Source organism: Salmo salar, chromosome ssa20 (assembly GCF_905237065.1).
Source record: "Salmo salar chromosome ssa20, Ssal_v3.1, whole genome shotgun sequence".
In the NCBI taxonomy this organism is placed as follows: Eukaryota; Metazoa; Chordata; class Actinopteri; order Salmoniformes; family Salmonidae; genus Salmo; species Salmo salar.
The window spans coordinates 5,788,598-6,076,955 of NC_059461.1; the positions used below are offsets into that span (position 1 = coordinate 5,788,598).

The 288,358-nt window shown below is 41.9% G+C and overlaps 5 protein-coding genes and 1 long non-coding RNA gene across 12 annotated transcripts in view; 3 read left to right on the forward strand and 3 right to left on the reverse strand.

Moving 5' to 3' along the window:
- The first annotated feature begins 3,251 nt into the window (after positions 1 to 3,251).
- On the forward strand, positions 3,252 to 14,541 carry plpp7a (phospholipid phosphatase 7a (inactive)). Its single transcript, XM_014161013.2, has 2 exons — positions 3,252 to 3,863; positions 12,776 to 14,541. The coding sequence occupies exons 1-2, from the start codon at positions 3,371 to 3,373 to the stop codon at positions 13,159 to 13,161; spliced, it is 879 nt and encodes a 292-aa protein (XP_014016488.1). The 5' UTR covers positions 3,252 to 3,370; the 3' UTR covers positions 13,162 to 14,541.
- Positions 14,542 to 44,209: 29,668 nt separating this feature from the next.
- Positions 44,210 to 163,778, reverse strand: LOC106580202 (2-oxoglutarate dehydrogenase, mitochondrial). 5 transcript variants are annotated; one of them, XM_014161008.2, is made up of 25 exons: positions 163,555 to 163,778; positions 157,850 to 158,230; positions 144,091 to 144,267; positions 134,101 to 134,203; positions 131,418 to 131,462; positions 116,071 to 116,118; positions 113,468 to 113,583; positions 113,177 to 113,331; positions 104,143 to 104,289; positions 103,958 to 104,048; positions 103,681 to 103,860; positions 103,232 to 103,360; positions 102,898 to 103,077; positions 100,973 to 101,125; positions 100,754 to 100,856; positions 61,954 to 62,082; positions 61,548 to 61,698; positions 57,979 to 58,106; positions 53,284 to 53,462; positions 48,174 to 48,245; positions 46,730 to 46,855; positions 46,578 to 46,650; positions 46,283 to 46,446; positions 45,885 to 46,039; positions 44,210 to 45,804 (listed from the first exon to the last, which is right to left on the reverse strand). In XM_014161008.2, exons 2-25 carry the CDS (start codon positions 158,072 to 158,074, stop codon positions 45,684 to 45,686), a joined length of 3,150 nt encoding a protein of 1,049 aa, XP_014016483.1. In that variant the 5' UTR covers positions 158,075 to 158,230; positions 163,555 to 163,778; the 3' UTR covers positions 44,210 to 45,683. The 5 variants fall into 5 exon arrangements, with proteins under 5 accessions (XP_014016483.1, XP_014016484.1, XP_014016485.1 ...); XM_014161009.2 differs by lacking the exon at positions 131,418 to 131,462; XM_014161010.2 differs by lacking the exon at positions 116,071 to 116,118.
- Positions 121,483 to 122,432, forward strand: LOC123729344 (uncharacterized). Its single transcript, XR_006761130.1, has 3 exons — positions 121,483 to 121,701; positions 122,123 to 122,158; positions 122,262 to 122,432. It is a non-coding gene; the product is annotated as an uncharacterized lncRNA (long non-coding RNA).
- A 29,267-nt stretch (positions 163,779 to 193,045) lies between the features above and the next one.
- LOC106580201 (spindlin-Z) lies at positions 193,046 to 219,375 on the reverse strand. Of its 2 annotated transcripts, none has more exons than XM_014161007.1 (6): positions 219,280 to 219,375; positions 200,131 to 200,226; positions 197,177 to 197,225; positions 196,811 to 197,058; positions 194,945 to 195,178; positions 193,046 to 194,777 (listed from the first exon to the last, which is right to left on the reverse strand). In XM_014161007.1, exons 2-6 carry the CDS (start codon positions 200,180 to 200,182, stop codon positions 194,578 to 194,580), a joined length of 783 nt encoding a protein of 260 aa, XP_014016482.1. In that variant the 5' UTR covers positions 200,183 to 200,226; positions 219,280 to 219,375; the 3' UTR covers positions 193,046 to 194,577. The 2 variants fall into 2 exon arrangements, with proteins under 2 accessions (XP_014016482.1, XP_014016480.1); XM_014161005.1 differs by having other exon boundaries at positions 200,131 to 200,310.
- Positions 219,376 to 239,017: 19,642 nt separating this feature from the next.
- On the reverse strand, positions 239,018 to 242,332 carry LOC106580199 (peptidyl-prolyl cis-trans isomerase C). 2 transcript variants are annotated; one of them, XM_014161004.2, is made up of 6 exons: positions 242,061 to 242,332; positions 241,898 to 241,947; positions 240,993 to 241,106; positions 240,525 to 240,618; positions 240,031 to 240,215; positions 239,018 to 239,857 (listed from the first exon to the last, which is right to left on the reverse strand). In XM_014161004.2, the coding sequence occupies exons 1-6, from the start codon at positions 242,065 to 242,067 to the stop codon at positions 239,729 to 239,731; spliced, it is 579 nt and encodes a 192-aa protein (XP_014016479.1). In that variant the 5' UTR covers positions 242,068 to 242,332; the 3' UTR covers positions 239,018 to 239,728. The 2 variants fall into 2 exon arrangements, with proteins under 2 accessions (XP_014016479.1, XP_014016478.1); XM_014161003.2 differs by having other exon boundaries at positions 241,898 to 242,331.
- Positions 242,333 to 280,178: 37,846 nt separating this feature from the next.
- The window catches only part of LOC106580198 (uncharacterized), a 15,233-nt gene continuing 7,053 nt past the window's right edge, over positions 280,179 to 288,358 (forward strand). Inside the window, exons 1-4 of the mRNA XM_014161001.2 lie at positions 280,179 to 280,391; positions 280,678 to 280,928; positions 281,564 to 283,395; positions 283,563 to 283,742. Coding sequence (XP_014016476.2) covers positions 280,369 to 280,391; positions 280,678 to 280,928; positions 281,564 to 283,395; positions 283,563 to 283,742 — 2,286 coding nt within the window. The 5' untranslated portion in view covers positions 280,179 to 280,368. The remainder of the gene's footprint in view (positions 280,392 to 280,677; positions 280,929 to 281,563; positions 283,396 to 283,562; positions 283,743 to 288,358) is intronic.

A 288,358-nucleotide genomic window follows, 5' to 3' on the forward strand; every position in this document is an offset into this window, starting at 1 on the left:
TGATGTGATATTTCAGTTTTCTATTACATTTGTACAATTTCTAAAAACCTGTTTTTGCTTTGTCGTTATGTGGTATTGTGTCTAGATTGATGAGAAAAACGAACAATATATACATATTTTAATAACGCTGTAACGTAACAAAATGTGGAAAAAGTCAAGGGGTCTGAAAACTTTCTGAATGCACTGTTTAACTAGCAATAAAGTGACTAGGCAGCAGGATAGATAATAAAAAAATGTGTGCAAAAAGGGTTAATGCAGATAGTCCATGTAGCTATTTGGTTAACTATTTACAGTAACTAACTATTTAGTAGTCTTATGGTTTGGGGGTAGAAGCTATTCAGGGTTCTATTGATTCCAGACTTGGTGCATCAGCACCGCTTGCCATGCGGTAGCAAAGAGAAATGTCTATGACCTGGGTGGCTGGAGTCTAACAATTTTATGGCCTTCCTCTGACACCGCCTGGTATAGAGTTCCTGGATTGCAGGGAGCTCGGCCCAAGTAATGTACAGTCCCTTGTCTTGTATGCAAAATAAAAACGGCTGAAATCGAGGAGCCATGTGCAGTCATACAGATACAGAAGCAAGGCAGTAGATCTATTTATAACTTGCACTGAGCTGGCGCACTGAGTTGGCGCCGCAGACAACTCTTCACCATATCGGTAATAACATTCCCGTTACATGGAAAGGGGGAATAGTCAGGTTTTGTTGATTTGATATTCGTTCCCACCACTCTTGAGGAGTATTAATAGGCTGTTGTCCTTGCATTGAATTTCATCCCTTATGTACAGCTTATTCAAATCAAATCAAATTATACGTGTCACATGCAATGAATACAACTGGTGTAGACTTTACTTCCCAACGATGCACAAAATAAAATAGTAGCCTGAGGAATAAAAAAAAAATACACAAGAATGGAGCTACCTGTACCAGATCAATGTGCAGAGGTATTTCAGGTAGATATGTACATAGGGCTGTTGCGGTGACTGCATTACCGCCACACCGGCGGTCACGAGTCATGAAGAGTCAAATTCCACATGACCGTTGAGTCACAGTAATTAGGCTTCTCCAAGCTATGATGCTGCTGCTGGTCATTAGTAGCCTACCAAACTTGCTAACTGCCTGGTACTCAGCACTCTATTGTCCCTCTAATCTCTCTGACATCAATGCAAATGTATTCTAAAATCTAATCAAACACTTCATGAGGGTCCATGAGGTCATGTTGAGCAACATTTCTATAGGCTATGCAATTGCGGGAGAAAACAGAGTAATGACCCCTAATAAAAGACAAGGATCCCATCAGATTTCTATAGGCTAGGCCTACTATATTTATTTGAAAATAAACCACGGGGAAAAGCATCCTCCATTTGCTATTTAAGTGCATCGATGACATGTATCTTTACCCGCTGCCCCTCTTTCGATATACAGTGGGGGGAAAAAGTATTTGATCCCCTGCTAATTTTGTACGTTTGCCCACTGACAAATAAATGATCAGTCTATACTTTTAATGGTAGGTTTATATGAACAGTGAGAGACAGAATAACAACAAAAAAATCCAGAAAAACGCATGTCAAAAATGTTAAAATGATTTGACCCATTTGCAAAACATGACTTAGTACTTGGTGGCAAAACCCTTGTGGGCAATCACAGAGGTCAGACGTTTCTTGTTGTTGGCTATCAGGTTTGCACACATCTCAGGAGGGATTTTGTCCCACTCCTCTTTGCAGATCTTCTCCAAGTCATTAAGGTTTCGAGGCTGACGTTTGGCACCTCGAACCTTCAGCTCCCTCCACAGATTTTCTATGGGATTATGGTCTGGAGACTGGCTAGGCCACTCCAGGACCTTAATGTGCTTCTTCTTGAGCCAAACCTTTGTTGCCTTGGCTGTGTGTTTTGGGTCATTGTCATGCTGGAATACCCATCCATGACCCATTTTCAATGCCCTGGCTGAGGGAAGGAGGTTCTCACCCAAGATTTGACAGTACATGGCCCTGTCAAATGATGTGGTGAAGTTGTCCTGTCCCCTTAGCAGATAAACACCCCCAAAGCATGTTTCCACCTCCATGTTTGACGGTGGAGATGGTGTTCTTGGGGTCATAGGCAGCATTCCTCCTCCTCCAAACACGGCGAGTTGAGTTGATGCCAAAGAGCTCCATTTTGGTCTCATCTGACCACAACACTTTCACCCAGTTGTCCTCTGAATCATTCAGATGTTCATTGGCAAACTTCAGACGGGCATATAAATGTATTCTTGAGCAGGGGGACCTTGCGGGCGCTGCAGGATTTCAGTCCTTCACGGCGTAGTGTGTTACCAATTGTTTTCTTGGTGACTATGGTCCCAGCTGCCTTGAGATCATTGACAAGATTCTCCCGTGTAGTTCTGGGCTGATTCCTCACCGTTCTCATGATCATTGCAACTCCACGAGGTGAGATCTTGCATGGAGCCCCAGGCCGAGGGACATTGACAGTTCTTTTGTGTTTCTTCCATTTGCGAATAATCGCACCAAATGTTGTCACCTTCTCACCAAGCTGCTTGGCGATGGTCCTGTAGCCCATTCCAGCCTTGTGTAGGTCTACAATCTTGTCCCTGACATCCTTGGAGAGCTCTTTGGTCTTGGCCATGGTTGAGAGTTTGGAATCTGATTGATTGATTGCTTCTGTGGACAGGTGTCTTTTATACAGGTAACAAGCTGCGGTTAGGAGCACTCCCTTTAAGAGTGTGCTCCTAATCTCAGCTCGTTACCTTTATAAAAGACACCTGGGAGCCAGAAATCTTTCTGATTGAGAGGGGGTCAAATACTTATTTCCCTCATTAAAATGCAAATCAATTTATAACATTTTTGACATGCGTTTTTCTCAATATTTTTGTTGTTGTTGTTGTTGTTGTTGGATTTTTGTTGTTATTCTGTCTCTCACTGTTCAAATAAACCTACCATTAAAATTATAGACTGATCATTTCTTTGTCAGTGGGCAAACGTACAAAATCAGCAGGGGATCAAATACTTCCCCCCCACTGTAGGTGCATGATAATAGCCATTCTAAATCAAAACAAATTTCACACATATAGTATTTTCTATATGTTAAGACAATATTATATCAATAGTCTGATGGGTGACAATATTAGCCTACCACTTGTGAATTATATATTAGCACTTGTGTTTTCCGCTAATGAAACATTAGCCACTGAAATCGAGGAGACATGTGCAGTCATACAGATACAAGGCAGTAGATCTATTTATAACTGACACTGAGTTGGCGCCTCAGAGCAACACTTGATCTCTCTGCAGACAACTCTTCACCATATTGGTAATAACGTCCCCGCTACATGGAAAGGGGGAATAGTCAGGTTTTGCTGATTTGATATCAGAATCAAAATGCCTATAAATCCAACCAGATCCAGGATAAGAGATCGGAATGACCCGATCAACAGACCCGAGTTTATGTCACTGAACCAGCCTCTCAGAAACAGCAACGAGCCACGGGGGACATTAAGACGGCCTGGTTCACTGAAACGCCAGTCAAGCCAACAGCAGCAGCAGCAGCAACCTCAAAATGTACAGCAGGAGCCGCTTGAAAATAACACTGAGGACCGCAGAGAATCTGTTAAACTTCCAGAAGAGGATTGCATACAACTCAACCCCTCCTTTAAGGGCATTGCAATGAACTCTCTTTTGGCGATTGATATATGCATGTCCAAAAGGCTTGGGGTTTGCGCATATTCTCACTCCTCATGGGGCAGTGTGCGCTCCATGGTCAACCTGCTTGCAATCACTGGTCATGGCATCCCTTGGATTGTTGGCACAATTATATGTCTCACCAGAAGCAACACAATGGCAGGACAAGAAGTTCTGGTCAATTTGCTTCTTGGTAAGTGATTTCATTTTTCGATGTACCTTTTCTTCATCAAATGTCGCAGACTCGAATCATTCAAGCACAAGGGACACATCTTCACAGTGTTTTTTTCTGACTGATATCAGTTTTCGTTCCCACCACTCTTGAGGAGTATTAATAGGCTGTTGTCTGTGCATTTAATTCCATACCTTGGGTACAGCTTATTCAAATCAAATTATATGTGTCACATGCAATGAATACAACTGCGGTAGATTTCACTTACCAACAATGCACAAAATAAAATAGTAGCCTGAGGAATAACAAAATTACACAAGAATGGAGCTACCTGTACCAGATCAATGTGCAGAGGTATTTCAGGTAGATATGTACATAGGGCTGTTGCGGTGACTGTATTACCGCCACACCGGCGGACACGAGTCATGAAGGCAGTCAAATTCCACATGACCGTTTAGTCACAGTAATTAGGCTTCTCCAAGCTATGATGCTGCTGCTGGTCATTAGTAGCCTACCAAACTTGCTAACTGCCTGGTCCCTCTAATCACTCTGACATCAATGCAAATGTATTCTAAAATCTAATCAAACACTTCATGAGAGTCCATGAGCTCATGTTGCGCAACATTTCTATAGGCTATGCAATTGCGGGAGAAAACAAAGTGATGGCCCCTAATAAAAGACGCGGATCCCATCAACTTTCTATAGGCTAGGCCTACTATATTTAGTTGAAAATAATCCACGGGGAAAATAATCCTCCATTTGCTATTTAAATGCATAGATCACATGTATCTTTTCCCACTGTCCCTGTTTCAATACAGGTCCATTCTAAATCAAAACAAATTTCACACATATATTATTTAGTATATGTTAAGACAGTATTAAATCAAGAATAGTCTGATGGGTGACAATATTACCCTATCACTTGTGAATGATGCCCAGCATAAGAAACAATTCCTTTCTTTGTTGTTGATTTTTTTCGAATCATACACCTCATGTAGCCTAGCCCATAGTCCCATATGTTTTAATAACATTTGTATCACAACTAAAGTGGCCAAATAACTTCAAATGAAGCACATTAATCAGCTTAACAAGGGGTGTAGAGCCTAACTGGCATACATAAGCAGCACATGAGTTTCAAGTTGGGGGAGGATAATTTTCAGCATAAAAATGCACCTTTATAATAGAAGCATTACATGAATAATTTAATTTGTGGTCACTTTTGATAATGGTGTTTTCTGCGAATGGAACATTCGATCTTGTAGTCTACTAACATGTGCACATTGCTGCGCTTATGTGAATAAATAATATTTTGTACTATGGGGGATAGTAAATTGACATAGGCTAGTGCTTTTGCTGTTCGTTAGGCCTGCTCATCTTGTTGGCCGACAAAAAGTAAATGTGGACAGTTCTTCCAATATCTTCAATATGCACCTCAGAATTGCATAAGGACGCATGCAGTTGCGTCCCCAATGTGTCTGTCTTCACTTATAGCCTGTGAAAAAGACCCGATCACCTGATGGAGCGCGCAGCACTCAGAGAGAAGGGCACAACGGCCACTAACCACAAAAGGCATGGATGTTTTGCGTGCATTACAGCCACACAAATTCTAGGCATTATCAAGTGCTTGTCAAATTGTGAATGAGTGATTGATGTAGTGTGTACAGCCTGCACAAAAAACTAAGCAGAGCTCATGCCTTTCAAGCAACTTTTTTCAAATCATCAGTGGCATCATGCCGCCTTACAATGTATTAAAAATCATCAAAACATGTAGCCCAACGTTTGTAGAACCGGTTAACTTACATTAATAAATCTAAATTAAGCATATAGGAATATATAAACTTCTGTTCAAAAGTTTGGGGTCACTTAGAAATGTCCTTGTTTTTGAAAGAAAAGCTATTTTTTTTGTCCATTAAAATAACATCAAATTGATCAGAAATACAGTGTAGACATTGCTAATGTTATAAATGACTAATGTTGCTGGAAACGGCTGATTTTTAATGGAACATCTACATAGGCGTACAGAGGCCCATTGTCAGCAACTCCAGGATGCTGGCCTTCTAGGCAGAGTTGCGAAGAAAAAGCCATATCTCAGACTGGCTAATAAAAAGAAAAGATTAAGCTGGGCAAAAGAACACAGACACTGGACAGAGGAACTCTGCCTAGAAGGCCCGCATCCCAGAGTCGCCTCTTCACTGTTGACGTTGAGACTGGTGTTTTGCGGGTAATATTTAATGAAGCTGCCAGTTGAGGACTTCTGTGAGGCGTCTGTTTCTCAAACTAGACACTCTAATGTACTTGTCCTCTTGCTCAGTTGTGCATCGGGGCCTCCCACTCCTCTTTCTATTCTGGTTAGGGCCAGTTTGCGCTGTTCTGTGAAGGGGGTAGTACACAGCGTTGTACGAGATCTTCAGTTTCTTGGCAATTTCTCGCATGGAATAGCCTTCATTTCTCAGAACAAGAATAGACTGATGAGTTTCAGAAGAAAGTTCTTTGTTTCTAGGCATTTTGAGCCTGTAATTGTACCCACAAATGCTGATGCTCCAGATACTCAACTAGTCTAAAGAAGGACAGTTTTATTGCTTCTTTAATCAGGACACAACAGTTTTCAGCTGTGCTAATATAATTGCAAAACGGTTTTCTAATGATCAATTAGCCTTTTAAAATTATCAACTTGGATTAGCTAACCCAATGTGCCATTGGAACACAGGAGTGATAGTTGCTGATAATGGGCCTCTGTGTGCCTCTGTACACCTATGTAGATACTCCATAAAAATCTGCCATTTCAGCTACAAGTCATTTACAACATTAACATTAACAATGTCTACACTGTATTTCGGATCAATTTTATGTTATTTTAATGGACAAAAATGTGCTTTAAAAAAAACAAACAAGGACATTTCTAAGTGACCCCAAACTTTTTAATGGTAGTGTATTTCTTTGTTAATCACTCAACACAGAATAGCCACATGTGTGCACTCCCTCAAATCGTTTGGAGAAAATATCCTTTCTATTTTATTCAGCTTTGTTTCAATTGTATTCTTCATAATATAAAATAATGCCACGGAACTCTAAGAAATCTTGTCTGCTAAATTAACTAGTGTAGCCCTCAGCCATTTGGCATAGCCAGATCAGGACCTAACATAAGGACAACTCAGAGTATGCTATTCTGTTCTTCTAAAATAGACTACATTTTCTTCACATCATGCTTCTTTAGACCTGGCTAAAATAAATAATGGATTTATTGTAAAGGTGTAGGCTATATTACATGGATTTATTATACTTTTTAAAATGTAGATGTTTCAAAGGTCTGCATCAGTGGCTTGTAGGCTATGTGTGTAAGCCAGAAGATGCTAAATGTGTTTATGTTAATTGATGGTCAATTACTGTGAGAGTGACAGTTGTTTCCTTGACAATCACCGGCTGACAAAACTTTGTGACCGCCACAGCCCTATATGTACATGAAGGCAGGGTAAAGTGACTAGGCGTCAGGATAGATAATAATAATAAGAGTAAAATAAAGAACAGAGTAGCAGCATGAAATGATGAGTAAAAGTGTGTGTGTGCCTGTGTGTGTAATGTTTATGTACTGTATGTGTTTTTGTGTTGTTTCGGTATGTGTGTGTGTGTGTGCGTATGTAGTGTATGTGAATGTGTGTGTTTTTTTTTGTGGGAGTGTCAATGTTGTGTGTGTATATGGTGTGTATACACTGAGTGTACAAAACATTTGGAACACCTTCCTAATATTGAGTTGCAATCCACTTTGCCCTCAGAACAGCCTCAATTCTTCAGGGCATGGACTCTACAAGGTGTCGAAAGCGTTCCACAGGGATACTGGCCCATGTTGACTCCAATGCTTTCCACAGTTGTGTCAAGTTGGCTGGATGTCCTTTGGGTGGTGGACCATTCTTGATAAAGTGTGAGAAAGTGTGAGAAACCCAGCAGCGTTGCAGTTCTTGACACACTCAAACCGGTGCACCTGGCACCTACTACCATACCCTGTTCAAAGGCACTTTAATATTTTGTCTTGCCCTATGAAAAGCACTTATACACAATCCATGTCTCAAGGCTTAAAAATACTTCTTTATCCTGTCTCCTACCCTTCATCTACACTGATTGAAGTGGATTTAACAAGTGACATCAATAAGCGATCATAGCTTTCACCTGGTCAGTCTATGTCATGGAAAGATCAGGTGATCCGAATGTTTTGTACACTCATTGTATATAGTCTAGTGAGTGTGCGTAGGGTCAATGCAGATAGTCCAGGTACCATTAATTGACTATTTAGCAGTCTGGCAGTCTTATGAACCGTAGATAGAAGCTGTCTCAGAGCCTGTTGGGCCAAGAAACTATTTATTTACTTAACCAGGTAAGTTGACTGACACCACATTCTCATTTACAACAAGTACATGGGGAATAGTTACAGAGAAAAGGAGATGAATGGGCCAATTGGAAGCTGGGGATGATTAGTTGGCCATGATGGTATGAGGGCCAGATTGGGAATTTAGCCAGGACACCGGGGTTAACACCCCTACTCTTACGATAAGTGCCATGGGATCTTTAGTGACCACAGAGTGACCATTACCGTACTTCGAAGCATGTCAAACGCTGTTTAAAATCAATTTTTATGTGATTTTTCTCGTAAAATAGCGATAATATTCCGACCGGGAGTCGTTGTTTTCGTTCAAAGACTGAAAATGTAAAATGGACTCTTCACGTGCACGCGCGCCCCCGTCTCATTGTTCTCAGATCGACCACTATCCAAATGCGCTACTGTTTTTCAGCCATGCACTGCAAAGTCATCATTCAACATTCTGGCGCCTTCTGAGGGCCTATGGGAGCCTTAGAAAGTGTCACGTTACAGCAGAGATCCTCTGTTTTCAATAAAGAGGCTAAAGAAGGCCAAGAAATGGTCAGAGAGGGCACTTCCTGTTTGGAATCTTCTCAGGTTTTGGCCTGCCATATGAGTTCTGTTATACTCACAGACACCATTCAAACAGTTTTAGAAACTTTAGGGTGTTTTCTATCCAAATCAAACAATTATATGCATATTCTAGTTTCTGGGCAGGAGTAATAAACAGATTAAATCGGGTACGTTTTTTATCCGGCCGTGAAAATACTGCCCCCTATCCATAACAGGATATATTGCTCCAATTTCATTAGCATATTTTTGTTAGCATTTTGTAGATATTCAGAAAATTAATCAACCTTTATAAAGCAAACATCATCCCTTCGGTCTAGCACAGCAAATACTTAAATAGTTTATGCATATGTTGCAGAACAGTGATTCAAATAAGATTTCTGAATATTGACAAAAAATATATATTTATTTAACCTTTATTCAACTTGGCAAGTCAGAACAAATTCAGATTTACAATGACGGCCTACCAGAAGGCAAAAGGCCTCCTGCGGGGACAGGGGCTGGGACTAAAAATAAATTAAATAAAAATATAGGACAAAAACACACATCACAACGAGAGACAACAGAACACTACATAAAGAGAGACCTAAGACAACAACATAGCATGGCAGCAACACATGATAACACAGCATGGTAGCAACACAACATGACAACAACATGGTAGCAACAACATGGCAGCAGCATAACATGGTAGCAGCACAAAACAAGGTACAAAAATTATTGGGCACAGACAACAACACTAAGAAGGTAGAGAGACAACAATACATCACGCAAAGCAGCCACAACTGTCAATAAGAGTGTCCATGATTCTTTGAATGAAGAGGTTGAGATAAAACTGTCCAGTTTGAGTGTTTGTTGCAGCTCGTTCCAGTCGCTAGCTCCAGCGAACTGAAAAGACAAGCGATCCAGGGATGTGTGTTACTTATTTTCCTCAACAAGAGCCAGTCAGCCTGAGTATGCGCGTGCCGAGCCTTTCGCCAAATGAAATTCTTGAGGTGGAGTAACTGCAAGATCACGGTCGAACCAGGGGCTAAACCTGTTTTTAATTCTCATTTTCTTTATGGGTGCGTGTTTGTTAGCAATATCACTGAAAATATCAAAAAAGCAGGTCCAAGTGTCTTCAACAGAGGGGATCAAATTGATTCTATACCAATTTACAGAGGCCAGGTCATGAAGGAAGGCTTGCTCATTAAAGTTTTTTAGCAAGCGTCTATGACAAATCAGGACAGGTCATTTCACTGAGCAGCCATTACGAACACAGGCTGTAAAACAGTGATCACTAAGGTCATTACAGAAAACACCAGACTGATACCGATTAGGATTATTTGTGAGGATAACATCTAGGAGAGTAGCCTTTTCTGGGTGTTTTGGAGTCATGCCTTGTGCGATTGGTAATAATCTGAGAAAGATTTAGGGAGTCCCATTGCTTTAGGACTTGGTCAAGTGGTTTAAGCATGTCACAGTTTAGGGGGATTAGCCATCAGTGACGGAGTTGACCAGCCACTGACGGAGTTGACAACAAATACTCAAAACAGACATATTTTTGCTTCGAAAAATAAAAGTTCAATACAAACATAAGTAAAATATGGAAAATTAGTAATTTGACAATCCACAATAAAAACAATTATATCAGGTGTTTTGGCACCTGAAAGGGACAGTCTAACAGAGTCTATGATTTACAGAGTTGACAAAAGTGACATTTTTCTTATTCATTCGAGTGTTATACAAAGTGCCAATTTAGTTTTTGCTCACTTGCTTTATGACTCTGAAAACGAAATAAAATAAACATAACTGAACCAAAATTAATATCCTATCAGGGAGATGGAGTTGACAGTTTATGATTGTGACCATGGTGATTTCAATATTGTTTGTTTAAATCTATCAAAAGTAGAGAACTTTACAGACCATGAGTGGTCTTGTGGCACTACATGTAAATTAGGACATGAAGAAGGGGTCCTTATGCTGTAACGGACCCTGCTCATTCCTGAATAATTTAGGATTTTTAACAAATCTGACGGAGTTGACCAAATCTCTGTACACATGTTTTTGTAATTACAGAAATATTATTTAAATTCACAGAAGGCTATTGCAAGAAACTACATAACATCCTTTTCCAGTTAATATTCATTATTGCCAGTTCTTTAATTTTAAACACTTTTTTTGTGCAGAGTTTGAAATTGGGCTCCTCTGCTCGGGACAACGGCATTTCCGCGCATAGAGCCGACATTGAAATGAATAATATAGAAAATATTTTACAATTCCCAAAATAAATACTTATCCTTATAAATTTGCCCTTGGTGTTTTCAACTGTAAAAGTTAAATTTCCGTCGGTCAAGAATCCCTGCTGTCTATGAGGCAATTTTCCGACTGTCTCAAAATACAGTGCCTTCATGGAGTATTCAGTAGCTGAATTCAAAATTGATTACATTTTACAATACCCCATAATTACAGAAATATCTCATGTACATAAGTATTCCCACCCCTGAGTCAATACATGTTAGAATCACATTTGGCAATGATTACAGCTGTGAGTCTTTCTGGGTACGTCTCTATTGTACATGGATTGTACAATATTTGCACATTAATCTTAAAAAATATATTCAAGCTCTGTCCAGTTGGTTGTTGATCATTGCTAGACAACCATTTTCAAGTTTTGCCATACATTTTCAAGCCGATTTACATCAAAACTGTAACTAGGCTACTCAGAAACATTCAATGTCATCTTCGTAAGCAAATCCAGTGAAAAGCTAAGCACAGACTAAATTCTAGAGGAAAACCTTTTTCAGATTGTTTTTCAACAGACACTGGGAGACAAAATCCCCTTTCAGCAGGAAAATTACCTAAAACACAAGGCCAAATATCCTTGTGCTTTAGGTAATTGTCCTGCTGAAAGGTGAATTTGTCTCCCAGTGTCTGTTGGAAAACAATCTGGAAGAGGTTTTCCTCTAGGATTTAGCCTGTGCTTAGCTCTATTCCTTATCTTTTTACCCTAAAAAAAACTCTCTAGTCCTTGCCGATGACAAGCGTACCCATAACATGATGCAGACACCACCATGCTTGAACATATGTGGAGTGGTACTCAGTGATGTATTGTGTTGGATTTTCCCCAAACATAACGCTTTGTATTCAGGACATAAAGTTAATTTCTTTGCCACGTTTTTTGCAGTTTTACATAAGTAACTTATTTCAAACAGGATGCATGTTTTGGAATATTTTCATTTTGTACAGGCTTCCTTCTTTTCACACTGTCATTTAGTTTAGTATTGTGGTTGTATTGTGTGTTGTGTTGTTGATCCAGCGTCAGTTGTCTCCTATCACAGCCATTAAACTCTGTAACTGTTTTAAAGTCACCATTAGCCTCATGGTGAAATCCCTGAGCTGTTTCCTTCCTCTCTGGCAACTGAGTTAAGAAGGACACCTGTGTTTTTGTAGTGACTGGGTGTATTGATACACCATCTCAATTTAATCAATTTTAAATGAAGGCTGTAACACAACAAAATGTGTAACTGACAATAACTGATTCATTATAAATTGATATTAACAGATTATAAACAGTTAATGGATACTGACAAGGCTTTTAATGGATTATGAGATCATAATAAAGGCATAGTTCAGCCAAATTACAAAATTACGCTTTGGTTTCCTTAACCTATTAGCAGTCTATGGACAAGGTAAGACAGCAATTCACGCTTTGGTTTTGTTTACCTGGCCACTATATGCAATGCTATTTCTTGGGCATTTTTGTCCAAAAACCAATGCAAGTCAACTGCTCTCCAGACCCTATAAACCCCTTTGTGTGATTGGTACTGTAGGCAAGGCTAGATGGGCTGGAATCTACAAACAGGGACAGATTTGGGGCATGCCAACTTTAAAAACAAGTGGTTGGCACTGGTAAAACTTGTACAGGTCCTGACTCAGATACACATGCTGTATATACCCTACTGTCTATCATCTAGGTCTAGGATGTTTTCTGTTAATCCTTTATGCTAACACATAATTTCCTCTCCCTCCTCAGCACTTTTACTGGATGTAATGACCGTCGCCGGAATGCAGAAACTTGTGAAGCGCAAAGGACCCTGGGAGATGACGCCTGGCCTCTTTGATTACATAGCGATGGACATTTACTCTTTCCCAGCAGCACATGCAAGCCGGGCTGCCATGGTATCCAAGTTCCTTTTGTCACACTTAGTGCTCGCTGTCCCTCTGCGCATCTTACTGGTGCTGTGGGCTTTCCTGGCCGGCATGTCCCGCATCCTTCTTGGCCGCCACCACCTGACAGATGTGGGATTTGGTTTTGCATTGGGCTATCTCCATTTCAATCTAGTTGAAATGGTGTGGCTGCCCTCCAACACTTGCCAGACTTTGATCTCCATCGGGAAACTCACTTGGATCCCCCTCTAATGACAATATCAGCATTTTAGGCAAGCCACAAAAGCTTGACATCCTCCTATCCCTCAGTCCCTATTTTTGTTACATTTTTCTGGCACAGCCCCTCACTGGCCCTCATGTCATTTTAAATAGAAGTCTATGAACACATAATGTATGTTAATCACATTTACCCCTAGATAATAAGGTTATTTTCAGCTTTGACTGAATTTCTTTCTCCAGTGTAAATGCAGTATGCAAGGAAATTAATGCATCCTTGTTACACATTTCCGATGTCTTTCTGACTAGGGTTTATTTATTACATTTTGATCCGCAATTTTTAGTTTTGTCAACATTTATGACAATTCATTTTTTACTATAAAAAAAATGTTTTTAACACTCATTCTCTGCACCTGAAAGTGTATGTATTTAAAAATTGCAAGTATCAGAAAAACAGTCATAAGCTATCAGGGATTTTGTGAAAGACACACTTTTACATGACTCACTATCAGATATTTTGTGTACAGTATGCAGGAGAAGATACAGGTAACTGCCAAAGTAAACACTTGAGTAAATGAGGGACGCAAAGTATATTGATAGTAGATGCTTCCACCCAAGTGTGGTTCCTGAGTTAAAAAAGCAATTAACATCCCATCTGCTTCGAGTCATGTATAAAATGCCCAGTTGCCCATTACTTTGGCTAACATGGCAAGATGAAGAGATCTCAGTTACTTTGAAAGAGGGGTGTCAAAAGAGCATTATCAGGCCCAAGGACCCCAGCAAAAATCAGTTTTTTCTTCACTACTTTCATTTATCTGCAGTCCATATTTAGCCTTACAACTAAGTGTTTTACCATTTTCTTTTCAGGACATTTAGGGCTACAAGTAGAATAATTTGACATAAACAGTTGCATTCATAAGTTTTATTGACAAATGTCAATAAAAAAATGTTGGTCTGCCAATCAAAAACCTGACTAAATTAATTTCTAAGAATGCTGTAAGTACAGAAATTGTTTACTCAGTGGGAAATGAATATCCAACTATTGTGTGGCTTGTGAGCATCATATAGAATTGAAGTCGGAAGTTTACATACACTTAGGTTTGAGTCATTAAAACTTGTTTTTCAACCACTACACACATTTCTTGTTAACAAACTATAGTTTTGGCATGTCGGTTAGGACATCTGCTTTGAGCATGACAAATTTTTGCATTAATGTTTTCCAACAATTGTTTATAGACAGATTATTTCACTTATAATTCACTGTATCACAATTCCAGTGGGTCAGAAGTTTACATACACTAAGTTGACTGTGCCTTTAAACAGCATGGAAAATTCCAGAAAATTATGTCATGTCTTTAGAAGCTTCTGATAGGCAAATTTACATAATTTGAGTCAATTGGAGGTGTACCTGTGGATGTATTTCAAGGCTTACCTTCAAACTCAGTGCCTCTTTGCTTGACATCATGGGAAAAATGAAAAGAAATCAGCCAAGACCTCAGAAAAAAGACCTCCACAAGTGTGGTTCATCCTTGGGAGCAATTTCCAAACGCCTGAAGGTACCATGTACATCTGTACAAACAATAGTACGCAAGTATAAACACCATGGGACCACACAGCTGTCATTCCGCTCAGGAAGAAGTCCCGTTCTGTCTCCTAGAGATGAATGTACTTTGGTGCGAAAAGTGCAAATCAATCCCAGAACAACCTCAAAGGACCTTGTGAAGATGCTGGAGGAAACGGGTACAAAAGTATCTATATCCACAGTAAAACAAGTCCTATATCGACATAACCTGAAAGGCCGCTCAGCAAGGAAGAAGCCACTGCTCCAAAACCGCCATTAAATAGCCAGACTACGGTTTGCAACTGCACATGGGGACAAAGATCGTACTTTTTGGAGAAATGTCCTCTGGTCTGATGAAACAAAAATAGAACTGTTTGGCCATAATCACCATCTTTATGTTTGGAGGAAAAAGGGGGATGCTTGCAAGCCGAAGAACACCATCCCAACCGTGAAGCACAGGGGTGGCAGCATCATGTTGTGGGGGTGCTTTGCTGCAGGAGAGACTGGTGCACTTCACAAAATAGGTGGCATCATGAGGAGGAAAATGATATGGATATACTGAAGCAACATCTGAAGACATCAGTCAGGAAGTTAAAGCTTGGTGGCAAATGGGTCTTCCAAATGGACAATGACCCCAAGCATACTTGCAAAGTTGTGGCAAAATGGCTTAAGGACAACAAAGTCAAGGTATTGGAGTGGCCATCACAAAGCCCTGACCTCATTCCTATAGAAATGTTGAAGGCAGAACTGAAAAAGTGTGTGCGAGCAACGAGGCCTACAAACCTGACGCATTTACACCAGCTCTGTCAGGAAGAATGGGCCAAAATTCACCCAACTTATTGTGGGAAGCTTGTGGAAGGCTACCCGAAACTTTTGACCCAAGTTAAACAATTTAAAGGCTATGCTACCAAATACGCATTGAGTGTATGTACACTTCTGACCCACTGGGAATGTGATGAAAGAAATAAAAGCTGAAATAAATCATTCTCTCTACTATTATTCTGACATTTCACATTCTTAACTAAAGTGGTGATCCTAACTGACCTAAAACAGGGAATTTTTACTAGGATTAAATGTCAGGAATTGTGAAAAACTGATGCTGTTCTAATTGCCTAAGATGCTATTTTTACATGAATGGAAATACGTGTCTCTACATTTTCTTTACAATAATTTCAGCAACACTTTATATTGTGTTTAATTTGTGGGTTTTGCCTTAAATATTGTCCATTTGAAATGTGTAAGCGATAGCTTCCTTATATATTCAGAAGAAAATATTTCTATGCAGTAATTTTTTTCATGCCACTACATAATGAAACTGCTGTCCTTTGTAAGACAGTCTACAGTTACTGGTTAAAACAAAAGTTAAGATTGAAATTAGATTTTTCAATAGATCAACATTTTGGATAAGTAAGGTGCGGGACAGGGTTGCATAATAACAAAGCATTCAGTAATTAAGCATTCACTGAACATATTGATTTGAATTCAGATGGATGAAATTCTAGTGGGTTAGGGTTGGTTTAATTCTATTACAAAGTGGGTAATTTATCTTTGAAGAATGAAATGTTACCAACAATCTTTTCATGTACTTTCTGATCTTGAATAGTGTATACATGCATGCGTCTATGTATTGGCATATCCATTAAACATAAATTATATCCTCAATTGATTTGCTGAAATGTGTGACATTTTGTATGGGTGAGAACATAAGGGACAGTGCCCTCGAGATGCAGGTGCATTTTATGTAGGTGCATTTTATTTTTAAAGAGGTGTGCTCCATCTAGGACCCCTTTAACAATACCCTCTTCTGCAATATACAGTAACTGTACACTTTGTCTACATGGCAAATATTTGTTGTATGTGCCTGAACCAAACGCAATTTTAATGTCAATTAAACTATTTATTCAATGGTATTCATCAACATAATAATGTAATGCAATATTATGGACCTTTATCCCGTATATACACTACATAGGCAAAAGTATGTGGAGACCTGCTCGTCGAACATCTCATTCCAAAATCATGGGCATTCATATGGAGCTGTTCCCCCCTTTACTGCTATAACAGCCTCCACTCTTCTGGGAAGGCTTTCCACTAGATCAGGGCTCTCCAACCCTGTTCCTGGAGAGCTACTGCGCTATCCTGTAGGTTTTCACTCCAACCCTAATCTAGCACACCTGATTCTAATAATTAGCTGGTTGATAAACTGAACCAGGTTAGTTACAACTGGGGTTGGAGCGAAAACATACAGGAAGGTAGCTCTCCAGGAACAGGGTTGGACACCCCTGCACTATTTGTTGGAACATTGCTGTGGGGACTTGCTTCCATTCAGCCTCAAGAGCATTAGTGAGGTCAGGCACTGGCTCCCAGTCGACATTCCAATTCATCCCAAAGGTGTTCAATGGGGTTGAGATCAGGGCTTTGTGCAAGCCAGTCAAGTTCTTCCACAACAATCTCGACAAACCATTTCTGTGTGGACCTCGCTTTGTGCATGGGGGTATTGTCATGATGAAACAGGAAAGGGCCTTCCCCAAACTGTTACCACAAAGTTGGAAGTACAGAATCGTCTAGAATGTCAATGTATGCTGTAGCGTTAAGATTTCCCTTCACTGGAACTAAGTGGCCTGGCCCTAATCATGAAAAACATTATTCCTCCTCCACCAAATTTTACAGTTGGCACTATGCATTGGGGCCGGAAGTGATTTTCTGGAATCCGCCAAACCTAGATTCGTCCGTCGGACTGCCAGATGGTGATTCATCAAATTTTTACGCGCTTTGCGCTTCAGCTCTCGGCTGTTCCGTTCTGTGTCTTGTTTGGCAATTAAAATGGCCGTCAGGGGAATTTTGTTGTTGCTGCAGCAGAGGCAGTCTGTGTTTCACAGAAGGTGTCACTAACACAAGGTTGTTGTTGTGCTGCCTTTCCTGCCTGGTCTCATAGACTAAAGGTAACATAGTAACTGTAAACCCAGGACACTCAAATTAGTATGATATGTTACGTTTGGTATGGTTACATAAGACATAAGGTAAGGTAAGGCATATACGAAGGTAGGGTGGTTGGTCAGGGGGGATGGGTAGGTGTATAACACAAATGTTTTGCAACCCAAAAGTTGTGTGTTCAAATCTCATCACAAACAACTTTAGCAACATTGCAAGTACTTATTATTTTTTAACTACGTTGCAACAACTTAGCATGTTAACTAACCCTTCACCTAACTCCTAACCTTAACCCCTAGCCTAGCTAATGTTAGCCACCTAGGTAATGTTAGCATTAGCTACCTAACCACCTAGCTAATGTTAGCCACAACAAATTGGAATTTGTAACATATCATACGTTTTGCAAATATGTATTACATTGTAGAAATTGCAATTCTTAACGTATTATAAGAATTGTAATTCATATCATATGAAATGTATGATGGAAATCCACAAATTAATACTTACCATATACGAAATGGCATTTTCCAGATATACATTTACTATGTTACGTCTACCCCTGAGTCTGAGTTGCTCCTGACAGACTGAGGCACATAAAGCAGCTGCCTTTGTCAGTCCAACCACCACCCCTCCTCCTTCTTCTCATGATGGTGATCCAGTAACTTTACTTCAAGCTCAAGTCTGACTCAGCACTCTATAAATACCTGCTTGAGCTCAGACATCCACCTCTCTGGACAAGCATGCCTCATCGTTTTTAACATCAAACCTTTCCTTACACCCCACCATGGCAAATGCATTCGTCACATGGTCATTGTTGTGGCAGTACACTGTAAGACTTTTCTGTATTTTCAATCGTAAAACACTGTAGAATGCACAGTAAAATACCGTCAATGTGTTTTACAGAATTAATTATGATGCATTGTGGGAAAATGTTAAAAGAATCTCTGTCTCATTAACATATCTTAATGTAGGCCTTGTAAGAGGCTATATTTGTTGTGCCCATGAGTGAGAAGGCTTTACACCACAGAATACAATAATATACTGTATCAAAACCTTATGTACAACACCAGTAAATGCATGGTATTGTTGTTTCTGACTCATTAACATATTTTGAGGTGTGTCTTGTAAGAGGCTATATTTGTTGCACCCTTTAGTGAGAATGCGGTAAGATTTAATTTATAACAAATTATTTTATGGAAGGGACAGATCAGAGTGGTAGTGTAAAACCTGTAATGGTTGAGTGGCTAGCAATGTCCTTTTGATCTGTTTTGTCTTGTAGTTAATGTCAGGTTAGAAGCCTTTGTTAAGGCTGTGGCAGACCCGGGGGTTTGGTCAAGACGTTTACCCATATCAGACACGGACAGAGAAGGATTAGCTCAGCTTCAAGGGTGTTTATTTAAATAATAGATCAAAAAGGAAAGGTCTCCCCTATGAGACCCTCTCCGGGATGTCATCTTCAGGTATTCCGGGTCTGGCTGTATCCTGTCGGGAACAAAACCAAACTCCCTCTTCTTACCTCTGCAACCGTCAACAATACCACGGGAGTCCTTTCTTCCCCCCATTCCTCCTGTGTGCTGCCCATCTGGCAGCTTTATGGGCCTTGCACAGCTGGTGAGCAATCTGCCCTTGTTTACTCACAAGCTCCCAATCAGCCCCAATTAGTCCAGGCTGGAGAGCCCGTCGAGACCTGGTACGTCCAGCAGATGGAGCCATCGCCTCGTGATGTATACTCCATCTGTTACCAGGCCTCGACGAGTCTCCCCCTGGTGGCTGACCTGCTGTACGCCACAAGGCCTAAAGTGCAAGTGCTATGAAAAACCAAGTATCAGTTGGTATGCTGTAATATATAATTACATATTCACTATTAGCAGTCGTTTTTTTCTGTATAATTCAACAATAAAGTACTGTATTGATGTTTTGCGGTATATTTACTGCAGCATACTGTAAATGATGGTGTACTGTGGAAAAATATTGTGGGAGGGGAAAGAATTGCTGTCTCATTAACATATTTTAAGTTGTGCCTTGTTAGTAGCTATATTTGTTGCACCCGTTAATGAGAGTCCTGTACCAATTTAAGTGATATGTGGTAGTAGTTCCCTAACAATGTATGTAGAGAAGAGAGCAGTGTGTCAGCAGGTCGTAAATCCTCTTTGGGCTAGGGGGCAGTATGTTCACATCCGGATGAAAAGTGTACCCAAAGTAAACTGCCTGCTACTCAGGCCCAGAAGCTAGGATATGCATATTATTAGTAGATTTGGATAGAAAACACTATGAAGTTTCTAAAACTGTTTGAATAATGTCTGTGAGTATAACAGAACTGATTTGGCAGGCGAAACCCCGAGCACAATCCATCCAGGGAATTTTTTTTTGGAGCTCAATCTGTTTTCCATTAGATTTCTATGGCAATCCCTTTTTAATATAAATATGCTTGCAGTTCCTATGGCTTCCACTAGATGTCAACAGTCTTTAGAAATTGGTTGATGTTTTTCCTTTGAGAAATGAAGAAGTAGCCCTGTTATTTTCATGTGTCACTCCAGGTGCACTCTAATGTTTTGGTGCGCACGACCTGGAATGTGCTTCACTTTGTTTTCGTCCGGTATTGAGCACAGTATTTCCCGTCTTAAATTTTATCGATTATTTACGTTTTAGGAAACATACATTTGGATTAGGAACGTTGTTTGAAATGTTTGGACCAAGTTTACAGGTAACTTATTAGATACTTTGTAGGTGTGTTGGGCGAGTTGGAACCGGTGTTTTTCTGAATCAAACGCGCCAAATAAATGGACATTTTGGGGATATAAAGAAGCAATTTATCTAACAAAACAATAATCTCATGGTCCGCTTTCGCCGTAAAGCCTTTTTGAAATTTGACACTGCGGCTGGATTAACAAGAAGTTAATCTTTAAACCGATGTATAACACTTGTATGTTTCATGAATGCTTATGAGTATTTCTGTTTTTGAATTTGGCGCACTGCAATTTCACTGGGTGTTGCTAAAGGGATTGGTGTGCGAAGGGATCCATAAGAAGTAAAATGGTTGAAAATTTAACCATGTATGTTTCTTACAGCTTAATAGACACTTTCAGTGTAGTACTGTGTTCCATTGCTTTGACATTATAGTAATATACAGGAAGTTGGAATTAAGTTACAGTATATCTTAGTGAATATCTCAGTGATGTGTTGGCACTATCCAGAGATATCTAGTGTTAGTCTGAGATATACAGTACCAGTCAAAATTTTGGACACACCCATTCATTCCAGGATTTTTCATTATTTTTACTATTTTCTACATTGTAAAATAATAGTGAAGACATCAAAACCATTAGATAACACATATGGAATCATGTAGTAACCAAAAAATTGCTAAACAAATAAAAATACATTATATATTTGAGATTCTTCGAAGTAGCCACCCTTTGCCTTGATGACAGTTTTGCACACTCTTGGCATTCTCTCAACCAACTTCATGAGGTAGTCACCTGGAATGCATTTCAATTAACAGGTGTGCCTTGTTAAAAGTTAATTTGTGGTATTTATTTCCTTCTTAATGCATTTGAGCCAATCAGTTGTGTTGTGACAAGGTAGGGGTGGTATACATAAGATTTGTTAAAGACCAAGTTCATATTATGTCAAGAACCGCTCAAATAAGCAAAGAGAAATGACAGTCCATCACTACTTTTTACATGTAGGTCAGTAAATCCAGAAAATGTCAAGAACTTTGAAAGTTTCTTCAAGTGCAGTTGCAAAAACCATCAAGCTCTATGATGAAACTGGCTCTCATGAGGACCACCACAGGAAAGGAAGACCCAGAGTTACCTCTGCTGCAGAGGATAAGTTCATTAGAGTTAACAGAGTTCAAGTAACAGACATATTTCAACATCAACTGTTCAGGGGAGACTGCGTGAATCAGGCCTTCATGGTCGATATTGCTGCAAAGAAACCACTACTAAAGGACATCAATAATAAGAAGATACTTGCTTGGGCCAAAAAACATGAGCAATGGACATTAGACCGATGGAAATTTGGTCTTTGGTCTGATGAGTCCAAATTGGAGATTTTTGGTTCCAACCTCTTTGTCTTTGTGAGACGCAGAGTAGGGGAACGGATGATCTCCACATGTGTGGTTCCTACCATGAAGCAGGAGGTGTGATGGTGTGGGGGTGATTTGCTGGTGACACTGTCAGTGATTTATTTAGAATTTAAGGCACACTTAACCAGCATGGCTACCACAGCATTCTGCAGCGATACGCCGTCCCATCTGGTTTGCTCTTCGTGGGACTATCATTTTTTTTTCAACTGGACAATATCCCAAAAACATACCTCTAGGCTCTGTAAGGGCTATTTGACCAAGAAGGAGAGTGATGGAATGCTGCATCAGATGACCTGTCCTCCACAATCACCCGACCTCAACCCAATTAAGATGGTTTGGGATGAATTGGACCAGACAGAGTTTCAATATAGCGCTTAATGGTTTTTTGCGACTGCAAAAAATTATTGAAATGTTCCGTATTGACTGACCTTCATGTCTTGCCATAATATGGACTTGATCTTTTACCTAATAGGGCTATATTCTGGATACCATCCCTACCTTGTCACAACACAACTGATTGGCTCAAACGTATTAAGAAGGAAAGAAATTCCAAAAATGTACTTTTAACAAGGCACACCTTAATTGAAATGCATTCCGGGGGACTACCTCATAAGGCTGGTTGAGAGACTGCCAAGAGTGTGTAAAGCTGTCATCAAAGCAAAGGGTGGCTATTTGAAGAATCTCAAACATAAAATATATTTTGATTTGTTTAAAACTTTTTTGGTTACTACATGATTTCATATGTGTTATTTCATAGTTTTAATCTCTTCACTATTATTCTACAGCGTGAAAATAGTAAAAAATAAATTAAAACCCTTGATGAGTAGGTGTGTCCAAAATGTTGACTGGTACTGTATGTCTAATGGTAAAATTAATTAAATGAAGTGAGTATAGTAATACTTTAATAATCCCCAAAGGTAAAATCAAGTGATGGGCATATAGTAACCAAAACATCCCATTGGGCACAAACTGGTTAAATCAACGTTATTTGTCAACGTATGTATTGTGACGTGGAATCTACGCGGACAACTGTTGTTTTGAGGGTAAAATTTAAACCACAGAATTGTCATCATGGTAACCAATGTATAACCTTTAATTTGTACCTTTGGAACGACATCAGATCTGGAGATTTAAAGCTATCACTTCTGTCTCCCAGTCCTGCTTAGCTTTGACAGTTGTCAGTGACTATAACCAATGTCCTATCATAAGAATGATTGTTGAGAAATTGTTATGGGAATTTTGAATCCCAATGATAATTCAATAAGCTTTGACTAATCCCCAAGGTTTGTAAGACACTGGGTTAAGAATAATTAGGCAAGGACTCAGCTTTCTGCAAAAGGTCTGTACAGTTTATTCAGAGAACGTTCTAAAGTCAAAAATTAGGACTCAGTCCTTTTATAATACACACATATATTCCTATCTTTAGACCACTCCCTTCTCAAACAACCAGTACTTTTCCACTCACCACAAAGAACCATAAAATTTGCCACATTCTTCAAGGCTTTCACCTCCCCTCGCCCTTTATGACCCTCTTGTTTTGAAACCCTCCAATGTTTTTCCATTACCTACTCTACAACTTGACTTTGTTTACATCCCTACTAAAGGATATAACTTCAACGTTTTTCAATCCTAACCGATCTCCCCATATCCTGATTTTATCTTCCCATGATTCTCAAACTTATCACCCTATTCTATCATTTCAGAGTGGAACAGTTAAGTAATTTTCCTAACACATACAAATGATTCTAACAATCCACCCTTTGACTAAATGTTACACTCTGATACTACAATTTTTATAAAAAAATTAAATCATACCAAATCAAACCATTAAATGTATATACATCGTCTACTCATCGATGGCTGTTTACTACTACTTCCAATCCTAACTCTTCTGTTCAGGATTTTCATCATGATCTTCATTGAATAAACAGTCTCTAAACATTGAAAATCGTCTCATTAAGTTCCGGCTCCTCAGATTTGAATGTATCAACGGTGTCCATCAGGTCTAGATCTGTATATCGTTCATTCAATTGGTCAGACTCTGATGGGCCCGTACCTCACTATCTGTTGAGTCACTGCATTCTCCAACGCCTTACTCACCAAACCTCGGACACAGGGAATAAAACAACAACCACATAATACCAGCATACCCATACAAACAATAGCAGCCCCCACAATAGTAGCTACTATGGTTTTCCATTTGCCAAACATTTCATCAAACCACCCTGTCCCAGATGTGTACCCCTGAGTTCTCAGCCCATTCTTCACTTAGTGCGGTCAACCCAGCCAAGGCTCTAGTTACAGTCCCCTCTGGTGATATATTATTTGGAATAAAAGTACAGCAATGACCCCCCCACCATTCTACAAAACCCGCCCTTCTCTGCCAATAACATATCATCATCATCAGGACCAGACTTCTCTTATTTTTTACTATTTTACTCACCACTGGCCGTTGATGACTAATCCTCACTGGTTGTACCAATAGCAAGTACCTACCCACCCTTTTGGTAACATCTGCCTTATGCGTCCTTGGTCGGAACATGCCCACCATACATCAGTTATAGGTGCAGTAAGGTTAAGAATCTTCTCCTGCACTTCCAAATCTAAGTCTGTCACATTCGCTACTGTCTTACATCCATTAAAATCTCCCAAATCCCTACTGCCATTCCTGTGTCTATAACACTGATACTCTCCAGGAGTTAGAGTGAACTGAGGTGGATTGGCTGCACTCTTTAACCTGTTGGGGTGTAGGGGGCAGTATTTTCACAGCCAGATGAAAAACATACCCAATTTAAACAGGTTACTACTCTGGCCCAGAAACTAGAATATGCATATTATTAGTAGATTTGGATAGAAAACACTGAAGTTTCTAAAACTGTTTGAATGGTGTCTGTGAGTATAACAGAACTCATATGGCAGGCAAAAACCTGAGAAAAATCCAAGCAGGAAGTGGAAAGTCTGAGAATTGTAGTTCTTTTGATTCTCTATCGAGACTACAGTGTCTGTGGGGTGACGTTGCACTTCCTAAGGCTTCCATTGGCTGTCAACAGCCTTCAGAAAGTGGTTTGAGCATTCTCCTGTCACTGGGCAGATAAAAGGAGCTCAGTTACTGAGTGGACTGCCTGGAGACAAAGGGATTGGATATGCTCGGTCTCGCGAGCGCGCCGTTCCTTCTTTTTCTTCTTGAATTAATATGCTATTGTCCTGTTGGAATATTATTGCAATTATACATTAAAAATACCATAAAGATTGATTTTAAACAGCGTTTGACATGCTTCTAAGTACGGTAATGGAACATTTAGACTTTTCGTCTCTGGTAGCGCGCTTGCGCGGTATGCCTTTGGATAGTGACCTGAACGCACAAACAAAACGGAGGTATTTGGAGATAAATATGGATTATTTCGAACAAAAACAATATTTCTTGTGGAAGTAGCAGTCCTGGGAGTGCATTCTGACGAAGATCAGCAAAGGTAAGACAATATTTCTAATACTAATTCTGAGTTTAGGTTGCCCCGAACTTGGCGGGTGTCTGTATAGCTCACTGTGATGGCTGAGCTATGTACTCAGAATATTGAAAAATGTGCTTTCTCCGTAAAGCTATTTTAAAATCTGACACAGCAGTTGCATCCAGGAGTAGTCTATCTATAATTCTTTAAATAATTGTTCTATATTTTGTCAACGTTTATGATGAGTATTTTTGTAAGTTGATGTGCACATTCACTGGACGTTTTGGTGGGAATACTGAACATCACGCGCCAATGTAAAATGCTGTTTTTGGATATAAATATGAACTTTATCGAACAAAACATACATGTATTGTGTAACATAATGTCCTAGGAGTGTCATCTGATGAAGATCAAAGGTTAGTGCTTCATTTAGCTGTGTTTTGGGTTTTATTGACACATGTCCTTGCTTGGAAAATGGCTGTGTGATTATTTTTGTCTACGTACTCTAACATAATCTAATGTTTCGCTTTCGCTGTAAAGCCTTTTTGAAATCGGACAATGTGGTTACATCAAGGAGAAGTGTATCTTTAAAATGGTGTAAAATACACTGCTCAAAAAAATAAAGGGAACACTTAAACAACACATCCTAGATCTGAATGAAAGAAATCATCTTATTAAATACTTTTTTCTTCACATAGTTGAATGTGCTGACAACAAAATCACACAAAAATAATCAATGGAAATCCAATTTATCAACCCATGGAGGTCTGGATTTGGAGTCACACTCAAAATTAAAGTGGAAAACCACACTACAGGCTGATCCAACTTTGATGTAATGTCCTTAAAACAAGTCAAAATGAGGCTCAGTAGTGTGTGTGGCCTCCACGTGCCTGTATGAACTCCCTACAACGCCTGGGCATGCTCCTGATGAGGTGGCGGATGGTCTCCTGAGGGATCTCCTCCCAGACCTGGACTAAAGCATCCGCCAACTCCTGGACAGTCTGTGGTGCAACGTGGCGTTGGTGGATGGAGCGAGACATGATGTCCCAGATGTGCTCAATTGGATTCAGTTCTGGGGAACGGGCGGGCCAGTCCATAGCATCAATGCCTTCCTCTTGCAGGAACTGCTGACACACTCCAGCCACATGAGGTCTAGCATTGTCTTGCATTAGGAGGAACCCAGGGCCAACCGCACCAGCATATGGTCTCACAAGGGGTCTGAGGATCTCACCTCGGTACCTAATGGCAGTCAGGGCTGTGCAGCCCCCCAAAGAAATGCCACCCCACACCATGACTGACCCACCGCCAAACCGGTCATGCTGGAGGATGTTGCAGGCAGAAGAACGTTCTCCACGGCTTCTCCAGACTATGTCACGTCTGTCACGTGCTCAGTGTGAACCTGCTTTCATCTGTGAAGAGCACAGGGCGCCAGTGGCGAATTTGCCAATCTTGGTGTTCTCTGGCAAATGCCAAATGTCCTGCACGGTGTTGGGCTGTAAGCACAACCCCCACCTGTGGACGTCGAGCCCTCATACCACCCTCATGGAGTCTGTTTCTGACCGTTTGAGCAGACACATGCACATTTGTGGCCTGCTGGAGGTCATTTTGCAGGGCTCTGGCAGTGCTTCTCCTGCTCCTCCTTGCACAAAGGCGGAGGTAGCGGTCCTGCTGCTGGGTTGTTGCCCTCCTACGGCCTCTTCCACGTCTCCTGATGTACTGGCCTGTCTCCTGGTAGCGCCTCCATGCTCTGGACACTACGCTGACAGACATAGCAAACCTTCTAGCCACAGCTCGCATTGATGTGCCATCCTGGATGAGCTGCACTACCTGAGCCACTTGTGTGGGTTGTAGACTCCGTCTCATGCTACCACTAGAGTGAAAGCACCGCCAGCATTCAAAAGTGACCAAAACATCAGCCTGGAAGCATAGGAACTAAGAAGTGATCTGTGGTCTGCACTTGCAAAACCACTCCTTTATTGGGGGTGTCTTGCTTATTGCCTATAATTTCCACCTGTTGTCTATTCCATTTGCACAACAGCATGTGAAATTTATTGTCAATCAGTGTTGCTTCCTAAGTGGACAGTTTGATTTCACAGAAGTGTGATTGACTTGGAGTTACATTGTGTTGTTTAAGTGTTCCCTTTATTTTTTTGAGCAGTATAGTTGTATGTTTGAGAAAGTTGAATTTTGACATTTTGTTGTTTTGAATTTGCCGCCCTGATATTTCACTGACTGTGTCCCGCTAGCGTCCCACGTAGCCCACAGAAGATAAGTCACGTGCCATTATTTTACTTTATATGATTTATAAAGCCATAACACATATGTTTTTGCAACAGCAGACTATGATCGATAATGTCAAAAGCTGCACTGAAGTCTAACAAGACAGTCCCCACTATCATTTTATCATACATTACTCTCAGCCAATCATCAGTCATTTGTGTAAGTGCTGTGCTTGTTGAGTGTCCTTCCTTATAAGTGTGTCAATTTGTTTATTGTGAAATAGCATTGTATCTGGTCAAACGCAATTTTTTCAAGAAGTTTACTAATGGATGGTAACCGGCTGATTGGTCGGCTATTTGAGCCAGTAAAGGGGGCGTTACTATTCTTCGGTAACGGAATGACTTTAGCTTCTCTCCAGGCCTGAGGACACACACTTTCTAGTAGGCTTTAATTTAAGAAGTGGCAATATCGTCCGCTATTATGCTCAGTCATTTTCCATCCAGATTGTCAGACCCCGGTGGCTTGTCATTGTTGATAGATAATCATTTTTTCACCTCTTCCACACTGACTTTACGGAATTCAAAAGTACAATTCTTGTCTTTCATAATTTGGTCCGATATACTTGGATGTGTAGTGTCAGTGTTTGTTGTTGGCATGTCATCCCTAAGTTTAATTATCTTGCAAATGAAAAAGTCATTAAAGTAGTTGGCAATATCAGTGGGCTTTGTGATGAATGAGCCATCTGATTCAATGAATGATGGAGCCGAGTTGGCTTTTTTCCCCAAAACCTCATTTATAACGTGCCCCACAGCTTTTTACTATTATTCTTTATAAAATGTATCTTTGTTTCATAGCATAGTTTATTTTTATTTAGTTTAGTCACATGATTTCTTAATTTGCAGTACGTTTGCAATCAGTTGGGCTGCAGACTTATTTGCCTCATCCCTCTCAACCATACCATTTTTCAATTCCTTATCAACTCCCTTTAAGAGTGTGCTCCTAATCTCAGCTCGTTACCTGTATAAAAGACACCTGGGAGCCAGAAATCTTTCTGATTGAGAGGGGGTCAAATACTTATTTCCCTCATTAAAATGCAAATCAATTTAAAACATTTTTGACATGGATTTTTTTGTTGTTATTCTGTCTCTCACTGTTCAAATAAACCTACCATTAAAATTATAGACTGATCATTTCTTTGTCAGTGGGCAAACGTACAAAATCAGCAGGGGATCAAATACTTTTTTCCCTCACTGTATCTCTCTTCTCAGGCTCTAGGGCCTGAGAGGGTGATACGGCTTGTGACAATATTCCATGTAACCTCTCCGCGGAGAAATCTTTCAGTTGCAGGAACCGTTCCGCCGCATCCACAATGATAACCATCCTCCTGGACCTTCTCTCCATCTTGTCAGTGCCATTAATCACCATAGCTATAAAGGCCACAAGTCCACCATCTCAACCTTTAAAATGTCAGGATCCACCACCATGGACTCTTCAGGTGCACCATTCAAAGTCTCAACCCTTTTAACAGCTGCTGCATATGAAATGCTCTGGACAGCCCTGACTTTGGCCACCTCATTCTCTTACACCCTTGTCGGGCATTCCAAAGACGTGGCTTCTTGGTTTACACAACATGATCTTTTCCACAACTTGGACATCTCGGCTTCTCCCTTCTGCAAACACATGAAACATGACCAAAAGCTTTACAATGATCACACTGCATTGGTCTTGGGATAAATGCTGTGACTATGTAGTTGATATACCCAAACTGCACTTGAGTAGAGAGAGATTCCATATAAAAAAAACAAAAGAACAGCTAGACCTTTTTTCAGTCACCACATGATTCATCCGACGTGCATCAATCACTCCAGGAATATTTTTCATCTCTTCAACATCGACTTCCCACGAGACGCCAAATATAACCCCCTTTGAGGGGTGCCCTGTTCCGAAGACATACACAACACTTCAAACTTATCAAATCGGGTGAGACAACACACGTTCCTTCTGATCTGCAGAAGCACAAAAAAATCAAAACAAGCCCGCCTCTCGTGATCCTCACGGCCATCACTTTACCCAGCACTCTCTCCACCAGTTTGGATATCTCAAATGGTTTATTCAAGATTGGTAATCCGATCAGCTGGTCACTCATTGACAAACCGTACTCTAACAGATTCATCACCGTACACTACTTTTCTCCATTTTCCATTCTTTCTGACAAAATTCAAATTCTCCTTGATTCTATCGCCATTAGATTCAGAATATACTTCATTGTTTGCTTCCGTCATCTTTCCTAGACCGGCGAACCACCTGTACCAGTCTTCCTCCAGCTCACGGTCTTCAGTGAGATCTGCTTTTGGTTCCTTAATTTGTCGCCTCTCCTCATTCAGTCTTCTTTAGACTTACCACCACCAACTGGACTGGAGTGTGGACCTCTGTTCAGCTTTCAATCACCCATATGGGTATATACTCCTAAAAACCAATGACCAGATGGGAGAGGCGGGACTTGCAGCATGTCATGCGTGAAAAATAGAACCAAGTTCTATTTTAGTGCCTGGCTACGCAGATGTTCGCGAGCAGATTGGATGAAATTTAATAACGTGTACATTTAATTTATAACGCGAGTGGTGTGGTCAGCATGTAAATTCTAAAGACCCTGTCAAATCTGGTATAGTGGTTCTCAGTAAACCCTGGACAGGTCATGATGGGAGGCGTGGAGTTTGTTGTGTACCTCCAAGTTGATTTGCAAATTTTCAATCGACATTGGTGTCATATTGCCTTAGATATGATGGCAGGGAAATTTGAATTTAACGTTGAACTTCAACCAATGCATATACTATTGTAGGGGCTATCTTATAATAATGGAAAACATCCTATCCGCTAACTCTTAAATCAACTTGATAGTACATACGTAATTATTACAATGTAACAGTGAATCATTATTACTCTACCTTTACTCTGCAAATAAATAAGCACTCTGTGTCGCAGTATCATATGTGACAATGATGCATTGTTTGACACATTTGGCTCAGGAAATCCCTCTTCATTCCTTATTCTGTTCCCTGCCAAATGGCTGACACGGTCACTTCGAATTGCCCACAATTCATTTTAGGGCTGACCCCATTTAGTAGATGGGCTGTTGGTCAACCAAGATTTTTTAGTTGAGCAGTGGCAAATATACATTTAAAAAAAATTGTATGGCACACGAGACACCAGCCTGATTCACGCTGGTCTGAGTGGAATTATCCATTTCAGAGGCCGCGGGGATGGCACACCAGTAGTACTTTTACCGTTTATTACCATTTCTAAATACAATGTTTGTTTGGTTACTGTATGTTAAAATATTGAATGTTAATGCATTCAATATATTATTATTACAGTCTTACCGTTGTCATTGTAATAGTGGACACTGTTTGCAGAGCTCACAACCTAGGCTACACTTGTGGCTAAAAAGTTTATTTCATTCCATTTCATAGTTGTCATTTTATTAATTGCCATTTGTTTGGAACTCTCCTTTCAATCTTGAGCAAGGACACGCTTAGAACTAGGCCTAGGCTACCTGTCCTGCGCGCAAATGTAGGCTTATAAATGTGTCCATTTGGAGATCTGATACTATTTCTGATTGTCTTAACTCACCATCACTGTGGAGCTTCTCAAAGTAATCTTTTCTTCACCACAAAAAGCAAGTTAACTAAGCCTGTTTTTACATCCATTGAGAATGACAATAGTTCCTCAATGTAGCATATTTAACAAATCTTTCCAGCTCTTTTGCTTTCGATTACCACTTGGCATGAAAGGGGGAAAAATGTCATGCTCTGATCCGGTGGAAATTTAATTTAAAAAAGGCCTACCCGATTACTTCTTATCCCTTGCGCAAATAGCCTACAGCTGTGTCTGTCTGTTGTGACATAAGAATCAGAATTAGTTGGTTAACATAGATAAGTAAGATGTCTTATCTGCATAATATGCTTAAGTGATACATTCTAATAACAAGTATATCCCTTCGGACTCTGGTGTTGGCGGTTGCACTTCTTCCCTCAGCTGGGGCTCAGTCACCTGGGGCTCAGAGAGGGGCGAGGTCAAGCTTGTCTTTCACATGTCCCTGGAGCTATGCAGAATAACAGAAAGGGAAGAGGACAGGAGGGAACATTGTCTTCATATGTGAATGTGTTTTTTCCTATTCTTAAACCATGTGAAGGGATGGCGTGATTAATGCGGAACCAATTACTTGTCTCCACAATGTCTGTGCGCCACTCACTCCCTCCTTTGGCATTGGGGGATGTGTGTGGTAGTGTCTGGAACCATTGTATGTCATCTCTGATGTTGCACTTATCCTGGGTTAGTGTATGACCTAGAGGCTCACTCCCCTCAGTGAGCTTGTCCAGGAGTCGGGTCAAGAAGGGGTTTTACTTGAGATGGGAGTATCTGGAGTTGACAATTGATTTATGCCATTGGATGAGTTGGTGTTTTATGCTATGAAGTACCAGGAACGAGATTGGAACCTCGTCTTAGGGGCCAAACTGAACGATAATTTATAGTGAATGCTATCTGGCTACGGGATACTCCTTTCCCATTTAAAAAAAGTCTCACCTTGTGACCCGTTCAAAACATCTGTGGTTTGTTATGTCGACTAGGGGTGGATCTTTGCTATAAAAGATCTCAGTAGCCTTTGTGTTGTTGCTCTCAAAGAATCAAAGAGACGGTGATTCGTCGACAAGCCATCGCTATTGCAAAGCTCTCACTATTAAAGATTTTGTTTAAGTATAACTCTGATTTGTGTGATAAGTTCTCTCCTCATTTGATAATACAGAAGTTAACCACCACACTGTCCGGAGCTCCCTGGCGCAGGAAACTGAGGGCCCAGAATATTTTATACAATGCTGCTAGCTTCAGGCCTGACACGTTAAAAGTTGATACAATGTTTCAAGTTCCTTGCAGACAGGCCATGCATAGCCAATGTGATTGATAGGACATTTGTGACCGTTTCAGGAAACTAAGCATATGTCAGGGTCACTACTTCACAGGAGAGCCGTTTGAAAGTAAACTTTCTTTTTTTTAAATCAGAAATGCCTTCTTGAACATGTGAACTTTGTTAAATTATGAGCCTAGTTGGTTTAGCCAAAGATTCAGTCTTGCCAAGTACTCCGATTTCAGATCACTGAGTCTGCCAGAGAGCACAGAATAACTGACGAATTTACAAACGCTCAACGCCCGTTGAATATGGCCGTTGTCAGTAAACGACATCGGCAAAAAATGCATAATTAAATTGTTGCCAGGAGCATAGTTACAGTCACCAACACTCTGGATAACATGAAAACAGCCTAACCAGCTCTGCTAGGGCGAGTAAAATTGTCAGAGGGGTGTTCTCTCATTGTGTGTCTGGAAGTAGCTAGCAAGCTAGCCAATGTTAAGTAACCAAGCTAACTGATTGACTGCCGTTGTGAAGTCAGAACGTTCAGATCAACCCTACTCATTGGCCAGAGCATCCGGTGTGTGCTCTGAATTTACAAACAGACAATCTGACAGCACAGTTGCAGTCACCAACACTCTGGATAACATAACAGCCTAACCAGCTCTGCTAGGGCGAGTAATGTTCAGTGAGCTGTTGTCTCTCACTTAGATGTCTGGAAGTAGCTAGGAAGTTAGCTTGGGTGCTTGACTTTTATTTATTTTATTTCACCTTTATTTAACCAGGTAGGCTAGTTGAGAACAAGTTCTCATTTGCAACTGCGACCTGGCCAAGATAAAGCCTAGCAATTCGACACATAACAGAGTTACACATGGAATAAACAAATCATGCAGTCAATAATACAGTACAAAAAAAGAAAGAAATCTATATACAGTGAGTGCAAATGAGGTAAGATAAGGCAATAAATAGGCCATGGTGGTGAAGTAATTACAATATAGCAATTAAACACTGGAGTGGTAGATGTGCAGAAGATGAATGTGCAAGTAGAGATACTGGGGTGCAAAGGAGCAAGATAAATAAATAAATACAGTATGGGGATTAGGTAGATAGATGGGCTGTTTACAGATGGGCTATGTACAGGTGCAGTGATCTGTGAGCTGCTCTGACTGCTGGTGCTTAAAGCTAGTGAGGGAGATATGAGTCTCCAACTTCAGTGATTTTTGCAGTTCGTTCCAGTCATTGGCAGCAGAGAACTGGAAGGAAAGGCGGCCAAAGGGGGAGTTGGCTTTGGGGGTGACCAGTGAGATATACCTGCTGGAGCGCGTGCTACGAGTGGGTGCTGCTATGGTGACCAGTGAGCTGAGATAAGGCGGGGCTTTACCTAGCAGAGACTTGTAGATAACCTGCAGCCAGTGGGTTTGGCAACGAGTATGAAAATAGGGCCAACCAACGAGAGCGTACAGGTCGCAGTGGTGGATAGTGTATGGGGCTTTGGTGACAAAACGGATGGCACTGTGATAGACTGCATCCAATTTGTTGAGTAGAGTGTTGGAGGCTATTTTATAGATGACATCGCCGAAGTCGAGGATCGGTAGGATGGTCAGTTTTACGAGGGTATGTTTGGCGCATGAGTGAAGGATGCTTTGTTGCGAAATAGGAAGCCGATTCTAGATTACATTTTGGATTGGTGATGCTTAATGTGAGTCTGGAAGGAGAGTTTACAGTCTAACAAGACACCTAGGTATTTGTAGTTGTCCACGTATTCTAAGAGCTGTCCAGAGTAGTGATGCTGGACGGACGGGCGGGCAGTGATCAATTGAATAGCATGCATTTAGTTTTACTTGCATTTAAGAGCAGTTTGAGGCCACGGAAGTTGAGTTGTATGGCATTGAAGCTGGTCTGGAGGTTAATTAACACAGTATCCAAAGAGGGGCCAGAAGTATACAGAATGGTGTCATCTGCGTAGAGGTGGATCAGAGAATCACCAGCAGCAAGAGTGACATCATTGATGTATACAGAGAAGAGAGTCGGTCCGAGAGACTGCCAGAGGTCCAGACAACAGGCCCTCCGATTTGACACACTGAACTCTATCAGAGAAGTAGGCGAGGCAATCATTTGAGAAACCAAGGCTGTCGAGTCTGCCAATAAGAATGTGGTGATTGACAGAGTCGAAAGCCTTGGCCAGGTCGATGAATACGGCTGCACAGTAATGTCTCTTATCGATGGCGGTTATGATGTCGTTTAGTACATTGAGCGTGGCTGAGGTGCACCCATGACCAGCTCTGAAACCCGATTGCATAGCGGAGAAGGTACGGTGGGATTCGAAATGGTCGGTAATCTGTTTGTTAACTTGGCTTTCAAGGACCTTAGAAAGACAGGGTAGGATAGATATAGGTCTGTAGGGGTTGCAACAATTTTGGCAGATAATTTTAGAAAGAGAGGGTCCAGATTGTCTAGCCAGGCTGATTTGTAGGGGTCCAGATTTTGCAGCTCTTTCAGAACATCAGCTATCTGGATTTGGGTGAAGGAGAAATGCTGGGGCTTTGGCGGGTTGCTGTGGAGGGTGCCGGGCAGTTGACCGGGGTAGGGGTAGCCAGGTGGAAAGCATGGCCAGCCATAGAAAATGCTTATTGAAATTCTCAATTATAGTGGATTTATCGGTGGTAACAGTGTTTCCTAGCCTCAGAGCAGTGGGCAGCTGGGAGGTGCTCTTACTCTCTATGGACTTTACAGTGTCCCAGAACCTTTTTGAGTTTGTACTACAGGATGCACATTTCTGTTTGAAAAAGCTAGCCTTAGCTAACCTAACTGCCTGTGTATATTTGTTCCTAACTTCCCTGAAAAGTTGCTTATCACAGGGGCTATTCGATGCTAATGCAGTATGCCACAGGATGCTTTTGTGCTGGTCAAGGGCAGACAGGTCTGGAGTGAACCAAGGACTATATCTATTCCTAGTTCAACATTTTTTAATGGGGCATACTTATTTAAGATGGTGAGGAAGGCACTTTCAAAGAATAACCAGGCATCCTCTACTGACGGGATGAGGTCAATGTCATCAATGTCAGGTCGATTAGAAAGGCCTGCTCGCAGAAGTGTTTTAGGGAGCGTTTGACAGTGATGAGGGGTGGTCGTTTGGTCGCAGACCCATTACGGATGCAAGCAATGAGGCAGTGATCGCTGAGATCTTGATTGAAAACAGCAGAGGTGTATTTGGAGGGCGAGTTAGTTAGGATGCTATCAGGATCTCAGCAATCACTGCCTCATTGGCTGCATCCGTAATGGGTCTGCGGTCAAACGACCTCCCCTCATCACTGTCAAACGCTCCCTAAAACACTTCAGCAAGCAGGCCTTTCTAATCGACCTGGCTGGGGTATCCTGGAATGATATTGACCTCAACCCGTCAGTAGAGGATGCATGGATGTTCTTTAAAAGTGCCATCCTCACAATCTTAAAAAAGCATGCTCCATTAAAAAAATGTACAACCAGGAACAGATATAGCCCTTGGTTCACTCCAGACCTAACTGCCCTTGACCAGCACAAAAACATCCTGTGGCATACTGCATTAGCATTGAATAGTCCCCGTGATATGCAACTTTTCAGGGAAGTTAGGAACCAATATACACAGGCAGTTAGGTTACCTAAGGATAGGTTTTTCAAACAGAAATGTGCATCCTGTAGCACACTCAAAAAAGTTCTGGGACACTGTAAAGTCCACGGTGGGACACTGTAAAGTCCAAGAGCACCTCCTCCCAGCTGCCCACTACACTGAGGCTAGGAAACACTGTCACCACCGATAAAATCCACTATAATTGAGAATTTCAATAAGCATTTTCTACGGCTGGCCATGCTTTCCACATGGCGACCCCTACCCCGGTCAACGCCTGGCACCCCCCACAGCAGCTCACCCAAGTTCAGTATGTCAAATCGGAGGGCCTGTTGTCTGGACCTCTGGCAGTCTATGGGGGTGACACAGGGTTCAAATCTCGGGCCAACTATTCTCTGTATAAATCAATTATGTCACTCTTGCTGCTGGTGATTCTCTGATCCACCTCTACGCAGACGACACCATTCTGTATACTTCTGGCCCTTCTTTGGACACTGTGTTAACAAACCTCCAGATGAGCTTCAATGCCATACAACTCTCCTTCCGTTGCTTACAACTGCTCTTAAATGCAAGTAAAGCTAAATGGATGCTCTTCAACCGATCGCTGCCCGCACCTGCCTGCATCACTACTCTGGACAGTTCTGACTTAAAATAGGTGAACAACTACAAATACCTAGGTGTCTGGTTAGACTGTAAACTCTCCTTCCAGACTCACATTAAGCATCTAGAATCGGCTTCCTATTTCGCAACAAAGCATCCTTCACTCATGCTGCCAAACATACCCTCGTAAAACTGACCATCCTACCGATCCTCGACTTCGGCGATGTCATTTACAAAATAGCCTCCAACACTCTCCTCAACAAATTGGATGCAGTCTATCACAGTGCCATCTGTTTTGTCACCAAATCCCCATATACTACCCACCATTGCGACCTGTACGCTCTCGTTGGCTGGCCCTCGCTTCATACTCGTCGCCAAACCCACTGGCTCCAGGTCATCTACAAGTCTCTGCTAGGTAAAGCCCCGCCTTATCTCAGCTCACTGGTCACCATAGCAACACGTACCCGTAGCACGTGCTCCAGCAGGTATATCTCACTAGTCAGCCCCAAAGCCAATTCCTACTTTGGCCGCCTTTCCTTCCAGTTCTCTGCTGCCAATGACTGGAACGAACTGCAAAAATCACTGAAGCTGGAGACTCATATCTCCCTCACTAGCTTTAAGCACCAGCTGCCAGAGCAGCTCACAGATCACTGCACCTGTACATAGCTTATCTGTAAATAGCCCATCCAACTACCTCATCCCCATACTGTATTTATTTATATATTTATCTTGCTCCTTTGCAACCCAGTATCTCTACTTGCACATTCATCTTCTGCACATCAATCACTCCAGTGTTTAATTGGTACATTGTCATTACTTCGCCACCATGGCCTATTTATTGCCTTACCTCCCTTATCTTACTTCATTTGCATACACTGTATATAGATTTTTTTCTACTGTATGTTTGTTTATTCCTTGTGTAACTCTGTTGTTGTTGTATGTGTCGAACTGCTTTGCTTTATTCTTGGCCAGGTCGCAGTTGTAAATGAGAACTCGTTCTCAACTAGCCTACCTGGTTAAATAAAAATAAAATGAATTGGGGTAGGGGCCGATTGTGGCCAAAAACACTATGAATTGGAATCTTGAACATGTGGAAAGGGAAAAAAGTATTATTAGTTTTTCACAAGCGTAGCAGGATGGGCTATTAGCTGAACAATAGACTATTCAACCTTTACTAAATTATTGTCTAATAGCCGAGCTAGGTGTGAACCCCCCAACTTGCAACAAATAATTTCTATCTATCTATACACGGTTAATGTCTAAGGCACTGCAGCTCGGTGCAAGAGGCTTTACTACCGTCCCTGGTTCGAATTCAGGCTGTATTACATCCGACCGTGATTGGGAGTGCCATAAGGCGGCGCACAATTGGCCCAGTGTTATCCGGGTTTGGCCGTCATTGTAAATAAGAATTTATTCCTACCTGATTTGCCTAGTTAAATAAAGGTTACATTTTAAAGACTGGCGGCAACCGCAGCGCAATCAATAGGAGATGAACATTGGCAGGTGCTGAAAATATAGCTAACTTGTTATGCAAGTGTTGCACACCAACAGATGGAGAAAACCTACAGCAGTTGAGCAATTAATTTCAACAATAATCTTGATTTTAATTTACAAACAACAAGAGGGCTTAATTGGAGTCTATTTCTTCAGAGCCTAGACCTATATAAAATAACTTAACTGGCTGAGGTAGGCTATGAGGCTTAATAGCCTAATATATTTTTATTTAAATTAAGTCTACTTACAATTGCAACTGGTCAAAAACGTAGCATCCAACATACCGTAATTTCCGGACTATTAAGCGCACCCGAATATAAGCCGCACCCACTGAATTTTTTTAATTTTATTTTGAACATAAATAAGCCGCCGGTGCCTACCGGTACATTGAAACAAATGAACTTTACACAGGCTTTAACGAAACACGGCTTGTAACAAAAATAAATAGGCTTTAATGAAACACGGCTTGTAACAAAAATAAATAGGCTTTAACGAAACACGGCTTGTAACAAAAAATACAAAATTAGCAGTAAGCTTTAGAGTCAATTCCTCACGCTGCTGTTTCCAACGTCTTATCATCGACTTATTAAGAACAAGCTCCCGTGCAGCAGCTCTATTTCCTTTTCCAACAGCCAGATCAATCGCCTTCAACTTGAAAGCTGCATCATATGCATTTCTCCGTGTCTTTGCCATGATGAGGGTGACAAAATGACTACCGTAATCAGAATGATGGGAAGTTTGAGAGCGCTCGATTTAATCTAAACAGTAAACAAAAAAGTTGTTTGACCTTAACCCGTTCGGCAATTTCATTGGTCTAATGAAAGCTTCATGCCGCCAAAAAACTGAGCACGTCACAGAATGTATTTTTTTGGAAGAAAAAAAATTTAAAGCGGGAAAAATCCATATATTAGCCGCGTCATTGTTTAAGCCGCGAGGTTCAAAGCTGGGAAAAAAGTTGCGGCTTATAGTCCGGAATTTACGGTAAAACAATAATTTTAAGAAAAAAAAGTCTGCAAGTTCGAACTTAAACAATGTAACTAATAATGAAAAGCACACATTTGTAAATCCCAAACTCAAAAGGTAATTGGAAAGGTAGATTAATTGTGACATTGTGGTTACAATAAAGCAGGGGTGGGCAATTCCAGTCCTCGAGGGCCTGACTGGCGTCACAGTTTTGCCCCAGCTGACACACCGGACTCCATTAATCACCTAATCATGATCTTCAGTATAGAATGCAATATAAACAAGATGCTGTGTTTTCATTTACACATTAGTGGACAACTGGAGGCATTTTGAAAACAGGTTTTTCAAACACTTGTTTTTCACAAGTGTACTGTAGCCCATCACGTAAATGTTACCTATTAGCAGGACAATAGACTTTTTTGTGAAAATCCCTCAATTTGCAATGTACTCAACGCTTAAGTACTCTAAAGTGTTACATTTCTAACTCAAAACAGCAGTACAGTATTTCTTCTTCAACATCTTTATGTTTTCGTTAATAAAATAACAAGAAAATAACATTCCAATGCGGATGTTAATTTAAACTACATTTTAGTCACACTTCCACCCAGCTCGACAACCATAGGTAAAACCTTGCTGAGATGATCAATGTACTAGTTGCATTGTTGTATCGTCAATTTCTCTAGCCAAAACATATTGATGGCCTTGACCAGCTCATCTTTGCTTGTCGGCTTGGCAGAGTTACGGATGAATGTTCTCAATTGATGCCAAACAAGGTAGATCGGGTTTAAATCAGGAGACCGACATGTAGAGAAGAAAACAATATTGGCTCCCGCGAGTAGGTATATTATTTATTTAACCTTTATTTTACTACATAAAGGTCTACTTACTCTGCTGGCGTCTTGACCCAGTTTATGCCCTCATTTGCAATGCAAACCCGGGCGGCAGTGTGTATTGGGTCATTGTCTGCATTTGGAGAAAAAAAAGACATTTAGCCTAACAGCCAACATTAGGTACAATAATAGAAATATACAATTGAAGTCGGAAGTTTACATACACTTAGGTTGGCGTCATTAAAACTACATTTTCAACCACTCCACAAATTTCTTGTTAAACTATAGTTTTGGCAAGTCGTTTAAGACATCTACTTTGTGCATGAAGCAAGTAATTTTTCCAACAATTGTTTACAGACAGATTATTTCACTATCACAATTCCAGTGGGTCAGACGTTTACATACACTAAGTTGACTGTGCCTTTAAACAGCTTGGGAAATTCCAGAAAATTATGTTGTGGCTTTAGAAGTTTCTGATAGGCTAATTGACATAATTTGAGTCAATTGGAGGTGTACCTGTGGATGTATTTCAAGGCCTACCTTCAAACTCAGTGCCTCTTTGCTTGATATCATGGGAAAATAAAAATAAATCAGCCAAGATTTCAGAAAAAAATTGTAGACCTCCACAAGTCTGGTTCATCATTGGGAGCAATTTCCAAACACCTGAAGGTACCACGTTCATCTGTAGAAACAATAGTATGCAAGTATAAACACCATGGGACCACGCAGACGTCATACCGCTCAGGAAGGAGATGCGTTCTGTCTCCTAGAGATGAACGTACTTGGTGCGAAAAGTGCAAATCAATCCCAGAACAACAGCAAAGGACCTTGTGAAGATGCTGGAGGAAACGGGTACAAAAGTATCTATATCCACAGTAAAACGAGTCCTATATCGACATAACCTGAAAGGCCACTCAGCAAGGAGGGTGCCACTGCTCCAAAACCGCCATAAAGCCATACTATGGTTTGCAACTGCACATGGGGACAAAGATCGTACTTTTTGGAAAAATGTCCTCTGGTCTGATGAAACAAAAATATAACTGTTTGGCCATAATCACCATCATTATGTTTGAAGGAAAAAGGGAGAGCCTTGCAAGCAGAAGAACACCATCCCAAAAGTGAAGCACGGGGGTGGCAGCATCATGTTGTGGGGGTGTTTTGCTGCAGGAGGGACTGATGCATTTCAGAAAATAGATGGCATCACGAGGAGGAAAAGTATGTGGATATATTGAAGCAACATCTCAAGACATCAGTCAGGAAGTGAAAGCTTGGTCGCAAATGGGTCTTCCAAATGGACAATGACCCCAAGCACACTTCCAAAGTTGTGGCAAAATGTATTAAGGACAACAAAGTCAAGGTACTGGAGTGGCCATCACAAAGCCCTGACCTCAAGCCTATAGAAAATGTGAATAGAACTGAAGTGTGCGAGCAAGGAGGCCTACAAACCTGACTCAGTTACACCAGTTCTGTCAGGAGGAATGGGACAATATTCACCCAACTTATTGTGGGAAGCTTGTGGAAGGCTACCCGAAATGTTTGACCCAAGTTAAACAATTTAACGGCAATGCTACCAAATACTCATTGAGTGTATGTAAACTTCTGACACACTGGGAATGTGATGAAATAAATAAAAGTTGAAATAAATAATTCTCTCTACTATTATTCTGACATTTCACATTGTTAAAATAAAGTGTTGATCCTATCTGACCTAAGACAGGGAATTTTTACTAGTATTAAATGTCAGGAATTGTGACAAACTGAGTTTAAATGTATTTTGCTAAGGTGTATGTAAACTTCAGACTTCAACTGTACATGTAAATAGGTCTAAACAAAATATTGCTATAATCCTACCTTGAAAGAAATGACGTGGTCCCAAAAACACCTCCCTGACATAGGGTGCAGCATATCTCGATGATTTGTCCTCAAAGAAATCTCGAGCCATGATACCCGAAAAAGGAGGCAAGAGTGAATTATTGTGGAACAAATAACAGTTTGAGGTGTAGGCTACAATATTTTATGTATCTTTATAGCCAAACTTACCATTAAAAATAAAATATGGGCCTGGTCGCTGGGGAGAAATTGCTCCCCACACATGGAGTGTGAGCGGATGCTTGGGACTCGGGTTTCTTGATCTTCTTCCTTTTTTTCTGTAGCAATTTTGAGGAAATTGCTCAAGGGCCACGGTTGATTCGTCTGTGAAGATGACATCATTGAATGTCTCGCCAGCTTTGATCCATTAGGTCGAAACTACACAAGTTTCTTCAACTGTCTTCTGACTGATTAGAGCGATGTTGAGCCATGATGCCAGCAGATTACAGATTGCCTTTGCCGATCGCTCATCATCTTCATTCATCAGTGAGTCAATGGCTTGAACAGTCTCGCTGGAAATGAAATACAATGTAAAAATATGCAGCATACAGTAAAGACCAGCAGTCAACTTAATTAAGCATTATTTTTAGCATTATTAGGTCTACTTTACAGTATTGCCGCCTACTGTACCTGTTCATTTTCCTGGACTTTCGAGTTCGGCGTAAAACAGGCATCTGATGATAGTGTTTGCAAATAGCAAAATGACCAAAATCCTCAAGTCCACCAGCATTTTTTTTTTTAAATGTCTCCAGTAGATTTTCCATTCCTCCTGAATGCCCTAATGGCGCTACAGTATAATCAAAGTGAGGACAATTGACAATCTGCTGTATACTTAAAGCCTATTGTAACCTGAAAGTCACACCTTTCCTCACCCCGACCAAAACTCCACCCTTAACATTCAAAAACAAGCTCCTTATCTAAAAACATTACATTGGGACCAAAGAGAACAGACAAAATGGACATTGTTTCATCAAGCCAGCTTCTTTCTATGGTGCTACCCGTTCCAGGGTTAGGACTGTAACCACCAGGACTTGAAAATGAGCTAGAGCTGAAAGGATCAAAAATACTTAAGGTATTTTGGTTTCAGTGTATTTTATATATCAAATAAGGTATTTTGCCTATCAAATGCTTCTCAAAGAAGCCCTCTAGTGGACAAACTAGCACTAACTTGCATTAACAGAAAAAAATGGCTGAGAATTAGATAACATGCCACAGAATGCTGCAGCAGCTCACAAAGTGTGCTGCAGTATGACAACTTTTAAAGGAGGAACCACTGTATGCAGGCTACTTTGCCTGATGCGTTAAGCACTGCAATTAAAAATTAAGAAACACAAATGACTAAATTGGGTCCTCAGATCCTCAAAAAGGTTCTACAGCTGCACTATCGAGAGCATCCTGACGGCTTGCATCACTGCCTGGTATGGCAACTGCTCAGCCTTTGACCGCAAGGCACAACAGAGGGAAGTGCATACAGCCCAGTACATCACGGTAGCCAAGCTTCCTGCCATCCAGGACCTCTATACCAGGCGGTGTCAGAGGAAGGCCATAAAATTTGACTCCAGCCACAGACTGTTCCCTCTGCTACCACACAGCAAGCAGTACCGGAGCACCAAGTCTAGGTCCAAAAGGCTTCTTAACAGCTTCTACCCCCAAGACACAGGTCTCCTGAACAGCTAATCAAATGGCTACCCAGACTATTTGCATTGCCCCCCCCTCTCTCTTTTATACTGCTGCTACTCTGTTTATTATCTATGCATAGTCACTTTAACTCTACCTACATGTACATATTACCTCGACTAGCCGGTGCCCCCGCACATTGACTCTGTACCGGTACCCCCTGTATATAGCCTCGCTATTGTTATTTTACTGCTTTTTAAATTTGTTACTTTTATTTTTTACTTCTATTTTTTACTTAAACAGTTATTTTTCTTAAAACTGCATTTTTGGTTAAGGGCTTCTAAGTAAGCATTTCACAGTAAGGTCTATCCATACCTGTTGTATTCGGTGCATATGACAAATAACATGAAAGCCGAGTTAGCTAGCACACTTAAGGGTGGCAATATGGCTCTTCAATATGTCACAATGTAAAGCTTTGAATTTGAGGAGATCAGATATTCTTAAATCTCATAAAGAGAGACTGGAAATATGGTGCAGGTTCCTAAATAACAAAGGATTAACTTGACCTGAATTCAACGGTCAAAATGGAATGACTTAGATGGAAATTGAGGTCACTGACATACTCACCCAAATTTAGTAACGGACTCACTGTAAAAGTATTGGATGAGCTTGTTGCAAAACATGCCAATTCCCTTGGTTGTGTACAGTATGTAGTGGCATCCCACAACCCATTGCCCTCAGTCAAATCTCTGATTTCATTTGCTCCTAGGAACATTGGCACGAGAGATCGGCTCTTATTTGAACGAGGTGGTGAGATTTGTATTTGTTATGGATCCCCATCAGCTGCTGCCAAGGCAGCAGTTACTCTTCCTGGAGTTAATTAAGGCAGTAATGTCAGAGATGGCATCTGATGAGCATTATTTGAAAGAGATAGGCACAAGAATTCAACACCTGACTTGGGAAGATAAGTCTTTATTGAATAAAGCAAAATAAAAAGGGAAAGAATCTCAATCCCCTATTTGAAAATAAATAATTTGCTTTCTCTCCAAACAAAATGTGATTGTATAAATGTATTTGTATTAGGTATGCAGCTAGCTAAAAATAATCCTCTGGTAATTAATTCATACACACCCTCAAACACATTATAAATGCTTGGGAAAATGTTTTGGCACGAGGGGGGGGTCTCAAGATCAGCTCCAACCTGCTTATCCTGTACTGCAGAAGGACAAACATGGTACTAAGTCATCTCACCGTTTCAACATTCCAATTTCCCTCATGGAACTCTCAGCCCATTTCGCAAGAAACTGTGCAAGATAGAGAAAAATAAGATCATTAATCTAGTTAAATGTACTAGTATTTCACTGAACACAACTGTGAGTGAATCCAAAGATATCGCCCATTCCCCTCATTCAATATCTCTTTTTCTATTAGCCATTACAAGAACGTTGATTTGAAAAGCAAAAAAAACAACAAAAAACAAACCAACTAAAAGGTAAATCTGTTGCAGATGGTGATATCAGCAGCACTCACAAAGGGGATAGCACTGGAGCTCAGAGAGTAAAGGGAAGGGGTTTCATCACTGCAGTGCACTCAGAGCAGAGAACAGGAGGTGGGAACACCTGATTCCTATCGAAATTGAACTAACCGTTGTGTGTTTGCCAAATACTAGCTGTAGGTATCTCAAACTGGTTGCCCCATCGTCTGGCTATATAAGGAGCCAAAGGATGAAGGTGCTTTTCGAAAGGATGACAATTGTGATAGCAACAGAATGAAGTACAATCACTAGTACAGCTCTTGGAAAAATATAATGTGTTAAGTCTCTCACACACACACACACACACACACACACACACACACACACACACACACACACACACGAATGGAGTGTTAACCAGAGAAATACAGGTAGAGAACGCCAGAAGAACTATCATTTAATGACCATAGTGAATTATTGTCATGTTTGTTTATGTGTCAATTAATCCCATAAAGGATGGGTTGCCAATTTGACATGAAAATAAAATGTCATTAATTCAGTAGTAGAAAATAAAATGAAGCTAAGGATCACTTATCACTGACTGTACAAAGGTTCTCTTTCCTGACCACTGACTGACTGGCTGGCTGTCTACTGCTGAGTGTGTGGTTTCGGGGCATGTGTCTGATGAAGGTGGGAGAGGGCATGCTCAAACAGAACCAAGAGGAGTGGATGAGCGAGGGTCTGGGTAGGGGAAAGATGGCAGTGGTTTAAAATGAACAGGACTGTTGTGGACTAGGCAGAGAGACCCCGGCCAGGACAGTAGAGTTGCTCTGAGCGACAAGTTCAGGTGGTATGTGGGCGTATGTGTGTGCGTGTATGGGACGGAGGAGGGGCTTCTGGGTTGCAGAGGGTGAAGGCTACCCCTTATCCTGGGAACGAGGAGGTGGGGGAGATGGTTACATCTGGTCCTTGAAGGCATCCAGATTGAAGGCAGTGTCCAGGAAATTCTTCAGCTCCACCAGGTGGGCCTTCTTGTTTCCTGTGGCTGGGGCTGCGGCAGGTGGGCGACCAGCATACCTGAACACACACGTGATGAAAGAGTTTAATAAGAGTTTAAACACAGAGAGAAGACAAGAACAGATGAAGGGTTTGTTTACCAGACTGGCTTGGTGCGTTCGATGGTGGTGCGCATGCGGGGCTTGACATAGTCATAGTAGCCCTGGTTCTTGTGCTCCTCCTGGCACCACACCAGGTCGGCATTGGGGTACTTCTTGGACTCAGCCTTCACTAGGTCGAAGGGGAACGGAGACAGCTGCATACAGAGAGACAAGGACCATGTCATGTCATGAGTAAGGGGAAGGTAGCTCGGATAGCCAAAGGGAGCACCAGTCGGTTTAGGTCACCATATACACAGAGAATACGTCAAACACTTTAGGTCAGGCAAAAGTTCAATTCTTTTCACCTTTCAACTGAGCATTTTTCTAGCCCATACCTTTATGTATGTAGGAGCCCTGAGATGTATGCCTGTATACGTGTTGAGTGTGTGTGTAGCTACCTGCTCCATGCGAGCAATGGCGACCATGTCTTCCATGCCGTGGGCCTTGCGTTCCTTAGTTAGCTCGTAGTACACCTTTCCTGTGCAGAAGACTATGCGTTTCACCCCGGCTGGGTTCTGGGTCACGGGGCCACTGTCTGGGATCAGGCGCTGGAATTCTGTGCCTGGAACACAGCGTTGGGACACGGCAACACTCACTGACTGCCAGACATCCAAATGGCATATACACCAGCACTGTCCTTCACACACGCCCACACACCAACAAACATGCACGCAAACACACAAGCACTCTTACCTGGCAACATCTCGTCAAAGTTGGACCTTGCATCAGGGTGGCGCAGCAGGGATTTGGGGGTGAAAACAATGAGCTAGAAAAGAGGACAGATCAGAGGTCAATGAGCTCTAATAAGCAGCTTTAGGGTAAACCTGTTGTTGACGGGGACTCACAGGTTTCCTGAAGGGCGCCAGAATCTGCCGCCTCAGCACGTGGAAGAAGTTGCCAGGGTTGGAGCAGTTGACCACAATCCAGTTGCAGTCATGGAGCTGGCGAATGGCAAAGTCGTCTGTGATGCTCTGGTGGGGAGGAGGGTGAGAGGAAAGGGTAAAGGACCAGTCACTGTTTCATCCACATACAGTCTACACTTCCACTGATACTTTGTGTTCTCACATTACATACCATGCCACTGAAGCTTTGGGTGTGTTTAAATTTGAATTTGAAATTCTGTTTATGGGACTTTTATATTCTACCCCCTCAGTCTTTGTCTTCATGTCTGACGAAGGTCTATGTGACTAATGTATATTGAAAATTCCGGACTATAAGCCGCAACTTTTTTCCCACGCTTTGAACATCGCAGCTTAAACAATGACACGGCTAATATATGGATTTTTCCCGCTTTCAATTTTTTTTCCTTCCAAAAAAACACATTCTGTGACGTGCTCAGTTTTTTTGGCGGCATGAAGCTTTCATTAGACCAATGAAATTTCCGAACGGGTTAAGGTCAAACAACTTTTTTGTTTACTGTTTAGATTAAATCGAGCGCTCTCAAACTTCCCATCATTCTGATTACGGTAGTCATTTTGTCACCCTCATCATGGCAAAGACACGGAGAAATGCATATGCATATAGAAATGCATATGATGCAGCTTTCAAGTTGAAAGCGATTGATCTGGCTGTTGGAAAAGGAAATAGAGCTGCTGCATGGGAGCTTGGTCTTAATGAGTCGATGATAAGACATTGGAAACAGCAGCTTGAGGAAAAGACAACTAAAGCTTAGTGCAAATGTTTTATTTTTTGTTACAAGCAGTGTTTCATTAAAGCCTATTTATTTTTGTTACAAGCCGTGTTTCGTTAAAGCCTGTGTAAAGTTAATTTGTTTCAATGTACCGGTAGGCACCTGCGGCTTATAGACATGTGCGGCTTATTTATGTTCAAAATAATATATTTTTTTAAAATTCAGTGGGTGCGGCTTATATTCAGGTGCGCTTAATAGTCCGGAAATGACGGTACATTTGCGAGTACACACAGTGTGCGGGAGACACTTCGACCACCTGTTTCAGTTGCAAAATTGCCCTGAAGGGATACTGTATGATTCTGATTTACCCAGTCAGATTAACTTGTGGATACCACTTTTATATCTCTGCGTGCAGTATGAAGGAAGCTTCACGAGCCAATGGTAACTAGCGTTAACGCAATGACTGGAAGTCTACAGGTACGGTAGCACATTGCCAGAATCTTGCAGTATTATTTTAATAACATTACCCCAAAGAAAGCATAGAATCTGTTTGGAAGAAAATGTCTAGCTATGTCAGGCATGAACGAGTAAATGAAAGTGAGTGGTATTTTGGATACAAGAGGCAGTGCAGAATGATTAGGAGACAGGGATCGACCCACTGGGAGCACATCAGGATCATCGTTGCACATCTGGAGGAACCTCTCTGGACGAGCAGAGGAGTGTTCTGGGCCCTGTGGAGAGAAGAGGAGGTCAGAAGGGCTGGCACAGTCATTGTATAATCGTGTAACTAACTTAACAGCCTTCCCTGTAGCTCAGTTGGTAGAGCATGGTGTTTGCAACGCCAGGGTTGTGGGTTCGATTCCCACGGGGGGCCAGCACAGAAAAAAAAATTATGAAATGAAATGTATGCATTCACTACTGTAAGTCGCTCTGGATAAGAGCGTCTGCTAAATGACTAAAAATGTAAAAAAAAAAAAAAAAGTAGATATACTTTACCCAAAGCATGTAGAGTATTTGTATTTATTATGGATCCCCATTAGCTGCTGCCTTCCAGGGGTCAGGCAGAATTAAGGAAGTTATACAATTTTAAAAACATTACAATACATTCATTACAGAATTCACAACACACTGTGTGCCCTCAGGCCCATACACCACTATCACATATCTACAACACAAAATCCATGTGTACGTGTGTATAGTGCGCATGTTATCATGTGTGTATGCATGTGTTTGTGCCTATGTTACTTCACAGACCCCGCTGTTCTATAAGGTGTATTTTTATCTGCTTTTTAAATCTGATTCTACTGATTGCATCAATTACCGTATGTGGAATAGAGATCCATGTAGTCATGGCGTGTGCCTCCCATAGTCTGTTCTGGACTTGGGGACTGTGAAGAGACCTCTTGTGGCATATGAAGTACAATCACTAGTACAGGCATGGGTGTCCGAGCTGTGTGCTAGTGTTTTAAACAGACAGCTTGGTACCTTCAGCTTGTCAACACCTCTTACAAAAACAAGTAACGAGGAAGTCAATTTCGCTTCCACTTTGATTCATGAGCGATTGACATGCATGTCATTAATGTTAGCTCTCTTGTGTACTTTTAAGGGCCAGCCGTGCTGCTCTGTTCTGAGCCAACTGCGATTTTCTCAAGTCCCTCTTTGTGGCACCTCACCACACGACTGAACAGTAGTCCAGGTGTGACAAAACCAGGGCCTGTAGGACCTGCCTTGTTAACCTGTTAGGGCTAGGGGGCAGTATTTACACGGCCGGATAAAAAACGTACCCGATTTAATCTGGTTATTACTACTGCCCAGAAACTAGAATATGCATATAACTTTTGGCTTTGGATAGAAAACACCCTAAAGTTTCTAAAACTGTTTGAATGGTGTCTGTGAGTATAACAGAACTCATATGGCAGGCAAAAACCTGAGAAGATTCTGTACAGGAAGTGCCCTCTCTGACCATTCCTTGGGCTTCTTGACTCTCTTTATTGAAAATGTAGGATCTTTGCTGTAATGTGACACTTCCTACGGCTCCCATAGGCACTCAGAACCCGGGAAAAAGCTGAATGATGTCGAGGCAGCCCCTGGCTGAAAAACATTAGAGCCTTTGGTAAGTGGTCTATCAGAGGACAATGAGACTGAGGCGCGTGCACGAGGCGACCCCATGTTTTTATTTTCTCTCTCTTTGAACTAAAACACGGTTTCCCGGTCGGAATATTAACGCTTTTTTTACGAGAAAAATGGCATAAAAATTGATTTTAAACAGCGGTTGACATGCTTCGAAGTACGGTAATGGAATATTTAGAATTTTTTTGTCATGAAACGCGTCGGGCGCGTCACCCTTCTTTACCCTTTCGGATAGTGTCTTGAACGCACGAACAAAACATAGGATATTTGAACATAACTATGGATTATTTTGAACCAAACCAACATTTGTTATTGAAGTAGAAGTCCTGGGAGTGCATTCTGACGAAGAACAGCAAAGGTAATAACATTTTTCTTATAGTAAATCTGACTTTGGTGAGGGCTAAACTTGGTGGGTGTCAAAATAGCTAGCCTGTGATGGCCGGGCTATCTACTCAGAATATTGCAAAATGTGCTTTCACCGAAAAGCTATTTTAAAATCGGACATAGCGAGTGCATAAAGGAGTTCTGTATCTATAATTCTTAAAATAATTTATGTTTTTGTGAACGTTTATCGTGAGTAATTTAGTAAATTCACCGGAAGTTTGCGGGGGGTATGCTAGTTCTGAACGTCACATGCTAATGTCAAAAGCTGTTTTTTGATATAAATATTAACTTGATTGAACAAAACATGCATGTATTGTATAACATAATGTCCTAGGATTGTCATCTGATGAAGATCATCAAAGGTTAGTGCTGCATTTAGCTGTGGTTTGGGTTTATGTGACATTATATGCTAGCTTGAAAAATGGGTGTCTGATTATTTCTGGCTGGGTACTCTGCTGACATAATCTAATGTTTTGCTTTCGTTGTAAAGCCTTTTTGAAATCGGACAGTGTGGTTAGATTAACGAGAGTCTTGTCTTTAAAATGGTGTAAAATAGTCATATGTTTGAGAAATTGAAGTAATAGCATTTCTAAGGTATTTGAATATCGTGCCACGGGATTACACTGGCTGTTGCGTAGGTGGGACGATTTCGTCCCACCTAGCCCAGAGAGGTTAAGAATGCAGAGCAGCACTTTATTATGGACAGACTTCTCCCCATCTTAGCTACTGTTGTATCAATATGTTTTGATCATGACCGTATACAATCCAGAGTAACTCCAAGCAGTTTAGTCAACTTGCTCATTTTCTTTCGACATTTTAGTCATTTGGCAGACGCTCTTATCCAGAGCGACTTACAGTAGTGAATGCATACATTTCATTTCATTTCATTTCATGCATTTATTTATTTTTGTACTGGCCCCCCGTGGGAATCGAACCCACAACCCTGGCGTTGCAAACACCAATTTCCACATTATTCATTACGAGACGTAGTTGAGGTTTAGGGTTTAGTGAATGATTTGTCCCAAATACAATGCTTTAAGTTTTTGAAATATTTAGGACTAACTTATTCCTTGCTCCCCATTCTTAAACTGCAGCGCTTAATGGGCCTAAACAGCTACCCTGGGGTATTCCTGATTCTACCTGGATTATGTTTGAGACTTCCATTAAAAGAACACCCTCTGCGTTCACCCACTGATGTCTAACAAGACAGCCCCCACAATCATTTTAGCTCAGCCAATCATAAGTCATTTGTGTAAGTGCTGTGCTTGTTGAGTGTCCTTCTCTCTTTGCGTGCTGAAAGTCTGTTGTGAATTTGTTTACTGTGAAATAGCATTGTCTGGTCAAACACAATTTTTTCCAGAAGTTCGCTAAGGTTTGGTAACAGGCTGATTGGTTGACTATTTGAGCCAGTAAAGGGGGCTTTACTCTTCTTGGGTAGTGGAATAACTTTAGCTTCCCTCCAGGCCTGAGGGCACACACTTTCTAGTAGACTTAAATTGAAGATGTGGCAATTAGGAGTGGCAATATCGTCCGCTATTATCCTCAGTCATTTTCCATCCAGATTGTCAGACCCTGGTGGCTTGTCATTGTTGATAGACAACAATCATTTTCTCACCTCTTCCACACTGACTTTACAGAATTCAAAAGTACAATTATATAGAAAATGATATTAAAAAGCTTTGGAGCACCTTAAATGACGTTTTGGGGGAAAAAGCCAACTCGGTTCCATCATTCATTGAATCAGATGGCTCATTTATCACAAAACCCACTGGTATTTAATGACCTTTTCATTGGCAAGACAAACATGCCAGCAACAAACGCTGACACTACACATCCAAGTATATCTGATCAAATTATGATGTTTCAAAGTATAGTTTCTTTTGATTTAGCTTAGTCACATGATTTCTTAATTTGCTGTACGTTTGCCAATCGGTTGTACAACCAGACCGATTTGCCATTTCTTTAGCCTCATCTCTCTCAACCATACAATTTTTTAATTCCTCATCAATCCAAGGGGATTTAACAGTATTTACAGTAATTTTCTTAATGGGTGCGTACTTATTAGTAACTGGACTAAGCAAGCGTCTGGTTGCTCACACACCACAGACCAGCAAATATTCTTTAAATCAACATATGAATCACTACAAAACTTCTTGTATGACCTCTTACACTATATTAGGCCCAGCCTTTGGAACTTTGGTTTTCCTAGATATGGCTATTATATTGTGATCACTACATCCTATGGATTTGGATACTGCTTTAAAGCAAATATCTGCGGCATTAGTAAAAACGTGATCAATACATGATGATTTCATTTGTGTGCTGTTTGTAACTACCCTGGAAGGTTGACTGACAACCTCAAGCCGTTTCTTGAGTGGGCAGCTTGATGAGAGCAAGTCAATATTTAAAAATCACCCAGAAAATATACTTCTCTGTTGATATCACATACATTATCAAACATTTCACACATATTATCCAGATACTGACTGTTAACACTTAAAGTCGATAGCAGCTTCCCACAAGAATGGGCTTTAGGTGAGGCAAATGAACCTGTAGCCATATTACTTCAACAGTATTTAATATTAGATCGTCTCTAAGCTTTACAGGAATGTGGTTCTTTATATAGACTGTAACACCGTCCCCCCGTTGGCATTTCTGTATTTTCGGTAAATGGTATAACCATGTATTGCTACCACTGTATCAAAGGTATTATCTAAGTGAGTTTCAGAGATAGAATATGAATGTCATCTGTTACAAGCAAGTTAACGACTTCATGGACCTTGTTTCTCAGGCTGCATATGTTAATATGGGCTATTTTTACCACTTTCTGGGTTGCTTGACTGTTTTTAATGCTTTACTGGGAAACTTATCAGAAGTAGACTTGACAGTACAGGGTGAGCTGCACAGAGAGGTCTTCCTACTAGGGCACACCGCCTCAGTGTTAACAGTAACTCTGGTTCATAGGCTCATGATTACTGCATCCAATAGCTGTAGGATTAACAGAGGCATTCAGGGCAACTGGGGGTACATAAATTAAGTTTCTTACATTGTGTCTGCCAACTAGGATAATGTACATTTGATTCAGAATTATGACGACTCATGTTTCACAATGGTAGGGATTAACTGAGCTGGTTTTGGGTAATTGATAAGTCATTGTAAATGAATGATTGTGTAAATGTGTAGAAGGGTAAATGAATGATTATGAACAATTGTCACTCCATCTCCTCCCTCCAATTGGCGCTCTGGAGGACTCACCATTCCCTCCATGCCGTGGGGCAGCAGCAGGACGATGCCGTTCTGGCGGACCCACTTGGCCTGGCCGGGGCAGATGAACTGGTCGATGATGCACTGGGCTGTGTTGTGGAAGTCTCCGAACTGAGCCTCCCACAGCACCAGGGCATTGGGACTGGCCATGGCAAAGCCCAGCTCGAAACCTGACAACACAGACAGGGAGAAAGGGAAAGAGACTGCAACTGAGAGAGAGTAAGAGAAGTTCGTAACTCTGGACGATGCACACTTGCCGAGATGATAATCAAATGAGCAAGTCGTTGAGATCTCTCCTGGTGGGTGTATCATTCAAACAGAATGCATGACGGCAGTTGTTATAGCCAATGGCAAGAGCTGCCCTTTCCCAATTGGCTGTCGCGTCACTGAAATTTGAATTGTTGAATGTTGGCTGCTGCTGTGCATCTACGTTCATTGAAAATGACTGGTCGCTGAGTCGCCGATTATCTCACGAAGTGCGAGTCCCCAGTTAGTAGCGGAAGAGATAGTAGTAAGAGGTCATTTGAATGAGCATTCCTGTGTATTCCAGTTTCTCCAATTGTAGTTTCACAGTAAATGTGAGTGAGTGTGTGAGGGAGGATACTGTGTGTGTGTCAGTGTGTTGTCATGACTGTCCTATGAGGATTCAAATAGGTCAGATCAGGTTTGCAATGAATGACTTCAACCAGAACCTCTCTTACCCACAGAGGGGGGGAGGAAGAAACTGATGGGGGTTAAAACACACCCTGTTATATATCAAGGACAGAACATCCATCTCTCCCTCTCCAAATTCACCAAAGGAATGTGCCTTTGTTTCAGGAGTTTTTTTCCCCCCAAAACTAACACGTTCAAGGGCAACTATTGGAACAATGTTTCTAACATAGAACGTGGGGAATGGTCAGAGGCGATCTAAAGAGGTTTTCATTTTTTTTTATTTAACCTTTATTTAACTATGCAAGTCAGTTAAGAACAGTGGCTTAATTGCCTTGTTCAGGGGCAGAACGACATATTTTTACCTCGTCAGATCGGGGATTCGATCTAGCAACCTTTTGGTTACTGGCCCAACGCTCTAACCACTAGGCTACCTTCCACCCAAAAGAACAGTGAAGTCGTTTTGGTTGCTATTTTGTGATGGCTTTAAAAAAATTATAAAGAAAATACTGAAACTTAGAAAGTATACCCACTACAAGTACAAAGTTTCCATCCTATGTGTTGTGCATGAAATATGAAAAGAATGTGTTTTTTGTTGAGGGATGTGATTCGAGAAACGATAAGAGAAAAGTGTTTCTATAACTGTGCACAGTAAGGAGTGAGGTCAGAGCGTGTCAGCCTGACGGAACCGTCTCCTAACAAACTGTATAAAAGGATGGGTTAAGAATTAACATATCAGACCAGAGAGCCCTAGAGCTGCAGGTCTGTGGTCTGAACTCAAACACAACGCGAGGTAGAGACGATAAACTCACCTCCCAGACAATCACTGGTACGGCTGACTAGCTGTCCTCAGTATCTAGAAAAGTGAATTTAAGTGGGACCATTCTATTACTCTGCTCAAACCATCTCATCACCCTACTGCGAACCATCGACACGGCTGGCTAGCCCATCTTCAAATAGGCATCTTCCACAGCGAATGGAAGGAGAATCAACTCTGTAGTTCTGTTCAGGACTACACGACAAGTCACCGGTTACTGGACAACTGCAGAGGAGAACAACAGTAGAAGACTTGTGCAACCATTTTGGGACAATCAGAGCCTTACAAGCGTGCCGCGAAAAGGCCCAACTCCCTTTCTAAGGCGGCTCGGTTCCGAGAGATACACGGCGAACCAAGGAATTGCACGTAAATACATTCACGTGCAAGCGGCCGGCGGTTCGTGTGCAAAGTATAAGAGTACTATAACAGAGTAGTTTCTAAATGTACCAGCGTTAAGTTACTCTGTCCCGCTCTCTCTCACGCCATCTCCATGTCTTTTGTAACAAGCAGCCATATTGTTATCAGTCTGCTAGGGACCTGTTTTTAACATATTAAGTGTATATGTTTATCATGTGTTACCATTTACTACCTAGTAAATAAATAATTAAACCAATTTGTCTAGTACTGAATCATAAGTAAGGCTCAGGTTTTTTGCAGATGCAAGGAGGTTACGACTGTTCAGAATGATATATTAGGTTATGATTAATAAGTTGACTGTTTATATAAACATTTACAGTTTAATTCGGGAGATGGTAACTCTTTAAAGAACCGCTCTCGTGGTACCCCAGATCCATCACGATTAATTTAAATCGGGTAACAATTAAACATAGTTAGCTGTTTAGATAAATAAGTCTTCAGATTAATGTTAAGTCACAACAGTGTGTGTGAGACAGATACAGAGACCAACAGAGAGAGAGAGAGAGAGAGACACAGACAGACAGACAGACACACACACACGAGAGAGACACACACACACCGAGACATACAGACACACACCGAGAGACAGAGAGACCGAGACACACACCGAGAGACAGAGAGACCGAGACACACACCGAGAGACAGAGAGACCGAGACACACACCGAGAGACAGAGAGACCGAGACACACACCGAGAGACAGAGAGACCGAGAGATGCACCGAGAGACAGAGACCGAGAGACCGAGAGACAGAGACCGAGAGACAGAGACCGAGAGACAGAGACCGAGAGACAGAGACCGAGAGACAGAGACCGAGAGACAGAGACCGAGAGACAGAGACCGAGAGATACACCGAGAGACAGAGACCGAGAGATACACCGAGAGACAGAGACCGAGAGATACACCGAGAGACAGAGACCGAGAGATACACCGAGAGACAGAGACCGACCGAGAGATACACCGAGAGACAGAGACCGACAGAGAAACACCGAGAGACCGACTGAGACACACCGAGAGACAGACACACACACACCGAGAGACAGAGAGACCGAGACACACACCGAGAGACAGAGAGACCGAGACACACACCGAGAGACAGAGAGACCGAGACACACACCGAGAGACAGAGAGACCGAGACACACACCGAGAGACAGAGAGACCGAGACACACACCGAGAGACAGAGAGACCGAGACACACACCGAGAGACAGAGAGACCGAGACACACACCGAGAGACCGAGAGACAGAGACCGAGAGACAGAGACCGAGAGACAGAGACCGAGAGACAGAGACCGAGAGACAGAGACCGAGAGACAGAGACCGAGAGATACACCGAGAGACAGAGACCGAGAGATACACCGAGAGACAGAGACCGACAGAGAAACACCGAGACACCGACCGAGACACACCGAGAGACAGAGACACACCGAGAGACAGAGACACACCGAGAGACAGAGACACACCGAGAGACAGAGACACACCGAGAGACAGAGACACACCGAGAGACAGAGACACACCGAGAGACAGAGACACACTGAGAGACAGAGACACACCGAGAGACAGAGACACACCGAGAGACAGAGAGAGACCGAGAGACAGAGAGAGACCGAGAGACAGAGAGAGACCGAGAGACAGAGAGAGACCGAGACACACCGAGAGACACCGAGACACACCGAGAGACACCGAGAGAAACCGAGACACACAGAGACAGACACACCGAGAGAAACCGAGACACACCGAGAGACACACCGAGAGACACACAGAGAGACACACAGAGAGACACACAGAGAGACACACAGAGAGACCGCGAGGCGCACAGAGAGACCACGAGGCGCACAGAGACCACGAGGCGCACAGAGAGACCACGAGGCGCACAGAGAGACCACGAGGCGCACAGAGAGACCACGAGGCGCACAGAGAGACCACGAGGCGCACAGAGAGACCACGAGGCGCACAGAGAGACCACGAGGCGCACAGAGAGACCGAGGCGCACAGAGAGACCGAGGCGCACAGAGAGACCGAGGCGCACAGAGAGAGACAGAGAGACCGAGACGCACACCGAGAGACAGAGAGACCGAGACACACACCGAGAGACAGAGAGACCGAGACACACACCGAGAGACAGAGACCGAGAGACAGAGACCGAGAGACAGAGACCGAGAGACAGAGACCGAGAGACAGAGACCGAGAGACAGAGACCGAGAGATACACCGAGAGACAGAGACCGACAGAGAAACACCGAGAGACCGACCGAGACACCGACCGAGAAACACCGAGAGACCGACCGAGACACCGACCGAGACACACCGAGAGACAGAGACACACCGAGAGACAGAGACACACCGAGAGACAGAGACACACCGAGAGACAGAGACACACCGAGAGACAGAGACACACCGAGAGACAGAGACACACCGAGAGACAGAGACACACCGAGAGACCGAGAGAGACCGAGAGACAGAGAGAGACCGAGAGACAGAGAGAGACCGAGAGACAGAGAGAGACCGAGAGACAGAGAGAGACCGAGACACACCGAGAGACACCGAGAGAAACCGAGACACACAGAGACAGACACACCGAGAGAAACCGAGACACACAGAGAGACACACAGAGAGACACACAGAGAGACACACAGAGAGACCGCGAGGCGCACAGAGAGACCACGAGGCGCACAGAGAGACCACGAGGCGCACAGAGAGACCACGAGGCGCACAGAGAGACCACGAGGCGCACAGAGAGACCGAGGCGCACAGAGAGACCGAGGCGCACAGAGAGAGACAGAGACAGACAGAGACAGACTGACCCAGCACACCGTACTCCGACAGGGAGCTGTTGCAGACGGTGTATGGGGCCTGGTTGGGGGCCATGTGGTTCATGGGGATGCAGACCCTCTTGTCCACGTTCTGATCGTGCAGCACATGGTGACGATGACTGGCAAGGAGGGAAACACACCAACAAGGACAATGAGGGACAAGATTTGCAACCCAAACGGTACCCTATTCCCTTTATAGTGCACTTCTTTTGACCAGGCATTTGGTCTTCTTGCACTTCATATGGATTGCTCCGCACTTTCCTCTATCATCTATCTGAATTGGCTCTAGAACTTCTCATCTATTCATTTTATATTTCTGGCAGACAAATAATGCCCCTTTAAACACCTTAGTTAAAAAAAAATTCAAAAATAAAGCTTGATCCTTGGTTCTCTCAAGAACTTTCAGATCTCATTATGATGCGAAATCAGGCCTGGGCCAAGGACAGAAAAACTGACTTGGTAGCTGACTGCCAGCGCTTCAGGCAATTGATAAATAGATGTACAGTCGAAGTTGGAAGTTTACATACACTTAGGTTGGAGTCATTAAAAATCATTTTTCAACCACTCCGCAAATTTCTTGTTAACAAACTATAGTTTTGGCAAGTCGGTTATGACATCTACTTTGTGCATGACAAGTCATTTTTCCAACAATTGTTTACAGACAGATTATTTCACAGATTATTTCACTGTATCACAATTCCAGTGGGTCAGAAGTTGACTGCCTATAAACAGCTTGGAAAATTGCAGAAAATGATGTCATGGCTTTAGAAGCTTCTGATAGTGTAATTGACATCATTTGAGTCAATTGGAGGTGTACCTGTGGATGTATTTCAAGACCTACCTTTCAATTCAGTGCCTCTCTGCTTGACATCATAGGAAAATGAAAAACAAATCAGCCAAGACCTCAGAAAAAAAAAATGGTAGACCTCCACAAGTGTGGTTCATCCTTGGGAGCAATTTCCAAACGCCTGAAGGTACCACGTTCATCTGTACAAACAATAGTACTCAAGTATAAACACCATGGAACCACGTAGCTGTCATACCGCTCAGGAAGGAGACGTGTTCTCTCCTAGAGATTGACCTACTTTGGTGCGAAAAGTGCAAATCAATCCCAGCGCAACAGCAAAGGACCTTGTGAAGATGCTTGAGGAAACAGGTTCAAAAGTATCTATATCCACAGTAAATCGAGTCCTATAGACACAACCTGAAAGGCCGTTCAGCAAGGAAGAAGCCACTGCTCCAAAACTGCCATTAAAGCCAGACCATGGTTTGCAACTGCACATGGGGACAAAGATCGTACTTTTTGGAGAAATGTTCTCTGGTCTGATGAAAAAAAAATAGAATTGTTTGGCCATAATGACCATCGTTATGTTTGGAGGAAAAAGGGGGATGCTTGCAAGCCGAACACCATTAGAAACTTGAAGCATGGGGTGGCAGCATCATATTGTGGGGGTGCTTTGCTGCAGGAGGGAATGGTGCACTTCACAAAATAGATGGCATCATGAGAAGGAAAATTGTGGATATATTGAAAATTATGTGGATATATTGAGGCAACATCTCAAGACTTCAGTCAGGAAGTTAAAGCTTGGTCGCAAATGGGTCTTCCAAATGGACAATGACCCCAAGCATACATCCAAAGTTGTGGCAAAATGGCTTAAGGACAACAAAGTCAAAGTATTGGAGTGGCCATTACAAAGCCCTGACCTCAATCCCATAGAAAAGTTGTGGGCAGAACTGAAAAAGCATGTGCGAGCAAGGAGGCCTAGAAACCTGACTCAGTTACACCAGCTCTGTCAGGAGGAATGGGACAAAATTCACCCATTGTGGGAAGCTTGTGGAAGGCTACCTGAAACAAGTTAAACAATTTAAAAGGCAATGCTACCAAATACTAATTGAGTGTATGTAAACTTCTGACCCACTGGGAATGTGATGAAAGAAAAAGCAGAAAAATAATTCTCTACTATTATTCTGACATTTCACATTCTTAAAATAAAGTGGTGATCCTAACTGACCGAAGACAGGGAATTTTTACTAGGATTACATGTCAGGAATAGTGAAAAACAGAGTTTAAATGTATTTGGCTAAGGTGTATGTAGACTTCAACTGTATATCTGTTGGTCACAGATACTGTACCTTAAAAAAAAAAAGGCAGGGGCCTTGATCAGAAAACCAGCCAGTATCTGGTGTGACCACTATTTGCCTCGTGCAGCACGACACATCTCCTTCGCATAGAGTTGATCAGGCAGTTGATTGTGGCCTGTCGAATGTTACCCCACTCCTCAATGACTGTGCGAAGTTGCTGTATATTGGAAGGAACTAGAACACGCTGTCGTACACGTCAATCCATGATCATGCCATTAATCAGCTCCTTGATATGCCACGCTTGTCAGAATAATGAATTATCTTGGCAAAAGGAGAAATGCTCACTAACAGGAATTGTAAACCAAATTTGTGCACAAAATTTGAGAGTAATACAATTTGTCATATGGAACCTTTCTGGGATCTTTTATTTCAGTTCATGAAATAAACACTATACATGTTGCGTTTATATTGTTTGTCAGTGTATATGTTATTCTACAAATCACAAAAACGTATCTGATGATTTATGCATATGTTATTTGGATGGAGCCCTCATTGATCCGAGTCCCCGCTTATAAATATCTGAGTATCTGGATTGACAAAAAGCCATCTCAAAAAGCATCTTGATGAGTTCAATAATAGGAATAGGTCATGCCTTTCATTAATCCCTATGATGTCCGGAGCCTGCTGGTTTTCTGTTCTACTTGACAATGAATTGCACGCACCTGGTGTCCAGGTCTAAATCAGTCCCTGATCAGAGTGGAACAATAAAAAAAAAGCAGTGTTGAGTTTGAGGGGTCTATATAAATACAGCTGCCACTGTATTAAAGCCATTGGACGCAGTTTGTCACAGCGCAGTACGCTTTATTACATGTGATAGGTTCAGTACACATCACTGCATTCTGTATCAGAAAGCAGGCTGGCCGTCTTTCAAGTCTCATAGGTCAATGCATTGTACTCTTTTTGTTTATAAAGCCCTCCTGCAGAAGCTTCCGCCGTACCGTACTTCATTGCCAACTTAAAATGTACGATACCAGACCCGGTCTCAGGGATGGCTAACTCTGTAGATCCCTTAGATCTCCACGGAGTTAGGTAAATCTGCTTTCAGGTTTTCTGCACCTTACTTGTGGAATAATCTCCAAGGCTCTCTAAAGTTTGATGAATTGGTGCTTCTTGGGCAGATCAAAGAGCTGATTGGGGACATTTTTACTGAAGATTGAGTTTTCTATGATTGTGTTTTTCTTTTCATGTATGGGATGTCAATAATTTATGTGTATAGTGTATATTGATGTGTATATAGGCCTCATCTGTGAAAGAGACCTTGGTCTCAGCACAACACCCTGTACAAGGTACAAAAAAATTAAGTAGTGCACTATAAAAAGGCTCGTTTGACACAAGCCAAGATTACACACTCAAAAATGGAAACCATTGTTTTGTCTGAGATCGAGACTCTTTTCCCCCCCTTCTCTCCCTCTCCTCACCTGAAGGTGCCTCTCTCCACATCCTGGCCACTGAGGCGAACATGGATGCCCTCTTTGAGCAGTGAGCCAAAGGCCATATACTCCCCCAGGGCCCAGTCCACTGTGCGGTTTTTGATCATCTCCCCTCGGGCCTTCAAGATGCGGCTCAGACCTGTGGAGTAGCAGAAAACCAGACGTTCGTCACCAGGTAACGAGGCAGTCTTTTTGTAATCTGTTCTCACCTAACACCGCTCTAATCTTATGGTGTGTACATTTTACTGTATGCACAGAAAACAAAGGTGCCGTCAAATGTGCGTTTAAAGCCAGTCATTGAAAAGCCATGTGTTCACTCTTGGCCTCCCTACCTCAAGAAATACATGATATATTATTATGTCATATTTATGCTGCAGTCAAGAGGGTTTCCCACCACCATGGATGGTGAAGTCTTCGACTGGCACTGAAGAGGCCACCTGTCCGATGTGGATCAGCTCCTCCTCAGTCAGGCCGGTTGTCGGGCAGGTCAAGCTCTTGGGCTGGCCATCGAGGTTGAAAAAACCTGCACACAAACAGGCACATTATTCACAACCTACAACACACACTGCAGGGTCCGACAATGTGTGTTAGTTTAAGCAGACTGTTTGTCTGTTGTTGCAGATCTAATTTTATGACCAATTTATGCAGAAATCCAGATAATTCCAAAAGATTCACATACTTTTACTTGCTACTGTACCTGCTCTTTCACAGTATACCATTGGAGACTACACACAGAAAAGTCGTGTCATTTGTACATTTGGCATTATTATTTTACATTTACATTTTAGTCATTTAGCAGATGCTCTTATCCAGAGCAACTTTCAGTAGTGAATGCATACATTTCAATTCATTTCATACATTTTTTTTATTTTTCTCCGTACTGGCCCCCCGTGGGAATCGAACCCACAACCCTGGCGTTGCATGGCTTAAAAAAAAAAAGTAGGGGTGTGGATCAGAAAAGCAGTCAGTGTCTGGTGTGACCAACATTTGCCTCATGCAGCACGACACATCTCCTTCGCATGGAGTTGATCAGGCTGTTGATGTGGCCAGTGGAATGTTGTCCCACTCCTCTTCAATGGCTGTGCGAAGTTGCTGAATATTGGAGGGAACTGGAACACACTGTCGTACACGTCGATCCACAAACATGCTGTTTAAACAGCTTCTTCATATGCCACGCTGTTGTACGCGTCGACACAGAGCATCCCAAACATGCTCAATGGGTGACATGTCTGAGTATGCAGGCGATGGAAGAACTGGGACATTTTCAGCTTCCAGGAACTGTGTACAGATCCTTGTGACATGGGGCTGTGCATTATCATGCTAAAACATGAGGTGATGGCGGCGGATTAACGACACGACAATGGGCCTCATTATCTCGTCACGGTATCTCTGTGCACTCAAATTGCCGTCCATAAAATGCAATTGTTGTCGGTAGCTTATGCCTGCCCATACCATCACCATGGGGCACTCGTTGACACGCTGTATTTGTATTTATTATGGATCCCCATTACCTCCATTACTCCAGCAAAATTAAGGCAGTTCATACAATTTTAAAACATTACAATACATTCACAACACACTGTGTGCCCTCAGGCCCCTACTCCACCTCTACCACATATCTACAGTACTAAATCCATGTGTATGTATAGTGCGTATGTTATCGTGTGTGTGCGTCTGTGCCAATGTTTGTCTTGTTTCACAGTCCCCGCTGTTGCATAAGGTGTTAATTTTTCTGTTTTTTTTAAATCTAATTTTATTGCTTGCGTCAGTTACTTGATATGGAATAGAGTTCCATGTAGTCATGGCTCTATGTAGTACTGTGTGCCTCCCATAGTCTGTTCTGGACTTGGGGACTGTGAAGAGACCTCTTGTGGCATGTCTTGTAGGGTATGCATGGGTGTCCGAGCTGTGTGCCAGTAGTTTAGACAGCTCGGTGCATTCAACATGTCAATACCTCTCATAAATAAAAGTAGTGATGAAGTCAATCTCTCCTCCACTTTGAGCCAGGAGAGATTGACATGCATGTTATTAATATTAGCTCTCTGTGTACATCCAAGGGCCAGCCGTGCTGCCCTGTTCTGAGACTATTGCAATTAAGTCCTTTTTTGTGGCACCTGACCACACTACTGAACAGTAGTCAAGGTGCGACAAAACTAGGGCCTGTAGGACCTGCCTTGTTGATAGTGTTGTTAAGGCAGAGCATCGCTTTATTATAGACAAACCTCTCCCCATCTTAGCTACTATTGCATCAATATGTTTTGACCATGACAGTTTACAATCTAGGGTTACTCCAAGCAGTTTAGTCATCTCAACTTGCTCAATTTCCACATTATTAATTACAAGATTTAGGTGAGGTTTAGGGTTTAGTGAGTGTTTTGTTCCAAATACAATGCTTTTAGTTTTAGAAATATTCAGGGCTAACTTATTCCTTGCCACCCACTCAAACTGCAGCTCTTTGTTGAGTGTTGCAGTCATTTCAGTCGCTGTAGTAGCTGACGTGTATAGTGTTGAGTCACCCGCATACATATAAACTCTGGCTTTACTCAAAGTCATGTGGCATGTCATTAGTCAAAATTTTAAAAAGCAAGGGGTCTAAACAGCTACCCTGGGAAATTCCTGATTCTAACTGGATTATATTTGATAGGCTTCCATTAAAGAACACCCTGTGTTCTGTTAGACAAGTAACTCTTTATCCACATTATAGCAGGGGGTGTAAAGCCATAACACCAGTTTTTCCAGCAGCAGACTATGATCAATAATGTCAAAAGCTGCACTGAAGTCTAACAAGACAGCCCCCACAATTTCTGTATGCCTTCTGCCCGGTACAATTGAAACCAGTATTCATCCGGGAAGGACACACTTCTCCAGGGTGGCAGTGGCCATCGAGGGTGAGCATTTGCCCATTGATGTCAGTTATGACGCCGATCTGCAGTCAGGTCAAGACGACGAGCACGCAGATGAGCTTCCCCGAGACAGAAATTCTTCAGTTGTGCAAAGCCACAGTTTCATCAGCTGTCCAGGTGGCTGTCTCAGACAATCCCCGCAGGTAAAGAAGCCAAATGTGAAGATCCTGGGCTCCACAGGTTGGACGTAGTGAAAGAAATCTCTAAAATGACATGAGATGGCTTATGGTAGAGAAATGAACATTCAATTCTCTGGAAACTGCTCTGCTGGACATTCCTGCAGTCAGCATGACAATCCCCCCAACTTGATACATCTGTGCCATTGTGTTGTGTGACCAAACTGCACATTTTAGAGCGGCCTATTGTCCCCAGCACAAGGTGCACCTGTGCAATGATCATGCCGTTTAATCAGCTTCTTGATATTCCACATCGGATTATCTTGGCAAAGGAGAAATGTTCACTAACAGAGATGTAAACAAATGTGTATAGAAAATTTGAGAGAAAAGTTTTTTGTGCATATGGAAAATGTTGGTGATCTTTTATTTCAGCTCAGGAAACATGGGACCAACACTTTACATGTTGCGTTTATATTTTTGTTCAGTATAATTAAGACAATTCTAAAGAATAGAGTAATGACTTACAATTGATTGATATGATGTATTTAAGTGCATACACCTACCGGTGCCCAGCCCACCTAGAAATACAAGACACTACTAAACACAGTACCATTTCCTTGTACTCAAAGCAAAATAACAAATTATACACATACAATAATCATGGCAAGTATATCTACCATTTAGCCACAAACAGTACAACTCATTCTCCTCCAAGCATCTTGAACAAACTGAGCAATTTCAAACACACCCTGTCTGAAACAAAATTCAAGCCTCTGCTCGTCCCGTAACCAGAATACTTCAGGGTAATCGGCAACATTTTTGCAGAAAATTATCATACAGAGGGAAACAAAACAAATTGGATTTGTTTTCCCCAAGATCACACAGTAGGCAAATGCTCTCTTCAGGTACTCTGTTAAATCTACCTGTCTATAGCCAGGGGGAGGGAGCCGGATCTGTTGTGCACAAACTAACCTTCGGCTTTTTGTAAGGTTTAGACGGACATATGGTTCAGGGGTGTAGTTCTCTTTGATGAGAGAGAGTATGTTCTAAGTTTAGGTTTAAACCAAATATCAGCTGCCCATTTTACATTGTGGATCAGAAAAAGCTTGTCCTTGATTTGATTAACACCACTTGGTAATTTGTTCCTGAATATATACTGCAAATCAGTTTCCAAAAAATATATAATTCTCTAGTCCACGGATAGTTATGAGTAAGGTCCCAGTCGAACACTTGTTTTGTGATTCTGTTTTCTGGCATATTTAACAGTCCGCTCCATAGACATACCATGTCATCTTTTGCCTAACCACACATGGTTTCCAACCCATATCTCCACAGATGGGTTTGGAGTCAGTTTGGGCACACAAAGAAAGCAGCGGATTGCTCTGTTTTACAATTAGTATGCACTTTGGATCCCCATAACCCAGCAGCATAGTCCATCACTAGGCAAACACAGGATGTATAGAGCTGAAAATAAGCAAAGATCCTTACATATTTTTATTTTGTTTAACAATGACCCTAAGGCTCTACATGCAGAATCTGCTAGTGATCTAATGCCATCTTCAAAGGTTATGTCTTCATCCAGAGTGAAACCAAGGTATTTATAGAGCCTAGTGTAGAATAATGGGGTTGTACCCCCAAAAATGTGTATGCAATTTTCTGCATGCCCTTCTGTCTGAAATGAACATAATGGGTCTTCTCTTGATTTATCGAAAGTCTCCATTTACTACACCATAAATTAACCATATTCAACATATTCTGTAGGTGATCTTCGGTCTCGGCAAGGATAGCTATGTCACCAGCATACACCAAGATGACCAGGAATATATGCACAACTTTAACTCCAAGTTTAGCATGTTTGATTTGTAGGGCTAAATCAATAACACCCTACATTGTCGCACCTTCGCGACAACGTAACATTTAAAGTAACATTTAAAAAAATCTGTGTTTTTTTTGCATTGGATGCGTCTCAATCCAACACATTCTCTGATATCGCACTTCCGCATCTGCAGTGAAAGGTGGCAGAGCTAGAGCGGTGTTTGTCAGACCATGAGACATCCCAGAAAATCAGTCTTCTCACGTAAACATCTGTACCGTCCGGTTTGACCTACAAACTATTGTGACCAGTCTATGGAAAAGGGAGACTGCTCTACGACCCCCATAAGCATCAGGGGACTCGTCTGAAGTCGGTACAGTCAATATACCAACTTCTGTTTGTAGTGTTCAAGCTGTTTGGGCAACACACTGTGGAAAAGGGAGATTATCACGAATTTGGTGGCTTTCTCCGTTTTGCTCTACGACCCCCACAAGTGTCACAGAACATGTCTGAAGGTAACCAGTACCATTTTATTCATTCTTTAAATGATCAAAAGGTAGTTATGCCAAAAAAGGGGTTAAATGTGTAAAAAAAGAGCTCTCATATCTCCTAGATATATTCCAAACCCATCAAAACCTTGCTTCTTGTGATACATTTTTTTTGACTGTCTTTTTTGCCATTTATGAATGTGTTATTCAATGCTTTTGGGCTACAGTAGTTAAGGCCAGATATATTTCGATAAAAAAAATATATAAAGGGGTCCTAAAATTTAAAATCAAACAGCTAAATGATCCACAATTCCATGTCACCTTAGACCCCCCCAACGGCAAAGAGAACTAAGAATGAACGCCTTAGACTTAAGAATTAACATGTAGTACAAATAAAGTGGGCGAGAGTATGTCCTCCCGTACTTTACACCTTAAGGGGTTGGAAACGAGCCTGATAAAGAGCTTTGATGGCGTCACAGAATCTTCCATCATATACCATTTCAATTAGTCTAAAAACGAGGTCTCTATTCACTCAATTGAAAGCCTTTTGAAAATCAATAAAAACAGGCTAAAATTGCAGCCTGAACCACTGTGGAGACCGTAATGTGGTTTATACACACTGGCTTTTCTAAAGCCATTCTGTTCACTATAGAGAGCCTATTTAGAATGTAGGAATACAATTGACAGTGTTAATTATCCCTCTACAGTTCAATGGGATTTTAGGGTCATTTGGGGACAGGCTTGATTATGGATTTGTACCATACAGCTGGAATAATGCCATTCTCAAAAAAAGCCTGAAAGAGTTCAAATAATATTTGGAACTATTTCGATGACTTCAAAACTTCATAAGACAAATCATCAATTCCTGTAGCTTTCTGGTTTTGCATGCTAAACCACTGTCTGACCTTCTCTAGGGTAAGTCTGGCATTCAGATACTAGTTAGGGGAGTATGACTCCCTATGCATTTCCTCCTCCAACTAAGTCATCTCAACAAGAACATATTTCTTTAAAAAAACAACATTTTTGGGCTGTTAAACACCTGAAAATAAGTGCTAAATCTATTTTCAAATTTTCCAATGCAATTTCCATGTTAATTTGATTAACCTTTTAAGGGCCCAACTTGTTGATCTCACTCTAAAACTGAGTTGTTGGTCTTTTGCTGCTCCAGTTGTAATGCCTAGTAAGTAGCCTTGTACGAGCCTGGGCTTGTGTGAGCCAGAACGGCTCATAGGGCACGAGCCCTATCTCCTGTTTCTGTAGCGTGAGGCAGCTTGACGTACAAGTACACCCCCTGGTCTATCGCAGGGCCTTAACCCTAATCCATCTCCTTAATGCTGAGTGCCAAGCGGAGACGCATCAGGACCCATTTTTATAGTTTTTGGAATGACTCGGCCAGGGATTGAACTCACAACCTTCCAATTGTAATGCCTAACCAAAAATCTACACATTATAGACCGTTATCTTTTATAAAATATATTTTGACACTTTAAATACATTTCTTAGCTCTTCCTACAGCTTTTGATTTCCTTTAAATTGTAGAATAATAGTTTAGACATCAAAACAATGAAATAACACATATGGAATCATGTAACCAAAAGTGTAACCATATTTTAGATTTTAGATTCTTCAAAGTAGCCACCCTTTGCCTTGATGACAGCTTTGCACACTTGGCATTCTCTCAACCAGTTTCACCTGGAATGCTCTCCCAACAGCCTTGAAGGAGTTCCCACATATGCTGAGCACTTGTTGGCTGCTTTTCCTTCAATCTGCGGTCCAAGTCATTCCAAACCATCTTAATTGGGTTGTGGTCGGGTGATTGTGGAGGCCAGGTCATCTGATGCAGCACTCCATCACTCTCCTTGGTCAAATAGCCCATACACAGCATGGAGGTGTGTTGGGTCATTGTCCTGAAACAAATTATAGTCCCACTGAGCACAAACAAGATGGGATGGCGTATCGCTGCAGAATGTGCTGTAGTAGCCATGCTGGTTAAGTGTGCTTTGAATTCACAATAAATCACAGACAGTGTCACCAGCAAAGCACCAATCACTCCTCCTCCATGCTTCACGGTGGGAACCCCACATGCGGAGATCATCCATTCATCTACTGTCTCACACGGTTGGAACCAAAAACCCCAAATTTGGACTCAGACCAAAGGACAGATTTCCACCAGTCTAATGTCCATTGCTCGTGTTTCTTGGCCCAAGAAAGTCTCTTCTTATTGGTGTCCTCTGAACAGTTGATTCTGAGATGTGTCTGTTACTTTAACTCTGAAGCATTTATTTTGGCTGCAATTTTTGAGGCTGGTCATTCTAATGAACATATCCTCTGCAAGAGAGGTAATTCTGTGTCTTCCTTTCCAGTGGCGGTCCTCATGAGAGCCAGTTTCATCATAGCGCTTGGCGGTTTTTGCGACTGCACTTGAAGAAACATTCAAAGTTCTTGAAATTGTATGGATTGACTAACCTTCATGTCTTAAAGTCATGGACTGTCGTTTCTCCTTGCTTGTTTGTGCTTTTCTTGCCATAATATGGACTTTGTTCTTTTACCAAATAGGGCTATCTTCTGACAACCACCCCTACCTTGTCAACAACTGATTGGCTCAGACGCATTAAGGAAAGAAATTCCACAAATGAACATCTGTTAATTGAAATGCATTACAGGTGACTACCTCATGATGCAGGTTGAGAGAATGCCAAGAGTGCACAAAGCTGTCATCAAGGCAAAACGTGGCTACTTTGAAGAATCTCAAATAAAAAATAATTTGTTTAACAGTTTTGTTTACTACATGATTCGACAGTTTGTCTTTTCACTATTATTCTACAATGTAGAAAATAGTACAAAATCTAGAAAAACTTTTGACTGGTACTTTATTTAAACGCAACAAGTTAACTGTTGGTCCCATGTTTCATGAGCTGAAATAAAAGATCCCAGAAATTTCACACACATAAAAAGCTTACTTCTTAAATTTTGTGCACAGATTTGTTTACATCCCCATTAGTGAGCATTTCTCCTTTGCCAAGATAATACATCCACAAGACATGTGTGGCATATTAAGAAGCTAAATGTTAACGTCTTTACCATAAGCCGCCTCCAACGTTGTTTTAGAGAATTTGGCAGTACGTCAAACCAGCCTCAACCCCAGACCACGTGTAACCACGCCAGCCCAAGACTTCCACATCTGGATTCTTCACCTGCGGGATTGTCTGAGACCAGCCACCCGGACAGCTGATGAAACTGTAGGTTGACACAACCGAAGAATTTCTGCAAAAACAATCAGAACTTGTCTCAGGGAAGCTCATCTGCTTGCTCAGTGTCCTCACCAGGGTCTGGACCTGACTGCAGTTTGACGTTGTAACTGACTTCAGTGGGCAAATGCTCAACTTCGATGGCAACTGGGGAAGTGTGCTCTTCACTAGAGGTCGACCGATTAATCGGAATGGACGATTAATTAGTGCCAATTTCAAGTTTTCATAACAATCGAAAATCGGTATTTTTGGACGCCGATTTGGCCGATTTTTTGGGGGAGGACCTTCATTTAACTAGGCAAGTCAGTTAAGAACACATTCTTATTTTCAATGACGGCCTAGGAACGGTGGGTTAACTGCCTTGTTCAGGGGCAGAACGACAGATTTTTACCTTGTCAGCTCGGGGATTTAATCTTGCAACCTTACGGTTAACTAATCCAACGCTCTAACCACCTGCTTTACATTGCACTCCACGAGATAACGCGAATGCAGTAAGAAGCTAAGGTAAGTTGCTAGCTAGCATTAAACTTAACTTATAAAACTTATCTTATAAAAAAAAATCAATCAATCATAATCACTAGTTAACTACACATGGTTGATGATATTACTAGTTTATCTAGCCTGTCCTGCATTGCATATAATCGCTTAGGTACACGTTGCTCCAACCATAACATCAATGCCTTTCTTAAAATCAATACACAAGTATATATTTTTAAACCTGCATACTTAGTTAATATTGTCTGCTAACATGGATTTCTTTTAACTAGGGAAAATGTGTCACTTCTCTTGCAAACAGAGTCAGGGTATATGCAGCAGTTTGGGCCGCTTGGCTCGTTGCGAACTGTGAAGACTATTTCTTCCTAACAAAAACAGCCGACTTCGCCAAACGGGGATGATTTAACAAAAGCGCATTTGCGAAAAAAGCACAACCGTTGCACGACTGTACCTAACCATAAACATCAATGCCTTTCTTAAAATCAATACACAGAAGTATATATTTTTAAACCTGCATATTTAGCTAAAAGAAATCCAGGTTAGCAGGCAAAATTAACCAGGTGAAATTGTGTCATTTTGCTTTCATTGCACGCAGTCAGGCTATATGCAACAGTTTGGGCCGCCTGGCTCGTTGCGAACTAATTTGCCAGAATTTACGTAATTATGACATAACACTGAAGGTTGTGCAATGTAACAGGAATAACGTTTTGTTTTCGAGATGATAGTTTTCGGATTCGACCATATTAATGACCTAAGGCTCGTGTTTCTGTGTGTCATTATGTTATAATTAAGTCTATGATTTGATAGAGCAGTCTGACTGAGCGATGGTAGGCACCAGAAGGCTCGTAAGCGTTCATTCAAAATAGCACTTTCGTGCGTTTTGCCAGCAGCCCTTCGCAATGCATTGCGCTGTTTATGACTTCAAGCCTGTCAACTCCCGAGATTAGGCTGGTGTAACCGATATGAAATGGCTAGCTAGTTGGCCGGGTGCGCGCTAATAGCGTTTCAAACGTCACTCGCTCTGAGACTTGGAGTAGTTTTTTCCCTTCCTCTACATGGGTAACGCTGCTTCGAGGGTGGCTGTTGTCGATGTGTTCCTGGTTCAAGCCCAGGTAGGAGCGAGGATAGGGACGGAAGCTATATTGCTACACTGGCAATACTAAAGTGCCTATAAGAACATCCAATAGTCAAAGGTATATGAAATACAAATCGTATAGAGAGAAATAGTCCTATAATAACTACAACCTCATGCTCTACAACATTCGCAGAGTACGACCCTGCCTCACACAGGAAGCGGCGCAGGTCCTAATCCGGGCACTTGTCATCTCCCGTCTGGATTACTGCAACTCGTTGTTGGCTGGGCTCCCTGCTTGTGCCATTAAACCCCTACAACTCATCCAGAACGCCGCAGCCCGCCTGGTGTTCAACCTTCCCAAGTTCTCTCACGTCACCCCGCTCCTCCGCTCTCTCCACTGACTTCCAGTCGAAGCTCGCATCCGCTACAAGACCATGGTGCTTGCCTATGGAGCTGTGAGGGGAACGGCACCTCCGTACCTTCAGGCTCTGATCAGGCCCTACACCCAAACAAGGGCACTGCGTTCATCCACCTCTGGCCTGCTCGCCTCCCTACCTCTGAGGAAGCACAGTTCCCGCTCAGCCCAGTCAAAACTGTTCGCTGCTCTGGCACCCCAATGGTGGAACAAGCTCCCTCACGACGCCAGGACAGCGGAGTCAATCACCACCTTCCGGAGACACCTGAAACCCCACCTCTAAGGAATACCTGGGATAGGATAAGTAATCCTTCTAACCCCCCCTTAAAAGATTTAGATGCACTATTGTAAAGTGGTTGTTCCACTGGATATTATAAGGTGAATGCACTTTTACTTTCTTCTCCAACATTTTGTTTTTACATTATTTAAACCAAATTGAACATGTTTCATTATTTATGAGGCTAAATTGATTTTATTGATGTATTATATTAAGTTAAAATAAGTGTTCATTCAGTATTGTTGTAATTGTCATTATTACAAATAAATAAATAAAATAAAAAAATATCGGGCGATTAATCGGCAGCGGCTTTTTTTTGGTCCTCCAATAATCGGTATCGGTGTTGAAAAACCATAAATCAGTCGACCTCTACTCTTCACAGATGAATCCGGTTTCAACTGTTCCGGGCAGATGGCCTACGGCAAGCAGTTTGCTGAAGTCAACGTTGTGAACAGAGTGCTCCTTGGTGGCGGTGGGGTTACGTAAGCTACGGGGGAAAAAAACACAATTGCATTTTATCAATGGCAATTTCAATGCACAGAGATCCCGTGACAAGATCCTGAGGCCCAATGTCGTGCCATTCCTCCGCCGCCATCACCTCGTGTTTCAGAATGATAATGCATGACTCCATGTCGCAAGGATCTACACATAATTGCTAGAAGCTGATCATTTCCCAGTTCATCCATGGCCTGCATTACTCAGACATGTCACAGCGTGCTGTGGCACCGACAGAGATGGTCGCCTCGCTTCTAGTCCTTAGGAAACTATGCAGTATTTTTATGTACTATTTCTTACATTTTTAGCCCAGAAAATCTTAAGTGTTATTACATACAGGCAGGAAGAACTATTGGATATCAGAGCGACGTCAACTTACCAACATTACGACCAGCAATACGACTTCCCCGAAGCGGATGCTTTGTTCGCAACACCACCCAGGACATTGGATCTAATCCCAGAGGCCAACCCATAACAACGTCGCCGCAGAAGAGGTAGACGGAGCGGCCTCCTGGTCAGACTTCGAAGGTGTGTACAGCACCCACCGCTTCCGAGTATATTACTCGCCCATGTCCAGTCTAGACAACAAGGTAGACGAAATTAGGGCAAGGGTTGCTTTCCAGAGAGACAGAGAATGTAACATTCTCTGTTTCATAGAAACATGGCTCTCTCGGGATATGTTGGAGTCGATACAGCCCCCGGGATTCATGCGTCACGAAGGGTGTGGGTGTTTGCTTCATGATTAACGACTCTTGGTGTAATCGTAACATACACGAACTCAAGTCCTTTGTTCACCTGACCTAGAATTCCTTAATCAAATGCCGACCATATCACCCAAGAGAATTCTCGTCGTTGATTGTATATCCCCCCCTCAAGCCGATACCACAACGGCACTCAAGGAACTTCACTGGACTCTATGCAAACTGGAAACCATATAGCCTGAGGCTGCATTTATTGTAGCTGGGGATTTTAACAAATCAAATTTGAGAACAAGGCTACCTACATTGTAACAGCATATTGATTGTAGCACTCGTGGGGGCAACACACTGGATCACTGCTACCCTAACTTCAGCGGTGCATACAAGGCCCTCCCCCGCCTTCGGTAAATCCGACCACGACTCCATTTTGCTACTACTGTCCTACAGGCAGAAACTCAGAACAGGATGTGCCCATGACAAGAACTGTTCAATGCCGGTATGACCAATCGGAATCCACGCTTCAAGATTGTTTTGATCACGCGGACTGGAAAATTTCCCAGGCAGCCTCAGAACAACATTGATCTATATGCTGATTTCGGTGAGTGAGTTTATGAGGAAGTGCATTGCCAATGTTGTACCCACTGACTATTAAAACCTACCCTAACCAGAACCCGTGGATGGATGGCGGCATTCGTGCAAAACTGAAAGCACACATTTAACCATGGAAAGATGACTGGGAATATGGCCGAACAGAGTAGTTATTCCCTCCGCAAGGCAATCAAACAAGCGAAATGTCGGTATAGGGACAAAGTGGAGTTGCAATTCAATGGCTCAGACACGAGATGTATGTGCCAGGCTCTACAGACAATCACGGACTACAAAAAGAAAACCAGCCATGTCACAAACACTGAAGTCTTGCTTCCAGAGAAACTAATAGCCTTTTCCACTTTGAGGATAATACAGCGCCACCAACGCGGCCCACTACCAAGGACTGTGGGCCCCCCCTCTCCTTCTCCGTGGCCAACGTGAGTAACATATTTAAACGTGTTAACCCTCGCAAGGCTGCCGGCCCAGACGGCATCTCTAGCCGAGTCCTCAGAGCATGCGCAGACCAGCTGGCTGGTGTGTTTACGGACATATTCAATCTCTACCTACCGCAGTCTGCTGTCCCCACATGCTTCAAGATGTCAACCATTGTCTCTGTACCCAAGAATGCAAAGATAACTCAACTAAATTACTATTGCCCCGTAGCACTCACTGTAATCATGAAGTGCTCTAAGAGACTAGTCAAGGATCATATTACCTCCACCTTACCTGCCACCCTAGACCAACTTCCGTTTGCTTACCGCCCCCATTAAGTCCAGACAATAATATCGCCATCCATCTGCACACTACCCTATGCCATCTGGACAAGAAAAATACCTATGTAAGAATGCTGTTCATTGACTACAGCTCAGCATTCAACACCATACTACCCTCATCATTAGCTGGAGGCCCTGGGTCTCAACCCCACCCTGTGCAATTGGGTCCTGGACTTTGACGGGCCACCCCCAGGTGGTGAATGTAGGAAACACCTCCACTTCACTGATCCTCAACACTGGGGCCCCACGAGTGTGCATGCTCCACCCCCGCCTGTACTCCCTGCTCACCCATGACTGCATGGCCACGCACACCTCCAACTCAATCATCAAGTTTGCAGACGACAACAGTAGTGGGCTTGATTACCAACAACGACGAGACAGCCTACAGGGCACTCGGAGTGTGGTGTCAAGAAAACAACCTGTCACTCAACGTTAACAAAACAAAGGAGATGATCTTGGACTTCAGGAATCAGCAGAGCTATCACCCCCCTATCCACATTGACGGGACAGCAGTGGAGAAAGTGGAAAGTTTTAAATTCCTCGGCGTACACATCACAGACAAACTGAAATGGTCCACCCGTACAGACAGTGTGGTGAAGGCGCAATAGCGCCTCTTCAACCTCAGGAGGCTGAAGAAATTGGGCTTGTCACCTAAAACCCTCACAAACCTTGACAGATGCACAATTGAGAGCATCCTGTTGGGCTGTATCACCGCCTGGTACGGCAACTGCACCGCCCACAACCGCAGGGCTCTCCAGAGGGTGCGTCTGCACAACACATCACCGGGGGCAAACTACCTGCCCTCCAGGACAACCACAGCACCCAATGTCACAGGAATCCCAAAAAGATCATCAAGGACAACCACCCGAGCCACTGCCTGTTCACCCCACTAGCATCTAGAAGGCGAGGTCAGTACAGAGGTCAATACAAAACATCCTTCACTAACACAGAGGCTGCTGCCTACATAGACTCAAAATCATTGGCCGCTTTAATAAATGGATCACTAGTCACGTTAATAATGTTTACATATCTTGCATTACTCATGCCATATGTATATACTGTATTTTATACCATCTTGCCTATGCCGCTTGGTTGTCGTTCATCCATATATACACATTCTTATTCCACCCCTTTACATGTGTGTATTAGGTAGTTGTGGAATTGTTAGATTACTTGTTGATATTACTGCACTGTCGGAACTAGAAGCACAAGCATTTCACTACACTTGCAATAACATCTGCTTACCATGTGTATGTGACCAATAAAATTTGACATGATTTGACTTGGAGGATGCTGAGAAAAGTCTGCCTACCAGTCTCAGACAGTCGGCGTCAACGACTCAAGCGAACCCAGCGGTAATACTGGAGCTGTGCCAAGATGAAAAGAGGGAGTGGCTTCTCAGCCCAGCAGAGAGGTGGACCCAGCTCCAGAAATGCACACACACCACAGAGAGAGGTGTGTATGCCCAGGAATAAAAACTAAAATTCATGGACAGATAAACCAGAAAGATAAGCTCAGCTTCAGCAGCCCAGAACATCAGATTGTAAATGGACTGAGAAAAGAACACAGTGAATTAGAAATCAGAAGTAATCAGAGATGTGAGCCCATGGCTTAAGTTGAGTGGAGTGAAAAACAGACATGACACTCTACTAGGGCTGTCCCAGACAAAAAATAAATAAATAATTGGTCGACCAAGAGTAGTCTGATCTTTTGACCAATCGATTCGTCAATTTTTAAATGTTTATGTTTCCATATATTGACACATCCCTTGTGTTTTAATCAAATCAACTATATTCACTGAGCTTGTCTGATGCTTTAAGCTCACGGTTTGGTTAAAGAACTAAGACACACAAGAGGGAGTCCGACCAGCAAATGGTTCGATTGTGCCAGGCTGGGCTCAGACTTGCTGTGCTGTGAAAAAAATTAAATGGATGCTGAAAAGATTCGTTTTTCGGATGTTGAAATCAGGTTAATTTTTGGTTCTGAATGAAAGGTGTTCAGCAAAATAACAACAATGTCAAATACAGGTAGCCTAGTCAAATAATTACCATCCAATCACATTAACCGTTACTCTCTCACAGGAACGTAGCTGCAATCAGTACAGATACCAACATGAGCAGCAGCTACGTTTCCGCGAGAGAGTAACAGTTAATATTGGAACGTAGCTGCTACGTTAACTGTTACTCTCTCGCGGGAACGTAGCTGCTGCTCATGTTGGTATCTGTACTGATGGCGCAAAAGCCATGACAGGGAGACATAGTGGAGTGGTAACGCTCGTGCAAGCAGTTGCTCCCAACGGCACTTGGTTACACTGCAGCATCCACCAAGAGGCTCTTGCTGCCAAGGGAATGCCTGACAGCTTGAAAGACGTTTAAAACACGACAGTGAAAATGGCTAACTTTGCTAAAGCAAGGCCCCTGAACTCTCGTGTATTTTCTGCACTATGCAATGATATGGGCAGCGACCATGTAACGCTTTTACAACATACAGAAGTCATGGTTATCAAGGTGCAAAGCGTTGACATTTTTTTTTTTTTATTGAGAGATGAGCTTAAAGCTTTCTTTACTGACCATAATTTTCACTTGTCTGACCGCTTGCATGGTAACGAGTTTCTCACACGACTGGCCTATCTGGGTGATGTTTTTTCTCGCCCGAATGATCTGAATCTAGGATTACAGGGACTCTCCACAACTATATCAATGTGTGGGACAAAATTGATGCTATGATTAAGAAGTTGGAGCTCTTCTCTGTCTGCATTAACAAGGACAACACACAGGTCTTTCCATCATTGGATGATTTGTGTGCAAATGAACAAGCTTACGGACAAATGTGATACAGCGAAGCACCTGACTGAGTTTGGTGCGCAATTATACAGGTACTTTCCCGAAACGGATGACAAACAATTGGATTCGTTATCCCTTTCATGCCCTGCCTCCAGTCCACTTACCGATATCTGAACAAGTGAGCTTCATCGAAAATTGCAACCAGCAATTCTGTGAAAACTATATTTAATAAGAAGCCACCGCCAGATCTCTTGATTGGGCTGTGCTCAGAGTATACTGCCTAGGCAAAACGACACTGATGCCCTTTGCAACCACGAACCTATGTGAGAGTGGATTCTCGGCCCTCACTAGCCTGAAAACTAAATACAGGCATAGACTGTGTGTGGAAAAGGGTAGTGCGTACGGCCCAGTACATCACTGGGGCCAAGCTTCCTGCCATCCAGGACCACTATACCAGGCGGTGTCAGAGGAAGGCCCTAAAAACTGTCAAAGACTCCAGCCACCCTAGTCATAGACTGTTCACTCTGCTACCGCACGGCAAGCTGTACCAGAGCGCCAAGTCTAGGTCCAAGTGGCTTCTAAACAGCTTCTACCCCCAACCCATAAGACTCCTGAAAAGCTAATCAAATGGCCACCCAGACTATTTGCCCCCCAACACTGCTGCTACTCTGTTATTATCTATGCATAGCCACTTTAATAACCCTACCTGCATGTACATAATTACCTCGACACCGGTACCCCCGGACATTGACTCTGAACCAGTACCCCCTGTATATAGCCCCGCTATTGTTATTTACTGCTACTCCTTAATTATTCGTTTTTCTTATCTCTTACTTTTGTTTTGGTATTTTCTTAAAACGACGTTGTTGGTTAAGGGCTTGTAAGTAAGCATTTCACTGTAAGGTCTACCTATACCTGTTGTATTCGGCGCATGTGACATAAATAATTTCAAATCAGATAATTTTAAGACAGAGACTCTCTCCAAAACAACATTGCAGTTATGTGCATCCTTTCAAGCACAACCTTCTCATTAACCTGTGGTGAGTTATTCACAGTTTTTGATGAACAAATACGGTTTTATATGTAAGATGGTTAAAAAGAGAGCAAAATTGATTATTATTTGTGCCCTGTTCCTATAAGAGCTTCTGTCACTTCCCACGAGCCGAAAACTCACACTCATTGTTATGTTTAATAAATGTATCGTATAGTGTGTGTGTGGCAGGCTTACAATGATGGCAAAAAACAACATTTGAGAGTGCACTGACCCTGGTGCTAGAGGGGGTACGCAGCTGGAAGTTGAATGTTTGAAGGGGTACGGGACTATAAAAAGTTTGGGAACCACTGCAGTAGCCTATTGTAGTATTGAAATATATTACTAAGTTATAGTATTAAGACTAAACAGGATGTGTTCTAAGAACTACAGCTCGATGGTAGTTATACAAGGCTGCTATACTAAGCCTACTGAATGATGACATTACTTATTATAATAATATCGAAAAGGGGATATTATCATAAATATAATTTATGTGTAAACACTAAATATATTATAAAACGTGTAAAGCCTTTATTACAGCAAAGTTTAAAATGGACAAATTTGTGAAATTGTTTACTTGACAGGTCGTTGTGTGAGGCTTGGTGCACACCGAATCAGTAGGCTATTAAACAAACACCCTAAACAGGCAACAGAAGCAGGATCTGTCTTATTTCTGTAGATAAATTGACTTATAAAGCGAGGCACATTTAACAGTTAGGCTGTTGATTTATAGACCTAATTAAATTTGGGTTTCCCTTCTCCTCACTTTTCTTAGACAATAAGGCAAGGGCTGTTTTCTCATCTCCTCATTCTGCTGCTGCTTCCGCCGCATTGTTCTCAACACCAATATGCTGGTTAACTTTGCTATCATGCACATAGCAACATGGTCTAGGAAAAAGCACCAATTCAACAGCGCACTGATGTGTTTCAGATCCGTGGACAGTGACCGCTATCCAACGAGGGACAAAGCGCATTTGTAATAAAATATTATTTTTATTAGTGTTGAACCATTGTTCTTATGAAACATACCCACATACAATTTCAGTAGCACGTCTTAGACTGATGCACTCTGCCATCCCAACGGTCTCCACAATTGAGCAGTCCACTCACAAGCGCGAATCAGACAGGTGTCTTTTTTTTTGCTACTGCTCGACTAAAGAAATCTTAGTCGACCAAAAGCCTATCGACCAAACAATCGACCAGTTGACTAAATGCGGTCAGCCCTACAATCTACACACTAAGGCAAATATTGAGGACACATTATGCAGAGAAGGACGCCACTGAACTGTATCACAAGTTGACTAAGGCTACACAAGAGCTGGAAGAGTCCACCTTGGACATCCTAGTCAGACTCTTCGACCTAAGACAGAAAGTGTTAGCCTCAGCTCGTGCCCAATCAGGACTGAAATATGGCACAGAGTTAGAGCCAATGCCTGCAGGCCATTGTTACTGGATTAACAAATGATAACGTCAGGGCAGAGAGGAGAGTGCATTTCCAGAATATTAACACCAGTGATGAACTGAGAAAATGCAAATTGCCCAGGGAAATTAGAGTGCGTGCATGCCAAAGGCCGGGATTTCACTCAAGTTCACACCCACATGAGTGAACGCAGTACAGAGTGATGATAACAGAGAGAGGAGAGTAATGTGCACAGGCCGAGCCCCCACAGACCACAGTCCGAAAACTAAAGAAATACAATCCCCTCCTGAGTAAAATTGATGCGAGCAATGAAGCAATCAAAGAACTGACCTGTCAGGTAGCATCATTAGTACAGTCAGTGCAGGGCCAGTGTGACAGTTTAGTTAGGAATCGTGCCAACAGAAAACCAAATACAACCAACAGAGAGAAAATAAAATGCAAAAGTTATGAGACTGGTCAACATTGCTACAAATGTGGAAGTGATAGCCAGGATGTAGAATCAGGGGCAACGCACAGCCATCAGGAAACGCCTGGGGGTCACAACCCTGGAGCGGGGAGTGACCTCAGATACATCTAGTTCCATCCAGGGTTGCAGTGGCTGCAGTGCAAAGGAAGAGAGAACCTCAGAGTCATGAAGCTGCCGATTGTTTTCAAAGTGTGCCAACAGGATATTGGAAACAGCAAGGGCTCAGGAATCCATCATAAGTGAGGAATGGAAAAGACAGCATTTGCCACAAAGAAACACAAATTAGACCACTGGTAGAAATCTGCGGGCATATCCAATGGCACTGAAATTCCCTTTCTGGGTTGGATGGACATTTGTTTTAGTTTGCTTGACCCCAAAGCTGATGTCATTGCAGGAAAATAATTGAGGATTCTTATATTAGTCACAAATGAAAGACTAGAGAAATCAATCATGGGGTTTAATGCAATTGGAAAAATCGTAAAAACTAAAAGTAACAATAAGCCCTCAGAGCTGATGTAAAAAGTAAAGACGATAAGAAATGCACTTATGAAAGGAAATTGCAAGGCAAATAATCTACTCAATCTGCTTCAGCACATGGAGGAATGCTTGCTTACAGCGGGCAAACGTGACATTGTCATTCCAGGTTGACAAACAAAATGGATTCGTCCCTGTATCCCAAAAGAGGCCTCCTTCAATGATGAAATGCTGTTATTTGAACCACACATAAGATTGACCTGGGGCCTGGACCTACAAAGTCAGGTAGTGAAGACATCAAAATGCCCATCTCAAAACATTGCAGTAGTGAATACTACCAAACATGACATTACCTTAGACAAACAGTGACAGGGACATTACAGAGAGCGGTAGCGTGGCACCCAATTCCTGTGCCCACATGAGAGATCCCCACTGGAGCCTGGCCCTGACACCGGTCACAGAGTGGTGGGACCCACCTGTAGCTATACAGCACTTGAACCAAGAACAGGCATTAATCAAACAGATGCTCAGAAAGTAATCAATCATTTTTTCCAAAGATTACATCTGTATACCATATTTGGATGTGCTTATTATTTGTGTCAGTCATTTGAACAACATGTGGAAGACGTCCGTCAGGTACTCAGGCAGCAAAATAAAATGGGGTATTAAACTCAGGGCGGATGATGTGTGACCTATTCAAGAATTAGGTCCGTTATTTAGGGGGGGGAAAAAAAATATTCTGCTGAGGGTTACAGAATGAATATTAAAGAAATTGTAGCAGTGCAAGAATCTGGTAAACTGGCCACATACAAATGTGAGAGAGCCTCTGACAGCGTACAGTGATAATAACCACTTGGCATGGGCTACCGAGTTGCGCAGCGGTCTAAGGCACTGCATCTCAGTGCAAGAGGCTTCACTACAGTCCCTGGTTTGATTCCAGGCTGAATCACATCCGGCTGTGATTGGGAGCCCCATAGGGCGGCGCACAAGAAGCCCAGTGACATCAGGGTTTAGCCGGGGAAAGCAATCATTGTAAATGATATTTAAATAAAAAACTAAAAACATATGGACTAACTACAGCGAGACTGAACTTCACACCAGTCAACTTCACACTGAAGTATCATCCTGGAAAGGTAAACATTGACACAGACTGTCACGTTCTCCTTTGCATGCTGAACATCACATGGAAGAATGCACACAGAAACACTCACCTGAGGCAGTAAAAGCACAACAGCATGACTGTGTAACTCAACTGTAAGTGCTGTTATTGTGAAGTGGAAATGTCTAGGAGCAACAACGACTCAGCTGCGAAGTGGTAGGCCACACAAGCTCACAGAACGGGACCGCCAAGTGCTGAATCACGTAGAGTGTAAAAATTATCTGTCCTTGGTTGCAACACTCACTACCGAGTTCGAAACTGCCTCTGGAAGCAACGTCAGCACAAGAGCTGTTGGTCCCGGTTTCCATGGCCGAGCAGTCGCACACATGCCTAAGATCACCATGCTCAATGCCAAGTGTCGGCTGAAATGGTGTAAAGCTCACCGCCATTGCACTCTGGAGCAGAGGAAACGCGTTCTCTGGAGTGATGAATCAAGCTTCACCATTTGGCAGTCCAACACACGAATCTGGGATTAGCGGATGCCAGGAGAACGCTACCTGCCCAAATGCATAGTGCCAACTGTAAAGTTAGGTGGAGGAATAATGGTGTGGGGCTGTTTTTCATGGTTTGGGCTAGGCCCCTTAGTTCTAGTGAAGGGAAATCATAATGCTACAGCATACTGTACAATTACATTCTAGACGATTCTGTGCTTCCGACTTTATGAAAACAATGGGGAAGGCCCATTCCTGTTTCAGCATGACAATGCCCCCATGCACAAAGCGAGTGCACGCCCGCACTAATGCTCGTGGCTGAATGGAAGCAACTCCCCATAGCAATGTTCAAACATCTAGTGGAAAGCCTTCCCAGAAGCCTGGTGGCTGTTAAAGCAGCAAAAGGGGGGGGCCGACTCCATATTAATGCCCATGATTATGGAATGAGATTTTCGTCGAGCAGGTATCCACACAGCCGTGGCCAAAAGGTTTGAGAATGGCACAAATATTAATTTTCACAAAGTCTGCTACCTCATTTTGTATGATGGCAATTTGCATATACTCCAGAATGTTATGAAGAGTGATCAGATGAATTGCAAAGTCCCTCTTTGCCATGCAAATGAACTGAATCCCCCAAAAATATTTCCACTGCATTTCAGCCCTGCCACAAAAGGACCAGCTGACATGTCAGTGATTCTCTCGTTAACACAGGTGTGAGTGTTGACGAGGACACGGCTGGATATCACTCTGTCATGCTGATTGAGTTCGAATAACAGACTGGAAGCTTCAAAAGGAGGGTGGTGTTTGGAATAATTGTTCTTCCTCTGTCAACCTGCAAGGAAACACGTGCGTCATCATTGCTTTGCATAAAAAGGGCTTCACAGGCAAGGATATTGCTGCCAGTAAGATTGCACCTAAATCAACCATTTATCAGATCATCAAGAACTTCAAGGAGAGTGGTTCAATTGTTGTGAAGGCTTCAGGGCGCCCAAGAAATTCCAGCAAGCGCCAGGACCGTCTCCTAAAGTTGATTCAGCTGCGGGATCGGGGCACCACCAGTACAAAGCTTGCTCAGGAATGGCAGCAGGCAGGTGTGAGTGCATCTGCACGCACAGTGAGGCGAAGACTTTTGGAGGATGGCCTGGTGTCAAGAAGGGCAGCAAAGAAGCCACTTCTCTCCAGGAAAAACATCAGGGACAGACTGATATCCTGCAAAAGGTACAGGGATTGGACTGCTGAGGATTGGGGTAAAGTCATTTTCTCTGATGAATCCCCTTTCCGATTGTTTGGGGCATCCGGAAAAAAGCTTGTCCGGAGAAGACAAGGTGAGCGCTACCATCAGTCCTGTGTCATGCCAACAGTAAGGCATCCTTGAGACCATTCATGTGTGGTGTTGCTTCTCAGCCAAGGGAGTGGGTTCACTCACAATTTTGCCTAAAATCACAGCCATGAATAAAGAATGGTACCAACACATCCTCCGAGAGCAACATCTCCCAACCATCCAGGAACAGTTTGGTGACGAACAATGCCTTTTCCAGCATGATGGAGCACCTTGCCATAAGGCAAAAGTGATGACTAAGTGGCTCGGGGAACAAAACATTGATATTTTGGGTCCATGGCCAGGAAACTCCCCAGACCTTAATCCCATTGAGAACTTGTGGTCAATCCTCAAGAGGCGGGTGGACAAATAAAACCCCACAAATTCTGACAAACTCCAAGCATTGATTATGCAAGAATGGGCTGCCATCAGTGTGGGCTGCCATCAGAAGTTAATTGACAGCAGCCAGGGCGGATTGCAGAGGTCTTGAAAAAGAAGGGTCAACACTGCAAATATTGACTCTTTGCATCAACTTCATGTAATTGTCAATAAAAGCCCTTGACACTTATGAAATGCTTGTACTTATACTTCAGTATTCCATAGTAACATCTGACAAAATTATCTAAAGACACTGAAGCAGCAAACGTTGTGAAACTTAAATGTGTCATTCTCAAAACTTTTGGCCACGACGGTACACTACATGCCCAAAAGTATCTGCTTTGATTAATGCTCTCGTGAAGCCCAAATGAACACCTGTCAGCTGTGGAGGGGGTATTTGCCAGACAGGAAGCCAAGGTCTGTGTTCTTGTTAGGACAACAAAAGAAGTTGAAAAATAAATGTTATTTTTAGCAAGTTAAGTCTTCTCAGGTTGAGTTCAATAGCAGCCCGAAAGTGCATCTCAAGCTTTGAAGCTAAGCACTCTCTCTCCTGAAGCGACCCGCACACACCATAAATGTGACATGATGGCTCACACACACACACACACAACACACACACACACTTTAAAACTTTTCTTTTTTGATCACCAAAAAAATCTTCAAAGATAATGTCTGTGACTTGCTGCTTTTGTAATTAATTTCCAACACGTCACTTGTTTTGAAAGCTCCACCACGTCACTTTGGGTAACTTGTTAGCTACTAGCTAACATTACCTCAGCTAAGTTAGCCTAAATGGCATCATGGAGCTGGAGTGATAAGTTGGGAAGCTTGCCAGGCTAAGATCGGCTAATTAGCAGTGGGAAGTTATCTAGATAAACAAAAATGTTATTATCAAGAACAGATATCTAGCTTGAGCAAACCTACTAGTTAGTTTATACAGTTGAAGTTGGAAGTTCACATACACTTCAGCCAAATACATTTCATCAAAGTTTTTCACAATTCCTGACATTTAATCCTAGTAAAAATCCCCTGTTTTAGGTCAGATAGGATCAACACTTTATTTTAAGAATGTGAAATATCAGAATAATAGTAGAGAGAATGATTTATTTCAGCTTTTATTTCTTTCATCACATTCCTAATGGTTCAGAAGTTTACATTCACTCAATTAGTATTTGGTAGCATTGCCTTTAAAATTGTCTAACTTGGGTCAAACGTTTTAGGGTAGCCTTCCACAAGCTTCCCACAATAAATTGGGTGAATTTTGGCCCATTCCGCCATTTTCTATGGGATTGAGGTCAGGGCTTTGTGATGGTCACTCCAATACCTTGAATTTGTTGTCCTTAAGCCATTTTGCCACAACTTTGGAAGTATGCTTGAGGTCATTGTCCATTTGGAAGACCCATTTGCGACCAAGCTTTCACTTCCTGACTGATGTCTTGAGATATTGCTTCAATATATCCACATAATTTTCCTCCACATGAATCCATATATTTTGTAAAGTGCTCAAGTCCCAACTGCAGCAAAGCACCCCCACAACATGATGCTGCCACCCCGTGTTTCACGTTTGGGATGGTGTTCTTCGGCTTGCAAGCCTCTCCCTTTTTCCTCCAAACGTAACGATGGTCATTATGGTCAAACAGATTTCATTTTTATTCATCAGACCAGAGGACATTTCTCCAAAAAGTACGATCTTTGTCCTCATGTGCAGTTGCAAACCGTAGTCTGGCTTTTTTTATGGCGGTTTTGGAGCAGTGGCTTCTTCCTTGCTGAGCGGCCTTTCAGGTTATGTTGATATAGGACTCGTTTTACTGTGGATATAGATACTTTTGTACCGGTTTCCTCCAGCATCTTCACAAGCTCCTTTGCTCTTGTTCTGGGATTGATTTGCACTTTTCGCAGCAAAGCACGTTCATCTCTAGGAGACAGAACGCGTCTCCTTTCTAAGTGGTATGAATACTGCGTAGTCTCATGGTGTTTATACTTGCGTACTATTGTTTGTACAGATGAACGTGGTATCTTCAGGCATTTGGATATTGCTCCCAAGGATGAACCAGAATTGTGGAAGTCTACACTTTTTTTTTCTGAGGTCTTGGCAGATTTCTTTGGATTTTCCCATGATGTCAAGCAAAGAGGCACTGAGTTTGAAGGTAGGCCTTGAAATACATCCACAGGTACATCTACAATTGACTCAAATTATGTCAATTAGACTATCAGAAGCTTCTAAAGCCATGACATCTTTTTCTGGAATTTTCTAAGCTGTTTAACCTGTCTTTTTAAGCTGTTTAACCTGTCTGGGAACGTGGAACGTTTAGTCAACAGCCAGTGGAATCGTGTCGCACGAAATACAAATACCTCATAAATGCTATAACTTCAATTTCTCAAACATATGACTATTTTACACCATTTTATAGATACATCTCTCCTGAATCAAACCACGTTGTCCGATTTCAAAAAGGCTTTACAGCAAAATCAAAACATTAGATTATGTTAGGAGAGTACCCTGCCAAAAATAATCACACTGCCATTTTCAAAACAACAAGCATGCATCACAAATACCCAAAACACAGCTAAATGTAGCACTAACCTTTGACAATCTTCATCAGCTGACACTCCTAGGACATCATGTTACACAATACATGCATTTTTTGTTCGATAAAGTTCATATTTATATATACTGCTCAAAAAAATAAAGGGAACACTTAACCTGTTGGGGCTAGGGGGCAGTATTTTCACGGCTGGATAAAAAAAACGTACCCGATTTAATCTGGTTACTAATCCTACCCAGTAACTAGAATATGCATATACTTATTATATATGGATAGAAAACACCCTAAAGTTTCTAAAACTGTTTGAATGGTGTCTGTGAGTATAACAGAACTCATTTGGCAGGCAAAACCCTGAGACATTTTCTGACAGGCAGTGGATACCTGATGTGTTGAATTACCTTTAAGCCTATGCCATTGAAACACACAGGGGCTGATTAATGTATTGGCACTTCCTATTGCTTCCACTAGATGTCACCAGCCTTTACAAAGTGTTTTGAGTCTTCTACTATGAGATCTGACCGAACAAGAGCCTTGGAACGGTGATGGCCGATTAGACTCTGGCGCGAGGTCATGTTGGGTACCCTCGTTCCAATACGTTTTAAAAGAGAATGCATTCGTCCACCTTGAATATTATTCATGTTCTGGTTAAAAAAGGCACTAATGATTTATGCTATACAACGTTTGACATGTTTGAACGAACGTAAATATATTTTTTTCCCCTCGTTCATGAAGTGAAGTCCGGCGGGCTTAGATCATGTGCTAACAACACGGAGCTTTTTGGACATAAATGATGAGCTTTTTTGAACAAAACTACATTCGTTATGGACCTGTGATTCCTGGAAGTGACATCTGATGAAGAGAATCAAAGGTAATGGATTATTTACATAGTATTTTCGATTTTAGATCTCTCCAACATGGCCGTTTGTCTGTATCGCAAAGCGTATTTTTCTGGGCGCAGTGCTCAGATTATTGCAAAGTGTGATTTCCCAGTAAGGTTATTTTTAAATCTGGCAAGTCGATTGCGTTCAAGAGATGTAAATCTATAATTCTTTAAATGACAATATAATATTTTCCGTTTTCTAATTTTAATTATTTAATTTGTGGTGCTGACTTGACTGCCGGTTATTGAAGGGAAACGATTTCCTGAACATCAACGCCACAGTAAAACGCTGTTTTTGGATATAAATATGAACTTGATAGAACTAAAAATGCATGCATTGTCTAACATAATGTCCTAGGAGTGTCATCTGATGGAGAGTGTCAAAGGTTAGTGCATCATTTTAGCTGGTTTTATGGTTTTGGTGACGCCTGTCTTTGAATTGACAAAACATTACACACAGCTATTGTCAAAGTACTCTCCTAACATAATCGAACTTTATGCTTTCGCCGTAAAACCTTTTTGAAATCGGACAACGTGGTTAGATTAAGGAGATGTTTATCTTTCAAAGGGTGTAAGATAGTTGTATGTTTGAAAAATTTGAATTTTGACATTTATTTGGTTTCAAATTTGCCGCTCCTGAAATGCACCTGCTGTTGATAGGGTGCACCACGGGTGGCACGCTAGCGTCCCACATAGCCCCAAGAGGTTAAACAACACATCCTAGATCTGAATGAAAGAAGAATCTTATTAAATACTTTTTACTTTACATAGTTGAATGTGCTGACAACAAAATCAAACAAAAATAATCAATGGAAATCCAATTTATCAACCCATGGAGGTCTGGATTTGGAGTCACACTCAAAATTAAAGTGGAAAACCACACTACAGGCTGATCCAACTTTGATGTAATGTCCTTAAAACAAGTCAAAATGAGGCTCAGTAGTGTGTGTGGCCTCCACGTGCCTGTATGACCTCCCTACAACGCCTGGGCATGCTCCTGATGAGGTGGCGGATGGTCTCCTGAGGGATCTCCTCCCAGACCTGGACTAAAGCATCCGCCAAGTCCTGGACAGTCTGTGGTGCAACGTGGCATTGGTGGATGGAGCGAGACATGATGTCCCAGATGTGCTCAATTGGATTCAGGTCTGGGGAACGGGCGGGCCAGTCCATAGCATCAATGCCTTCCTCTTGCAGGAACTGCTGAGACACTCCAGCCACATGAGGTCTAGCATTGTCTTGCATTAGGAGGAACCCAGGGTCAACCGCACCAGCATATGGTCTCACAAGGGGTCTGAGGATCTCATCTCGGTACCTAATGGCAGTCAGGCTACCTCTGGCAAGCACATGGAGGGCTGTGCGGCCCCCCAAAGAAATGCCACCCCACACCATGACTGACCCACCGCCAAACCGGTCATGCTTGAGGATGTTGCAGGCAGCAGAACGTTCTCCACGGCATCTCCAGACTCTGTCACGTGCTCAGTGTGGACCTGCTTTCATCTGTGAAGAGCACAGGGCACCAGTGGCGAATTTGCCAATCTTGGTGTTCTCTGGCAAATGCCAAACATCCTGCCCGGTGTTGGGCTGTAAGCACAACCCCCACCTGTGGACGTCGGGCCCTCATACCACCCTCATGGAGTCTGTTTCTGACCGTTTGAGCAGACACATGCACATTTGTGGCCTGCTGGAGGTCATTTTGCAGGGCTCTGGCAGTGCTTCTCCTGCTCCTCTTTGCACAAAGGCGGAGGTAGCGGTCCTGCTGCTGGGTTGTTGCCCTCCTACGGCCTCCTCCACGTCTCCTGATGTACTGGCCTGTCTCCTGGTAGCGCCTCCATGCTCTGGACACTACGCTGACAGACACAGCAAACCTTCTTGCCACAGCTCGCATTGATGTGCCATCCTGGATGAGCTGCACTACCTGAGCCACTTGTGTGGATTGTAGACTGCGTCTCATGCTACCACTAGAGTGAAAGCACCGCCAGCATTCAAAAGTGACCAAAACATCAGCCAGGAAGCATAGGAACTGAGAAGTGGTCTGTGGTCTCCACCTGCAGAACCACTCCTTTATTGGGGGTGTCTTGCTAATTGCCTATAATTTCCACCTGTTGTCTATTCCATTTGCACAACAGCATGTGAAATTTATTGTCAATCAGTGTTGCTTCCTAAGTGGACAGTTTGATTTCACAGAAGTGTGATTGACTTGGAGTTACATTGTGTCGTTTAAGTGTTCCCTTTATTTTTTTGACCAGTGTATTATAAAAACAGCATTTTACATCGGCGCGTGACGTTCAGAAAATATTTTCCCTCAAATGCTTCCGGTGAATCAGCGCTACAATTTACAAAATTACTATTCGAAAACAATGGTAAAATATAATAATGTCATTCAAAGAATTATAGATTAACATCTCGTGAATGCAACCGCATTGCCAGATTTAAAAATAATTTACTGGGAAAATCACACTTTGCAATAAACGAGGTGCTATGCTCAGAAAAATAGGCTATGCGATACAGGTTAGAGCCATCTTGGAGTCATCTAAAATCAAATATACTATTGTAAATATTCACTTACCTTTGATTATCTTCATCAGAAGGCACTTCCAGGAATTCCCAGGTCCACAACAAATGTAGTTTTGTTCGAAAAAGTTAATAATTTATGTCCCAATAGCTCCTTCTTGTTAGCGCGTTCCGAAGGCTACTCAAAATGTATGAGGCGCGCGGGACTTGTCGTCACGAATGTGCAAAAAATATATATTTACGTTCGTTCAAACATGTCAAACGTTGTATAACAAATTTTTAGGACCTTTTTCAATCAGAGCTTCAATAATATTCAAGGCGGACGATTGCATTGTCTTACTAAACGTTTCAGAACGAGAGGGTAGCCACGGGCGCCCGCGTCATAGTAGTAAAGGCCCTCCCTCTATGACCAACTTTCCAGGCCTCTCGTTCGGTCAGTTTTTACCGGAGAAGACTCAAACCACTTTGTAAAGACTGTTGACTAAATGAATCCTAACTCACGGTGTGTTTCAAAGGCAAAGTGTTGAAGGTGATTCCACAAATCAGATTTCCACTTCCTGCATGGAATCTTCTCAGGTTTTTGCCTGCCATATGAGTTCTGTTATACTCACAGACACCATTCAAACAGTTTTAGAAACTTTAAGTGTTTTCTATCCAAATCTACTAATTATATGCATATTCTAGGTACTGGGCAGGAGTAGTAACCGGATTAAATCGGGTACGTTTTTTTATTCGGCCGTGCAAATACTGCCCCCTAGCCCCAACAGGTTAAAGGCAGTCAATTTTGTATATGTGAACTTCTGACCCACTGGAATTGTGATACAGTGAATTATAAGTGAAACAATCTGTCTGTAAACAATTGTTGGAAAATTGTATTGTGTCATGCACAAAGTAGATGTCCTAACCGACTAGCCAAAACTATCGTTTGTTCTCAAGATATTTGTGGAGTGGTTGAAAAACTAGTTTTAATGACTCCAACCTAACTTCCGACTTCAACTGTAGCTAGGTAGCTAAAGCATTAGAACGCTTACCTGGTCCACAAGTCCTCCTATTTTTGCGTTGGTGTTAAGTCAGGTGCTCCATTGCAGTTTGATGCTGTTACGTAGTCGATTGAATTCTGACAATCTTAGCAGAAAAGTACTCCTCCATCCTCGTACAGTTCAGCTAGAAACTCCCAGGCCATGTGCCTGGCTGTTCTTCTGATCGCCAAGTTTTTACTCCTCAGCTCCTCTGATGTAAATCTGGGCATTTTTTAGCTAGAAAACGCTACTCCTAAGATAGCTGCCATTCACTCACTGAGCTGTCTGCACCACTCACACAGTAGAGGGGCTGCAGTTGGGAGAGTGGGACAACTCTGGCCAAACTTTTGGGTGATTGAAATAAATTAAAGTCAATTTTAGTGAACTTTTCTATCAGCTGGTAGTGTATTTTTTTGCTTTAGAATCCTACGCGTTTTATGTGCAATTCGGATGATTTAACAGAATTCTGCGTGTGTGGATTCCGTGTGGGCCTGCCCATGACCTTGCCCCACAGTTCAGACAGGCAGAGGAGGCCTTCTCTACGGCTGGCCATGCTTTCCTCCTGGCTAACCCAACCAACAGCTCCGCACCCTCCGCAGCTACTTGCCCGAGCCTCCCAGCTTCTCCTTCACCCAAATCCAGATAGCAGATATTCTGAAAGAGCTGTAAAACCTGGACCCGTACAAATCAGCTGGGCTAGACAATCTGGACCCTATCTTACTAAAAATTATCCACGCCATTGTTGCAACCCCTATTACCAGTCTGTTCAACCTCTCTTCCGTATCGTCCGAGATCCCAAAAGATTGGAAAGCTGCCGCGGTCATTCCCCTCTTCAAAGGGGGTGACACTCTAGACCCAAACTATTATAGACCTATATCCATCCTGCCCTGCCTTTCTAAAGTCTTTGAAAGCCAAGTTAATAAACAGATCACTGACCATTTCGAATCCCACTGTACCTTCTCCGCTGTGCAATCCGGTTTCCTAGCTGGTCATGGGTGCACCTCGGCCACGCTCAAGGTACTAAACGATATCATAACCGCCATCGATAAAAGACAGTACTGTGCAGCCGTCTTCATCGACCTGGCCAAGGCTTTCGACTCCGTCAATCACCACATTCTTAAAAATCGGCAGACTCAATAGCCTTGGTTTCTCAAATGACTGCCTCGCCTGGTTCACCAACTACTTCGCAGACAGTTCAGTGAGTCAAATCAGAGGGCCTGTAGTGATGTAGTGTATCACAGTGCCATCCATTTTGTTACCAAAGCCCCTTATACCAACCACCACTGCGACCTGTATGCTCTAGTCGGCTGGCCCTCGCTACATATTCGTCGCCAGACCCTCTGGCTCCAGGTCATCTATAAGTCAATGCTAGGTAAAGCTCCGCCTTATCTCAGCTCACTGGTCACAATAACAACGCCCACCCGTAGCACGCACGCCAGCAGGTATCTCTCACTGGTCATCCCGAAAGCCAACACCTTTGGCCACCTTTACTTCCAGTTCTCTGCTGCCACTGACTGGAACGAATTGCAAAAAAAAAAAAATCGCTGAAGCTGGAGACTTAGATTTGCCTCACTAACTTTAAACATCAGCTATCTGCGCAGCTAACCGATTGCTGCAGCTGTACATAGTCCATCTGTAAATAGCCCACCCAATCTACCTCCCTCATCCCCATATTGTATTTATTTACTTTGCAGCTCTTTTGCACACCAGTATCACTACTTACACACCATCTGCTCATCTATCACTCCGGTGTTAATCTGCTAAATTGTAATTACTTTGCTACTATGGCCTATTTATTGCCTTAACTCATACCATTTGCACTAGAGATCGACCGATTATGATTTTTCAACGCCGATACCGATACTTGGAGGACCAAAAAAAGCTGATACCAATTAATCGGACGATTTTTTAAAATAATAATGACAATTACAACAATACTGAATGAACACTTATTTTAACTTAATATAATACATCAATAAAATCAACAGTTGAAAACGGATTCATCTGTGAAGAGTAGAGGTCGACCGATTATGATTTTTCAACGCCGATACCGATTATTGGAGGACCCAAAAACCCGCTACCGATTAATCGCCCGATATTTTTTATTTTATTTATTTGTAATAATGACAATTACAACAATACTGAATTAACACTTATTTTAACTTAATATAATACATCAATAAAATCAATTTAGCCTCAAATAAATAATGAAACATGTTCAATTTGGTTTAAATAATGCAAAAACAAAGTGTTGGAGAAGAAAGTAAAAGTGCAATATGTGCCATGTAAAAAAGCTAACGTTTAAGTTCCTTGCTCAGAACATGAGAACATATGAAAGCTGGTGTTTCCTTTTAACACAAGTCTTCAATATTCAGAGGTTGTAGTTATTATAGGGACTATTTCTCTTTATACGATTTCTATTTCATATACCTTTGACTATTGGATGTTCTTATAGGCACTTTAGTATTGCCAGTGTAACAGTATAGCTTCCGTCCCTCTCCTCGCTCCTACCTGGGCTCGAACCAGGAACACATCGACAACAGCCACCCTCGAAGCAGCGTTACCCATGCAGAGCAAGGGGAACAACTACTCCAAGTCTCAGAGCGAGTGACATTTGAAACGCTATTAGCGCGCACCCCGCTAACTAGCTAGCCATTTCACATCGGTTACACCAGCCTAATCTCGGGAGTTAATAGGCTTGAAGTCATAAACAGCATTGCGAAGAGCTGCTGGCAAAACGCACAAAAGTGCTGTTTGAATGAATGCTTACGAGCCTGCTGCTGCCTACCACCGCTCAGTCAGACTGCTCTATCAAATATCAAATCATAGACTTAATTGTAATATAATACACACAGAAATACGAGCCTTAGGTCATTAATATGGTCAAATCCGGAAACTATCATCTCGAAAACAAAACGTTTATTCTTCCAGTGAAATACAGAACCGTTCCGTATTTTATCTAACGGGTGTCATCCATAAGTCTAAATATTCCTGTTACATTACACAGCCTTCAATGTTGTCATAATTACGTAAAATTCTGGCAAATTAGTTCGCAACGAGCCAGGCGGCCCAAACTGTTGCATATACCCTGACTCTGCGTGCAATAAACGCAAGAGAAGTGACACAATTTCACCTGGTTAATATTGCCTGCTAACCTGGATTTCTTTTAGCTAAATATGCAGGTTTAAAAATATATACTTTTGTTTATTGATTTTAAGAAAGGCATTGATGTTTATGGTTAGGTACATTCGTGCAACGATTGTGTTTTTTTTCGCAAATGCGCTTTTGTTAAATCATCCCCCGTTTGGCTTAGTTGGCTGTCTTTGTTAGGAAGAAATAGTCTTCACACAGTTCGTAACGAGCCAGGCGGCCCAAACTGCTGCATATACCCTGACTCTGTTGCAAGAGGTGACACATTTTCCCCAGTTAAAAGAAATTCATGTTAGCAGGCAATATTAACTAAATATGCATGTTTAAAAATATATACTTGTGTATTGATTTTAAAAAAGACATTGATGTTTATGGTTAGGTATACGGAGCAACGACAGTCCTTTTTCGCGAATGCGCACCGCATCGATTATATGCAACGCAGGACAGGCTAGATAAACTAGTAATATCAACCATGTGTAGTTAACTAGTGATTATCATTGATTGTTTTTTATAAGATAAGTTTAATGCTAGCTAGCAACTTACCTTGGCTTCTTACTGCATTCGCGTAACAGGCAGGCTCCTCGTGGAGTGCAATGTAAAGCAGGTGGTTAGAGCGTTGGACTAGTTAACCGTAAGGCTGCAAGATTGAATCCCCGAGCTGACAAGGTAACAATCTGTCGTTCTGCCCCTGAACAAGGCAGTTAACCCCCATTCCTAGGCCGTCATTGAAAATAAGAATGTGTTCTTAACTGACTTGCCTAGTTAAATAAAAGGTGTAAAAAAAATATATATATATATAATAAAAATACCGATTACCGATTGTTATGAAAACTTGAAATCGGCCCTTCCGATGAATCGGTTGACCTTTAATTTGCACACACTGTATATAGACTTTTTTTATTGTGCTATTGACTATACACTTGTTTATTTATGTGTAACTCTGTTGTTTCTGCTTTGCGTTATCTTGGCGAGGTCGCAGTTGTAAATGAGAACTTGTCCTCAACTACCTTACCTGGTTAAATAAAGGTGAAATAAAAACAATACAAATTTAAATTCTACCTTACAACACTTCAGGGCTGCCAAGCACTTATCAGGACACGTACTAGAGATGCTCAGATATTAAAGATTGAAATCTTTCGCCTGAATTTCAAGAATCACGTCTGGAGGAAATCTGGCACCCTCCCTAAGGTGATGGCATTCGGAATTATTCAGACCCCTTGTCTTTTTCCACCATATGATACATTACAGCCTTTTTCTAAAATGGAATACATCATTTTCCCCCCTCATCAATCTACACACAATACCACAAAAAACTGAAATATCATATTTACATGAGTATTCAGACCCTTCACTCAGTAATTTGTTGAAGCACCATTGGCAGCGATTACAGCCTTGAGTCTTCTTGGGTATGACGCTACAACATGGCACACCCGAGTTTCTCCCATTCTTCTCTGCAAATCCTCTCAGGCTCTGTCAGGTTGAATGGGGAGTGTTGCTGCACAGCTATTTTCAGGTCTCTCCATAGATGTTCGATCCGGTTCAACTCCAGGCTCTGGCTGGGCCACTCAAGGACATTCAGAGACTTGTCCCAAAGCCACTCCTGCGTTACCTTCGCTGTGTGCTTAGGGTCGTTGTCCTGTTGGAAGGTGAACCTTCGCCCCAGTCTGAGGTCCTGAGCACTCTGGAGCAGGTTTTCATCAAGGATCCCTCTATTTTACTCCGTTCATCTTTCCCTCGATCCTGACTAGTCTCCCAGTCCCTGCCACTGAAAAACATCCCCACAGCATGATGCTGCCACCACGCTTCACCGTAGGGATGGTAGCAGGTTCCCTCCAGACGTGACGCTTGGCATTCAGGCCAAAGAGTCCAATCTTGGTTTCATCAGACCAGAGAATCTTGTTTCTCATGGTCCGAGAGTGCTTTAGGTGCCTTTTGGCAAACTCCAAGCGGGCTGTCATGTGCATTTTACTGAAGAGTGTCTTCCGTCTGGACATTCTACCATAAAGGCCTGATTGGTGGAGTGCTGCAGAGATGGTTGTCCTTCTGGAAGTTTCTCCCATCTCTACAGAGGAACTCTGTCAGTGACCATTGGGTTCTTAGTCACCTCCCTGACCAAGTCCCTTCTCTCCTGATTGCTCAACTTGTCCAAGCGGCCAGCTCCAGCATGAGTCTTGGTGGTTCCAAACTTCTTCCATTTAAGAATAATGGAGGCCACTGCGTTCTTGGGGACCTTCAACGCTGCAGAAACGGACGCGGCCCGCTACCAAGACTGTAGGCTCTCCTCCATTGCCGACGTGAGTAAGATATTTAAGCGTGTTAACCCTCGCAAGCCTGCCGGCCCAGACGGCATCCCTAGCCGCTACCTCAGAGCATGCGCAGACCAGCTGGCATGTTTACGGACATATTCAATCTCTCCATATCCCAGTCTGCTGTCCCCACATGCTTCAATATGTCCACCATTGTTCCTGTACCCAAGAAGGCAAAGGTAACTGAACTAAATGACTATCGCCCCGTAGCACTTACTTCTGTCATCATGAAGTGCTTTGAGAGACTAGTCAAGGATCATAGGCCAGTGCGTCTATGTATGCGGATGACTCAACACGACACACGTCAGCTACTACAGCGACTGAAATGACTGCAGTTAGTTTCGGAATGGGTAGCAAGGAATAAGTTAACCTAAATATTTCCAAAACTAAATGCATTGTATTTGGGACAAATAATTCACTAAACCTCAACTACATCTCGTAATGAATAATGTGGAAATTGAGCGAGTTGAGGTGACTAAACTGCTTGGAGTAACCCTGGATTGTAAACGGTCATGGTCAAAAACATATTGATACAACAGTAGCTAAGATGGGAAGAAGTCTGTCCATAATAAAAGCACTGCTCTGCCTTCTTAACACTATCAACAAGGCGGGTCCTACAGGCCCCAGTTTTGTCGCACCTGGACGACTATTCAGTCATGTGGTGAGGTGCCACAAAGAGGGACTTGAGAAAATTTCAGTTGGCTCAGAACAGGGCAGCACGGCTGGCCCTTAAAAGTACACGGGGATCTAACATTAATGACATGCATGTCAATCTCTCATGGCTCAAAGTGGAAGAGAGATTGACGTCATCACTACTTGTTTTTGTAAGAGGTGTTGACAAGCTGAAGGTACCGAGCTGTCTGTTTAAAATACTAGCACACAGCTTGGACACCCATGCATACCCCACAAGACATGCCACCAGAGGTCTCTTCACAGTCCCCAAGTCCAGAACAGACTATGGGAGGCGCACAGTACTACATAGAGCCGTGACTACATTCCACATCAGGTAACTGATACAAGCAGTAGAATCAGAATTAGAAAGCAAGTCAAAATAAACCTTATGGAACAGTGGGGACTGTGAAGTAACTAACACAGGCACATTCATACACACACGTACACATGGATTTTGCATTGTTGGTATGTGGTAGTGGAGTATGGGCCTGAGGGCACACAATGTTGTGAATTATGTAATGAATGTATTGTAATATTTTTTAAATGATATAACTGCCTTAATTTTGCAGGACCCCAGGAAGAGTAGCTGCAGCCTATGCAGCAGCTAATGGGGATCCATAATAAATACAAATATCACCTATACCTTACCTGACACCCTAGACCCAGTTCAATTTGCTTACCGCCCCAATAGATCCACAGATGCAACCGCCAATGCACTGCCCTATCCCATCTGGACAAGCGGAAGACCTATGTAAGAATGCTGTTCATTGACTACAGCTCAGCATTCAACACCATAGTACCCTCCAAGCTCATCATTAAGCTCAATGCCTTGGGTTCTGAATCCCACCCTGTGCAACTGGGTCCTGGACTTCCTGACAAGCCACCCCCAGGAGGTGAAGGTAGGAAACACGTCCACTTCACTGATCCTCAACACTGGGGCCCCACAAGGGTGCGTACTCAGCCCCCTCCTGTATTCCCTGTTCACCCATGATCACGTGGCCACGCACGCCTCCAACTCAATCAAGTTTGCAGGTGACAACAGTAGTACGCCTGATTATCAACAATGACAAGACAGCCTACAGGGGAGGTGGTGAGGGCTCTCGGAGTCTGGTGCCAGGAAACCCTCTCACCCAACGTCTACAAAACAAAGGAGCTGATCGTGGACTTCAGGAAACAGCAGAGGGAGCACCCCCCTATCCACATCGACTGGACCGCAGTGGAGAATGAGGAAATCTTCAAGTTCCTCGATGGACTGAATTGGTCCACCCACACAGACAGTGTGATGAAGGCGCAACAGCGTCTCTTCAACCTCAAGATGCTGTAGAAATTTGGCTTGGCACCTAAAACCCTCACACACATTTACAGATGCACAACTGAGAGCATCCTGTCGGGCTGTATCACCGCCTGGTATGGCAACCGCACCATCCACAACCGCAGGGCTCTCCAGAGGGTGGTGCAGTCTGCACAACGCATCACCGCAGGCAAACTACCTGCTCTCCAGGACACCTACACCACCCAATGTCACAGGAAGGCCAAAAAGATAATCAAGGACAACAACCACCCGAGGCACTGCCTGTTCACCCCGCTACCATCCAGAAGGCGAGGTCAGTACAGGTGCATTAAAGCTGAGACCGAGAGACTGAAAAACAGCTTCTATCTCAAGGTCATCAGACTGTTAAATAGCCATCACTAGCACAGAGGCTGCTGCCTTATATACAGACTCACAAGCCACTTTAATAATTTTTACATCACTCATCTCATATGTATATACTGTATTCTATTCCACTGTATCTTAGTCTATGCCGCTCTGACATTGCTCGTTCGAATATTTATATATTCTTAATTCCATTCCTTTAGATTTGTGTGTATTGTTGTGAAATTGTGTTAGATATTACTTGTTAGATATTACTGCACTGTTGGAGCTTGAAACAAACATTTTGTCTCACCCGCAATAAGATCTGCTAAACACATGTATGTGACCAATAAAATGTGATTTAGATTTGAAGTAGCTGTCCTAAATCTGAGAGATAAGAAAGATCAGGCAACATTATTTTTTAACATGTATTTAACCCCTTATTTTTTGTCACTAAACAGTCTCCATATATACTTCAATTTATTTTTGCAACTGGTACAGGGGGACCTTCAGACGAGTCTTGAGGGCATCCTAGAGCAAACTGATCAGACACTACAGACAGAAGATGTCAAATCTACTGTGCCGACTTCAGACGAGCCACAAGACGCTTTTGGGGGGGGGGGAGGGGGTCGTAGAGCAAAACGGTGGACACCATCGTGTTAATCTGAGTCCTAGTCTAATCTTTCCATAGAAGGGTCAAAATAATTTGTAGGCCAAACCGTTCAGACGCCACAGCCGATTTTGTGAGAAGACCAATTTTCGGGATGTGTCATGGTCTGACAAACACCGCTCTAGCTCTGTCACCTTTCACCGCAGATGCGGTGGATTGAGAAGCATAATCCAAAAACGGATATCTCTTGCTTAAACTGATAGATTTTTAAGGGGATTTTTTTATTATGAGAATTATATTTCTGCAGGGGAGTGGACATCGACTCTAGGGGGTTAATAAACTCTGAAAATAAGGTCTGAGGTTATCTAAAAACCCTACAAAAATCCCCTTCACTGCCCCAAAGGCTTTGACCAACAAGCCATGGCTAACTCATTTCTGTTTTTTAGGAGTATAAGCTGGCAAGATTTATTTTGTAATTGTAGAGTAATCATTGTAAAAAATGTCCTCCCGGGTCATTACGTTCTTTTGACATGGCATATTGTAGTCTGCTTCTAGATATACCCATCAAGGCATTGAAGCAGACATTCTCAACTATTGACAATGGCTGCATATCAACTACAATCACTTCTGTAAACGGCGCAGTGATTTCCTCACGGTCTCTTATCGCACTTCTTTTGTGTGAAGCCGTCTCATGTCTGTTGTTGTGGGGCCTGCACTGCTGCCAGCAACGGTTTGGTTCTCATTCTAAGTCCCTTTCAGATGGTTAAGCATTGCACCTGTACTACCATTACACCTCGCGAAGTTTGCATTTCACCACCGTCTCATTTAACTTTCAAAGTATTGCCATACAGGCCTTTGCTGCCGTTTCTTGCTTTTCTCTGCCATTTTTTCAACTGTTAATGACAATGAAGTGCGGAGTGCTTTATATCAATTTTTCGGTTAAGGATTTTTTCTTTAACGATCTCAATTTAGTTTAAACGCTCACACCCCTAGCATGTGTCTGAGCAGTTAGCACACTCACCAGGCCAGGGAGAGTCCAGCCAGTGCTTGATGTGGAGGATCTTCTCATCCTTGGAGCGAACATGTGCCTCCTCACAGATCTTATCATACTTGGCTATCTCCTCCTGTAGAGAGGGAGATGAGGGTGGGGGCAGACATGGAGAGAGAACAGAGTCTTGTGGTGACCATCTATGTAGTAGTAGTGTGTGTGTGTATCGGGTCAGAGCGGTCAAGCCCTGACCTCGTACTCCTGTCTCGAGACGGCGCCCTCGGCGATTAGCTTCTCGCCATACTTCTGCATCACTCCCTTCTGCTTCTTGATCTGCTTGTACATCAGGGGCTGGGTAAACATGGGCTCATCCATCTCATTGTGGCCCAATCGCCGGTAGCACACCTGCCGACATGAAAACATTACTGCTGCTGCTTGATAAACACAAAACCGCACAGACACTGATAATGATAACTGCTGTAGACATGGGTCATAAGGCGGGGGTTACACTGGTACTCCTGCATACGTGAGTAATTACAGATTTTCCTATTTATTTCCCCTAACCTCTATGGTGTAATGTGTGTGTACTATGTGTATGAGTAATGAGTAATGTGCAATGTATGTATTATGTTTAGTGTATTATGTTTAATTTGTATATTGCAGTACTGTGTGTCAAAGACAATTTTCCCCTTGGGGACATTAACCTGTTATGGCTAGGGGGCAGTATTTTCACAGCCGGATAAAAAACGTACCCGATTTAATCTGATTATTACTCCTGCCCAGAAACTAGAATAAGCATATAATTATTAGCTTTGGATAGAAAACACTCCAACGTTTTTAAAACTGTTTGAATGGTGTCTGTGAGTATAACAGAACTCATTTGGCAGGCCAAAACCTGAGAAGATGCCATGCAGGAAGTGCCCTGTCTGACAATTTCTTGCCCTTCTTGATTATCTCTATCCATTACAATGGGATCTCTGCTTTTACATGACACTTCCTACGGCTCCCATGGGCTCTCAGAAGGCGGCAAAAAGCTGAATCGTGGCTTTGCAGGCTCTGGCTGAAAAAAAGTAGCGCGTTTGGCTAGTGGCTGGTTACAGTACTGTGAGACTCAGGCACGTGCCCGAGTCGACCCCATGCTTTGTTTTCTTTCGTCTGTTTACCTAAACGCAGATTCCAGGTCGGAATATTATCGCTTTTTTACGAGAAAAATGGCATAAAAATTGATTTTAAACAGCGGTTGACATGCTTCGAAGTACGGTAATGGAATATTTAGAAATCTTTTGTCACGAAATGCGCCATGCTCGTGACCCTTATTTACACTTCGGATAGTGTCTTGAACGCACGAACAAAACGCCGCTATTTGGATATAACGATGGATTATTTTGAACCAAACCAACATTTGTTATTGAAGTAGCAGTCCTGGGAGTGCATTCTGACGAAGAACACCAAAGGTAATCAAACTTTTATAATAGTAAATCGGAGTTTGGTCAGGGCTAAACTTGGTGGGTGTCTAAATAGCTAGTCGTGATGGCTGGGCTATCTACTCAGAATATTGCAAAATGTGCTTTCACCGAAAAGCTATTTTAAAATCGGACACCACGATTGCACAAAGGAGTTCTGTATCTATAATTCTTTAAATAATTGTTATGTTTTTTGTGAACGTTTATCGTGAGTAATTTAGTAAATTCACCGGCGGTATGCTAGTTCTGAACGTCACATGCTAATGTAAAAAGCTGGTTTTTGATATAAATATGAACTTGATTGAACAAAACATGCATGTATTGTATAACATAATGTCCTAGGTGTGTCATCTGATGAAGATCATCAAAGGTTAGTGCTGCATTTAGCTGTGGTTTTGTTTTTTGTGACATTATATGCTAGCTTGAAAAATGGGTGTCTGATTATTTCTGGCTGGGTACTCTGCTGACATAATCTAATGTTTTGCTTTCGCTGTAAAGCCTTTTTGAAATCGGACAGTGTGGTTAGATAAAGGAGAGTCTTGTCTTTAAAATGCTGTGAAATAGTCATATGTTTGAAAAATTGAAGTTTTTGTATATTGGAGCAGGTGTTCCGCTAGCGGAACGTCTAGATGTAAGAGGTTAAAGTTCATCCTATCCTATAACCAGAGTGAGTTGAACTTAATATTTTCCAGGGAGTGGGGAACTCTTACTCACCAGGTCCACCACCACGTCCTTGTGGAAGGTGGCTCTCCACTCAGCCGCCACGTTGCACACATACACCACAGCCTCAGGGTCGTCAGCGTTGACATGGAAGATGGGAGCATTGACCACCCTGGCCACGTCAGTGGGGTACGGAGAGGAACGCGCCATACGGGGGTCAGTGGTGAAGCCAATCTAGGGGTAGACAGGGTGATAGGGTTAGCATGCCATCTATCCCCACCACTAGTGGTTTCCTGGCATGGCTGTAACCCACGTGGAACAAAGTCTATTTCCATCTTCTCCAGACCAGGTGTGGTCTGTGGTTAGCTTGGCGTGAGTGTGTCCGCACCTGGTTGTTGACAACCACGTGCACCGTGCCGTGAGTGGAATAGGAGGGCAGATCGCTGAGATGGAAGGTCTCGTACACGACGCCCTGGCCGGCAAAGGCAGCATCACCGTGCATCAGGATAGACATCACCTGGAACACAAACAAAACTTCAAAAACCATTTACAACCCATTAAGGTAATAACGCATCAGATAAAGTCAGATTGGTGAAACCGATATGGTGAAAAACATAGTTTTCACTCATCCGTTACATAGTGTGTATGTGAAGGGCAGAAAAAGGTGCATTTCTTTTTGTTGCTGCCGAAACTCAGGAGTGAACCTTAAGGGTGCATTTTTTACAGAACAAAAAAGGACATTGATCTTTACAAGGACTTCCCAACACTTTGAGAAAATGCATATATCGCTATTCAAACTGCATTTAAAACCAGCTGTGTCAGTCAGTGGGTTGGTACCTTGTGTCCCTCTGTGTCTCCACAGTAGAATTGCTCGGCCTTGGTCTTGCCCTGCACCACAGGGTCCACAGCCTCTAGGTGGGAGGGGTTAGCCATGAGGGACAGGGTGATGTTGCGGTCCGTCACACGGTTGATCCTCCTGTGGTACATTCCCAGGTGGTACTTCACGTCTCCAGAGCCCTGAAAAAAAACAGCCATATCCCACTTAAAGCAGTTGTATTGGATTGATTACAGAATCGAGAATTCCCGTGCAGTGGGTGGGCTAGATGGGACTCGCCTCATCAGCAGCCTCCAGCTTGGAGTCAAACTGGCAGAAGATTTGCTCCAGCTCCTTGCGGATGACATTGGCCAGAACGTTCAGACGACCCCTAAAAAACGAGGAGCACTTGTCAGATAAGGCAGACAGTGAAACCACTTAGCAGAAACTCAAGCATTCCCTCCCGTGTTCCTGTTGTTACCTACCTGTGTGGCATGCCCATGACAACGTTCTCCACACCCTTCTCGCTGGACTTGTCGATGATGGTCTTGAGGGCGGGGATCAGAGACTCGCAGCCCTCCAGGCCGAACCGCTTCTCTGACGACCACTTCCTCTGGAGAAATTCCTCGAACCTGCGGTACACAGCGTACGACGTCAGCACACAGCCATATCCCTTTGGAGAGAAGGACTCCAGAAATCTCCTTTGATATTAGTGTGTAGGATTGGCACAATGTAGTGTTGCACGGTATACCGAAACTTCTGAACTTTTTCGATACTAGAACATGAATAATGGTTCGGTAGGAGAATTTGTGTTACTTTCGGCACTTCTATCAATTAAGTCTCGCGTCGTATACTGACTGAGCGGATCATATCTGTCTAGTAATTTGTCCCGAATTTTCGAGGAAATAGTAGGCTGTGTTACAAGAGAAGACTGGGAGAGACATAGGGCCTCTGACAACAAAACGAATAATGAACAGCAGAATCAGACAACCCCATTGTGGAATAGTTAACCTGGTCAGCTTGTCGTTGCGCGCTCCATGCGAGAAAAAATATTCCTCTAGAGGTGCAATCAAGTTGCGAGTTCAAAAAGGGAGAGCGCCATGCATTCTGATCGGCAGACAATGCACCACATTTCTTAATGCAAAAATGGGAAAAACCCTCCCCCCACTTTGTTAAAAAGAGTGATCCCAGGTTCCCATTATTACTTCATTTATTTCTCAACTCCTAAAAATGAGCACAAAGTGCACTGTTGTATCAGCATAGGTAGGTGTGTTAGCGCTCCATAATCTAATTTTGGCGTTCCAGTTCAACACTTACCTACCATTATAAACAATTGAAGACCACACGCAGAAAATTCATGCTATTTGTGTTTGAGCAATATGATTGGCCATTCATTCAATCACCACCATGCTCCCAAAAGTCACAACTTTCCCGACCAGCAGGCTACATGAATCACACATCATACACAAGCTGTGCAGAGCAAAAAGAAGCACCCAATTTGTTCACTGAACTTATTTACTTAAGGAAAGTGATTTACAAAAGTAAACCTTCAATAGCAGACATACTAGCAATATGCAGTCTACAAAAAGAAAGCTACAAAAAATAAAACCGTAGCCAGTCGATCTCTCTTTAGGAACGTTTGTTTTAAAGAGGCAGCGTCCTATTCTCAAAATGACTTACTTAAGAAATAAAATGAATGCAATTCCAAGGAATTCAGTAATGACTTGCATTGCTAAATTATATTACACTATATATATATATAAAATAATAATAATAACCAAATATAGCCTATTAAACCTCGAAAAGTCTATGCCGTTGGGGGGGGGAGAGAATTCTAACATATGGAATTGTTTTAAGATATTCATACCATGGATAATTTAAAATTGTAGGTATACCAAACAAAATGTGTGTTAAACAAATCAAAATATATTTATATTTGAGATTCTTCAAAGTAGTCACCCGTTGCCATCATGACAGCTTTGCACACTGATTAGTTTAACACTTTTTTGGTTACTACATGATTCCATATGTGTAATTTCATAGTTTTGATGTCTTCACTATTATTCTACAATGTAGAAAATAGTAAAAATAGTAACTGGAATGAGTAGCATCCAAACTTGACTGGTAATGTATTTTCATCAAAAGTTATTTTTGTAAATTTATCCATACTATTTAATCTTTCCACAAGATACAGTCCCGACACAAATCTAAGGTTGCTACCCAAGCGGGGTGGTCGTTCGTTCGTTCTATCTGTAAGGTTACTAGAGACGCAACCCAGTCGTTCAGTCTTTTTGTTCTATATCTATGGACGCAACCAAGTCGTTTGTTCAAAATGTTCTATTGTCATAATGGCTGGCAACGTTCTTATCCCTTGTCTAGCTAGCAAGCAAGCAAGCAAGCAACTACAGCTAATTTACATCCACCTCAAAAAGTGCAGCCAAAAAAACAGCAAAGTAGCTGCATTTGCATTTGTTTAAACTGTTTAAGTGACATTTACTTGGATACATCCATAACAATGAGCTAATGAGGCACGATTTCGCCTGGTATAGAAAATGTGCTCACTCGTCAGGACACTGTAGTTCAGAGGAGCAAGCCAACAACACAGCTAACACAATCACTTAAAATTGAAGCTGGGAAGACCGCAAACTAGCTGCACTTTGTTTCGTTTGACCTTTTTTCAATTTACATTTCTTTGTATACAGTGGGGGAAAAAAGTATTTGATCCCCTGCTGATTTTGTACGTTTGCCCACTGACAAAGAAATTATCAGTCTATAATGTTAATAGGTTTATTTGAACAGTGAGACAGAATAACAACAAAAAAATCCAGAAAAACACATGTCAAAAATGTTATAAAATGATTTGCATTTTAATGAGGGAAATAAGTATTTGACCCCTCTGCAAAACATGACTTAGTACTTGGTGGCAAAACCCTTGTTGGCAATCACAGAGGTCAGACGTTTCTTGTAGTTGGCCACCAGGTTTGCACACATCTCAGGAGGGACTTTGTCCCACTCCTCTTTGCAGATCTTCTCCAAGTCATTACGGTTTCGAGGCTGACGTTTGGCAACTCGAACCTTCAGCTCCCTCCACAGATTTTCTATGGGATTAAGGTCTGGAGACTGGCTAGGCCACTCCAGGACCTATATGCGCTTCTTCTTGAGCCACTCCTTTGTTGCCTTAGCCCGTGTATTTTGGGTAATTGTCATGCTGGAATACCCATCCACGACCCATTTTCAATGCCCTGGCTGAGGGAAGGAGGTTCTCACCCAAGATTTGAGAGTACATGGCCCCGTCCATCATCCCTTTGATGCGGTGAAGTTGTCCTGTCCCCTTAGCAGAAAAACATCCCCAAAGCATAATGTTTCCACCTCCATGTTTGACGGTGGAGATGGTGTTCTTGGGGTCATAGGCAGCATTCCTCCTCCTCCAAACACGGCAAGTTGAGTTGATGTCAAAGAGCTCCATTTTGATCTCATCTGACCACAACACTTTCACCCAGTTGTCCTCTGAATCATTCAGATGTTCATTGGCAAACTTCAGACGGGCATGTATATGTGCTTTCTTGAGCAGGGGGACCTTGCGGGCGCGGCAGGATTTCAGTCCTTCACGGCGTAGTGTGTTACCAATTGTTTTCTTGGTGACTATGGTCCCAGCTGCCTTGAGATCATTGACAAGATCCTCCCGTGTAGTTCTGGGCTGATTCCTCACCGTTCTCATGATCATTGCAACTCCACGAGGTGAGATCTTGCATGGAGCCCCAGGCCGAGGGAGATTGACAGTTCTTTTGTGTTTCTTCCATTTGCGAATAATCGCACCAAATGTTGTCACCTTCTCACCAAGCTGCTTGGCGATGGTCTTGTAGCCCATTCCAGCCTTGTGTAGGTCTACAATCTTGTCCCTGACATCCTTGGAGAGCTCTTTGGTCTTGGCCATGGTGGAGAGTTTGGAATGTGATTGATTGATTGCTTCTGTGGACAGGTGTCTTTTATACAGGTAACAAACTGAGATTAGGAGCACTCCCTTTAAGAGGATGTATAAAAGACACCTGGGAGCCATAAATCTTTCTGATTCAGAGGGGGTCAAATACTTATTTCCCTCATTAAAATGCAAATCAATTTATAACATTTTTGACATGCGTGTTCCTGGATTTATTTGTTATTCTGTCTTTGACTGTTCAAATAAACCTACCATTAAAATTATAGACTGATAATTTCTTTGTAAGTGGGCAAACGTACAAAATCAGCAGAGGATCAAATACTTTTTCCCCCTCACTATAGTGGAGATGGAGGAGACTGAAATGAAAACATATTGGCACGAAGAGGCATCCCTTGTTTGCGTTTTAGCAGGAAGCAAGCACTAATCATATGTCCCATCTTATGACAATAGAAACAGGGATGCTCATTTTTCTGGTGCGCTTGATGTACTGCTGGCCGACTAGGACTAAAAGTAGGCAATTCAGTGGCTCTACTCTCAGTATGAGCCGAAAACACGCTCGTGCGTCAACACAAACTCATCTGCCAACACAGACGCTTCTGACAGGGAGGATACTTTCTGTTCGTTTAGGTAAACTACAATGCGTTCGGGTAAGCAATTTTTAAACTCTTCCAACAAGATTAACTCCCGGAGAGAGTTGAAGTCAGTTAACCTTGCTAGCAGCATGCCATTTATCAAACAGATTTCCCTTGTCTCTAGCAAATTCCACATAAGTCTTACTAGAAGACTTTCTATGAGACCTAAATCTCTGTCGGTATGCCTCAGGAAAAAGCTCATAGGCGCGAAGAACAGTAGCTTTGACCACTTCATAATTCAAACTGTCTTCAAGAGGTAGCGCGGACAAAACCTCTTGGGCTTTACCAATTAATTTACACTGAAGTAATAGGCACCATACCTCTTCAGGTCATTTCAATGCTACGGCTATACGTTCAAAAACAAAAATAAGAGTCAACCTCTGACACTCTGAACAAAGGTACCGAGGCAATCTGCCTACTAATGTCAAAAGTGTTGGAAGACACAGCTGGTGAGAACGGCTCACTAACAGGCACAGCAGGAACGGAGGCCAGCCTCGCTGTCTCTGCCTCCAGTTCCATCTGGCGCATTTTGAACTCCAACTGCCGCTGTTCTCTTTCTGCCTCAATTTTACACATTTCCAACTGGAGATTTTCTCGCCTAATTTGGGCTCTCTTCCACCTCCAGTTGGAGCTGTGTCGAACGGCCATCTCTCATGGCATCACAGTTTGACAGGGGCTCAAAACGGGGCAATGTGGGGGGAGTTTTAGCCTCGTCCTCAGACAACAATGGGCTTACAGGAGCAGCAACATCCCCTACATGGGTAGTAGGCTCAGGCAGCGGTAACACAAGCACTTGCTCTTCCAATAAAACATTTAACACCAGTTGTTTAACCTCTGCTTTAACTGAACTCTGCAGAATAGATACAGAATAATGGTCAGCCAAGGTCAGTAAATCAACTCTACGACATTTGTCAAAAACCTCCCACGTAGGGTTATCCAAAAAGGATTTCAAATCAAAAGTAGCCATTTTGAACTACCACAAAAACACAAGAGCCAACAAATTGCAAATACTAATTCTACATCAGCTATTCCCAGCGGTGACGCGCAACACTGACTAGACCGCCACAATTATTTGCACGAGCGGCATGGTGTCAGTAAAGACTATATCCCGGATGAGCCCCCACTTATGTTCCGAACCCCTTTGGCCCTGCAGTCTAGGGGGGATGGAAACGAGACACGTAACATATCTTAGACAGAGTTTTCCTACGGGTAATGTATGCCCATGGGCGACTTGGCTTGGTATCCCCTTTTCCCACCAACAAACAGTCATACACCACAGCAATACATACTCACAAGATAACGGACAAAGTGAGATGGGAGCCATCTCTTTTGTTTTTGCTCCTACGAGACAACTGATTGGGTTTCTTTTAAACCAAGGGAAAGGAGATGTGATTGGGTAAGGGAAAAGGAGCAGGGATGTCTTCAGATTGGCGACTGATGACTGCCACCTCTGACTAGGGCAGAAGGCGAGAACAAATACACACAGGATACCTGTATCCGTAACAGAAGGCCTGCAAGACTATGCAAAAAAATTGCCAGAAATGGTGAGATAGAGGTCAAATGTACACCTTTTCCCTGAAACACCCATAACACAGTCCACTGTATCGATCATATTCCCAAGCAGTCAGATGTTTGATTTTGTGCCACAATAATAATAATACTCCCTCTCTGAATGTCCGAGTGTGACCCCCTCCCCATGGGTTACTGCAGCTAGTGACCCCCACCGGCTAGGTACAAGGTCGTCAAGGTTCTCATTAGCAGCTTTGAGAATTTCCTTGTATAGTATGCTCTCCCTTTAGGGGCCTTTGGCTTTGCAGGACCAGCCCTGCCAAGCAGGCTCAGAATCTTGAAGGGGCAGTGCTGCTCTAGGTCTCTGACCGCATTTTGGCTGCATACAGACAGCTTACAGCAGGCCCATAAAACAGTTAGGGAATTCTCCTTAGTATCTGGGTCATTCAGGTGGGTGCCTAGGGTATAGGCTTGTGGACCATTCCATCAATATAGGATCATAAATAAATAAGATACTGTATTTTCTAAATTTAGTTCCCCATGATAGGACAAAAAATAAATAAGACGTATAATTCAATATAAAAACTATATCCATCATCTGAGCAACATTGAAAGCGCCCTCACACCCCTGCTCACAGCAATACATTGGTTCTGGGATATGCAACCATTTCCTTTCTCACTCAACGCCACACTTTCCCAAACATAAAAAACACACCACACCATCCACACATACTGTGCCTTCTGTTTACTGAGTTATCGTCACCATGTTGAATTAGTGCTTTTGTGTTCCAATTAGTTATATTTGAAGATATATAGAAAAGCTATATTTTTTATTGTATTGTTACAATCCATAACTGGGCTAGAATTGTGTTTCATTATTTTACTCATCAATAACAACTTTGTAATTATTGAAATAGCCATGGAGTAGTCTGTGACTCTGAACAACTGGTTATCAATATATAGTTTATCGACAACAAGAGCTACTTGTTTCCCTTTTAATCTATTTTCCTTGAAAATTGGATACAGAACTTTACGCATTCTGCAATTTCCTTCAGGAACTGGTCATTCATGACAATTTTGGTCCCAGAGTAAACTGCCTGTTACTCAGGCCCAGAAGCTAGGATATGCATATAATTGGTAGATTTGGATAGAAAACTCTAAAGTTTCTAAAACTGTTAAAATAATGTGAGTAAAACAGAACTGATATGGCAGGCAAAACCGAAGACAAACCACACCAAAAAATAAAACAATTCAGCCTACCACTGTTTCCAATGGCTTTCATGTTTATTATGAGGCGAAGTCCTCCCAGATTGCAGTTTCCAGGGCTTCCACTAGATGTCAACAGTCTTTAGAAAGAGTTCCAGGCTGGTTTTTGGAAAAATGAGCTAGAAGTTGTAGGTTCCCATTTTGTGTTTCCACACACATGGGTGAAAGCGCGTTTTGTTATTTATCTCCGGTAATGAACATACTATTCTCCGTCTTAAATTGTTTAGTTTATTTACGTATTAGGGTACCTGAGGTTTGATTATAAACGTTGTTTGACTTGTTTCGATAAGTTTATTGGTAACGCTTGGGATTCTTTTTTGTATGCATTTTGAAGGAGGGAAACCGGTGGATTATTGAATGAAGCGCGTCAGCTAAACTGAGTTTTTATGGATATAAAGAAGGACTTTATCGAACAAAAGGACCATTTGTGATGTAACTGGGACCTTTTGGAGTGCCAACAGAAGAAGATCTTCAAAGGTAAGGCATTTATTATATCGCTATTTCTGACTTTCGTGTCGCACCTGCCTGGTTGAAAAATGTTTTTCATGTTTTTGTGTGCGGGACGCTGTCCTCAGATAATCGCATGGTGTGCTTTCGCCATAAAGCCTTTTTGAAATCTGACATCGCGGCTGGATTAACAAGAAGTTAAGCTCTATTTTGATGTATAATACTTGTATTTTCATGAATGTTAAATATTTATATTTCTGTCATTTGAAATTCGCGCTCTGCAATTTCACCGGAAGTTGGCCAGGTGGGATGCTACCGTCCCACCTGCCCATACGAAGTTAAAGGAAGCAAATTTGGCAACGATTGGGCGATCATACCTCTGCCCTCTGTCCGAAGCGGTGTACACATTCGAGTTGGATTTTGTTGACAGCTTCACATGGAATCTGAAGCACTGTAAGGAGGAACTCTAACTAAAGATTCAGGAACTTCTCCCTTCTCTTGGATACCTGTAAGTACCAGATTCTCTCTCATGGATCTAGTCTGTATGTCAAGTAAGGCTTCTCTCAGAACGGTGTTCTCCTTTTTAAGTTCATTCACTTCGGTTTCAGTCTTATTGACTGTCCCTTTTAGCTTGTTTGTTTCCTTCTCCTTGCCTTCAACTCTTATATCCTTACTGACTGATTCAAGTATACCCAGTTTGTAATTTATTGATTTTAACAGATCGTATTAACACATAAATATTAATTAATACATTACTAGCTCAAACACTTAATCTGCAAAAATGACACTGTGGGCGGACAAAAAACATAGGCTACATTTGCTGCTGCCCCCCCCATTACTTTTCTATTTATATTTTTGGCAACTTTTACTTCACTACATTCCAAAATAAAATAATGTACTTTTTACTCCATACATTTTCCCTGACACCTAAAAGTGCTCGTTACATTTTGACAGAAAAATTGTCAAATTCACACACTTATCAAGTGAACATCCCTACTGCATCTGATCTGGTTTGTAAATTGTCTGAGTGTTGGAGTGTGCCCCTGGCTATCTGGTTTAATATAAGGAATTTGAAATAATTTATACTTTACTCAAGTATAACAATTTAGTACTTTTTCCACCACTGGATGTGGCTGGGGGTTGCAGCATTTATTTCACATGACCCATCAATTTAGACAAGTGTGTATGGGTAAGCGTCATCTAATATTTATTTAAAAAATTATCTGGACACCGTTTACCTGGAATTTTTCCTTCTTGTAGGCTACTACCACTTTTAGTCTTAATCTTTACTACACTACTCACTGTTTAGCACATGACCTCACATGTGAAGCCTTAATGAGATGGGTGGGGCTGGTTTAAGAGGGTGTGAACAATGCTGAATGGGTGTAGACAAAGTAAAGCTCTCCAGTAAGTACCAAAACATTGAAAGGCCCTTTTTTACAAGTGTATCAACTTTCAAAGCAGATTTAGTTTCCCATTGTTCCTCAAAAATGCTGTGTATGATATACCATTTTGTAGTCTCTACTTTTAGCCAATGTAAAAAAATATATATAAAAAAAAAAACGAATTTAGCTACGTAAGACCAAATTCAGGGTGTGAGTCACAAATCACTTAAGGACAACTGCTGATGTGAAAAGGGCTTTATAAATACATCTGATTGATTGATTGGCTGACTATGATGTTTGCGTAGGTGGGGGTGAGTGAAGTGTTGTAGAGCGTCGCTCTGACCTGGTGGAGCGAACCATGCGGGCCAACAGGGTCCTCTTCTCCTCCAGGGTGAACTGCATGACGCCGGGCTTCTCAAACTTCTCCCTGATCCACTGGCACTGGTCCAGGTCATTGATGAACATGAACTCCACCCCAATGTGCTGACAGTAGGCCATCTGAAATATGGGACAATGTGTCTTGTCACTTTACAAGGCTAATAAGCCTGTATTGTACACCATTCACCCTTTCAAGACAAAACGGTTGACAGGAACCCAACTTCTTTGACAGACGTGTGTGGTTTAGTTTGAATACCTCCAGGCGGCGGATGATCTCCCTCAGGGGCAAGTCTGTCTCAGTGCCACCGATGAAGGTGGTGGTAGGCAGACGGAACACTTTGTCCAAGTCCGACTCATCCAGTCCATAGAAGCCTGTCCCGCATCCAGGGGCAGCAGACCGTCCAGAAGGGCGGTGGAGCAGGAGGGAGGGGGTTGAGGAGGGCATATGTGGAGACAGTCAGGCCAGAGGAGAAAACACCCAGAGACCAGAAACACATGGGGAAAGAATGTAGGCCACAAAGACATCCACCATTGAAAAACAAAACAGAAAAACAACCAGAGATTAGTTATTAGGATTTAGGCCCCCCCCCCCAAAAAAGAAACAGAGGGCAATGATGGATTAAAACACAGGAATATGCCATATGGTTGATGGCACCATAATGGCAACATTGAGTTAATGCAGCAAAATCAAAAGGTTGTACAGCATCACAGGCAAACGAATAGGACAGAGGTGGAGGCATGCAACATGAATGAATGGAAAGTGAATGAAGGGGTGAGACAAAGTGTGGTTGAGTGGTTACAAAACAAGCACAAGACATTGAATGAGCTATATTTGTGGGGTAAAAAAATAATAAACTGCCCTTGCTGAACTGATTTTAATAACACATGCCTAAAGTCCCTATAGTGGTTTTACAGGGTCTAGCAGAACACTTATGAAAAATTAGAATTTTGGGTGCAGCTCAGGTCATATGTTCTTATACGCCTTAGGACTATATCTACTTTGAAAATATTGGTGACTGATGAACATTTGCAAAACTAATTTCAAAATGCTGTTTCCTGTGATGCGAATATGAGCCCATGTCTCTATGGTTTCAGTGCTTCTCTATTAGAGAGGGTATGGAGAAGGTAACAGCATCTAGAATACCCAGATTGGTGGAGCATGTCTATGAAGTAAGGGAAGGCTACCCCAGTTTTAGGTTAACAGATACAGCAGTGTTTCCTCTGCGTTCATTTAAGCGTGGTGCGACGCCACGGAATAATCATTACCGCCACACCAAAACAAACCTCCATTTCTACCAAACATAGTTTCAATAAAGTCCTGTAAAGCACATTTGCTTTTCTTGGTAAATAGATCATCTGTCTGGGTTCAACACAGTACTGAAGGTTATTTAGCTCTGTGAGCTGTGGCAGGCAGCCTGCAACTCAAGAAACAAGGCGCGACAGTGCTCAATACAGGTGCTCTGCGGCACAAAACACAATTCACACACACACACACACACGTCTGTGTGCGCACGCACACACACACACACACACGTCTGTGTGCGCACACACACACACACACACACACACACACACACACACACACATACATATATACATACATATATACATATATACATACATATACATATATACACATACATATACACATTAAACCCCCCCACCCCCGTTAACTTTTCCCCCACAGCTAACATATGAATTTGTAGTGTGGCATCTATGGTCCAGGAGGATAACTAATTCAATTGCTTGTTGTTTTATGGTAGAGGTAACTCTTAAAATGCAAGTGCCAAAAAAAGGTAATGAAATATTAGTCAGGGCAATCTAAAATAAGATCAATCATCTCTGTTTCTTTGATTGCCTCGGGAAAGAAGAGAAGGGCAACAACATTGTAATCGCAAAAATAACAACTACGACCTTGGCTAGTCAATGCATAAACCGAAAAAAAATGAATGCGTGTATTGGTGATATAGGAAATTAATTTAATAATTGTAATAGTTCTAGCTGTAACAAATTGGCAGTTATAGGGATTATATTACATAGAATAGATCAAAGTAAGACGGATCAACATTTTATAGAACGTGTGTGTGGGTTTGTGCATGACTGACTGAAAGTGTGTGTCAAGGACAAGGACTTGAGCAATACTGAAGAGTATCCAAGCAAAGACGAATAAGCTCTGGGACAGAACAAAAGCTTCAAACAACTGGACAGGAAGCAGGACAAACTATGGGTATCCTATAACACTGTGGCATCAGAAACAAACAGCATTTAGCAAACCTGACCGAAGAGCTGACCTGCAGTAGTGAAGCTTCTCCAAGGACAGGGAGGGCAGTTTCTTGCAGAATCTGCACACTGACTGCAAGTTCACTTCCAACAACAAAACTGCCAGCTCACAAGGCAGCAACAACATGGCTGTTCCTTAACACCAGACAGACTGCAGCAGCACACAGCAAGGAATACACAGCACACAGCAAGGAATACACAATCTCCACCGCAAAGTGGAGACAAGACATGGCTCACCAATGACCAGGTCATTACCATCTCAAGCAAGACAGCACACGTCATCTTTGTATTGTGTGAGAGACAGTGTGACCCATGGCGGTTCCATAGCAGCAGTCTTCTAGCATTACACTGGGCCAAAGCTGTGAAAAAGCAGCTGTGCAAAACCATCATCAGGGTACAACGAGGGTCGGTGATGATTTCTTAAATTGCAGTTATCCAAAAGGCAAGATCCTGCTATTCTACAGTATGTCGTAGTGCAAGCAGTGAAGTGCAAAAACTTGTGTACATTTTCAAAAACCTTGCGTAAGGCAACTATGAGAGCATTTGGGTGCGTGTTATGACAAATTTGTTGATTATTACCACTCTCCCAATGTTTGTCAGCTCTAAAATGTGATACGCAGTCAGATTCTGAAACAAAGTGGAAGCAGATAAACACAGTTAAGTTCATTTTACAAGAGATCCAACTGAGACTTTCAGTGAAATATTCCTCCCGACAATTTAAACAAAATTCGCCAGTTTGAGAGGAATATCACTAGGCATCACAGGCGTTTTTCCATCCACCAGTAAGCAAACAACATTAACATTTACATACAGAGCCTTCAGAAAGTATCCACAACGCTTTACTCTTTCCACATTTTCTTGTGTTACAGCTTGAATTGAAAATATATTACATTTAGATTTTGTGTCACTGGCCTACACACAATGACCCATAATGTCAAAACAGAATTTTGATTAAAAAGTTTTTACAAATGATTAAAAATGAAAAGCTGAAATGTCATCTTCAGTCAATAAGTATTCAACCAATTTGTAATGCAAGCCTAAATAAGTTCAGAAGTCAAAATCTGCTTAACCTCTTACATCTAGACGTTCCACTAGCGGAACACCTGCTCCAATATCCAATGATAGGCGTGGCGCGAATTACAAATTCCTCAAAAATACAAAAACTTCAATTTTTCAAACATATGACTATTTCACGGCATTTTAAAGACAAGACTCTCCTTTATCTAACCACACTGTCCGATTTCAAAAAGGCTTTACAGCGAAAGCAAAACATTAGATTATGTCAGCAGAGTACCCAGCCAGAAATAATCAGACACCCATTTTTCAAGCTAGCATATAATGTCACAAAAACCCAGAAGACAGCTAAATGCAGCACTAACCTTTGATGATCTTCATCAGATGACAACCCTAGGACATTATGTTATACAATACATGCATGTTTTGTTCAATCAAGTTCATATTTATATCAAAAAACAGCTTTTTACATTAGCATGTGATGTTCAGAACTAGCAAACCCCCGCAAACTTCCGGGGAATTTACTAACAATTTACTAAATTACTCACGATAAACGTTCACAAAAAGCATAACAATTATTTTAAGAATTATAGATACAGAACTCCTCTATGCACTCGATATGTCCGATTTTAAAATAGCTTTTTGGTGAAAGCACATTTTGCAATATTCTAAGTACATAGCCCAGCCATCACGGGCTAGCTATTTAGACACCCGGCAAGTTTAGCCTTCACCAAAATCAGATTTACTATAACAAAAATGTTATTACCTTTGTTGTCTTCGTCAGAATGCACTCCCAGGACTGCTACTTCAATAACAAATGTTGGTTTGGTCCCAAATAATCCATCGTTATATCCGAATAGCGGCGTTTTGTTCGTGCGTTCAAGACACTATCCGAAATGGTAAATCAGGGTCGCGCGCATGGCGCAATTCGTGACAAAATTTCTAAATATTCCATTACCGTACTTTGAAGCATGTCAACCGCTGTTTAAAATCAATTTTTATGCAATTTATCTCGTAAAAAAGCGATAATATTCCGACCGGGAATCTCCTTTTCGGCAAACAGAGGAAAAAAATCACAAAGACGGGGGCGGCCAGGGCACGCGCCTAAGCCCACAGTCCCTTGATCGGCCACTTGAGAAAGGCGATAATGTGTTTCAGCCTGGGGCTGGGATGACGACATTCAGGTTTTTCCCGAGCTCTGAGCGCCCATGGAAGACGTAGGAAGTGTCACGTTAGAGCAGAGATCCTTTGTAAAAGATAGAGATGGCAAAGAAGTTCAAGAAATGGTCAGACAGGCCACTTCCTGTAAAGGAATCTCTCAGGTTTTGACCTGCCATTTGAGTTCTGTTATACTCACAGACACCATTCAAACAGTTTTAGAAACTTTGGAGTGTTTTCTATCCAAAGCCAATAATTATATGCATATTCTAGTTACTGGGCAGGAGTAGTAACCAGATTAAATCGGGTACGTTTTTTATCCAGCCGTGAAAATACTGCCCCCTAGCCATAACAGGTTAACAAGTCACATTAGTTAGATCAAATCAAAACACGTTATTCGTCACATTCGCCGAACCTTACAGTGAAATGCTTACTTACAAGCCCTAAACCAACAATGCCGTTTAAAAAAATACTTTCTGAATGTAAGAATATAATTAAGAGCAGTGGAAAAATAACAAATAGCAAGACTATATACAGGGAGTACCGGTACAGAGTCAATGTGAGGGGGCACCGGTTAGTCGAGGTAATATGTACATGTAGGTAGAGTTAAAGTGACAATGCATAGATAACAGAATAGCAGCAGAGTAAAGGGGTAATCTGGGTAGCCAATTGATTAGATGTTCAGGAGTCTTATGGCTTGGGGGTAGAAGCTGTTTAGAAGCCTCTTGGACCTAGACTTGGTACTCTGGTGCCGCGCGGTGGCAGAGATAACAGTCTATGACTAGGGTGGCTGGAGTCTTACCATTTTTAGGGCCTTCCTCTTACACCGCCTGGTATACAGGTCCTGGATGGCAGGAAGCTTGGCCCCAGTGATGTACTGGGCCGTACGCTCTACCATCTGTAGTGCCTTGCGGTCGGAGGCCGAGCAGTTGCCATACCAGGTAGTGATGCAAACCGTCAGGATTCTCTGTGGGTGATGTGAATGCCAAGGAACTTGAAGCTCTCAACCTGCTTCACTACTGTTGAGAATGGGGGTGTGCTCAGTCCTTTTCCTGTAGTCCACAATCATCCCCTTTGTCTTGATCACGTTGAGGGAGAGGTTGTTGTCCATGCACCACACGGTCAGGTCTCTGACCTCCTCCCTATAGGCTGTATCTTCATTGTATGTGATCAGGCCTAACACTGTTGTGTCATCGGCAAACTTAATGGTGTTGGAGTCGTGCCTGGCCGTGCAGTCATGACTGAACAGGGAGTACAGGAAGGGACTGAGCACGCACCTTTGAGGGGCCCACGTGTTGAGGATATGTGTGGCGGATGTGTTGTTACCTACCCTCACCACCTGGGGCGGCCCATCAAGAAATCCAGGATCCATTTGCAGAGGGAGGTGTTTAGTCCCATGGTCCTTAGCTTAGTGATGAGCTTTGAGGGCACTATGGTGTTGAACGCTGAGCTGTAGTCAATGAATAGCATTCTCACGTAGGTGTTCCTTTTGCCCAGGTGTGAAAAGGGCAGTGTGGAGTGCAACAGATATTGCATCATCTGTGGATCTGTTGGGGTGGTATGCAAATTAGAGTGGGTCTAGGGTATCTGGGAAAATAGTGTTGATGTGAGCCATGACCAGCCTTTCAAAGCACTTCATGGCTACAAACATGAGTGCTACGGGTTGGTAGTCATTTATTTAGGCAGGTTACCTTTGTGTTCTTGGGCACAGGGACTATGGTGGTCTGCTTGAAACATTTTGGTATTACAGACTCAGTCAGGGACTGGTTGAAAATGTCAGAAGACACTTGCCAGTTGTTCAGCGCATGCTCGGAGTACACGTCCTGGTAATCCGCCTGGCCCAGCAGCCTTGTGAATGTTTACCTGTTTAAAGGTCTTACTCACATTGGCTGCAGAGAGCATGATCACACAGTCGTCCGGAACAGCTGATGCTCTCATGCGTGTTTCAGTGTTACTTGCCTCGAAGCGAGCATAGAAGTAAAGGCTCGTGTCTCTGGGCAGCTCTATGTGCAATAATAGCGTTAAAAATACTTTTTTGAATGACTACCTCATCTCTGTACCCCACACATACAATTATCTAAGGTCTCTCAGTCGAGCACTGAATTTCAAACGCAGATTCAACCACAAAGACCAAGGAGGTTTTCCAATGCCTTGCAAAGGGCACCTATTGGTATATCCATAAAAATAAAAAAAGAAGACATTGAATATCCCTTTGAGCATGGTCAAGTTAATTACATGTTGGATGGTGTGTCAATACACCCAGTCAATACAAAGATACAGGTGTTTTTCCTACATCAGTTGCCGGAGTGAAAGAAAACCACTCAGGGATTTCACCACGAGGCCAATGGTGACTTTAAAACAGTTACAAAGTTTAATGGCTGTGATAGGAGAAAACTGAGGATGGATCAACATTGTAATTACTCCACAAAAGGTTTGTTAAATGACAGAGTGAAAAGGAAGCCTGTCCTGAATAAAAATAATCCAAAACATGCATCCTGTTTGCAATAAGGCACTATTTGAGGCAAGTCCAACAACACATCAGAGTACCACTCTATATATTTACAAGCATGGTGGTGGCTGAACCATGCATCATCATGGTTCAGTCTGCTTTCCAACAGAAAAGGAGACAAATTCACCTTTCAGCAGGACAATAACCTGAAACACAAGACCAAATATACACTAGAGTTGCTTACCAAGACGATATTTCATGTTCCCGAGTGGCCTAGTTAGAGGCCTAGTTACAGTTTTCACTTAAATCGGCTTGAAAATGGTCGCAGTCGCAATGATCAACAACCAACTTCACAGAGCTTGAAGAATACATTTTTTTTTTAAATATTGTACAAAGCTCTTAGACTTACCCAGAAAGACTCACAGCTGTAATCGCTGTGTGTTGACTCAGGTGTGAATATTTATGTAAATAAAAAAAATAAAAGTTTTGATCGGTTTGGTGGCAGGTACTGCCAACTAGCGCAAAAATAGTGATATTCTCAAAACTATACATCGTCAAAAATAATATCACGATATGTAACTGCAACGATTTCTTCCCACATCACTAGTTGTTTATCAGGTGCATTCTACTTTATGTAAATTAGATCATTTGTATTTCATTTTCAATACATATGCAAACATTTCTAAAAACATGTTTTCACTTTGTCATTATTGGGTATTGTGTGTAGATGGGGGGGAAAAATCTATTTAATCCATTTTGAATTCAGGCTATAACAAAATGTGGAATAAGTCAAGGGGTATGAATACTTTCTGAAGGCACTGTGGATAGATTTAAATAAGCCTATTGACTACTTCACACCCAGGGTCTACTCAGCTGGAGCAACGACAGGAAAGCACTATAGGAGGACTATGGCAAGAGCAGGACTGAGAAACACACTGCACTTAAATGTGAAAAGTACACTGACATATAGAGGAGCTTATTGTCTTAAAGGGGAATGGAAACACCTTAGCAAGTAAATCTAAGCAAAGAGATGTATTCAATCCACTATTACTGAACATTAAGATGTGCATTTAACATAAAAACAAGGTTCATTTGAGCTATGGTCAGCACCATTTTAAATTGCCATAGTAACGACTGACGCCAGTGCGTCACTGGCAGGAATCAAATTATCTGTGGTACTGAGTTTGCGCGTAGAGTGAATCAAAGAGTGAGGTTAGGTGCAGACAACGAAGATGGCAACAAGTAGTATTTCAAACATGAACTGTATAGCGCCAGGCTGTATCCCTCGGTAAATCCCTGGGTAAGCTACGATCGACTGCCCAAGGACCTACAACTTTCGAAGTGGCTCCATGTCCTGAGAGGAAGAACATGTCAGCACGAGCTAGCAGGATCTGCAGACAGCACTTCGCGATGAAGGGCACTTTCGATGCGGAATCATAGGCCAACGTTGAAGCCCTCTGCTTGCACCTCCATTTTACATTGAGGGTTATGGTGTAGGGGTTACCGACCGACCATCATCGCTTATGTCGGAGTTAAGCAATTAAGACTGAACGGAGGAGGAGACGAGAGTCAATGCAATGGAGCCTGAGGTAACGTTAACCGGTCATTACAAACTGGACAACTTTGTTGCAACTCTAGTTGAAGGTAACCAGCTAATTGCGTCTGAAGTGTTTTGTGTAACACCCCAGCAAATAACGTTAGCAAGCAACTCAACTGCAACAGTTTCTCCGTGTACCCGTTATTAGGTAGTTACTGTAGCTAGCTTCCACCTCAGCTTGTCAAGTAACATTACTGGAATACATTTTGTTGACAGATTTGTTTTTGTAATGTTTTGTTAGCTCCACGTCATTTAGCTAGACTGAAGTTGACAAAAGCTATTGTTTGCTAAAAAAAATTCCCTGTATTTGCTGTGCGTGTCCCTGTATTTGCTGTGCGCATAGAATAGGTAGCTTGATAATGCCAACTGATATATTTGGGTTCAGTTGTCTTAAAAGGTTTGTTTGTTTTCAGGATGACATCTTCATCCCTGAAAAGGAGGCCGAGGAGGTACATGCAAATCCATGTTATTTCTAAGTCTATTTCAAGTATATGCAGGGATTCTTGAATATAACTACAGCCTAATAGATGCCTTAATTGTTTCTTCCAAAAGGAAAGAATGGTTAGTAGAGCATGCCAAACTGACCCCTGGGTGACAGAGTGTTCCTGTGCTGCAGTGGAGAAGAGGTCCACTGGGACCATCCCTAAAGAGCTCGAGGACCAGCTAGATTAAGCTCACAACCATCAGTGTACAACCGAGTCCTGCCCCTATACGCCACAGATGGAGCTGACGGAGAGTGAGATCAGTGAAGAGCATAACTTGCTGTGTGAACCTGAGAGTTCAGAATCACATTCATCACAGTGCGAGCCAAGACATACGATCGATCCATTTGGGGGAGCAGGCTGGTGTTCTGGAAATGGAGAAGGAGCAGGATGTGCTACCTTGTCCCGGTCCTGCTGTTTCGACTCTCAACCTATGAATGCTCAGCTATGAAAAGCCAACTGACATTTGCTCCTGAGGTGTTGAACTGTTGCACCCTCTATAACCACTGTGCTTATTATTTTGATGTAAAAAGGGCTTTTGTAAAATACATTTGATTGATTGATTGCTTGCTGTGCTGGATGCTGCATATTCACTAACTGTCTGAGTGATGGGACATTTATATAGTACCTGTAACTAGGGATGCACGATTTATCAGTAAGGATATTGGACGATATTAGATAAAAATGGCAACATCGGCCTGAAGTCTAGTTTAACGCCGATGTGCAAAACCGACGTCAAAGCTGACGTGCATACCTACACTACCGTTTAAAAGTTTGGGGTCATTTAGAAATGTCCTTGTTTTCCATGAAAACATACAGAAATGAGTTGCAAAATGAATAGGAAATAGTCAAGACGTTGACAAGGTTATAAATAATCATTTTCTATTGAAATTAGTGTCCTCCAAACTTTGCTTTTGTCAAAGAAACATTTGCAGCAATTACAGCCTTGCAGACCTTTGGCATTACAGTGGTTAATTTGTTGAGGTAATCTGAAGAGATTTCACCCCATGCTTCCTGAAGCACCTCCCACAAGTTGGATTGGCTTGATGGGCACTTCTTACGTACCATACGGTCAAGCTGCTCTCAAAACGACTCAATAATATGGTTGAGATCCAGTGACTGTGCTGGCCACCCCATTAGACACAGAATACCAGCTGACTGCTTCTTCCCTAAATAGTTATTGCATAGTTTGGAGCTGTGCTTTGGGTCATTGTCCTGTTGTAGGAGGAAATTGGCTCCAATTAAGTGCCGTCCACAGAGTATGGCATGGCGTTGCAAAATGGAGCGATAGCCTTCCTTCAAGATCCCTTTTACCCTGTACAAATCTCCCTTTACCACCACCAAAGCACCCACAGACCATCACATTGCCTCCACCATGCTTGACAGATGGCATCAAGCACTCCTCCAGCATTTTTTTTCTGCGTCTCAAAAATGTTCTTCTTTGTGATCCGAACACCTCAAACTTAGATTAGTCTGTCCATAACACTTTTTTCCAATCTTCCTCTGTCCAGTGTCTGTTCTTTTGCACATCTTAATCTTTTTATTGGCCAGTCTGAGATATGGCTTTTTCTTTACAACTCTGCCTAGAAGGCCAGCATCCCGAAGTCACATCTTCACTGTTGACGTTGAGACTGGTGTTTAGAGGGTACAATTTAATGAAGCTGCCAGTTGTTTCTCAAACTAGACTAATGTACTTGTCCTCTTGCTCAGTTGTGCACCGGGGCCTCCCACTCTTTCTATTCTGGTTAGAGACAGTTTGCGCTGTTCTGTGAAGAGTAGTACACAGCGTTGTTCGAGAGCTTCAGTTTCTTGGCAATAGCTAACACAACGTGCCATTGGAACACAGGAGTGATGGTTGCTGATAAATGGGCCTCTGTACGCCTATGTAGATATTCCATAAAAAGAAAAAAAAATCAGCTACAATAGTGATTTACAACATTAACAATGTATTATGATAAATTTGATGTTATTTTATGTATATAACGGAGGTAGGTGACATAATGACATCACAAAAAATTACAGCGGCACACAGCATTCCTAAAGAAGTCCACAATGTCTGCTGTGTGGATCTATTTTGAAGTTTCAAAGTTAGAAAACAAAAAAGGCCATATGCAACGTTTGTGCTGCTATTATTTCCCGAGGGGAGAAAGTGAAATATTTCAATACCACAAACCTAATTATTCATTTGAAAGTGCATCACCCCCAGACGTTCAGCAACTATTACTGGGCATACCGGTATTCCCGTTCAAACCGAAAGTGCTATTTAAAAGCATATATTACCAGTGAAAAAAAACACTGAAATGATTATACCACTGTAAATGGAGAAATTAACACATTCATCTAAAGTTTTCTTGTTGTATTTGTTGCAATTTAATAAACTCGGAGTTCTCTCAAAGTCACCATGTTGTTTTGTTGGTGTAGCCTATTAATTAATGTAGACCTATGAAGCACTGTTGGCCAACTGGTAAAATATTATGCAGTCTAGTGAAAATGACAATTGTTTTAATCTACCTTTGACTGAAAGATGTCACTTGTTGGCCCTTTTCTATCTGCTTGCACCTGGCTCCAGCAAGGCTGTCATCAAGTCAAGGGGTGGCTGTTTGGAGAATCTGGGTGGCTGTTTGGAGAATCTCAAATGTAGGATATGTTTTGATTTGTTTGGCCCTTTTTTGGTTGCTGCATGGTTCCATATGTGTTGTTTCATGGTTTTGATGTCTTCACTGTTGTTCTACAATGAAGAAAATAGTTTAAAAAATAATTAAAAAATAAAAACGTTGAATGAGTAGGTGTTCTAAAACGTTTGACCTGTAGTGTAAATAGTGAAGAGAACAGGTCCCAAAATTGACCCCTATGGTACACCTTTATGTACTTCAAGAAATTCAGAGTTAACCCCATCAGTCACGATAGCCTGAGTTCTGTCACTAAGAAACCATAAACAGGTGTCCGAGCTCAGGCCTATTCAGGACAACTTATTCATTAAAATAGCATGATAAACAGTATCAAAAGCTTTTGACAGGTCCAAACAAAGCAGCACATTTCATTTTCGTGTCTAAAGCATTGACAATATCACTGGCTTCCAGTCGAAGCTCGCATCCGCTACAAGACCATGGTGCTTGCCTACGGAGCTGTGAGGGGAACGGCACCTCCGTACCTTCATGCTCTGATCAGGCCCTACACCCAAACAAGGGCACTGCGTTCATCCACCTCTGGCCTGCTCGCCTCCCTACCTCTGAGGAAGCACAGTTCCCGCTCAGCCCAGTCAAAACTGTTCGCTGCTCTGGCACCCCAATGGTGGAACTAGCTCCCTCACGACGCCAGGACAGCGGAGTCAATCACCACCTTCCGGAGACACCTGAAACCCCACCTCTTCAAGGAATACCTGGGATAGGATAAAGTAATCCTTCTAACCCCCCCCTTAAAATATTTAGATGCACTATTGTAAAGTGGTTGTAAGTCGCTCTGGATAAGAGCGTCTGCTAAATGACTTAAATGTAACTACTTAGAACAAAAGCAGTAAAAAACTAAGCGCACACATCCAACAACTAAACAAGTTCAAGGCGAGCAGTCATTTGAAAAGTAAGAAAATTCCAGCGAGACAACTCAAAGGCAAAATCCATTAACGCCAAGATAATGGAATTCATTGCCCTTGACAATCAACTGTTCTCTGTCGTGGATGATGTTGGCTTTGGCCGACTGGTCGAGCACCTCAAGACCTGGTACACACTACCAAGTAGGCACTTTTTTTCCAGATGTTGCCCTACAGGAGTTACAGCATTGTTGAAACGCACATCCATGTGTTACTTGCTATGGGAGTCACTGCCATTAGCTTCACGACCAACATTTGGACCGGCGATGTCAGCCCCATGGGTCGACGAGGATTTTTGTACTGAGCAAAGCCATATTGCATGCTCAAGAATGTGCTTGTTCTCATACCGCTGCTGCCATTTCAATGGCATTTGAGAACATGTTCGAAACATGAACACTCCTTGCTCCATTTGAACTATTGACTCAAGAAATTAGCTCATCAACTGTGTGTGCAGCAGACGTGATACCCTCTGTCAAGGCATTGAAACACCTGCTCAACAAAAATGCTGACAAGACTGTGGGGTTAAAACTTGAAAAATTACTCTAATTGAGGCTGTGACCAAGCGATTCAGGGGAATTCTCTGAGCCTCTTTACTGTGTCACCATGCTCGATGCTAGGTACAAGGACCGCTACTTCGATCCAAACAAGAAACAGGGTTTTATATAAAATGTTAGACATAGCTGGACAAGATAGAAACGGACTCAGTGATAGTGCGCACCGAGGGAGAGGACCCACAACAGAAAATGGCCACAGACAGATAGAGCTGAAACTTCACTGCTTGACATTTATGATGAAGTCCTGGTTGAGAATGAAACAATAAAACTAATGAACAAAACAGCCCTGCAAGTAAGTGAAAGAAATTTGATTACAAAAACGTTTTGGTCAGTGTGTGCGCGCTTCAACTATTTAGCTGTACTAGAACGCTTCAAAAGGCAGCTAAAAACATTTATATCGGTATTGTTTGTTTTTTTGGCAAGGAAAATATTGGATATCGGTATCAGCCAAAAATGTCATATCGGTGCATCCCTATCTGTAACATATTTTGGTGTGTATTTAATCTGCATCTTAACTTCTTAAAGTGGCAATCAGCAGAAAAAAACAATAAAGTGCCTCCCTGCTCCTCTTTCAGTAAAAAGCTGAGGGATGGGGCTGGAGAAATGTAACCACTCAAATTCATAGGCAGGGCTATATATGCAAGGACTGACCATCCATGATATCAACATTGTAAATCCAGCTTCTATGATCTGTTTCCACTACCATGTACCCAGTTTGCTTTGGATAAAGGTGTCTGCTAAATGGCATTTTATTAAAAGTCTACTATGACTCTGCCAACTAGCTGCCCAGTGTAGATACCATTCCTTTCCAATAGATGGCAGCCAAAGCTAGTTGAAGTCACTACTCTAGCGACAGGGACACAGTATTAATGCGCTTAAAAACTACTATCATCTGGTTGCGCTTGAACTCGTTATAGCGGACAAGCTAACTAATACAATTTTTACATAAGGTGCCAGCATTAGGTATCGAAAAAAAGTTACTGCAGGCTAGATTTACTAAATTAACTGCTTTAATTCAAACCCTTTGCTTATGGGTATGTGCGCCTTATGGAAGAAACGACACGCAGGAATGAGACGCCGTACACCTATTCTAATTCTCCCATGTGCCCATAGGGTGAACTGGCGATAAATGTCCACCCAGTATGCACTGCAAACGAAATCATAAGAAAAGTTAGTCTGACACCGAAACTAAATCACAATGTATTTATAATGAGCACGCCCCATTATTAGTTAGAATGAGATTTCATGAATCATGATGCTGTCTGCGATTCAAACTCCGGTCGTCTAATCAAAAGGTAAATGTGTTTCCATCGCGCCAAACAGAGCTGGTGATAAACATCGCTATAGGACACACACACACTTGAAGTCAGAAGTTTACATACACCTTAGCCAAATACATTTAAACTCAGTTTCACAATTCCTGTCATTTAATCCTAGTAAAAACTCCCCGTCTTCGGTCAGTTGGGATCACCACTTTATTTTAAGAATGTGAAATGTCAAAAAAGAGTGATTTATTTCAGCTTTTATTTCTTTCATCACATTCTGTGGGTGAGAAGTTGACATACACTCAATTAGTATTTGGTAGCATTGCCTTTAAATTGCTTAACTTGGGTCAAACGTTTTAGGGTAGCCTTCCACAAGCTTCCCACAATAAATTGGGTGAGTATTGCCCCATTCCTCATGAGAGCTGGTGTAACAGTCAGGTTTGTAGGCCTCCTTACACACACACACACACACACACACACACTTTTTCAGTTCAGGGTTGATTTGTACTTTTCGCACCAAAGTACGTTCATCTCTAGGAGACAGAACGCGTCTCCTTCCTGAGCGGTATGACGGCTGTGTGGTCCCATGTGTTTATACTTGCGTACTATTGTTTGTACAGATGATAGTGGTACCTTCAGGCATTTGGAAATTGCTCCCAAGGATGAACCAGACTTGTGAAGGTCTTGGCTGATTTCTTTTGATTTTCCCATGATGTCAAGCAAAGCAGCACCGCGTTTGAAGGTAGGCCTTGAAATACATCCACAGGTACACCTCTAATTGACTCAAATGACGTCAATTAGCCTATCAGAAGCTTCGAAAGCTGTTTAAAGGCACAGTCAACTTAGTGTATGTGAACTTCTGACCCACTGGAATTGTCTGTAAACAATTGTTGGAAAAATTACAGTACCTAACCGACTTGCCAAAACTATAGCTTGTTAACAAGACATTTGTGGAGTGATAGAAAAACGAGTTTTAATGTCTCCAACCTAAGTGTATGCATGTAAACTTCCGACTTAACTGTATTTACATCAGTATCCTGTAACAATGTTTACAGTGAGGGAAAAAAGTATTTGATCCCCTGCTGATTTTGTACTTTTGCCCATTGACAAATGAAATGATCAGTCTATCATTTTAATGGTAGGTTTATTTGAACAGTGAGAGACAGAATAACAACAAAAATATCCAGAAAAACACATGTCAAAAATGTTATAAATTGATTTGCATTTTAATGAGGGAAATAAGTATTTGACACCCCTTTCAATCAGAAAGATGTATGGCTCCCAGGTGTCTTTTATACATGGAACAAGCTGAGATTAGGAGCACACTCTTAAAGGGAGTGCTCCTAATCTCAGCTTGTTACCTGTATAAAAAAGACACCTGTCCACAGAAGCAATCAATCAGATTCCAAACTCTCCACCATGGCCAAGACCAAAGAGCTCTCCAACAATGTCAGGGACAAGATTGTAGACCTACACAAGGCTGTAATGGGCTACAAGACCATTGCCAAGCAGCTTGGTGAGAAGGTGACAACATTTGGTGCGATTATTCGCAAATGGAAGAAACACAAAATAACTGTCAATCTCCCTCGGCCTGGGGCTCTATGCAAGATCTCACCTCGTGGAGTTGCAATGATCATGAGAACGGTGAGGAATCAGCCCAGAACTACACGGGAGGATCTTGTCAATGATCTCAAGGCAGCTGGGACCATAGTCACCAAGAAAACAATTGGTAACACACTACGCCGTGAAGGACTGAAATCCTGCAGCGCCCGCAAGGTCCCCCTGCTCAAGAAAGCACATATACATGCCTGTCTGAAGTTTGCCAATGAACATCTGAATGGTTCAGAGGACAACTGGGTGAAAGTGTTGTGGTCAGATGAGACCAAAATGGAGCTCTTTGGCATCAACTCAACTCGCCATGTTTGGAGGTGGAGGAATGCTGCCTATGACCCCAAGAACACCATCCCCACCGCCAAACATGGAGGTGGAAACATTATGCTTTGGGGGTGTTTTTCTGCTAAGGGGACAGGACAACTTCACCGCATCAAAGGGACGATGGGCGGGGCCATGTAACGTCAAATCTTGGGTGAGAACCTCCTTCAGCCAGGGCATTGAAAAATGGGTCGTGGATGGTTATTCCAGCATGAGAATTACCCAAAACACACGGTCAAGGCAACAAAGGAGTGGCTCAAGAAGAAGCACATTAAGGTCCTGGAGTGGCCTAGCCAGTCTCCAGACCTTAATCCCATAGAAAATCTGTGGAGGGAGCTGAAGGTTCGAGTTGCCAAACGTCAGCCTCGAAACCTTAATGACTTGGAGAAGATCTGCAAAGAGGAGTGGGACAAAATCCCTCCTGAGATGTGTGCAACCCTGGTGGCCAACTACAAGAAACGTCTGACCTCTGTGATTGCCTCTGTGAAAGGGTTTTGCCACCAAGTACTAAGTAATGTTTTGCAGAGGGGTCAAATACTTATTTCCCTCATTAAAATGCAAATCAATTTATAACATTTTTTACATGATTTTTTTGTTGTTATTCTGTCTCTCACTGTTCAAATAAACCTACCATTAAAATTATAGAATGATAATTGCTTTGTAAGTGGGCAAACGTACAAAATCAGCAGGGGATCTAATAATTTTCCCCTCACTGTATCACCAGCACTGTTTGGCAAAATTGATCGAGTAACCTCTTCTGCCAGGAAGTCCTTCATAAGGATTAGTGACGCGTCCAAAAAATATATCGCCAACCACACAGATTGACAGGAACCTCTGACTGGATGAAATACAGCCACCATCCACTGGAATTTTGTGCTGTATCGCCACCATCTCTCTACAACACACACACTCTCTAGCCATTATCTGGCAGCATCCGCACTCACACCAGATTGAGTCACCGTGAGGTCGACAGTCTAGCTGAGGTGTTTCAGGCGGCATATCTGTGTTACTGCTACGAGAACAAACTGTTTGATCTGGGGCAACGATCAGCTCAAACATGAACGGCTTCAGTAGGTTTATTGGCTCCCTCACTAACATTATTTCATCCTCTGTTATAAACTAATTCTCAGACTCTGAGCTACTCTTGGTAAATTCAGCCATTTTTGGGAGTTCCAAAAATCTTTCCTGCCAATATGGCGATTTACAGTTACAGTTAGCTGGTGTTCTAAATCCTAGTGTTTGCATTCCCCAATAAGATGTCTGTGCTCCGGCACCCAAACAGTAGGGCTGCTACAGAGAAGCTCTTGATCTTTCTCAGTCTTTGTTTCAGGGCTGCTGTCTGAACGGCATTGCATCCAATCATCTGATAAATAACCAAACTTCCAACGAGAATACTAGCAGTTGTTTATAGGGCAGGGCATTGCCAGGGACCTCACGATACATTATCATGATATTTAGGTGCCGATACGATATGTATTGCGATTTTCACGATTCTATATGTATTGAGATTGTCTGCTGCAGAGAGATGAATGAATTTTAATCAGTCATGGAAATAGGTGCAGAAAACAATTGGTTCCCTATTTGTTTTTTTAAAACGGAGAACAAGCTATGAAGGAAAAATACTGGAGTTTGGGTGCAGGTACCGCCAACTAGCCCAAAAAGAATACTGCGATATTCTCAAAACTATATGTCAAAAATAATATCACGATATGTAAACTGCATCAATTTCTTCCCCCCCCCCATCACTAGTTGTTAATCAAGTGCATTCTACCCTGAAAAGAGGAAAAAGACATAAGATAAAGCAGAAGTTCCTACGTGAACAATACAAAAAGCAAATATTCAAGCACAAAGGTAGAGGGACAGAACTACAGGGAGACTTGTTTCCATACCTCCAACAGTTAGAATACTGAGACGGTCCTTGAACATTGCCAGGTCTGAAGGAGGCATCAGGGGGCGAGAGACCCAGAAAAGGTTAGTGACTCATGCCCCCATCATGGACATGGGGGCCATCTCTACCACTACTCACTCAAACACATCGAAGGGGTTGGCAAACTAGAATCGAAGTGGAACTGTGGGTGGTTCTCGAAGACAATAAGTTGTCCTTTTCTCAAATTATACTCTGTGAAGCCGAGTTCTCACCTATAATACTCAGATACAGTAAATGGCGCTACTAGTGCCGCTAGTATCTTTTGCTGGTGATGTGTGGCAGCACATAGTGAACTTTGCTATGACTTGGTACTATTTCATTAATTTATTGCCATAAACAGACTGTATGGGATGTAGCCAACACCAAGCTATGTAGCTAGCTAATACCACGTTTATGTCCAATCTGAGTTTTCAAAATACAACTTGTAAAACTCGGAGTAACGAGCTGTGTCCATTCATGTGTTTCGAACTTGTTGAGAATGCTAAAGTACAGCTCTCATGCTCACCAAATAGTAGTGTTCAAAGAGCATTGTTTTTGATAAATAGCATTTGTTTTAAATGTCATTTCCTTAGTAGGTAAAGTCAGAGTTTAGCATGTCGAAGAACACAGGGTACAGAGATGATTCCAACTTGTATTTACGACTCGGAACCAACGGTTTTCCAAGCGGTCATAATAAGATGATTTTGGCATTTTCCAACTAACTACAGATCGCAAACTTTGCCGGGTGTGGCAATCACAGCCAAGTTAACTTGAAACAAAATAACTAGCTACCTAGTTATGGAAAAGTGCTTGTGTGAATTTAACACCAAGATTGTTTGGTAATGTTTCCACCATCTCTGCATACCAGAGGCCACCATCATCACGGTCAGCAGCCAGGGAAGGCATAAACAACTGGGAACCCTCCTACCACGTAATTAAATTGATCAGACAGTGATGGGTTGGTGTTTGCTAAGTTAGAACATTTCAGTTGAAAACACCTCTGACAAACAGGTTTTTTATTTTTTAAATGTATCTAGTTTTGGACATTATAGAGAGAGGATGACAGTGGGGAAAGATGGGGAGGTTGTGTCTAAGGACAGTAGGCTGGATTGGAACATATGCAGACACTAGACATGTGCCGGAGGCAGTGGCTTAGTGTGCCAGGCCACTGGCTTGTTATTTTAACTTAGATTTTGTTTGCGAGAAGCACCCAAACTTCGACTTCACCACACAACGTCAATCACTACAGCAACACAACGACTGATTGACTGCCTCCGAACTCTAGCGACAGCACCGACCACAACATGGGTGACAAACAAAGCTTTAGGTGCCAATCACGTTTAGAAAATGCAATACCTGCCTGGCTGCACAAATACAAACATCACACCTGGATCAAAGCCTCACTGAACAACGTCCCATGCAGACCGAGACATGCTGTACTGGAACGGACAACCATACAACCCGCATAAGGTATACAAACCTTGAGTACTACTAATTAGGATATTCAGTCATCAACATGAAGCGAGGTCCAAGGTTTAGGGGCATGCTGGTACGTAAAAACTGCTGCTTGGGGATGTCCCTTCCCTACCCTTTTTTTCATTATAATCTAAGTTGAAGGCGATTTACCTTTCCAAACCGTTAGCCTCTTACTGCTGGGAATCTGTAGCAGTTGTTGTGAGCAGTGAGTGACAAATAAGGCCTAAAAGTTATAGTTAGCAGTAGAGCAAAAACTCATCTATGTCCCCCATCCTTCAGCAGGAAACGACCAATGCGTTGATTTGCTGGGAGTTGTCACCGTATCACGCTTAGAAGTAGATTAATAGTAGGGGCTTTCTCGGCCATACTCAAGAAAGGGTGTGAGTAATGTGAGGGAAAATGTGGTCCAGTCCAGAAAGGTTTTAAGGCATGCAAAAAGGTTAGTAGAGCTAGAAGCTAAGCCAAGAAATCTGAAGCAGTCTAGAAATGTCCCTCCACATGTATAAATGGGACACTTAAATCATATCATAAAAACCAATGGTTTCAAATTGGGAATCTACATGTGTGTCCCTCAAGAAGGTGAACTTAACACGGGAGCACTCCAGACAATATTGTTATGAAGGTTCAATTTGCTGTCCTAGAAAGAAGTGCTAACCAAGAAGCTGCCTATTTGTATTGATGATTTTTGGACTGTCACCTTGTCGTGGTGACGGGGCTTGAGTACCTCAATGACCCCTCAGAGCTATGCCCATTGGAGGTAACTCCCGGCAGGTCTATGCAAAACGGACAGGTCTAGGGCCAGTAGTCAGATGAACCACTGCCCACCTCTTAATCATAAAGCCTTGTAGGAAAATGATCTACGACCACTGCGGATAACAGTGAACACAGCTGGCTGGGCTAATCAACCATCCAGCTGTTAAAAAAAGTATTACAGAAAATGAAACCATTGATACTCCAACTGTGGACGGTTGAAGTTAAGTCAAAAAGCATAAATATATTTGGCATTTCAGAAAAACAGGGTGCTAGGAGCCCTTTCATGACAGTGGGCAGACTGAAAACAGGGACAAACGGGCACGTTTACAGAGAAGGCCGGTGTAGGTGATACATAGACCAGCATTTCAAGCCAAACAGAACTTGCTCAGCTTCCCAGCCGCCCGAAGGCTCTGTAGTAAGTGGCTCATTCTTCTCACCGAGTTTATCAGAGGATGTTATAATGTCATTGGGGACATGAGCGTCCAGATCGGCATCCATAATCCCTAGAGGGTCCAGCTGAGCAACATGGTGCCCACGGATCTACATAAACAGGTTTGAGTGGAAATGGAACAAAACATCCGACAGGTGGTGGGGGGGGGGGGCACGAGTGTAGAGACATAAGTGTTGAAAGGGATTTGAAAGGAAATAGAGAGAAGAGAAAAAAATAGGGAGGAAATGGGAAAAGCAACATTAATACAAACAAGCTCATTGTTGTCTCGCACAGCTGTGAGGGAACATTTCTCACCGACATTCTGAACCCCAGTAGCTACTGGGGCATCATCAAAATTTATACAACTGATGCCAAGAGGATCAAGTTCTGCGTTGTGATGGCCATTCAACTGGAAATAAGGTAACATTAGTCACATGGTAAAACAAGGTATTCAATTAAAACAACATGAAAATATAAAACATTCAAGAGTATATCATAATAGGCATTTTTGTTATGAAGTAACTAGTTCTTTATGGGATAAAAACAGACATCTCACCTTTGTCCAGCTTTCAAATGTCAAACATTTCAACACAGGACAAGTGCCTTCTGAAAGTATTCACACCCCTTGACTTATTCCACATTTTGTTGTTACAGCCTGAATTCAAAATGGATGAACTAGTTGTTTTTTCACCCATTCACACACACACACACACACACACACACACACACACACACACACACACACACAATACCTCGTAATGACAAACTGAAAACATGTTAAGAAATATTAGAAATGTATTGAAAATGAAATACATACATCTAATTTACATAAGTTTTCACACCCGAGTCAATATTTTGTAGAAGCACCTTGGGCAGCAATTACAGCTGTCTTTCTGGGTAGGTCTCTAAGAGCTCTCCACACCTGGATTTGGCAACATTTGGCCATTATTATTTTCAAAATTCTTCAAGATCTGTCAAATTGGTTGTTGCTAGACAACCATTTGCAGGTCTCGTCATAGATTTTCAAGTAGATTTAAGTCAAAACTAACTCAGCCACTCAGGAACATTCACTGTCTTCTTGGTAAGCAACTCCAGTGTAGATTTCGCTTTCTGTTTTAGGTTATTGTCCTGCTGAAAGGTGAATTCATATACCAGTGTTTGGTGGAAAGCAGACAACCAGGTTTTCCTCTAGAATTTTGCCTGTGCTTAGCTCCATTCCGTTTACTTTAATCCTGAAAAACTCCCGTCCTTAAAGGGGAATTTCACCATGGCTCTGCAAGGGCATATAGTCATTACTATATTAACATTACGTTTTTATCATCAACATCACAATTATCCAAACCACAAGCTAGAACAAGCACATTTTAATTTCACTGGTAGAATCGGGAAGTCGACTCACTGTGTATTCGTCTGCTCATAGTGAACCACAAAGTCCAGCATTCATAGCAAATCCTGATACCGCCCACTAAGTAGAGGGGGCGTGCCCACAAACGAAAAATGGCATTGTTTGCGTCGAACCATCAACCCACAGTAATCTCAGAATTTCTCTAGGCAAGATTTTTTTATTAACTTTTGTTTTTCACTGACGTTACAGTCCTGTATTGAACGCTGAAAGCCATCAGCTAAATCTTTTATCTATCTTTTGGTATGCACACTGTCAATCCATTTCGCCAACGCCATGGTAAATCACTGCTAGATTGGTAGCTACCTTCAGCATAGTAAACATGTTTGTTCTATCTTTGACTGACAGTCGCTAACGTAAACTAGCTAATGTCAGCAAAGAAGAGTCAATTTGGTAGCCAACTATTCCACCCTCACCTGGAAAACACTCCGTTACTGTCGATATACAGTATCTAGCTTACTCTGTGTGTTGGTAGAAATTATGAATGTGTATAAATTGTCTATGGTTGCTTCTCAGACAGTCTCAGCTGGCAAGCTAGCAATCTTGCTGCCAATTTAGTGGGGTGGTTAAATTCTGTATTTTGTTGTAGTTCGTACAGAATCGGATTCCACCAACATGCACTTCCAACACCTAGCTCTGCACAAGGTGAAGGTATGTTAAAATATTTACAAGCTGACAGCTAAGATTTACAAATTACAGTAAGCATGGTATAAACATTAATTGGGTAGTGTTTGTGTTATGGGGTTACATGTGGTTCGAGGTAGCCTGAGGATCACAGAGTATCTTCCAGACCATGTAGTCTACCCCTCTTTTCTTTATGTAAAACTCATGTTATCTGGAGTCATTCCAGTGCCCTGCTGAAAAATACCCCAAAGCAAGGGTATTTTGGCTACACAAGCATGAAGGAGCAGACAGTTATAGAGCACAACAAGAATGTTCGACAGAAACCAGCAAGGGACACAAAAAGGTATAAAATCAAGACAAACAGTAATGACAACCACCTAATTCTTCCCTCTGCAGATTCTCAAAGACATGTCTACAAATTTCCCCTGCAAAGGGCTACTATTGGAATGATCTGTCAAAGTCAATGGGCTGGGGGAGGTTTAGACAGTACTTTGAGATGAAGGGGGTTTTGGTTGTGTTTAGACAGTAAATTAATTGTTGCCATTTCTCCTCAATCTCACATACACAACAATTCATACTGTGGAAGAACTGGCTTCTGAAGACTTTTCACACCTTTAGCCCCCCACCCAGCCCATTCACTCCCACTATCCCCTCATTGTCCTTAAACAATACTCTAGCCAGTCCAATTCAGTTGATACTGTTTCCCTACCTCCCTTCCACAAAAATAATAACAAAAAGACCACAACTGTGTCTTTCCAGTAGCAGTACCATAAAATATTCTGCAAGAGAAACAAACAGTTGGTGTTTAAAGAAGCCCTACACCACTTTCGGCAGAGTCTTATTCAGCTGGCCGTTTACCGCAGACCATCGCCATAAGCACATCTTCCTCAGCCCACCTTTGCCAGTGTACCGAACCCAGATAAAGGACTTAGTCTGCATATCCACAGGCAGCCCAATTCTGATATTTTTTCTAACTAAATTGGTCTTTTAACCAATCAGATCAGTTCTGAAAAAGATCTGACGTGATTAAGACCAATTAATTGAAAAAAACTATCATAATTGGGCTGCCTGTGTAAACACAGCCAGTGTGGCTCAGCATAAGACAGTGTTTCCCAAACTTGGTCCTGGGGACCCCAAGGGGTGAACGTTTAGTTTTTTGCCCTAGCACTACACAGCCGATTCAAATAACCAAAGCTTGATGATTAGTTGATTATTTTAATCCGCTGTGTCGTGCTAGGGGGAAAAAACTAAAACGTGCACCCCTAGGAGTCCCGAGGACCAAGTCTGGGAACCTTGGTATAAAACCATTTAGAAAAGGTGTCTCCAACCCTGTTCCTGGAGAGCCAACCTCCTGTAGGATTTCGCTCCAACCCCAGTTGTAACTAACCTGGTTCAGTTTATCAACCAGCTAATTATTAGAATCTGGTGTGCTAGATTACGGTTGGAGTGAAAACCTACAGGACAGTAGACCTCCAGGAAAAAGGGTTGGAACCATCATAAAATTGGAAATGTATCAGCCGTTATGGTTTCACAGAATATATTTATATAAGCTGTACAGGGCTCTGTAGCATCAAACCGATGCTAGACATTCAGATTGCTTATTTGGCAAACATTCTTTGGATATCTAAAATACAAGAAAGTGTACACCATTTAATGCTGACCTCAAGAGAAGTGGGTATTCAACAATGTTATATGGTAAAAGTAAAAAAATAAAAGTATTAACAGTGCAGTACAGTGTGTCTCAGCTATAAAGACAGGTGCAGAGAACTGTAGCTAATTTTTACACCAGATAATGTGATTTACCCAAAGATTTTTGCCAACATCTTGTCTATTTCAAGTCTTCTCTCATTGATCGACACAGGTGGGTGTCCACCCCAAAGTGCTGCATGTCATGATGACAGAGACCTGTCTCAATCAAAGAGTGAAAAGACTTTAAAGATGATGGCAGCGGCCATATTGTTGGATTATATTATAGCGCAATTTATTTATTTTTTTACCTGTTGGGGCTAGGGGGCAGTATTTGCACGGCCGGATAAAAAAACGTACCCGATTTAATCTGGTTACTACTCCTGCCCAGTAACTAGAATATGCATATAATTAGTAGATTTGGATAGAAAACACTTAAAGTTTCTAAAACTGTTTGAATGGTGTCTGTGAGTATAACAGAACTCATATGGCAGTCAAAAACCTGAGAAAATTCCATGCAGGAAGTGGAAATCTGATTTGTGGAATCACCTTCAACACTTTGCCTATGAAACACACCGTGAGTTAGGATTCATTTAGCATTTCTCCGGTAGAAACTGACCGAACGAGAGGCCTGTAAAGTTGGTCATAGAGGGAGGGCCATTACTAATATGACGCGGGCGCCCGTGGGTACCCTCTCGTTCCGAAACGTTTAGTAAGATATTTTAACCTGATATGGATAGGGGGCAGTATTTTCACAGCCAGATGAAAAAAACGTACCCGATTTAAACTGGTTACTACTCTTGCCCAGAAATGAGAATATGCATATTATTAGTAGATTTGGATAGAAAACACTCTGAAGTTCCTAAAACTGTTTGAATGGTGTCTGAGTATAACAGAACTCATATGGCAGGCAAAAACCTGAGAAAAACTCAACCAGGAAGTGTAGGATCTGAGAAATATAGTTCTTCTTTCTAGTCCCTTTCGAAACTACAGTATCTGCTGTTACGTTGCACTTTCTAAGGCTTCCATTGGCTGTCTAAAGCCTTCAGAAAGTGGATTGAGCCTTCTCCTGTCTCTGGGCAGAGTATAGGAGCTCAGTTACTGAGTGGTCTGCCTGAGGACAAAGAGATTGGATATGTGCGTTCCCGCGAGCACGCTGTTTTTTCTTTTCCTCCTTGAATGAATACACTATTGTCCGGTTGGAATATTATCGCAATTTTACGTAAAAAATACCATAAAAATTTATTTTAAACAGCTTTTGACATGCTTTTAACCTGTTGGGGCTAGGGGGCAGTATTGAGAATTTTGAATAAAATATGTGCCCATTTTTAACTGCCTCCTACACCAACTCAGAAGCTAGGATATGCATATTATTAACAGATTTGGATAGAAAACACTGAATTTTCTAAAACTGTTTGAATGGTGTCTGTAAGTATAACAAAACTCATATGGCAGGCAAAAACCTGAGAAAAATACAAGCAGGAAATGAGAATTTTGTGGCTGTACTATTTGAGTCATTGCTAATAGATCACACAGTGACAAAGGATTCATTTTGCACTTCCTACGGCTTCCACTAGATGTCAACTATCTTTATAAAGTTGTTTGAAGCGTCTATGATGAACAGAGACCGGATGACAAAGAAGGGAAGTTGACGTCCCTGGGATGTCGTCACTTCATTATTGCGCGCGCATGTGCGTTCATGTGAGGCGAGACATTTTTCGAAACGCTTTTCAAGACACAGGAGAGGTCGGGTTGAAATATTACTGATGTTTCACGTTAAAAATGGCCCTAAAGATTGATGCTAAACAACGTTTGACATGTTTGAACGAACGTAAATAGATTTTTTATTTTTTTTTACTTTTCGTCGTGACTTTGTCGCCCTACATTTTGAGGAGCCTACTGAACGCGCTAACAACATGGAACAACTTGGAGTTATTTGGACATAAATTATGAAATTTGTCGAAATAAACCACATTTGTTGTGCACCTGGGATGCCTGGAAGTGCCTTCTGATGAAGATAATCAAAGGTAAGGGATTATTTACAATAGTTTTATTGATATTAGATTGTTCCAAGATGGTGCTAACCTGTATATCCTAGCCTATTGTTCTTAGCATAGCACCCCGTTTATTGCAAAGTGTGATTTCCCAGTAAAGTTATTTTGAAATCTGGCAATGCGGTAGCATTTACGAGATGTTAATCTATAATTCTTTGAATGACAATATTATAATTTACCAATGTTTTCGAATGGTAATTTTGTAAATTGTAACGCTGATTCACCGGAAGCATTTGAGGGAGAAAAAAAAAAAATCAGAATTTCACCACCACTGTAAAATGCTGTTTTTGGATATAAATATGAACTTGATGGAACAAAAAATGCATGTATTGTATAACATATCGTCCTAGCAGTGTCATCTGATGAAGATTGTCAAAGGTTAGTGCATAATTTTAGCTGGTTTTCTGCTTTTGGTGACGCCCGTCTTTGAATTGACAAAACATTACACACAGCTATTTTCAATGTACTCTCCTAACATAACCTAACTTTATGCTTTCGCCGTAAAGCCTCTTTGAAATCGGACAATGTGTTTGGATTTAGGAGATGTTTATCTTTCAAATGGTGAAAAATAGTTGATTGTTTGAGAAATTGAAATTATTAGATTCTTGCAGTTTTGAATTTCCCGCCATGGTATCTTGTCAATAAATCCCGTTAGCGGGATCAGAGCGGGAAGGGGTCCTCTAGAGGCTAAGTACGGTAATGGAACATTTTTACTTTTTGTGTCTCGAATTGCGCTCGCGCGTTACCCTTTGGATAGTGACCTGAACGCACGAACAAAACAGAGGTATTTGGACATAACTATGGATTATTTAGAACAAAAACATCTTGTGAAGGAGCAGTCCTGGGAGTGCATTCTGACGAAGATCAGCAAAGGTAAGACAATATTTCTAATACTAAGTCTGAGTTTAGTTTGCCTCGAACTTGGCGGGTGTCTGAATAGCTCGCCGAAAAGCTATTTTAAAATCTGACACAGCGATTGCATAAAGGAGTTCTGTATCTATAATTCTTAAAATAATTGTTATTATTTTGTCAACGTTTATGATGAGTATTTTTGTAAATTCACCGGAAGTTTTGGGTGGGAATGCATGTTCTGAACATCACGCGCCAATGTAAAATGCAGTTTTTGGATATAAATATTAACTTGATTTAACAAAACATACATGTATTGTATAACAATGTCCTATGAGTGTCATCTGATGAAGATCAATGGTTAGTGCTTCATTTAGCTGTGTTTTATTGACATATATGCTTGCTTGGAAAATGGCTGTGTGGTTATTTTGGTCTATGTACTCTCCTAACATAATCTAATGTTTTGCTTTCGCTGTAAAGCCTTTTTGAAATTGGACAACGTGGTTGGATTCAGGAGAGGTTTATCTTTCAAATGGTGTAAAATAGTCGTATGTTTGAAAAATTGAAATGATTGGATTTTTGAGGTTTTTGTATTATTTTGCGCCATGCGATCCCATTGGCTGTTGGCTAGGGGTTCCGCTGGCGGAACGGGGTTCCGCTAGCGGAACTCCTAGATGTAAGAGGTTTAAGACAAAACACAAACCAAATGATACTTGAACAACAGTTGAACCGGGCCAGCATAACATCAAAATGAAGGTAGACTAGTTGAACATGCATACATGTGTCGTGTCTTTGGCTATGCCGGATTAACTGATATGACATGCTAACCTATACAATCCTTTCTCTGTAATTAATATTACCTGATTAAGCTAATCATGTAAATGTAATTAACTAGAAAGTCGGGGCACCACGGAAGAACGTTTATAGAGCCGTTATCTTCCGAATAAACTCTTAAAATACTTAGTAATATTTTACATCGATAGCAGTCAATATTAACCCTTATCTTATTTTCAGTCTCATAATGAAAGTTGTAAATTCTTGGCTATCTTCACGAACCCTGGCTAACAAGTTGAATCAGCAATACAAAATTGGGTTTAATTATTTATTTACTAAATACCTAAACTAATCACACAGAATTACAAATACACCGAATACAAATGATGTCATACAGAAAACATCCCTGGTGGACGGAACATGTATGAAAGCTGGTTACACAAAGGAAAGGGAGTTGGGCTTGAATAAAAGAGCGGGAAGACTTAGGAACGAAGAAACAGCAGCTATGCTATCGTAAATACATTATCTTATGCATTACTAAATTACCGCCCATTTGGAAAAGGAAAATGCAATAAATATTTACTCTGAGCTGCGCTTCGGTATATTGGTCGTAGATGCTGGCCGTGTTGGCCAACAGATCTTCCTGTCCTCGGAAGAATGTCAATGGTGGTAAAGTGGATACGTGGTGGTATCTTCGTCTGGTTGTTAGACTGGATCCGTCGTCCGTCCTTTCCTAGCCCATGTCTACAGCGGCCGCAGCTAACTCAACGGCTAGGAAGTATCACTTCTGTAGTGAATAAGCTCAAAGTTCATACCATTCGCCACCAAAGCTCACGCCGAGGTTGGCTTAGTTCTGTACTTGACATGTGTGTCCTTCTAACGTAGAGGCTGTAGATCTCACGTACTGGAACCTGTGGTTATCTTTTCGTCAAAGGCTTATATAGTGGAGAGGGGGAAGGATGTGTTTCATCGTTTATAACCCCTGTCTCTTCACAGGGGTGGGCCACTGATCAAGCAGGGCACTTTCCTTATGAAAACCCAATTCTCTCATTTGGAAGCTAAAATTACATTTAATCGCCTAACAAACAATTTCAATATCAAACATTTCAATTGCATAACAATTCCATGTGACTCTGATAACTAGAGGGTGTATACTTTCCCAGGTACAGTTTATGTCGTCCTGTCATCAGTCATATTGTCTCAGATGACAACCGAACTGACATCCATACTCATTACGTTCCAAAGCATATTTCCAACTGGTTTTATTACCAAAATATGGTTCCTTTCCCCATTTGTTTGATGTTCCCAGACTCTCTATATTTAACAGGACAGCAGTCCTTCAGGACAGCAGTTCTTCAGTAGGGTCAGAAAGAGAGGGGAAGGGAGAAAGGTATTTATGGGGGGGGTCATAAACCTTACCCACAGGCCAACGTCATGACACATGTGCACAGGCACAGAGATTACGTTTACAATAATATCTAGCCTAATAGAAAGACATGGGGCATAACCCTCAACCTTTGCACGGTAACAAGACTGTACAAATGAGCCTAGGTAGGTAGGTAGACAGTATCTAACTACAGCCATGTCTATCTGGCAAATATTTTTTATTGTAAAACCAGCTTCAGTTTTAGAGATTTACAGCAGTAATTTGTTGTATTACTGTTTCTCCTCACTGTTAGTACATTTAGCTATCTAGCTTAGATATGCAATACTTGTTATTTACATCTTGCGTCATGCCTATACATTTGATTGAAATGCATCCAAGGTCATAATCATAACCAATGTCAACCCTTGTCAATGTTTAATAGCTGGTAAAATGACAGTTGCTGATCTGACACATTTGCTAACAAGTTACAAATGCGAGGCATGGCGCATAAGAAGTTAGTAGCCTGGCGCACACCAACTGGCTAGCCAACTACAGTTGGCTGGTTGTAATGTTGTAGCTTGCTGTTTAGTAGCTAGCCAGGTCTACGACTAAGAGTCCATGCAACAATTAAGTAACTTTTTATTCCTGAACGTACTTAGGTTTGCCATTACATTTGTAAACATTTTGGAAAACATGATTCCACTTTGACATTATGGGGTACTGTGTGTGTGTGTGTGTGTGTGTGTGTGTGTGTGTGTGTGTGTGTGTGTGTGTGTGTGTGTGTGTGTAGAACAGTGACAGAAAATCTCAACTGAATCAATTTAAAATTGGGGCTGTAACAACAAAAATTGGAAAAAGTCTAGTGAATACTTTCTGAAGGCACTATTTTACTAGAATGTTAGTCCATCATTAAGTCGGTTGGTCAACTTTGTGGAAATAATTAGCTTTGCTTACAGAAAACACAGATTATACATCTTAAACCTTAAAACACAGGTAGAGATTGCTCAAATAGTGAGGACAGGCGATACTGGTTCAATCCTTTGGCTAAAATAATTTTCCGACCTTACACGAAAGCCACAGCTTGACACTAACAAAAATATATTTTTAAATAACAGTTACAGCTTTCTGTCTGCTGAATGTGTTGTAATGGTTAGACTACTTGGCATGCTTACTAAGACATTATAGACATGGTCGTCCTTGTTTTCTCAATTTACAGCTCTGCGAGACCCTGTGGTGACTGACCTGGTAGGCACGGATGAGGGATTGGACAGCCAGGTGATCTTCCACCAGCTTCTCCACATTGATCTGAGCCCCCACCAGGGACTGGGCTTGGGGCAGCCCGGCCAGGCTCAGAGGGCTCTGGTGTGCCTTGCCTGGGGTAGCACCTGCATTGGCATTGTGGAAGAAAATGTCCCAAGACTGAAGGAAAAAAGAAATAAGAATTGGCATTAATGAACAGTGGTATGAAAGGAGATGGCCAACAAATCCATCTATGACAAATGTACATTTAAGATTACAGCTTTATGACCTGTAGTAATGCTACAAATATTATATAAAAGTAACCCAAACGTTACCGTTTCCATTTTCTCTTTTTGATGAAACTAACCGGTGTAATTAAATCTTGTTGTTCAAAACAACAACGGAGGGCAAATTCCACACATTCCTGTCAGAGCTACAACTGATTTGGTAATTATAAAATTTTCTTCTCTAGTCTCATACTAAGCAGTAGGCTAACTGAAATCTTCAATGTTCCATGGTAAACTGAAAACGAGTAAATCCCTGACATATTCCTACAAATGAAACAATCCCCGAAACAATGCAGTTCTCTGGCATTAGGTTATTGACTTCATACCAAACGGATACTTGAAACTAACACTAGTCACAAGATCCTTCATAGAAAGCTTGATCTACATTGCAGAGATGCGGGAACGGCAGACCCAGCACCTCAAGAGTTTTTCCCCACACGGCCGAAACACTATTTATACCAGTGCAATTAATGGTCAGTTCTGGCAAGACATCAGAAGTGTGGTCAGACTGCTCCGAACTCCAATTCACATTTAAATGATGGTCCTTAATCTTCAGATATACCGCTGAAAAATGTAATATTGTTTGTAGAAATTCATCAATAATATTCCCTTTCAACAAGTGTAAATTATAGTTCTTTACATGTTAAGTACTGTATAACTGTCTTCTGACCATGTTTCGGGGGACTAGCATGCCTGAAGCAGTGACTGAAATGCAACACCCTCTTGACCTGGGACACTCAAACCTGGCTGCACAACAGGGTCACATCCTCGGTTTCATTCAGAATTCACAGAAATTTCCACTAAAGTGGCTTGAGCTTAAGAACACATGAGCTGGAACCATGTAAGGGCTTTAGAAGCTGTGTATGAATCAAACTGAATTTGAGGAGTTTTGAAGTCTGGGTCAAAAAACAGTGGCTGTTGGTGACAGCACACACAGCCTTCGTGTTGCTACATTTAGGTTACCTAAAGGCAGCAACAAGCTCCACTCCATTTATCTACTTTCGTGCACATGGGTGGATTCGTTTTTTTTTGGGGGGGGGGGCAGTGGACTGTGTTCCACCCAGAGAGGAAGTACGCCTTGTGTAGTTTATATCCACTAGGACGCTTGGGGAGCCAGAGTAGCTTACCAAGCAACAGGGGCCGAGGAACTCTTTGACTTTAGCTCGTGAGTACATCTGAATTTCCGATTCGGTGTTATGCTTGTTTACAAATACTAACTACCTAGCTAGATGTCAGTCTGGTGTTATATGCTTTAGGACAACTTTTTAGCCAAAGAAACAAACAAACCTGTATATTTTGGAATTGCAAAATGTGCAGCAGCCGTCGACGGAAAACATTTGGATACGAGCTCCGGCAAACTCAGGCAGCGAGTACTACAAGGGCTTTTTCACAATGATCCTGATGACAGTCTGTGATGCAAGGTACCGCTTCACCATGATAGACGTGGGGGCATATGGGCCAGGAGGGTGATGCAGGAATCTTCTCACGAAGCAAGTTAAGCTCACCACTCATTGCAGGCCAGCTGCCGCTACAAAAGGCCAGAGTGTATTCCATCCATAAATAAGAAAATAATTGTTAAAATTAGGGGCTTGGTTGGTTTAGCCATGGAAAAGTCAGGAACCTTCCCACTAACCATGATTGGTTGAGATAGATGGGCTGGACATGCCGGGAAAGGAGTTTGGATTGGTCTGCCATGTAGCAAGCTTGTTTTTATAACGTAGAGCTGCTCAGAATGTGTTGACAGTCCTTTCTACCACTACTTTTCTCAACAATATTGACCTGAATTTAGCAGGCGCCATCGACAGATCAGTTGGAAAAAGTGATGGGCTACTTTCTACACAGTGTGAACCGGAATGACTTGACAACGCTGGCCAAACAAGATGCAACTACAAACAAAACGGAGTTAAATGGTTTGTCTGCCGTGACGCGCTCATCCATGTATACAGGTAAGCGTCTAGCTACATTTTCAGATAAGTTTCTAATTTAGTCAGAAAGTAATTTTTTTGCAAGTTAAAGCGTACTGTTAGTTAGCTAGCAAGCATTAGCTAGCATTACGTGTTATTGCAAGTTAAAGCGTACTGTTAGTTAGCTAGCAAGCATTAGCTAGCATTACGTGTATGATCTGTAGTAATATTATTTGAATCAGAAATCCATTTGCACTGCTAGTTATAGCCTAAATGTTAGCTAGCTAACATTGACCCTAGTTTCTTAGCTTTAGCTACCTGCAGATTCATACTACAGCTATGACAATGTTTGTATTGGTAGTAGTATGAATTGGGATTATGCCGGTTCATTGCTTAACTAGCTACATGTCTAAACAAAGGATTCCCCTTTGGCCGGATTATTACATGACCCACCAAATTAGCCAGGTGTGTGGGGGTGATTACGGTCATCTATTGTATTTTCATGAACCTGTGTACATGTCTAAACAATGATGACCAATCCACTTAGCTAGATGTGGCTGGGGGGAGGACATAGCATTTTGTTCCCATGACCCGGCTAAATGTCATCTAATAATGATAAAATATTTTAATCTGGACACTTTGATATTGCTACTATGCAAGTAACCACTTCACTGTACCATTTACACCTTCTGTAGCCTTTGCATGTGACAAATAAACAGATTTTATTTGATATTGCATCTGTCGTTTCCCACATGGCTTCACATGTGAATCCTTAAAGAGATGGGTGGGGCAAAGGCTTAAGAGAGCGTGAACGATGCTGAATGGGTGTAGACAAAGAAGAGTTCGCCACTAGGTGTACCAGAAATATTCAAAAGGTCATTTTCTGAAAAGTGGAGTTACAAGTGTATCAACTTTCAAAGCAGAATGACTTTCCCCATTGTTCCTCAACTACAGTGTATGATATTCCATTTTCTAGCTACTTTTAGCCAGTGTAAAAAAAACACAATTTCAAATGCAGATCCTCAAGCTCTGTCAGGTTGGTTGGGGAGCGTTGCTGCACAGCTATTTTCAGGTCTCTCCAGAGATGTTAGATCGGGTTCAGCTGGGTCACTCAAGAACATTCAGAGACTTGTCCTGAAGCCACTCCTGCATTGTCTTGGCTGTGTGCTTAGGGTCGTTGTCCTATTGGAAGGATCTCTCATCAAGGATCTCTGTACTTTGCGCCATTCATCTTGTGCTTGCCGCTGAAAAACATCCCCACGGCATGATGCTGCCACCACCATGCTTCACCGTAGGGATGGTGCCAGGTTTCCTCTTGGCATTCAGGCAAAATAGTTCAATCTTGATTTCATCACACTAGAGAATCTTGTTTCTCAAGGTCAGAATCCTTTAGGTGTCTTTTGGCAAACTCCAAGTAGGCTGTCACGTGCCTTTTACTGAATGGCTTCTGTCTGGCCACTCTACTGTAAAATACCTGATTGGTGGAGTGCTGTAGAGATGGTTGTCCTTCTGGAAGGTTCTCTAATCTTCACAGAGGAACTCTGGAGCTCTGTCTGTGACCATCGGGTTCTTGGTCACCTCCCTGACCAAGGCCCTTCTCCCCCGATTGCTCAGTTTGGCCAGGGGCGGCAGCACAAGGATTAGTCTTAATAAATGTGCAAAAAAATTCAAAAAACAGTTTTCGCTTTGCTTTGTCATTATGAGGTATTGGGTATAGATTAATTGAATACATTTTTCCGCATAAATTTTAGAATAAGGCCGTAACGTAACAAAATGTGGGAAAAGGGAATGGGTCTGAATACTTTACAAATGCACACAAAATGTGGACACCCCTTCAAAATGAGTGGATTCAGCCACACCCGTTGCTGACAGGTGTATACTGTTTAGTTCTTCTTTTTCTGTGTAAATAACTCATGGACACTAGAAGCTTTAACCAAGTTTCTGTCCAAAAGGTACTGTTGAGCTGTAATTCAGACATCCCAACATTTCTCCCAACACAGATTAAAAGTTAATTTTAGGTTTAGTAACCCCTATACTAATTCCTCGTGACCCCTCCACCCTTTCATCCATTCTAGAATTCCATTCCAGAATAAGATGTAAATGTATTTAATGTCTAATGATTTAAACAAACCCTAAAGCCTTCTGCATTTGCAAGGAGTGTTTGGCCATATAATTTAAATGTGTTACCTTAAGAATCCATTCCCCTTGTATTTCGCCTAGAATCTTCAACCCAAAATACATTTTCCTGTGGCAAATTTCTCATCGTAAGGAATCCGCAATATATACACGTGGATTTCTAACACTCTCTCACCAAGGCAGCCACCTTAACCATTTAGTCTGCTTTACGATTACCTATGGCGATTTTATCTGTACGACCTTCACATTTCACCACTGCTAATTCACTGGGTAACGGACATGCTTCTAATAATGCCTCTTCCTCCAGACCATTTTTTATTAGTGTTCCTGTCACTGTTAACATGCCCCGTTGTGACCACAATGTACCGAAATCATGAACTACTCCAAATGCATACCCCCGTTACTCTTCCCTTCTGTGGTCATGTAACTAGAACCATCTGTATACAATACTTTTCCCGATTTCGATGCCGTCTCTTGCAAATCAGGCCTAAATTGGAGTAATCTGATCTGGGTCACGTGCACGCGATTCACCCTCCCCATGCAACAGCATTAACGACGCAGGATTCAAAGCACCAATCTTATGAAATTGTAGATTTTCCCCATTTAACGTTAATTCCCAGTTTGTCCATCTTGCACTTTCGTGCTGTCCACTATGGCTGCTACTGCGTGTGTAACATACAAATCTACTTTTTGACCCATTGTAATGGAAGCCGTGTTATGCAACACCATTTCTGTCGCCTGTACCGCCCTAAGGCACGGTGGCATTCTTGCCCCTCCTAAGTTTTGCATAACCGTTGCAATGTTTTTCCTGTTCATGAACAATTTTTTTTTTAAAGATAATTTTAGGTTTGGCAATCCCAATGCTGGCACTTGACACAATTGCTTCTTTAACTCGACAAACGCTTCCTCACACTCTATCCTCTCATGGGGACCCTTCCCCACCTTTCGTCCACTCTAAAAGTTTCTCAGCAATTTCAGAGAATGACGAAATAAAATGTCTAACCAAATTGAAAGTTTTCCTGCGCATGCAAGGAGTGTTCGGGCCGTGCCAAAGAACACATTGTTTCTACCCGATCCCGGGTAATGTGCATCTTGCCCTTAGAAATCAAAACCCCAAAATATGTTACCGCTTGCTTTGCTAGTTGTGCTTTGTCATACGATGCTTTATGACCCTGTTCCGCCAAATTGTCTACCAATGTGGTGCGGTCTCGCATGAGTTTCATCTTTTGACACTAATAACAAATCATCCACGTATTGTACCAACACAGAACCTACCATTGACACCCTTTTAACAATTGTTTCAATTCAAAATGATAACAATTGAGACTAATTGTAAATCCCATCGGTACTCTACTAAACATTAGGTAAAACGTTATCTCATACGTCTTCCATCACATAGAAACTGTAATCTCTATGAACCACTTATCGATCAAACAGAGACTATATACCCCTAGGCGAAAGTTCCATTCTTGCTAATCTCAATACGATTAGTTGTTGCTCTTTTGAAAAAGACGCAAACTCTTGTATAGCGGCATTTCCTTCTAATGCAGTAGGTTCCAGTATCACCTTACACTCATTCTTCCAATGCCCGATAGTCCCACATTTAAAAACATCCCCTTACGCTTTGATGTTTTTCTGCTACATTTCTTAGTTTTATCCTGGCCATTGAAACTATAGTTAGTGATTTGCTCTATGGCCCTATTAACCCATCGCACGTCTGCAAGGTGAGCGGAGTTATACTCCACTCCACTCTCAAAACATAATCTTGAATTAAGTCTACCGTTTTCATCACAGGGCTCAAACCTCAAACGTTCCCCAGTTTCTGTGTTGTTTTGGGTTTGTATGTGTGCATTTCAGGAAATGGCTTCCTGGATTCTAAGCAACTGATTGGTCGGCCCCATAGACGATTGAAGCTCTGAACCCTCCCTCTCATCAGGGGAAACAGCTGGTTTCAATTACAAACTCCTTCTCCAGCTGGATAAAAGCCACTGTTCCTTTGTTAGGGAAAAGAGAGCTTCTTGGTATGTGCTGTGTTGGTCAGGTAAAACTGTTGTAAAGTATTTTGTAGCTGGTCCTGCAGAGGCATGTGTATGCCAAAAGGACTATTTGATTATTGAAAATGTTAGTAATTATTCTGTTTTTGTTCCCAGGGGAAGGGGAAGGCACCTTGGGAGTGTTCAGGCAAGAGGCCTGCAGGCATACATATACCCGTAGTATGTACTCTGTCTATGCACACTAAGGTAAGACCTGGGCGGACCACCCCCTGTATTTTGGTTAGCGCGCCAGGTTGCATTAAGAGTAGGTAAGGTAGGAGAGGGGACAATTTTACTATCTTTGCTTTGGTTCCGTCCAGCCCCTTTTCCCCACATTTACAGTGTTAAGGAAATATATTTCTTGTTAACGGTAATATTCTCTGCCCCTGTCATCCTTACCCGCACCTACAATCACATACCTCTTTCACTCCACAGGGAGGTGAGTTGTGTAGCAGGGTGTTGCGTTCCCTCCAAGAGGCGTACGTAACACACCTTTTTCAGATTGCGAACATACCGGTCCTGATTCTTTCTCCATGTTTCTTTAATATCAGCATCAGTGATCAAATTTCGTGATCTCTCCCCTGCGGTTGTCTTTTTCATGCTTGTCCGAATACAACCGTATCGAAGGGTGGTAAAGGTTCTCGTATTCTCACCAGATCGCATAGACACACAACTTCTTTTGTGAAGTGTCATGCCATTGGCCTCTTTGAGTACAGGGAGGACAGTTGACCCCCTCCCCCCTTGCGCCATCCCCCAACCTACCTTCACCCACCCAGGCCCTGTGTGAAAGGGTTGTAAAAACTCTAAGAGGAGAATCTCTTGCCACATGGCCCATAGAGAGACACAGGAAATTCTTCCAACTCACAGAATTGGGGAGCCAAGCGACCTTTGTGTTCTGGAGAAGGTATGGATGATTGGTGAAGAATCCAGCTACGAACTGGTCCGCTTGGTACAATTTTGTGATACTCAGAAGAGACAATATAGCCATATTACCATAAAACTGTTTATATAATAGCCTCAGTGATGAGAGTTGCATCCACATGGTTGTATAGAATGTATTAATAAGGATAAAGCTTTTGTAATGCATTGAGATGCTATGTACTGATGTTAATGTGATAAGCTTGGTACAGGAATACAATTCTAACTCAGTCATCGGCACGCCCCCAGGGACACAGACAGGACCAGGCGTCATGTTCTATGTTCACTATAAACCCCCCCCCCCCCCTGACTTACTAGTCTAACAGAACCGGCCTCAACTCCATTGCGAGTTGGCCAATAGGTTTGACCATCCAAGTACTCTACTGAAAGTGAACTATACCACGTGGTTAACTTTTAGACTATTGCTACCGACAGAATAATAACAAGTCTTTGATATTAATTATTAGTCTGCAGCTAAGTAAATTATATCATTGAACGCGAAGACCAACGAAACATACATTCTATGACGACATTAATGAATGTCGCTTTGAAAGATCCATTCTAACCGAGAGAGAGAACTCTCCAACGGAACGACGCTCCAACAAGGATCCCGACGACACAGAGCGTAAATATATATTGATTGCAATTGTTCTCGAATGAGTGAGCGTTCATGTGCAAAGGATTAGCATATGAATTGTTAATATTAATGAACTCTGTAGGGTCTTCTCAGCTGCCCTTTATGACCCATTGTTCAACAAGACACCAGCCATGCCTGTTTAGACCACTAGGGCACATCACTCTACCAATTCTTTGTGATGATAATTACTGTTTGTATACTTTCTGTGAATGACTTAGTTTAGTGAATAAATGATTTTAAGACAATTGATGTATGGATGACTCTTAGTAAAGACTGGGTTCGTGCAGATACAATTTACGACGTTTGGAATGAGACTGGACGCGAGGTAAAATACACCATTTAAACCAGAAGATAATCGGCCTATACTATAATAGAATATAATATATAATGTTATAATATAGGAAAGTTATTAGGAAAATTATAGCTTTGTAATCTGAATATTTTCCTTGGTGCCCCGATCTCCTAGTTAATTACAATTAAACGATGAATCAGTTTGATCGCGTGATAATAATTACAGGGAGTTAATTGATAAAACATGTCTTCAGTTTAATGGTACCCCAAAGACACGACAGAAGAAAAACATTGCAGCACTGCGCTAAGCTCCGTCTACCCTGTTTGTAGACCCCTTGAGTTTAGAAAGCCAAGAATTACATCCCAAATGGCACCCTGTTCCCTATATAGTGCAATACTTAGATCAAGGCCCATATGGCTCTGGTCAATAGTGCACCATGTAAGGAATACGGTGCCATTTCGGACACAACCATGACGTTAATCTTCCTCTTTCAGATAATAGGCCAACTTGCCATTCACTATCGTTACTACTGTGTATTAACCTGTTGGGGCTAGGGGGCAGTATTTTCACAGCCGGATGAAAAACGTACCCAATTTGAACAGGTTACTACTCTGGCCCAGAAACTAGAATATGCATATTATTAGTAGATTTGGATAGAAAACACTGACGTTTCTAAAACTGTTTGAATGGTGTCTGTGTATAACATAACTCATATGGCAGGCAAAAACCTGAGAAAGTCAAGCAGTAAGTGAAAAATCTGAGTTTGTAGTTTTTTCAAGTGATTGCCTTGACTGTATACAGTGACTTAGGGTTAATTTTGCACTTCCTAAAGCTTCCACTAGATGTCAAGTCTTTAGAACAGTGTTTGAAGATTCTATGGTGAATTTGATGGGAATAACAGCACAAGGAAGTAGGTGTCCCATTATAAGGCATGGGCTCAGTCACGCGCAAGGACTTGGGAGCGAGCTGAGTTCATATTCATTCCTAAAGAGAACGGATAGGTCCGGTTGGAATTTTATTGAAGATATGTTGAACAACCTAAAGATTGATTCTATACATCGTTTGACATGTTTCTACAAACTGTAGTATAACTTTTTGGACTTTCTGTCTGGACTAAGTAAGCATGCACATTATGGATTTGGATAGTGAACTTAAATTATTTGGACATAAATATGAACTTTATCGAACATTTATTGTGGAGCTGGGGTTCCTGGGAGTGCCTTCTGATGAAGATGATCAAAGGTAAGTTAATATTTATAATGTCATTTCTTCGTTTTATTGACTCCAAGATGGCGGGTTTCTGTTTGCTTGTTATTGGTGTCTTCTGGGCTGTACTCAGATTATTGCAAATTGTGCTTTTGCCGTGAACCTTTTTTGAAATCTGACAAAGCGGTTACATTTAGGAGAAGTGTATCTATAATTCTGTGCATAACACTTCTATATTGATCAAAGTTTATGATGAGTATTTCTGTAATATGTGTGCTCACTGTTCTCAACATTACGCGCCAATGTCAAAATGCTGTTTTTGGACATAAATATGAACTTTATCGAGCAAAACATACATGTATTGTAACAATAGGAGTGTCATCTGATGAAGATCGTCAAAGGTTAGTGCGTAATTTTAGCTGAATTTCTGGTATTTCACGCCTGTCCTTGCTAGGAAAATGGCTGTGGTTTTTCTTGTTGGAACTGTCCTAACGTAATCTAATTTTATGCTTTCGCCGTAAAGCCTTTTTGAAATCGGACAATGTGGTTGGATTAACAAGAGTCTTATCTTTAAAAATGGTGTAAAATAGTTGATTGTTTGAGAAAATGGAATGAGATTTTAGCTGTTTTGAATTTGGCGCTCTGATTTTACACTGGCTGTTGTCAATCAATCCCGTTAACGGGATAAGAACCGGAAGGGGTCCCCTAGAGGTTAACAGCCATTATAAGTTAACTCACTTCTAATGCAGATGACCATCTATTGAGGTGATATGCAAGAGCTTTGACATTGTACTGTATATGGACTACCCAGAGCAATGTTATTATGCAAGAAATCAAAGGACATTGGATTAATTAAAAGTTCATCATGTTCCTAAACACCAGTCAAAACCACAATAGTTTGTGCCAAGTAGTCTGTTGCAGACTAGTGGTAAAGTGGAGGCACCAACTTCACTGCAAATGACTGCTGAGCTCTAACAGCGGTTAGTGTGGTCAGATGTGATATGAAACATCTTAAATTAAAACAATCAACAGCCCATTGATCATTCTGTATAACAGAGAGAAGCTTTCCAAAACACACCCTGGCACTGGCAATATAAAATCGAATCGGTCTGAAGGATGGCGGGAAATGTAAGTAACAATATGAATAAGCCCCATCCCCTCTTGGAGCCATGATGACACCATCTTGCTGACCTTGCCTGTGTGAGTGGGGAGCACTCAACCCAGCCCTCCAGCTCCCTACTGACGGGCCAGCTGTGTGACAGAGCTGTTAACTTCTTTGGGATAGGGGGCAGTATTTTCACATCTGGATGAAAAGCGTGCCCAGAGTAAACTGCCTGCTACTCATGCCCAGAAGCTAGATTTGGATAGAAAACACACTGAAGTTTCTAAAATTGTTTGAATGATGTCTGAGTATAACAGAACTCATATGGCAGAGGGGGGGGGCACAGTTTGGGAACCACTGCCCTAGACCTACTACAATTTGCATACCGCCCAACAGATCCACGGACGACAATTGCTATCGCACTGCACACTTCCCTATCCCATCTGGACAAGAGGAATACTCATGTAAAAATGCTGTTCAACTACAGCTCAGCCTTCAACACCCAAGTGCCCTCCAAGCTCATCACTAAGCTTGGGGTCCTGGGTCTGGACCCCACAAGGGTGCGTGCTCAGCCCCCTCCTGTACTCTCGGTTCACCCATGACTGCATGGCCACACACACCTCAAATGCAATCCAGTTTGCAGACGACAACAGTGGTAGGCATGATTACCAACAATGACAAGACAGCCTACAGGGAGAAGGTGAGGGCCCTGGCTGAGTGGTGCCAGGAAAAAAACTACATTAAACTTACTCTTCAGTTAGCATATACTGGTCTCCGTCTCTCAAACAGACACCCTTCTCTCTCCCACAAACACACACTGCTCCCAACTTTGAAAATGTTAGGCACCAAACAGGACTGTTGTTTCATGTAGTTAATCTGTTTGTAAGGCCAAATAAAATGTGGCCATTTTTTATACTTCAAGGGGTCTTAAAATTCTAAATCAAAGGGAAAAAAATTATCCTTGGGCTGACCTTTAAAAAAATTAAAAAATTTAAAAAAATCCATAACTTATAATTACTGACCATAGCTAGACAACCACTAAGAACTGACAACTCCTACTAAACACCACAACAACAAAAAACTACTGACCACACAGCTCCTGAACCACACTACAAAACTACTGGCCACAACCACACAACTGATGACCAACTGTAGTTTAGAAATTGATCCAAAGTAATAAGATTGATAGAGTAGACTATCAAAGTAATCAGAACAATTATTTTCCAAATTTACCTTTGACTATACGTAACAGCTTTGCTTTAAATAGTAATACTTTAAAGAGCTTTAGCAAGCCCCACAACTTTACTTGTAAAGTTACCATCTAGATATTATTAATCCTACTGACAGTCGCTTTCTCCTAATCTTTGGTCTTGGCCATGGTGGAGAGTTTAGAATCTGATTGCTTCTGTGGACAGGTGTCTTTTTTACAGGTAACAAGCTGCGGTTAGGAGCACTCCCTTTAAGAGAAAATCCCAAAGGCGGGGGCGGTCGGGTCACGCGCCTAAGCCCAGTGTCCCTTGATCGGCCACTTGAGAAAGGCGATAATGTGTTTCAGCCTGGGGCTGGAATGACGACATTCTGTTTTTTCCCGGGCTCTGAGCGCCTATGGACGACGTGGGAAGTGTCACGTTAGAGCAGAGATCCTTAGTAAATGATAGAGATGGAAAAGAAGTTCAAGAAATGGTCAGACAGGCTACTTCCTGTAAAGGAATCTCTCAGGTTTTGACCTGCCATTTGAGTTCTGTTATACTCACAGACACCATTCAAACAGTTTTAGAAAATTTAGGGTGTTTTCTATCCATATGTAATAAGTATATGCATATTCTAGTTACTGGGTAGGAGTGGTAACCAGATTAAATCGGGTATGTTTTTTATCCAGCCGTGTCAATACTGCCCCCTAGCCCTAACAGGATAAGACACCTGGGAGCCAGAAATCTTTGATTGAGAGGGGGTCAAATACTTATTTCCCTCATTAAAATGCAAATCAATTTATAACATTTTTGACATGTTTTTCTGGATTTTTGTTGTTATTCTGTCTCTCACTGTTCAAATAAACCTACCATTAAAATTATAGACTGATCATTTCTGTCAGTGGGCAAACGTACAAAATCAGCAGGGGATCAAATACTTTTTTCCCTCACTGTACTTATCTACCTCAAATTACTCCAGTATCCCTGCACATTAAATTTGGTATTGGCACCGACCCTGTACATAGCTTCCACGTTTTTCATATATATATGCATACACTTATTTATTAGTTATACTATTTTGATATTGATTACTGCACTGTTGGGTAGAGCTTGAACTTGATGACTTTAAGGAATGAAAAATAAAGTCTAAAAACATAGTAATATACACAAATGGAGATTATATTATTTCATAGAAATTTCCTATTGATGTCTACCCAATGTGGAGCTGACCGAGACAATGGGATGTTTTGGCAATTGAATGTTCCCTATTTTTGGCTTTGGAAAAAATATATCGAAACCCAAAACCTCAAAAAGCACTAATAGCAATGCCACAGAGGACTGGCTCTGGTCTATACTGCCGACCAGCATTCAGCCTAAAGGCTAGCCTAATAATAGCAGGACAGGCAGACCGTGGTCAGAGATCACAGCAATCCTGTGACAACGCTCCAGTAGCTAGCTATAAATACACAAACAGGGATCTCAGCAATGTGACCTTGCTGTCAAACAGGTGCCTATGCAGCTGTACATATTTAACCTAGCCTGCCTTTCCTAAATTCATTATATTATGTAAACTGGTAACATTTAAAACCACCAAACAATTACTCAAAGCTACAACTGGTGTGTGCACGGAAGAGTAAGTTACATGGCAGCAGAACTCATTCTGGAGCAATTGCTTTGCCACAGGACTGTAATGTTCGAGAACTGAGTGTTTCATAGGCAGTATTGGTGAATAACCGTGTTTTTTGGGAGGGCATTAACAAAACATTAGAAACCCTTGTAACGCATGGGCACATTTGGGGATGCAGTCTACAAATATTTTGCCACTTGGTATTGCAAGCAGTTTTTAAAATAACCAAAGAAAAATGCCTCAATCTTGTATGATGGGCTAATTATCATAGACGTGTTAACAATGCTGCATTCTCTGCACTGTAACCGCCCATGAATTTCACACCACCAAAAAAATAAAAAATAACCCCCAGAGACAGAAGGAACATCTCCCTCTATAGGAGGTAGATGTCCTTCCAGCACCCCAATATTCTAGAAGTAAAGGGCCTTACCTTATGCACACTCTTGGGGTCCTCTAGCCATGAATAATACATCTCCTCCACGTAATTAGAGCTTGTTCCATTGAGGAAAGGCTCTGCAGCCACAGGTGAAGTGTAGCACCTGACTGGCTGAAACGTCTTTGGTCCAGCCGCAGGCCTCTGCTGTGAAAAGTTCTGAGAAGTCTGAGAGACCGTCAGTGGCCGCAGCCGGGCAGCACAAGTCCTTAAGCGGTGCATCGCAGTCCTTTAGCACACAACTCGCCTGTCTCTCAAACAACCACAGAGCAGGTTTGAGACTCCTTTCACTTCAACCAAACTGCAGTCAAATGATCCACTGGAAACCTATTTTTCCAGAGGGCCTTTGATTTCCACTTGTCAGCGGTCTTTCCTGACCTGCAAAAGATTGAGAGGTTGTGTGTATATATAGGCAATGATAAGAGAGGAAAAGGGACAGCCTGATACATCATTTTTTTTAAATAAAAAACAGGGCAAAGCAAACTGTCACTGCCAGTACTATTCTATACACCAAGGTTCTCCAACCTTTTCTAGCATGAGAGCTACTTAAAAAAAAAAAAAAAATGTCACGAGCTACTGTTTTTTTTATAGCTTTCAAGTAGTCCCATTCTTCTGCTTTACCCTGCAACTTTTCCGCGGGTCCTTGGTGTACAAGAGTGTGTGTCATTATACACCTAGTAAAATAATGGTGAATACGTTTTTTTTCTATGAATATTACAATTATTCAGAGAAACAACGAAGTTGTTAAAAAAAATTTAAGAAAAACAATGCATGTAGCCTCCTTTCATAATTGCATGGCAAGCTACTCATAGGTGGGCTGCGAGCTACTGGAAGCTCACGATCTACCTGTTGGAGACCCCTGCTATATACACACAGTAATGAAAACTGTCAAAACAAATTATGCAATTTTAATTTTAAGGGCATGAGAGTACAGTTTAATGAGGGCTGGGTTAAAGCCCAAAAACATTATGACAAACTTAAGTCGATCTCAGATGGGCAAAAAAAAAAAGTTTAAAAACAGTGGCCTTGAGGGCCACACCGGATTTTAAACATTTAAACGGTGGGCCGCACAGATTTTTTTTATGACCAATTTGTCTGTCAAAATTGATTTGCGGGCCAAAAAAAGGCTAGTAGTAGTTTGAAAATATATAGGTCCATTATACAGTGTACAAAACCTTAACACCTGATCATTCCATGACAGACTAACCAGGTGAATGCTATGATTCGCTTCAATCAGTGTAGAAGGTAGGAGGCTTGAGACAATTGAGACATGGATTGATGATGTGTGCCATTCAAAGGGTGAATGGGCAAGACAAAATACTTAAGTGCCTTTGAACGGGGTATCAAATAGCCACCAGTCTCAAATAGCCACCTGTTGGTTTAATAGCTGGACAATAGCACACATTTCAGAAAATAAACACTGGCTCTAAATAAATTGTTTACAAGGTTACCATGAATTGTTTAAGGTTTAATTTGATACATTAAATAATTCAGTAATGACTCAGAAAAATGCCAATCCGTCTTTAAATCGCCATTAAGAAACTGCTAGTCATTGGCTGCTAACAACTGAGAACTGCTAACTAACTGGCAAGTACAAAAAGTAAAAACTAACAGCAAATGTACCCAACAAATTTGTAGTCACTGCGCGCTATGAATATGGTACCAAATACTTCACTTTTTACTAGGGGTCTGCCGAGTAGTAGGACAAAACGAGTATCGTAACAGATGTGGGCAAATTTCTGGATATTATTATGATCCAAGTATTTTTTATAATTATCTTGGGGGGAGGGTTGCCATTAGTCAGTCACTTTGGCAGCAGCTAATGGGGATCCATAATAAATACAAAAATCCACACCGAAGCGTACATGTTGGACCTCAAGTATGTTGGCAAGGGCATCCTGTCTGGTGCTGAGATCAACAAGGCTTATGGTGTCATCGCTAACGTGTCTCGCCACCTTGGCCTGGATGAGGGCAAGGTTCTTAGCAGTCTGGCGAAATACACTTCCAAGCAAGAGCTTTGGGATGGAGATACAATATGGCAGTCGTGCCAACATCTCATCAGCCACCTGGTGGAAGGGACTTTGTGAATCTGAGGCTCTTTCCACTGTTGCCGCCATCATCCTCCAAATCCCACCAACATCAGCCGACTCAGAGCGCAACTGGGCCTTGTTTGGGAACACACACACCAAAGCACGCAACAGGCTGACCAATACAACAGTTGAAAAATTGGTGGCCACATGGGCAAATTTGAGGCTTTTTGAGCCTGACAACGAGCCACCCTCAACAAGGTTGGAAAGTGACAGTGAAGAGGAGGCCTCAGAGTCTGTTTGAAGAGGTGGACATTGAGGTCCAGGGAGAAGACATGGAAGCCTGAGAGGAAGACAACCAAAGCTTTAGTTTCATTTTACAGATGTTGAAAAAGTATTTGGGAGATGCGATGGATCATTGGGGATCATTCAATATTGTTGTTCAGTGAAATCATCCCATGTGAAGAGTCAACTCATGTAATTAAAGTTCAATTTGTAACTAAAGTTTTTTTAATTCTATTGGAAGAATAAGATTTAAGAATTTGCAATTATGTCTACTTATGATAAGGTAAAAGGTTTACGTTTGTCTCCATATGAAATGGTAAATATATCCAATGCAAAAAACATCTACATTTAAATTAATTCCCATATATTCCCGTTAATTCCCACGGAAAGTTCCCACCTCTGAATAATCCCCAAAATGTGCAACCCTACTGAGATGAATGAGCCAATTGTAAACTGGGGATGATTAGGTGTCATGAAGGCCAGATTGGGAATTTAGCCAGGACACCAGGGTTAACACTCCTACTCTTACGATAGGTGCCATGGGATCTTTAGTGACCACAGAGTCAGGACACCCGCTTTTACGTCCCATCCGAAAGACAGTACCCGACACAGGGCAATGTCCCCAGTGCATTCTGACAAAGAACAGCAAAGGTAATCCAATTTTTCTTATAGTAAATCTGAGTTTGGTGAGGGCCAAACTTGGTGGGTGTCAAATTAGCTAGCCGTGATGGCCGTGCTATGTACTCAGAATATTGCAAAATGTGCTTTCACCAAAAAGCTATTTTAAAATCTGACACCGCGATTGCATAAAGAAGTTCTGTATCTATAAATCTTAAAATAATTGTAATGTATTTTGTGAACGTTATTCATGAGTTATTTAGTAAATTCACCGGAAGTTTGCGGTGGGTATGCTAGTTCTGAACATCACATGCTAATGTAAAAAGCTGTTTTTTGATATAAATATGAACTTGATTGAACAAAACATGCATGTATTGTATAACATAATGTCCTAGGAGTGTCATCTGATGAAAATCAAAGGTTAGTGCTGTATTTAGCTGTGGTTTTGGTTTTTGTGACATATATGCTTGCTTTGAAAATGGCTGTGTGATTATTTTTGGCAGGGTACTCTCCTGACATAATCTAATGTTTTGCTTTCGCTGTAAAGCCTTTTTGAAATCGGACAATGTGGTTAAATTAACGAGAGTCTTATCTTTCAAATGGTGTGATATGTTTGAGAACTTTGAATGACATTTTGTGGTATGAAATTTGGCGCTCTGATTTGTCACTGGCTGTTGAATAGTGTGGAATGATTTCGTCCCACCTCCCCTAGAGAGGTTAATATGATTTGTAGCTCAGAAATCCCATTTTCTTTGCCAGTTGTTAGCAAGCTAACATTGAACGTAGTTGGTTAGCTTTTGCTAGCTGCAGATGCATACTACAGCATTTCATGCATGGTGACTAGCTATGATAAACCATTTGTACTGCATCTATGGGTTGGGATTTTGGTTCATTGTTCATCTCGCAAGCAATTTGGGGGAGAAATACTCTGAATTCTGCATTAACACGACCCCTAAATTCAACATGCTAGTTAATCCAAGTAAGAGGCCGAATTAATAAAGGTGACAGGGCATCAGATTGTGTTAGCTTTCTGCCATGTTTGACAAGTCTTCTCTGTTCTGAGTAGAGCAGGCCTGTTGCCCTAGGGCAGGGCTGTCCAACCCTGTTCCTGGAGAGCTATCCTACTGTAGGTTTTCAATCCAACCCCAGTTGTAACCAACCTGATTCAGCTTTCAAGCAGCTAATTATTAGAATCAGGTGCGCTAGATGAGGGTTGGAGTGAAAACCTACAGGATGGTAGCTCTCCAGGAACAGGGTTGGACATCCCTGCCCGAGGGACTCCAGACAACGTGTAGCCTACACATGCTGCTCCAGAGCCAGTACTGTTCATTTGCACAATGTCTCTTGTTCACATTCGCTTGTAAATGTCCAAACTCACCAAAAATGACATTCAGTAGCTCACCCCACACACACAAACTTTATGAGCTGGATTGCCCATCTTCGTTAGGGCTCGTTACCAAATTTAATGGTTATTTCTTAATTTTCTGGCACACCCTTGTGCAACGTATATCCCGAGTGGCGCAGCGGTCTAAGGCACTGCATCGCAGTGCAGTCCTGGTTCAAATCCAGGCTGCATCACATCCGGCCGTGATTGGGAGTCCCATTGGGCGGCACACAATTGGCCCAACATCATCCGGGTTTGGCAGTCATTGGAAATAAGAATTTGTTCTTAACTGAGTTGCCTAGTTAAATAATGATTAAAGAAATATTAACATAAAAATTAGACAGTATGAAAATCTGAATACCGTCCAACCCTAGAGGCTATGTTTTTGTGCATTCATGGACAAGTGTGGGCATGCTGTGGTGTGTATTGTGCATAGTATGGGCTTCTGCAGCACCCCCTGAAATCGAAATATAATATTATTATTTTTTTATCACCAAAGTAGGGCACTGGGCCTTTATTACTACTACTGTAGTACCTGCACGGATATAGCCGTCTGTAGCGCGGGCAACAAAACTATCAGTATGATATTGGTCGCTAGCCTCTTAACAATGAAAGTTGTGGAGGGGTCTGAAAACTCGCTAAATATAGCGACAACTTCGCTAAATTAGCAGCAATGGCCACTACGCCTGTTTTGACCTTGCATTCATACTTTAAATATTCTCCGTTCTCCTTCACCACCTAATGTGAACCCGCCTAAAATTGCTATTCTAAAGAGCCCATTGGTAAACTAAATGAAATCGCGCATGAAAACAGGACCAGATGTCAATCACTTTGTTCATACAAGACATGGGTTTCCGACTGGCAAAACACAATGTTCTAACGTCAGTTAACAAACAAGCATATGTTGAATTCTAACAGTTGGTCTGTAGTTTGAGATATAATTTAGTATATAATTTGACTAAAACTAAGTAAGCCGGGCAAGGGGCCTGCTTCAATGGCATGATTCTCTCGCACACACAAGATTTTTTATTAACGTTAACTGGCTAGTTATACAACTAACGTTACGTTAACTTTGGGTTTCTTTTAGCCTTTAACTATCAGCTAGATAACATAGATATCGATCATTACTGACCACAAACCAATGAAACGTGTGAATGTTCCAAATGAACAGTAACATTTATTTATTTTTAATCCCAAGAATTGCTGGCTAGCCAACTCTTGAAAAACCAGAACTAACTAACGTTACTTCGTAGCAGCGACTACTGGACTGACAATGCTCCTCGTTGAAGCAAAATAAGTGTTGTATAAACTTCACAGAAATCACCTACTTTCAATATCAAGTCGTTTGAAGATTGAATATGAAGCTAATCTAGTGGCTCCTAAATTACCTCTTTCTCGTTGCCCTCTGTGTCCTGAATGAAAATGACAGCTAAGCACACCAAAAACAACAGCGATATGCTTAGGAGCCTGCTTCTTCTTCTATGGTATAATTGCTTCCTCTTCGATGGGGTTTAATGGTGCATTACCGCCACCAGCTGGACGGGGTATTGAATACGAAACAAAAACAGCGGGAAAGGGGAAAACGACATCATACAAAATTAAACACTTCAACTAACAAAACCCATACTACTTCAATCATAGTCCACTCCAAAATACACCCATACACACGCTCAGGGGCCTGTGATGGCAGAGCATTCACCAACAGGATTTCTTGCAAGGCCTCAGCTGTGAAATCACAAAGACCCCAAAAACGTTCAGCTGCATTCACAACGATTCCAATTTTCTTAGACTTCTCCTCCGCTTGTGCTGTACAGTTTATGACCATTGCAATAAATAATACAAAGTCCACTTTTTTAACATGTATCATTTCACTATCCCTCAGTCGATGAGAACCCTTCAAATCAAATCAAATTTTATTGGTCACATACAAGTGGTTAGCAGATGTTATTGCGGGTGTAACGAAATGCGTGTGCTTCTAGCTCCAACAGTGCAGTAATATCTAACAAATTATACAATATATACCCAATACACACAAATCTAAGTAGGAATGAATTAAGACTATATACATATGGCCTAGCGATGTCAGAGCGGAACAGACTAAGATACAGTAAAATAGCATATACATGTGAGATGAGTAATGCAAGATATGTATGTATTATTAAGTGAATGAGATACCGTAGAATAGTATAGAATACAGAATAAACATATGAACTGAGTAATGCAAGATATTTAAGTAAACATTATTAAGTGACTAAGAAACCATAGAATAGTATAGAATATAGTATATACATATGAGATCAGTAATGCCAGATATGTGACTAGTGTTCCATTACTTAAAGTGGCCAGTGATTCCTAGTCTATGCCTATAGGCAGAAGCCTCTAATGTGCTAGTGATGGCTGTTTAACAGTATGATGGCCTTGAGATAGAAGCTGTTTTTCAGTCTCTCAGTAACTGCCATTTTTTCCTTAACTATAGACTTAAGAAGAAAGTTAAGCAAAGTTGCTATTCCTCAATAAAGTTATTGGAAATGTTCTTAATTGTTTTCCTGAGTTTCTTCCTCTGAAGAAATTTAAGAAGAAATGGATTATTGAAAATAATGCTTTTGGATTTCTTCTTGGAAATGTACTTACCTTTAGGACAGCTAAACCCTTCTCTTGTGCAGACTGGGCCCAGGAGGTGAGCGTTTTTAAAAATACATTATAACTAAAAACATCAATATAAACCTTAATTTGAAAAGCTTTTAATGACATATTTGACAATAATAAATATTATTATAATAATTTTTGAAATGGTCATAATATCAAATGATGACAAAGCTAAATGTATTGATTAGAAAAGCTATTAAAATAACATAAACCAAAAAACAGAATAATCAAACAGGAATATTTAGTGATTTAAAGCTTACTATGATACTGTACATTAAAGGATGGAAGTTCTTTGAGTAGGTGCTAGAGAGAGGGAGAACCCACAGAGGCCTCTCAGAGATCGGATAAATCCTCGACATGTCCCTGACCATGTTCTAGTGAGGAAATATCGACTACCACGAGACTCTGTCATGTACTTGGCTGACCTTTTAAATGAAAACTTAAAAATAAAGACCATGAGATCATGATAGCACTGAGATTCCTAGCATCGGGATCCTTTACATTTTTGTCATTTAGCAGACACTCTTATCCAGAGCGACTTACAGTATTGAATACATTCATTTCATGCATTTTTTATTTATTTTTTATACCGGCCACCCGTGGGAATCGAACCCACAACCCTGGCGTTGCACACACCGTGCTCTACCAACTGAGCCACAGGGAAGACTGCAAGCCTTGCTTGCAGGGACAGCGGGAGTTAATCAGTCCTCTGTGAGTCAGGTGGTTAGTACGGTGTGTGATGCACTGTGTCGTCATGTGCAAAGATTCAAGTTCCCATCAAATGCAGCTGAACAAATAAGCACCAAACAAAAGTTTGAGGTGGCTAACTTCCCCAATGTCCTTGGTGTTGTGGATGGGACCATGTGGCAGAAAAGGTCAGTGACGATAACCAGCTTCTGTCAAAACATGTCTACATAAGTAGAGTTTGCACACCACCAAAATGTATTATTTCAGTAGTATCGTGTCTTTGGCATAATTAAAGTGAAGACTTATTTTATCAAATCAATTCTCTGTAATTATTGTTACGTGATTAAACTAATCATGTAAATGTAATTAACTAGGAAGTCAGGGCACCAAGGAAAATCTTCAGATTACAAAGTTATAATTTTCCTAATATAACTCCTTAGATAATTTAATATCTGATTAATTAGTCTTCTAATTAATTAATTATTATTTACCTCACGTTAGTCTCATTCCAAACGTCGTAAATTGTTGGTTATCTGTACGAACCCAGCCTTTACTATGAATCATCCATATACCAATTGTCTTAATCATTTATTTACTAACTAACTAAATAATCACAGAAATGCATAAACAAACAAACAGTAGATAAAGTTACAAGGAAATGATAGGGGAGGTTCCCTAGTGGGCTAAGCCGATATGACGGCTTGGAGGACAAAGGGAAGTGGGTGTGGACTAAGAACAGTGGGAAAGACAAAAAAGGAATCACTACACAGTTGATAATTATATTAATTGAAATGCTAATCCTTTAAACATGAACACTCAACCGGGAATAACTGCAATCAATATATATTTACGCTCAGTGTGTGGTCGTGATCTCTATTGGAATCATCAGTTGGAGAGTTTATCCGAGCATCTCTCTCTCTCTGCTTCCATGAAGATCAGTCTTGCGTGGTTAGAATGGATACTTCAGAGTACCATTCAGAAATGTTCTCATAGATTAGATGTTTCGGCGGTTGTCGGTCTTCACATCCCAGGTTGACATAATTTCTAGCTGCAGACTAGTAATTAGTATCTAAGATTTGCTCTTATTCTGTCGGAATCGATAATCTCAGAGTTTAACCATTTCCCACCAGGTAGCCAATGCTCCACGTGGTATGGTTAGGAATTCAACAACCATTACAACCTTAGCTTATACTGAGGTTTTTGTGGTCTGAACTCAACCTGTGCCCCCACGGTGTTCATCGACGGAATGCATGGTCTGGAAGGGAATTTCCTCAGGAGGGTTTTTATTCGTAACAGTAGAAAAGGGCTGTTCCATGACGCCAGATCATGTCTGTGCTCACGGGGGCGGGCCAATGACTTGGTTCAACTTTAAAGGGAATGCAATTCTCTTTCATTAAAGGTTTAACATCACCTTACATCATTTCACAAATAGTTTAATCTTTACTCATTAATTTTATACAAGAATTAGATGCAAATCCCATAATTGAGAAATGTACCGTACATATTCAGAGATCTAGTTATGTGTGTTTTCTGTCCTCTCTGAGGTCACCAAATGAAATACACTCGTCATACACATCCCTTAAGTGTCCACGGACCATTCCCACCTTCTCACAAGTGGACCTTTTGTGTCAAATCCCCATTTTGGAGATTTAGGAGTTTGCCATGTGAAATCCTTTGTTCTTTCTGTGTCTCTTTCTGCATGGCCAGGGGGAGAGAGTCTCTTCCAGGAATTTACAACCTGAGATAACAGAACCTGGGTGTAGGAGAGAAAGTGAGAGAGAGAGAGGGGGGGATGCCACAATCTATACCCAGAAAGGGCCACGTCATGACAGTAGGCTTTATAAGGATCTGATGTAGTCTTTCTTACCATTTCTACTGATAAGGTCCACGTGATGAGGAGGAGATGTATGTTAATCAAAAGAACTTCCACTCTATCGATATGCAAGTAGTCTGCAATGCCACACTAGCCTTCACAAATTATGTTTCCAAATGGCACAGAAGCAAACATTACTCCTTCATTGTATCAAATACAGCCAGGGGAATCAAGTTTGAGGAAGGTCACATTCCTGATGTGTGGCTATTAGGTAAAGAAATCAAATCACTAACCCTTTCTTTTCTTTACCTGACACCTGTGGAATTGTTTTGTGGTCCGCAGCACACTTAAAAATAGTGTTGCTTCTTTTGATATAAATGTACTACTTTGTATGTTTGGGTTTTTGGTGATAGTGGCTATGGACAAAAAACAATGCTCATGTCACCAATCCTACACACTAAAAACGATGCAGAAGAGAACTACAACCGTGCTCAGATGAAAACGTGGAGTTAAGTAGAGAGATCTAAAGGAGTCCTAAAATCCAGATTCAAAGGCATTGTTATTTTATACAGCCCAGAAAAAACATGGAAGATCATAACCTCAGCATGAATCTTGCACAAAATCTGCATACAAAACAGGGTGCCACATACCAATATACCTGACATTCCACCAGCTGTACCTGACCAGGATGTTGACGCTGACCACAATGCCGCTGGTAGATGCAATGCTGGCCTACAGTCACGTTTGCTCCCTCTCCGGCCTCTAGGTCACCAGGTTGCTCGTTATGGCGCACACCTGTCACCATCGTTAAGCGCACCTGTGTGTTGTCAGACTCACCTGGACTCCATCGCTTCCCTGATTACCTTCGCGATATACAGTTGAAGTCAGAAGTTTACATACACCTTAGCCAAATACATTTAATCTCAGTTTTTCACAATTCCTGACATTTAATCCTAGTAAAAATTCCCTGTCTTAGGTCAGTTAGGATCACCACTTTATTTTAAGAATGTGAAATGTCAGAATAATAGTTGAGAGAATGATTTATTTCAGCTTTTATTTCTTTCATCGCATTCCCAGTGGGTCCGAAGTTTACATACACTCAATTAGTATTTGGTAGAATTGCCTTTAAATTGTTTAACTTGGGTCAAACGTTTCAGGTAGCCTTCCACAAGCTTCCCACAATAAGTTGGGTGAAGTCAAGTTTGTAGGCCTCCTTGCTCGCACATGCTTTTTCAGTTCTGCCCACAGATTTTTTATAGGATTGAGGTCAGGGCTTTGTGATGGCCACACCAATACCTTGACTTTGTTGTCCTTAAGCCATTTTGCAACAACTTTGGAAGTATGCTTGTCCATTTGGAAGACCCATTTTGAAGACCCATTTGCGACCAAGCTTTCACTTCTTGACTGATGTCTTGAGATGTTGCTTCAATATATCCACATAATGTTCTTTCCTCATGATGCCATCTATTTTGCTGCCACCCCCGTGCTTCATGGTTGGGATGGTGATCTTCGGCTTGCAAGCCTCCCCCTTTTTCCTCCAAACATAACGATGGTCATTATGGCCAAACAGTTCTATTTTTGTTTCATCAGACCAGAGGATATTTCTCCAAAAAGTACAATCTTTGTCCCCATGTGCAATTGCAAACCGTAGTCTGGCTTTTTTATGGCGGTTTTGGAGCAGTGGCTTCTTCCTTGTTGAGCGGTCTACCAGGTTATGTTGATACAAGACTCGTTTTACTGTGGATATAGATACTTTTGTACCTGTTTTCTCCAGCATCTTCACAAGGTCCCTTGCAGTTGTTCTGGGATTGATTTGCACTTTTCGCACCAAAGTACGTTCATCTCTAGGAGACAGAACGCGTCTCCTTCCTGAGCGGTATGATGGCTGCGTGGTCCCATGGTGTTTATACTTGCGTACTATTGTTTGTACAAATGAACGTGGTACCTTCAGGCATTTGGAAATTGCTCCCAAGGATGAACCAGACATGCGGAGGTCTACAATTTTCTTTCTGAGGTCTTAGCTGATTTCTTTTAATTTTCCCATGATGTCAAGCAAAGAGGCACTGAGTTTGAAGGTGAGCCTTGCAATACATTACATTTACATTTACATTTAAGTCATTTAGCAGACGCTCTTATCCAGAGCGACTTACAAATTGGTGCATTCACCTTATAATATCCAGTGGAACAACCACTTTACAATAGTGCATCTAAATCTTTTAAGGGGGGGTTAGAAGGATTACTTTATCCTATCCCAGGTATTCCTTGAAGAGGTGGGGTTTCAGGTGTCTCCGGAAGGTGGTGATTGACTCCGCTGTCCTGGCGTCGTGAGGGAGCTTGTTCCACCATTGGGGTGCCAGAGCAGCGAACAGTTTTGACTGGGCTGAGCGGGAACTGTGCTTCCTCAGAGGTAGGGGGGCCAGCAGGCCAGTGGTGGATGAACGCAGTGCCCTTGTTTGGGTGTAGGGCCTGATCAGAGCCTGAAGGTACGGAGGTGCCGTTCCCCTCACAGCTCCGTAGGCAAGCACCATGGTCTTGTAGCGGATGCGAGCTTCGACTGGAAGCCAGTGGAGAGAGCGGAGGAGCGGGGTGACGTGAGAGAACTTCGGAAGGTTGAACACCAGACGGGCTGCGGCGTTCTGGATGAGTTGTAGGGGTTTAATGGCACAGGCAGGGAGCCCAGCCAACAGCGAGTTGCAATAATCCAGACGGGAGATGACAAGTGCCTGGATTAGGACCTGCGCCGCTTCCTGTGTGAGGCAGGGTCGTACTCTGCGAATGTTGTAGAGCATGAACCTACAGGATCGGGTCACCTCCTTGATGTTGGTGGAGAACGACAGGGTGTTGTCCAGGGTCACGCCAAGGCTCTTAGCACTCTGGGAGGAGGACACAAGGGAGTTGTCAACCATGATGGCGAGATCATGGAACGGGCAGTCCTTCCCCGGGAGGAAGAGCAGCTCCGTCTTGCCGAGGTTCAGCTTGAGGTGGTGATCCGTCATCCACACTGATATGTCTGCCAGACATGCAGAGATGCGATTCGCCACCTGGTTGTCAGAAGGGGGAAAGGAGAAGATTAATTGTGTGTCATCTGCATAGCAATGATACGAGAGACCATGTGAGGATATGACAGAGCCAAGTGACTTGGTGTATAGCGAGAATAGGAGTGGGCCAAGAACAGAGCCCTGGGGGACACCAGTGGTGAGAGCACGTGGTGCGGAGACAGATTCTCGCCACGCCACCTGGTAGGAGCGACCTGTCAGGTAGGGACGCAATCCAAGCGTGGGCGGCGCCGGAGATGCCCAGCTCGGAGAGGGTGGAGAGGAGGATCTGATGGTTCACGGTATCAAAGGCAGCAGATAGGTCTAGAAGGATGAGAGCAGAGGAGAGAGAGTTAGCTTTAGCAGTGCGGAGAGCCTCCGTGACACAGAGAAGAGCAGTCTCAGTTGAATGCCCAGTCTTGAAACCTGACTGATTAGGATCAAGAAGGTCATTCTGAGAGAGATAGCAAGAGAGCTGGCCAAGGATGGCGCGTTCAAGAGTTTTGGAGAGAAAGGAAAGAAGGGATACTGGTCTGTAGTTGTTGACATCGGAGGGATCGAGTGTAGGTTTTTTCAGAAGGGGTGCAACTCTCGCTCTCTTGAAGACGGAAGGGACGTAGCCAGCAGTCAAGGATGAGTTGATGAGCGAGGTGAGAAGGTCTCCGGAAATGGTCTGGAGAAGAGAGGAGGGGATAGGGTCAAGTGGGCAGGTTGTTGGGCGGCCGGCCGTCACAAGACGCGAGATTTCATCTGGAGAGAGAGAGGAGAAAGAGGTCAAAGCACAGGGTAGGGCAGTGTGAGCAGGACCAGCAGTGTCGTTTGACTTAGCAAACGAGGATCGGATGTCGTCAACCTTCTTTTCAAAATGGTTGACGAAGTCATCCGCAGAGAGGGAGGAGGGGGGAGGGGGAGGAGGATTCAGGAGGGAGGAGAAGGTAGCAAAGAGCTTCCTAGGGTTAGAGGCAGATGCTTGGAGTTTAGAGTGGTAGAAAGTGGCTTTAGCAGCAGAGACAGAAGAGGAAAATGTAGAGAGGAGGGAGTGAAAGGATGCCAGGTCCGCAGGGGAGGCGAGTTTTCCTCCATTTCCGCTCGGCTGCCCGGAGCCCTGTTCTGTGAGCTCGCAGTGAGTCGTCGAGCCACGGAGCAGGAGGGGAGGACCGAGCCGGCCTGGAGGATAGGGGACAGAGGAAATCAAAGGATGCAGAGAGGGAGGAGAGGAGGGTTGAGGAGGCAGAATCAGGAGATAGGTTGGAGAAGGTTTGAGCAGAGGGAAGAGATGATAGGATGGAAGAGGAGAGAGTAGCGGGAGAGAGAGAGCGAAGGTTGGGACGGCGCAATACCATCTGAGTAGGGGCAGAGTGAGAAGTGTTGGATGAGAGCGAGAGGGAAAAGGATACAAGGTAGTGGTCGGAGACTTGGAGGGGAGTTGCAATGAGATTAGTGGAAGAACAGCATCTAGTAAAGATGAGGTCAAGCGTACATCCACAGGTACACCTCCAATTGACTCAAATTATGTCAATTAGCCTATCAGAAGCATCTAAAGCCATGACATCATTTTCTGGAATTTTCCAAGCTGTTTAAAGGCACAGTCAACTTAGTGTATGTAAACTTCTGACCCACTGGAATTGTGATACAGTGAATTATAAGTGAAATAATCTGTCTGTAAACAATTGTTGGAAAAATTACTTGTGTCATGCACAAAGTAGATATCCTAACCGACTTGCCAAAACTTTAGTTTGTTAACAAGAAATTTGTGGAGTGGTTGAAAAATGAGTTTTAATGACTCGAACCTAAGTGTATGTAAACTCCCGACTTCAACTGTATATAAACATTATTAAAGTGACTCGTTGTCACGGTTGTCATCGGGTTGAGAGCAAGACGCAGCGGGAAAATGTACACTCATCTTCTTTTATTTATGTGAAGAAGGAAAAAACACCAAGTCTTGTCAGGCCCACATAGCTAAACAAGAACAATCTCCCACAAAATACTAACACGAACACGTACCTATTTATAGGACCCTCAGTCAGAGGCAAGTAGAAAACACCTGCCTCCAATTGAGAGTCCAACCCCCAATTACCTAAACATAGAAATACATTAACATAGAACAGTGCCCAAAACCCGGAATAATAAATCAAACACCCAACTACTAACACAACCAGCCCAAACCACATAAAACAAATACCCCCTGCCACGTCCTGACCAAACTACAATAACAAATAACCCCTTTTACTGGTCAGGACGTGACACTCGTGTTCCATTATTAAAATGGACAGTGATTCCATGTCTATGTTTTTAGGGCAGCAGCCTCAAAGGTGCAGGGTTGAGTAACCGGGTGGTAGCCGGCTAGTGATGGCTATTTAACAGTCTGATGGCCTTGAGATAGAAGTTGTTTTTCAGTCTCTCAGTCCCAGCTTTGATGCACCTCTACTGTCCTCGCCTTCTGGATGATAGTGGGTTGAACAGGCCGTGGCTCGGGTGGTTGACATCCTTGGCCTTCCTGTGACATCGGGTGCTGTAGATTTCCTGGAGGGCAGGCAATGTGCCCGCCGGGCGATGCGTTGGGCACAAAGGTAACCAAGATATGGGCACACATATGTAGTGTTCAATCTTCCGTTGGAAATTAACATGAAGCCCAGATCTCTGGATGTCTGGCACACTGATATGATCAAAATGGATGTGGTTAATTGAGCAAGACTGACAGAACCTTGGATCTCCACTTTCCTCAATGGAGTCTGGCAATGTAAGAAAACAGCCTAAACGTAACATAGCAAAAGTAAATCTGGGACACTCAAATTAGTATGATATGTTATGTTTGGTAGGGTTACTTAAGACAGATAGCTGGTTACATAAAAACTCAAGTTGGGCGGGCGGGCGTGTGGGCAGAGACATACAAATGGTATCCATGAGATCATCTGACTCTGAAGAAGTAGATAAAGGGCCTCAGAGATAATATCCTGAAGTATTCCTTTAACAGAGCCTGTTCACAAAGGTTCATTTGGAAGGGATATACAATTCTGTCATCCCGTTTCGAAACTTACTTACCCAAATTGGTACATCTGGACCAAAGAGGGTTTGTTAAACTATTATCCTCAAATAACCTCCATCTGTTACATGCTTTATCGATAGGACTGCCCATGGAGCTTTAGTTATCTCTCAATGCATAAAACGCTTTTGATAGACTAAAATGGTCATATTTTTGGTCGGTTTTGGAACATACGGGCTCCAATTTCATTAATATGATTATAATACTCTATGCCAATCCCTCAGCCATAGTAATAACAGGCTCAGAATAACTACAAGTAGCAGGCATTTTTTTTAAAGCCACGTTTGACATGATTACCAAGACATACTGACCAGCTCCAATAGACAGGTGCGTGCTATATGGCAGACCAATCCAAACTCATCTCTCAGCATGTCCAGCCCACTCATTATCATGGCTAGTGTGAAGGTTGCTCCCTTTTTCTGTGACTAAAACAACTAGGCTCGTAATTTAACAATTTTATTTGTATTTACAGATGGCATACAAGTTTGATATTAAGGCACATGAAAGTTCACACGTTCGAGATGGCATTTCTGCCAACAAAATGTTCAAACAGCTCTCCTGTGATATCGTGACTTGCGACATATGCCGAGTTTCCTGAATCGGGTCACAAATATGATATAGCGAAGCGATTTGGGTGAGCAATTACACAGGTACTTTCCCGAAACAACTGGATTCGTTATTCCTTTCATGCCCTGCCTCCAGTCCACTTACCGATAACTGAACAAGAGTGCCTCATCAAAATTGCAACAAGCGTTTCTGTGAACATTTTATCAGAAGCCACTGCCAGATCTCTGGATTGGGCTGCGCTCAGAGTATCCTGCCTTGGCAAATCATGTAGTTAAGACACTGATGCCCTTTGCAACCACATACCTATGTGAGAGTAGCATGAAAACTAAATACAGGCACAGACTGTGTGTGGAAAATGATTTAAGACTGAGACTCTCTCCAATACAACCCAACATTGCAGAGTTATGTTCATCCTTTTAAGCACACCCTTCTCATTAACTTGTGGTGAGTTATTCACAACTTCCGATGAACAAATAAGGTTTTATATGTAAGATGGTTAAATAAAGAGCCTGGTGCTACAAGAGCTCTTTGTACTGATCTATGGCCTGTGATGTGAATGGGTAAAAGCTGTGAGGGAGGAGCGCCTTTCTCAAATCGAAACAGTAATCTGCGACACTCGGTCATGTTGTCACAGGGCAGCACGATGCATCCTACAGAATCATACGACATCTCTTTTCCATAAAATATGTGTTTGAGTTTTAAAAACTAGTTTTCGCTGGGAAGGCAGATAACCACTTTTGCATGGGAAAACACAGAATCCTACTCATTACTCTACATGCTTAACCTAAGTCACTTTCGTTTTGAGACAACTTTGCTGTCGGCCAGTGTGGGGCACCTAGCTCACCCCCGGTTCCAAAACTAATACATTCACTTTTGCCCTGGTGCAAACTCTTCTCACCACGGCAACCCGGCCCAGATAATTTCAATGAGGAGGAATGCCAGACTGCTATGTGAAGTGAAATAGAATGTTGAACACAGATCAGGCTTGTCCTAGCCCATATTTATAGACAATGACAAGCTTTGAAGTACCTGACAATCGTCTATAAATATGGACTGGCTATGTCCATGTCAGAACACGTGGTGATAATGTTAGACTTACATTGTCGACAGGAGCAGGTGAAAGCTGCAAAATTAATGAAAAAAATTAACTTTGTATCAGTTAATGAGTAACCTACCTCTCTAGAGTATATTTACCTCTGTAAAACCTTTAGTTAGGGCAAAAAGTACATAACATTACACTGAGCTTAAATTAATTTGGTGCATGATGATGGTCGTGGCTTCTTGTAAATATCCTGTGTGTGTACACGTGTGTCTGTCTGTCTTTAGAACTGACCTGCGATTGGAGGAGGCTTTTCTCTCCTGCAGGAGCCTGGACAAAAGTACCCATTACTCACAATGATTTCAACTTGATACTGCTTATTTTGTTTCTATCCAATAATTATAATTTTGTCAAATGAAATGTTGGACTTTCAACTCGCTTATTGCGAGTTGAAAGAATCAGTTTACCTCTATGCTGGTGTTGAGTGCATGAACACTCTGGAGGGGGGATGGAAGTGAAGTAACTAAATGTTTAAATGTTTGACTGACTATAAAAACTATACAAAATAACTGTTTACTCCAACAAAGCTACCATAATCTAGAAGCAGTGTACCCCTCTGCTGGTGTTGAGGTCACCACAAGCTCTCTGAAAAAAGTCAACATTAATCACAATTATTTACATAAAAATAAATGATTGAGAATGTCAACTGACAATACAAATGAAACTGGTGGAATGAAGAGGTAATAATTTCCCTCTCCACGTCGAGTGTCCATGTGTGCAGTTATGAGACTGAGATAAAAAATAAGAACACATTACACACATTACTCAATCAATCAATTACGTCGGGACTACATTTCTACTTTTAGTTTGTTTAATCGAGTCCTGGATTTCAGACAGGACTGTTGGGATTTCTACACAGAAAAAATAATAAAATGCAGTATTAGTTCAAGATGTATAAATTAGTTGGAAAGAACTGGTAAGCCACAAGTAAGTCACTGGTAAGCCACAGTAAGTCACTGCGAAGCTCCCTGTTGTCTATTTGTTTTACATTATCCCCATATTGTCATCTATAAGACCAAGTGGTGTGGCGGCAAGTCAAAATTGTGGATGGTGACTACAAGGTACACTCTAAAAAAAAGTGTTAAGTAGAACCGTACAGTGTTCTTCAGTTTCTCCCCATAGGGAAACCTTTTTGGTGCTGGGTAGAACCCTTTGCAGAGGGTTCTATCTACAGTAGATACCTCTTTATAGGGTTCTTTAAAGAACCCCCTGTATATGGTTCTACCTAGAACCCTCTATGAAGGGTCCTACCAAGAGCCATTCTATCATCTAAAGATTCTTCCAAGAACCGTCTATAAAGGGTTCTAATGAGAAGTCTTATTTTTGGAAGGTTCTTCATAGAACCCTCTATGAATGGTTCCAGCAGCACCATTAGCTTTTAAAATTGTATTATTTACATACATTACATACAGTGGGGAGAACAAGTATTTGATAACCTGCAAAGTCGGCAGTGTTTCCTACTTACAAAGCATGTAGAGGTCTGTCATTTTTATCATAGGTACACTTCAACTGTGAGAGACGGAATCTAAAACAAAAATCCAGAAAATAACATTGTATGATTTTTAAGTGATTAATTTGCATTTTATTGCATGACGTAAGTATTTGATCACCTACCAACCAGTAAGAATTCCAGCTCTCACAGACCTGTTCGTTTTTCTTTAAGAAGCCCTCCTGTTCTCCACTCATTACCTGTATTAACTGCATCTGTTTGAACTCGTTACCTGTATAAAAGACACCTGTCCACACACTCAATCAAACAGACTCCAACCTCTCCACAATGGCCAAGACCAGAGAGCTGTGTAAGGACAACCATTGTTGGCAATCACAGAGGTCAGACGTTTCTTGTAGTTGGCCACCAGGTTTGCGCACATCTCAGGAAGGATTTTGTCTCACTCCTCTTTACAGATCTTCTCCAAGTCATTAGGGTTTCGAGGCTGACATTTGGCAACTCGAACCTTCAGCTCCTTCCACAGGTTTTCTATGGGATTAACCTCTTACATCTAGACGTTCCGCTAGCGGAACACCTGCTCCAATATCCAATGATAGGCGTGGCGCGAATTACAAATTCCTCAAAAATACGACTATTTCACAGCATTTTAAAGACAAGACTCTCCTTTATCTAACCACACTGTCCGATTTCAAAAAGGCTTTCCAGCGAAAGCAAAACATTAGAGTATGTCAGCAGAGTACCCAGCCAGAAATAATCAGACACCCATTTTTCAAGCTAGCATATAATGTCACAAAAACTCAGAAGACAGCTAAATGCAGCACTAACCTTTGATGATCTTCATCAGATGACACACCTAGGACATTATGTTATACAATACATGCATGTTTTGTTCAATCAAGTTCATATTTATATCAAAAACCAGCTTTTTACATTAGCATGTGACGTTCAGAACTAGCATACCCCCCGCAAACTTCCGGGGAATTTACTAACAATTTACTAAATTACTCACGATAAACGTTCACAAAAAGCATAACAATTATTTTAAGAATTATAGATACAGAACTCCTCTATGCACTCGATATGTCCGGTGAAAGCACATTTTGCAATATTCTAAGTACATAGCCCAGCCATCACGGGCTAGCTATTTAGACACCCGGCAAGTTTAGCCTTCACCAAAATCAGATTTACTATTATAAAAGTTTGATTACCTTTTGTTGTCTTCGTCAGAATGCACTCCCAGGACTGCTACTTCAATAACAAATGTTGGTTTGGTCCCAAATAATCCATCGTTATATCCGAATAGCGGCGTTTTGTTCGTGCGTTCCAGAAACTATCCGAAATGGTAAATCAGGGTCGTGCGCATGGCGCAATTTGTGACAAAAAATGTCTAAATATTCCATTACTGTACTTCGAAGCATGTCAACCGCTGTTTAAAATCAATTTTTATGCAATTTATCTCGTAAAAAAGCGATAATATTCCGACCGGAATCTCCTTTTCGGCAAACAGAGGAAAAATCACAAAGACGGGGACGGCCAGGGCACGCGCCTAAGCGCACAGTCCCTTGATCGGCCACTTGAGAAAGGCGATGTGTTTCAGCCTGGGGCTGGGATGACGACATTCTGTTTTTTCCCGGGCTCTGAGGGCCCATGGAAGACGTAGGAAGTGTCACATTAGAGCAGAGATCCTTTGTAAAAGATAGAGATGGCAAAGAAGTTCAAGAAATGGTCAGACAGGCCACTTCCTGTAAAGGAATCTCTCAGGTTTTGACCTGCCATTTGAGTTCTTTTATACTCACAGACACCATTCAAACAGTTTTAGAAACAGTTTTCTATCCAAAGCCAATAATTATATGCATATTCTAGTTACTGGGCAGGAGTAGTAACCAGATTAAATCGGGTACGTTTTTTATCCAGCCGTGAAAATACTGCCCCCTAGCCCTAACAGGTTAACCTCTTGGCGTTCCCCTAGGATAGGGGGCGCTAAAGCGATTTTTGAAAAAAATTCGTGCCCATTTTAAACGGCCTCCTACTCAAACTCAGAAGCTAGGATATGCATATAATTAATACTTGTGGATAGAAAACACCCTAAAGTTTCTAAAACTGTTTGAATGGTGTCTGTGTATAACAGAACTCATATGGCAGTCAAAACCCCGAGACAGATCGAAACAGGAAGTGGAATTCTGAATTGCGAACTCAACTTCATCACATTGCCTATTAATCACACCGTGAGCTATGGTTCATTGAGCACTTCCTATTGCTTCCACTAGATGTCCCCAGTCTTTACAAAGTGGTTTGAGTCTCCTACTTTAAAACTGAATGAATGAGACGCTGTGGAACGTGGTCACACGGAGAGGGCCATCACCATTATGACGCGACACCCCTGGTTACCCTCCACTTTCTAAACGTTTTGAAACACAATGCAATCGTCCCCCTCGAATCTTATTGGCTCCCTTGCTGAAAAACACCCTGAAGATTTATGTTATACAACGTTTGACATGTTTGAACGAACCTAAATGGGAAAAAAAATGCTTTTTGTCGAAATGGCTGTCCCGTGGCCGACGGAGGATTTGGATCAGCCTTCAGACGCGCTAACAAGAACAAGCTAATGGAACATAATGGATGAACTTTTTCGAATGAAAATACATTTGTTGTGGACCTGGGATTCCTGGAAGTGCTTTCTGATGAAGACAACCAAAGGTAAGGGATTATTGACAATAGTATACAAGACTAGATGTGATATGCGATTGTTCCAAGATGGCGCTGACCTGTAACGTTAGCCTATTTTTCAGAGTATCGCATCCCCTTTTATCGCAAAGTATGATTACCCAGTAAAGTTAATTTTAAATCTGGCATTACAGGTGCTTTCAAGAGATATTCATCTATAAATCTTAGAATGACAATATTACATTTTAAAAATGTTTTCGAATAGTAATTTAGTAAATTGTAGCTCTGTTTCATCGGATGCATTTTAGGGAAAATAGTTAGTCAACGTTACGCGCCGTTGTAAAATGCTGTTTTTATATATAAATATGAACTTTATTGAACAAAAGAATGCATGTATTGTGTAACATGATGTCCTAGGAGTGTCATCTGATGAAGATTGTCAAAGGTTAGTGCTGCATTTAGCTGTTTTTTGGTTATTTGTGATGCATGTGGTTGGTCGGAAAATGGCTATGTGGCTACTTTTACGATATACTCCTCTAACATAATCTAATGTTTTGCTTTTGCTGTAAAGCCTTTTTGAAATTGGACAACGTGGTTCGATTCAGGAGAGGTGTATCTATAAAACGCTATAATTTGAATTTTTATTTTGTATTTTTTATTATTACATTTTGTTATGCTAATGGGGATATGATTTTTCGCTGGATGTCCATCCCGAGGCCGCACAGGGGTTAATTCCACACAAGATTTGCTTTGGTTTTTTCTCAATGTTGAGGTCACATCTGGAGTGCCATTTTTTATGTAACGGTTTTGACTTGAGGTTATCGTTTATATGGGTGCCAGGTAGGTTGTGCCTACCAGAGAAAATATTGGTTTCTCTTTTTGGTTTAGGAGGGAATGAGTCCCATCTGGTCCGTCAAGTCTACACCAATACAAAGGACTCATGTAAAAGTCAGGATGGAAATACACTTTTCATAAACCCTTAAAACATTGGAAAGAATTTACAAAACGACTATTCTTTTGCGTGGGTTGTATTACCAACAAATGATCACACACACACACACACACACACACAACAATATAACAAATAATGAGCTCTGGTTCCTCCAGAAATGTCCTGTACCAAGGCCTAAAAAGAGTCCAGACCGGTAAACAAGTTCAGGGAACTCAAGTGACCTTAGTCACGGTATGTTTGTCCGTTCATACCAGTGTAGCGTAAACCCAGTGTCAATCATACAATCAAAATAACATTTTACCACACAACTATAAAGCGTATCACATCTTAATAAGTCCTCAACTACAACTAACTACATAAATCATCATGGTATACATCACACCAAAACAAATGAAATACCGTATACAAAAAGGTTGTAGTCGGTCAGTCAGACAAGCCAATCCACCGACAGATCTCCAGCGGAGAAAGGCCACGAAGAACAACGGAGAGGTATAGTCCACGGACGGACGCAAAGATTGGATCCGATCCTGGGTAAACTTGCTATTAGGCTACACAAAGCACACTTTTAAAGCAACACAACAAACGGAAGAGAGAAGCTTCAGAACTGAGGGTTGAACACATCCTCATTCATGTCTCCATCACAACCCCACTTGCACAGCTGATGCTGGCTATTTAATTGGGAATTAAAGGGAAAGCGCGCAATTGGAAGGAGAAGCACTGAGACTGTTCAGAAAAATTCAGGGCCGTCACACAACACAATGACTACTGAGATCTTTTATAGCAAAGATCCACCCCCTAGTCGACATAAACCACAGATATTAGGAACAGTTCAAAGTGAGACTTTATAAATGAGAAAGGAGTATCCCGTAGCCAGATAGCATTCACTATAAATTATCATTCAGTTTGGCCCCTAAGACGAGGTTCTAATCTCGTTCCTGGTACTTCATAGCACAAAAACACCAACACATCCAATGGCATAACTCAATTGTCAACTGTCAAGTAAAACCCTTTCTTAACCCCACTCCTGGACAAGCTCACTGAGGGGAGTGAGCCTCTAGGTCATACATTAACCCAGGATAAGTGCAACATCAGAGAGGACATACAATGGTTTCAGCCACTGCCATACACCTCCCCCCCAATGCCAAAGGAGGGAGTGACTTGCGCACAGACATTGTGGAGACAAGTAATTGGTTCCCCATTAATCACGCCATCCCTTCACATGGTTTAAGAATAGCTAAAGACACATTCACATATGAAGACAATGTTCCATCCTGTCCTCTTCTCTTTCTGATATTCTGCATAGCACCAAGGATATGTGAAAGACAAGCTTGAACTCTCCCCTCTCTGGGCCCCAAGTGACTGAGCCCCAGCTGAGGGAAGAAGTGCAACTGCCAACACCAGAGTCCGAAAGGATACATTCTAATAACAAGTATATCACATAAGCATATTATGCATCTTAATTATCTGTTACCCAACTAATTCTGATTCATCCGCCACACTATATATATATATATATATATATATATATATATATATATATATATATATATATATATATATCAAAAATGAGACTCCTAAATATCAAAAAGAAGTAACAAAGACAAATAGAAACAAATTGTAGTATATAAATGCAAATAAAAAATAATCAAATTATTACACTTGTAGAAAAAGCCCATGGAGTTGATGGAATAATCCTTTAATTCATTGCCACTTAATCAGCTGGGCCAGGGGTGCTTTAATTAGGTCAGGTGGAAATGTCCGACAGATCTCCACTCCACTCCAAAAAATGAAATCACCATCGCCTGATCGCGCTGCTTTCTCTTCCTTCACTCTGTCAAATCCAAAAGTTCTGTGCGTCCATGAATCCACGCAAGTCCACCGACTCTTACCTTTCATCTGAACTACCTGTTGCAATCGGGAGAGTGGGCCATCAGTTGTTGTTTGAAGTTATTATCGCGGAGCGTGGCTTGGAGCACACGCTTCAAACATTTTGTTTAATGTGAATGGTCAATGATTCCGGCCCTACGGATCATAATAGCCCAATTATGCAATTGGTATGGTTAATATGTAATGAAATTCCGTATACACATGAAGACACTTGAAAGGGTGAAATAAGAAAGTCATTGTTTGTTGAACTGATCGGCTCTGATATCCAACTAATGGTGATTATAGATTGAATAACCGATCACTGTTTGTATTATTCTTTCATGATTTATGATAAATAGTTACGAGCCTATTTGGATTGTTGAATTCCCTAAATGATGTTAACAATGAATGATTGTTATGATTAGATCTTTGTGATGATGGATTTGATTGGATACACGTTATTCTGTTTCCTTTGTTAAGCAGCACAGACTACTCCGTAAATATACCACTTTATGGTTAAAGGAATTCCTGCCTCAGTCTCATCCATTCCTCTGTCACCTGACCCGTGACCACCTGTTCACCCTCACTGTCAGTCATCCTACCTGTCCAGCTACCCACACAGATTCCACTAATCTTTCAACACTATTACCCCACTGCTAACAAAATACAAATAAAACTAAATTGCACAAATCCTATATCACACAAATACACAAATAGAATAACACACTTATAGAAGAGAACCTGATTATTACACTATTGCACTTCAAACAAGAAACACACAAAGTAAATTGCACAACTAATTGCATTAGTAATGTACAAAGTTAGGGGTGTGCTATTTGATAGATCCCCACTCCCCCTAGCTTGGGCTTTCAGTGGGGAAACCTGAGGTCAACCTACCCCCACCCCCTCCCCACTTCTGAGTGGGAGACCTTCCCAGGCAGTAGCTTGCCTAGCTCACAAATCAGTGTGCCCACTCCGACAAGGTTAGTTGACCCACAGTCCCACACGGTGACATGATATCATTGACGTGTCTTGCAAATGAGTGATAGAAAACCGATCGCGCAAATGTCACCATTCTGAATATTATTATTATTTTTCTCTTGTGCGGGCGCCCCTTGCAAGATGCCGCCCTGGGCGACTGCCCATGTCGCCTATGCCTAAATCCGTCACTGCTAGCAACAGAGATGTATTGGCTGTCTAGATATGCAAGGAGTTGACTCGGCGTATTAGTAGGGTATGAATATATGTGCTTGTGTAAACATGTTTTTGCAGCTGTTTGACCCAGTTGGTGAATAAACTTGGTTTGAGCTTATTCTTAGTCGTCCGTTTGAGATGTTACTGTTTATTTAGAACTTAACAGCCAAGAACATGAATGTATGGAATTGTTTTAACCTTTTAAAAAACATCTACATAAAAAGAAGCCACTGTATCTAGCATGGAACATGAACATGGAATAATATGTCATGTGAAGGGAAAAGTAGAAATACATTTGAAATGGTCTGTTGAGAGATGATCCAGTGATACTTAAAAAAAAGTAGGCTAAAGAAGCCACTGTATCTACCTTGGAATATTGAATATGTACATGGAAGAATCTGGAATATGTCATGAGATGAGAACATAAATGTATGGAATATGAATTATTTAGAACTTAAAACCTCTCTGGGAAATGTGGGACGCTAGCCAACAGCCAGTGAAATAGCAGAGCGCCAAAATCAAAACAACAATCTCATAATTCACATTTCTCACACATACAAGTATTGTACACCATTTTAAAGATAGACTTCTCGTTAATCCAACCACAGTGTCCGATTACAAAAAGGCTTTACGGCGAAAGCATAGCATGTTAGGACAGCACCTAGACAAGAAAAACCACACAGCCATTTTCCAAGCAAGGAGAGGCGTCACAAAAACCAGAAATACAGCTAAAATTAATCACAAACCTTTGATTTTTATCAGATGGCACTCATAGGACTTCATGTTACACAATACATGTATGTTTAAGCTCGATAAAGTTCATATTTCTATCCAAAAAAAACATTTCACATTGGCGTGTAATGTTCAGAAATGTTTTGCCTCCAAAACTTCCGGTGAATGAGCACATCAATTTACAGAAATACTCATCATAAACGTTGATAAAAGATACAAGTGTTATGCACAGAATTATAGAAACTTCTTAATGCAACCGCTGTCAGATTTCAAAAAAGCTTTACGGCGAAAGCAAACTTTGCAATAATCTGAGTACAGCGCTCAGACGTCAAAACAAGCCATACAGATACCCGCCATGTTGTGGAGTCAACAGAAGTCAGAAATAGCATTATAAATATTCACTTACCTTTGATTTTCATCGGAATGCACTCCCAGGAATCCCAGTTCCACAATCAATGTTTGTTTTGTTTGGTAAAGTTAATCTTTATGTCCAAATACCTCCATTTTGTTCACGCATTTAGACCAGCACTCCAAATTCACTAAGCGTGCGAGTTTAGTCCAGATAAAGTCTAAATAGTTACAGTACAGTTCGTAGAAACATGTCAAACTTTGTGTAGAATCAATCTTTAGGATGGTTTTTATCATAAATATTCCAACCGGATAATTCCTTTGTCTTTAGAATTGAAAGGAAAGGCAGCTCGCTCTCACAGGAGCGCGCAAGATTGAGCTCATGCCAATTTTCCAGACACCTGACTGAATCAGCTCTTATTCTCTCCCCATTCACAGTAGAAGCCTGAAACAACGTTCGAAAAACTGTTGACGTCTAGTGGAAGCCTTAGGAAGTGCAATATGACCCCACAGACACTGTATATTGGATAGGCAATCACTTGAAAAACTACAAACCTCAGATTTCCCACTTCCTGGTTGGATTTCTTCTCAGGTTTTTGCCTGCGATATGAGTTATGTTATACTCACAGACATCATTCAAACAGTTTTAGAAACTTCAGTGTGTTTTCTATCCAAATCTACTAACTATATGCATATTCTAGCTCTAGGGCCTGAGTAGCAGGCATTTTACTTTGGGCATGCTTTTCATCCAAGCTACTCAATACTGCCCCCCTTTCCTAGAGAAGTTAAAAGAAATATTGACATTGCTGTGTGAAATTAAATGCTTATTAATGTGAACCTTGTCAAATAAATTGCTTGAAATTTGAAATGTATTCTTGTTTTTCCCTTTTTGTGTATTACATTGTTGTGTTATAATATTAACCATCTGGCCACTTTGTAGACGTTACTGTATGTCATAGCCATGTATTTACATGCATCTCTGGAATACATTAAGGCATTACACGCATTTGAGCAATTTGAAATACATTTTAAGTGAAGTTAAATACTGTACATTTAAAAGTAATTTTTTTTCTGTATGGGCAGTGGGTAACTTATTTGCCTTTGAACGAACAGAATGCTCTGTTTCCTATGACGTCCCAGATAACCTAGAAATGAAATATTTTAGATTAAAGTGGAACTGACAACATTCAAACTACTATGAAAAAAAACAGACAATCATTAAAATCCGTCAAAATATGTTCCCAGTTTATGCTACAAAACCAAAACTTTAAAAGAGGTTTAAAAAATAGGTTATATTTGACAGATGGATGCCGTTCAATGCATGATTAATATAGTTCAGCAATACATTTCTTGGTAGTCCAACAAATATTGCTATCAGGTTGTAAATCACAGTTGGCCTGGTACATTGTTTGCTTCCTCCAGCCATTCGGGATGCACTTTCAGTTTCAATTACTCTATTTTGGACAAAAACGGATGAAAGTAACTTCACTCTTACATGCTGACCAGACAGCGCGCATGTTGATTTTGTCCATCCAAACCAGACGCAAATCAGGACACGGAGATTGAAATATCAAAACAAACTCTCAACCAACTATATTAATTTAGGGACAGGTCGAAAAGCATTAAATATTTATGGCAATTTAGCTAGCTAGCTTGTTTTTGCTAGCTAATTTGTCCTGGGATAAACATTGGGTCGTTATTTTACCTGAAATGCCACAACCGACTGGAGTGTGGACCACAGTTTATCTTTCAATCACTCACGTGGGTATATGCTCCTTAAAACCAGTGAGGAGATGGCACGTGGGTAATGTGCTCCTAAAAACCAACGAGGAGCTAGATGGGAGAGGCAAGACTTGCATTGCGTCGAGCGTCACAAATAGAACCAAGTTCTATTTTAGCGCTTGGCCACACAGATGCTCGCTGACGCGTCCGGTCTGGTCAGCATGTTAGAAAAAAGGGTTCCAAAAGGGTTCTGTGGCTGTCCCCATTGGAGAACCCTTTTTGGTGCAGATAGAACATTTTTCAGTTTTACATGGAACCAAATGGGTTCTAAGAGTGTAAGGCTGGGAATGCCAATACAATCAAACTAGCAATGGTAATGATCACAAGTCAATCATAATGTGGCTAATAGGCTAGCATATCTATTTAGGTAGATATGATTTTAGCAAGCTAAAAACATGGAGCCTAACGTTAGCTAGCAAGCTGCTGGAATGATGTCATTGGACGAGTGGGTGAGTGGCTCACTTTTCTCGACATATCGTTTTTCTGTGACTACAGCTAGAGATGCAGGTGTTATTTGGTTAGCTAGCAAGAAATGTGCATCACTTTGCTAGCTAGCTATGCTGGGATAAGCATGCATTGGCAGGCAAGCTGTAGAAGGGCAGGAAGGCTAGTATTGCCCATCATTTATCAGTGCAATTTTGACAGCCAACTACAAGCTTAAAAAGTTTGAGAGGCTTCATCTAATATTGCCTCGTTAGATTTTAGCTCATCTCGCTCTGGCTAACATTAGTTGTCGATCTCGTTTTCTTGTGGATCAGTGGGACGCTAGCGTCCCATTTCGACAATTTCCGGTGAAATTGCAGAGCACCAAATTCAAATTAAATTACTATAAATATTAAAGGTTAACTTGTTGTTAATCCAGCCGCCATGTCAGACTTCAAAAAGACTATACGGCGAAAGCAAACCATGCGATTATCTGAGGACAGCGCCCAGCACACAAATACATAACAAATCATTTTCAACCAGGGAGTTGCGACACGAAAGTCAGAAATAGCGATATAATATATGCCTTACCTTTGAAGATCTTCTTTTGTTGGCACTCCAAAAGGTCTCAGTTACATTACAAATGGTCCTTTTGTTCGATAATGTCCTCCTTTATATCCATAAAAACTCAGTTTAGCTGGCGCGCTTCAGTCAATAATCCACTCGGTTTCCCTCCTTCAAAATGCATACAAAATGAATCCCAAACGTTACCAATAAACTTATCCAAACAAGTTAATCAACGTTTATAATCAAACAATAGGTACCCTAATACGCAAATAAACGATAAAATTTAAGACGGAGAATCGTTAGTCTTTACCGGAGAAAAATACCAAAACGCGCTCTCATTCACACGCTTGGAAACACTACAGCCAAAATGGGAGCCACCTAGAAAAACTAGCCTGACTGCCATTAGGTACCGAGATGAGATCCTCAGACCCCTTGTGAGACCATATGCTGGTGCGGTTGGCCCTGGGTTCCTCCTAATGCAAGACAATGCTAGACCTCATGTGGCTGGAGTGTGTCAGCAGTTCCTGCAAGAGGAAGGCATTGATGCTATGGACTGGCCCGCCCGTTCCCCAGACCTGAATCCAATTGAGCATATCTGGGACATCATGTCTCGCTCCATCCACCAACGCCACGTTGCACCACAGACTGTCCAGGAGTTGGCGGATGCTTTAGTCCAGGTCTGGGAGGAGATCCCTCAGGAGACCATCCGCCACCTCATCAGGAGCATGCCCAGGCGTTGTAGGGAGGTCATACAGGCACGTGGAGGCCACACACACACTACTGAGCTTCATTTTGACTTGTTTTAAGAACATTACATCGAAGTTGGATCAGCCTGTAGTGTGGTTTTCCACTTTAATTTTGAGCGTGACTCAAAATCCAGACCTCCATGGGTTGATAAATTGGATTTCCATTGATTATTTTTGTGTGATTTTGTTGGCAGCACATTCAACTATGTAAAGAAAAAATTATTTAATAAGATTATTTCTTTCATTCAGATCTAGGATGTGTTGTTTAAGTGTTCCCTTTATTTTTTTGAGCAGTATATTTTCAGAAATCCATTAAGGTGTATTTTGGGGCTTTTAGCGAATGCTTTATAATGATCTAGTCACACTGTTGCTGCTGCCTGTAAACACACAGTCCAGTTCACAGTGAATGATGGCAGGCCTGTGTGGTAAAGGACTTATTTGCATATAGAGTTTTTTTATTGATTTTTTTATTTCACCTTTATTTAACCAAGTAGGCCAGTTGAGAACAAGTTCTCATTTACAACTGCGACCTGGCCAAGATAAAGCAAAGCAGTGCCACAAAAAACAACAAAGTTACACATGGGATAAACAAAGGTACAGTCAATAGAAACAACTATATACAGTGTGTGCAAATGGAGTAAGGAGGTAAGGCAATAAATAGGCCATAGTAGGGAAGTAATTACAATTTAGCAAATTAACACTGGAGTGATAGATGTGCAGATGATGATGTGCAAGTAGAAATACTGGTGTGTAAAAGAGAAAAAACAAAGTAAATAAAAATAATATGGGGATGAGGTAGGTAGATGGATGGGCTATTTACAGATGGGCTGTGTACAGCTGCAGTGATCGATGAGCTGCTCAGATAGCTGATGCTTGAAGTTAGTGAGGGAGATATAAGTCTCCAACTTCAGCGATTTTTGCGAATCGTTGCAGTCGTTGGCAGCAGAGAACTGGAAGGAAAGGCGGCCAAAGTAGGTGTTGGCTTTTGGGATGACCAGTGAGATATACCTTCTGGAGCGCGTGCTATGGGTGGGTGTTGTTATGGTGACCAGTGAGCTGAGATAAGGAGGAGCTTTACCTAGCAAAGACTTAAAGATGACCTGGAGCCAGTGGGTCTGTAGACGAATATGTAGCGAGGGCCAGCCGATGAGAGCATACAGGTCACAGTGGTGGGTGGTATATGGGGCTTTGGTGACAAATGGATGGCACTGTGACTGCATCCAGCTTGCTGAGTAGAGTAATGGAAGCTATTTTGTAGATGACATCGCCAAAGTCGAGGATCGGTAGGATAGTCAATTTTACGAGGGTATGTTTGGCAGCGTGAGTGGAGGCTTTGTTGCAAAATAAGAAACCAGTTCTAGATTTCATTTTGGATTGGAGATGCTTAATATGAGTCTGGAAGGAGAGTTTACAGTCTAACCAGACACCTAGGTATTTGTAGTTGACGCTAGTCGGGCAGGTGGGTGTGGGCAGCGATTGGTTGAAGATCACGCATTTAGTTTTACTAGTGTTTAAGAGCAGTTGGAGGCCACGGAAGGAGTGTTGTATGGCATTTAAGCTCATTTGAAGGTTTGTTAACATTGTCCAAAGAAGGGCCAGATTATTACAGAATGGTGTCGTCTGCATATAGGTGGATCAAGGAATCACTCACAGCAAGAGAGACATCATTGATATATACAGAGAAAAGGGTCGGCCTGAGATTTAAACTCATTGGTACCACCATAGAGACTGCCAGAGGTCCGGACAACAGGCCCTCCAATTTGACACACTGAACTCTGAGAAGTAGTTGGTGAACCAGGCACAACTGTGCAGCCATCTTCATCGACCTGGCCAAGGCTTTTAACTCTGTCAATCACCACATTCTTATCGGCAGATTCAACAGACTTGGTTTCTCAAATGACTGAGAAACCAAGGCTGTTGAATCTGCCGATAAGAATGTGGTGATTGACAGAGTTAAAAGCCTTGGCCAGGTCGATGAAGATGGCTGCACAGTACTGTCTTTTATTGATGGCGGTTATATCATTTAGTACCTTGAGCGTGGCTGAGGTGCACCCGTGACCAGCTAGGAAACCAGATTGCACAGCGGAGAATGTACGATGGGATTCGAAATGGTCAGTGATCTGTTTGTTAACTTGGCTTTCGAAGACTTTGGAAAGGCAGGGTAGGATGGATATAGGTCTGTAACAGTTTGGGTCTAGAGTGTCACCGCCTTTGAAGAGGGGATGACCGCGGCAGCTTTAAAATCTTTACGAATCTCAGATGACACGAAAGAGTTTGAACAGACTAGAGTACCACAGTGTAAGTCATAATACCCGTAAAACCAAGAGATCAAACAGGGAAATGGTTCCAGTCATTTTTCCACCATTCAAGCTTTGACAATATTCTGCAGCTAAATACAAAGATCCTACAATTTATATTCTGCATGTAATTATATGAATATTTCTCAGAGTTGGCATGACAAAGGGAATGGCTAGTATGTGTGTTCTGCAACACTCAATATTATGAAAGCTTTTCCATGGATCCCATTTGGACTACTACACCAGCCACACAAATAATGGATCTTCCAGTGTTGTGTTAAAAGGATACATAACATTCAAAAAATAAATTACATAGGCCTATTTATTTATTTTAATATTTAGGGATAGTCCTTCATTATCAAATTTTCTTAAAGAAGTCTGTAACATTAAAGTGTTTGTGCCAGATGATTAAACTGTAACCATTTTCATAAGAGGCCATTAAGACAGAATTGTACCTCTATTTTGATATATAAACATATACAAATTGCAGAAAAGTACATTACTACTGTCCCTTGTTTAAATCTCTCATTTCAACTCAAAATATGTGAATCCTATTTTAACATAACGACTGACTGAATATGTACGCACAAGGTCCATCCTTACATGCACACACATTTCTCCCAATGAAATAAGGAAAGCTCTTTATGGATACATATAAATAAGCCAGTAAATATTTTTTATAAACTGACAAATGATTTATTTAGAAATGTTCCCCCTCATTAAATGCTGTACAAGACTGGCACCTTTAGTTGGCACTCATTTAGCATGATCAGTGCGTTGGTTCCTGTAATGCACAGTACAAAAACAACAAAATGTCACAATTGACATACGCTAATGACTTTGAAAAGAAACTTACATGCAACTCACATTTACCTATATGCATGCGACATAAGTCTGCTTTTCAGAAGTGGAACTGACAGTACACACAGTACATTACAATAGTAATGTAAAATGCCTTGACTCCCACAGCCATTGGCAGCATATGATGATTTCCACACTTTGGAAATCACAAAGGGGCAATCAAGGATTTTAAATAGACCTGTTGCCCGCTTTCAAGATGTCTTAATAATACTACAGAGGTTAGCAGGATCTCATCTTTTTGCGGGAGAGTGACTAGTGGGGGCAAGCAAACCTGCAGAAGCACCCAGACATACAGTGCATTCAGAAAGTATTCAGACCCCTTCCCTTTTTCCACATTTTGTTAGGTTACAGCCTTATTCTAAAATGTATTAAATCAATCTATTCACAATACCCCTTAATGACAAAAGCAAAAACAGGTGAAAAATGTTTGCAAATGTATAAAAAAATTAAAAGTAGTCAGACCTTTTGCTATGAGACTCAATTGAGCTCAGGTGCATTCTGTTTCCATTGATCATCCTTGAGATGTTTCTAGAACATGATTGGAGTCCACCTGTGGTAAATTCAATTGATTGGACATGATTTGGAAATGCCCACACCTGTCTATATAAAAGGGCCCACAGTTGACAGTGCATGTCAGAGCAAAAACAAAGACATGAGGTCGAAGGAATTGTCCGTAGAGCTCCGAGACAGGATTCTGTCGAGTCACAGATCTGGAGAAGAGTACCAAACAAAGTCTGCAGCATTGAAGGTCCCCAAGAACACAGTGGCTTCCATCATTCTTAAAATGGAAAAAGTTTGGAACCACCAAGACTTCCTAGAGCTGGCCTCCTGGCCAAACTGAGCAATCGGGGGAGAAGGGCCTTGGTCAGGGATGTGACCAAGAACCCAATGGTCACTGACAGAGCTGTAGAGTTCCTCTGTGGAAATGGGATAACCTTCCAGAATGACAACCATCTCTGCAGCACTCCACCAAATCAGGCCTTTATGGTAGAGTGGCCAGACGGGAAGCCACTCCTCAGTAAAAGGCACAACAGCCCGCTTTGAGTTTGCCAAAAGGGACCTAAAGAACATGAGAAACAAGATTCTCTGGTCCGATGAAACCAAGATTGAATGCCAAGCGTCACATCTGGAGGAAACCTGGCACCATCCCTACGGTGAAGCATGGTGGTGGAAGCATCATGTGTTGCGGATGTTTTTCAGCGGCAGGGACTGGGAAACTAGTTAGGATCGAGGGAAAGATGAAAGGAGAAAAGTACAGAGATCCTTGATGAAAACCTGCTCCAGAGCGCTCAGGACCTCAGGACTAGGGTGAAGATTCACCTTCCAACAGGACAACGTAGCAGTGGCTTCGGGACAAGTCTCAATGTCCTTGAGTGGCGCAACCAGAGCCCGGACTTGAATCCGATCAAATATCTCTGGAGAGACCTGAAAAAAGCTGTGCAACAACTCTCACCATCCAATCTGACAGAGCTTGAGAGGATCTGCAGAGAAGAATGGGAGAAACTCCCCAAATACAGGTGTGCTGAGCTTCTAGCATCATACCCAAGAAGACTCAAGGCTGTAATCATTGCCAAAGGTGCTTCAACAAAAGTACTGAGTAAAGGGTCTGAATACTTATGTTACATTTTTTGTTTTTGCTTTTGTTATTAAAGGGCTATTGTGTGTAGATTGAATAGGGGAAAACATATTTAATCAATTTTAGAATAAGGCTGTAACAATGTGGAAAAAGTCAAGGGGTCTGAATACTTTCCGAATGCACTGTAGGCTTCAGTAACAATTTGAACATGCTAACAATTCTAAAATAACCATGACATGTTGACCATTTAAATATATCTTTCTAAATCCTTGGATGAAATTCAAAACGTTGCAAGTGATGTATAATACTATTATACAGTATCAAGTTAAATCATGAAATCAACCTAGGCTCAGGTCAGAAAACAGCAAGCAATTCATATTTGCTTAAATGAGAAATAAACGTATGGATTGGATTGATGCTGAATTCAATTAAACAATGACATTTTCAAAATTAACCTCATTGATGGTAGGTGGCTCAGTGGCATATGACCCAAAATCCATTAGAACATTAATAGACCCTTTGCTTATTCAATTTAGACAACAAATTCTTTGATAGAAACATTTGGCACATAGACATGAAACAGGCATGTAGAATTGAAGGTAAGTCATAAAAATACTTCCAAAATGTATCACAATGCTAACAAGAAGATAATTGATACACTATATTTCTTGTAAGCCACATTAATAATCGTCTTTCATATACATTGAGTGTACAAAAGATTGAGAACACCTGCTCTTCTCATGACAAACTGATCAGGTGAAAGCTATGATCCCCTTATTGATGTCACATGTTAAATACACAACAAGTTTAGATGAAGAGGAGAAGACATGTTAAAAAAATGATTAAGCCTTGAGACATGGCTTGTGTATGCGTGCCATTCAAAGGGTGAATAGGCAAGTGCCTATATAAGTGCCTTTGGACGGGGGTAGTAGGTGCCAGGGCAGGGTATGGTAGTAGGTGGAACTCAATATTAGGAAGGGGTTCTTAATGTTTTGTACACTCAGTGTATAGTTAGTTATGTGTATCAATCATTATCCTTTTAGTGTTTTTGACAACAAAGTTGCAATACAGTAGCTCTAGCAAAGGAGTAAGAGTGAAATGTGTTAATACAAATTTTAAATCAGATTTGGATGATACAGAGTATTACATAACAAAACTAATCATTTCAGGTTGAAGGAAATTAAAATTAAGTTTAAAGCCACAGTAAACCAAAAATATTATAATTGATGAACTTAGAACAACCAATCAGTCAAATTGCTAAGGGAAATGACTCTAATACAATTTCGATTTGACAGAGTAGTAGAGGTCTAGACACCCATTTCGGGAGAATGCAAGTGTGGCCGATGTAAAATAACACTGATTAAAAACTAAAAGGAAGAAGCGCTTGGATTTCCTTGGTCTCAGAAACTAGCCTTATGTGAAGGACAATTTCACAGTGGCAGTTCATACAAGTACAGAAGTAAGGAATAAAATCACAGAATTTCATGTAATACCCTTCTTTTAAACTGATTACTAGGGTGTTTGACTGATACAGTAATATGCCATTTAGCAGACGCTTTTCTCCAAAGCGACTTACAGTCACATATGGATGGGGGAATCGAATCCACTACCCTGGCGTTACAGGCGCCATGCTCTACCAACTGAGCTACAAAGGACCACAGCTGTTGGACTGATGCATGCTAAATTCTGAGGATGTTAAACCCATAAGTTAACAAAAGTGGTGGAAACATGTTACGAGAACCTCACAAGAATTAATTTAAAGCATCATAGACAAGAAAAATAAATAAAAAAATCTCACTTTTCTTTCACGTTAAGAACTTTGATTAGGCTCCTGGTGTCTGGCCCAATTGAACAGAGTAAATGTTCAGACACGGTGAATTCTGCAGAGGTCTCTTTCCAAACAAAAGTGGACTTCAGACAAAGTACACTAAAAGCTTTCGCATTGGAAGCAGTGACACAGGAAATGACAAGTTTCACATTCGTAGCCTGTGAAATTGATGTTGTCTCAAAGAAATCCTGGAAACATTTGCCACGGTCTGTGAATCAATGATTTTCTCAATGCCCTAAGACGTTTTTACTAAATCATAGACATAGATGTGAAAGTCGTCATCAAACTTGATGAAATACACAGAGGGTTTGGCATCAACCTGATGGATAACCATGCCTGTCCTTTTGCCGCCATCCTCTTTGGCATATTCCACTTGTTTGCCAACAAGGCTATCCACCACTTCTCCAGGTTCTCTCTCGGTTGGGGTCGAGTCATCTGCAAAAGCATAGAATATTACCAGCTTTAGTGAGAATTTGTTGACTACATTTATGTAGTATTGCATCTACCGTAATACAACTTAGAATTACATGTTTTTAAAGAGAGTGATATGGAGACAAACAATGCCTAGTGTTAACACAAAATATAATTTCTGATGGACTCACTTGAATCAGGCATTATACGGAGATCCCCCTCTTTGTAGTCATCCAAGAGTTGGTACATGTACAAAACAGGGTCCTTTTCGTAAGTAATGTAGAACCATGTGTTCATAATGGGAGCCCGTGCTAGCACCATGCCCCTCCACTCCTCCTTTGGTCCTTCATCTTGCTCAAACATGTGCTCCACTGCTTTGCCTATCATGGTTTCTGCTAGCTGTGCATCACTGACGCGAGCTGGAGCTGCATTACAGAGAGCAGTTTCAAATTTATAGCAAATATGGCTATGAAAAGACATGTAAACTAATTTGTAACAAACTCAGCAAAGAAAGTAACGTCCCTTTTTCAGGACCCTATCGTTCAAAGATATTTGAATTTTTATGAATTAACTTCACAGATCTTCATTGTAAAGGGTTTAAATACTGTTTCCCATGGCTTGCTCAATGAACCATAAACAATTAATGAACATGCACCCATGGAACGGTCGTTAAGACACTAACAGCTTACAGACGGTAGGCAATTAAGGTCACAGTTATGACAACTTTGGACACTAAAGAGGCCTTTCTACTGACTCTGAAAAACACCAAAAGAAAGACGCCCAGGGTCCCTGCTCAAATGCGTGAATGTGCCTCAGGCCTCAGGCATGCTGCAGGGAGGCATGAGGACTGCAGATGTGGCCAGGGCAACAAATTGCAATGTCCGTACTGTACTCTAACACAGTGCTACAGGGAGACATGATGGACAGCTGATCGTCCTCGCAGTGGCAGACCACGTGTAAGAACACCTGCAGGACAGGTACAAGATGGAAACAACTGCCCGAGTTACACCATGAACACACAATCACTCCATCAGTGCTCAGACTGTCTGCAATAGGCCGAGAGAGGCTGGACTGAGGGCTTGTAGGCCTGTTGTAAGGCAGGTCCTCATCAGACATCTCCGGCAACAATGTCGCCTATGGGCACAAACTCAGTCGCTGGACTGGCAAAAAGTGCTCTTCACTGACGAGTCGCGATTTGGTCAGATTTGCGTTTATCGTCAACGGAATGAGCGTTACACCGAGGCCTGTACTCTGGAGCGGGATCGATTTGGAGGTGGAGGGTCCGTCATGGTCTGGGGCGGAGTGTCACAGCATTATGGGACTGAGCTTGTTGTCACTGCAGGCAATCTCAAAGCGGTGCGTTACAGGAAAGACATCCTCCTCCCTCATGTGGTACCCTTCTTGCAGGCTCATCCTGACATGACGCTTCAGCATGACAATGCCACCAGCCATACTGCTCGTTCTGTGCGTGAATTCCTACAAGACAGGAATATCAGTGTTCTGCCTAGGCCAGCAAAGAGCCCAGATCTCAATCCCATTGAGCACATCTGGGAACTGTTGGATCGGAGGTTGAGGGCTAGGGACATTCCCCCCCCAGAAATGTCCGGGAACCCGCAGGTGCCTTGGTGGAAGTGGGGTAACATCTCACAGCAAGAAGCAGCAAATCTGGTGCAGTCCATGAAGACAAGATGCACTGCAGTACTTAATGCAGCTGGTGGCCACACCCCAAAACTTACTTTTGATTTTGACCCCCCCCCCTTTGTTCAGGGACACATTATTCAATTTCTGTTAGTCACATCTCTGTGGAACTTGTTCAGTTTGTCTCACTTGTTGAATCTTGTTATGTTCATACAAATACTTACGTTACATTTGTTGAAAATAAACGCAGTTGACAGTGAGAGGACGTTTATTTTTTTTTTGCAGTTAATAAGGTATGCATGATCAAATAGAACCAATGCACTCAAGTTAGATGTGTAACATACTCATACTATACAGACAAATGTAATATGCTTATGGCTGAGCAAGGCTGACTTTTGTCATGTCTTCACAATACCTACCAACTCGGTCTGGTAAAACCTCCAGGCCTTGCACCCTCTCATCTTTGTGAAGCTCAAGTCCATAGATGCAGTCAAATCCATCATACTTGATCAGGTAGAGAGATGGGTTGACAGGGACTTGATCGAGAACTGTTCCTTTCCACTGGGAAACCTTGGTATCTTCCTTCCACTGGTGCGTTATCCTGCAACCCACTATGTTTCGTGTGGGTTGGGCAATAGGCTTGCTTGGACCGATATTCTTCTGCTTCCTATAGAGATCCCAATTTAAAAAAGTACGTAATGTCAAATCAATATATCCACACATCTGTCTGTTTGGAAGCCAACCCGCTTTTGGTCTTATGCCGTCTCTACACAACGAGAACTTACTTGTGGGAATTTTTCTTCTTGATCAGATTTGCAGATACCCCAGTATTCCCTAAAATGACAAACAAACGTGTGCATGAAGTATCTCCCCAAAATTACAATAATAATCACCCTACAGAAAGTATTCATACCTCTTGACCTATTCCACATTTTGTTGTTAAAGCCTGAATTCTAAATGTATTAAATATATTTTTTCCTAAATACACCATAATGACAGTGTAAACATGTTTTTTGAAATTGAGAAATGTATTGAAAATGAAATACATACAGTTGAAGTCAGAAGTTTACATACACCTTAGCCAAATACATTTTAAACTTTAAACGTTTTTCACAATTCCTGACATTTAATCCTAGTAAAAATTCCCTGTGTTAGGTTAGTTAGGATCACCACATTATTTTAAGAATGTGAAATGTCAGAATAATAGTTGGGAGAATGACTTATTTCAGCTTTTATTTCCTTCATCACATTCCCAGTGGGTCAGAAGTTTACATACACTCAATAGTATTTGGTAGCATTGCCTTTAAATTGTTTAACAATAAGTTGGGTCAATTCTGGCCCATTCCTCCTGACAGAGCTGGTGTAACCGAGTCAGGTTTATAGGCCTCCTTGCTCGCACAAGCTTATTCAGTTCTACCCACAAATTTTCTATGAGATTGAGATCAGGGTTATGTGATGGCCACTCCAATACCTTGACTTTGTTGTCCTTAAGCCATTTTGTCACAACTTTGGAAGTATGCTTGGGGTCATTGTGCATTTGGAAGACACATTTGCGACCAAGCTTTAACTTCCTGACTGATGTCTTGAGATGTTGTTTCAATATATCCATATAATTTTCTTTCCTCATGATGATATCCATTTTGTGAAGTGCATCAGTCCCTCCTGCAGCAAAGCACCCCCACAACATGATACTGCCACCCCCGTGCTTCATGGTTGGGATGGTGTTCTTCGGCTTGCAAGCCTCCCCTTTTTCCTCCAAACATAACAATGGTGATTATGTCCAAACAGTTCTATTTTTGTATCATCAGACCAGAGGACATTTCTCCCAAAAGTACAATCTTTGTCCCCATGTGCAGTTGCAAACCGTAGTCTGGCTTTATGGCGGTTTTGGAGCTGTGGCTTCTTCCTTGCTGAGCGGCCTTTCAGGTTATGTCGATATAGGACTCGTTTTACTGTGGATTTAGATACCAGTTTCCTCCAGCATCTTCACAAGTTCCTTTGCTGTTGTTCTGGGATTGATTTGCACTTTTCGCACCAAAGTACGTTCATCTCTAGGAGACAGAACGCGTCTCCTTCCTGAGCGGTATGACGGCTGTGTGATCCCATGGTGTTTATACTTGCTTACTATTGTTTGTACAGATGAACGTGGTACCTTCAAGCGTTTGGAAATTGCTCCCAAGAATGAACCAGACCTGTGGAGGTCTACAATTATTTTTGAGGTCTTGGCTGATTTATTTTGATTTTCCCATGATGTCAAGCAACGAGGCACTTAGTTTGAAGGTAGGCCTTGAAAAACATCCACAGGTACACCTCCAATTGACTCAAATGATGTCAATTAGGCTATCAGAAGCTTCTAAAGCCTTGACATAATTTTCTGCAATTTTCGAAGCTGTATAAAAACAGTCAACTTAGTGTATGCAAACTTCTGAGCCACTGGAATTGTGATACAGTAAATAAGTGAAATAATCTGTCTGTAAACAATTGTTGGAAAAATGACTCGTGTCATGCACAAAGTAGATGTCCTAACCGACTTGCCAAAACTATAGTTTAACAAGAAATTTGTGTAGTGGTTGAAAAATGAGTTTTAATGACTCCAACCTAAGTGTATGTAAACTTCCGACTTCAACTGTAAATCTCATTTACATAAGTATTCACAGCCCTGAGTCTTCCAATAGATTTTCAAGCAGATTTAAGTCAGAATTGTAACTCGGCCATACAAACTCTCCAGTCCTGAAAGATTACAAGCATACCAGCCATCAAAATATGGAGAGTGGTACTTAGTAATGTGTTGTATTTACCCCAAACATTACACTTTGTATTCAGGACAAAAAATATATTGCATTGCCACATATGTTGCAGTATTACTTTAGTGCCTTGTTGCAAACAAGATGCATGTTTTGGAATATTTTTATTCTGTACAGGCTTCCTATTCTCTCTGTCAATTAGGTTAGTATTGTGGAGTAACTACAATGTTGTTGATCCATCCTCAGTTTTCACATATCACAGCAATTCAACTCTGTTTTAAAGTCACCATTGGCCTCATGGTGAAATCCTTGAGCCGTTTCCTTCCTCTCCAGCAATTGCGTTAGGAAGGACGCCTATATCTTTGTAGTGACTGGGTGTATTAATACACCATTCAAAGTGTAATTAATAACTTCACCATGCTCAAAGGGATATACATTTTTATTTTTCTATTTTACCCATCTACCAATAGGTGCCCTTATTTGCAAGGCATTGGAAAACCTCCCTGGTCTTTGTGGTTGAATCTGTTTGAAATTCACCGCTAAAGGACCTTAAAGATAATTGTATGTGTTGGCTACAGAGATGAGGTCATTCAAAGATCATGTTGAACATTATTATTGCACACAGAGTGAGTCAATGCAACTTGTGACTTGTTAAGCACATTTTTGTGCACATGGGGTTGAATACTTCAATTTATCAAGGCATTTCAGCTTACATTTTTTAACTCATTTGTAAACATTTCTAAAAACATAATTCCACTTCGACATTATGGGGTATTGTGCGTAGAGCATTGACAAAAAAATCAAAATGTAATCAATTTTAAATTTAGGCTGTAAAAGAACAAAATGTTGAAAAAGTAAAGGGGTGTGAATACTTTCTGAAGGCAGTGCATATTACTGTATCATACTTAGATCTTAAAAAACCCATATGGTTTAGTAGTCTGTCATGTGTAACGTTTCGGCTACATTCATGTACACAAGGCGTGAGTTTCTCTCACCCCCATCAGCTCTGGGGCGCTGGCCTGGCATCTTTCCAAATGGGGTCTTCATTGATATACATGTAGGTGAGCAGCCAGGCTGTGACAATGTATCTACTAGGGAATCAGGAGAGAGAGGGACAGAATGCAGGTGGTGGCACTAGGTGGGAGGATCACTCCCATCCAGTGCAGGAAAACAGACTGTTGAAAAATGAACATCTGTTAAACATGTGGCACAGAAGAGAAACTCTGCAACATTATCATGAATGACTTTGGGGTAGAAAATGCCATAATTGGCAATTATCTCCAAATGTAACTGATATGAACACAGTCAGTCATGCTGACTCATGTGTGCTATAGACATATCCTTCAGCTATTACACAATCATATAGTTTAGCTGCATAAAAACGTCTGAACAGTAAATCATTTTTGTTGCAGGGTTACTTAAGGGCTTTCAAATCAAACTGTTTTGTCAAATGTGTCGTAAACAACAGGTGTAGACTAACAGTAAAATATTTATGGGCCTTTCCCAACAATGCAAAGATAAAATAGAGAAATAATAGAAAAGTAATAACATGTAATAAAAGTAATAATACATAGACAATAAGAAATGATAACTTGGCTACACGGGGTACCAATCCTGAGTCGATGTGGAGTGGTACAAGTTAATCGAGGTAGATTTGTACATATAACTAGGAATAAAGTGACTAAGCAACAGGATAGATAAACAGTCGCAGAAGCGTATGTGATGAGTCAATCAAGTTTGTGCAAAAAGGGTCAATGCAGATAGTTAAATAGTAACCAAATAGCTACCCGGACTAACTATTTAGCCATCTTATGGCTTGGGGGTAGAAGCTGTTCAGAGTCCTGTTGATTACAGTCTTGGTGCATCAGTACCGCTTGCCGTGCGGTAACAAAAATAACAGTTGTCTTGGGTGGCAATTTTTAGGGCCTTCCCCTGACACTGCCTGGTATAGAGGTCCTGGATGGCAGGGAGTTCGGCCCCAGTGATGTACTGGGCCGTATGCACTACCCTCTGTGGCTGGATGCCAAGCAGTTGCCATACCAAGCAGTGATGCAGCTGAGCTGTGGTCAATGAACAGCAATCTCACATAGGTGTTCCCTCTTGCCCAGGTGGGAGAGGGCAGTGTGGATAAGCATCCGGATTAGTGACCCACTCCTTGAAAGCGGCAGCTCCATCCTTTAGCTCAGTGCGGCTGTTGCTTGTAATGCATTGTTTCTGGATAGAATATGTACATATGGTCAATGTGGGGACGACAACGTCAATGCACTTTATAACAAAGCCAGTGACTGATGTTGTAAACTCCTTAATGACATTGGATGAATCCCGGAACATATTCCAGTCTTTGCTACCGAAACAGTCCTGTCGCCTAGCATCTGCTTCATCGGACCACTTCATTATTGGTACTTCCTGTTCAAATACTTCCCGTTTGAGTTTTTGCTTGTAAACAAGAATCAGGAGGATAGAGTTACGGTCAGATTTGCCAAATACAGGGCGAGCTTTGTATGTGTTTCTGTGTGTGGAGTAAAGGTCCTCTAGTTGTGCAGGTGACATGCTAGTAGGAATTAGATAAAATGGATATCAGTTTCCCTGAGAGTATTTTCTTGTTTGCTTATGGCCTAATACAGCTCGTTGAGTGTTGTCTTAGTGACAGCATTGGTTTGTGGTGGTAAATAGACTGCTACTAAAAATATAGATAAACTATTGGTAAATAGTATGGTCTACAGCTTATCATGAAGTATTCTAAAACGCAGGAGAGAAGAACCTCGAGACTTCCTTAATATTAGAGATTGCGCACAAGCATTTGTTGTTAACAAAGAGACACATCCCTCCCCCTAACCTTACCCAACGCTGCCGTACGGTCTTGACAACGCATAGAAAAAAACAGCTAGATGTATATTATCCATGTCCAGCCACGACTCAGAGAAACATAGGATATTACAGTTCTTCAGGTCCCGTTGATAGGATAGTTTCAAACGGAGTTCGTCCAGTTTGTTCTCCAGTGATTGTACATTCGCAAATAGAACGGAAGGTAGAGGCAGATTATTTATTTGCCGACTTAGTTTCATCCGAGAGCCTACACGTTGGCCTCTCTTTCGCCGTCTTTTCCTTTCCCCGAGTCTCTGGGATTAGGGCCTGGTCCAGGGTGAACAGTTTGTCCTGTGCCGCTGGAAAAAATCTTCATCCAAATCAAGGTTAGTAATAGCTGTTCTGATGTCCAGAAACTATTTTCAGTCGTAGGAAATGAAACAGAATTGGTCAGGAGCCCGTAAAACAGCAGCTATCCATTGCAACGCCATTCTGTTTCCACAGTGATTTCACAGTCTCTGCAAACGGAGCTACAGAGCACAGTTTGTATCGTGTTCCAAAAAAAAATATTATTCAGCTGCAAAACAATACGTAGAACTACTTAGAGCTGCGTAAACGAACCTCCGTCGGAGCCATTGCTTAGACTGCGTAGAGCCCTTAAGTCTAACACACCATAGGAAAACAGTTTTTTTTTATATTTATTTATATACAAAAAAAAAAATGGTTTCCTATGGTGTGTTAGACTTAAGGGCTCTACAGTCTACGCAATATATATATATATATATATATATATTCAGTGAGTCATAATTACAGTACAGAGACCAGGTAAGCCTAACCATACAGAGGTCAATAGACTATTTACACTGAACAAAAATATGAACCCAACATGTAAAGTGTTGGTCCCATGTTTTATGAGCTGAAATAAAAGATCCCATAATTCATCCGTATGCACAAAGTTTCTCTCAAATTATGACAAATGTGTTTACATCCCTGTTAGTGAACATTTCTCCTTTGCCAAAATAATTAATCCATCTGACAGGTGTGGCATATCAAGAAGCTGATTAAACAGAATGATCATTACACAGGTACACTTTTTTTTACATTTATAAACAAAAAATTATTCCGCACAGCAATGCCACAAATATCTCAAGCTTTGAGGGAGCAAACAATTGGAATGCTGACCGCAGGAATGTCCAACAGAGCTGTTGCCAGAGAACTGAATGTTAATTTCTCCACTATGGGCCAATGTCATTTTAGAAAATTTGGCAATAGGTCCAACCGGCATCACAACTGCAGACCATGTGTAAAAATGCCAGCCCAGGACCTCCACACGGTGGTGGTGGGGTTATGGTATGGGCAGGCATAAGATACGGACAACAAACACAATTGCAGGAAGAACCAGTGACGCAGTCAATACGGAAGTGGTCCGATGAAGCGGATGCTAAATTACAGGATTGTTTTGCTAGCCTATCAGGACTGGAATATGTTCCGTGATTCATCCAATGGCATTGAGGAGTTTATCGGTCAGTCATCGGCTTCATTAATAAGTGCATAGACGCAGTTCTGTCATACAACACAATGCTACAGATGTCTCAAGTTTTGAGGGTGTGCGCAATTGGCATGCTTACTGCAGGAATGTCCACCAGAGCTGTTGCCAGAGAATTTTATGACCATTTCTCCACCAATGTCGTTTTAGAGAAATTGGCAGTATGTTCAACTGGCCTCACAATCGCAGACCACGTGTATGGAGTCCTGTGGGCCCCATGGTAGCGTTGGGGTTATGGTATGGGCAGGCAGGCATAAGCTACAGACAACGAACACAATTGCATTTTAAATCGATGGCAATTTAAATGCACAGAGATACCGTGACGGGATCCTGAGGCCCATTGTCATGCCATTCATCCCTCTCAATCACCTTATGTTTCAGTATGACAATGCACGGCCCCATGTCGCAAGGATCTGTACACAATTCCTGGAAGCTGGCCTGCTTACTCACCAGACATGTCACCCATTGAGCATGTTTGGGATGCTATGGATCGACGTGTACGACAGCGTGTTCTAGTTCTCGCCAATATCCAGAAACTTCGCACAGCCATTGAAGGAGGAGTGGACCAGATGCATGTGAAATCCATAGAGTCGGGCCTAAGCGTTTTCCTTATATGAACTGTAACTCAGTAAAAACTTTGAAATTATTGCATTTATATTTTTATTCAGTATAGTTACTTCAAAGTTAAATAGCTACCCGGACTAATGGCATTTACCCTTTTTGCACTAACTTTTTTGATTGATAATAAACAGTATATGTTATCTATCCTGTTGCCTAGTCATTTTATTCCTAGTTATATGTACAGTTGAAGTCAGAAGTTTACATACACCTTAGCCAAATACATTTAAACTGTTTCACAATTCCTGACATTTAATCCTAGTAACAATTCCCTGTTTTAGGTCAGTTAGGATCACCACTTCATTTTAAGAATGTGAAATGTCAGAATAATAGAGAATTATTTATTTCTGCTTTTATTTCTTTCATCACATTCCCAGTGGGTCAGAGGTTTACATACACTCAATTAGTATTTGGTAGCATTGCCTTTAAATTGTTTAACTTGGGCCAAACCTTTTGGGTAGCCTTCCACAAGCTTCCCACAATAAGTTGGGTGAATTTTGGCCCATTCCTCCTGACAGAGCTGGTGTAACTGAGTCAGGTTTGTAGGCCTCCTTGCTCGCACACTCTTTTTCAGATCTGCCCACAAATATTCTACAGGATTGAGGTCAGGGCTTTGTGATGGCCACTCCAATACCTTGACTTTGTTGTCCTTAAGCCATTTTGCCACAACTTTGGAAGTATGCTTGGGGTCATTGTCCTTTTGGAAGATCCAAAAAGTCCGATCTTTGTCCCCATGTGCAGTTGCAAACCGTAGTCTGGCTTTTTTATGGCAGTTTTGGAGCTGTGGCTTCTTCCTTGCTGAGTGGCCTTTCATGTTATGTCAATGTAGGACTTGCTTTACTGTGGATTTAGATACTTTTGTACCGGTTTCCTCCAGCATATTCACAAGGTCCTTTGCTGTTGTTTTGGGATTGATTTGCACTTTTTGCACCAAAGTACGTTCATCTCTAGGAGACAGAATGCGTCTCCTTCCTGAGCTGCATGACGGCTGGTGTTTATACTTGCGTACTATTGTTTGTACAGATGAACGTGGTACCTTCAAGCGTTTGGAAATTGCTCCCAAGGATAAACAAGACTTTTTTTTGAGGTCTTGGCTGATTTCTTTTGATTTCTCCATGATGTCAAGCAAAGAGGCACTGAGTTTGAAGGTAGGCCTTGAAATACATCCACAGGTACACCTCCAATTCACTCAAATTATTTCAATTAGGCTATCAGAAGTTTATAAAGGCTTGACACCATTTTCTGAAATTTTCCAAGCTGTTTAAAGGCACAGTCAACTGAGGGTATGTAAACTTCTAACCCACTGGAAGTGTGATACAGTGAATTATAAGTTAAACAATCTGTCTGTAAACAATTGTTGGAAATGTTTTTTTTGTGTCATGCACAAAGTAGACGTCCTAACTGACTTGCCAAACTATAGTTTGTTAACATTTGTGGAGTGGTTGAAAAACAAGTTAATGACTCCAACCTAAGTGTATGTAAACTTCTGACTTGAACTGCGCATATCTACCTCAAATGTCTCCACCAACTCGGTACTGCTACCCCGTGTTTATAGCCAAGTTATCATTACTCATTGTGTATTTTTCATTAAGCGTTATTACTTTATTATTTCTGTACATTGTTGGGAAGGGCCCTTAAATAAACATTTCACCGTTGGTCTACACCTGTTTTTTATGAAGCATGTGACGAATAACATTTTATTTGCATCTTGGAAATAGACCTGTAAACACATACAACAGTCAGAAATATTAAATATTAATATTTATGATGAACGTAAACTTTTTGGTAGCGGTTCAATATACAACTTTCAAAGTCAAATTTGCTCATTCAGTGCTGTATGGTCCTGCCTGACAAAAATGCATACAGTTACACTGCAATAATCCCAACATCCTGATAGGATCGTTCAATGTCATTTCAGCAAGCCATGACACCCACCATCTCAGATCGTTCTGAAGTAATTTCTGTAGTTAGATAAGATAAGCATTCCTGCAACATTTTTTGGTTGAAATATAATTTGACCTTTGAGAAATTTAAGCTAATTGATTGCACCGAAATATACCATTTTAAATTTATAGGATTCATATAACATTCAAGAAATATAGTACCTAACATCCAATTTGGACCAACCTGTTTTTTTTTTTACTATGTGTAAGACATGAGGAATCCAAAGTAATTGTCAAAAGCCACCTATGGACCCCCCATCCTAAGAATGAGTATACAGTATCAATCAGTTCTGTATGATAAGTAGTATGGAGCTGCAGCTCTGAGTATTGTTTCTTCATCCTATGTAATGTATTATCAGTACATTTGGTGGGGGTTTTTCCCATCTTTTCAACAAACAGCAGCCAAGCATTGATGATCATGTCACCAGAATAAGACCCTCGATATTTATTGGAAAGGAGCATCAAGCTCATCACCATGCACTTTCACCACCCTGTGAAGTTCATCGTAACGCATTTCATCTGTAGCCTAAAACTGCATGGTTTCCCGACGAGTCGTAGTGGGAGGACCACCCAACATGTAATCGCGTGACTCCCAAGTTCACTTCAATATGATGGTTGTTATATCAATTTGCGCTAAAAACGTTTCCACCGACATTCTTGCATAATTAATTTTACTGACACAAAAAGATCACACCCTAGAGTATTTTGTTTTGTCAACGTTTGGAAGTTTACCGACAAATGTTCTGTTTCCATCAGGCTTGTCATGACATTTTTGTATTTTACAAGCATAAAAAAGGTTGGATGGTAACCACAGAGGGCTGCTGAGGGAAGAACGGCTCATAATAATGGCCGGAACAGAGCAAATGGAATGGCAACAAACACCTGGAAACCACGTGTTTGATGCATTTGTTACCATTCCACTAATTCCGCTCCAGTAATTACCACGAGCCTGTTCTCCCCAAATAACGTGCAACCAACCTCCTGTGATGGAAACCTGGTTATTGTTAGAAAAAAAAGTTGGGTGCAAATCGGATGTTAGGTTCTATATTTATTGAATATTAGGCCTGTATGAATCCTACAAATTAAAATGACCAGTTTGGGTGCAATCAATTAGCTTAACTTCTCAGAGACCATTATATTTCAACAAAATGTTGCAGGAATGCTAATCTTAACTATTTCTAACAGAAACAGTGTCAGAACAATCTGAGATGGTGGGTGTCGAAATCCTCTCGTGCTTTTTGAGGTGGAACAACCCCTAAAAGTTGCTGTGTGTGATCTTTTGTTGTTGCTGGGGATTGACTGTGAGGAAGTGGTCTTTGTGTGCCATGTTTGATCAGCTCCACATCTGCAACCCTTTTACTGTTCATCAAAGCCCAGGGATCTTCTTCAAATGTACATTGCATTATATTATTTTATAGTATGAAGAACACAATTGAACATAGCTGAATAAAATAGAAAATATATTTTCCCCAAACGATGAGGGAGTACGCACATGTGGCTATTCTGTGTTGGGCTGTTAACAAAGAAATAGGTACTTTTATGCTTAGAGTTAGAGTTACTTAGAGTTAGTGTTACTTTCGTTGTTGGGCTACACAGAAGCCCAACAGACCCCTTGACTTTTTCCACATTTTGTTACAGCCTTATTCTAAAATGGATTAAATCGTTTTTTCCCCTTCATCCTTCTACATACAATACCCCAAAATTACAAAAGCAAAAACTGGTTTAGACATTTTTGTAAATGTATAAAATAAAAAAAAGCTATGTAAATATCACATTTACATAAGTATTCTGTCCCTTCACTCAGTACTTCTGTTAAAGCACCTTTGGAAGTGATTACAGCTTAGTCTTCTTGGGTATGACGCTACAAGCTTGGCACACCTGGATTTTGGGGAGTTTCTCCCATCCTTCTCTGCAGATCCTCAAGCTCTGTTAGGTTGGATGGGGAGCGTCACTGCACAGCTATTTTCAGGTCTCACCAGAGATGTTTTATCGGGTTCAAGTCCGGACATTGAGACTTGTCCTGTAGCCACTCCTGTGTTGTCTTGGCTGTGTGCTTACGTTGTCCTGTTGGAAGGTGAACCTTCGCCCCAGTCTGAGGTCCTGAGTGCTCTGGAGCAGGTTTTCATCAAGGATCTCTGTACTTTGCTCTGTTCATCTTTCCCTCGATCCTGACCAGTCTCCCAGTCTGTGTCTCTGAAAAACATCCCCACAGCATGATGCTGCAACCACCATGCTTCACCGTAGGGATGGTGGCAGGTTTCCTCCACATGTGACACTTGGCATTCAGGCCAAAGAGTTCAATCTTGGTTTCATCAGACCAGAGAATCTTGTCCTTTAGGCACCTTTTGGCAAACTCAGTGCCTTTTTACTGAGGGAGGGGCTTCCATCTGGCCACTCTACCATAAAGGCCTGATTGGTGGAGTGTTGCAGAGATGGTTGTCCTTCTGGGAGGTTATCTCCACAGAGGAACTCTGGAGCTCTGTCAGAGTGACCATCGGGTTCTTGGTCACCTCCCTGACCAAGGCGCTTCTACCCACGATTGCTCAGTTTGGCCGGGCGGCCAGCTCTAGGAAGAGTCATGGTGGTTGCAAACTTCTTCCCTTTAAGAATATTTGAGGCCACTGTTCTTGGGGACCTTCAATGCTGCAGGAATGTTTTGGTACCCTTCCCCAGATCTTTCCCTCGTCACAATCCTGTCTCGGAGCTCCATGGACAAATCCTTTGACATCATGACTTGGTTTTTGCTCTGAAATGCACTGTCAACTGTGGGACCTTACATAGACAGGTGTGTGCCCTTCCAAATCAAGTCCAATCAATTGAATTTACCACAGGTGAACTCCAATTAAGTTGTAGATACATCAAGGCTGATCAATGGGAACAGGATGCATAGCAAAGGGTCTGAATACTTAAGAAAATAAGCTATGTTTTTATTTTTAACACATTTGCAAAAATTCCTGAACCTGTTTGCTTTGCCATTATGGGGTATTGTGTGTAGACATTATCGCCGGTGTGATGTGGCAGTAATACGGTCACCGTAACAGCCATAGCAATGATAGAGTAATTATCTTTGATCGCCAATGCCATTGTTGTGAATTGCCAAACCGGCCATTCACAAATTCAGAGCGTTATCATGATCCTCAGTTAATTCATCGCATTTCATCTCGACACTGAGCGCGCTCAGGACGCACCCAGAGTATAGCATTGCTGAATCATACAAATGTTGTAACGGCAGTCAAATGACAAAAGTAAAATTACCAAAGTTGCTAAGCTTGCTAGAGAACCTCCAATGAATTACAGAATAACTTATCCTATACTGTATTTGACAAAATAGAATTGATGATTATACAGATAGCATATCAGCTCATGAATAACAGAGGTGAAGAGTGCGAAAAGTTTAAATATCAAGGTATTTTGACATGCATAGGGGAGAGACATGCTTTGATAATGCAACCTACATATTACAGAATAAAGTTAGGGATTTTCATGTGAGACGGGAGTCAGGATTTGGGGTTTTAGTGAGATTGGGACTGGAAAGGAAAACAGCCTAGGCTCTAGGACAGAGTTTGGTAAATCCTGCTCTAGGACAGGTGAAGATAGCATTTTCCCTTATGTCTCTCTGTATTGTTAAAAGACTTCATGTCTATGACAGAGATGCATATGTAGGTCAATGAACAATTCACTATCAAATTTGTGACTGTCTGAAGAGACAGGTCAAAGAGGCACACATTCTTTTATAAGCTATACTGTAGAGGTTTCCTGTAGGGTTTGTTAACTGCATTCGGGTCGCATGTGCAGCCCGGCAGTGTCAATTATGTGTGTGCTTTGAATTTATGCAGACTTTTTGTGAAGTAAATACACTAGGCTAAAGGCTTCCATTCAACAACCTGTTTAGATAACGTGCCATTTCATTTTTTGCTAATCTGATGCCTCTCATGTGTATTTTGTGGAATTGCCTTAGTGCCGACATTGGGGGGAAATGTTTTAATTGGCTACAGGTCATCTGCCTCACCTAAAGCCCATTCTTGTGGGAAGCTGCTATAGAGCACCAAGCGCTAACAGTCAGTATCTGGATAATATGTGTGAAATACATGTGATATCAGAGAAGTATATTTTCTGGGTGATTTAAATAGACTGGCTCTCATCAAGCTGCCCACTCAAGAAAATGTGTTGTCAGTCAACCTACCAGGGTAGTTACAAACAGCACAGGAATTAAATCATCAACATGTATTGATCCCATCTTTACTAATGCTGCAGAAATTTGCTTTAAAGCAGTATCCATAGGATGTAGTGATCACACTATAGTAGCCATATCTAGGAAAACTAAAGTTCCAAAGGCTGGGCCTAATATAGTGAATAAGAGGTCATACAATAAGTTGCAGTGATTCATATGTTGATGTAAAGAATATTTACTTGTCTGTGGTGTTTAATTAGGAGCAGCCAGACGCTGCACTTGACAGATTTATGAAATTGCTTATTCCAGCTAATAATAAGAAGGCACCCATTAAGAAAATGACTGTAAAAACTGTGATGGGTTCTGACTATAAACTTGAAATATCCTTAAATCAAGTCACTAAGGGAAGAGAGGGGAATCCAGAATGTTTACATTCTGTCAGAACATGTTATTGTTAGACATCAGGTATCCTATGGAAAGGAGAATGGCCACAGTCTGGTTTCAGTTGTTGGGATGCAATTTGAAATACTTGCTACACCAGAAGTTAATGGTTATCTGAAAGGGGGAATGGGGGTCAATTAAGGTTTGATATTAGCCAGGGGCTTGGGAATGTTACTGAGTAAGGGATAGGCAATTACATGGTTGTGGTCACTGATAAGGGTGGAGAGCTGTGGATTATTGAAGAATGGGGGCCGAGGTCAGGTCACAATAAGGGAGAAGGAACAGTTTATTACCCACATCACTTAAACTTCCTGCCTAGCAATAAAGATGTAAAGTGGGGAATACATACTTGTTCTGGTGGGAACATGTATTTTGTCTGTTCAACTGTCTGAACCATTGGGTGAATAAACTTGGTTTGAGCTTGTCCTAGTTGTCCGGTAGTTTTTACTCTTTTTATTTAGAACCTAACAACTGTTAAATCCCCTTGGATTGATGAAGATTTTAAAAACTGTATGGTTGAGAGGGATGAGGCAAAAGGTATGACATAAGTCTGAAAGCCAAACTGATTGGCAAACGTACTGCAAATAAGAAATCATGTGACTAAACTATACGATGAAACAAAAAAAAAATGTATATAAAGAATGATAGTAAAAAGCTTTAGAGCACCTTAAAATTACATTTTGGGAAAAAGGCAAACTCAGCTCCATCATTCATTGAATCAGATGGCTCATTCATCAAAACCCACTGATATTGCCAACTACTTAAATTACTTTTCATTGGCAAGATAAGCAAACTTAGGTATGACATGCAAGCAACAAAAACACTGACACCACACGGGTCATTCTCATGAAACCATTAAAATACCATGGCAGTAATGATTTTAAATATAAAACATGTCATTTAGTAATATAACAAAATATCATAATAAAGATAAGTGTTCTCTACCTTGCACAAAGAGTAATTTCAACATAGGAATGAATTATTTTTGTATTTTAATGCATTTTCTGCTTCAATTCTCATTACCGCAACGCATCCAGCTCTGTCTGAATGTTTTTTGTTGTTGTAATTTAAACAGAGTAAAATATTCAGAAAAAATAAAGGGATGTTCTAATAGATGTTTTCAAATGACAGAAAAATGATTAACTGAATATTCATGTATGATAATTATGAAAAAAGTGGAAAAATCAAGTGTCCATGACTGATGTCATCCTCCGCAACATTTAAGGACTGAGAATTTTAAATAAAGTTTGATTTTGAATGAAGCAACACATCTGCCAGTACCTTCAAGATGGCTACCAGGTAAGCAGATCTCTTTATATTTCTCAAGTTAAAAAGTTAAACAATCTCGTCAGACTGTGTTCATGACAGTATTGATTATCATTACCAATACAGGTAGTTTTCCACATTTAGAAAAACGTTAGAATTTTTAATCTATGAAAATATACTTAATTAATGTCGAATTATGTACATTGAGTAAAATTTGCTTAGTCATCATGTCTTCTCTATTGTTAGCTAAGGTTCCTCATCCTCCGCAACATCATTCTCACTTAGCGCTACAATTTAAGGCCAGTTGTGGTAGAGAGAACTTCTGTTTCGGTAATGAGAATTGTATCATACAGACTATATTTTTTAAATATATATGATTAACTATTAATTTAAATATTATTTATTAAATGTTGATATTTTGCTTTATGTCCTGTTTAATTGCAGACAGTTAGCAAGTGACAAAAAGAAAGCTTTAGCGAAGGCTAGACTGAATTCAGAGAAAAAGTTTACATCAACCCAGAACTGCTGGAAGAGTACAGAAGGAAGGCGAGAGAAGATGTTAGGGTTTGGAGAGGTTACAGCAAGAGTAATTAGCATATATATAGTCTATAGGAATCCTATGTCCTCATACAGTGTCTATAGGAAGTCAATACCCTACAGTGTTTAGAAGTCTACACATGCGGGCACACACATCCACCACAAACGCACACGGTCACACACACAGAATCAGTAAGCCATTTAGTTTATACTATAGGATGTCCACACAGTCTGTAAGCCATTCAGTCCCTACTGTAGGATGTCCATAACAGTAAGATTTGTCCCATGTTTTGAGACATGCTCATTTCATGTCATGCTTCCTTTCCATCTCCAGATATCAAAAACTAAAAATTGTAAAATCAAGAAAACTCAAGATCTGACAAAGAAGCACATGAAAATAAGGAAAAAACAGTGGCGGGAAAACGCAAAGGTATTACAGAAGAAAAAAAACATCTAAAAGCTGTATTGGACATAACACAATCAAGCGAGGAAAATTATACACTTCAACATGTTCAAGAAGAAAAATGAAGTTGAGGAAATCTTCAAAAAGACACAGCCTCCTCAAGAGAACAGACATTCTCACCTCAGCAGGTAAATGTCCCTGCCATCAACTCACCCTCCTAAAATAAGAGACACCAGGACCAATGAAGACATCTACCCCAAATTAATCACCCAAAAACAGGAACAGAAGAAAGAAAGAAAACACTATCAAAATTGAGGTCAAAGTTGCACTACACAAGAGAAGCTGCTGGAGAGGACCAAAGAGATGGTCAACCTAAAGAAAAGACTGAAAAGACTTGAAATGATGGCCAAGAGGAAGCAGGTAATTGTCAACATGGAAGGCAGAGAGGTCCAGAAAACTACAAAGAGAGGTCCGAGAACATTATCCAATAACAGCCGGAGAAAAATAATCCGCAAACTTGTTAGCCACTTCCTTCATCAAGATAATCTTCACTGTAATAAATGGGAAATCCGGAGAAATTCGGAAAAAGGGCCAGATATTCCGCAAGAGAACCTTAACGGACACTGGCAAATCTTCATAGACTTCTATCTGAGAATCCAAGGAACAACCTTTCCAAGGCTAAATTCTTTAAACTTAAGCCATTTTGGATTGGCATGCGAAGAGTCAGACAGAAAAACAAGCGCTTGCAAAACGCATGACAACTTTGGCTTGAAGATAAAGAAGCTGCACCAGCTTGGGGCCATAGAAACCTCAACCCCAAGGGACACTGTACAGGCCAGTGTGTTTAGTGACGATGACATGTGCTGTTCTAATGTTCTCATATGTGTTCTCTGTTTTTAGCCTGTTTGTTATGTTCTTTTGAAGCACTGCAAAATTAAATTGATTGAACTTGAATCCATGATTGTGCCAATATTATCTCATTTATTTTCTACTTTAAATGTCGTGTTTTTTTTACCATACCTCAGTCTTAGTATACTTATTATCATTACCAAAATCAACCTTGTTTCCAAACCTGTATATCATTACCGCAACAGGTGTTCATTTAATAATGAATGGAAAAATAGTAGTTTGCTTGATGGCACAAGGACATCAAAAATATTAGGTTGTAGATTGCGGAAGGTGTGAGAAATCAAATCAAATAAATTTAATTTAAAAATATATATTATTTCACAGTTTCAAGTAACTGTGCATGACTGTTTATAATAAAAAACAAATTGAAAATATATTAGCTTTCCGAATGGTCTTGACGTTTTCAGACCGTTACGGTAATGAGATTAAGGACTTGTTTTGGAAAATATGTTCAAAAAGGTGTTAAATTGTCAGTAAATATTTTTTTATTAATGCTCAAACATTTCAGACCTTGTTATTAATGCCTAAAAAGTTAATTTGTTGATGCGTGTCTTTTTAAAGATTTCATGTTTGAAATCAAGATTTCATGAACACCCACAGATCTAAGTATCTCTGACCAAATTATGAAAGACAAGAAATGTACTTTTGAATTCCGTAAAGTCAGTGTGGAATAGGTGAATTTTTTTGTTGTTGTCTATCAACAACGACAAGCCACCGGGGTCTGACAATCTGGATGGAAAATGACTGAGGATAATAGCGGACGATATTGCCACTCCAATTTGCCACATCTTCAATTTAAGCCTACTAGAAAGTGTGTGACCTCAAGCTGGCTCAAATAGCCGACCAATCAGCCTGTTACCAACCCTTAGTAAACTTCTGTAAAAAAAATTAAATAATGTTTGACCAGATACAATGCTATTTAAAACTAAACAAATTGTCAACAGAATTTCGGCATGATTATAGGGAAGGACACTTAACAAGCACAACACTTCCACAAATTACTGATGATTGGCTGAGAGAAATTGATGATAAAATTATTGTGGGGCTGTCTTTTTAGACTTCAGTGCAGCTTTTGACATTATTGATTATAGTCTGCTGTTGGAAAAACATATGCATTATGGCTTTACACCCCCTGCTATAATGTGGATAAAGAGTTACTTGTCTAACAGAACACAGAGGGTGTTCTTTAATGGAACCCTCTCAAACATAATCCAGGTAGAATCAGGAATTCTCCAGGGTAACTGTTTAGGTCCCTTATTTTAATCTTTACTAAAGGACATGCCACTGGCTTTGAGTAAAGTCAGTGTGTCTATGTATGCGGACGTCTCAACACTATACACGTCAGCTACTACAGCAACTGAAATGACTGCAACACTTAACCTGTTAGGGCTAGGGGGCAGTATTGACACGGCTGGATAAAAAACGTACCCGATTTAATCTGGTTACTACTCCTGCCCAGTAACTAGAATATGCATATAATTATTGCCTTTGGATAGAAAACACTCCAAAGTTTCTAAAACTGTTTGAATGGTGTCTGTGAGTATAACAGAACTCAAATGGCAGGTCAAAACCTGAGAAGATTCTGTACAGGAAGTACCCAGTCTGACCATTTCTTGGCCTTCTTTGCCATCTCTATCCATTACAAAGGATCTCTGCTGTTACGTGACACTTCCTACGGCTGCCATAGGCTCTCAGAAGGCGGTAAAAAGCTGAATCGTGGCTTTGCAGGCTCTGGCTGAAAAAAAGTAGCGCGTTTGGGTAGTGGCTGGTTACAGTACTGTGAGACTCAGGCTCGTGCCCGCGTCGACCGAAAGCTTTGTTTTCTTTCCTCTGTTTAGCTAAATGGACATTCCCGGTCGGAATATTATCGCTTTTTTACGAGAAAAATTGCATAAAAATGGATTTTAAACAGCGGTTGACATGCTTCGAAGTACGGTAATGGAATATTTAGATTTTTTTGTCACGAATTGCGCCATGCGCACGACCCTGATTTACCATTTCAGATAGTGTCTGGGACGCACGAACAAAACGCCGCTATTCGGATATAACGATGGATTATTTTGGACGAAACCAACATTTGTTATTGAAGTAGCAGTCCTGGGAGTGCATTCTGACGAAGACAACAAAAGGTAATCAAAGTTTTACAATAGTAAATGTGATATTGGTGAGTGCTAAACTTGCCGGGTGTCTAAATAGCTAGCCCGTGATGCCTGGGCTATGTACTTAGAATATTGCAAAATGTGCTTTCACCAAAAAGCTATTTTAAAATGGGACATATCGAGTGCATAGAGGAGTTCTGTATCTATAATTCTTAAAATAATTGTTATGCTTTTTGTGAACGTTTATCGTGAGTAATTTAGTAAATTGTTAGCGAATTCCCCGGAAGTTTGCGGGGAATTTGCTAGTTCTGAACGTCACATGCTAATGTAAAAAGCTGGTTTTTGATATAAATATGAACTTGAACAAAACATGCATGTATTGTATAACATAATGTCCTAGGGTTGTCATCTGATGAAGATCATCAAAGGTTAGTGCTGCATTTAGCTGTCTTCTGGGTTTTTGTGACATTATATGCTAGCTTGAAAAATGGGTGTCTGATTATTTCTGGCTTGGTACTCTGCTGACATAATCTAATGTTTTGCTTTCGTTGTAAAGCCTTTTTGAAATCGGACAGTGTGGTTAGATTAACGAGAGTCTTGTCTTTAAATAGCTGTAAAATAGTCATATGTTTGAGAAATTGAAGTAATAGCATTTCAAAGGTTTTGAAAATCGCGCCACAGGATTCAACTGGCTGTTACGTAGGTGGGACGAATTCGTCCCGCCGGTCCCATAGAGGTTAAACATTTAGTATTGTAGATATGTAGTGGAGTAATGTAATATGATGTGCTGTTTTATATTTTGTTTTACATGTAATGGAAGTGCTTTAATATGTTTAATATGTACCCCAGGAAGAGTAGCTGCTACCTTGGCAGCAGCTAATGGGGTTCCCTAATAAATACAAATACCTAGCTATACTAACTAATCTCTAAGTTACCTGAGGTCCCCCTCAGAGGTTCGGTCACTCTCCACTTCTGCTGGGAGTGCCCCAGTCCGTAATCAATGCCAACCATCCACAGTTAATAAAATCAGCCAAATTATCATCCTACCTGACTTACAAAGGAATAAAAAGAAATATGCGGGTTGTGACCTGCAGGACTTTTTGCCACATTCAACATAAGAAACTCCACCCACAGGCCAATTAGGCATTGGAAAGATCTAAAGGCAAGTCTGTTTGTGACAGCCCTTTCACAGACTTAGCCTCACAACCAGACAACCAACCATTCCACTACTGGAGTATCCCCAGTGTCATTCAGGCTGCGATAACATTCCAGTTAGTCAATGGGTCTCTTTGGTATGCAAGCTGCATCTGCTGACTGCCTATAGCAAACTGTATAAATGGAAACTGATCACCCAACAGCCCCAATACCCGCCAGTCATACAGGAAGGATACTACCCTTGTCACTGCAGCTTGCCCAGAATGACCAGTTAGCTGTGCAAGCTGGTCAGGCCGCAGAACTACAACCACAACTGGCTACTTTGTCTCCTCTCCCTTTATTAAAAACACACTCATTTCCTGGAGACCTCAAAGACTTTGGATCAACCTTGCACACTTAATTTTAGTGGGTAAAAGAGGGCTGTACATATACACTACTAGAGTAGCTGAGTGTGGTATTATGGTTGCTTTCCTGTAACTTGGGTACGCTACTGTGTGTTTGTGTTGTGAAAGGCTTGTTATTATATTTTGTAGAATTGCCCATTGTTGATATGCTGTAAGTGTGTGAATGAGATTAAAACAAACACATTGAAGTTGGCTTCGGCTATTCAAACACAGAGGCATGGCAGTGCCACTCATAGTTAGATATACCAAGAGCCTTATGAAACCATTTTAAAGACAGAATAACACATACAAAATGAACAAGGGCTACTAACATGCAGGTGAAGGTGTTGGAGTGTAATCATGTTGGCCATATTGGATTCAGAATAAAATTGATTCACAGCAGCCTTTGTAGCATAAGTGTTGTAAACTACACTATTCTGGAAACAAATTAATTTGAGGGCATATTGAATGAGGCAAAATATAAAGATAATATGTCATGGCCCCATGACTTAATTGAAATACTAAGGGCTAAAAGATACAAAATCCTTTAAGGAACATTAGACCCCCCCCAGCCACCCCCCCCCCAAAAACATATTTTGATGTCTGAGCCCACTTGTTTTCCTTAGCGCCAATTACAATAGTCACAACATGAAAAAACGTGTAGCCTTACTGTTCGCATTTTTTGTCAGGCAGGAGCATACAGCACTGAATGAGAGCAAATTTTACATGGATAGTTGTCTATTGAACAGCTACCAAAAAGTTAAGTTTACATTCATCATAAATATTCATAGTTATATATATTTCCACCTATTGTATCTGTGTGTTTACAGGTCTATATTTCCAAGATGCATTCAGACAGCCTAATGCTGTTTGTTTATGTATGTAGGGCTGACAGGTGACTACTTTTATTCCAAATTAGAGCAATATCAGAGCTTGCAATATTGGGTTACATGAGCTTATGTGGCCCACTCCCTTCAGTCAGGCATTATTCTGCCCTTTTTGAGTTTTGGGGGGTGTTTTCTTTAGAGCAGATTACAATAGCCACAACATAAAATAAAAAGTGTTACTGTATGTATTTTTTAATCAGGCAGGATCATTTAGCACTGTTTGAGTTAAGGGGGTGTGTCACAATATCTATCAATTTAACCACTTTTGCAGTAAAAAGAATGTCACACAACCATCCACTTCATACACGAGACCTTAGAGATATGGAAAAACGTGGTTTATTTACCTCGGGTAGGGGTATCAAGAAAATGTGGGAGCCTTGCCACTAGCCTAAAATTCTTGAAATTGTATACACAACTGGGATTAAAATTAGCCCCACCCAGTTCATACATGGTTTAAAAATATATATTTACCTACAGATAACATTAAAACAATATGCATCTGTCTCATTGCCCCCGACCTAACTATACTTTTATTTAAAAAGACATGGAAAGCAGTTATAGCTAAGTAAATCTACTCAATATTCTCTGGAGTGAACCAAGAATGTATAGGATTGCTATTTATACAATAAATAAAAAGTCAAAGGGAGGAACTATTTTGCTTGCAGTTGCATATGTAAACACATGTGCATCCTGAAGCACTGATTCGCTTGAGTGCCAAATAGGTGGATTGACTGGATTCTAACAATGTCAGCCATGTTGAACCAGCAGTACATACAAACCCCGCATCAGTGTGCAAAAACGGCGCAAGCGAACAAAGGAAGGGAAGGTATATGGTCTGTCTGACATGCATTCGAAATGCAAACAAAAACCAGTTTTATACACAAATGTCCCATGCACCCTCATAACTCCCATGGAAACTAGTGGTCGTCTGAGTCCATGCATTTCATTTTCAATCGAGTGATTCGTTTGAGGGTTGCTTACCCGATGAATTGTAAATCGAATTAATTGGTCCCCTCTCGCATTTCCTCCAGCTCCGTTTGCATGCAACCCTAAAGCAATGACCGAATCCACCGCTGTAAAGCAGGCAAGAATAATTAAGTACTTCCGGGTCATCGATTTTTGGAATCCTTCAGAATAAGAGTCCCGTCCTGTATACTGGTAAATTAATAATTAGGTTGAAAATGGTGGAAAATTTGCACAACTATCTTTATTTTTCATACTTGCTATTATACATGGAATAATAAAAACTATTTTTTGTCAACAATGTTTTCTGTGTGTGTACTATCATTTATTGCACCGTGTACAATTTGATGTACGTTGTGCTGCTGTAAAAGGGGGGCCCATTCTACTCAGGAGCACTTCTAGTTTCCAAATCCACAGAGTTTACACCCAGAAGAGCATCACTGCTCCTTCTGCAGCCCTTAAAGAGTGGAAAAATCATCTTAAATACAATGTTGCAGTAAAAGGTTTCTACAGCCCTTAAAGCGAGTGTAGATATTGCAACTTTAAAGAAAACCCATTGGCCCACTGACTACTTTTATGGCGGCAACATTAAGTTGTAAAATACTGAACTTCCCCTTTTAATGTTAATCTTTCAACATAATTAAATGCACTAATGACCAAAAATATGTGGACACCTGCACCTCGAACATCTCATTCCAAAATCATGGACATTAATATGGAGTTGGTCCCCCCTTTGCTATAACTGCCTTCACTCTTCTGGGAAGCCTTTCCACTAGATGTTGGAACATTGCTGCAGGGACTTGCTTCCATTCAGCCACAAAAGCATTAGTGAGGTCGGGCACTGATGTTGGGCGATTAGGCCTGGTTGACAGTCGGCATTCCAATTCATCACAAAGGTGTTCGATGTGGTTGAGGTCAGGGCTCTGTGCAGGCCAGTCAAGTTCTTCCACACCAATCTCGACAAACCATTTCTGTATGGACCTAACTGCACAGCGGCATTGTCCTGCTGAAACAGGAAAGGGCCTTCCCCAAACTGCCACAAATTTGGAAGCACAGAATCGTCTAGAATGTCATTGTATGCTGTAGCGTTTAAGATTTCCCTTCACTGGAACTAAGGGGCCAGTGAAGGGAAACCATGAAAAACAGCCCCCGCCCATTATTCCTCCTCCGCCAAACTTTACAGTTGCCACAATGCATTGGGGCAGGTAGCGTTATCCTGGCATCCGCCAAACCCAGATTTGTCCGTTGGACTGCCAGATGCGTAATTCATCACTCCAGAGAACGCGTGTCCAATGGCGGCGAGCTTTACACCACTCCAGTCAACACTTAGAATTGTGCATAGGCTTGTGTGCAGCTGCTCGGCCATGGAACCCCATTTCATGAAGCTCCTGATGAACAGTACTTGTGCTAATGTTGCTTCCAGAGGCAGTTTGGAACTCGGTAGTAAGTCTTGCAACCAAGGAAAGATGATTTTTATGGGCTACACACTTCAGCACTCGGCGGTCGTGTTCTGTGAGCTTGTGTGGCCTAGCACTTCTTGGCTGAGCCGTTGTTGCTCCTAGGCGTTTCCACTTCACTATAACAGCACTTACAGTTGACCAGGGCAGATCTAGCAGGGCACATATTTGACGAACTGACTTGTTGGAAAGATGGCATCCTGTGACGATGCCACCTTGAAAGTCACTGAGCTCTTCAGGAAGGCCATTGTACTGCCAATATTTGTCTACCGAGATTAAATGGCTGTGTGCTCGATTTTGTACACCTGTCAGCAACGGGTGTGCCTGAAATAGCCAAATCCACTCATTTGAAGGGGTGTGTGTGTGTGTGTGTGTGTGTGTGTGTGTGTGTGTGTGTGTGTGTGTGTGTGTGTGTGTGTGTGTGTGTGTGTGTGTGTGTGTCCCGACTCAGGAAACTAGGCGTGTTTTGCAAGTCAAGACTTCACAGGAGAGCCGTTTGAACGTAAAAAATGATTTATCAAAATGCGTTTTTTGGCAGAAATGCTTTCTCGAACAAGTGAACTTTAATATGCCTTAATAACAAACTTCTCTGCCACCTGTAAATACTAATAAATTGTTAAATTAGCCTTGTTGGTTAAGCCACAGAAAAAGTGAGCAACCTTCCCACTAGCCATGAATTGCTGAGATAATGATTGGGCTGGACATGCTGAGAGAGGAGTTCGAATTGGTCTGCAATAAACAGTTGAATTCGGAAGTTTACATACACTTAGGTTGGAGTCATTAAAACTTGTTTTCAACCACTCCATACATTTCTTGTTAACAAACTATAGTTTTGTCAAGTTGGTTAGGAAATCTACTTTGTGCATGGCACAAGTAATTTTTCCAACAACTGTTTACAGACAGATTATTTCACTTATAATTCACTGTATCATAATTCCAGTGGGTCAGAAGTTTACATACACTGAGTTGACTGTACCTTTAAACAGCTTGGAAAATTCCAGAAAATTATGTTATGGTTTTAGAAGCTTCTGATATGCTAATTGACATAATTTGAGTCAATTGGAGGATGTATTTCAAGGCCTACCTTCTAGCTCAGTGCCTCTTTGCTTGACATCATGGAAAAATCAAAAGAAATCAGCCAAGACCTCAGAGAAATAATTGTAGACCTCCACAAGTCTGGTTCATCCTTGGGAGCAATTTCCAAATGCCTGAAGGTACCACATTCATCTGTACCAACAATAGTACGCAAGTACGAACACAATGGGACCACGCAGCCATAATACCACTCAGAAAGGAGATGCGTTCTGTCTCCTAGAGATGAACGTACTTTGGTGCAAAAAGTGCAAATCAATCCCAGAACAACAGCAAATGACCTTGTGAAGATTCTGGGGGAAACAGGTACAACAGTATCTATATCTACAGTAAAACGAGTCCTATATCGACTTAACCTGAAAAGCCGCTCAGAAAGGAAGAAGCCACTGATCCAAAACCGCCATAAAAAAAGCCAGACTACGGTTTGCAACTGCACATGGGGACAAATATTGTACTTTTTGGAGAAATGTCCTCTGGACTGATGAAAAATAAATCTGACTGTTTGGCCATAATGACCATCGTTATGTTTGGAGGAAAAAGGGGAGGCTTGCAAGCCGAAGAACACCATCCCAACCGTGAAGCACGAGGATGCCAGCATCATGTTGTGGGGGTGCTTTGCTGCAGGAGGGACTGGTGCACTTCACAAAATAGATGGCATCACAAGGAAAGACAATTATGTGGATATATTGAAGCAACATCTCAAGACATCAGTCAGGAAGTTAAAGCTTGGTCAGAAATGGGTCTTCCAAATGGACAATGACCCCAAGCATACTTCCACAGTTGTGGCAAAATGGCTTAAAGACAACAAAGACAAGGTATTGGAGTGGCCATCACAAAGCCCTGACCTCAAGCCTATAGAAAATTTGTGGACAAAACTGAAAAAGTGTGTGCGAGCAAGGAGTCCTACAAACCTGACACCAATACGCAAGCTCTGTCAGGGGGAATGGGCCAAAATTCACCCAACTTATTGTGGGAAGCTTGTGGAAGGCTACCTGAAACATTTGATCCAAGTTAAACAATTTAAAGGCAATGCTACCAAATACTAACTTAGTGTATGTAAACTTCTGACCCACTGGGAATGTGATGAAATAAATACAAGCTGAAATTAATCGTTCTCTCAGAATGATCAGATACTCAACAAGGTCTGATTTCATTATTACTTAAACAGGACCCAAGTTGTAAATATAAAGATCCAGTCCATTTTAAAAATTGGAGGCCCCTTACACTTTAATAGCAAAATGCACAGAATTGTCTGATATTATTCATCTTAATCAGACAGTTTTTTTTGGGATGATACATTGGAGATAATATAAAACTGTACTGGAAACAATAGAACACTATTAGAATTATGGGAAACAGAAATATTGTTTTAAAAAAAATTGGTATAATCTTTAAATGATAACCCCTCCAGTTTATGATGTGTCTCACATGCAGCTAGCAAAAATATAATGTAGATTGCAAAATAGTTGAAAAGATTTTTCACTTACCGATTCCATAGCACATGGCTTATGAACAGATACACAAAATGACATCGGATTAAAAACTTAGAAATATTATACAAAATTCTTGCAACCAATAGAATGTTATATGTGGGGGATACAACCATCCCAGCTCTGCAGATTTTGCTGCAAAGAGAGAGAATCATTAGTTCATTTGTTTTGGTACTGTCCATATGTATCTTGTTTTTGGTCGCAAGTTCAGGACAAATGTATTTAAAGTATTTCATGTGAACTGGAGTTGATCCAAACCTGAACCCAGCTAACTGAGAACATGATTTTCAATGTAACTTTACTTGTATTTGTATCATTTTGAGTTAAGTTGAACAGGCTTTTAAAAGCCATCAAACTAAGCCAATTGGAATGTGTCAAGCTGTGATTATCTGAGATATATCTTCAATTGTGAGGATGTTGAATCAATCTAGTGTTTTTTTTTTCAAACCCAGACAAAGTGAATTATGTCGCTCTCGCTCATTCGCTCCACATGTTTTGTTTTAACATGCAAATACATTATCACAAGCAGATGTCTCCGTACATACTCTGTGCGTAGACATCTTGACTTAAGCTGGCATAAATCCCCACATATTTGTTTGTAGCATGTTTAATTGTCAAAGTCATGTAAAACAAAGGCAATGCTTATTTGGTGTCATGGTGCTTATGTAAACCTGACGAGGGGCTTTACTTAAGACTTGTATACTTAAACAGTAAAATGGTTTGTGAGTGCCTGACACCAAGAGAAATTGGCTTAGGTTTTAAATGTAATTTGTCCTAAATTGTTAAACACAGATTGTTCACTATTGAAACGCTCACATAGCGATTTATACAGTGTAGGCCTATCGCTCATGTCACGTACGTTTGTAGAAACAGACCAAGGCGCAGCGTGAGTATCATTCCACATCTTTATTTGAATGTGAAACTTAGCAAGACAACCAACAAACAAACCGTGACGACAGTGGTGCAACATGCACTAACTCAAAATAAGATCCCACAAACAACAGGTGGGAAAAGGCTGCCTAAATATGATCCCCAATCAGAGACAACGATAGACAGCTGCCTCTGATTGAGAACCATATCAGGCCAACATAGAAATACAACATCTCGATAACCCACCCTAGTCACACCCCGACCTAACCAAAATAGAGAATAAAAAGGATCTCTAAGGTCAGAGCGTGACAGCTCATCACACCCGGCATTGCTCAGTGTACCCTTATCACTCAAGTGTTTGTCTTTGCCTTTCCTAGGTACATGCTTTTGGTTTTAGCTTATTTTCTATTGAGCTGTTATCATATAATTTGTGTGAATTGAGGAGCAGATTGATTGTGTTAAGTTTAGAATGGATGAAATTAGTGTTGCACGATATACCAGGACCACGATAATATCAAGGTACCAAATCATCATGATACCAACATTTTAGAATACAGAAGTACCATTTCATTTGGTACAACCAACTTTTTCAGCCCTACCGATCTAAAGAACAACTGAATAAAAGCCCATGAAATAAGAAGCTGTAATATTATACAAGTAAAAATAAACAATACGTTATGCATGCTTTTCTTTTTCAGAAGAGATGGAGACTCTTTTGTTGGCCCAGACCTCACCAAGCAGACGACCAACTACAGGACCCCAATAGAGCCTAAGCAAAGACTGGCTGTCACTCTAAGGTTAGTTATTGGAGAAGGTTGTATTGTGTGAGCAGGTGCATGGAGAAAAGGAGTATACTATAGTGTAAAGAAACTCCAGCACACTGGTGATCATGATGCTCCACAGATGTAGGCCTATGTTCCATTACATCTAGGAAGCAGATCACCAGTTATAGTGTCTTCATTATACTGAAGGTAAGTAAGACACACCGTTCTTTGTTTAGTTTTTTATTTATAATTATTCAAGGTGACATTAACAGTCACATCAAGGCATCGTGAACCTGTTATGGGTGACAATAACAGCCACAACAAGGCATGGCGGCCTGTTGTAGGTGAGATGAACAGCCACAGCAAGGCATGTAAACAAATTTGGCATATCCCTTCCAATAACAATATCCACTGAATAGCAAAAAAAAAAAAAAAGTGAAACGCAATGCATATATAACTGCAACAACAAAGTGCAAATAGTGCATACATAAATGTTTCCCTTTTTAAAATACTAAAACAGAACATAGGCCTAAGTATGTGCAGGGCTTGGATCTGCCTTTCAGGAGGGGATTATTGATGTGACTGGGAATCTCTGTCCCAGCTCTCAAGAGAATGTACTGAAGCTGTCATCCAGCTATGTGTTGGAGACCTAGATCCTGGTGAGTAGGAGTGTTGATGCCTGGGCTGGCTGTACACCGTAGGCCGCAGTCCAGCTCTTCCATGCGGAGCATCAAAGAGCCATTATGGTGGTGGAGGTGGCGGCAGAGATGTTGCATGCTGGTCATCCCAGTTTACAACCAATGATAGTAGTTGCACTTTTAGATGTCCCTTGTTTCTTCCTATTTTCTTCAGCTCTGGCACAAGGCTGAGCACAAATGCCTCATCCTCATCCTCCGAGGTAGCAGCAGAATGGATTGGCTTCCTGACAAATGCAAGCAGCTCTTCATCCACATCTTGATAGTTGACCTTCTGTTTTCTTTTTCTTGGCTGCCAGTCTTTAGCTGTGTCTGTAGTGGTTGGTTTTGACTGTTGTTCAGGCATCTGAAGCACAGGGTCATGGCTCAGGGACACCACGTTGTCTTCAGCGTCATCGGGCTCCATAGGTTGTGGCTGAGGTGAATCAGCATTTTCAAAGCTGAGGTTGACTCTTAAGTTGATAAAATGTCAACATAAATGAGAAGTCAAACGTGTTTTATGTAAACTTTATAAACCTCAGCTCAGGCTCAATTAATCATATTTCTCAAATCTGGGCCACAATGTCTAACACTGCTGGTTTTCATCATTCCTCTGTAATAAGAGACTGATTCTTAATCTATAGGCCTATATAATCGCTCATTCAGAAATGGGATACCAGCTGACATGAACCAATCACGTAGTGACTTAGCAGGTAGAAAATACGGCCAGCAATACTGCAATTCGTTGAGATTTTGAATTCTGTGCAATCAATTCAAATGTACATTACAACTTTCCTTCTTGGCTGGACGTAAGGTATTAAGTATGATAATATTTTCATGTATTTCCATACTTTCTGATTGGTTCCCCCAGAACCACTGGGCTGGGACTTCCGTAGGTGCCTTACGGAGGGACCTCCATCTGGTTTTGCACAATTCAACTTCTGTTAAGAGTAAAATAGAATTGATTGTTAACCAATAACAAAACATTTATTTTGTCATTACAGGTATTTGACACCTGGAGACTCTATTTGCAGCCAGGCATTCACCTATCATCTTGGATTCGAGAGAGTGTCGCAGTGCATTATTAAGACCTGTGAGGCAATAGATGGGAGGATGCTGGCGACCCATCTGCCACAACCCACTGAGGAAACCTGGAGACAAACTTCTCAAGAGTTTCATGAAAAATGGGACTTTCCCAATTGTTTGGGATCGGTTGATGGAAAACATATTATGATCACCAAACCACCAAACTTAGGGAACCGGTTTTTCAATTATAAAGGAACCATCTCTGTGGTGTTACTCGCCCTTGTGGATGCCAATTACCACTTCACAGCTACTCAAGTGGGGGATTTTGGGAGAAAAAGTGACGGAGGAGTATGCCAACTCTCCACTTGGAAGGGCAATGGCATCAAAAGCCCTGCAGGTGCCCCAAGATGCCTTTCTGCCTGGGGGTGAAGATTTGGGAAAGATACTGTTATGGATACAGGTATCCTGTATGTATTTGTTTTCTCTCCTTCTGCCCTAGTTACAGGTGGCAGTCATCAGACGCCAATCAGTCGCCAATCTGAAGACACACCTGCTCCCTTTCGCTTACCCAATCACATCCCCTTTCCCTTGGTTTAAAAACCCAGTCAGTCTCTCTCTCTTTCGCTCTCTTTTGTTTTTGTGCCTACATCTCACATTGTCCGTATCATGTGAGTATGTATTGCTGTGGTGTATGGCTGTTTGTTTGTTGGTGGGAAAAGGGGATACCAAGCCAAGTCGCCCTTGGGCATACAGTGAGGGAAAAAAGTATTTGTTAAAAATGGCTACTTTTGATTTGAAATCCTTTTTGCATAACCCTACGTGGGAGGTTTTTGACAAATGTCGTAAAGTTGATTTACTGACCTTGGCTGACCATTATTCTGTATCGATTCCGGAGAGTTTAGTTAAAGCAGAGGTTAACCTCTCTAGGCTAGGTGGGACGGTAGCGTCCCACCTGGCTAACATCCGGTGAAATTGCAGAGCGCTAAAATTCTAAATACACCATTCGTAATATTAAACATTCTTGTAAATACATGTATCTTACATCATTTAAAAGCTTAACTTGTTAATCCAGCCGCTGTGTCACATTTCAAAAAGGCTTTACGGCGAAAGCATACCATGCGATTATCTGAGGACAGCGTCCAGCACACAAGTATTACTAACATTTTCCAACCAAGCATTAGTGTCACGAAAGTCAGAAATAGCAATAAAATAATCAATTACCTTTGGACCTCTTGTATTGCTAAAAGATCTTCAATCTACACAATAAATGGTCGTTTTGAATTCCGTCTCCTTCAACTTTCGACGAAACATTCGATGTAATTACTCACACTAAACTTACATTTATCTAGTCATGGTTGGTTTCATTGCAATCCTCTGTTTGTTAGTAACACAACCATACTTCATGGTTCTTTTCGCGGGACGTATTGGCCGAAAGGAACTGATTTGAACACACCAAACAATGACCTCATTGTGCACCAATGATACGACCAGTGCTTCGTTGATTGACTGTATTTCGGCCCAATGACCACTGATTGTCTTGAAATCTAGCTTGGTAGATAGCCAATGAGCTGGGGTAAACGGCAATGTGTAATGGTTATATCATTACATACTAAGACTAGCCCTTGCTTGAAACTCGAGCGTAAAGACACTCATTCGCCATTGAAAATTTTACCTGAAGCGGCCACGCTGGTTACGCATAGCTGGATTCTTTTGAGAGCATTTTCCGCAGTTTTATCAGAAGAATTATGGCGACTAAATCTGGGAAATCAAAGGCAAAGTCTAGGTATACAGATCTACACTATATTATCGACGAAATTGATAGAGAAAGTGAGACGGAATTATTACGAGATGAGTCAGATAGTGACAATAGTTTTTGACTCGCAAACCGAGGAGATGTTCTTGTACGGAGAAGATGCAGTGTTGGACTGATAAGTACTTCTCATGCCATTGTTTGAAATGAATATTATTCATTTGAGTTGTTTGAGATATTTTTATTTTATTTGCCATATATAAAAATATAATCAGTAATGAAATGTGTAAAGTGTACATGGCTCTACATGGTGGGTGTATGTCTGTGTGTATGTGTGTGTTTGTATATATTAGATATTTGTAACATTTATTTTATCTAAACAGGGAATGGGGTAGAATGGAACAACACCTCACCATAGTGATTTGGTTCCCTCTATATATAATCTGTGTCTGTCTTTATTTCACAGTCCCAGCGATTCTGACTGGGAGCCCCCACTGCCAAGGTGCCCATCCCCCACAGAAGCTGGTTCATCCAGCCGGACCCCTGCTGTGTCCGGCTCCACACCTACCCCCGCCCGGACAGGTGTGGAGTCAGTGAAGTCAGTGACAAAGAAGCGGTGGGGAAGAGATAAACCTGCAAACAGAGAGGAAGAGGGTTGTTGGTACTCTGTGCTGGAGGAGGATGTCGAGCCAGTTCCTCCAACATTCAGACCGAAAAGGCCACCAGACCTCAGCTGGACATGACCTCAAAGTACGGCCCCATTCAACTTTTTCAGTTGTTTTTCACCTCGTCAGTTGTTGATTCCCTGTTGTTGAACACTAATAAGTATGGTGCTAAGAAGCAGGCAGGCAAGAAAGAGGGATGGAAGCTCATTTCCGTGTCAGATCTTTTTTGTAACCTGTCAATGGTCATTTACATGGGTCTTGCGAAGCTGAAAACCCTGAAAGACTACTGGAAAACTGCTCCCCTCTATCAACTGCCTTTCCCCTCCACTGTCATGCCATGCAAAAGGTTTCTGACAATCTCACGGGCGCTTCATATCAGTGACCCAGAAGTTGATGAGGACAATGAGAAGAAGCGAGGCACAGCAAGGTTTGATAGGCTCTGCAAAATAAAACCTCTCTATCACAGTGTGGTTGAGGCCTGCAAGACCTATTTTCAGCCCGCCCAGAACCATCGATAAGAGGATGGTAGCCTCAAAGGCCAGAATTGGCCTAAAACAATGCAATCGTAACAAACCAACTAAATGGGGTTAGAAACTGTTTGTTTTGGCTGATTCTGCATGTGCATACACTTGCAATATTTTTTTGTTTATGAGGGGAAGAGCAGTTTTGCGACCGGTAAAGGACTCAGTTATGATTCCGTTATGGAGTTATTAGATTTTCAACTGCTGGGGAAGGGCTACAAACTTTTTGTGGACAACTTCTACACAAGCCCTACCCTGTTCACAGACCTGAGGAAGCTGGATGTGTGGGCTTGTGGCACCATTCGGACCAACAGTGGGCTTTCCGAAAACCAAGGTGAATGACACGCCTAAGCGGGCTGAGCGGGGTACCATGAGATGGCTTTGCCAAGATGGCCTGCTCTTTGTGAAGTGGATGGATATCAGAGAGGTGGTCATGTGCACCACTATCCACAAGTCCTTCAGTGGCGATCACGTCGTCAGGCGTGTGAAGGGCGCTACTGGGACATGGACCACCAAAAATGTCCCCATTCCTGCAGCTATAAAGGATTACAACAAGGTCATGGGAGGTGTGGACCTGTCAGACGCGCTGATAGGTTACTACAATGTTCTCTACAAGACAATGAAATGGTACAAGATATTTTTCTATCATTTCAACGACATTGCTGTGGTGAATTCCTTCATCCTCCAGAAGGAAATGGCTAAGAGCTGTGGACAGCCCCCCATCTCACAGCTAGCCTTCAGGGAGCTGCTCATCCAGGAGCTTGCTAGCTACAGCAAGTCCACTGCATCACCTTCTGTCCTCTCTACCTCTGTCCCTTCTGCTCCTTCAACCAGTGGTGTTCACCTGCCCAAATTCATCTCTGCAGGCATGAATGTGCCTCAGGGCAAAAAGGGCACAGTAGGGAGGCGTCGTTGTGCGCTTTGTCACAGGAAATGCCCCATCACCTGCACCACTTGTTCAATAACCCTATGCTTTACAGCAGAAAGAGACTGCTAAGGGGCATGGCATCAGCAGCACAATATTGTGTAGAGGACTGAGGGTCTTCACAATATTGTACGTTATACATTGAATGTGTGTAAATAGATACCTTTTATATATTTTTTTTTGTAATTTTTTTGGGGGGTGTGTTAGAATAGCATTTTTGTATTTTCTATATACACTGCTCAAAAAAATAAAGGGAACACTTAAACAACACAAAGTAACTCCAAGTCAATCACACTTCTGTGAAATCAAACTGTCCACTTAGGAAGGAACACTGATTGACAATACATTTCACATGCTGTTGTGCAAATGGAATAGACAACAGGTGGAAATTATAGGCAATTAGCAAGACACCCCCAATAAAGGAGTGGTTCTGCAGGTGGGGACCACAGACCACTTCTCAGTTCCTATGCTTCCTGGCTGATGTTTTGGTCACTTTTGAATGCTGGCGGTGCTTTCACTCTAGTGGTAGCATGAGACGAGTCTACAACCCAATCAAGTGGCTCAGGTAGTGCAGCTCATCCAGGATGGCAAATCAATGCGAGTTGTGGCAAGAAGGTTTGCTGTGTCTGTCAGCGTAGTGTCCAGAGCATGGAGGCGCTACCAGGAGACAGGCCAGTACATCAGGAGACATGGAGGAGGCCGTAGGAGGGCAACAACCCAGCAGCAGGACCGCTACCTCCGCCTTTGTGCAAGGAGAAGCAGGAGGAGCACTGCCAGAGCCCTGCAAAATGACCTCCAGCAGGCCACAAATGTGCATGTGTCTGCTCAAATGGTCAGAAACAGACTCCATGCGGGTGGTATGAGGGCCCGACGTCCACAGGTGGGGGTTGTGCTTACAGCCCAACACCGTGCAGGACGTTTGGCATTTGCCAGAGAACACCAAGATTGGCAAATTCGCCAATGGCGCCCTGTGCTCTTCACAGATGAAAGCAGGTTCACACTGAGCAGAGTCTGGAGACGCTGTGGAGAACGTTCTGCGGCCTGCAACATCCTCCAGCATGACCGGTTTGGCGGTGGGTCAGTCATGGTATGGGGGGAAATTTCTTTGGGGGGGCCGCACAGCCCTCCATGTGCTCGCCAGAGATAGCCTGACTGCCATTAGGTACCGAGATGAGATCCTCAGACCCTTTGTGAGATCATATGCTGGTTTGCCCTGGGTTCCTCCTAATGCAAGACAATGCTAGACCTCATGTGGCTGGAGTGTGTCAGCAGTTCCTGCAAGAGGAAGGCATTGATACTATGAACTGGCCCGCCCATTCCCCAGACCTGAATCCAATTGAGCACATCTGGGACATCATGTCTCGCTCCAACCACCAACACCACGTTGCACCACAGACTGTCCAGGAGTTGGCAGATGCTTTAGTCCAGGTCTGGGAGGAGATCCCTCAGGAGACCATCCGCCACCTCATCAGGAGCATGCCCAGGCATTATAGGGAGGTCATACAGGCACGTGGAGGCCAAACACACTACTGAGCCTCATTTTGACTTGTTTTAAGGACATTACATGAAAGTTGGATCAGCCTGTAGTGTGGTTTTCCACTTTAATTTTGAGTGTGACTCCAAATCCAGACCTCCATGGGTTGATAAATTGGATTTCCATTGATTTTTTTTGTGTGATTTTGTTGTCAGCACATTCAACTATGTAAAGAAAAATGTATTTAATAAGATTATTTCATTCATTCAGATCTAGGATGTGTTATTTTAGTGTTCCCTTAATTTTTTTGAGCAGTGTAGTTATTTACATCAAAATATATCACTGTACCAATTCGGCCACTTGGGTACATTTGGGCAACTTGTGTGGGACACCTGGGTGACTACATGCTCAATGTCATGTAACGCACTCATTCCTGAAGATATCTATCTGAAACTTTTCTCAAATACTGTCACCCTCTTACGTTCTGCATCGAAATGATCCGCAGCATCATATCTGAATGTTTGGCTGTTCTTGTTCAGTTGAAAGATGATGCAACAACAATAAAAAACAGAAAACGTATGTTTATTTCCCTGCATTTTCTTCTACCAGATCTATTGTGTTATATTCTCCTACAATCAATTCACATTTCCACAAACTTCAGAGTGTTCCCTTTCAAATGATACCAAGAATATGCATATCCTTGCTTCGGGGCCTGAGCTACAGACAGTTAGATTAGGGTATGTCTTCAGGCAGAAATTGAGAGAAGGGGGGGTATCCCAAAGGAGTTAAACACCCGGTGTTAAATGTTTTGTTGGACGAGCAAGTGCTTGTGTTACCGCTGCCTGAGCCTACTACCCATGTAGGGGATGTTGCTGCTCCTGTAAGCCCGTTGGTGTCTGAGAACGAGGGTGAGGCTAAAGCTCCAGCCACATTGCCCCGTTTTGAACCACTCTCCCCGCTGTCAAACGGTGATGCCATGAGGGATGGCTGTTCGACACAGCTCCAACTGGAGACAGAAGAGAGCCCAAATTAGGCGAGAAAATCTCCAGTTGGAAATGTGTAAACTTGAGGCAGGAAGGGAAAGAGAACAGCGGCAGTTAGAGTTGGAGATGTGTAAAATTGAGGCAGAAAGAGAACAGCGGCAGTTGGAGTTCAAAATGCACCAAATGGAACTGGAGGCGGAGACAGCAAGGCTAGCCTCCGTTCCTGCTGTGCCTGTTAGTGAGCCGTCCTCACCAGCTGGAGCTTCCAACACTTTTGACATTAGTAGGCAGATTGCCTTGGTACCTTTGTCCAGAGAGTCAGAGGTTGACATGCACAATGGTGGGGGACGCTGCCTTCCCACTAAAGCCCTATTTGATGAGGGCATATGCCGGGCACAACATCAGTTACGAGAAAGATGGAGGATTCTCTACCAAAAAAATATACCTACTGCCAAGCAAGGTTGATACCCTTGTGGTTACAATGTGCATCCTCCATAACTTCCTCACAAAGCCTTGTGATGTGGAGATGTGGCTACAGCAGGGTGGGGCAGGGATGAGGCAAGGCATGAGAGGCATAGCCATCCAGGCCAACAGAGCAGGTCAGGAGGCAGTTTCTGTCAGTGAAAAGTCTTTCCCCTCTGTGGAAGGCAGAATTGACTTCCAGGACACTTCCAGGACAGAATGGTTGTAGGTAGGCCTACTTAGATGCACTATGTGTGAGTGTGTAGTTACAAAATCCTTCTACCTGATTTGTTTATCAACATCAACAAGTTCAACGTTGACAGCATCTTCATTTGTTTTGTGTATTCATTCTACACTTTAAAACTATTGTACAATTCCACCATTATTTCAACAATGAACAAAAAAACATGAACATTTGAAAAATGGAAATACTAATAATTTTCATACAAATGTTCTCACATGACTGTTGGCTTCAGAGGATTTCTGTACTAAAAAAAGCAAACAGAACACATTCAGCTAACGCTAGCTAGTTAGTTTTATACTGGGGATGAAAAATGGGTTGTTATACTTGAAATGCACATGGTCTTTGCAGTCTCTCTCCATAACACATCTTTTTTAGTTGGATCCTTGTAGAATTTTGAAGACGGGTCATATAAAAGTGAATACTTCAATGATAAATCTCTCCTAATCCATCTTTCAAGCACCCACGTTGGCTTTTGTTTACAAGAAGTATGTTGGTTGTGAGAACTAATGAATTGATGGGAGGCGGGACTTCCAGACTTGATATGGTGGTTAGCAACCAGTTTAAGGTGCATTCAAATCAAATCAAAGTTTATTTGTCACGTGCGCCGAATACAACAGGTGTTGTACCTTACAGTGAAATGCTTACTTACAGGCTCTAACCAATAGTGCAACAAAGGTATTAGGTGAACAATAGGTAGGTAAAGAAATAGAACAGTAAAAAGACAGGCTAAATACGGTAGCGAGGCTATAAAAGTAGTGAGGCTACATACAAACACCGGTTAGTCAGGCTGATTGAGGTAGTATATAGATGTAGATATGGTTAAAGTGACTATGCATATATGATGAACAGAGAGTAGCAGTAGCGTAAAAGAGGGGTTGGCGGGTGGTGGGACACAATGCAGATTGCCCAGTTAGCCAATGTGCGGGAGCACTGGTTGGTCGGCCCAATTGAGGTAGTATGTACATGAATGTATAGTTAAAGTGACTATGCATATATGATAAACAGAGTAGTAGCAGTGTAAAAAAGAGGGGTTTGGGGGGCACACAATGCAAATAGTCCTGGTAGCCATTTGATTACCAACATAAGGGACGCAAATGGCATTTGCTTGATGATTGATGAGGATCTCCATATTGCAAATGTACGCTTCCTTACTAGACGTCTGTGAATGTTTCTAAAATTTGCCGGCGGCCTTGGGCCGTGCCCCAGGGCCAGATCTTTCGGGAAGTCATCAAATAAAGTCTCTCGGACATTTGGCTTCCGTTTTATAAAATTTTCTCATTTTGGTCATTTTTCCGCAGTCCCGGTAAATTCCACCAGATGGTGAATGGCTTCTTATTGCAAATGTACAAAACATCACCAATCATGACATGGCCATTTCTCCTAAACGGAAAAGACTTCGAAGACGAAACTTGGTGGGCACAGGTTTGGCCTAATGGGCTGTTAGCCCAGAAACAAGATGGCTTCGAAGGACAAATCAACCACAGGAACATTCCTAAGGTCCTCCCGATCTGTGCAATTCTAACCTTGACCATGTGGCATTAACCCTTAACAGTGAAAACTGTTTTTTTTCATTTCACAGATTACAATGACATCTCTCCCCATAGGAATACATTGTCTGCTCCCCTAAATTCAACCTGAAGCCAATGTGGGTTATGAATGCCATATCAAACTGTCTTCGATGAAAATCCATCAGGCCACTATGAGGACTACCTGTGTTGATTCTAAGCTTCCTGGAGCAACCGGAGGTTAACTTGTGGTTAACTTGTTATGGATAGGGGGCAGTATTTTCACGGCCGGATAAAAAAACGTACCCGATTTAATCTGGTTATTACTCCTGCCCAGAAACTAGAATATGCATATAATTAGTAGCTTTGGATAGAAAACACTCCAAAGTTTCTAAAACTGTTTGAATGGTGTCTGTGAGTATAACAGAACTCAAATGGCAGGCCAAAACCTGAGAAGATTCTGTACAGGAAGTACCCTGTCTGACCATTTCTTGGCCTTCTTTGTCATCTCTATCCAAAACAGAAGATCTCTGCTGTAACGTGACACTTTCTAAGGCTCCCATAGGCTCTTAGAAGGCGCCAGAACATTGAATGATGACTCTGCAGTTACTGGCTGAAAAACAGTAGCGCATTTGGTAAGTGGTCGATCTGAGAACAATGAGACGGGTGTGCGCATGCACGTGAAGAGTCCATTTTACTTTTTCAGTCTTTGAACGAAAACAACGACTACCGGTCGGAATATTATCGCTATTTTACGAGAAAAATCGCATAAAAATTGATTTTGAACAGCGTTCGACATGCTTCGAAGTATGGTAATGGAATATTTAGAATTTTTTTGTCACGATACGCATCCGCGCGTCACCCTTCGTTACCCTTCGGATAGTGTCTTGAACGCACAAACAAAACGCCGCTATTTGGATACAACTATGGATTATTTGGAACCAAACCAACATTTGTTGTTGAAGTAGAAGTCCTGGGAGTGCATTCTGACGAAGAACAGCAAAGGTAATCCAATTTTTCTTATAGTAAATCTGAGTTTGGTGAGTACCAAACTTGCTGGGTGTCAAACTAGCTAGCCCGTGATGGCAAGCTATCTACTCAGAATATTGCAAAATGTGCTTTCACCGAAAAGCTATTTTAAAATCGGACACCGCGATTGCATAAAGGAGTTCTGTATCTATAATTCTTAAAATAATTGTTAGGTTTTTTGTGAACGTTTATCGTGAGTAATTTAGTAAATTCACCGGAAGTGTTCGGTGGGAATGCTAGTTCTGAACGTCACATGCTAATGTAAAAAGCTGTTTTTTGATATAAATATGAACTTGATTGAACAAAACATGCATGTATTGTATAACATAATGTCCTAGGAGTGTCATCTGATGAAGATCATCAAAGGTTAGTGCTGCATTTAGCTGTGGTTTTGTTTTTTGTGACATTATATGCTAGCTTGAAAAATGGGTGTCTGATTATTTCTGGCTGGGTACTCCTGACATAATCTAATGTTTTGCTTTCGTTGTAAAGCCTTTTTGAAATCGGACAGTGTGGTTAGATAAAGGAGAGTCTTGTCTTTAAAATGCTGTAAAATAGTCATATGTTTGAAAAATGGAAGTTTTCGGATTTTCGAGGAGTTTGTATTTCGCTCCACGCCCAATCATTGGATATTGGAGCGGTGTTCCGCTAGAGGGAACTTCTAGATGTAAGATTAACGTAGTTGCATTTTGCTACGTATCGTTTAGGAATTAGGGTTGCCGGGCTGCGCCCCGTCTGTCTTTTAGAGTGTAGCTTTCCTCTCGTCATTTGACTTTTGTGCACCCTGCCTTATATGTGGATTTTGCCCCTTGGCAGTATTAAATTACGTTTGTTCAAACGGACCTCAGTCTCCTGCGCCTGACTCATCCTCCAAGTGTTCGATCTGCCTGTGATTATTTGGTGACATATGAATATATTTAATATAGGTGTAACGGTCGTCATATGGAGTAGACCAAGGCGCAGCGGGTTGAGTGCTCATATTTACTTTTATTGAACACTTACAAAACAAGAAAACGACCAACAGTCTTGCAGGCTACACACAGCAATGGAAAAACAACTTCCCACAAACGACAGGTGAAAAAGGGCTACCTAAGTATGACTCCCAATAAGCAACAACGATGTACAGCTGTTCCTGATTGAGAGCCATACCAGGCCAACAAACAAATACACAACACAGAAAAACCATAGAAATACAAAACATAGAACAATACCCAAAAACCCCGGAACACATAAAACAAACACCCCCTGCCACGTCCTGACCAAACTACAATAACCTCTTTTACTGGTCAGGACGTGACAATAGGTTGCTCTAAAAAGGATAACTTTTTTAATGTTTCTCTATTTTTATTACATTTCTCTGAGGACGATGGTCCTCCCCTTCCTCTGAGGAGCCTCCACTGATGGACGCCAAAGCAGCAGCTACTCTTCCTTGTATCATAATTTGCAGAGCCTATTTCCTCTAGGTGACTCATTAGAGAGACTAAATTAACACCACCCTCCCAATTGTTCTTAAAAGGGAATTTCCCCCTGGGGGAATCTGGGCTTGTTTTCATCTTTCTGAGGCATTTCTAGGACAGTGAGATGTAATTGCCCAGGAGGAAGGCAGGTCAGTGATCCAAAAATGAATGTAGTCCTGCTTCGTGGCATTTCACGAAGGCTCTTTTTTATACTGATCGCACTATACGTTTTTGTGGGTGTTGATATGGTTGTCCTTGTTCGATAGATCCATTGGACGTATTTCAGAGGTGTTCCTATCGGCGGATTAATTGATAAATATACAAGCAGACACATTTTTTCCAGTCTCTGAAAGACTACAACTTGTATGGGGCGGTGCTTTATGCTCTGGCCCCCGTTCCTCCCCCAAGGCGAACATTAAAACCTCTTAGATGTAATGGCAAAATTGAGATTTCTGTCTAAATAGACATATCCAAAGGTAACTGCTATTCATGTGTAATTACATGATTCTGACATGCCAAAACTTGGTGTATTTGGAAAGAATACATCTGGAACATTATGAGGAAATGATCAGAAGATAGGAGTTACATAGTTCAGAATACACAAGATCAAGCACACACAAAATAACCGTTTTTTTTCTTTTTTATGTAATCTTTCATTGACAAGCTATAAGTGAGTGGTTGAAAAACAAGTTTTAATGACTCCAACCTAAGTGTATGTAAACTTCCGAGTTCAACTGTATATGATATGCTTGTGGATATCTCTGAAAGGCGAGCTACTGTTTCTGATAAGATTGATGAATTGCTAGGTTTCTAAAACAACTATGGATGAACATTTTTAAAGAAAATTATTCCTATTTAACAAAGCGCATTTCCATCTAAAAGGATCCATAAGCACCAACATGTGAAATTCATAGGAGCATGTCAAATTGGGTGTAAAATCAAAGCTAAGAGTCTATATTTTTGAGAAATCATGGCATATATATATATATATATAAATCCATCCAAAAATGTTGGACTTTGATTTCTGGTCAAACAGATGGAAAATTGGTCTTGGACAACATCTACCAGAAAAAGTACATCAAAACACAATAATGTTGAAGGGTGCTGAACATATCTACTTTACTGTATTCTACTCTACTGTGCTATACTGTACTCTGGTCCGTACCAGCCAAATGCTCATTACAATAATAGCCAGTGTGTAGAAAAAAACTCTAATATGCAAAACAAGTTCAATAACCAAAATAAATTTCAAACTCAAGGTGTCATGTCATAACTGATACCCCATTCTTTCTGCATACATATTTGAATCTTAATTATTGGAAAACGTGGTTGCATAAGAAACTGAGGGAGATTTTACCGTAATTCTATTACCAAACTTTGCATCTGCGGAGTTCTTTTAGTAAATGTAAGTGTTAATTGTTCAAAGTAGTCATTGTGCATGGAGTTATATGGTTTGTTAAACTTGGAAATCAATGTTTTTGTTTGGCATACATTTTAAAGTGAAACATCTGAGTCAAAGTGTAATTCGGTTACCGTGGAATTGCCCTGAAGTAATCACTAGCAATTTTCTATGCAATTGTGCAATAGTTTGAAATATTAATAACTTTGCAGCTTACTACTACATCTTCCAGATTAATCCCCACAATTTAATTTCTCATAAATAATAAAACATACTCACCATAACAATGCAACATATTCAAAGGGAACCTCATTAACATATTCAAACACATTTCACAACATACAGTTGCTGTGATTACATTTGATATGTGAAAATAAGTGAAGTATTGTATACTTTGTGTAGTCTTTCAACATTGTAAAAAACTACAAGTTGTTTCAGCTTAGCATGACAAGGTGCTGGGTGGATAGTGCAAATGACATACTGATCATTTTGGCAGTTAATGAGTGTAGGTTAACAAACTAAATTACAACAGTTTTAAGATATTAATTGTAAATGACATCTTCTCATAATGACTGAATTCATTGTATTCATTTTGTTAAAAGTTAGTATACACATTAGAGAGCCATAAACAACAACTGTATAATATTTCTCTGAATACAGTAACACGCATAGTGATAACCCTACCAACCCTCCACATCCACAATAAATGGCTCTTTGACTTCTATCTTCCCACTGTTGACAATGACACACTCTGTGTAGGGCAGGTTCCGGTCATTTGTGTCTTGGAGCTCAATGGTGTGAACCACAGACTGAAAAAAATAAGATTAGAATATGTATTAGTGTTGAATTGGACCACTATGTATCACCTGTGTGTGTGTGTGTGTGTTGTGTGTCAGATGATTTTCCAATGTCTGTGGCCACAAAAATACAATTCAAACTCTAACAGCAAATTGTGAGCCTCCAGTAGTGTGCCTCCACTTACCATGCCCTCCAGGATCTTCCCAAACACCACGTGCTTCCCGTCCAGCCATGGAGCCCTGGACGCAGTGATGAAGAACTGAGAGCCATTGGTGTCTGGGCCCGCGTTGGCCATGCTGACCCAACCTGCTCCCATGTGCTTCAGCTTGAAGTTCTCATCATCAAATTGGTTCCCGTAAATGCTTCTACCTGTGCCAGCAAATGAGTAAACAGCATTTAGGGACTGTGTGGTGACAGATGGAGACACTGGAACTGGAGACTATGGCCCATGTCAAAAGTAGTGCACTCTATAGGGAATATGGTTCCGTCTAGGACGGGCCCACTGAGAACTTTAAGGGAGTGTACATAACCACCTTTTCTGCTTTGTTGATGCGCTATGAGAAAAACGCTTACAAATTAAATGAATTATTATTATTGTTACTATTCCCAACATTCAACATGAGGTCAAATTTCTAAGACAGGTCAAACTCTACGTGATCATACTTAAATCTTTCTTACCTCCATTTCCATCTCCAGCTGTGAAGTCACCTCCTTGGATCATGAAGTCCTTGATCACCCGGTGAAACGTACTTCCTTTGTAGCCATATCCTTTCTGCAAAAACAACGATTTTGGAAATTCAAATGAGCATCGCTTATCCATTTGCAATTGTGCAAGAAATATGCTGGTGATCTATTAGCTAGCAACCGTGTGTTAGAATGAAATACTGTTAATCGCACCATATTCCCAGCTTAGTGGACTACTTTTGACAAGAGCCCCTATGGGCCCTGGTAAAAAGTACACCATTTAGGGAATAGGGTGCCATTTGAGATCAAGATGGCATGTTCTGTCTACTCTGCCAAAGCAACATCATGTCAACTCTTAAGACCTATGATCTATGGATGGATATAGGTATTCAGATGCTTTTATTTGTGTTGTTTAATCACACAACAATAACAGGTTTCACAGACAGCGTACAGTAGACTTACCTCCCCTGTGGCAAGAGCCACAAAGTTATTCACAGTCAGGGGAACAACATCTCCAAACAGGCCAATCACGATCCGGCCAACTTCATGACCTGCCACAGTGATGTCAAAGAACACCTGGGATAGGGAGACAAACACAAAACATATGAGCTTCAATTATGTATTCATATACTGTAGAGTTATACAGTACAGTTTATAGAGTAGAGTTCGTTGAGAAATGTAAAACAGAAGTTATCATATTTGACTCCTATGATATATGATATATTGGAGAACTGGAGAAAATGTCTCATCTAGTTGCACAGGCTTAAAGTCACTTTATCTTAATGGTGGTGGACACTGGTGGCATTTGACAGTAGAACAATCTGAACCTTTGACGTTTGCCTAAATAGGCCCACTTTTTATTTACACATTTATGGATTGTAAATACATATTATACAAATTTGAATGGCTGAGATATCCCATAAACATAAGCCTACAAGCTGCATTTATAAAGGATATTTTCCTAAATGGTGCAATGGGGAATGAGTATAGCATATTATGTGGAATAGCTTGGCTTTTATAGCCCGACTCCTTCCATTCAATGCCTTGCACATTTGGCAGTAGCTAGCCTACTTCTATAAAAAAAAAATAGGCTATGTTGAGTTTAATCTCCGGTTAATTATTCCTAGCTCCCGAGTCTCCTATGTCGATATGTGTATGCTACCAAACCGTTTAACGTAAGAATGGGATAAATACAGTGTGCTGTTATTGTGCTATACCTGTTATGAACATGTAGCTTCTCGTGCTATGTATTCAACAATACAGCTGTTCTTTGAAGGCTTCCATCGAATTCCCCCGTGAGGCAAGCCTGTGTTTGTGTATTCTCCGACGTCGCATAAAATAACATGATAGCACGATGCTCTACTAACCTTTTCGGTCACTTTAGGTCCAACCCTTCCTCTAATACATCCGACGTTTTCTGAAAACGAAAAAGCCAAGAAAACGAGGCAGGACATCATTTGCGGCTCCATCTTGCAGACACAAAACAAATAATCTCAGCGTATCAAAGATGTCAGAAAAAAATATTTTTACCATCCATCCTTCCTGCATGATAAAACCACACTCCAAATTGGGCCGTGTTTTAGCGGAGGGGTTGGCTTTAGAATGGAGCCCAACCTATGCTTCAACTCAGTGAGAAATGAGATAGATGCCCCGAGCGCTCCTCAAACAGCCTCCCATCCGACAATGCATTGTCTATAATTTCGCTTTAAAACAGGTTTACCAATCCAACAAAGCCGTAAAGGGTTTTGTGTCCCGATCAGGAACTGCGCCCTCTGGCAATTTTGGAGACATTACAATTGCACGGCGGTTTGAGGTGAGGCTACACATCCAGCATCTACAGCCTTTGAATTGAGGCTCGGCTATATACTCTTGTTGTCGTTGGTTATAGTTTTATTTCCCTGTATACAAACACATGTGAATAAATTACAGCATTCAGGAAATGGGTAGGCAATTTATTAGACTTTTAAAAAAAAACTATTTTATTCCAGTGGCCAAGACTTCTGAATGACCATTTCATGTATTTAATGTATAGTTGAAGTCGGGCAGGTTACATAGACTTAGGTTGGAATCATTAAAACTCGTTTTTCAACCACTCCACATATTTCTTGTTAACAAACTATAGTTTTGACAAGTCGGTTAGGACATCTACTTTGTGCATGAAACAAGTAATTTTTCCAACAATTGTTTACAGACAGATTATTTCACTTATAATTCACTGTATCACAATTCCAGTGGGTCAGAAGTTTACTAAGTTGACTGTGCCTGTAAACAGCTTGGAAAATTCCAGAAAATGATGTTATGGCTTTAGAAACTTCAGATAGGCTAATTGATACCATTTGAGTGGATGTATTTCAAGGCCTACCTTCAAACTCAGTGCTTCTTCGCTTGACATCATGGGAAAATCAAAAGAAATCAGCCAAGACCTCAGATTTTTTTTTGGACCTCCACAAGTCTTGGTTCATCCTTGGGAGCAATTTCCAAATGCCTGAAGGTACCACATTCATCTGTACAAACAATAGTACGCAAGTATAAACACCATGGGACTACACAGCCGTCATACCGCTCAGGAAGGAGACGCCCTCTGTCTCCTAGAGATGAACGTACTTTGGTGCAAAAAGTGCAAATCAATCCCAGAACAAGAGCAAAGGACCTTGTGAAGATGCTGGAGGATACCGGTACAAAAGTATCTATATCCACAGTAAAATGAGTCCTATATCGACATAACCTGAAAGGCCACTCAACAAGGAAGGAGCCACTGCTCCAAAACCGGCATAAAAAAGCCAGACTATGGTTTGCAACTGCACATGGGGACAAAGATCGTACTTTTTGGAGAAATGTCCTCTGGTCTGATGAAACAAAAATAGAACTGTTTGGCCATAATGACCATCGTTATGTTTGGAGGAACAAGGGGGAGGCTTGCAAGCCGAAGAACACCATCCCAACCGTAACGTATGGGGGTGGCAGCATCATGTTGTGGGGGTCCTTTGCTGCAGGAGGGACTGGTGCACTTCACAAAATAGATGGCATCATGAGGGAGGAAAATTGTGGATATATTGAAACAACATCTCAAGACATCAGTCAGGAAGTTAAAGCTTGGTCGCAAATGGGTCTTCCAAATGGACAATGACCCCAAGCATACTTCCAAAGTTGTGGCAAAATAGCTTAAGGACAACAAAGTCAAGGTACTGGAGTGGCCATCTCAAAGCCCTGACCTCAATCCTATAGAAGATTTGTGGGCAGAACTGAAAAAGTGTGTGCAAGCAAGGAGGCCTACAAACCTGACTCACTAACACCAACTCTGTCAGGAGGAATGGGCCAAAATTCACCCAACTTATGGTGGGAAGCTTGTGGAAGGCTAACCGACGCATTTGACCCAAGTTAAGCAATTTAAAGGCAATGCTACCAAATACAAATTTGATCCCTTTGTAGTCTTTAATAGTTTGCAAGCCCTGCCACATCCGACAAGGGTTGGAGCCGGTGTAGTACGATTCGTTTTTAGTCCTGTATTGACACTTTGCCTGTTTGGTGGCTCGTCGGATGGCATAGCGGGATTTCTTATAAGCTTCCGGGTTAGAGTCCCACTCCTTGAAAGCGGCAGCTCTACCCTTTAACTCGATGTAGATGTTACCTGTAATCCATGGCTTCTGGTTAGGGTATGTACATACAGTCACTGTGGGGACGACGTCATCGATGCACTTATTGATGACACCAAGACTGATGTGGTGTACTCCTCAATGCCATTGGAAGAATCCCGGAACATATTCTAGTCTATGCTAGCAAAACAGTGCTTTAGTTTAGCATCTGCTTCATCTGACCATTTTTTTATTGACCGAGTCACTGGCGCTTCCTGTTTTAATTTTTGCTTGTAAGCAGGAATGCCAAATGGAGGGCGAGGGAGAGCTTTGTACGCGTATCTGTGTGTGGAGTAAAGGTGGTGTAGAGTTTTTTTCCCTCTGGTTGCACATTTAACATGCTGATAGAAATTTGGTAAAACTGATGTAAGTTTCCCTGCATTAACCTGTTATGGCTAGGGGGCAGTATTTTCACGGACGGATAAAAAAAGTACCCGATTTAATCTGATTAGTACTCCTGCCCAGAAACTAGAATATGCATATAATTATTAGCTTTGGATAGAAAACACTCCAAAGTTTCTAAAACTGTTTGAATGGTGTCTGTGAGTATAACAGAACTCATTTGGCAGGCCAAAACCTGAGAAGATTCTGTACAGGAAGTACCCTGTCTGACCATTTCTTGGCCTTGTTGATTATCTCTATCTATTACAGGGGATCTCTGCTCTTACGTGACACTTTCTACGGCTCACATGGACTCTCAGAAGGCGGCAAAATGCTGAATCGTGGCTTTGCAGGCTCTGGCTGAAACAAAGTAGCGCGTTTGGATAGTGGCTGGTTACAGTACTGTGAGACTCAGGCTCGTGCCCGCGTCGACCGAAAGCTTTGTTTTCTTTCCTCTGTTTAGCTAAACGGAGATTCCCGGTCGGAATATTATCGCTTTTTTACGAGAAAAATGGCATAAAAATGGATTTTAAACAGCGGTTGACATGCTTCGAAGTACGGTAATGGAATATTTAGAAATCTTTTGTCACGAATTGCGCCATGCTCGCGACCCTGATTTACCATTTCGGATAGTGTCTTGGAACGCACAAACAAAATGCCGCAATTTGGATATAACGATGGATTATTTTGGACCAACCCAACATTTGTTATTGAAGTAGCAGTCCTGGGAGTGCATTCTGACGAAGACAACAAAGGTAATGAAACTTTTGTAATAGTAAATCAGAGTTTGATCAGGGCTAAACTTGGTCGGTGTCTAAATGGCTAGCCGTGATGGCTGGGCTATCTACTGAGAATATTGCAAAATGTGCTTTCACCGAAAAGCTATTTTAAAATCGGACATATCGAGTGCATAGAGGAGTTCTGTATCTATAATTCTTAAAATAATTGTTATGTTTTTTGTGAACGTTTATCGTGAGTAATTTAGTAAATTCACCGGATGGCGAGAATCTGTCTCCGCACCACGTGCTCTCACCACTGGTGTCCCCCAGGGCTCTGTTCTAGGCCCACTCCTATTCTCGCTATACACCAAGTCACTTGGCTCTGTCATATCCTCACATGGTCTCTCATATCATTGCTATGCAGATGACACACAATTAATCTTCTCCTTTCCCCCTTCTGACAACCAGGTGGCGAATCGCATCTCTGCATGTCTGGCAGACATATCAGTGTGGATGACGGATCACCACCTCAAGCTGAACCTCAGCAAGACGGAGCTGCTCTTCCTCCCGGGGAAGGACTGCCCGTTCCATGATCTCGCCATCACGGTTGACAACTCCCTTGTGTCCTCCTCCCAGAGTGCTAAGAGCCTCGGCGTGACCCTGGACAACACCCTGTCGTTCTCCACTAACATCAAGGCGGTGACCCGATCCTGTAGGTTCATGCTCTACAACATTCGCAGAGTACGACCCTGCCTCACACAGGAAGCGGCGCAGGTCCTAATCCAGGCACTTGTCATCTCCCGTCTGGATTACTGCAACTCGTTGTTGGCTGGGCTCCCTGCCTGTGCCATTAAACCCCTACAACTCATCCAGAACGCCGCAGCCCGTCTGGTGTTCAACCTTCCCAAGTTCTCTCACGTCACCCCGCTCCTCCGCTCTCTCCACTGGCTTCCAGTCGAAGCTCACATCCGCTACAAGACCATGGTGCTTGCCTACGGAGCTGTGAGGGGAACGGCACCTCCGTACCTTCAGGCTCTGATCAGGCCCTACACCCAAACAAGGGCACTGCGTTCATCCACCTCTGGCCTGCTCGCCTCCCTACCTCTGAGGAAGCACAGTTCCCGCTCAGCCCAGTCAAAACTGTTCGCTGCTCTGGCACCCCAATGGTGGAACAAGCTCCCTCATGACGCCAGGACAGAGGAGTCAATCACCACCTTCCGGAGACACCTGAAACCCCACCTCTTTAAGGAATACCTGGGATAGGATAAAGTAATCCTTCGAACCCCCCCTTAAAAGATTTAGATGCACTATTGTAAAGTGGTTGTTCCACTGGATATTATAAGGTGAATGCACCAATTTGTAAGTCGCTCTGGATAAGAGCGTCTGCTAAATGACTTAAATGTAAATGTAAATTCACCGGATGTTTGCGGGGGGTATGCTAGTTCTGAACGTCACATGCTAATGTAAAAAAGCTGGTTTTTGATATAAATATGAACTTGATTGAACAAAACATGCATGCATTGTATAACATAATGTCCTAGGGTTGTCATCTGATGAAGATCATCAAAGGTTAGTGCTGCATTTAGCTGTGGTTTTGTTTTTTGTGACATTATATGCTAGCTTGAAAAATGGGTGTCTGATTATTTCTGGCTCGGTACTCTGCTGACATAATCTAATGTTTTGCTTTCGTTGTAAAGCCTTTTTGAAATCGGACAGTGTGGTTAGATTAACGAGAGTCTTGTCTTGAAAATGCTGTAAAATAGTAATATGTTTGAAAAATTGAAGTTTTCGGATTTTAGAGGAATTTGTATTTCGCGCCACGCCCATCATTGGATATTGGAGCAGGTGTTCCGCTAGCAGAACGTCTAGATGTAAGAGGTTAAAGTCCCCGGCCACTAGGAGCACCGCCTCTGGATGAGCGTTTTGCTATTTGCTTATGGTGGTATACAGTTCATTGAGTGCGGTCTTAGTGCCAGCATCGGTCTATGGTGGTATGTAGACAGCTACAAAAAGAACAGATGAAAACTCTCTTGGTAGGTAGTATGGTCTACAGCTTATCATGAGATACTATACCTCAGGCGAGCAAAACCTCGAGACTTCCTTAGATATCGTGCACCAGCTGTTGCACACATATAAAGTTCTCAGACACAGAGTAAGCCTAGTCTTGGATTATAAAGCACTTTCAATTGAGAGTCTCCATTCCTGTTTTTTAGTCCAGGACTAAACTTAATCTGTATCCAGGAAACTGGCCCTATGTGTTTACCCTCCATTGAGATTTTTGCAACCTGCTATTTAGACCAGGGCACTGCATAGTGATCAGGTAAGAGGATGAGGAGACATTATGCTCTAAGGCTCAGCTCCTTGTGTGTCTGACATTATGTAGATATAAACATTCTTAGAATCAGATTTAGGATTGAAAGGTGCATGATCGGAGGTCTGCTGAGGAGCTGAGCCCATCGTTTGGTGAAGCAGGGAAAACTGACAGAAATGTAACAAACATTTTCACAGAGTGATGGGAGAGGGCTGATCCCTAGCACTGTCAAGAGAACATCAAGACCCTAGTCCAGTTTTAGAGCACCCATCCTTATAGATCTGTGGCAAAATGAGATATCCTGCTAGCTATGTTTTATCACGTCTGATGATTTCACACAGATAAATTGGTTTGGGTTGTCTTCTAACTTCATGTTTAAAATAGTTATCTGCTTTCAAATTAGCACCAGCACTATCTATTACGCATTGCATAAATGTTGTCCTGTTAGTTTGGTGTGTATTTCCTTTTTGTGTTCAATCTTGCATAAACGTATGTTTCTCCTTTCAAAACCCCCTAAGGTCGATGTCTGCGCCTCGCTGAAAACTAATAAGCATAATACAGCGCGGCAGGTAGCCTAGTGGTTAGAGCGTTGGGCTAGTAACCTAAAGGTTGGCGAATCAAATCCCTGAGCTGACATGGTATAAATCTGTCATTCTGCCCCTGAACAAGGCAGTTAACCCACTGTTCCTAGGCTGTCATTGTAAATAAGAATTTGTTCTTAACTGACTTGCCTAGTTAACCTCTATGGGCTAGGTGGGACGCAAGCGTCCCACCTACTCAACAGCCAGTGTAATCCCGTGGCGCGTTATTCAAATTCCTCAAAATGATTATGCAAAATGCTAAACTTCAATTTTTCAAACATATGACTATTTTACACCATTTTAAAGACAAGACTCTCGTTAATCTAACCACACTGTCCGATTTCAAAAAGGCTTTACAACGAAAGCAAAACATTAGATTATGTCAGCAGAGTACCCAGCCAGAAATAATCAGACACCCATTTTTCAAGCTAGCATATAATGTCACATAAACCCAAACCACAGCTAAATGTAGCACTAACCTTTGATGATCTTCATCAGACGACAACCCTAGGACATTATGTTAAACAATACATGCATGTTTTGTTCAATCAAGTTCATATTTATATCAAAAACCAGCTTTTTACATTAGCATGTGACTAGCATGTGACTAGCATTACCACCGAACACTGCCGGTGAATTTACTAAATTACTCACGATAAACGTTCACAAAAAGCATAACAATTATTTTAAGAATTATAGATACAGAACTCCTCTATGCACTCGATATATCCGATTTTAAAATAGCTTTTCGGTGAAAGCACATTTTGCAATATTCTCAGTAGATAGCCCGGCATCACAGGGCTAGCTATTTAGACACCCAGCAAGTTTAGCACTCACCAAAGTCAGATTTACTATAAGAAAAATGTTATTACCTTTGCTGTCTTCGTCAGAATGCACTCCCAGGACTTCTACTTCAATAACAAATGTTGGTTTGGTTCCAAATAATCCATAGTCATATCCAAATAGCGGCGTTTTGTTTGTGCGTTCAAGACACTATCCGAAAGGGTAAATAAGGGTGACGAGCATGGCGCAATTCGTGACAAAATTTCTAAATATTCCATTACCGTACTTCGAAGCATGTCAACCGCTGTTTAAAATCAATTTTTATGCAATTTTTCTCATAAAAAAGCGATAATATTCCGACCGGGAATCTGCGTTTAGGTAAACAGACGAAAGAAAATAAAGCATGGGGTCGACTCGGACACGCGCCTAAGCCCATAGTACTCTGATCGGCCACTTGCCAAACGCGATAAAGTGTTTCAGCCAGAGGCTGCCTCTGAGAGCCTATGGGAGCCGTTGGAAGTGTCACGTTATAGCAAAGATCCTCAGTCTTCAATAAAAAGAGCCAAGATGAAACAACTTGTCAGACAGGCCACTTCCTGCATGGAATCTTCTCAGGTTTTGGCCTGCCATATGAGTTCTGTTATACTCGCAGACACCATTCAAACAGTTTTAGAAACTTTAGGGTGTTTTCTATCCAAAGCCAATAATTATATGCATATTCTAGTTACTGGGCAGGAGTAGTAACCAGACTAAATCGGGTACGTTTTTTATCCGGCCGTGTCAATACTGCCCCCTAGCCCTAACAGGTTAAATATAAAAATCCATCAGTTTAAGACAGAGATATTTGTTTTTTAGCATTGGATGTGTCTCAATCTCCTGCACCTGCTATGTCGCACTTCCACATCTGCGGTGAAAGGTGACAGAGCTATAGCATTTGTCAGACCATGAGACTTCTCACAAAATTGTCTGTAGCATCGGCACGGTTTGGCCTACAAACTATTATGGCCCCTCTATGGAAAGATGAGACTCTCACGAACACAATATTGTTCTCCGTTTAGCTCTACGATCCCCAAGCGTCTTGGGATTCGTCTAAAGCCGGTACATTGGGGTGGCAGGGTAGCCTAGTGGTTAGAGCGTTGGGCTAGTAACTGAAAAGTTGCAAGTTTGAATCCCTGAGCTGACAAGGTACAAATCTGTCATTCTGCCCCTGAACAAGGCAGTTAACCCACTGTTCCTAGGCTGTCATTGAAAATAAGAATTTGTTCTTAACTGACTTGCCTTGTAAAAAAAACCCAAAAAACATCCGACCTGCCAACTTTTGTCTGGAGCGTCCAAACAGTTTGGGCAACGCACTAATGCGACTCTCACGAACACGTACAGTGCATTCAGAAAATATTCAGACCCCTTCCCTATTTCCACATTTTGTTACGTTACAGCCTTATTCTAAAATTGATTAAATTATTTGTTTTCAATCTACACACAATACCCCTTAAAACCTGTTGGGGCTAGGGGGCAGTATTGTCACTTTCGGATGAAATACGTGCCCATATTAAACTGCCTCCTACTCAAACTCAGAAGCTAGGATATGTCTGAGTATAACAGAACTCATATGGCAGGCAAAAACCTGAGAAGATTCCAAGCAGGAAATGAAAATCTGGTTCCTGTAGTTCTCAAGTCCTTGCCTTTCTGACACACATTGAGTTAGGACTCAAATAGCACTTCCTAAGGCTTCCACTAGATGTCAACAGTCTTAGAAAGTTGTTTGAGCCTTATGCGGTAAACACAGACCGAAGGAGAACGCTGGTAAGCAGGTGCCCTGAAAATCCATTGAGTTCATAGGGGGCGTTCATGTGAGAGGATACCTGTGTTCCAAAACTTTTTTCAAGACATAGCATGGGTCCGGTTGGAATATTACTGAAGTTTCACGTTCTCAAGGCCCTAAAGATTCATGCTATACAACATTTGACATGTTTGAACGAACGTAAATATAACTTTTTCTTGACTTTCGTCGTCACATTTCCCTCGCGCGCCCTACATTTTGAGTAGCCTACTGAACGCGCAAACAACATGGAGTTATTTGGACATAAATTATGAACTTTATCGAACAAAACAACATTTATTGTGGACCTGGGATTTCTGGAAGTGCCTTCTGATGAAGATTATTAAAGGTAAGTGAATATTTATAATGCTATTTAGATGACCGGTGTCTATAATTGCCTGTAGTTTTTTTCTGAGCACAGTACTCAGATTATTGCAAAGTGTGCTCTCCCAGTAAAGTTATTTTGAAATCGGTCAACGCGATTGCATTCAGGAGATGTTAATCTATAAATCTTTGAATAACAGTTTAATATTTTATCAACGTTTCTAATGAGTAATTTTGTAATTTGTTGTGCTGATTCACCGGCATTGTTGGAGGTAAAATATTTTCTGAACATCACCGCCATTGTAAAATGCTGTTTTTGGATATAAATATAAACTTGATAGAACACAAAATGCATGTATTGTCTAACATAATGTCCTAGGAGTGTCATCTGATGAAGATTGTCAAAGGTTAGAGCATAATTTTAGCTGGTTTTCTGCTTTTGGGCGACGCCTGTTCTTGCATTGAAAATGGCTGTGTGTAATGTTTTGTCTATGTACTGTCCTAACATAATCTAACTTTATGCTTTCGCCGTAAAGCCTTTTTGAAATCGGACAACGTGGTTAGATTAAGGAGTTGTTTATCTTTCAAATGGTGTAAAATAGTTGTATGTTTGAGAAATTTGAATTATGACATTTTGTTGTTTTCAAATTTGGCGCTCTGATATTTCACTGGCTGTTGATAGTGTGTACCGCGGGTGGGACGCTAGCGTCCCACGTTGCCCATAGAAGTTAATGACAAAGCGAAACAGGTTTTTAGAATGTTTGCAAATTTATAAAAATAAAAAAAAAAAACTTTATTTACATACAATTGATGTCGGAAGTTGACATACAATACATTTAAACTCAGTTTTTCACAATTCCTGACATTTAATCCAAGTAAAAATTCCCTGTCTTAGGTCAGTTAGGATCACCACTTCATTTTAAGAATGTGAAATGTCATAATAATAGTAGAGAGAATTATTTATTTCAGCTTTTATTTCCTTCATCACATTCCCAGTGGGTCAGAAGTTTACGTACACTCAATTAGTATTTGGTAGCATTGCCTTTAAATAGTTTAACTTGGGTCAAACGTTTCGGGTAGCCTTCCACAAGCTTCCCACAATAAGTTGGGTGAATTTTGGCCTATTCCTCCTGACAGAGCTGGTGTAACTGAGTCAGGTTTGTCGGCCTACTTGCTCAAACACGCTTTTTCAGTTCTGCCCACAAATGTTCTATAGGATTGAGGTCAGGGCTTTGTGATGGCCACTCCAATACCTTGACTTTGTTCTCCTTAAGCCATTTTGCCACAACCTTGGAAGTCTGCTTGGGGTCATTGTCAATTTGGAAGACCCATTTGCGAACAAGCTTTAACTTCCTGACTGATGTCTTGAGATGTTGTTTCAATATATGAAGGCTGCGTGGTCCCATGGTGTTTATACTTGCGTACTATTGTTTGTACAGATGAACGTGGTACCTTCAGGCGTTTGGAAATTGCTCCCAAGGATGAACCAGACTTGTGGAAGTCTACACTTTCTTTTCTGGGGTCTTGGCTGATTTCTTTTCATTTTCCCATGATGTCAAGCAGAGGCACTGCGTTTGAAGGTAGGCCTTGAAATACATCCGCAGGTACACCTCCAATTCACTCAAATGATGTCAATTAGCCTATCAGAAGCTTCTAAAGCCATGACATAATTTTCTGGAATTTTCCAAGCTGTTTAAAGGCACAGTCAACTTAGTGTATGTCAACTTCTGACCCACTGGAATTGTGATATAGTGAATTATAAGTGAAATAATCTGTCTGTAAATAATTGTTGGAAAAATGTATAGTGTCATGCACAAAGTAGATGTCCTAACCGACTTGCCAAAACTATAGTTTGTTAACAAGAAATTTGTTGAGTGGTTGAAAAATGAGTTTTCATGACTAAGTGACTAATTTGGACTTTCATCATTTGTTTTTCAACGGACAGTGACCCAAAACACACCTCCAGGCTGTGTAAGGGCTATTTGACCAAGGAGAGTGATGGAGTGCTGCCTCAGATGACCTGGCTTCCACAATCACCCAACCTCAACCCAATTGAGAACGTTTGGGATGAGTTGGACAGCAGAGTGAAGGAAAATCAGCCAACAAGTGCTCAGCATATGTGGGAACTCCTTCAAGACTGTTGTAAAAGCATTCCAGATGAAGCTGGTTGAGAGAATCCCAAGATTGTGCAAAATTGTCATCAAGGCAAAGGGTGGCTACTTCTAAAAAATCTGAAATATCCTGTTCAAAAAAATAAAGGGAACACTTAAACAACACATCCTAGATCTGAATGAAAGAAATAATCTTATTAAATATTTTTTTCTTTATATAGTTGAATGTGCTGACAACAAAATCACACAAAAAGAATCAATGAAAATCCAATTTATCAACCCATGGAGGTCTGGATTTGGAGTCACACTAAAAATTAAAGTCGAAAACCACACTACAGGCTGATCCAACTTTGATGTAATGTCCTTAAAACAAGTCAAAATTAGGCTCAGTAGTGTGTGTGGCCTCCATGTGCCTCTATGACCTCCCTACAACGTCTGGGCATGCTCCTGATGAGGTGGCGGATGGTCTCCTGAGGGATCTCCTCCCAGACCTGAACTAAAGCATCCGCCAACTCCTGGACAGTCTGTGGTGCAACGTGGCGTTGGTGGATGGAGCGAGACATGATGTCCCAGATGTGCTCAATTGGATTCAGGTCTGGGGAACGGGCGGGCCAGTCCATAGCATCAATGCCTTTCTCTTGCAGGAACTGCTGACACACTCCAGCCACATGAGGTCTAGCATTGTCTTGCATTAGGAGGAACCCAGGGCCAACCGCACCAGCATATGTTCTCACAAGGGGTCTGAGGATCTCATCTCGGTACCTAATGGCAGTCAGGCTACCTCTGGCGAGCACATGGAGGGCTTTGCGGCCCCCCAAAGAAATGCCACCCCACACCATGACTGACCCACCGCCAAACCGGTCATGCCGGAGGATGTTGCAGGCAGCAGAACGTTCTCCACGGCGTCTCCAGACTCTGTCACGTCTGTCACGTGCTCAGTGTGAACCTGCTTTCATCTGTGAAGAGAACAGGGCGCCAGTGGCGAATTTGCCAATCTTGGTGTTCTCTGGCAAATGCCAAATGTCCTGCACGGTGTTGGGCTGTAAGCCCAACCCCCACCTGTGGATGTCGGGCCCTCATACCACCCTCATGGAGTCTGTTTCTGACCGTTTGAGCAGACACATGCACATTTGTGGCCTGCTGGTGGTCATTTTGCAAAGCTCTGGCAGTGCTTCTCCTGCTCCTCCTTGCACAAAGGCGGAGGTAGCGGTCCTGCTGCTGGGTTGTTGCCCTCCTACGGCCTCCTCCACGTCTCCTGATGTACTGGCCTGTCTCCTGGTAGCGCCTCCATGCTCTGGACACTACGCTGACAGACACAGCAAACCTTCTTGCCACAGCTCGCATTGATGTGCCATCCTGGGGAAGCTGCACTACCTAAGCCACTTGTGTGGGTTGTAGACTCCGTCTCATGCTACCACTAGAGTGAAAGCACCGCCAGGATTCAAGTGACCAAAACATCAGCCAGGAAGCATAGGAACTGAGAAGTGGTCTGTGGTCCCCACCTGCAGAACCACTCCTTTATTGGGGGTGTCTTGCTAATTTCCTATAATTTCCACCTGTTATCTATTCCATTTGCACAACAGCATGTGAAATGTATTGTCAATCAGTGTTGCTTCCTAAGTGAACAGTTTGATTTCACAGAAGTGTGATTGACTTGGAGTTACATTGTGTTGTTTAAGTGTTCCCTTTATTCTTTTGAGCAGTGTATATTTTGATTTGTTTACCACTTTTTTGTGATGTCTTTACTATTATTCTATAATGTAGAAAATAGTAAAAATAAAGAAAAACCCATAAATGAGTAGGTGTGTCCAAACTTTTGACTGGTACTGTATGTGAGCTTATTACAGTATTACCGACACTATGTCCTGGAATTTCCTATGACCCCTGTTGGGTTCTAACTTGAAATATCCTTATTCATGTTAACATAGTAGAACTGAGTGTATGCAAATCTACTGAGTGAGAAAGGGGAGTGCAGAAAGTTTACGTTCTGTCAGAACATGTTATGGTTAAATCTCATGTACCCTATGGAGAGGAGAAGGGTAACGATCTGGTTTCATTCACTAATAAGGTAGGACAGCCGTGAGTTAGGGAGGAGTGAGGAATGTGGGCCGAGGTCAGGTCAGATGAATTGAGGAGGAACAGTCCTATGACATACATAGATAGGAGGCAGGGTCATGACTACACAAATGAGAGGAACCACTTAAGTTCCTGCCGAGCAACAGAGACGTATTGCCTGTCTAGATGTGCAAGGAGTTGACTCCGCCCAGTAGAGGGTATAAATAAATGTACTTGTAGAAACATGTCTTTTTCTATTCAGCTGTTTGACCCAGTGGGTGAATAAAGCTTTTTCTAGTTGTCCGTTTGAGTTTTAACTCTGATTGTCAGAACCTAACAGTTGGCGTTGTCGGCAGGATTCACCACAATTTATAGACGAACTGGAGAGTCTGAATCAGTGGAACAGGAGCTGGCATATAAAAAACAAGGTAAGCAATGTTCCTACACCTGTTACTACTCATGCTGACATCTTGGGGAGACAAGAGTCGCATGCTGAATACAAATTACCGGATACGGATCTGAAAAGCTTGAGTTTATTCAATAGGCCCACTGTAAATACTACCGGTAGACCTAGGGGTTGGGGCCACCAGAAGGTTAGACTAGGCATTGCATTCCTAGGAGGGTTTAGCCACCAGAAGGTAAGCCTGAGCATGGAGGGTAAGTCCTAGGGGGTAAATCCCGATTGGGTTGGTTCCTGCAAGTACCATAAAGAATAGGGTAAGTCCCGGAAGGTAAGCCTGAGCAGGCTGGTACCTGCAGAGAGTAAGTCCTAGGGGGTAAATCCAGAGTGGGTTTGGCTCGCTACTTGACCCATAAAAGCCCAGCTGTGGTGGCCGTGAGGCTTTAGAGTGAGCGTGTGTGTGTGTGTGTGTGTGTGTGTGTGTGTGTGTGTGGGGAGATAAATCAATTGTTATGGAAGTGGGCATCAATGTCTTGAAAAGTAATTGATAGAGGGCTTTTATTGGAGCTGTGAATGAGGAAATCTAAACACCCTATGTTTCTAAAACTCTCATAGCAGGGGGAATAGGAGAGGAAAACAATAGCAAACCATAGATGCGCTCAAAGAAGCGCACAAGCATTTTTTTATAACATTTTTTTATCCCAGCCCACGTCTCCACAGGATACACAAGGTGATGTCGCTTTAAGACTTCAACCAGTTGTCCTCCCAACACCAGTCTACAAGATGGGCAGAAAGAAATTCCGAACCAGCTTCAATGAAACCAGAAATTAACTTGCAGCTTGTAAGTTCGTGGTTTGCTCTTGTTCATTTACTTATTAAATGTATTCACTCCCTGAACTTGCTTCCCGACTCTCAGCGTACATCATTACAGAATGGAATGTGGTTAGTGTTGTGTAAATGAATCTATAAGCCATAGACCCAAATTAATGGAAGATGTAGGCATTAAACAGGGATTGGTTCTTGATTGATGTACAGGTAAATGGCTATAAAATATACAAAATAATGTGTGTGTGTGATGGCAGTGTCAGTGTGCCTCCATGCTTTGCACAAGTCCTCATATTCTAAAATCAAATTATCTCTCTAACAGATTGGAACCAACATGGTTGAGTACCTGCACCAGATGGAGGTGACCAGCCCCCACCCATTTGTGTTGGCTCTTGGGGACTGCTCACAGGTGTTTATAGTCATTAGTACATTGGCATTGGAGCAAGGTACACTGCTTGTGGCACTGGATGTGTGTTTCAAGTCCTATTATGTATTTGATATCAACTTTCCCACTGTTCCCCCGCATGAGAATTCCTACAGTCCACGTATCAGCTGCCAGGAACAGAATCCCCTGCAGAATGACTGTTGCGAGAATGTCTTTTTTCCACTGAATAGTGGATAAGTATCTGCTCAATTATGAAGTGTGAGAAGTGACAGGAGGATGTGTTTCTGTGTATTAATAGATCAATGGATACTTTTTTGTTATGTTTTATTTTTACTTTATTTGTTTTACTTTTAACTGTGACAGTCATTCTATCCCCTGCCCAGCAACTCCACTCCCACTTGTCTCCAATTGCACATCCCAACATTCAGCTTCCCTCAGCCCCTCCCACCTATCTCTGCTGGCTACCCTCTTTGGATTTCTACACACCGTATATCTTTCAAATATGCTGTGATGTTTAATGTACAATTTCAATCTATCTAATCGAATATAATTCACAGATTCCAAACCATTTTGGGTTCAAGTACAACTTTTGAATGAGTGAATATTTTAGAGAAAGGTTTAGTGCTTTTATATTTAATAATCTCAACACACCAAATTCATATTCATTATATAGATAGGCAGGGTTTGTCTGGTTTAGCGTCCCAGATAAAGCGAAATATTTTTTGCTCATATGATTTGAAAAACAAATCATCAGGAGTAGGCTGCGCCATAAGTAAGTGAGTAAACTGAGATATGACTAAGGAGTTAATCAGGGCAATTTTTCCATAAATAGGCAGGTATTTACCTCTCCATGGTTGCAGGATCTTATCTATTTTTACAAGTTTTCTATTGAAATTCATTGTGGAGAGCTTATTTATATATTTTGTGATATGAATACCGAGTATGTCTACTTCACCATCAGCCCATTTTATAGGTAAACTGCAGGGTAATGTAAAGGTTAATTAGTGCTGAAAATCCACTTTTTCCGGGCGTTGCTACGGGGTCACTGAATGAGCTATCAGACAGAAACTTCAGGGTCTGTCCCTATGGGCCGATGCGGTTTCAATGCACTGTCAGGGATTTCTTCGTCGTCAGACGATATGGCGAAATCATCGTCGGAAAAGGAGGACCAATATGCAGCAGAATTGAGATAGTTCATCTTGAACATTTAATAAACTCAAAATGAACATACAAAAATAACAAAACGAACTCACGATGTACAGACAGTCTTCTCATGCTCACATACGCTAGACAAGAAACAATCTCCCACAAATACACAGACAAACACACCCAACTACTATAGGACTTCCAATCAAAGGCAACACCACACAGCTGCCTTCAATTGGAAGTCCACCCCAATTAACCAAACATAGACATACAACCAGCTAGATCAACATAGAAATACGTAAACAAGGAACAGTGCCCAAAAACCCCGGAATACTTAAATCAAATGCCCTTTTTAGAAAAAAACACCACCCCGAACCACATAAACCAAATACCCTCTGCCACGTCCTGACCAAACTACAATAACAATTAACCCTTATACTGGCCAGGATGTGACATGCACCTAGTCTTGTGACTCCGGGACTTTTCTAAATGTCGTAATTTTTGCGATGGTCAAAATGAATTGAAGTCATTGCAAATGTATGAGGCTGTTTCTCGGCCTGAGAACCTTCTAGAGGGATAGGACCCAAGCAGAGCTTGCCTTGTTGGAGCATGGCAAACAGTGAGCTGTGTGATGGTGCTAGGAGTTACTGTGGGCCTATGGGTTGAATACAAATTCTCTTCTCACAAAATCTAAGGTTGTGTTCTAAATGGCACCCTATAGTGCCCTTCTTTTGACCAGGGCCCGGTTTCACGATAACGATGGAACTTAGGCTTAGAAGTGTTTTTAACAACGCACCTTCCCTACAACGGCCGAAGATGTAACATGAGTTTCCCAAAACACTGCACAGAGAGACTGGTCGCTAAGTGCATTGTTGGAGCATGTGTCGATACTGATAGGATTGAAAGAAAGGGAGCACTGCTCGAGGATCAGTGCTCTCCATTCAAATGTTTCCTTAAGATTAGAATTACTTCACGATACTGATGACGGATCAGCTCCTAGAGAGATGTTACTACCTACAGCTGCAAATATTGAGGTAGCTTATTCTACTGCTTACCAAATACAAATGCTCGAAATCAGGCTCCACATCATGACATATGAGACAAATTACAGACAGTAGACTACAAGTAGCAACATAGAATGTGAAATGTATTTCAATATGATTGAAATAGGCCTATAGCTTACAGTTTATATTTAATGCAGTCATGTTGGTTTTCATTTGGTTTGTATCAATTGCAAAGACATTGGCAACTTCGTACTGAAGTTATCAGCAGTCACAGAGAGACTAATAAACCATGTGATTCTAGGTTTAACTGATATCTTCTGTGTATAAAGTGAAGCGGAAGGGAACAAAAGCATCCAAAAATGCATTTAGCTGTTCTACGAGTGGCCTGAGGCAGGCGTTAGATTACGAGCGTGTAATGATTTTCGTAGGAGAAGTATCGGAGTCAGGCGCAGGACACAGGGATGAGCGCAAACAAAACGTGTTTACTCAAAACCATAATCCAACTTCTCCCACAGCAATAAAACATGGTTGGGAGAAACACCTCCAACAATTACAAAAACAGGAAACAATCACAGACTAGACAAACAGGAAAGCCAGAGGGTTAAATAATGAACATAATCAGGGAATATGAAACAGGTGTGCATAATTAAGACAAAACCAAACGATCAGGGAAACATAGATCGGTGGTAACTAGTGAGCCGGTGACGTCGATCGCCGAACGCCGCCCGAACAAGGAGAGGGGCCGACTTCGGCGGAAGTCGTTTTCAATTGCAACGTTAATAATGATAGCTTAACAATGCTCCTATGATGGTTCTAACGATGAACTTAAACTTAAGATGTTTTGGGGAAACCGGGCCCAGGGCAGTGCACTATGTAGGAAATAAGGTACCATTTGGCACATTAATATCATGGCGTAGTAGTGTGACCAGAGTTGATTGTAGAATTGTCACGGTGTCCTTACTTGCTTAACAGGAGCAGGGAAGAAGAAGAATTGGCGAGCATCAGCAGGACGCAAGATGAAGTTATGAGCAGCAGGTAAATAAGTGTGTGCTGTTTTATTAAGGGTATGAATGGATGAATATAATTTCATTGGTGTACACACAGAGATAGTTCCAAGGGTGTACACGTCTTTTGCTCTTTTTATGTCATGCAGATCCATAAATAAATGTTTGCATAATTTGCATAATTTGATCAAGAGCAGATAATAATTAGAGATCAGACATATTTGCCATTTGTGATTAGGCTGAGATCCACCACTGGCGTAATGTCTACCAATGTGGGAGGCAGAGGAAGCTGCTACTCCAACACCAGAGGGATATTCAGCATATCAGGAGGACTGCAGCCCAGTTCAGACATAAGCTGCAAGGCCAGAGTGGCACAGATTTAACACTCAGGCAGAAGGAATGGTGTCTGCACTGGTTTCTCACCTCCCTCTCCTAGTAGGGATCAGCTAACCAAGACCAATGGTACTAAGTGTAAAGACAGTATAATACCTGTAGATACAAGGGAGTATGGGTTGGATATGCTATTGCATACATCTCATCAAATGTAAGCAGACCATACCACACATAAGAGGAAGTATTTTTTCCCATGAGGATGGTGAGAGGATTGGGCAAAGAGATGTTGTCCAAGTCGAATAAAATACTTGAAGTTTTGTCATACTTAAACTGTCAACAAATGTCCACCTATTACTGTCAAACATAATTCACAGTAGGTAACATATTTCATTCACTTTCAGTAACATCCTGTAGTCATTATACAGTGCAATGTATTCTCTACACAGGATATACAGAGGCCCACTGCAAAACCTGAGTTCCTGTCTGATGTGCCACCTATGGGCAAGCAGTCCAATGAGAAGAAAAAGCAAGAGTGAAGTAAAGGTCCATCCTTTTAGGAAACATGCATTTAGTCATATAAGAATAATCTTAAGAAATCTCATTATCTTCAGAAACAATCTATCACAATAAATCTCAGATCTTGTGAGAAAGTATGTGTGGCTCAGTAAAATCTGAAATTAGCAGTGAATGTCATTTTTTTATTTATTTTTAACCTTTATTTAACTAGGTAAGTCAGTTAAGAACAAATTCTTATTTACAATGACAGCCTACCGGGGAACAGTGGGTTAACTGCCTTGTTCAGGGGTAGAACAACACATTTTTACCTTGCCAGCTCGGGGATTCGATCCAGCAACCATTCGGTAACTGGAACAATGCTCTAACCACTAGGCCCAAAATCAGTAATTTATGTATCATTCTGTCAAAACCATTACTCATTCACTAATCATATTCAGCACATAATGATGCTAAGGTCCTCGCAACATTGTGTTGTGTAATGTTTACCCAGCAAACATGGCCCCATTTGGTGGGCAGGGGCTAGCCCACATTAAGGCCACAACAGCCAAACACGGGCTAGCCCAGCACAGGCTAGCCCACATCATCCCAACACATTTTCGCCTAGCACAAGCTAGCCCACACCAGCCAAAATGGGCTATCTCTCATCAAGCCCAACTCAGGCTAGCCCACATCAGCCCAACACGGGCTAGCATACACCAGCCCAACACAGGCTGGCCCACAACAAGCCCACACCAGTTCAACAAGGCTATCCCACACCGGCACATCATGTGCCAGCCCGTATTGGTCTGCTGTGGGCTTGGTGTGGGCTAGCATGAGTTGGGCTTGTTGTGGGCTAGCTTATGCTGGGCTAGACCGTGTTGGGCTAATGTGGGACTGCTGTGGGCAACTCTGTGCTGGGCTAGCGTTGTTAGCCCAAAGTGTGCTAGCATACACCAGCCCAACATAGGCTAGCCCATACCAGCCCAGCATGAGCCAGCCCACACCAAGCCCAACACGGGCTAGCCTACACCAGCCAATCCTGGGCTAGTCCAGCATGGACTTTCCTAAACCAAGCCTACACCAGTCCAACACGGGCTAGCCTACACCAGCCCAACACGGGCCAGCCCAAACCAAGCCCAGCACAGTCTAGCCCACACCAGTCCCAGCTACTTCATTAGAATTATTTTGGGGCATGGTTTGCAAATACCCCAATTCATGTTGTTAAGTAAAAAAATAATACAAGATAGAAATTGCTGACACCATTTAAACCAATGAGGGTTCAGAACTTTAAAGCCAATTATCTTGGAATCATATTTTTTCAGATTGAACCTTATAGTTCTAAGGTCACAAGTCATTTTTTATATACAGTACTTATAGGTACAATCTGCAACGTGGCTGTCATTGGCAGCCTAAAGTGGTTGGTTTTATAAATGGTACAGCTGGAGATTGGAAGGGGATGCGTGGGGTTTGGAAGGGATTTGGGGTATGGGGGAGGGTTTGTTAGAAGTTAGAGCTCTTTTTATTTTCTTAGTAGCACAGGATTATGTAGAAAGGTTTAGTTTTTCTTCATGTTTTGTTTCTTTATTCATTTAGTCTGTAAGCTGTGATTTGCCGCTATAAATGCCGCTATAAATGTGTTCATTTGAAGGTACAAATGTGTTCAACATCCACTAAAGTAGCTTGAAAATTTGCTAGATAGCAATAGTATTAGCCTTGGTAACCAAAACAAACATAATTACTCGTTTAGCTAACCAAACCATTGGTCCCAGCTTGCTATTATTAAAATTGAATTCAACAATGCGAATAATGTTTTCAATTCAACTTTTGCTTTCAAAAGCATCTCAAACCTAAAAACATGTAAGAATTAACTATAGCCATTAACTACAGCACAGATTGAAGGGTACACTTCCAGCTTTTACTTTTTACTTCCTGGCATGAGTACACTCAAAATGGCTGCCAATCAACCTATTATGCCATCATTGACACCCTTTCTATTCATTCTTATTTCTATGGGTTTTGCATAGGCGAGTGAAGACCATACTGTAACGTTAGGACGGCCGGTGGGTTGAGCGTCCAAGCTGTTCAACTGGTTCAAACTGCTATTTTGGGAGCTGAATGGCGGCGAGTAGTGAGGATGCGGCGATGGAGGATATGGATAGGTTGGAGAAGCAACGGCTGCACGGAATCATGGTGGAAGCAGAAGTGCTGGTTGATTCTGAAGGCTCATTGAGCAAGCTCGGCGAGAGTGAGACTGGCAATGAAATATAGAGCAAAAATAGCAAAGGTTGTAAATTATCATTGGTTTCTTGTTGGCATGTGATTTGTTAAGGATGTACAAAGTATTCAGACCCCTTCTCCACATTTTGTGAAGTTACAGCCTTATTCTAAAATGGATTAAATATACCATTTTTCTCAGCAATCTACACACAATACCTCATAATGACAAAGCAAAAACAGTTTTAGAAATGTTGGCACATTTCTTAAAAATGAAAACAGAAAACAATGTATTTACGTAAGTATTCAGACCCTTTGCTATGAGACTCGAAATTGAGCTCCGGTGCATCCTGTTTCCATTGATCACCCTTGATATGTTTCTTCAACTTGATTGGAGTCCACCTGTGGTAAATTCAATAAATTGGACATGATTTGGAAAGTCACACACCTGGCTATATATTATCCCACAGTTGAAAATGCATGTCAGAGCAAAAACTAAGCCATGAGGTCGAAGGAATTGTCCGAGGAGCTCCGAGACAGGATTGTGTCGAGGCACAGATCTGGGGAAGGGTACCAAAACATTTCTGCAGCATTGAAGGTCCCTAAAAACACAGTGGCCTCCATCATTCTTAAATGGAAGAAGTCTGGAACCACCAAGACTTCCTAGAGCTGGCCGCCCAGCCAAACTGAGCAATCGGGGGAGAAGGGCCTTGGTCAGGGAGGTGACCAAGAACCCAGTGGTCACTCTGACCTGGGGAAACCTGCAAGCATGGTGGTGGCAACATCATGCTGTGGGGATGTTTTCAGCGGCAGGAACTGGGAGACTAGTCAGGATTGAGGCAAAGATGAATGGAGCAAAATACAGAGAGATCCTTGATGAAAACCTGCTCCAGAGTGCTCAGGACCTAAGACTGGGGCGAAGGTTCACCTTCCAACAGGACAACGATCCTAACCACACAGCCAAGACAATGCAGGAGTGGCTTCGGGACAAGTCTCTCAGCAACTCCCCATCCAACATAACAGAGCTTGAGAGGATCTGCAGAGAAGAATGGCAAACTCCAAATACAGGTGTGCCAAGCTTGTAGCGTCAAACCAAAGACTTGAGGCTGTAATCGCTGCTTCAACAAAATACTGAGTAATTTGTCTAAATACTTATTTAATGTCGTATTTAATTTTAAAAAAAATTATAAATTAGCTAACATTTCTAAAACTTGTTTTTGCTTTGTCATTATGGGATATTGTGTGTAGATTGATGAGGGAAAAACTATTTAATACACAGCGTTTTATGTAACGTAACAAGATTTGGAAAAAGTCAAGTGGTCTGAATACTTTCCGAAGGCACTCTATACTTAGGGAGATCAATTTCAAATCAAATCAAATTTTATTGGTCACATACACATGGTTAGCAGATGTTAATGTGAGTGTAGCGAAATGCTTGTGCTTCTAGTTCCGACCATGCAGTAATATCTAACAAGTAATCTAACAATTTCACTACAACTACCTTAGACACACAAGTGTAAAGGAATTAGTAAGAATATGTACTTATAAATATATGGGTGACTGATGGCCGAACGGCATAGGCAAGATGCAGTAGATGGTATAGAGTACAGTATATACATATGAGATTACTAATGTAGGGATTGTAAACATTATATAAAGTGGCATTGTTTAAAGTGACTAGTGACACATTTATTATATCCAATATTTAATTGTTAACCTCTTGACGGTCGCCTAGGATAAGGGGCGCTACAGCAATTTTTGAAAAAAATGTGTCCCCATTTTAAACGGCCTCCTACTCAAACTCAGAAGCTAGGATATGCATATAATTAATACTTGTGGATAGAAAACACCCTAAAGTTTCTAAACCTGTTTGAATGGTGTCTGTGAGTATAACAGAACTCATATGGCAGTCAAAACCCCGAGACAGATCGTAACAGGATGTGGAATTCTGAATTGTGGACTCAACTTCATCACTTTGCCTATAAATCACACCGTGAGCTATGGTTCATTGAGCACTTCCTATTGCTTCCACTAGATGTCCCCAGTCTTTACAAAGTGGTTTGAGTCTCCTACTGTGAAAACTGACAGAATGAGAGTCTTTGGAAAGTGGTCACATGGAGAGGGCCATCACCATTATGACGCCGGCGCCCCTGGCTACCCTCCACTTTCGAAACGTTTAGAAAGACAATGCAACCATCCCCCTTGAATCTTATTGGAGCTCTGGTTGAAAAAGGCCCGAAAGATTTATGTTATACAACGTTTGACATGTTTGAACGAACTTAAATTTAAAAAAAATGCATTTTGTTGAGAGAGAAGTCATGCACACGACGGTACTTTTGGAGCAGCCTTCAGAACTCGCTAACAACAACAAGCTATTGGGACATAAAGGATTAACTTTTTCGAACGAAAATACATTTGTTGTGGACCTGGGATTCCTGGAAGTGCCTTCTGATGAGGATAATCAAAGGTAAGGGATTATTGACAATAGTATACAAGAGTAGATTTGATATGCGATTGTTCCAAGATGGCGCTGACCTGTAACGGTAGCCTATTTTTCTGAGTATCGCATCCCCTTTTATCGCAAAGTGTGATTATCCAGTAAAGTTATTTTTAAATCTGGCATTACAGGTGCTTTCAAGAGATGTTAATCTATAAACCTTAGAATGACAATATTACATTTTAAAAATGTTTTCGAATAGTAATTTAGTAAATTGTAGCGCTGTTTCACCGGATGCATTTGAGGGAAAATAGTTAGTCAACGTCACGCGCCGATGTAAAATGCTGTTTTTATATATAAATATGAACTTTATCGAACAAAAGAATGCATGTATTGTGTAACATGATGTCCTAGGAGTGTCATCTGATGAAGATTGTCAAAGGTTAGTGCTGCATTTAGCTGTTTTTTGGTTATTTGTGATGCATGTGGTTGGTCGGAAAATGGCTATGTGGCTACTTTTACGATATACTCCTATAACATAATCTAATGTTTTGCTTTTGCTGTAAAGCCTTTTTGAAATTGGACAACGTGGTTCGATTCAGGAGAGGTGTATCTATAAAACGATATACAATAGTCCTATATTTGAAAAAAATAAAATTTGTAAAGAAAATGGCGATAGGATTTTTCGCTGGATGTTGATCCCGCATACGGGACGGAGCCCGTCCAGAGGTTAAAGTGGCTAGAGATTTAAGTCAGTATGTTGGCAGCAGCCACTCAATGTTAGTGATAGCTATTTAACAGTCTGATGGCCTTGAGCTAGAAGCTGTTTTTCAGTCTCTCGGTCCCAGCTTTGATGCAACTGTATTGACCTCGCCTTCTGGATGGTAGCGGGGTGAACAAGCAGTGGCTCTGGTGGTTGTTGTCCTTGATGATCTTTTTGGCCTTCCTGTGACATCGGGTGATGTAGGTGTCCTGGAGGGCAGGTAGTTTGCCCCGGTGATGCGTTGTGCAGACCTCACTACCTTCTGGAGAGCCTTATGGTTGTGGGTGGAGCAGTTGCCGTTCCAGGCTGTGATACAGCCCGACAGCATGCTCTCAATTGTGCATCTGTAAAAGTTTGAGTGTTTTTAGTGACAAGCCAAATTTCTGTTGCACCTTCTTCACCACGCTGTATGTGTGGGTGGACCATTTCAGTTTGTCTGTGATGTGTACGCCGAGGAACTTAGCCTGTTAGGGCTAGGGGGCAGCATTGACACGGCTGGATAAAAAACATACCCGATTTAATCTGGTTACCACTCCTACCCAGTAACTAGAATATGCATATACTTATTACATATGGATAGAAAACACCCTAAATTTTCTAAAACTGTTTGAATGGTGTCTGTGAGTATAACAGAACTCAAATGGCAGGTCAAAACCTGAGAGATTCCTTTACAGGAAGTGGCCTGTCTGACCATTTGTTGAACTTCTTTTCCATCTCTATCATTTACTAAGGATCTCTGCTCTAACGTGACACTTCCCACGTCGTCCATAGGCGCTCAGAGCCCGGGAAAAAACAGAATGTCGTCATTCCAGCCCCAGGCTGAAACACATTATCGCCTTTCTCAAGTGGCCGATCAAGAGACACTGGCTTATGCGCGTGACCCCGACCGCCCCCGCCTTTGGGATTTTTTTCCTCTGTTTGCCGAAAAGGAGATTCCCTGTCGGAATATTATCGCTTTTCTACGAGAAAAATGTCGTAAAAAATTGATTTTAAACAGCGGTTGACATGCTTCGAAAGTACGGTAATGGAATACTTAGAATTTTATTGTCACGAATTGCGCCATGCGCGTGACACTTCTTTACTATTTCGGATAGTGTCTGGAACGCATCGAACAAAACGCCGCTATTCGGATATAACGATGGATTATTTTGGACCAAACCAACATTTGTTATTGAAGTAGCAGTCCTGGGTGTGTATTCTGACGAAGACAACAAAAGGTAATGAAACTTTTATAATAGTAAATATGATTATGGTGAGTGCTAAACTTGCCGGATGTCTAAATAGCGAGCCCGTGATGCCTGGGCTATGTACTTAGAATATTGCAAAATGTGCTTTCACCAAAAGCTATTTTAAAATCGGACATATCGAGTGCATAGAGGAGGTCTGTATCTATAATTCTTAAAATAATTGTTATGCTTTTTGTGAACGTTTATCGTGAGTAATTTAGTAAAATGTTAGCGAATTCCCCGGAAGTTTGCGGGCGGTATGCTAGTTCTGAACGTCACATGCTAATGTAAAAAGCTGGTTTTTGATATAAATATGAACTTGATTGAACAAAACATGCATGTATTGTATAACATAATGTCCTAGGGTTGTCATCTGATGAAGATCATCAAAGGTGAGTGCTGCATTTAGCTGTCTTCTGGGTTTTGGTGACATTATATGCTGGCTTGAAAAATGGGTGTCTAATTATTTCTGGCTTGGTACTCTGCTGACATAATCTAATGTTTTGCTTTCGTTGTAAAGCCTTTTTGAAATCGGACAGTGTGGTTAGATTAACGAGAGTCTTGTCTTTAAATGGCTGTAAAATAGTCATATGTTTGAGAAATTGAAGTAATAGGATTTTTAAGGTTTTGAAAATCGCGCCACAGGATAGCAGTGGCTGTTACGTAGGTGGGACGAATTCGTCCCGCCTAGCCTAGAGAGGTTAAAAACTTTCCACCTTCTCCGGCACTGTCCCGTCGATGTGGATAGGGGAGTGCTCCCTCTGCTGTTTCCTGAAGTCCACGATCATCTCCTTTTTGTTTTGTTGTCGTTGAGTGTGAAGTTATTTTCCTGACACCACACTCCGAGGGCCCTCACCTCCTCCCTGTAGGCCATCTCATCATTGTTGGTAATCAAGCCTACCACTGTAGTGTCGTCTGCAAACTTGATGATTGAGTTGGAGGCGTGCATGGCCACGCAGTCATGGGTGAACAGGGAGAACAGGAGAGGGCTGAGAACACACCCTTGTGTGGTCCCAATGTTGAGGATCAGCAGGGTGGAGATGTTGTTTCCTACCCTCACCACCTGGGGGCGGCCTGTCAAAGTCCAGGACCCAGTTGCATAGGGTGGAGTCGAGACCCAGGGTCGTCTGTGGACCTATTGCGTCATCTATTGACCTATTGGGGCGGTAAGCAAATTGGAGTGGGTCTAGGGTGTCAGGTAGGGTGGAGGTGATATGATCCTTGACTAGTCTCTCAAAGCACTTCATGATGACGGAAGTGAGTGCTACGGGGCGATAGTGAATAGCTCAGTTACCTTTGCTTTCTTGGGAACAGGAACAATGGTGGCCCTCTTGAAGCATGTGGGAACAGCAGACTGGGATAGGGATTGATTGAATATGTCTGTAAACACACCAGCCAGCTGGTCTGCACATGCTCTGAGGACGCGGCTAGGGATGCCGTCTGGGACGGCAGCCTTGCGAGGGTTAACACGTTTAAATGTTTTACTCACATTGGCTGCGGTGAAGGAGAACCCGCAGGTTTTGGTAGCGGGCCGTGTTGGTGGCACTGTATTGTCCTCAAAGCGAGCAAAGAAGTTGTTTAGTTTGTCTGAGGTCACAAAGAAGATAAAAGAGGTGTTAGGAAAGGTACAATTCAGTCAGTTACCAGTAGTGGTTTTGTTCTGATTTCATGAGTATCAGAAGAACCATAGGTTGGTGACATCTAAAGTGGAAAACCATGACTTTGGGAGCAGGGCACTGATTTAAGGTGTGATATCAGGAGTATCGCTGGACATTGAGGCTTCATGTCTTGAGAGAAATATTCCAGGAGTGTTGGAAGCACATTGGATGCAAAGAAGGAAGATAGTCAGTTCGTTTTCCTGATGTTTGATGAAGAATATCTGCCTACAAGTTTGGGTAAGTGAGATATACTGTAAGAGCTTTCATAAATAGACTGTTACAGTGCCGAAATTGCAAAAAGTATGGCAATATCAAGTATGTGTCAACGGAATCAACATGTAGTACGGAATCAACATGTAGTTGAAGAATCTGATGATGTCCGGTGTAGAAATTGTGGTGTAAATTACATTGGCGAGTTCCTGGAGTGCCCTAGTAGACTAAAGGAGTTTGAAGTTGCAAGGATCCAAGATGTACAACAGGTCTCTTACAGAGTGGTGCAGGAAATAGTTGAAAGAGAAAATGGAGCTGTGGAATTGTAGCTGCGGCTGAAAGGTTTTTGGGTCTGGAGGAATTTGTTTTTTTATTGTCACATACACTGGATAGGTGCAGTGAAATGTGTTGTTTTAGCAGCCGAAGCATTGCATGGAATACTGAATGAATATGTTCCACCCCCTCTCAGGCCCCTGAACCTGTGTAGGGATTTGATTTGGATTGGACTGTGACCGAAGGAGTGGGATGGTTTTTTAATTCATGTTGTTTTGTACAAAAAAATTACATTGCGCAATGGACAGTTTACTGTACAGTAGGTGGCGGAATTGGACATTAACACTAACGTCAGCCATGGAGAACGAGAACTCACAGTCCTCAGGAGCAGCCCGCGTCATCCTCAAAGAGGGCGAATAAGGTGTTTAGCTTGTCCGGGAGCAAGACGTCAGTGTCCACAACATGGCTGTTTTTCCCTTTGTTATTCGTAATATTTCTACATTAAAGTTGATCAGTTTTCACCTGTCCCAGTAGGTGGTGGCATGCACCTCTAACATTTGTTGCGGACCGCCATAATACTACAGAAGAAGAAGTAGTAACCATTGAGTACTAGCTTTAGGACATGGTCATCAGAGATTGGATAATTTTACCAGTGTTGAATGTCCAAACATAAATAGCTAGGTATTATGTTAAGGTAAAAAGTTGTTTGTTTGTCGCTGGGCAGTGACGTTGTATCGCCGATATTAGCGGACATGTTAACCTCTCTGGGCTAGGTGGCACCAAATCGTCCCACCTACGTAACAGCCAGTGTAAACCCGTGGCGCGTTATTCAAATTCCTCAAAAATGCTAAAACTTCAATTTTTCAAACATATGACTATTTTACACCATTTTAAAGACAAGACTCTCGTTAATCTAACCACACTGTCCGATTTCAAAAAGGCTTTACAACGAAAGCAAAACATTAGATTATGTCAGCAGAGTACCCAGCCAGAAATAATCAGACACCCATTTTTCAAGCTAGCATATAATGTCACATAAACCCAAACCACAGCTAAATGTAGCACTAACCTTTGATGATCTTCATCAGATGACAACCCTAGGACATTATGTTATACAATACATGCATGTTTTGTTCAATCAAGTTCATATTTATATCAAAAAACAGCTTTTTACATTAGCATGTGACTAGCATGTGACTAGCATTCCCACCGAACACTGCCGGTGAATTTACTAAATTACTCACGATAAACGTTCACAAAAAGCATAACAATTATTTTAAGAATTATAGATACAGAACTCCTCTATGCACTCTATGTCCAATTTTAAAATAGCTTTTCGGTGAAAGCACATTTTGCAATATTCTCAGTAGATAGCCCGGCATCACAGGGCTAGCTATTTAGACACCCAGCAAGTTTAGCACTCACCAAAGTCAGATTTTCTATAAGAAAAATGTTATTACCTTTGCTGTCTTCGTCAGAATGCACTCCCAGGACTTCTACTTCAATAACAAAGTTGGTTTGGTCCAAAATAATCCATCGTTATATCCAAATAGCGGCGTTTTGTTCGTGCGTTCAAGACACTATGCGAAAGGGTAAATAAGGGTTACGAGCATGGCGCAATTCGTGACAAAAAAAATCTAAATATTCCATTACCGTACTTCGAAGCATGTCAACCGCTGTTTAAAATCCATTTTTATGCAATTTTTCTCGTAAAAAAGCGATAATATTCCGACCGGGAATCTGCATTTAGGTAAACAGAGGAAAGAAAATAAAGCATTCGGTCGACTCGTGCACGCGCCTAAGCCCACAGTACTCTGATCGGCCACTTGCCAAACGCGATAAAGTGTTTCAGCCAGAGCCTGCCTCGATATCGTTCAGCTTTTTCCCGGGCTCTGAGAGCCTATGGGAGCCGTAGGAAGTGTCATGTTGTTGCAAAGATCCTCAGTCTTCAATAAAAAGAGCCAAGATAAAACACAACTTGTCAGACAGGCCACTTCCTGCATGGAATCTCTCAGGTTTTGGCCTGCCATATGAGTTCTGTTATACTCACAGACACCATTCAAACAGTTTTAGAAACTTTAGGGTGTTTTCTATCCAAAGCCAATAATTATATGCATATTTTAGTTACTGGGCAGGAGTAGTAACCAGATTAAATCGGGTACGTTTTTTATCCAGCCGTGTCAATTCTGCCCCCTAGCCCTAACAGGTTAACTAGCAAATGAACTATCTAACTAACGTTAGGTCATAGACGACTAACTAGCTTAATTAAGCCAAGCTATCTAGCTAGCTGGGCCTGGTTTCCCAAAAGCATCTTAAGGCTAAATTCATCGTTAGAACATTCGTAGGAGCATAGTTAGATCTCCAAGCTGTTTCCCAAAATCATTGTTACAAAAGTTGTTGAATGACTAGTTCAGAACACTCGTAGAACAGCTAAGTACATCTTAGATGCATTTTTTCCCTTCCACGTCACTTTATACACTGAAGATCTCTGCTAAACACAAAATCAAGTTGTTAATCTGTCTTTCTGTGTCTACCGACAACTTCAGAACAAATGTGACAGTACCTATGTTTCCATGAACTTGTCCAGTGATTTTGTTGTCGACATTTAGAAAGTTGGCATAAAAAAATGTATGCAACCTGTATGCGCCTGCTAGGGTGCGTGTCAATAAAAACAGCTGGACTGTCACGACTTCCGCCGAAGTCGGTCCCTCTCCTTGTTCGGGCGGCGTTCGGCGGTCAACGTCACCGGTCTTTTAGCCATCGCCGATCTACTTTTTATTTTCCATTTGTTTTGTCTTTGTTTTCTACACACCTGGTTTCTATTCCCCAATTACATGTTCATTATTTAACCCTCTGTTTCCCACATGTTAGTGTGCGTGTTTATTGATTGTTCATGGCGGTACTTGTCGGCTGGTTATGTTTACCGGGTTATGTTTTACGCCCGTTATTTTCGAGTGACCGGTATTTCTCCGCACTTCGAGTATTGTCTGTATACTGGTGCTGTCGTGGAATTAAATACCTTGTACACTCACTTCTGCTCTCCTGCGCCTGATTCACTGCACCAGTTAACCACCGCCTGACATGGACGTAATGACGTCACATCAACAACAACGTAAAGGTTCATGTAAAGACCAAGTATTGAATAAAAATGTAGTTGTTAAAGTGTTCTTGCCAGCCAACCAGAAAAGCAAGGCGAAGCAATTCAGGCTTTTTGACAGCCAGGACAATCCTTGTCCTGCAAAGAAACATTTTTATAGAAAAAAGCAATAGGCATTTAGAATTCAATGTTACCTTCATAAGTATTCTGTAATAATCATTCATTTGAAAAACAGTTTCCATAATTTGTCGCAATAAAGAACGTTCGACAAAACAAAAATCCACCCCTGTCGAACGGATAAAAATGTTGTTGTCCTTAGAAAATATTTCCTATATTTTCCATTACACGTCACAAAGATTGTTTTTGCAACATTGCTTTTGTCGAATAAACTTGGGTCAATGGAAACCTGCCTACAGACTAAAAGTACAAATTCCTTTGCAAGGATATAAAGACGCGTCAAATGAAAACCGAAATTACTTTGTTGAAAGGTAATACATTATAGGCTACATAAAAGTTTTATTTAGCAATTTGTACACTGTCAAATTTTTGCCTCAATATACTGTACACAGTGTATTAGGTACACCACCCCGTTCACGAAAATGGTTCGCTCCTGCAGACAGTGAGTCACATGGCCATGACTTGCTATATAAAGCAGGCAGACAGGCATCAAGATATTCCGTTACTGTTCAATTGACCGATAGAATGGGCAATTACAAGTGACCTAGGTGACCTTGATCGTCAGTGCAAGGCGCGCTGGTTCCAGTGTCTCAGAAACGTCCGGCTTCCTGGGCTTTTCACACACGACAGTGTCTAGGGTTTACTGAAAATGATGCGACAAACAAAACATCCAGTCAGCGACAATCCTGTGGGTGAAAACAGCTTGTTGATGAGAGGTTGAAGGAGAATGGCAAGAATCGCGCAAGCTAACAGGTGGGCCACAAACAGGCAAATAACAGAGCAGTACAACAGTGGTGTGCAGAACGGCATCTCAGAATGCACAACTCATCGGTCCTTGTCACAGATGGGCTATTGAAGCAGACGACCACACTGGCTTCCACTCCTATCAGCTACAAACAAGAAGAAGCAGCTCCAGTGGGCACGTGAACACCAACAATAGACAATTGATGTGTGGAAAAACATTGCCTGGTCTGATGAATGCTGTTTCCTTTGCGTCATGCCCCATGGCAGTCAGGATTTGGTGTAAGCAGCACAAGTCCATGGCCCCATCCTGCCTGGTGTCAACGGTACAGGCTGGTGGCGGTGATGTCATGGTGTGGGGAATGTTTTCCTGGCACACGTTAGGTCCCTTGATACCAATTGAGTAACGTTTGAACATCACACCTTGCAGAATTAATGCCCAGAACAATTCAGGCTGTTCTGGAAGTAAAGTCGGTCTGACCCGGTACTAGATATGTGTACCCAATAAACTGTCCACTGATTGAATTTCATGATGTGCAAAGTGCGCAATGATGTGCCAAATCTTGATTTAGTGCATTATTACAGGGTAAGCATTAGAATAAGCCACCTCAATATTTGTAGCCATAGGTGATAATATCTCTCCAGGAGCTTTCGTCAGTATTGTGAAATAATTATTGTCACAAAAAGAGCCGTGTTGAATAGACCAAACTGCAGCGGGAATATGGATGCTCATATTTTAGTTAAAAAAAGGAGTAAAGCATCCACTGGAAAAACAATACACATGACAGGAACAGTCTTACAGGCATACAAAAACGCAGTGCAAGAACAACTACCCACAACCCCAAAGAAAAACACACACACCTATATAGGACTCCCAATCAAAGGCAACTCAACACACCTGCCTTCAATTGGAAGTCCCAATCACCAACACAAACATTCACACACACAAAACTGCCACGTCCTGACCCCAAAACTAATACAATAGCTCCATCTGCTGGTCAGGACGTGACAGTACCCCCCCCCTCAAGGTGCAGACCCCGGAATGCACCTACCAACAGAAAACACCAACAACAAAAACCCATTAAACAATAACCCCTAAACAATAAGGGAGGGAAGGGAGGGTGGCTGCCGTCAACGACGGCACTGTGTTACACCCTCCCTCCCCAACCCACCTATCCTGGAGGTGGCTCAGGTGCAGGACGTGGACCTCGCTCCACCTTCGGCGTCGCCCACTTCGGTGGCACCGCTAGCTGCGCCGGGCAGACGGACCACTCGGGCTGGGCCGGAGGACAGGAGGGCCACTCGGGCTGGGCCGGAGGACAGGAGGGCCACTCGGGCTGGGCCGGAGGACAGGAGGGCCACTCGGGCTGGGCCGGAGGACAGGAGGGCCACTCGGGCTGGGCCGGAGGACAGGAGGGCCACTCGGGCTGGGCCGGAGGACAGGAGGGCCACTCGGGCTGGGCCGGAGGACAGGAGGGCCACTCGGGCTGGGCCGGAGGACAGGAGGGCCACTCGGGCTGGGCCGGAGGGCAGGCGGGCCACTCGGGCTGGGCCGGAGGGCAGGCGGGCCACTCGGGCTGGGCCGGAGGACAGGCGGGCCACTCGGGCTGGGCCGGAGGACAGGCGGGCCACTCGGGCTGGGCCGGAGGACAGTCGGGCCACTCGGGCTGGGCCGGAGGACAGTCGGGCCGCTCTGGCGGCTCCGGGCAGTCGGGCCGCTCTGGCGGCTCCGGGCAGTCGGGCCGCTCTGGCGGCTCCGGGCAGTCGGGCCGCTCTGGCGGCTCCAGACTGGCGGGCGGCTCTGGCGGCTCTCGACTGGCGGGCGGCTCTGGCGGCTCTCGACTGGCGGGCGGCTCTGGCGGCTCTCGACTGGCGGGCGGCTCTGGCGGCTCTCGACTGGCGGGCGGCTCTGGCGGCTCTCGACTGGCGGGCGGCTCAGGCGGCTCTCGACTGGCGGGCGGCTCAGGCGGCTCTCGACTGGCGGGCGGCTCAGGCGACTCTCGACTGGCGGGCGGCTCAGGCGACTCTCGACTGGCGGGCGGCTCAGGCGACTCTCGACTGGCGGGCGGCTCAGGCGACTCTCGACTGGCTGGCGGCTCAGGCTGACTCTCGACTGGCGGGCGGCTCAGGTGTCTCTTGACTGGCGAGGCTGGGCTGACGCACTAGACGCCTGATGCGTGGGGCTGGTACTGGACGTGCCAGCCTGGAGACACGCACCTCCATGCTAGTGCGTATGGCGGGAAACACCGGACCGTAGAGGCGCACTGGCGGTCTTGAGCGCAGGTTTGGCATCACCCCTTCCGGCTCGATGCCTACTTCGCCCTGGCACATGCGGGGCGCTGGTACTGTGCCTACCAGGCCTCACCACAGCCCCAACCCCAAAGCACGGGACCTGTCCATTCTGCCCTACAAGGGTACAGGGAGCTGGCCTGGGGCTCCAATCTCGCCCCGCCAAATAGCCCTTGTGCCCCCCCCCCAATAATTATTGGGGCTGCCTCTCGGGTTCTACCTGCCTCCCAGGTAGGTTGTCACAGTGGGGCCGCAACTGGTCCCATGTCCAGTCAATCCTCTCCTCCAATACTTCCAGCGACCAGAAATCCATCTCCTCCCGAGCGCGCTGCTTCCAATAGTCCTCCTGTGGCTTCCTCCTATTACGCTGCTTGGTCCTTTGGTGGTGGGTAGTTCTGTCACAAAAAGAGCCGTGTTGAATAGACCAAACTGCAGCGGGAATATGGATGCTCATATTTTAATTTAAAAAAAGGAGTAAAGCATCCACTGGAAAAACAATACACACGACAGGAACAGTCTTACAGGCATACAAAAACGCAATGCAAGAACAACTACCCACAACCCCAAAGAAAAACACACACACCTATATAGGACTCCCAATCAAAGGCAACTCAACACACCTGCCTTCAATTGGATGTCCCAATCACCAACACAAACATTCACACACACAAAACTGCCACGTCCTGACCCCAAAACTAATACAATAGCTCCATCTGCTGGTCAGGACGTGACAATTATATTGTTAAAGTAGCAATCAGCAGTAGAAACAATAACAAAGCATTTGCCCCACCCCTCATCTGGAAAAGCTGAGGGCTGGAGAAATGTAACCTCGCTATGGATGCAAGGACTAGCCAGTTGAGACAATGAGAGGTACAGTGGGGGAAAAAAGTATTTGATCCCCTGCTGATTTTGTACGTTTGTCCACTGATAAAGAAAGGATCAGTCTATAATTTTAATGGTAGGTTTATTTGAACAGTGAGAGACAGAATAACAACAAAAATATCCAGGAAAATGCATGTCAAAAATGTTATAAATTGAATTGCATTTTAATGAGGGAAATAAGTATTTGACCCCCTCTCAATCAGAAAGATTTCTGGCTCCCAGGTGTCTTTTATACAGGTAACGAGCTGAGATTAGGAGCACACTCTTAAAGGGAGTGCTCCTAACCGCAGCTTGTTACCTGTAAAAAAGACACCTGTCCACAGAAGCAATCAATCAATCAGATTCCAAACTCTCCACCATGGCCAAGACCAAAGAGCTCTCCAAGGATGTCAGGGACAAGATTGTAGACCTACACAAGGCTGGAATGGGCTACAAGACCATCGCCAAGCAGCTTGGTGAGAAGGTGACAACATTTGGTGCGATTATTCGCAAATGGAAGAAACACAAAAGAACTGTCAATATCCCTCGCCCTGGGGCTTCATGCAAGATCTCACCTCGTGGGGTTGCAATGATCATGAGAACGGTGAGGAATCGGCCCAGAACTACACGGGAGGATCTTGTCAATGATCTCAAGGCAGCTGGGACCATAGTCACCAAGAAAACAATTGGTAACACACTACGCCGTGAAGGACTGAAATCCTGCAGCGCCCGCAAGGTCCCCCTGCTCAAGAATACATATGCATGCCCGTCTAAAGTTTGCCAATGAACATCTGGATGATTCAGAGGACAACTGGTGAAAGTGTTGTGGTCAGATGAGACCAAAATGGAGCTCTTTGGCATCAACTCAACTCGCTGTGTTTGGAGGAGGAGGAATGCTGCCTATGACCCCAAGAACACCATCTCCACCGTCAAACATGGAGGTGGAAACATTATGCTTTGGGGGTGTTTTTCTGCTAAGGGGACAGGACAACTTCACCGCATCATTTGACAGGGCCATGTACTGTCAAATCTTGGGTGAGAACCTCCTTCCCTCAGCCAGGGCATTGAAAATGGGTCGTGGATGGGTATTCCAGCATGAGAATTACCCAAAACACACGGCCAAGGCAACAAAGGAGTGGCTCAAGAAGAAGCACATTATGGTCCTGGAGTGGCCTAGCCAGTCTCCAGACCTTAATCCCATAGAAAATCTGTGGAGGGAGCTGAAGTTTCGAGTTGCCAAACGTCAGCCTCGAAACCTTAATGACTTGGAGAAGATCTGCAAAGAGGAGTGGGACAAAATCCCTCCTGAGATGTGTGCAACCCTGGTGGCCAACTACAAGAAACGTCTGACCTCTGTGATTGCCAACAAGGGTTTTGCCACCAAGTACTAAGTCATGTTTTGCAGAGGGGTCAAATACTTATTTCCCTCATTAAAATGCAAATCATTTTATAAAAATTTTTACATGTGTTTTTCTGTATTTTTTGGTTGTTATTCTGTCTCTCACTGTTCAAATAAACCTACCATTAAAATTATAGACTGATAATTTCTTTGTAAGTGGGCAAACGTACAAAATCAGCAGGGGATCAAATACTTTTTTCCCCCACTGTAGGCTACACCTGTAGTCAAACTGTTACTAGGATGGCCTATGTGGATGTGGGTGATCTTCATCTCATCTCTCAATGACCATTTCTGTCATGCCCTGATCTCTCATTTTGCCTCTCTCTCTCTCCCTCCCTCCCCTTTCTCTTTTCCCCTTTTCTCCTTTTCTCCCAGTGTGAAGGCTGTGTATAATGAGCTACAAAACACTTTCATGGCCATCAATGAGCAGGGCAAAGCTGTATTGGTGGAAGAACCCCCACAGACCGATCAACACACACACACACACACACACACACACACACACACACACACACACACACAGCGGGCTAATGCGGCCCAATGGAGTGGAGTGTACTGTACTATGGGTGATGTAGACTTCAAACCCTTTGTTATTGTCAGTTACAGTTTAATGTAGTGAACAGTGTTACAAGCTAATGTAGCAGACTGTATAGTAGTGCATGGTCCAACAATGTGACCATTATTAGAGACAGCTGGACGGTAATTTACTGGACCGGCCTGCCTTGTTCATTGGAGACTGATGAAACCTCCCAGGAGTGGGCACCAGAAAATAAGAAGCAAAAAAGGGAATAAAAGAGGTAGAGGCACAGCAAGGCACAATAGCGGTGAGCATGACTCCATCTGTCTTTATGATCTCATGCTACAGTACAACTCTCATTCAGTTCTTACCATCTCACTATGATGAATCATCAATTCTTAATTACTGATTGCTTTGCTAATTATGTGTAGATACTGTTAGTGTATGGTTGATTTACAGTTGTTTCCTCTGTCTCTCTGTGTGTGGATGGATGCATTCACAGACACAACAATCAGCTTGATGGGGATGAACTAGGAGCATAGTGCTTTAGCGGTGGGACAGAGGAGACGGCAACATAGAGGGCTTCGTTCTGAGCCCTATACTATAAATCATGTTTGAGCCGTTAGAGGTAACTTTGGTTATAACCGGTAGCATGAAAGTGGCTCACCTTTAATCCTTCAGAACTAACCTGCTCAGGGGCAGGCTAACTCAGGGCTAACCAATGAAATCAGATACCCTCCCTCTCACAAAGATTATGTAATCATCCCCTTCATTTGTGGAAGACTACTGCTTTCAATAATTTATTAACATGCTTTGCTGACTCTAAACCTAATATAGACGTGACTATCAATTATCGGGCCACCTGCCTTAGGGCCGATGTGGAGCTGATTGGCAAAGGCGCATCGGTCCAGTGTGGGCAGCCTACTTGGGTTCAATGTTTTAATATGCATTGGGCCCACATCGTGCCAATGTGGGCATGTTTTCTGGGAAAAGATGGGCTTATTTCAGGCGATGTGAGGGCTGCCATCACCAGAAATGGGCTGCCCACACTGGGCCAATGTCTTGGAGGCCAATGTGGAGCCGATGAGCAGAAGCCCATCGGCCCAATGTGGGCAGCCTAAGTGGGGCCAATATTTTAGCCTGCATTGGGCTGTCATCTTGCCAATGTGGACATGTCTGCTGGGTATGTACTACAGCCACTGCAGTATATTATTTCAGGGGGAAAACAAGGATGATTTTGAACCTGAAGTGCTTCTTAGGGGATTTACATTGTCAGCAGTGTGTATACTGAGAGAAGATGTTAAAAGCTTTGTTACGGTGCGTCAGACAGGATATAAACTCAGAGAGAGAGAGAGAGTGAGAGAGAGGGGGAGAGGGAGAAAGAACAAGAAGGAGTGGAGAGGGGAGGGTGTATACAGAGAGAAACTGATTGGCCAGAGAAAGCGAGAGAGGAAGTGGGAGTGAAACAAGCTAGAGAGGAGCAAGGAAAAGCTTCAGTGAAAGATGCATCCTCCTCGTGCTATGTGATCATTTCTGGTGTTAGGATAGTAAGATGGGTCAGACGGCTGAAATGAAAGAGATGCAGCCAGGGGTGTGGCTGCAGTCTCTCTCAGGGAAACTCAGTCTTGCCTTGAGCTGCAACATCTCTGACATAACAGTTGTGCCAGTATGCCAGTCATGAACAGGCCAGGGTAGGTGGAGGACATTTTTTCTCAGTATTATATATGCATGCACTGCTTGGTAGATTTCAAAGGACAATATTTTTAATAGGACAATCTATGTAATAGGGACTGGTTGAGGACAAAGAGCATCCTGGGTTGGTGTGTCCCACATGTCTGAGCCATACTGATACTTAATATTACCGTATGTCTATATGAGATTTATTAACCAGACCCAGGCTAGATCAGTGTCCAAAGGATTTCAGCATGGCTGCTCTGCTCTTAAGAGAGAATATTTATCTGTGTTTTGTCTTGTCAGGTTTTGGACAGGCTCAGGGTTGAGCAGACTCTTTTCATCTGGGGAACTATGGAACTATGACGGGAATTCTAAGGAACAGCGCTTGTCCAAGCAAGACCTACGTACAGCTAAGGAGCCAAGCTCCTCTCATAGAGACACTCTCAAAGGCTTACCTCAGTCTCAAAGTGTCAGAGTTGAGCTCTGTGCAGGAAAATCGCCTCGGTGTGAGACAGTGGAGCGAGGTGTGCAAATCCCGGAAGATATTCTAACAGGTAGGTGGAATGGGAACAGGCTTTGCAGACACTGCAATAATCTTCTTACAAGTGGTTAAAAAAGGTCAGAATAATTCATGATGCTTTCAAAATCTCAACTTCCACGTTTGATTGGAGTGGATCTTTGACATATGCTGTAGATTCATTCCCTGCTGACGTTACTAAAGAATATTATTATTATTGCAATACAGGCTGCCGAGGAGGAATGTGTGTCAGTAACACTACACTGTCTCATGATATACTTTTTTTCAGAAACTGATAAAGGCAGCATGTTAAATGTATTGCATTGGAGCTATTGATTCTTATTTTCCTGATTTTTAACAATATACTGCTACATAAAGATGACAATCTTTATCCAGAAGATTTTCCAGCCTTGCATATATATTCATGCTCTCAGGCTGACTCAGCATATTTAGTCCAAGGCAAAACAGGGTGGGAGGCAGAGACTGTTTTCAATTCGCGCTACTGTTTTTGTATTGACTGATTCAATTGCATCTGATGAGAATGTTGTTCAATTGTGAACATGAACATTTATCTGTAAAATGAATCTCCCTGTCAGACTTTTTAAACTAAGCTGTGTTGTATATGCTATGGAACAATGTATTATTATTATTATTATTATTTTTTTTTTACAGGATGTCTGACTAAAGAGAAGATTCAGACACCCAAGTCTCATCCTGCTTCCCCTGAGGAAAAGAGATCGTCTGAAAAGAATGGCAATAAAGAAACACTTCCCCCTTTACTCAATGTGCCCTCGTCTCTTGAGAATGTTTCCATCTGTCCATCATTCTCAAACACCCCGAAAGCAAAAACAGTCACTGTAAGTTCCATGACAGGATCTTCTTTCCTATCCAATAGCAAGGAGCTCTTTGAAGACTGCCAGAAGAGATATGAGGGACAGAGGAATGCACAGGATCAGAAATTACCAATGACGTCCTGTGCTAATCTCGATGCTGTGGACATAGACTTCGCTATAAAGGCGATGGGAGACCCAGTAATTCTCAATGTACAGAACGACCAAAGATCACAAGGTCTATTGTCGTTAAGCAATAATGATGAGACCAATCACCAGTTAACCAGTACAGGGACTGAGGAGTGTTTGGTATCCCACCCTGGCAGCACCATAATAGAACCTAAAGAAGCTGAACAAACAATGAAGACCAACATATTTGTATCCAACAGAGGAAGTCTGTTCAGTGCAACCTTTGTCCACAACACAAACAATAGTGGCACAAAGATGAGTCGTGAAAGCCCCTCGTGTGTTGACAGTGTTTCTGAAACAGGGGATGAATTAGATGCATTTTCTTCCAGCAGTGACTGTCTGACCTACATTGAGGACGAGGAGAAGGCTGTTATAGATGGAACAAGAGGCGGAGGAAACACACGCTTTCCACACTTCACCAAAATGTCAAAAAATGGATCACAAACTCAGCCTTTATGTCTAAATCCAGCAAGGATATACCACTCTTCTTCAAGTAAGCCATTCGCTCAGTCGTGCATTCCACTGGTTTTACAGATGTCCAAACCAGTTACCAGAGGGTGGTCAAAAACAACTGTTTCTGAGGAGGGTCTGTCAGAAATCCTTTCCCCAGTGGATGAGGTTCTGTCCTATGGAAGCTACGAGCTCCCTCCACCTGTACCGCACTGTGCAGGATATGGGAGTGTTAGCTCCACTCTGCTACCTCCCCAACCAGCTTTTGAGGTGATCACAAGTGAAGAGGAATTCCCGCCTTCTTCCGAAGGAAATTATCTGTATCTCAAAGAAGATCCATCCATTAACAGTGAGCTTGTTCCTCCTCTCCCTGATGATAAGACACCACATGTAAACAACACAAAAAACTCTGGTGAAACTAACAAAGACCTAGCTGAAGGTCAGAATGTCTTTGACAGAACTGAGAACTCCAGTTTGATTCCAGCGGAAGAGGATGTCACAGACTTGCTCTTCTCCTTTGACATTGGTGACAGGGTTCTTGTCTGCCTTTCCAGACCTGGTGTGTTGAAATACAAGGGGCCGGCAGCATTTGCTGGTGGCCTTTGGGCAGGCGTGGTGCTGGACAGGCCAGAAGGAAACCACAACGGAACCTTTAGAGGGGTGAAATATTTCAGATGTGATAGGAACTGTGGTGTTCTGGTCCGAGCAGAGGACATCTCTCCTTTACGAGGGACACAAGACAGTGATCTGGATACTGAGGCTGAGGAGGATCCCTTCTCAGATGAAGAACCACCAAACTGCTTGAAATCACAAGAGGATGGATTGAAAGAAGATGAAGCCTCAGCTGGACCATTGGAAGGAAACATATACAGGGGACAAAATAAACCAATCAATGATCCTTTAACTACTAAAATTACCTATAAAGAGGGACAATTACAAGAGAAATGGTGCCAAAACCCTCAACTTGATTGTTGTAACGAGACACCTGTGGCATCAAGTTCATCCACCCCTATGCCTGTATCATCATTATTTCAAGTGAGTTTTGTCTTAATCAGACCGTGTAATAGCACAATTGAGGCAAACCATAGTCATCACAGACTTTTACCTTGGGGGTATTTGATGTGTTTTTAGAGTGCCAGACCTACTTTAAACTCCTTAAAAAATGCTCGCTCGTCAAACTATTTATTGGTCCTATTTTGCAGATTGGTTTTGATTCATGCCCCCAAACAGCAGGACACAACATGAGGGCTAGGTTTGACATAAACTCTTGGGTGGAAAGTTTGACCGAGGAGCTGATCCAAGACCTTTTAATGGATGCTCTAGAGATAAGGATGAAAAACAGAGACAAAGGCTTGCTCAAAGAGGACAACAAACAAATTGATGTGAGTAAAGTTTTAAATGTTCAGTTTTTTTACATCACCTTCCCAAAACAAACAGCATAGACCAGCATAAATGTTAAGCTTTTCCATACTTGTCTATTCTGTTTTATGCTGGTCAGATTCTGGTCAAGCTGGTCTAACCAGCATAGTTTAGCTGGTTTTGCTGGCTGACCAGCATGGTCTAGCGGGTTATGATGGGAGACCAGCATGGTCTAGCAGGTTATGCTTGCAGACCAGCTTTTGTTGTGTTTTCACTGGTGAAAAGCCTTTATTGTGCTTCCACTGGTGACCAGCCTACACTGTGCTTTGGACACTGGTGTCCAGCATAACCTAAAGCAAAACCAGAATCAAGTAATGTTTTATACTAGCTTGCAAAGGGATGTTTCATTCCTATATGGAAACCAACCAGGGTATATTCCTGCAATCTGCATTCAGAATGACTGCCAAGGTTAGAAAGACAACTAAACCATCTAAACTGGAACAACCATTTCACTAATGGGTGCAATAAGTCCAACTAACAGATTGGATTAGTTTAGAAAAATGTATGTTATTTATCTTTATGTGGCATAAGATATATTAACTGATCAATCAATGTACATGCAAAAACATAGATATTGAAATTCAAAATGTTTCAACTGCAATAGAGCATGCTGGGAAATATGATGAAACATAATAATGGGTGTGGTTTTGTAGACCAGCAAAATGATGATGATCAGGGGTCAACCTTACTTGGGATTTGGACTTGCAACATCTCGGTTGCCAGTGACCTGGATTTCCTGCTACGCCATTGGATCTGTGGGTATGATAAAGATTGTTAAAAGGTTAGAAGCAATAGATATGTAATTTGTCCCTATGGGGGAACCCTTCATGAAGAACCCCCCACGAAGAACCCAACTGGCGGACCCCCCCCCCTCATCTGCATCAGCAGTGTCTATTTTTTTACGTCAGTCACTGACCGTTACTCAATTAGCCATGTCGGCTGAATTTATTTTAGATTGGTAATTTATTCTATGCAGTTATCTAGGCTTGTTGTAATCATGGTTGAATTACCGATTTGGGGGCCCTCACTTATTTTGTGTTCACTCTCACTCAGACATCATATTAAGAAAAAGTCAGGGCTTTGACTGCTTGTGTGGGTCTGTATGTGGGTAAACAGACCCATGAGTCACTACCACCCCTCATGATGAGTTCAGACTTTTTGTGGCCCCCCCCCCCCCATCAAAGTTGCCCAACGCTGCTATAGGGGAACCATTTAGAGTTCCATTTAAATCAACTCATGAAGAACCCTCTGGCTCCATGTAGAGCCAATGACAGGTTCTACAGTTTAAGTGTTTTCGGAAAGTATTCAGACCTCTTGACTTTTTCCACGTTTTGTTACGTTACAGCCTTATTCTAAAATTGATTAAAAAAGACACAATACCCCATAATGACAATGCAAAAACAGTTAAGACATTTTTGCTAACTTATTAAAAATAAAACCCTGAAATGTTACATTTACATAAGTATTCAGACCCTTTACTCAGTACTTTGTTGAAGCACCTTTGGCAACGATTACAGCCTTAAGTCTTCTTGGGTATGACGTTACAAGTTTGGCACACCTGTATTTGGGGAGTTTCTCCCATTTTTCTCTGCAGATCCTCTCAAGCTCTGTCAGGTCTCCACAGAGATGTTAGATCGGGTTCATGTCTGGGCTCTGGCTGGGCCACTCAAGGACATTCGGAGACTTGTCCCGAAGCCACTCCTGCAATGTCTTGGCTGTGTGCTTAGGGTCGTTGTCCTGTTGGAAGGTGAACCTTTGCCCCAGTCTGACGTCCTGAGCACTCTGGAGCAGGTTTTCATCAAGGATTTCTCTGTACTTTGCTCTGTTTATCTTTCCCTCGATCCTGACGAGTCTACCAGTCCCTGCCACTGAAAAACATTGCCACAGCATGATTCTGCCACCACCGTGCTTCACCATAGGGATGGTGCCAGGTTTCCTCCAGACGTGACGCTTCGCATTCAGGCCAAAGAGTTTACTCTTGCTTTCATCAGATCAGAGAATCTTGTTTTAGGTCTTTAGGTGCCTTTTGGCAAACTCCAAGTGGGCTGGTATGTGCCTTTTACTGAGAAGTGGCTTCCGTCTGGCCACTCTACCATAAAGGCCTGATTGGTGGAGTGCTGCAGAGATCGTTCTCCTTCTGGAAGGTTCTCCCATCTCCACAGAGGAACTCTAGAGCTCTGTCAGAGTGACCATCGGGTTCTTGGTCACCTCCCTGACTAAGGCCCTTCTCCCCCGATTGCTCAGTTTGGCTGGGTAAGTTAAGTTACCGGTTACAGTAAGTTACCAGTTACCGAGTTGCAGTAAAAATACAGTATTTTACAGTTGAATGAAGGTGTTATTGTTGTAAAATGTCTTGCTGTTGTTTACCTTAACTGCACTTCAAAATGTAGACAATGTGCTGGCGGGGACTCATATTTGGGGGCATGGTCTAAAATAATTTATATTCGTACCAACAATATATGGAAGTGTTGTACCAGCTTAAGTGGTTTTATTGTTATGATGAACAAGGTTAAGCACTTAATTTGTCCATACCTAGTTCTACAATCTTTGCAAGAGGTTGCCATTTAAGCTGCCAGTATGTTACTGGCAGTTAGTGATGTTACGTTTGATACTGGAGCTCCGAGGCATGCGTCGAGATTGCTAAGCAGCTAACTTTGAAGTACATCCTCAATGACTTCTGAAGCTTCTTTTGATCACATACTTTTTCAAACTGTATGTTGCCCAATTCGAGATCCCACTGATTTTGCCATGGTTCCAGTGCTTTCTTCAATTCCAAGCTGCTTTCAATCAATGACCTCTACTGGACACCGTACTTACAAATAAATATAGGTACAGTTGAAGTCGGAAGATTACATACACCTTAGTCAAATACATATAAACTCAGTTTTTCACCATTCCTGACATTTAATCCTAGTAAAAAATCCCTGTCTTAGGTCAGTTAGGATCACCAGTTTATTTTAAGAATGTGACATTTCTGAATAATAGCAGAGATTTATTTCAGCTTTTATTTCTTTCATCATATTCCCAGTGGGTCAGAAGATAACATAGACTCAATTAGTATTTGGTAGCATTGCCTTTAAACTGTTTAACTTGGGTCAAACGTTTCAGGTAGCCTTCCACAAGCTTTCCAACATAAGTTGGGTGAATTTTGGCCCATTCCTCCTGACAGAGCTGGTGTAACTGAGTCAGGTTTGTAGGCCTCCATGCTCGCACACACTTTTTCAGTTCTGCCCACAAATCTTCTATAGGATTGAGGTCAGGGCTTTGTGATGGCCACTCCAATACCTTGACTTTGTTGTCCTTAATACATACAGTTGAAATCGGAAGTTTACATACACTTAGGTTGGAGTAATTAAAACTCGTTTTTCAAACATCCTAAATAATGCCATAGATTCAGATCTTGAAAAATAGTCAACTTGAGGGCAAAAAGGGAAGCATGATGTTAGACAAAAACGTGGTTTTCCTATGGATTTCAGACTACTAAAGCCAACGATTTACCACTGCACCACAGAGTTTTGATGAAAACAGTGGAGAAAAATAAATTGCCAAGCAGTGTACTTCAAAGCAGTGTGCCGATGCCTGTATCTTAAAATATTATTATTTTGACCGGCAGTTGTCACTCATGTACACCGTGTTGATCAAAGCCTCACGTATTAACCCTAATTTCAAAACAATTGGCTGCATAGACTCAATGGTTCAGAAAGATTTGTTTAAACATCGGTTCCACCTACGGTTGGCACAAATGGACAAATATTAGACCACACCCCAAAATATGCTAGTGATCCCCACAGGTACATTGCCCTCACCTACATTTCAAAGTGCAGAGATTATTGTGCTTAATATTCACGATATTGTGTAGAAAAATGTACCGTTGTAGTAGATTATCCGCACATGTACCCTAAAAAAGTTCCTATGTGTGCCTTTGACCTTTTTGTTCCCCCGGGGAACAACACTGTACTGTACCTGCACTGTACATTCTTGGTAATAAAGATGTACCTGGTGGCACTTCTGAAACGTTACGCACTTCGACCCCAAAGCTAGCAAATTCAAATCCAGAAAGCCTTTATGCACACTTTACTTCAAGTGTCCTTGAGCACTGCTATTTTAAAGTTGGTGTTGTCAGATAATCTGAAAATTATTGACTTGATTCTGAGCAATGTTTATCAAAGTGCAGAAATGTATTCTTCTTTAAATCTGTGGCCAATCTCAGTCATGGCGACAGACCTGATGATGTTTCAGGAAATTCTGGTCAGCAGCAACCAAGATGTTGTGAGTTTAAATCCCAAGTGAGGAATAGTCTCAAGTAACCTGCTTTCAGCATTATACACTGCTCAAAAAATAAAGGGAACACTAAAATAACACATCCTACATCTGAATGAATGAAATAATCTTATTAAATACTTTTTTCTTTACATAGTTGAATGTGCTGACAACAAAATCACATGAAAATAATCAATTGAAATCCAATTTATCAACCCATGGAGGTCTGGATTTGGAGTCACACTCAAAATTAAAGTGGAAAACCACACTACAGGCTGATCCAACTTTGATGTAATGTCCTTAAAACAAGTCAAAATGA

What these genes read in the sequence shown, in the direction of transcription:
- plpp7a (XM_014161013.2), top strand. Translation starts at nt 3,371, where the DNA reads ATGCCTATAAATCCAACCAGATCCAGGATAAGAGATCGGAATGACCCG. An exon ending in TCTGGTCAATTTGCTTCTTG is followed by an intron (nt 3,864 to 12,775) that starts GTAAGTGATTTC and finishes CTCCCTCCTCAG; the next exon opens with CACTTTTACTGGATGTAATG.
- LOC106580202 (XM_014161008.2), bottom strand. Translation starts at nt 158,074, where the DNA reads ATGCACCGCTTAAGGACTTGTGCTGCCCGGCTGCGGCCACTGACGGTC. An exon ending in GAGACACAGAGGGACACAAG is followed by an intron (nt 103,361 to 103,680) that starts GTACCAACCCAC and finishes TTTGTGTTCCAG; the next exon opens with GTGATGTCTATCCTGATGCA. An exon ending in AGACTTCACCATCCATGGTG is followed by an intron (nt 61,699 to 61,953) that starts GTGGGAAACCCT and finishes GCTACTCCACAG; the next exon opens with GTCTGAGCCGCATCTTGAAG.
- LOC106580201 (XM_014161007.1), bottom strand. Translation starts at nt 200,182, where the DNA reads ATGAAGACCCCATTTGGAAAGATGCCAGGCCAGCGCCCCAGAGCTGAT. An exon ending in GCGCCCCAGAGCTGATGGGG is followed by an intron (nt 197,226 to 200,130) that starts GTGAGAGAAACT and finishes TTGTCATTTTAG; the next exon opens with GGAATACTGGGGTATCTGCA. An exon ending in CCGTATAATGCCTGATTCAA is followed by an intron (nt 194,778 to 194,944) that starts GTGAGTCCATCA and finishes ATGCTTTTGCAG; the next exon opens with ATGACTCGACCCCAACCGAG.
- LOC106580199 (XM_014161003.2), bottom strand. Translation starts at nt 241,999, where the DNA reads ATGGAGCCGCAAATGATGTCCTGCCTCGTTTTCTTGGCTTTTTCGTTT. An exon ending in TGGCTCTTGCCACAGGGGAG is followed by an intron (nt 240,619 to 240,992) that starts GTAAGTCTACTG and finishes TTGTTTTTGCAG; the next exon opens with AAAGGATATGGCTACAAAGG. An exon ending in GGAAGATCCTGGAGGGCATG is followed by an intron (nt 239,858 to 240,030) that starts GTAAGTGGAGGC and finishes TATTTTTTTCAG; the next exon opens with TCTGTGGTTCACACCATTGA.